Source organism: Nipponia nippon, unplaced genomic scaffold, assembly GCF_047370975.1.
Source record: "Nipponia nippon isolate SJK-2023a ecotype South Korea unplaced genomic scaffold, ASM4737097v1 scaffold_5, whole genome shotgun sequence".
Lineage (NCBI taxonomy): Eukaryota > Metazoa > Chordata > Aves > Pelecaniformes > Threskiornithidae > Nipponia > Nipponia nippon.
Genome location: NW_028262369.1, coordinates 26,492,213 through 26,713,992, shown reverse-complemented (window position 1 = coordinate 26,713,992; position 221,780 = coordinate 26,492,213). Strand labels below are relative to the sequence as shown.

General features: G+C 41.1%; 1 protein-coding gene across 7 annotated transcripts; it reads right to left on the bottom strand.

Moving 5' to 3' along the window:
- Positions 1 to 12,148: 12,148 nt before the first annotated feature.
- Positions 12,149 to 219,812, bottom strand: GLIS1 (GLIS family zinc finger 1). Of its 7 annotated transcripts, none has more exons than XM_087733114.1 (11): positions 219,692 to 219,812; positions 218,663 to 219,052; positions 123,938 to 124,136; positions 116,504 to 117,605; positions 54,790 to 54,951; positions 50,659 to 50,769; positions 46,703 to 46,835; positions 38,099 to 38,249; positions 22,960 to 23,144; positions 16,257 to 16,424; positions 12,149 to 12,587 (listed from the first exon to the last, which is right to left on the bottom strand). In XM_087733114.1, exons 2-11 carry the CDS (start codon positions 219,012 to 219,014, stop codon positions 12,439 to 12,441), a joined length of 2,712 nt encoding a protein of 903 aa, XP_087589240.1. In that variant the 5' UTR covers positions 219,015 to 219,052; positions 219,692 to 219,812; the 3' UTR covers positions 12,149 to 12,438. The 7 variants fall into 7 exon arrangements, 6 of the variants coding, with proteins under 6 accessions (XP_087589240.1, XP_087589244.1, XP_087589241.1 ...); XM_087733118.1 differs by lacking the exon at positions 219,692 to 219,812 and adding an exon at positions 133,736 to 133,822 and having other exon boundaries at positions 218,663 to 218,783; XM_087733115.1 differs by having other exon boundaries at positions 38,099 to 38,204; positions 218,663 to 219,784.
- Positions 219,813 to 221,780: the final 1,968 nt, after the last annotated feature.

Sequence of the window (221,780 nt, the reverse complement as noted above, 5' to 3'; positions counted from 1 at the left end):
GGTGGGCAGGAAGATTTACTGATTGCTCCTGGGGAGCAGTTGTTTCCACCAATATAATCCCTAAATAAAGATTGTTCAAGGTACTTTCAGCTATACTAGAAAATCGTGAATTTCACAGCATAACAAGTCTGAATTTGCCAGTTTTCCTTTGATTTTCATTGCATCATTAAGTAAACAAAGGTGTACTTTGCTTGGCCATGTTGCAGACCTATCTGGGCCTGCAGCTGCAAGGGCAGTTGCCGTGGGTCGGTATGTGCTGAGCGCAGACAGTGCTGGGGACGGCCAGCACAGATTAGCGATGTGAGTTGCAAATACAGGCCTGGGCATCGCTGCAAAGTGCTGGGATATGAACAAAAAGATCTCTTGGTTGGGGAACTTTTCTGGCTAAAATACACTGGAACTTCAGTTCAGAGCTGACTTTAATTCAGGTAGCTGCTTCATCATGTGCAATCAGCCAGCTTAACTTTTCCCTAAAATTTCAAATTGTGAGGAGAAAAAAGTGACTCAGTAAGAGCTGCAAAACTTTTTTTTTTCCAAAGTGAGCTCTACCCTTTTTTATATGCTTTGATTTTATATAACTAAAAGAACCACTTTGGCAACTAGTTCAACATTTGACAGTTTTTATTTAGATGTCTACATGTGGTTTTTATATTCTTAAGTTGAGAGAGATGGCGAATTCTGTCTTTCGGATTTTTTCAGATATTTAAGTTGTAACTATTGGAATCTGCTGGGTGTTTAAAATGGATCTGAGAAAGGAAGTAGGGTATTAGTTTTATTGGAAAAAACAGAAAAAATATTTTGAAAGTTCCTTTAAACCAATATTTTTCTGACATAATATAGAAGAACGTGTTTATATTGATCATAGTATTTGATACTGTGTAATATAAATGTCAATTGAGAAATATTGCTGCAGTGAAATACTCTGTATTTATTGTATTTTAAATGTTTCATAGAAATAGCATATGATATTTAGAAAAAATAAAATAGGATTAGAGGGAATCTATTGCGTGGCTAAAGGTTTTATGTGTTGCTAATAGTATTTCAAAAAACATTTTGTATTAAATACAGTATTTGCAATAGACTGTGAGCAAAATAGATATTTTTAAAGACAGACTTTTATCATTGTCTGGAAGAAGCCTTTAGCCAATGCCAAATTCGCATTCCCTCTCACAGTTAATCGTAGTCTTAATTAAACAAAGCTGAGCTGAATAGGAAGGTGGAGAGATAATTTTAGACCCTTAATCCATGGATATAAAATCATTTTGTGAGCATGATAACATGATGTAGGGAAACTGAGGCAGACTGAGACTGCAAAATTCCTTGGGGTTATGCAAAATAAGGCAAGGCAGAGAGATGCTCAGGACCCAAATAGCATCCTGCATGACTCCTGGGTGCCCTTGCTGGCTCTGGCAGAGCCATCTGAGACCAGGACTATTGTTTCCAGCCTGCAAACCTGCCTGGAGCCTCTGCGCTAGCAGGCAAGCAGCAGCCTTTGAACAACTTGTTTTAATTATGTGAGGAGCACGCTAGCTTTCCACAGTCGTCTTTTAATCTTTTGTATATTTTTGTTCACACTATGTCATAGATATGTACTGCGTTTAATTACTCCAACTTAGCTCAGTATGCAATAGATAAAACACAAGACTGGAAAGTGACTGTTGCAGTTGCCATGCTGACCCCACAGCAGAGCTGCCACACAGCCTTTATGCCTTCTTAACCTTAGGCTTAGACGAATATGAAATTATTTTGGTTGCTGGTCGCAGAAAATCCTTGCAGATTTACATTTTCAAGACAGATTTGGTTTTTTGAGTAAATGAGAAGGAATCGATCTGCCCCTGCAGCCCAGCCAATGTGCCGCTTTGCCTGGCAGTTCCTGTGGGATGCCCAGTTGTTGGGGCCTGATCCAGAGCACTCTGCAGGAGGGCACTGAGCCTCAGGCTGCACGACCGTTTCCCCCAGTCACTGCTGCCTGCTTCTATGGTTCGTGAGGGGCATTTGCCCCTGCCTGGGCCATGTATGAGGCCCATCCTGCGTCAGTTTCTCTAGAAAATAGGAGCCTCCAGCACATTTCTCTGCTCCCTGCCCCAGAGGAGCCCTGTGCACCTGGTATCAGCCTGGGTATACATCTCTGGGTTATTGGAGATACTATTGGTATCGCTGTGATAGCAGACCACTTCGTGTTTTTGTATATGTAAATAATCATGGGGTCAGCAGAGGGAGCTCAAGGACACGCAGTCTCAATTTTGGATTTCACACCAACAGAGTTTTCTGGGTGCTGAAGTGTTCCTGACATAAACTCTCTGCCTTTGGGTGTTGCAATAACTTATTTTTAAGCCCCCAAACTGTGCGGTGGCTGTGTGGGACCACCTGGGTTGTGCTGGAAGGAGGAGAGCTGAGTGGGAGAGGTGTTACTAATAGGAATCCCTTTGGGAAGGGACTTGTTTCTTAATATTGTTGATAATGAGATCAGCACAGAAATCCAAGGTGTGCTAACACGATCCTCTGGTGACACCAGTTCAGACTGAAAAATCATGTGAGAAAAACTGGCTGGTCTTGCAGTGTACGCTAAGAGAAATGGGGAGGAAAAACAACAGTATAAAGTGTAAAGCTGTGCCCATTGGATAATATATACACATACATAGGTTGGACGTAGCAGACCATCACCAAGCACCAACATAGCAAAGGTGTGGAACAACCTTCCATACACAGAAGTGTCAAAAATACTGCAGCTTACCAAATATCTCCCACCGAAACCCATGGTAGCTGCTCACAACTTTGCTTTGAAACTGGGTGCTGTTTTTTTTAAAGCTCCCTCCATGGCTGTCAGCCCAAGTGCAGGCAGAGTTGCAGCTGTCCTGTGGATGGGGATTACATCTGCAATTTAACCTTACCCAGGTACAGGTGCTTTTCCCTCTTCCCTCACTCAGCTGTGATGGAAAGCAGTGGCCATGGCCACTGGTGCCTGTGCTTGTGTGTTCTTTCCCCTGCGCCGAGCACGGGCGGCCACAGAGGTGTCTGTAAGCCTGAGTGAGAGGCAGGAGTAGACCTTAATAGAGGGGGGTTTAAGCAAACAGTCCGTGCAAAATATTACTTTAGCTGGGATTTGCTGGGAGGTCTTCACATCAGAAAAATACCAATAATGGACATTATTGGTATTCTTGTTGTCTAATTCCTTGGCCCTTTTATTACTTCTGACTGATCAGATTTCATTGCTCAGCCATAACGCCATTACATTTTTGAGGAAAAAAATTATTAAACAATCACTGCTCTTTCTGGCACTGTTCAAAAACATCAAATTTACTTGGAAAAATTCTGGAAAAGTTCATGACAATGGCAACTTTTTGATCATTGAAATTCATGTTGAGATTCAAGCTCTTGGTGATGGGTTTTTAACAGCAAAAGGAGCCCTGTAAGCCTGACCTTGGACAAGAGATGGGTGTTTTCAGAGGCAGCAGAGCAGCAGGGTCTGGGCAGGACATTTTCATACCATTATTCCAGAGCCGGAGCTCCCTCTTGTGAGAAAAGAGAAATATCAGAAAAGGCCAGGGCTATCAACTGGAAATGTACAGGGAAGGTGGTGTTCAATAGGCAAGTGATTTCCAGTACCTTTTCCTGTAAGTCTGCACACACCTCCATCCACTGGGACAAGAAAACGTGGCATTTGTGGCTACAGTCTTGCAAAATTTGAAACTGGCACTATAATTTGTATATAGCCATGATCTGTCACAGAGTTCTGATGCTTGATAAAAATACAGAAATAATTTTCCATAGAAATAATTTTCTTGGTTTTTCCCCTCCTCCTTTTAATGACTGTTGTCTCTGACAAAAAGAGCCTAACTTTATGTCAGCTAATAAAAAGCAGAAGATAAAGGAATCTGTCAGAAGTGATAAATACTGTTTGCATTTTTGTGCTTGCTGTGCTCAGTGTCAGCCGTGATGAATCAGTAACTCTTCTGCCATCCTCTCGTACGGAGCACCAGAGTTGGGCTCTCTCATGTCCGTGCCAAGACCATTGCCCTTTGAATGGGGGGTGTCCGGCTGTGCACTGGGTGATCAGGGTATAATGGGATACATGTATACGATAGCCATATGCATGAAGACCCTATAGATGGCTACAGGTGTATTTTTTAGCCTGGGAACACTTATGGAAAAATACTTGGTATTTTTATATTAGTGAGATCTGGTACACTTCTAAGAGGAAAAAATGTGTTTCAGAAGTCATTTTATGAGCCCTAGGATTAAGTTCTTTCTGGCAAGTGTGATTTAGCGGCAGCCAAAGGGGTGATGGTCACCAGCAACGACTGCCGTGACCCTCCCCGACTTCAGCAGTGAGTCCTGTGGCAGGGTCTGGGCAGTCCATCTGTTACAAAAGCCTGGGCACTTGGGGGTCCTCCACACTGCTGGGGTGAGACTTTGCCCCACGCCTGCTGCCAAGCACAAGTTGCCCTTTACAGAGAGAAAGTAAGTGTTTCGGGAGTCTTCTGCAATATTTGTTGGGTTTATTTTGCTGCTGATAAACAGAGCCCCCAGGTTTGCATCAGTGCAGCTGCCATGGCTGTAACACCACAGCCAACATGGCTGGGTTGGTCCCCGTCCCCCCCAGGACCTGTCACCTCTGGCACTTCCTCACCAGGAAAGGGAGGACTCTTGTGTCTTCTTGACCGTCCCCCAAAACCAGGGTGCACCCAGGTGGTGGCATCTCCAGGGACTGATGCACTGCTTTTCTGGGATGTAGTGTATTAAATAAACCTCTTTTCCCTCTGCACGGCAAGGGTTAATTGTGCTATGTAAGAATATTATTCCAAGGAATTATTAAAAAAAAAAATTATCATTTTTCTTACAGCAGGGAACATGTCCAATAATTGATGTGGGAATATTAATGCAATATGTGTGTGTTATCAATTTAGAAAAGCAGAAGACATATTTCCTTAAGCTTCTAATCATTTATACATATGACCTTCATTTATACAGCAGAAGGGCTCTTCCAGAGAGCTACAATTTGCTTCAGATGTTTAGCTTGGGTATTTTGCTTTACCTTCTAACTGCCAAGTTTGGGATTATTTAGCAGTAAAATTAGAAATGTGGATTTGAGTGTGTACCAAAGTCCTGACAGGTGTTAATGGAACTCAAGTTGAATATTTTAGTCTTTAAATAGTAAAATGTAAACCTGCATTTGTTTAGCTTTGCCTTCCTGCCAGCTGTATCAGGTATCTTGTGTGACTGGAATCACTGTTTTCTGTACATGGTCTTCATGGCAGTTTCCAATGCCTGTTCCCAGATCAGCCTATGTTTATAATCCTAACAGATTTCAGCTCCACAGAGAATTCCTTAGGCAAATGTGTGGTTCTCAACCCAAAGAGATAGGAAAGAAAACTCATTATGCAATATAGCCCAGATTTGCAGAATGTGCCTAAAGATGCAAATAGGCACCTAAGAGGATTTTCAGAAGGAAATAAAATCTTGAAGATGAAATTAAAGCAATTCAGGCAGTTCTGAAAAATCCCACTTAATGCCCTTTTTTCATTTTCAGGTGTTCAGACACCTTTAAAAAAATCTGTCCCTCAGCCCACTGCAATTCAGCGATGTTGCTTTGGGTTATATTCAGGGCAAACTCTGATTCAGCAGGATTTCTTTTGGTCCCCAGTTTTGCTCAGAGAGGTGGTGCAGATTGCTGCGTGGGGTCATGCTCTGTTTTGGAGAGGAGCACTGGCTGCTTAGGAAAGGATGTAGGACACTGGCACACCACAGGCTCAGCCTTCCCTGTTACGGGAGACGTGCTGGCAGGGATTTATGTTGTCTGAATGTTGATGTCCATCAGTGGAGCTTGTGGCTCCCCAAAACCTTCCTGGGACAGGCTGACTCCCCCTTTGGAGGCATCTTGCCCTTCTGAGCGCCTGAGAGGAAGCCAAGGTGCTGGTTTGACAGCTCGTGGATCTCTGGAGTAGGCTGAAATGAAGCCATCCCTTAGTTATTTAAGAGGAAAATCCTGAATCTGGTGTCTGAACCACATACTGAACTTGGGTGCTGGGAGCACAAGAGCTGCTCTGGGGCTCCCTTGGTTGTCATTGCCCTGAGGAGGCGTGGTGTTATGCTGTCTCTCTGAAATGAAAGAAGCCTGAAAGCATGGAACGGTGGGTCTGATCCTCCAATAAACCAGCTTAATGCGCTCCCTTCCTAGCCCAGTCCCTGGCCAGTGTTTCCACGTGTCCTCCCATGTCTCTGTACCACCCTTGTGTCCAGCAGCACACTCTGGTCCACTGCTTGCCACCCAGGCACACTGCGAGGGGACAGAGATACGGCCTCTCTCAGAAGGAAGGGAGAAAACTCTTTGAAATCAAGCAGGCCAAAACTTGCAAAAGTTTTAAAAATTAACATCATGCTTTTCTTGGTGTCCTTGATTAATTGAAGAGAACTTCTATATAACACAGGGCCAGAAATACACTTTTAAAGTTGAGTCACTTGGTTTTGAATGAGAGTTACTGGCTCCAGCCAGAAAATCTGTGTTAGCAGAGAAGAATTATTTGATTTTTTTTTTCTGGTTTCACCACCACTACAAAAATCTTTTTGCCAAAGGAATGGGCAAATTTCTTTTCATCTTGATAGGAATCAGGTAGAAAGCTCAGTCTTGTAAGGGCTTTAGCTAGATTGGGACTTTCTATGGTTTAGACGCTTTAAAGAAAAATGTCTGTTATGGTTTGACTGGTTTTGTAGCTACAAGTGGCTGACGGCCCATGGAGCCAGGATACGCAGCCTTGCAAGGCTTTGACAATCTAGACATCTACAGCTCTTTTTCTGCGGACCGTGGGGCATGGACTCCCAAATAATTAAGGGAGTTTGCAGTTTGCTTTGAAATGTAAGTAGAGAGGAGCTTTTAGTGTAACTCTGAAGATCTCAGAAGGGCTTATCTCAGGAGGGAATATTCCAATAGCTTTTTGCTGCCAGTGAATTAAATGATACAGGCTGGCTACTTTTTCATCTTCTGTTGCACTGATCTTCTAATACCAATACATTATTGGGGAACTGAACTAAACTCATTTAGGTTTTAATAAGATCATAACAAAAACCATTGAAATCTTTTACTCTTATGCAATTTAAATTCAATTTACAGTTACTGTTTATTTTCACATACTTGGTTGTTGTTTTAAGAACTAGGGTTTTTTTGCACTGCTTGCGTAACTGACGTCTATTGCAGTATCAAATTGGTGCTCTTAATGTGCTCTGGAATTTGTTTTTTTGGACTTTTACCATTTAGAAAATGTAGCCAGTTGAAAGGACAATCTCAGAAGTAGGGAAGCCTTTCCACAAGCAGCAGCTGTTCCTGCTGTTTGATGTGTACATAACTAGAAAATATGATCTGAAAATGTACTCATAGACTCTGTATTCTTTCCATGGGAGCATATCTGATACCTGCCACAGGCTATAGCTATTCCTACTGCAGACCTGAGGCTTTGGTCTTGCAAATTTCTGTGTCATGTTGCCACCTCAGAATTATGGCATTAAAATAATGTTATTTTGTCATGATATGCCACATGTGTACATCTCATTTGCTCACTTGCAAAGGCACCTCTATAGCACTGAAAGGACAATTGCTTCGATAGCTTGTGAAGTACTGCAGCTAGTAAACGGGAACAGAACAAGCATTTTGGTTTTCTATACAATGAAAAGCTTGAGCTTGATTATATTAAAAATTTAGAGGTCCTGCTGAATGTTTGGCTTGCATCCCAGCTGGTGGAAAGCGCAAAGAAGTGCTTTAGCTGCTTCAGCGTCAACTTGAAATTCATTTTCTCTCTCCCAGCTTGATCAGCCACTGAAGGTCATCTTATTTCAGTCGTTCCTAAAGCGTCCTGCATACACACAGAGTACATACACAGGGGTAAATGGGGTTTTCATTCACTGGGGAAATGATTTGTAGCTATTTATAAAGTAGTGTTGTAATTTATTATTTGAATTCTGTTGCCTAGATTGAAAAAGTATCTGACAGTCAACTGGAACCAGCAGTTCCATTTTAATTCCACAGGGTAATAATTTTCTGCTATTATAAAGCCTTACTCCAGTTATTATACATATTAGTTGGTGGGGTTTTTACAGCACCACAACGAGAAACTTGCCAAGCAATAAATTCCATTGAAAGGTTTCTTTGTGTCTTTAGGAAAAGCTTACATGAGATACTTCCCTACTTACATGTAATAAAAGGAAATAATGAAGTACACAAACACACAAGTAACCATTAACTTGTGCTATTGTGTATTTTAATGGTTTTATTATGGATAACTTTCCAAACTGTACAGACTCAAATGAGTGCCTTTGCATTTCTCTGAATCTACCCTTTTAATTTACAGAAAACCTGATTCACACAGATTCTGGAATTAAATCATCACTCCAGCTGCTATGCTTTAAGTTTCCCAGACCTTTGTGAATCATTGTGTGGTTTTGAACAGCCTGGTTGTTGTGACATAAATATTTTTGTAATTGATCAAATATGTTTAGGTTTGGTTGGTTTGTATTTTTAACTAAAAAATGTCATTTTTAGAAGGATTTCTTTAATTTTTAGGAAATGAAATTAATCATGTGTTTAAGGCATGATTTCCTTTTAATGTCTCCAGCTAATTGAAGCACAGGAATTATTTTGATTTTTGTCTCAGCCATTACAGCTTTGTTGGGCTTTGGATATGTTTTTGCTAAAAGTCCTCTTTCAAAAGCTCTGGAGTTTTTCCTGCTTGACAGTTGTTAAGCTACCTGCCTCCTTGTTTAATGTTCTAGGAAAGCGTTCTGGCCGCTTATGTCTAAGACCAAAAAAAACCCCAAAACTCTGACGCATCAGAGTAGATAAGCAACAGGACAGAAAGCCAAATGTGGCAGTGATCAGAAGCAAAGCCACGTGCGTAGTCTTAAAGCACAATTTGGACCCTTCATGCATTTTAATTCTAGGAGAGGAACGATGAGTCAGTGCTACCAGGGGCTGCTTGGACCAGGCAGGGCAGCCACAATTAATGGGTTTGCAGCTGGGACTGGGTATCCTTGAGAGCTGGAGATCTTGAGGAACCGTTTACAAAAGAGGGGGTCATAGAAGCCCATGCACTTTGTTCTGTAGTGACTAACTGTAAAACTTCCTGAACGTCTATGTCTCATTCAAATTTCTTAAGGACAAAAAGCTAAACTGGATACAGAGGCACCTTCATGTACACTAAGAAGGTGCAACCAGCTGCTGGAGAAACAAGTAAAATGCATCCATGTGGTCAGCCCAGATCAGCCTCAGAGCGGTGCTGAACAAGCTGCTGTGACAGCATGGCAGCCAGGGTTTTTCCCGTGTTTGCAGAGGCTGCCGTGGCTGAGGAGAGGCGCAGCGGCACTGGGGTGCTCGATGCTCACGCAGGAGCAGACCCCTGGGCTGCCCGGTCCTGGGACTGGGGCACCAGGTGCCGCGTTGGACCTGAGCTGCGTCCCGCGTTTCTGGGCAGGCTGATACAAGCCTTTCACTGTGACTGACTGCTGGTCATCCTCCTTCAGTGTCATTTTGTTGTTCCTTTTCTCTCTTTTCTCAGCTGCCACCCCAGCGCTTTCCTTTGCAGCAATTTCCCCTGCTGTCCTGTCTGGTTTCCCACCCGCTCCACCTCTGTGCAAAGTGCCTGACAGAGGCAGGGAGCCATCAGCCCCAAGCTGTAGACCGGCCTCTGGGGTCAACACCCTTGCAGAGGGCAGGGTCTCAGTCCCCCAGGAGAGCTGCCGTTCGAGGGCTGCCTGCAAGCATGGGACACCGTCGCCCTTCTGATTCCATACAAGATGTTTGCCAAAGCTAGAAACTGCCAAGAGTTACAGCCGGCATCCCCGGGTAGGGCTGCAAAGGACGCAGAAATACACTTGAGTGGCTGGGGCACTGGAGACCTCTGAGTTTATGCTGCTACTGTGTTTTCCCTGGTACTTTGACTGCTGGGTTCACACGTTGCCACCAAATTGTGCTTTAAAATATATATATTCATTGTGGTTGTATAACTTTGTGACCGTAAGGGGAACCGCAGTCCTGTGGACCCAGTAATGCCACTTCTGCAAATGCTGCCAAAGAATCGCCCCATTCAGCTTGAGGCCTGCTCTGTGGATTCGGATTATGCAGCTGCAAAATGTGGTATTTTCTTAACATGCCACTGAATTTAGCGTTTTTTTTCCTGCAGAACTTGCTATTTTGCTGAAGCCAGGTGCTTGACATTTCTCTGTCAGTCTTGGGGGGGGGGGGGGGGGGCAAGAAATCTTCTAGCAGCTGCTTCTTGTTTTAAGCTGTTCTCTGGGGAGCCACTAATTGGATTACAGGCCTGGAAACTGAAGAGATGGGGCTTGGCACTGGCATAAGGGAAGGTCCTCGGCAGCTCTGTGTGGGCACACCGCTGCTGAGCAGATCCTGGTAATGGGGAGAAGAGAGGAAAAAAAGAAAGCATCGTCCTCAGTCACTGACTGGTTTCAACTCAGTGTGCCCCGTGGTAGCCTGGGTCACTTTGAGCTGCAAATGAAGGGGTATTTGCCAGACATTGACGGATGCTCAGGCTGGGCATCCCTTCGTGAGTGGTGCTTGTGAAGATTTGCCTGGTGGTGAAAAACTTCTCAGGCATCAGCAGCATTTCAGGTGTGCACCCTGGCTCGGATGGGCACAGCAGAGCCTCCTCGGGCTGCCGCGTGCCTGGCGCAGCACCTCTGCTGTTGCAGACGTGGTGGCGCGGGAATGGCTTGTTGGCGCGGGCATGGCTTGTTGGCGCGGGCATGGTGTCCTTTTGCAGACTTCACCTGGGACCTGCTGTAAAAACGTCCTTCAGCCTTTTCACGAGAGCTCTGCCCTGTGGCCAAGCTGAAGCCCTCTGGCATCAGGCGCAGGAGGCACAGCCACATTTATAGTACAAGAGCAGAGTTGATGCTAAGTATCTTCCCAGGGCCCTGGCACATCTTCATTTAGCCCAAACTGCCAGCCTCTCTCCTTCGTGAGGCTGCACCCACACCTGCAGGACAGCAGGTTCCGCATGCAGCAGCATTTCCTGAGGTTGGGGGTTGTGTTTTGGGCAGAATAAAGCCTCTCAGGTAACCACACATTGCTCCTAGGGTGCCTTATTAAGCCCAACTAGCAATGGTTTGCAAATGAGAAGAAATTTTTTTTTTTTTTAGTTAGTTTTTCCTTATTGTTCTCCCAAGCCACCATGGGACGTTTTCAGGGGCTCACGTCTAACATGCCTGCATTGGCACACGCTGGAAGCGCCTGTCCCCTTGCAGGATGCCTGTCTCCCCCAGGAATCACGACTAGGCTGGGAAATGCAGCCCAGTGGGGCCAGGGCCACAGTTGCAGGGAACCAAGCCACTGCAGGTGACCTCTGTTCCTCTGGAGGCGACCGATGATGAGTGCTTTGGATGGGGGAAAGCCCTGCCAAGACGTCCTGCTCTCCTCTACAGCGCATGCCTGAAGCGGAGAGCTGAGAGCGGCTGCCGGGTCTTGCGAATGGAGAAATGAGGCGACCTGCCCCACACTCAGCGTTTGTGCAGTGTGAACGTGCCACGGATCTCACAAGGGATGAGGCCGTGCATTTACTCGTGGAGGCTAAAAGCCAACCGCAGCTGCATTTAATTTTCCCCTATGCTGCTGGGACGGCTGCACGTGCTGATGTACCCACCGTGGCCGGGGCAGCAGGAAGGCTGGGAGACGGTGCAGGGCCGGTGGGCACGCAGCGCCGGGAAGCCAGCCCACGGTGCCGCCCCGTGCTGGAAGGCTTCTGGTCCTTTCACTGAAAGTCTGTGGGCCCCTTGGTTTTCTTCACATACACTTGGGCTGCTTTAATTTCACAGTTACTGAAATGTCACTGCTTTGTTTAAATCACTTTCAGGCATTTTAAGAATGTCGTATTAGGATTTATCAGGCAGACCGATGATGTTAAGAAATGACAGTACACTTGTTTCCAGTTTTTAATGCTTTCTTGTAAAACTGAAAATATAAAACCAGCTGAGAAAATGAAGATCTTTATATACATGAGGTCTGTGATTAAAAAAATCCTTTTAGTTAAAAAAAAAAAAAAAAAGAAAAAAAAAAGAGAAGAATTGGCCAATGAGTTACATGAAAACTGATTAAAGGGAACAACATTCTCAAACTGAAACATACTTTTCAGGAAAAAAAAAAACAACCCCTTCTTTACAAGTTTATTATATAACTTACATTTACACTTTACTGAGAGAACTTACAAAACAAGCTGCTTGAAATGCTCCTCATTCCCTTAAAGCATGAATTTCAAAGTGCCACAGCAAAGGAACAGGTTCCAATATTATCTTATACAGACTATTCATGTATAAACTGGTTTGGTAAATGTGAGGTGTTTATTTAAATGAGCACATATAGGGATACAGACTAAATAAAAGTACTTGAACAACACCTTTGTTATTACATACACAGTTATAGGTATAATAAAGGAAACAAGGTCAGCACTGCTCTTGGGTATCTGTATAGATGGAAGGGATGTGATTCAAGCAGTGATCAAAGGCGCCGTTTTGGAAGAATCCATTTTCATCAGTTCCGTTCGAGACCATGTCTTCAGATACGCACTGTGCTTCGGAGATTGCATCATAGCCTGAAAGCGTGACAAGTTGTATGGACATGATTTAGTACCACAGTACATATAAGGAAGGAAGCGTAGTTTGAGGCCTGGGATTATACAGCACAGCCCAGTGTTAATGAAGAGACAATAGGGTTTACCATCAAAGCCTTACCCAGGAGATACACAAATTAATCTCCACGGGCATTTGTGTCATCATAGACGAGGCTCCCATTCATTTCTGTGGAAAGCTACGCATTTGCAAGCGAAGTGCAAGTATCAGAGCACGACTCCCTTGGGACTTTACAGTCATTATCTGAATAGGATGTCAAAACAATGAGTGGGCAAGGATCCTAGTAAGTGTGCACTAAAAGTGATGCAGTCCTCTTGTTTTGTGTGTTTTTCCTTTTAATGGCACTTAGGAAAAATGTTCCATGTGTCTCTCAGCTGCTCTTAAAATCCAGAAGAAATCTGGATCCTACATTTACTGGATCCCCACATACTGCAGAAGTGAGGTCTGCGGAAGCATGTCTGGGTGAGGTCAGGCTGACAGGCTGTGTGGAAGGAGCTGTGCACCACATTGTCCTCCCCAAGCCCACCATGCTGCTGGCTTCTCACCTGGCTGAGCTGGCTGGTGCTTGCCAGGCTACCAGAAAGCCGCTATGGCAGGGAAGAATATCTCTGTCCTTCTCCTTTTATAATGCAAAACTTCCACAGCTGTTACAAGCCTCCCTGAGCTGTGGAAAGCAACAGGTTTGCCTGCTACCAGGTGCTGTGGCAGCTGGAGTGCCAGGGAGCCCAAAACAAAAGATTTATTGCCTACCTAAAGGACACGGAAATTTCCTGTTATGCCCCACTATAACCTGCTTTTGCAACTGGCCAGTCAAGGCTCGCACGCACATACTCATTTTACTGCAGTCCAGATCTTTCCTTACTTCACCCCTGCTGTGTTCACCCCTTGCTTTCCCCTTCTCCTTTCTGCACCCGTCCCTGTGCCCGCACTCCCCCTCACACCAACCAGACCCTCCTATCTGCCCTGCTGTCTGCCTGCGGGCTGGGCAACCTCCTAAGCCTCCTCCTTCAACAGTTTGCTAGGCCAGCCCCCCCCTCCCCAAACTACTGCATGGAACATTGACCCCTTGGGTTCCTCCTTTAACATACATATTCTGGTTTACCCTGTGCCACCTGATTTGGGTTGTGTCTTTAGAAAAGTGTCTGTGTGAGCTTCGGCGCAAGGTTCTGACCCCTGCAGCCAGCCCACAGAGCCCACCTACCACCATTTTAATGGACAGCTACAGCATTAAGTCAGCTGAGGCAACACGCGGAACAAGATTCTTCTAGTTGAGAACATGCCTGTGAACGCTGTGCCTGACGTAGAAAAGAAATCTCTTACAACTAACACTCGTGTGAATTGCAAGTCAATGTGTGGCTGGCTGATCCTCGTGGTTAAAGCGCTAGGACCTGGCTGCAGTCCCTGCTTGACAGAGGAGCTCTGTGGAGCCATTGGGAAACAACCGTTTTTCTGTGCCTCAGTTCCCCATGTGGAAAATGGGGCTCTTTCTTCTCTTCAGCCTTTCTCTCATCTCTTCTGCCTCCCTAACTTTGCAGGCAAGCGTGTCTAGATATGGCCAAATCGAACACTGCACCAGGCTTAACTGAGCCTCCGGGCTGTGCGGCACCGCACCACCAGCAGTAATGACAGATCCCGCAGTCTTACACAGCCAGTCCTCATTTCAGAAAGAACCGTCGGCTCAGTCTTTAGAACTTAATTATAGGTATTTTACTATTAGGTATGTTTTTATTATTTGAGACCAAATTTTCTACTTGTTTACATTTCTGCATTTTCCTATGACGTATTAATTTACTGTCAGTTTACAGGTCAAGTCCTGCTGTCTGCAGAAATCTGGCATGCAGCGTATGTCCAAAGTCTCTGGAAGACGAACTTGGCCTGTTTATCTGCCCTGTGCTGTGTCGGTCCAAGTGGCGTGACCGGTATTTTGGTAAGTTTTGCGAGTGTTTATGTTATGCTAATTTCTATTTGATGAGCCTGTATACAGGGTGGATACACAACCACAGATGGACAAAACCCAAGATAAGCATGCACCCCAGAAATCATTATTAGATTCCAGATAGAGTAAACTATCCACAGTTCTGAGCAGAAAATAAAAATTTATTGACTGTTAATGTGATTCATGGAACAGCTGTTTGCCAGTCACATTTGGCATTCCTGTGAGATGAGATCTCATTTAATATTAATGGTGCTATAAAAGCCTGAAAAAAAATTAATGCATAGCCTTGATGAATCTTGCAAACCTGAATGGTTCTATTTTACACACAAAAAGATGAGATAAGATTTATATATTTCATATATATTTATGTTTCAGCCTTTTAAGTATTTGCATACCTCAATAACCACTCTAAAAACAAAAATATTACACAGAAACATTTCATAATAGTTTAGCCCCAGACAGACAAATCAACTGTTGTTGAAGTTGGTGTCCTGCCATAGTATTATTCTTTGCTCCTACAATTTCTTTTGGAAAGTTTATTTAGTCTGTTCTTTAAATATTGCAGGCTGTCAATCTAAACTTGAAATTTGATGTTAACATGAAAAAACTATGTTTTAGTAACATCAAACTTATGAATAACACAAAAGAATTCAAAGTTGAAGTTGAAACTTCATCTTAAACTTTTCCCTTGTGTTCGTTACTGATGCATACACTTTCTAGTATGGAACACCAGACAAATGCATGCACGGTCTCTCTGAACAGAGTCTCCTTTAATACAAAACAAACAGGAAAGTCAACTCTAATTTTGTGGTCTGACTCAGGCCCCATTTCAAAAAGCATTTAAACATATGTTTTCAGTATCGTCCTTAACCGAGATGCCCTCCTGAATTCAGACATGAAGAAAAATTTCTTGGAGAAATATAAGTAAAGATTGCAGTAAATGGTAGGGTTTCATGGCTCTGACGATACTCACATTTTGTTTGATTTCAGTAATTCTGTCAATTCTTAATTGTGGTTTTAGAAGTAGAAAAAACGCTTTATAAAAATGAATACTTAAATATTGAAGTATTATAGTAATCTAGCTATAATAACTTTTTGCAGATTTTACATTATGCAAATATGTAGCTAAGTGGGAAAATACAATTGCCATGACCGTGCAACAGCACAAACGCAAAGGAATTCCCAAACGAAAAGAAACTAACTAATATTTTTAGCTGAATTTATCAAAGCAGTACCTTTCCGTTTTGTAAACGTCAGTATTGCAAAACAAAGCCATCCTTTTATTCTTAGATGGACAGGACATCCCTGCTGCGGCTATTTTCTTCAGAATTGTGTTAACTATCTTCTTAACTTTGATCGGATTATAAAAGCCTGCCTGAGCATACCTGAAGAGATGTACAATGAATAGCCCACCCAAGGAATGTGGGAACAGTCTCGTTTGCCAGCTCTCCTGAAGGTGCGTGTCGCCTATGACACCCAGCAGAACGAAGGAGAATTTGTCCATCAGTCAAATACAGGAGAATTAAAGAAAACAAGTCTGCTTTCCTTCTGGGATTTTTATAGATGCAAATGACTTTCAGTGACTGAGTTTTTTATGCAAACATATTTTTGTAATAATATTGACTATAAAATGTGTTCTTCTCCCCTCCTGCCAAAAATATCATATGGATAATTCTTTATAGGCAGAATAAATTACCTGTTGAAGCTAAAGGTGCATTGAGTATGTGATAGCCATTCTGTCTCAGAGGATTAAAGCAAGGGGATTCCCCTGTTAGCACATCGCTGGTGACAGACTGGTCCATTGTTCTGTAGCAGTCTCCATAGTGGAAACAGTTCTGTATTGAGTGAAAGCTCCCTTGGTAACCTGAAAATAGATATCGCACACACATTTTAACACTACTGCAGTGGTATTAGCTCCATTTCTGTCACAGTATTTCATTACTATTGTGGGGGTTTTTAGTTCCTCAGTTTTAACTATGGAAAAATGATCATGCTATTCTATAAGGCGTAATAATATAAAAGCTACATCAGACTCGGTCCCACAAGGTGCTGTGGACTGTGATCCCCATCAAGCAAAAATCTCAAGGATGCGCTTCATTTCAAGCAATAGATCAGCTGAACACGGCCAACAGCCCACTTGTGTTCAAAGCTAAGTAGTAAGTACTCCACTGGATCAGGTCCAGGATGCTCAGCTCTTAAGGGAATGTGTCTATAATGAATTACTTTTAATTTAAATACAATAATGTAATATTTAAATGAATAGCACTGCTTTGTTTTCAGTTGAGTAAAGTCTTTTCCCATCCAGAGTGCGTTATGCACTGCTGGAGACAGCGCTCTTTATTCGAAACACCTTTAAGAGTACCTTAAACCTCTCCTCTCTCAGACTGCTCTTATTTCAAATGAAACCCCTTTCACTGAACACAGGGCACCACAGTCTGCAAGTAAAATTGAACTAGAGGTGCAGGACTGACTCCAGATGGACGTCAGGTGAAGACTCTGAGTTCAGCTAGAGGCTCTTCTTGCTTCTGCAAAGTGCCGCGATAAATCTGTATGGTCTCTGGCTGCCTCGGTCATTCTGATTTTGGGGCATGTTTGACTTTTGTCCCCCGCATACCTTACATTTCTTATGTCCTGCTTTTTTTTAAAGTATCATATTACCAGTGGACCAGCAGTTTGGTTTTTGCCAGCAGAATTTGTGAATGAGTTGTACGCAACAAACGAAGATATTTAACCGTAAATGAATTGCTGAGGAAGGGATTTTAAAACTTACAAGTTTGTGTCAACATCCTAAAAGAAAATGTTATTTGCTCCCATAAGGACCTCAAAGCATGCCACAAAATTTATACCAACCACGGCCTGATTTAATTCTCTTCCTTCCTTCCGCCTCAATAACCTCTTCCTGCTTTCAGGTGCATCGCACGCTAATTGCACATTCATATTAACTATCCCTTTTCCTATCTTCTCTGAAAGTCCCTTCTGAAACGATGCTCCTTCCCTTACATGTGACTGAGGTCAACAAAGTCAGGCTTAAAGTTTAGTAGAATGTAGCACCAGGATTCTCCTCTAATTGCCAGAAAAAATATGGAGCTGTTGTCTTTCTTCCCTCAGTCTTACTCGGACTGAAACGTTTCGTAAGGAACTACAGCAAAAGCTCCAGGTAGTTCAGTCAGACACAGACACAACCAGGTCTTCAGCTGATACAAGTCAGCACAGCTCCACTCACCAGTGGAAGACCTGACTTGCTGGGCCAGTTGTGCAGCTGTTCAGTCTGTCTGTTTAGAAATGAAATACCCGTGCCCATCACCAGAGCGCCTGGGTGCTGTACGGGGTGGAATTTATCGTGCAGTGTATAAGCTTTTTTCCTGTTAAGAAAGATCTGTCTTTTTCTACCTTTTCCCTTTACTACCAAAGTTTGACCAAGTAGATAGTATCAGGCAAAGCTTAGGGTCTGTCTGTTCATTCTGGTCATGGTTTCTAAGGTGGTAATAAATAAGGCTAAGTGAGGCAATTCTTTAGTAGAAATGGAATGAACTCATCGAGTGGTGAAAGATTTGCTCTGAAGTTTCACAGTTCAATACGTGTTTTGGCAGAATCTGCAAGGATTAGATGATTCATTTCTTGAGAACCTACGATCCTCCACCACAAAATACCTAAATTGTTGATATCCATGATTGGTGAAGTACTAATGGATGACTATATTAGATAAAGACACTATGCACACTGTACCAAAGCTGTTCATATTTGCTGCTATGTAGAAGGTGGCCCAGAAGTTTGGAAAGCTGAGCATTAAATGATGCATGTCCTTCCTTGGAAGAAATAGACAGCCACCTCTATTTACTGCCTGGAGAGTCTGGCTCAAAAAACCAAAGAGTTCTTATGAGAGGTAGCAAAGCCATCTTTTGATGTGGTTTTCGGTACAGTGCTTTACTGATTGGCTTTTGATAATTATCCTGACTCTTCTGTTTACAAAACATGAACTCCTTGCTGTAAGCCTTCTAAAAATAAATCCTTTTGAGATGAGCAGTGAAAAAAAGTGAGACACTTGGCTTCAGATGAGGTATAACTGGTTGCAGAGAGGACTTACATGCATTGCTAGAGAAAAAACTGAACCTTTTCCAGAATGTCTGCTATACACATCACTTGTAGGGAAGGCATGACGTGTATTTTCTCTGTCTCTGTAATTGCTGCCCTTTCGTCATGCTCCCCGGCTTGCCTTTGTTAAATCAATTAAATATCTTTATGATCTACAGGGCTAGCACAGTGGCTTAGGAAATCAGAGAACAGCCAAGCATGACAGAACTGGATTCAAACTAGTTGGATCCAGGGTTTTCTCAAGACCTATGGGTAAAGGTTTCTTCTGAAGTGTTTTAAGTTACACTGTCTAGCTGCTCAGGAACACATACCTGACGCACAGAACTACCTCAGACTCAGAAGTCTGGAAAAGAACTGCCAGAAGCAATCACTTCTCCTTTGGACTGAAGTATCTATCCCTCAGCATTACTGTGTGATAATCTGAAAAGGCAGCGCAAAAAGTGTTACTGGAACTATCCAGAAAATACTAATGTTATTGCACTATTGTATTCGCCAGGCCCAAATTTCTGCTAAGTGTGGCCCAAAGAAAATATACCATTCCTGTTCTCCTGTGCTTCCAGATGTGATAAATGCAGGTAGCAAACTAAAGAAAAAAGGTGGAGTGAGGAAGGGAAAGGTTGCAGCAAGAACACTGGTCGAGTGAAACAAACCATGACACTAAAAATGGGACTTTTAACCCTTCTGACCTGAGCAGTACAATGAAAGCAGACTTCCTTTTTCACTAGCTTCATAGAAACAATGAGACAGTGGGACCCTACAAGAAAGGGACAGAGGCTTTATGGAAGGCATTCTATGCCTGTGGAAAAAGGCACAGGGATGGGTATGGGAGGAGTGGACTGCAAGGCAGGTAGCTGCTTCCTTGAGGATGAAAGGTGGAGGAGAAAGACAGAGACTCCGAACAGCTTTTGCAATTGCAAAAGGTGAGAAAGAGGAGGAGACTCAAGACAGCTCTTCTGCATAGACAAGAGCACAGAGAAGACTACTGAGTTAGGCAGCACCTGCCTTATCCCCGGTGCTGGGATCTTACACCAGACAGTTCACTGCCTGGCTGGAGACCTGTCAGCAAGCACTTGTACTTCCCTTCTGTGTGTTTACATGACTCATCTTCAGAACAACCTCTCACATGACTGCATGGAGGTTTCACGGGGAGTGACGGTGGCAGCGGTTTATTCAGGAGGACTCTGGCCTTACATCTGAAACACTGAAGAACTGCAGTTGCAGCTGGTGAACCTGATTTGCAGTTCCACTACTAGGACGTGCAGGAAGAATTCGGTGATGTCAGTCTGTTCCAGAGGAACTCAGCCTCACGCATCTTTTAAACAGGAAAAACTGCCAGCTTGTTTAAATGCTAAGTGTTCCCGAAAACCAAAGTCATTAGACAAGAGATGGAAAGGCCACGTGAGTTAAAGCAACCACCAGGACTTCTGTAACAACGGGTGCTCTTGCCAGATAAGGTTTCATTCATTTTACACAACCACAGGAAATGAAACTTGTTGCTTGCAGGCAATACAACGTTCGATTTGCATATGCAACACAGGTCAGACCTTTACTGCATTTATACATTTTTAAAATGTGCAGTATGAAACAAAGGTGCTTTTGGTTCATGCCATTTAGTTGTGGTTCCTTTAGATTTTTTAAAATGCTTTATGCAGAAAGTATTAAGAATTCAGATATGATTAAAATCCCATAACCAATGGTTCAATTGACAACCACATACAGTTGATTGGAGTAAACTAAACATGGAGCATTTTTTACAAGTTCTTAAAAAAGACTCCCTTCAGTGGTTAAAATATGAAGTAAGCAAGAAAGCTTGTCTGGTGCAAACATCCCTGCTCCTTCTAGGAGAGCAAAAGTGTAGTACCAATTTGGCAACAAGTGTTTCACCAGTATTTTTTTTTCCACATGGATTTCATGTTTTCCTTCAGTTGTGATTTAAATCAAAATTTTTCTGAGGTTAATTTTCAAGTGAAGAATTTACTAAATGTCCTGTCAGTTTAAATAATCACTATTAAATGTTTTATGTACAGTAGATGTAGAAATATAACAGTTAATAAAGGAATAAACCGAGTTCCAAACATAACATTTAGTTAAAATTTTGCTTTGAAATAATTTGTGACAGAAAAGCTGCAGTTAGCCACTTCACACAGTGCACTGGCTGCCTCTGTTTCTCTAAGGCACGGCCTAGAAAACATCAGGCAGCTTTGAAATGAATGATGTAATGAGCAAATAATTGGAATATGCCTATTAAATGGCATCTTGTTATGGCATGTCATTTACATGTATGCGCAAATAAATCTCAGCTTTTCAAATTCCATAAAATTTCTGACAAGAAATCATGTCAGGTATAAATAACTACAGGATTCCATTGCCTGCCAAATTCTTTCAGCATGTAATAACTTCCATGTGATCTTAACTACAGCTAGGTTTAAACATATAAATAATGTCAGCTTATTCTTTCATTATCAATATTTCTGCTACCAGCTTGACGAAGCTTGCTGTCTTCTAAAAATTTCAGATCCACGATGTTTATATGCTTCTATACAGATGCCCAGTTCTACAGCTAGACTTACATAGTGCTCCTTTTTTCAGCAAAAATTCAAAACTCCCAAATTACTACAGATTCCGTTAGAAAAATGTGCTATTAATGAACTGAGATGCAAAAGAGATGTAGAGCAACTACGGCTAAGTACAGGTTACAGATCAATTGATTTCAAAGGCTGCTAATCAAAATTGATTTTTGAATGACCATTTCCATAATGAATTTATAATAATACTTCAACATTTGGCCAAAGTGGAAAATTATTGCTTTTTCAAAACCACACGACATAACACTTAGAAAGCAACAATTCATTCAAAAGGAAATGTGGTTTTCTTAAGGAATAAAGTCAATTTATTTAAGTGGTTCAAAACTTGTTCTGTCTATGCATTTGTTTCTGCCATAGTAATGAGCTGCTAAACTTTCCTCTTGTGGTTTGTAGTTATTTAGCTCATTATAGTAACATAATCATATATCATTACATGCTATCATAAATCTGCCACTTTTCCCTTACAGAGTTAATCTTTTTAAATTGAATAATCTGTTGAGCATCAGGTTGAGTTAGTTTTTCCTTCAGCACAAATCATTTAATGTAATACGCTTTAACTTTTCAGACTGAGTCAGTCCAACCAAAGAGCAAAAATACTCCTCAGAGAACGAAGGGCAGAGGGAACTGTTGGGATACCGAACCCCGTTACCGCTGTGAATTGCTCGCTGGGTTTGTGTTCAGCTCCTGTGTTTCAGACCTAGCCTTAGCATACGTGGAGAGAAAGCAAACCTCCTACTTTGCCCACTGGTAAACTGATCACATGTGATACTTTGCCAGCCAAAAATGACCTTATACAAACGACACTACAGCTGTGAAATGAGTTTCAAAAAGCTGGTTATCTGCCTGTATAAACTTATACGCTTGGTTATACTTGCAACCAGACAGATGTCCTGCACACTTCTTTATTGTGAATATTTACCGCACTTAAGCAGCATACCATCTGGATTATATAACAGATTTCTTAAATATGCAAGCTCCTGTTACTGGAAGAATTTGTGATAATAATATCTCTTGCTAATTGCAGAGATATTATTCAAATATATCTCAAAAATTGCAGAAACATTAATTAGTTCCCACAGCAGAACTCCGGAATAGGTAAATAAGCTCCCGATTAAAAAGGCTGCGTAATTCAGAACAAAAAAATGTTTTAAATTAAGCAGTGGGACAGCTGCTTAGCTGCTCCCATTCCTGTCCTCAAATCACACTGGCACTATAGTGTACAGAGTGCCTTTGCATATCATTATATAAAATAATACAGATGCCAAACTTCCAAATAATAAATAGCAAAATATTTTTTCTTTGTCTAAGCTCATGTCTAGCGCATCACTGTCAGTGGACTGAGCGGGACGTTGCCAAGGTGTGCTTCAGCCCATGTATCTGGGACTAGACGGCTCTAGGGTCACTCTCTCCAAGCTGACGGAAGGGCGGATGACCAGTCGATGAGGTACGTAGCTAGTAGCCATCTACTGAAAAACCTGAATAAATGCAATAAATCTGCTGTTGTGATAGCTTTCCCCGTTAGGATAACATATCACAGAATGAACTGGTCTGAAAATTCTGCTCTGTATGTATATCAAGCCATTGAAATGCTGTCAGTCCCTTAATAAGACAGTATTGTCTGAAAGTGCAAAAACTGAAATAAATTCTTTCTACCCAACTAGGAATCAGGAAAGTTCAAAAAAAAAAAAAAAAAAAAAAGGAAAGAAACAAGGGCAGAGTTACCTTGAGATCCCTGCTGCACAGACTGGTTTTGAAATTGAGCGTATGGTTTATTTGGTATTCCAGAAAATTGCTGCCCATTTGGTGACTGGCTGTGTGATGACGGAGAGCCGTGTTTCTGCAATAGGGAAGGTGCAACTAATGCTTTCAGGGGGCTGACAAGTGGAGAGACTATGTTGGGAGCAAGCCTAGAAAAAGAAAATACAGAAAAACTTCACATATCACAATATGGGAAAACGAAATACTTGAAAGGCCCTATTTCCACAACGGCCAAACTATAGAAAAGTTTATTTTGTAGGTAGAAATTATACTGTAAAAAAAAAAAAAGATAACAACGTAGTGCGGCTTTCAGGTAGTCATTAGGAGGAACGGGAGTCAGAAAAGGATTTCTATTCCTTTACACTGACTTCCTATACTAGCCATAATGGCAGGATCAAAATGACACCACTCCTCAGTAAGCAACTTGAACACAGCTCAGTTTTAATTTAAAATTTCGTGAGCTGAGATACACGTCCAGAAAACAGAAGTGGAAAATCTAGTTAGAGTGAGTAAATGCAAGTAAATTGTTTAAGGGCCTTCGTATCTGTAACGGGGTGAAGTTTTACACCCAAGTTGCAGCCAAGACAAAGAAGAGCATTAGTTTCAGTCATTGCTCATGTAGGATTTTTTAGACTTAGAAATACAGCTTTAACTGCAACAGATGGTACCGTCCTTTCAAAGAAAAAGCCCGAGTAAGTGTTTGCTTGTGGCGGCACTGCTCAGTGTAAGACTGAGAAGTGGTTGTACCTGAGAGATGGAAAATTCCCCCCCGACGTCTGGGACTTGGGCCAGCACAGGAGCGCTGGGGCCGTCCCGCTCGGGGAACAGACCCTGACCCAACACTCCCACAACGAGCTGGGGCGGCTGAGGAGGAACCTCACTAACCCACTTCCATGAAGTCCCCGGGCATCCTCTGCCACCGGTGGAGCAGAGAAGCTTCCGTGCTTCCTCCCTGCCACAACAGGACCATCCCACCAAGGGGCCGTGCAGCAGAAGGGACGAACCCTTTGCCAGAGAACTGTCTTTTGGCCATTTGCAGCCAGAAGGACGGCACGGTGCAGAAGACGGGACAAGCCTCTTTTAGAGCTGCCTTAAGCTAACTCAGAAAGGAGTCAACAGGTAGAAGCTGGTCTTTCACCCCCCTACGGTAGCTGTGACAAATGGCCTTTTGCTCCATAGCCCAGTGTTACACTGCCAGACGTGTGACCGTACGTTCACCATATACTCTCTGCTGCCTCTGGAGCTTTTGCTAAACATAAGAAGCAGCTTTTTGAGCAGCACTAGAACCTTCAGACGCTAGAAAAACTACCTGTCTGTTTGAGAGCCACCTTGCTGAAACTTCACAGCTACAAGTCCTGAGGCGTAGAAATAAAAATACCGCTGCAGGTTATAATATATGTCACCTGGCTGGAAAAAACAATTGAGCAGAAACCATTGCAGGCATACAAAGAATCAACTAAAAACCAAATTAAATCTATCGCTGGTGTCTTCCTCTACTGCTGCATGAGCCGTTCAAACACCATAAACCATGATTTGCAATAGCAGTTCCTCACCAGTTTATGTGACTGCTTCTTGAAGCAGTTAGGATTAAACTTGGGGAGCGAGGCTGTGCTTGACTTAGGGCTAAGCACTACATGGGAGCGTTCAAGAGGTAAATATAGATAACTGTGAATTAATGGTGACAACAGCTTAATCAAATTTCACATGAGAGGCAGAGGAACACTGCCAAAAGCTGTCACAGTGACACTCTATTAGAAGGGGCTTAAATAAATCAACCAGTCAAAGCCCATCCTATGCTGAAATAATTCCATCTCCCAAAGCAAGGAAATAAGGCATATAATACAAACCATGGGGACTCTGAATATCCCCCAACGAAATAAGAAGAAATAAACCAGTATTGTTAAATGGGTGAAGGCAAGGATCTTTTCCAGCCAAATATGTAAGAACCGGAAAATACATTTTTCGTGAGAAAGAGAACAGCCCCCCCAACAAGCGATGACCAGCAGTATGTAGAATAAAGAGGACTAAAGTCGAATTTTAAGAGCCAACATGCAAAGAAAAAAAAATCTTACCTGTGTTTTAAGTGCATATTAAAAAGAGCTCAGCAACAGACCTGGGATGGCCCTCGCCCCACCCGAGCGTAAGGGCCTGGGGCTGCAGCGGTGCTAAAAAGGGGCGCGGGGAATGCAGGGGCCACCTGTGCCCTCTTCAGGTCAGAGACAGAAAGTGCTCTCTGGAGCCTGAACTGCTGAAGAGCAGATGCTCGGGGGAAAATACCCAGTTTATTTGCCAAGAAGCAGCTAAACGCTAAGGTCGGCTCCCATGTGGCTGGCGTTTTTCCTCAAAGGTCTCAGTAGAGCAATAGCTGAACACAAACGAGCTGTCGTGCAGCCCAGCTACAAGTCGTATCTTCCGCGAATGCTCTCAAATGCGTGTCTGTGGTGGACTATTGCATGAAGACAGGGCTGACGTTATCTGCTGGGACCTGCAGAAAAGCCTTCGCTACAGTCTGTTCCGAGGGTGCAAGGGAGTGCTGGCAAAGCGCAACCACAAATTACAAAATGGTCACCAGCCCCTTCAAATGGCACACATGGAGGCATTGTCCTCGCCATGCCACAAGTGCTATTAGAAGCCTGGAAATGCTTCTATTTGGAAGGATATTAAAAAGATTGCAGTTGTTTTCATTGGAAAGATAATAGCTAAAAGAGATCATGATAGTGACATTTACATGGGTAACGACCACACACACATTTTAAAAAGAAACAAAAGACGTACTAAAAAATCCAAGGCCTGGATGAGCCAGAAACCACTCTGAATGAGGGAGGAAAATACTTCTGGTGAGCGAGTACTGTGCAACTGCCTGCGTTGGGTTTCCTCGGCCTTCTCTTGACATGTCTTGCCCTGGCTACTGCTGGGAAATGCAGCACCCCATAGGGGCCTGCTGGGCTGCCCTGCGCCGAGTGCTTTGTGAGGACGGTCGAGTCATCGCGTTTTTAAATTCTATGCAAATATGTGGCATGTCAAACAAAAATGGTACATTTAAGGTGTCCAGCTGTGGGAATACTGAAAATCCCAGCTTCCCTACCCAGCTTAACTACTCCCAGAGGCTATTTAAATTTTAACCATACGAGAAGAATTTAACAGTTTTTATTGTTATTTTTAAAGCAGCTCTTCTCCCCATTCACACTCTTCTGCATTCCTGTTTTTCCCGTGTGTGAGCTCAACGCTTGTCATAGCGTTTGTGCCTCGAAGCCTTTGAAAGGACTGGCTGAGAGGAGGTGAGAGCCCCACGTGAGGCAGGAGGGGTGCGGAGGGGTGCGGAGGTGCGCGGGGCCCTGCTCCGGCTGGCTGAGCTGGGCGGCCGCGCAGAGCTGCCAGCTCGCTGCTCCCATGGGGCACTGCTGCCACGGTGCTGGAGCCCAGCACGCATAGCTGTCCGCGGGCAGCCAGTATCCTGGTAACTTACTGCCGCACAGGAACTCGAGCTGAAACCCTGAAAGCTCCGTCTTAACATTTGACCATCACTGCCTCCTCTGCATGAAGAGAGTTTCATACAGTTGAACAGGTCACCGTAAAATCCATTATGTTCTGCTCAGTCTCTCCCAAACAGGGAATTTAACGTGTTTCCCGTAAGTTAAGGCACAGTTTTTAGCTAGGAAAGAGCTTTGCTTAGCAGAAAAATCTGGCTGTATTAGCACAAGTGGCCAACGTGGGGATTTGTCTCCTTAAAATATTCATCACGATGCCTACAGCTCGAGCTGGTCCCTCAAATATTATTTTGTGAGTGTGTATGCATGTGTGAATCTGCTCTGGCACGCTCAGGGAGAGGTTTTTTCATCAGCTAACTGTCCAGGTCCCAGTGCCATGTTCTTAATTCTTTCCTGAATATTTGTCTACTAATTAGGTTGCTGTGATACTCAAGTTGTTAAAAGAGAGGACAAATCATGCCTGATACAAATTAAATAGATAATCCATTAGCAACAGAAAAGAGCTTAAACGGAGATGCCTTCTGCCTGGAAGAAACACTAAACTACTTACACCAGCAACTCAGCTGGACGCATTAAAAATTCCCAGACAGTAGCTCAGGCATGTATGTTTCAATAACTAATAGCCCGGACATTTCCTGTTAATACAGTACTACAACCACAGTTTGCTTTGGTTTGGATATTAATAATAAATATATACCATATATTTTACTTTAATTGTAACCTGTATAACTCAGTGAATGTGCAGGTCCTTTTGGGGCCTTTTAATATATATCTGTGCCTATATATAGCTATATGGGGAGATATATAAATAAATACTCTCACACATATGTAAAAAAAATCCTTATCCTTCCTTAATTGATTAAATTTGAGGGCTCCTGGCTATACGGAACATTTCTGTTCAGAGGCATAAATCCTTTTGCTATCTCCCTAACCTTGTGACAAAGCCAAGAAGAATCAACAGTTCTTACAGACTGCTTGCGCTGCTGCTGTAGTCTGACTGCCGATAGGCTTACAAGGATGCTTGATGGTAAAACACTTAGTAAATCAAACAACAAATTAACCCACTGCAAGGCTTTTACTACTCCATTATCAGAAACCGTATGTGCCTTACGTGAAAAGTAGCCTGTTAACCATGCATTTACCTTATTCCTAGACATCATCTGCTACAGACGCTAATGAAGTTACTAGCGAGCCCTCTCTGAGTCCAGAATTCCAGTTGCCTACCAATGAAACTGCCATTGCTCAAATCCTTGCTATATGTAATATATGATGCAAGTAGGAAAGCTTTTTCGCTTGACGATTCATTTTCCTGACTTCAGACCTAATAACAGTAGGAGCTTCTCAATACCTCTCATACAGAGAGGTATGCACAAAAAGAGTCTATGTTCCCTGCGTGTGTTGACTGGTTTTGAACTTACAGTATTTTTTGGGAACAGCAGTGTTGTAGGAATAACATGCAACTTTCTCGAGCAGTGATAATAACAGAAAGGGAACTATACAGTTGGATGCAGTAAGAATCTACTTATTAATGACCATATATTACATAGTGGGAAAACCAGAAAAGCTGTATTCAGTTTTGATGCATTAAGTTATCACAGAGTTAAAAACAGCTGAAGATATACTACAATAGTAAGACAGGGTTTTCTTACAAAGTAAAACTGCCAAAACTAGAAGCATGCCACTGAAAGAAGAGAATTTAAAATGCAGTTTTTCAGATTACAAGGGTGCAATGGAGGAGCCAGCCTCCTCTCCACTCCGTCCGAGACACAGGAGCAACAGGGAGCGCACCACAGAGAGAAGCAGGTCGGCTTAAAACAAAAGGAACATTTTGCTCACACAGCGTGCCCTGGCCTGTGGCATTCATAGCCACAGGAAGTCACAGAATCCAACAAAATACCTAGTTTTTTAAAAAGGGACTGAATAATTTAATGGCCAAAACCAACATTTCCATGCTAAGTGAGGGGTAATCAAATCTCGTGCTTCAGGATGTAAACTGATCACCCAAGGAGTCAGGGAGGAATTCTCCTCTCTCTTCACTCATCATACAACTTCGTATGATTGACCAGGTATTGTGGGTTTTTTCAGATTCCCTTTGAAGCACCATGTGTAGGATGGCGCTGAAGACATAACACTAGTCTTGAGGGACCTATGATTTCAGGTGGAATTGCACAGCTAATGCATTCCTCTCCTAAGGATGCATCAGTAGACAATTAAGTAAAAGGACTAATCAGAAAAATCTTCTTTATGTAATACCTTCAACCACACAGCCGACAGAAAACTGTGGGAAGAACTGATCCTAACTGGATAACACACCTTGTCTATGGTACTGCACACATTTCGGTACCATGCTGAACACCGTCTTAAAATACTCAGCTTCCCAGCCCTTCCTAAGGGAAGCTCTTGAAGTCAGCTGGGATACTACCCATGAACAGTCATTACACCAAGTCTTAGATACCGACAATGAGCCAATTCCTCACCTCCACTGCAAAGCATTTGTCACTCACATCAATGGGAACACTCAGAAATCTGGATCTTAACAGAAAGTTTTTTTTTTAAAAGAAAATTAAAAGTCAAAACATACAAGATGATATTAATCTGTCTTCTCTCTCATTTTATAAAGTGCGTATCTTTATAGGTATAGGAATCTCAAACAGAAATCCCCAGCAGACTTTTACATAAATTTTGTTGTGATCATGTTTTAACAATATATTTTGGATGGTGAAAGTTCATATTAAATTGTAAGTAAGGCCTATATGGGGGAATTATCTAGGTATGCCATGAGCTAGTAGTGATCTGTAGAAAAGACATCTCATAGGCTACAAGTACCATTACCTTGTTTTAGAATTATTTATCCTGCCTCCACTTTCAGCCTTCCGAAGTAGGCAGCGGTATATAAGAATCTGTGTATTTTCACAATGCACACCAAATGTCTTGTTCCAATATTATTGCAACATAAAGGACAAAAAAATAAATACATATTGACATTGATTTTTCTGAGCTTTCTGTCAAGATGTCAAGATGTATGTTTTCTATATTCATCCACAGTACTTAGTCTGAGTAAAAAATAGTTTTACCCTTTGCTTTAGCCCGTTTTTGTTCAATAGCAGTTCCTGGCCAAGTTAACACAGAGTAAGAAATTGTAAAGCCAGATTTTGAGCTGTTTTAAGACGAGCTTTTTCATGATCTAGTTGCTCAGCTCTTGATTGTCAAAAACTACATACAGTATACTTAATTAGTAAATATTCAATGGAATTGAAAACTGAAAAATAATGAAAATAAATTCAAGCTAAGATTCTTGAATAATAAGTGGGAATGAAGTGTAACCGTAAAATAGAAATATCTAAGATAGGGATGTTTCCAATATGAAAACTGTCTGGGTTTTCTTTTTTTTTCTTATGATGTGATGGCTTGATTGGCAGATTCCTCAGCTAGACAAAGAACCTCAACCCATATCCCATTGAGTTCAGTGGAAACAGGACCAAATCCAGACTGAAGAACATCTGTCCTTTATCTCAAATAATTTTGTGTATATTTGGGGTTATAAGACCACTCTGTAATACAGTTATCATGCATAGCATATCACCATATCAAACAACCTTGGCTTTGAGAATTATGTTTAACTCATAGTAATATGAAGAAAAGTATATAATAAAGCACCAGAGTGAGCAGCATAAAGCAAAGAAGGTCCATGTTTTATCTTAAGTAACTTGTACAGTATTGCAGCTAGTTACAAAACCTGAGATATTCCATGAAACCAGGTTCTACCATAAAATCCAGCATGCCAACCATTTCATTCATAAAACCTCTCCCCCAAGCGTTATAGTTACTTATATTGTGAGAAAGTCCAATTCAGTTCCAGGACCAGGAGATTATTTTTTTTTTAATGGAAAAAAAAGTTAACACTGATTTTCATCTCTTCCTATAATATTAAAAATGATGTGTAAAGCTCTGCTAATCTGGTCTCTGGATAGCACCCAATCTCTTGCCACGTGTTTCTGTTCTGGGTCTTGCCCTACGGGAATTTCTGTCAGCACATGCTCAGGAAACAGTTATACCGTTCACTTTTTTTTTACTTTTTTTTTTTTTTAAGACGGACTCTATCTGAAGTTTGGTGAACCTTTGCACTAATCACTGCCAGGTGCCTCTGGCTACGTTTCTGGAATGCAAGGAATCTCTTCCTTCTCTCCGTCTTTCTTTCTTTCTCCTCTTCCCCTCCTCTCCCCGATATATAATTAATCCTTCATTGCAGATCACCTTGCTGGGCATCAGTGCATTTTATTACCCTTTTCCATAAACAATGAGCAAACAAGTTACTGGGCTGTGACACACTGCCCTTCTTACAAGGCCTCAGTCTCTGCTCCATGACTGCAAGATGCGACGCTGTGTTTCTGTTTTTCTCTTTTCTTGCGGTGCTTGCGGCCAGCTTGAGTAGCTGTCTGCTGTGAAGAGACTCGGGCTCTATTCCTGGCTCTGCTACTAATGCAGCGTGTGACATACCTCCCTGTGTAACCTCTATAAAGCAGGACTGAGGCAACGTCAGCGTTTTCCTTGCTTCTAGATAAATACAAGATGCTATTTTTCATTTAGAGTACTGCCTTGGCTTACTTTAATCCAGTTCTGCACCTTCACTCACCCACACTCTGAGCGGTGTCAACAAGTGCCAGTACAATGAGGGCAGGAGCTAGTTAGCTATGAGGAGTAAGAGGGGCTTCATAAACATTATGGAGAATGATATCCATGGGACCTTTAATGTGACTGAAGAGTCATTTAATTGCTTTAGAATATTTTTAATAATGCCAATCAACAGTGATGTGAAAACAGCTTCAGGTTCAAAATTACAAAGGAGTCCTTTCCTGGTACACTCGAAGGCTTTCTGTGTGGGCCTTCTCTTCAGGTACAGGGTGACTTACTGAAATACTCACAATCTTTTCTAACAAATAAACATGAAAGTCTCAGTTGGGTGTAAAACATAACTCGGTGTTTTGTAATGCATTTCATTACCTACACAAACTCACAAATACAGACGAACACTTTTTTTCTATGTTAAATGATTATCTCTACAATTGTTCTGACCTGATATGTGCCATTTCTGCAAAGCACTTACTCGATAGCCATCATTATGGGAACTGTGCAAATCTAAAAGACATCTTTATTTATAAAGGTTTGTTCAATAATCTCCTTTGAAATGAAGCTGATGAATCACTGCAATGGAAGCCGCTACATGTAAGGAAAATTTGAAAACTTATTCTTGCTAACAATCTACCAGGAAAATATATTTCAAAAGTAAAAAAAAAAAAATCCTTATTAATGCAGTCAAAGAAATATCAAAACATATTTAAACAAAGAGAACTGCCTTAGGTTCAAGTGATTGCCAGGAAGTCAATGACAAAGACATGCAATCAAACACAGATTTTGTCTACTCAGTATTATCCCGCATGGATGGCATGCTTGACTGATCTGTCTTGTTTTAGTCATTTAAGGTCATCGTTCTCTGGCAAGTATGCAGCAAGATGCTTCCAGGTGCAGGTAGATTCTGTACAGGTAGCTGATGCCCCCTTTCTTCAAGTTTACAGTCTAAAAGACTATACCAAATAGTGGGAGATGTAAAGATAACGTAAACATTTGTTATACTAAGATAAATTATTGTGTTTGGTGTATATGGTTTACATGTAACTGCAGAGTTTTCACTTAAAAAGCAAACCAAAATTTTTAAAAAAAGGAAAATATTGGCTTTACAGATGCTAAGCCTAAGTTTAACTATAGATAAAACCAGTAATGGCTGAAATCATTAATATAATGCGGAAGAGCTCCAGTTGACTCCATCTTAAATGGTTCCTGAGTTACTCTGACCAACTCCTTTAACCCCTCACCTTCTCCTGTAACTCTCTTATTTCTTACTCTAAGACAGTTTTGCTTACAGTGTCTCTTCTGGGCAGGCAACGTAGCACTTTTACTTTGAGATGCACTGACGAAGGCTCACTAATGAACATCAATCCAGCCCGTTTAGAAACACAAATGAAATACATGACCACCTATTTCTGCTGATGGCTGAACAATATTTTACCATGATCAAGCACAAAGTTATTCTTAACCATGTATTGTTGAACTAAGCCTATGCTAATGCTAGTTTTGCTTTAAGGGGGGGAGGAACTGTGTAAGCCTATCTGGACGTGATTATAAATGAATTGTGATCACATTTTCTCCAATGAGATAAATGACTTGGGATTTGAAACCAAGTGCTTTTAATTACTGCTTTTCTTTGTTACATGAACCTCAGCTCCGCACCTGTACATTGTTCTTTCTTTGGACAGATGTACCGATGCCCCTTTTGCGTGCTCAGATCCATAACACTGAGATAAATGATGATGGGTTCTTGGGTTCCTCCATTGAAAATGTTTTCAGCTGTCAGAGATATCTGTTTCTTGTTACAGGTTTTAGTGCTTTTGAAAGAAAGACTAAAACACTGACTTGTGTATTCTGTTATAAATGAAGAGTATTCTCCAGTGGAATCCACGGAGAATGATGTATCTCCTTGGTCCTAGGAACTGTTATAAAAACTGTGTAGGTATTCCGTTCTCCAGAGTACTTCTAGAGAGTAAAAGTTTGCTTCCTACAAAGATTCTAGCAACATGCCAGTTCCTTGCCGATTTATTTATGCGAGCTCACAAACTTAAAGATGAATAGAATTTAGACCTAAGTAGTTAGACACCTAATTGGCACTGAAAGTAATGAGAATTAGGTACACAAATGTGTTTTCCCATCTGGCCATGGATTCTGGCAGTTAAGGAGATAGCACAACCTATTGAAAAGAATCTCCCCCCATTTCTTTTACTGGTTTGGGGGCAATTTCTTAAAGCTTATCCCAGAAACAGTCATGCTCCAGAAAACTAGCTGCTTGCAAACAACAGTGAAACAATTTGAGTCTGGTCCCATCTGATGGGCAAGCACCCATCAAAACCTTTGTATGCCATCATCATCTACCAGTAAAGCTGAAGCCAAAACCAATCCCCCAGAGCAGAGGTGTGGGGTTGTTGGGGGGTACTTTCTCACTGCGAGCAGGTAGGGGTGCTGGGCCAGATTCTTCTTTGAGAGGGAGGCACCTGACAGGGTCCTGGCAATGTATGTAACAGGGCTGAAGCGTGGGTAGGAGCTGGCTTACAGTCTCTTATTGCCAAAGTATAACATGGTAGTAGTACAAATAAAAATCTAACACACAAGATTTTGTCCTGCATATTTGTTTTCAACCTTAAAAATATCAGGAATTTCAAAGATGGTGTTGCCTGGCTGAGCAAGAAGGAAGGGTCTGTGTATGTTGCGTTACTTTACATAAAGAGAAATGAAGGACTACATTTTTAACAGAGATCTCTTTACATTTAAGTATTTTTGTGGTATTTGAATTAACAGGTGCTAAGAAGCAAGCAAACAAAAATTCTGATGTTTAAGCAGCCTGATTAAAATGTCTCTTTTCACTTGACTGTTTTTAAGTCCTGTTTCTTGTGATTTTGTATGGGTAAGTGGCTCTGCAGTGGGGTCTGGAACATGGTTTGAACTGGTGGCAGTTAGCTGGTGAGAAGCCTGGGCAAAAGAGTTGTGTAAGCTCCTTCCTCTAACCTTAATTGCTTAATCCTTTATATTAAAGGCTCACAAGACTGGATTCAGAGTTCTCATTAATCATCACCGATGGACATCACAGATGTCTTAATCCCACTAGTTCTTCATTTACTGTTGTGTTTACAGGGCAGCAATGACCTAAATTACCACAGGAATATAAAAAAATAGTTTCACTTTCCTTTCCCTTGGAGACACATCACCTTCCCAGTAAAGTTATTATTTGTCAGTACCCCCAGCTTCTTTTGAGAACATAAGTGCTGTTTGTTATGGGCGACACAAGTGACAGAGGGCCTCACAGTCTCGTATAGAGGGACCGTGTTCAGATCCTACAAAGTGACCTTGTTAGGTCATTAAGCTAAATTGGTGCCAATCGCTAACTTGGTGCCACCACTCAAACTCACTTAACTTTAGTCACATCGGTTTCATTTAAGCTGATAATTTATCACACTAAATATTTTAAACTGGAATTTACAGAGATAGTTTACAAATGCAACTAAGTAGATTTTTAGACGACTTAGATAATAACAGCTAAAAAAATAGTAGAAAGAAAGCCAAGTGCAACATCCATCTAAGATTTAATACTAAAAGCTGTTTTTCCGTCTTCATTCTGCTACAAATCAAAATAGACTATTTTTGCAATGGGCAAAATGAAACCGAGTTAGACATTATACATGGCATATGCTACAAGAAATGCTAAAATAAACCTTTGCTACCTGAAATAAAAAAATAAATACATATTTAAACGTGGATCATGACAAGCCCACTTTCTGGATGCCAAAATATTTCTCAGTCGCACACTTTTAGTTTAATTAATATCAATATAAGTAAAATTTTTTGGTCTAGCATACACTTCATAGCAGAATTTGAGAAAATTCTCTCCATATTGTATAAAGCCAGTATAAATACATTTGGTAATGAAGTCAGATTTTGTTAGAACATTTTCAAGTGAATTAGATAATTTTGTCAAACTATTTAAATGTCTTAGCAAACCATTTGGGAAAATTGACTGCTGCACTTCGTGTTGACTTTGGCAAAGGACAGTATAACATAGAGCTTTAAAAAAAAAAAAAAAGAAAAAGCCTTTAAATCAAATTCTGAATCTTATGTCAAACTTGAGTAGCCTATTTGTACTCCGCCTCATGTAGTTTTTGGCATCTTGCACATTTGATGACTCAGTAATTAGATTTCTTGATAGTAATCATTTGGTTCATTCCACAGACTTAAACTATGCAATCCAGTCTTGTCATCGTACTGATTCACAGTATAGAAATTCTTCGCATTTACTTAAACATGAATGCTGAGACAGCTGACAAATGAGGCAAAACGTTACGCGTGTGCCAGAAAGCTGGAGCAGTTAATATGAAGAAAGGTAGTGTTAGGTGTTTCTTTCCTATTGTAAACCATATGTATTTTATATGAGTAATGGTATACTGCTATGAACTGGCAAAGGTGTAACAGTTCTATAATTCAGTGGCTCCAAGCATTAGATTATTAAGTGATCAGTTAAATGGATGAATGCTTTAAACAAAACTGTGCTAAATGAAATTCAAGGACTATTAGTTCACACTAGTTTCTGTGCTTGCAATTAAAATGTCATGTATGGGCTTTATTTCAGCAGTCATTAATAATGTAAGCATAAACAATTAAATACAGCAAAAAGATCTTGGACTGGGTATGACAATGCTGAATGAAGATTATTTTGAGTTTAGAAAATGGTATTTGAGATGCTGAAAAATTCCAGTAATTATGTCATGAAACTAGATACCCTGTTTTAAAATAACTATTCAAAAATACATTCCACTCTTCATTTCCTGATGTTTGGTTCATGGTTAGAAATCTGTTATCATCTCACCCTTACATTATGTCATAGGATATTAACTATGGTGTTTCTGCAAAGACTTTACATTACTTAGGTATATAAGCACTGAGATAATAAATCAGCACTGCTGTCTCCTCTGAGAAAGAATACCTGTTCCACTAGAACTGAAAACAGCAGAGACAATTCCGATGTGAACTTTGGCCTAAGCAAATGATCAAAATGTCTGTAGAAGGAGCTCAGTCAGAAAGTCAGATCACTCAGCGTGGTGTTTCTGCCGAAAGAAAAGTGCTATACTCCAGAATGGAGACACGAGGGGCAGCAAGGAGAATTCATCTGGGAGCTTCAGACCCCTTAAACTGGAAAACTGTCTTGCCCTCATTCTGGTCAAGTCTTTGCTTTCATTTCTTATTAACAGTGCCAGAACGTGAAGTGCCTTAGAAAGAATTCCACCTTACTGACAGCCTGTTAAATCCTTCCCATAGTATATCCTTACTTTATTTCATTCTTGGTTGGGATTTTTTGCCTTAACTCCCCTAGGAACCAACTCAAAGAGGAAACAGCTGAGCAGCATACTGGGGAGCAATGAGAGGAAGGGATCCTATTCCCCTAGGCTCAAGTAGTCCCATTCTGCAGGGCAAGAATGCTCGTGGATTACTTCCACTTTGGACTGTCTGTCTCCATTCCTCCTATTTGTGCTCACTGCCTTCTCTGCTACAGAAAACTTCATATTTATCTGGTATAACTTCCATCTAAATCAGCATGCCCAATGCCTTCTGTTGGCCATGACTCTGCCACGGGCATGAATCTGCCAACAGGAAATACAAGGCCGGGAATGCGGGTGGCAGGGCAGGGAAGGAGAAGGGTTGGGCACAGGCATCTTATGTGACAGGGACAGGATAAGTCTATTCCTACGATGGGCAGACATGCATCATACATTGGGAGGGTGCATGGGCACCTGCTACTGGCATAGGTCAGAAGAGATGGCTGAACGAGGAGCAGGGTATAGAAGCTCAGCGTGCTCCAGCATTCATTCCCCAGTTAAGAAAAAAACTGGGGTAATATGTTCCTAATTGAATTTCCTTAATCAGATTGTTCTTCAACTATTCCAGGTGTAATTTTCCTTACCGGGCCCCTTCCATGCCACATACACTCCACCTTCTGCCCTTTGGTTAAAGCATACAGTTAAAAACTTTCTGGGCTTTCCTTTCCCCATGTAAAAGAAGGGCTGTGTCAGTCACTGGACTAGGATGAGAAACCTCTACATTCAATTGCTCTATTTGCTAAAGAAACCCAACATCTTTTGAAGAAAAAAAATCTCTTAATCTTTCTGTATTCCAAGTTCCCATCAGTAAAGCAAAATCAGAGTCCCCTCCCTGTCCAGAGCGCTGGGAAGAAAAACAGTTAAGTTTGATGCCTAATTTGCATGAGGCTAAGCACAAAAAAAAAATCTAAGCAAAAAGATTAGGGCAGAATTTTGTGGCTTACAGAGATTCTTTACTGTTGAGAAGATGTTATAAGATCCTTCAGCAAATGGTGCTTTAGAAGTATCAGATGCTGTAGCAATGCAATGCAATCCATACTGTAGCAATGCAATCTATACAATCAATGTGATAATACACCCTTCCCTGATTAGGACCTTACTCGTTAATGCCCGCTGTTGAGAGATGTATTACAGAAAATCTTACCAGAGAGCAAGGAAGTGAGAAAGCCTGCCACTCTGACACAAAATAAGTCTTACTAAGGCAAACACTGCCTTATTCCCGAGTGAGTCATAGTTCGGGTTTTTACCCTTTGAGAGATTTGTCATTTTAGCTGAGAAAAGTTGTCTGCACTTATCCAAACCTACAAGAAGTCATCAAGGAAGAATTAAAAAAAAAAATTAAAATCTAAATGCAATTGCATTCTATGAAGAAAAAAAAATCTCAGTGTGTTTTGTTGAAGACAAGGACAAGACCCTGAGCAACCTGATAGTAATGTCAAAGTTTGCTCTGCTTTGCACAGGGGACGGACGGCATGACCTTCTGAGGTCCCTTCAAAAGTAAATTATTCCATGATTCTACAACAAACAAAATTGCTTAGTTTGAGCCAGTGCTTTTCATTCGAACAGCATCCATGCAAAGTAAAATAAACAATTAATCATTCATTATCATGCCAGACAGAGGCCAAGCATGTTTCATACACATACCCTTCCCTGGCACTCTCCAGTGGTGACTGATGGTGATGTGGACTGGAAAGGGTAGAGTCGAGTGGATGGTGTCTTGAAGGGATGTCATGAGGAGGTGGCAATATACCTGGTGAGGGACCGTTATGGTTAGCGCTGGAACCACTGTACATGCCTGTGAACACACACCATTTTGCAAAATAAAATAAGCAAGGAAAGAAGCATCCAAGTAAGTCTTTGAGAGTCCCCAGCTCCTTCCCTATCCCCCACCCGACCCGGAGATACAAACACACAGCAGCCCGCTTCTGCTGGGGGACTCATACTGCCAGGGGGAGTCACCTACTCAGAGACCCAGTACGTTCGTGAATACTGCTGTGCTCGGAACAGCACTCAAAGCTGTATCAAGGTATTTTGACACGTGTGTCTCCCCTCCAACCCTCTCAGGCGGTCCACATCTTCCTTGCTGTGACTGCAGACTTGTAAGCGCTCCTCCTAGCAGCTGGCAGGACTTGGCAGGACTCTCACCCTGCCTTCATCGTACTTCTGAGTGAGAACTCAGAGTGCTCGTTGTTTGCAGAATGATGGAGCTAATATTGACAGCAGAGGGGTACATGATACCTTACCAACATCACATTAGACACTGAATTCAGAGCACTGTGTTTGTGTAAGGGGGACTGGGATCTGGGTTTTTTTTCATTGTTCATTTAAAACTTGAAAATTTGGCTTTCAATTAGCATGCTGCTGGAAATCCTAGACCATTTAAAAATATCACGTATGCATACAAATGAAACCCCAATAAACTAAGTGTGAAGAGGAGTGAGGAGAAATTTTTAATGAGACCATGAAAACAAAAGGTTTACTAGTACACAGAGGAGTGTTGATGTTCCGTTTTTTTTAGGACTCTGGCTACTCTCCTCTACCATGGCAGTCAGGCACTAATAGTCAAGTGTCTATCATGCCCTCAAACACATAGTTTGTTCAGGAAGCTTTGTCTAGGACTCTTGGATTAAGATGGTGGGATTAAGTTTTTTTCTTATAGTCTCCCTTCTAAAGAGTAAGCAAGCCATGCACTAAGACAGTCTAGGCTATCTGGGGGTCACGGCCTTGACACTGACTTTTGGCGTGAAGGCTGCACTGAGAGCAGGCATCTGCAATGAGGGGAGATCACAGAAGTGCTTGCTGCCTGGCGTTACAAACACTGTTTGTGAATGCCACCCTATGGCAGGGGGAAAAAAGGACTGGCTCCTACTAAGTGCAATTCTTGGAAAAGTCTAGTCCTTCTTTTCTCAGTTTCTCTGCCCTTCTCCTCCTCTTCTTAAAGTTTGCCTACAACACATCAACCAGAGTTTTGGCCCGCCAGGGCATGCCTCCCAGGGAATCTGCACACTTAGGAGGACTAGAGCAGCCACTCACATTGTATTCTGAAGGCTGTGGGGAGCAAATGAAATTTGCCAGCTCCCACAGTGTCCAGCTATACAGCACAGAAGAGCTCACACCCTCTCTGAGGCCTAGTTTCTTTGCCTTCTCTCCTCCTGTAGGATTCACCTTTCCTCTCCCACTTGCTGTGTGCAGAGCTACACATTCAGGAAGACAGAGCTGCATGTCAGCTATGTTTGGACGTGTCCCATTGTCACTGACAGGGTTCTGGATGGCACCATTCCCAAACCCTCGCAGTGACATGGAACAAGCAGAAAGCATAATGAAAATCTGGAGTCGTGGGGGATGTGTGACAGCCCTCTGGGTGGATAAGACATGGCTGAATGTCAGCATCTGTTTGTGTGACTGAAGAGCAGAACCACTAAGGCAAGATTCCAGCCACCTTTGTCAGGGACTTTAGATGAGTCAAAAACTTCTCATGAACAATGAGTCCTCAGCTGTTGACAGATCTAAAGCAACAAAAATGAGCCACATCATCTCTGTCTCCCGCTAGACAGAACATTTGTCAACCAGCCAGTGAAACCAACTTGCTTTCTGCACTGAAAGCCAGACAGAAGGGGCTTTAAGAAGTCAGATGTTCCCAGGTGATGCTAGGATTTATTTGTCAAAGCCTCTTCTGATAACAGTAAGTGAATAGCTAGGGTGCTACATTGTGAAAATGTCATTTTTCTACTGGTGGCTTCAATCTATTTTATAATACAATAGTTTCCACTTCCCCCAAATCCTTACTGTTCATACATTCATTATCAGGCTTGGAAGATGAGCCAAATACCAATTTGACCTTGACTGTACAGTGTCATTTCAAACTTCAGCTGCATTTCCTACAACACGCCGTTCAGGTATATTGGCAGCACAGCCTGGAGGAAACTGCTGAAGCTAAAAAGAGATGTTCATGCTCTCTAAGGCTAGCAGACTATTATTGGCCTGTGTCAATAACTCACCCAAAAAGCTCAAAAGGTAGTTTTAGCAGTGTGGTGGCCAGTAAACACACTCAAATGTTTTATCTTACAATCCCACCCCTGAACAGTTCATGAATGTTTAAGAGGTCTCTCCTGGCCCCTTCCATACTGTCTCAGCTGCTGCGGATAGTTCAACTCTGCTTGAGGTGGACGAGAAAGAGTAGCAGAGTGCCTACAATCAGCTTGCCCCTCTAGAGAAGCAAGAAAATGTTAAAAAATCCACCCCACACATCCATACGTCCTGGAGCCAAGTCCTGCATGATCCCATGCACTCAGACCCACCCCATTAGTAAACCAAATGAAATCAGAATCCCTGTCACCCTGAGTTTCTGCCATGCCCAGCCACCATGCAGGGGAGTTTACCCAGCTGTGGAACTACTAGGGTGGACACCCATTGCCCAGTCTTGGGCTTGAAAAGATGTATTGCTGTGGACATCCTCTTCCATCCACCCTGAGTTTATCCATCTTTTGACTTACTGATCACACCTTCTCTGGAAAAGGCCACTCCTTGAAGCACGTGTGCTGAGGCTTGTAGGGTTTGTTCACCAGTGAGTTTTCCTTTTCCAACATCTTTATTTACCACAATGCCCTCACTCACACTCGGTTTGACACATGGCGTCTCTTGTCCCCCCAACCCCCCTTCCACACCGCAGCTTGTGCTGCCTCACCCCAGAAGCCGCTGGCTCCCCTCGCACTGACACCCCCTCTCCACAGCATTGCTAGATCGGCAGCCCACCGCAACATCGGCTGAAGCATGTCAGGGTAAACCCAGCTGTCCCCATACCCTCTGTGACACTTTGACAAATGTGGTGCTACACGTGTGCTGCCTGCTGCCAAGCAGCATGTGTCACAGCGGAGCCCTGCTTGCCTCTCCCACAGTGGGAACACTAATTTTGGGTGCCACTCTCTGGTATCCAGCTGCCAGTATTCATGAAACTTGTCAGAACACAATTATCTCTGAGGCATTTGTCAAATGTGGTTGAGCTTGGCTAATGGATTTAAAAAAATACTGTGGGGAAGGGGGCTGACACACATGTGGACAGAGAGGCAAGCAAGATCATTACACAAGCCTTGCTTCCTAAGGAAATGAGACTAAACCCAGAGCCCTGATGTGTATAGCGTGTATCCCTCAGACAAAGGGCTAATGGGAGGAACGGGGGGAGCTGCAAGGCTGCTCTGGCATCAGACACAGCAATGTGTGCTCCTGGGCCTGGTGGTGAGGCTCTGAGACTGCATAGCCTACCATTAGGATGTGGGCTGCATCTGCCCCCGAAGCTTCTGGATAGCGAGAAAGCCAAAACATGAGCCAACGTAGACAAAGAATCAACCCTATTGTTCACTTGCTTCGCTTGCACGGAGTGTCTGCCTGTAATTAAGAGTACTTCGAGGGCCATGTGGCGCACACAATGGAAGATGGGATTTACTACGAGATTCCATGTGAGTCTGCAATGAGACATTAGTCATTTCTGTTGAGTCACTGAGAACCAAATTGGTACTTATTTAAAGTTAAAAGTTATTTACCTTACACAGTGCTAGACAAAGGAACTCCAACAGAACATTAATTTTACTTCCTTCAGAGGGACAGACCTTTCTCTGGTCATGGGAACTGTGCAGAGTGTACTGTACTAGGCACTATGAATGCTATCAGCCATTTATGCTGCTACTGGAATTCATTTTGACTGCAAAAAGTTTTGATATGCGTATTTTTATTCCAGACTTAAGACCCTCAAAGTCTGGAGCTGCTGTCACTGATTCCATGACTACGTAATGGTATGTTCGTGGGTGTTAAGCCCAAAGACAGTTCTTTTAGAAGGAAATATTGGCAGTGGCAGTTTATTAGGAAAGGGAGAGAGTGAACTGCCTTGTTCAGGGAAGCAGGAGGTATCTGCTGATATGAGGGTGTATAAGGTCCTTCCCACTGCGAAGCCCTAGAGAAATGCTGTCTCTGCTGTGTGGATCCCTTTGCCAAGGAAACTAGGTGCTGCTACGATGGAAGAAGTCAAGAGAGGAAGAGCAGCTATTAATCAAGCTTCAGTATAGTTTTCAATACTTCTAAAATTTCACTTCCTTTACAGCTTTTCTTCCTTTTTTCAGCAGTGAGCTATAATATTCTGAGTACCTGAAGTCACACAGAAGCTTGTGGAGTGACTACTCCTGCAAGTAAAACCCACTTCAGGACTGTGCACCTTAGGCTTCTTCATGCATTGACCATCTTAGCTTGTAAATATATGTCATCGATCAATATTTTAAATGGCTTGGCCTTTAACCTTAACATCTGTTGCCAAAACAGTACTCTGAGCATCTGTGACTAGCAGCTTTTTTTTCCCCCAGCTTTATGCTAATCAAGACCAGAAAAACAATAATAAAACATGCCCAGAGAAAATGCCTGAGTGGAATTACCTAAATTGAGACACTTCCTTTGCAGAGAGAGTGAGACGAGCTCTTGGGCACAGCTAGAATGGAATGTGTGCAGCCATGAAGCATCTTCGTTATGAGGAGGGAAAAAGAAGGAAGATCTAAGCAAACAATGGGTTCCTCTGACTGCAAAACATTCTTTTGCTCACTGTCTTACCCAGTCCTAAGCACAAACCTGCTTTGAAGTCGGGCTCAAGGGATGGGAGCTTTTTAAATATTTCATTTTTTCTGTGATTGGCTTTCATCCCTGACATATTTAAAATGTGCTTTAACTTGGAGAAAGACAAAACTGAAACTCTCCAGGAATCCAAGTGATCCCTAAAGCCCAGAGCTCTGCACATTAATAATGTGGTTTCTTTTGGGGGAAAAAAAAAAGAGAAAAAACCCCGCACAAACTCAAAACAAAAACCCAAACCATGAACATTTTCATATTTTCAAGTGGAATCAAGAGGAAATCATATACTGTATTTATCCATACATATCCTATATAGAGTACTATAGCTGATTTCTCCAGAAATATTACCTCTGCTTATTTGAAAGAGCAAATGTGCAATCATTGCAGACTATAGGTGGCAGCAAGAATGTCCTTATGCTTTAATTCTGTAAGGATCAGCACTTTAGTTTATATGCCTAAATAATGACAGAGGAACAGTTTTGCCTATGGAATTGTACTACACATAGTATGAAGCAACTTCTGTTTCACTGTAAAAACAGTCTTTCAAATCTTGATTTATTTTCCCTGGCACTTTTTCATACTGTGCATGTGATGGGGTCTCATATGGGGTGACCCGATGGAAGTATCAGGGAAGATTTACTACAGTTTTTACAACATCCTGGTGATGGATTGATATAATCAGCAAAGAAATTATATCAGAGAAAGCCAGTATTATTGATAGATAAAATCCTTAATTTCACAAGAGGTTCTCAGAAATGACACTGAGAGGTTAGGGATGGTCTGTTTATCCATAAGCTAATAACTTTTTTCCTGTTTTATCATTGTCACTTGAAATCTGAGGCTATTTCTGAGGTTGTTAAGTGCAGAAACGTCACTGGTTTTTCCTGTCCTGCCTGGAAACGAGAGGCCAAGCCGTGCTTCAGCTACACCAGACTGTCAAGGGTGGAGAGCAGAGGCCATGTGCTGCCCTCACAGATCTTAAGAGTGCAAATGACAGAGGCAGAGAATGGAAATAATCCCCCCAAGTCCCTCCAGCTTTCTGCCACTTTTCGAGGATCCACATATAAACCGTGAGTGCAGACTCCCAGGGGAACAATGTTAGAATGATGGGTTACTTCCCTTCTACTCCATTCTGTTCACCGGTTACATTCCAACATTTTAGTGCAACTTGAACTAGAAAGAAGAATAGGAGATGTCAAGCAGGATGCATTTCTTGGTTTTATTTTTAAGATCCGGAGTGAGGAAAAAAGCAGGAGATTCTTGCCTAAGTATTTATTACTTTGCTCTTACAAAGCAAAATATATTAATAAAGTGCATCAGCTCTTCCCTTGGTGCAGGGGAACTAGCACCAGGCATTTTTGTTTTCTAATCCCAGTTTACCATTGGATTTCTCTAAGCCTCAACAGAAACAAGCTAGGGTTTGTCTGGGAAGCTCGTACTCAGTTACTAAATCAATTTAAAACATATTTAGTAATACCAAGTCAAGCCTCTCCTCCACAGTGGAACTGAGAGAAGATAAAGTGCATCTTAAATCAAGATAGATTAATTTAGCTCTAACCTAAACCATCTTATGAATAATTTTGGATTTTAATAGCACTGAACATTTTGTAATATTGACCAAGTTTGAAAGTAAAGTCTTAAAAGATGGCATCTCTGCCTTTTTGTGTCTCACCTTGGCTCTGCTCTGCAATCTGAAGACTTCCTCCTATGAGGAAAGGCTGAGAGAATTAGGGTTGTTCAGCCTGGAGAAGAGAAGGCTCCGGGGAGACCTTATTGTGGCTTTTCAATTCATAAGGAAGACAGGGACAGACTTTTTAATAGGGCCTGTTGTGATAGGACAAGGGGCAATGGTTTTAAACTAAAAGAGGGTAGAGTCAGACTAGATATAAGGAAGAAATTTTTTACAATGAGGGTGGTGAAACACTGCAATGGGTTGCCCAGAGAGGTGGTAGATGCCCCATCCCTGGACACATTCAAGGACAGGCTGGACGGGGCTCTGAGCAACCAGATCAGTTGAAGATGCCCCTGCCAATTGCAGGGGGGGTGGACTAGATGGCCTTTAAAGGTCCCTTCCAACCCAAACTATTCTATGATTCTATGGTTCACACTGTCCTCCACTCTTAGGCATAGCATGCAGTATACCAGACTCCACATTCCTGCCCCAGAATTAGGACTAGTCTGTCCAAAACTGGGTTTAGTATGCATTATTATTTAAACGATTATAGAATGAAAAAGTGATTCATATCTGTTACATCTTTTTTCTGGAGATTCTCTCCAGACCATACAAAGTGCTAGATATAAAATGTTCCCATATATCCATCCCATTTCTAATACGCAGCTGCCATTAAAAAATGAGTAAGATATTGGGATGTGTCTGGAACACGACAGAGAATGACACAAGAACACGCAACAATGACAGCTTATAAAACAAGTGAACGGTGTAATCTGGAATTTTGTGCGTAGTATTGGTTATCCCATCCTGAAATGGATATTACAGAGTTAGAGAAGTTTCAAAGGCAGTAACGTGAATGGTTCTCCAAAAGTAGGTTCCACCAAAGCAGGCCAAGTAAGAGTCTATGTATGTATTCTTCCCATTGAACATCATCTGAAAGTTGCACATGCAAAATTAATCAAGGAAGTATTTTTTCAAAAAGTGTGGGCTTTGCAACTCACTGATACATGATGTTGCTGGAGCCAAGAATAAAATGAACATGACAATTTAAAATGGGCTAAATAGTTACATAGACAGAAAGAGATGTGAAAGTGAAAACAGTGACAGGTGAAAGGTTCCCCACTCTAATCTCTAGAATCAGTGGAGGGACATGGGTGCCTTCACAGGGAGAGGCAGATTACAATTAAACTGATGGCCTTTGAGAGTTCCTCTTTCTCTCTGCTGGCTAAACAAAGAACATGAGATTGCTACATCCCTGATTCAGGATCCTCTGCTGAGGTTCAGAAGTTGTGAATCTAGGTCTTATTTCCAGCAGAAGGGAATGGAAGCATCTTTTTCTCTTCCTATAAAATTTATAGAACAGTCTAAAGTCCCTGAAAGGGGCCAGCTCTTGTTCAAACCACAAGAAAGAAAGAAAAGACAGACAAGAAGGAATGAAAGAAAGATTAAATACTAGAAAAGATAATTAAAACAACATGTTTGACATTTCAAATTCAAGCTTTTGCTCCATTCATACATCACCATATTATTTGTTATAATCACACAGTGCATCCTAATACACAGATAATACAACTTTTCTGCAGCTCCTGAAGAGATGGAAAACCTTATTGCTGCGTGCCTTTGTCTTTGCTAGAGCAAAGCATTTGGCTTCATCAAAGCTCATGCACCTGCATTCTGCTGAAGCCAAGGTAAATTTCTTAAAAGAGTACAAATGGATAGAGGTTGACTTTCAGCAGGGCTGCTACCCCCTTCACGTGAAATTAATAGGAGTTATTTGGCTGACTTAACTCTGGGGAAAAAAAAAAAAAATCAGGCCTTATCAAACAACTCACAAAATTATTTCATTTTATTTGGTTTGGTTTTTTTTTTTTTAATCTTCCATAGTGGCAAATCAGATCCATAAGCTTTTCTGTTTTAAATCCTGTATTATATGACATATTTAGCACCATACTGATTAGAAGTATTCTTACCTGTAATTAAATCATGATGACCTACAGATCTACCACACTTCCCATCCAAAATGTGTTGTGAAGATGTGTGGAGTTGTTGTATAGCTAAGCATTCACTTAGTACATCTTGTTCGATATCAGTACATGAATTTAGCTACAAGAGGAGGATAAAACAAACATTTTATTTCAAAGTAAACCAAATGACTTCTAATTAAATTCATATGTCTCTTTGCTTAAAGATTATGTACAGAAGAAAGGAACAAAATGTCATTCTTAGGAACTTGGTGTAATTAATGATGTATCTATTAGTTGGTATTTTTAATTAGAGATAATTTTGGTTTTTTTAAGCGCACAAGTTAAGTATGCTAATCTTAAATCAACAACAGTTTGCTTCAGAAAATAATGTAATGTACTCTGTGTTTCTTCAAACCTTCCTGACTAATTTAACTGCATATTTTCAGGCTTTCTGTAGTTTGTTGGGTTCTGTGGCAAAAGGATTGCATTGCTTTGTAGCTGTGACACTTGGAAAGACATTTGATAGGGAAAGAAAAGTGTTTGTGCTTATCAGATTAGAACTGGTGGAAAAAGACGCTGTCAGTAATGTACAAGAGGTATCACCAATACATCAGCTGTTCATGTAAATTAAAGTTCTGGCAAAAGTGTCTGAAGCAAACTCTTGAAAACCACAATGTCGATCATATTAAAAACAGCAGGAGAGGAGAATTAAGAAAGAAAAGCATTTCTAATTCTCTTTCAAACATGCTGATGTTGCCAAGCTTTTGTCATAATATAGTGCTCACATTACACAAACAGCCATCATATTCTATAGCCATTAATAAATAGTTATTGTCTTTACGTTTACAGTTTTGCATACCGATCTCCCCTGGGTTTGGTTATCCTAAATAAAAGGTCCAGGCAAACCTACTTAGAATTCTGCTATACAGCCATTTGTTGGTTCAAGATAAACATCTAACATTTGGATCAGAAAGTGCATCTGCAGCCAATTAAACTTAAACTACTACTGCATTAACAGCTAACGTTGTCCTATTTTGTTCCTGTACAGCCTTTCAGAAAAACCAAATATTACCACTGCAGTCATCTTCTAGGCTATGAACTAAATATTCAGAATTCCTTTGATGTAAGTCTAAGCTCAGGCATTTTATTTTATATCAGAGATGGCACATTTTGCTAGCATATCTCAACCAAGACATGTGGGCAGAGCAGCCTGTTAATTTTTCTTTCTTGGCCAAGTCATTTCCACTCAGAACTCCTGGGAAGCTGATACCAAGAGACAACTGACTTTGCCGAATTATAACCAAAAATGAGCAAGTGAGTATAACCAGTCTTTTCCCCTTTTTTCCAAAGTAGACTGTTACCGTTTCAATAACACTGAGGTTTACTTAGTTGTGAAAGTGTTTTTTTCCCTATAGTATATTTAAGTGAAATATTTGGGGGGTTTTATTGTTTCATTATGAGTCAGATTTGCTTTGGTCCCTTTTAAGAGAGCCTGATCAAAATATACTTTAAATCTGCTGCTTTTTCAGATGCCTTTTAAGTTCAAGGAAAAAAGACACAGGATCAAGTATTCATAAAGTTATCATGGCTAAATGAGACAGGAAATCTGAAGATGATTTCAAACCACTGGAGGAGTGCAGATTTAGATTGGTCTACCAAATAAGGTGTGGGAGGCAAGGAACTAACATTATTTTAAGATAGACTTGATAAGGCTATGGGAGGGTATGTATATGCATGCAGGAAAATTCCTCAAGCCAGGAGATTAAGAGATATGGAACCCTGGATATTTGACATCTTGGTATGTCCGAGCAGCTTGAGTTTGCAATTTGTGTGTACCGCATTTGTCCTGTATTGATTCGATGCTTAAGGCCTCCTGCTGCTTATGCAGGAAGTACTTTGTGCCCCTTAATGCAAAGTTTGGATTCAGGCTTTTTCCCACCTTCCTCCGTAGAATTGGAAACAGGCCTCAGCAGGTGACAGGGTATAACAGTGGGGACTGTTCCTTTGTCCAGATGTAAAGGATGATAACATGTTAATGCATTCAGCCCAGTACGCAGAGCTGAACAAATTATACTCATGTTTGGTATTAGGAAATAATTTCCTCCTTCCTTCCCCCAAAAAGTATGTCAGCAACCACAGGAAGGAAAGATGGGGGGTTCTCTCCTTTGGAATAGGGAGCATGGTTGCTTTCCACAATCAGCTGAGAACTTCATATAACAAAATATTCCTGTCGCAAAGATCTTGCTATTGCAAAAGACTGGTGCCACAGTCAACCTCTTTCTGTGGCCAATTACTGCTATGGCTTTCTGACTCTTACTCTCATTAAGACCTAAAGGTTGCTCTAGGGAAGGATTGGGAATTTTGCAGCCTGTGGTGTGGGAGGCATGTGCACAGCACACCCTCTGGAACCTTCTAGAGAGCTGTAGTAAAACCACATGGCCTGATAATACAAAATCAGGCTTGAAAACTAGGCGGTCCTTTCCAGTCCTGCCAGGCTAAATAAGAGTTCTGACTGGACCTGATATATGCAGAGACAACAACTTGATTCTGTGGGCATCTGGATGGGTGCTAGGTATGAATACTCTTCCTCCCAGGCACAAAGCTCCACATGTAATGAGTGTTTCTTGACAGACTATTTGAAATAGTGTGCACAACTCTGGACACGGACATTGTAGAAACTGTTACTCAGATGGCATGCACCTGACACAGAGAAGGGTTACAGGAAGAATTGGGGGACAAACAACTGTCCTAGGAAAGGGGACTGTAAGTTCAGACTGGTGAATCTAGCCATTTGAAAACTGCATGGGATATAATTCATGCTGAGAAGTAGCAGGAGGGAAGGGGTGTAAGACAGGGAGCATGGCTGACGCAAGGAGAAATGAGTATGAACTCATCACAGTTATATTCAAGCAGGAAAATCAGGCCTTTTTGACATCCACCTCACTCCATCATGGCTCGTCCCAAATTCTGCAACTAAAATGACCTGGGTTCTGCTATTGTCTCTTCTCTCTATATGTTCCTCTCTTTGGTCTCCAGTACTTCTAGTTCTTACCTTTGACATTTTTCCAAACTAGCTGCTCCCTAGCTCTATCTTGCCAGGCTGTCATTTCTGCTCTGTCCTCCATCCTTTAAACATGCCTTGCTGTCTCATGTATGATGCTCTTGGCAGTGGCGAGGCAGCTGGGGGAATACGTCATTGCTGCTTATTGAACTAATTGTAATTGCTTGCTAAGGCTTGCATCCCCTTCCACTCCTGGGCTTGAAGTATGCTCATGGTCTGTTCTGTCACAGACGAGCTCTGTGGAGTCCTAATCATCTTTTTGCAAACTGTGTGTACAGATGTGTAATAAACAAGTCTCTGTTCCTGGGCTGGTGTCTGTAAGCATCCCCATTTAATAATGAGTTCAGGATTTAGCCCACAGAAACAAAAATACTTATTTGAATCTAATAGTAGTGAAAACATAACTAGCAGTCTGGGTTTGGAATGATTTATAAATGCATTTAAAATACAGATGTGGTGGGAAAAGTGGGGGGTTTTCATTCTCATCTATTACAAGTGCTCCTTTCCTGACATTTCCATAGTATGCTGGCTTAGTTTCATTTGTGTTTTAGATGATCTGCCAACATGTATTTACTAGCTGATTGGAGAGACTCAATGCATGGAGATTTTATGCGAATGACAGCAGAATTTGGGCTTGTGTATGAAAGACGAACAGGAAAGAAATGCTTGGAGAGAAAGCGTGGGGCAAACTGAAATTACAGGGTGGTAGCCTTGAAAGTGCAAAACTATAAAGTGGACTAGTTAACAATAGTGATTAAAAACCAACAGGAAAATTTTCTCAACTTAAGTTTTCTTCTAGTGATATTGCAGAAGAACTCTAACTTGAAAATATATAAGCTAAAGGTAAATTAAAAATAACTATATCGAGGAGATCTGGAGATGTGTCACTTTTGGATCTTACCTTCTTATGCACCTGTTGTTCTTTGGCCGAATGAGCTTTCACATGTTTGCGCAGAGAGCTGGGGTCAGTGTAGCGTTTGGAGCAGCCAGGAATCTGACAGGCGTAGGGTTTCTGTAAATGGAGCAAAGCAAAAAGATTTCATATTCCTCTGCATCTCTACAATCAGCATACAGAGCGCTGAAGGATGGCTGTCTCTGTGAAACACAGTGTTAAGCCTGAGCTGTTTGCTCTGTTTGCAGTTTCCAGATTTGCTCTGTCTTCTCTATATACACAAGCCAGACATGATGCAAACAGAAGAACCGCATTGATCGCTCTGATTTTGCACTCCATGCAAGCACTGAGAGCACTCGACACATCTATACTCTGTCATGTTGGATACTGATAACTGGGCTGAATTAAATGCTAATGAGATGTAACTGGATGGGTTTTGAGAGCATTACTTTTTTTCTAGCCTTTATAGTAGACAAAGTGATCCTGAGATCACCCAGTATAATTATAAATATAGAAGCTCTGGTTTTGAGTTCTGATTTACATAGTTTTTACAACAACTCTTCCATATACAGCAGAGCAAAACTTGTGGCACAGCACACATTTTATTTCCTTCATATCTTGTTCCTGTTTTGAATAACCATAGCAATATCCTTCTTTTTGTAACTCCTAACCAAACAATCTGCATCAAACATTAACAGCTAAGCAAATCAATAAAGAAAGAAAAATCCACTGTTGATTTTGTCGGGAAGGCCTTTCCAGCTGATTCTGGCATGCAGCAGACCTTGCCACTTCTATGTGGCACAGTATGGGCAGTCTTTCCTGGGAAAACCATCTGGGTCTGGGCAGGCAGTTCCACTACACGCTTCTCATGGCAGGGGGAAAGATGCTCCAATTTAACCACTGATTCTGGAGTCCCAATGACTGAAAGCCTCACCAAGTTCTTCTCTTAGTTATGCCTACTCGCAACAAATGAAACACTATCTCTCTGTTACAGTACAACCTCGTCCAAATGAATGTACAGTTACCAAGTTGAACAAAGGGACTCTGGCACTTGTTATTAAGTAACCACTGACTTAAGTGATAGCAAAATAGCGCTGCATGTCAAAGCTCACAAAGTTTTAAAGTTGAGCGGAACATTCCTTTTTTCTCTGTTTTCTTGCCTTATCTGTGAACATTACCTTAGCCTTCTCACTTGGACTAGTAAGTCCTTTTGGTGCCTTCCCAAAGGTAGAAAACTGGTTTGTCATGACCTCAGTGTCATGTTCTTTTATCCCCTTGCTTTCAGAAAGAGGATGCACAAAAGGGAAAAAAACCCTCCGGTTTTGGCAGAAGTGACTGTGAGGTCCTTTAAACAAGCTGCCCTGCTCCTGGAGGAGTGATGACATGCCCTTTTTACCACAAGGACAGTGTCGTGGTTTAACCCCAGCCAGCAACTAAGCACCACACAGCCGCTCGCTCACTCCCCCGCGGTGGGATGGGGGAGAGAATCGGAAGAGTAAAAGTGAGTAAACTCATGGGTTGAGATAAAGACAGTTTAATGGGTAAAGCAAAAGCCGCGCGCGCAAGCAAAGCAAAGCAAGGAATTCATTCACTACTTCCCATCGGCAGGCAGGTGTTCAGCCATCCTCAGGAAAGCAGGGCTCCATCACGCGTAACAGTTACTTGGGAAGACAAACGCCATCACGTCGAACGTCCCCCCCTTCCTTCTTCTTCCCCCAGCTTATATACTGAGCATGACGTCATATGGTATGGAATAGCCCTTTGGCCAGTCTGGGTCAGCTGTCCTAGCTATGCTCCCTCCCAGCTTCTTGTGCACCTGGCAGAGCACAAGAAGCTGAAAAGTCCTTGACTAGTGTAAACTCTGCTCAGCAAGAACCAAAACATCAGTGCGTTATCAACATTATTCTCATCCTAAATCCAAAACACAGCGCTCTACCAGCTACTAAGAAGAAAACTAACTCTATCCCAGCTGAAACCAGGACAGACAGATACGTTCCCTTTGTTTTGCTTCTACCTAGGAGAAGGATCTACTTCCAGATGATTTAGTAGAGATTCGATCAAACTAGCATACACCAGTAAGTCTCTGAAATGATTTACAGATTCTCCTTTTGGAGAAGATAAATGATGGAGTGACCTATATTGAGAAGCCTTAAAACCAATTCCAAATGTACTCAATAAGGAATAAGCAGTCTCTATAAACCCCTTTTCTTTGTAAGCACCTCCAGAGGATAAGTATTGCTGCTCTGTCCAGCCAGCAGGAAATTTCTGAAGGAATAATAGAATCATTCACCAATTCGTGACCTTACAGGCTAACGCAGCACCTACCCAGAAAGTTACAGGGCAAAGCAGATTTATTGAGAGTGTCTGGAACACAGAGAACTGACACCTGAGGAAAAACTATGGAAAACTTTAACAAATCCCTTAGCAGAAAAACTAGCAGAGTATTTTTCAAATTGTTGATGTCATTCAAATTAGCGATAGAATCATTCAACTGAGTGATACGGAAACTAGATGAAAATCTGACTGCCCTTGAAAAGGTTTGTAGCTATTTGCTTTGACATTCCAGGCAGTTATTTTGTCCACTGAGCTAATGCAATGTGCAGTCTTTACAGTAGCACCATCCTGTAGCTCTGTTATTTTTCACATTCACATAAGCACACAATACACAAAGCTAAACCATCGGACTTCAATTAAACCAGGTAAGTGGAAGTTAGTTACTGTGTTGTAGGACTACAGAAACAGTTTTAAAGAACCTGCAACAGAATAGCATGGAGGATGTTTTTAGACATCTAAGAAAGTTAGTAGAAAAAGATTACTGTACCTTTTTCCTGATTTATGAGCATTTCAGATAATGAAGACAGAGATAAAGAGAGAAGAAAAGAAAATAGAAAGTTAAGAGATTTGTCTTCAATAATGCACAGATCAACAGACATAAGAATTTTTGCTTAATTTGGTAACCATTTGAATGCTCTTTTAAAACTAATAAGTGGCATTCCATTTGTGACTTTGGCTAATAAAAAAATATATCTATTAGATTCAAGCAGTTACGTTTCAAAACTGTGCACCCAATTTAGTATATCCACTTTCAAGAGAGACGCATTAGGACTAATTACAAATTCAAATATCTCAGGTTGACTTTCAAATAAATAAAACATTGTTATTGTAAGTGTGCTTTGGTTTGGAAAATGTGACTGACTTGCTTCTCTCACTTGTTTGTTTTTGCAAGGCATAATGTACATTAGACATTCCTTAATGCTGCACTGTCTGAAATGTGTAACTGCTTAAAAAGTAAATATCAATTAAACTCAAAAGTTCTGCCCCATAAACACTTGGCCAAACATTAAACGATATATTCACTTCTTTGGAAAAGACAAAGGAACAACTCTGCCTGTTATTCTTTACAAGCTTTATGCTGAGGACTTAACTGGTCTACAAACTTGTCTACTTACTTTCTTTCCCCATAATATGGTGATTTAATTTTATCGGAGCCTAAGACACTAGACAGGCTCCCATCTTCTCTGCAAGACAAGTAAGAAGACTTGTAGAGTTGAGCCAGAATCTACCAGCTGTACATAAGAAAAGAATTTGTTTCTTACAGTTAATTCTGATGGTGGGTACTTCACAAGTGTCATATAGTTATAAGACAGATATATTTTTAGCTTTACAAAACTATGTCCAAAACTGAGATGCATTTACCTTCCACTGAGATGTCAGAACTGCTTTTGCATTCATTCAGAACAGACTTTATTGAAGCAACACAGGATAGGAAGCAAGACAATGACACACATTTAGTATGGCCACAATGACTCAGCTTTCACCCATACTATACCTTATTATACTGCTCCTCTTACTGGAACAAGAACAATGGGAGAGTTTGCTGAGTAACTTATTTCTGAGTAACCTATTCTTGAGTAACTTACTCCTCAGCATGACTAAGACAGCTGAATTTGCCTTTCTGTGATCAAGACTTTTTCATTTCCCAAAGCATGTACAATTCAAAACAAAAGTACAGTTGCCGATAGCCAAGTTGTCTGAGATGCTCCTCGTGAAAAGGAAAAGTCACCCTCCAGTTGCAGAACAGATTGTGTACAAGGACCATTGGAAAACTCAGTGCAACTCCCAGTATGAAATCATGCTTACGGTATCCAGGTGTGTTCGCTGATGCTTTGCCCGGTCGCTGGAGTTGCTGAAAGCTTTCTGGCAGCCAGGATGCTGACACAGGTATGGCTTCTCCCCAGTATGACTCCGGAGGTGAATCTTAAGGTTCTCAAGCCTAGAAAATGCCTTGTTGCACCCTTCAAACTGAAAAAGTCATAAAAAATCATTGTAAAGTACTATTAAATAAACCATATGCAGCCACAATGAGAACAGTGTAAGATCCAAATTGGACATGCAATAAATCAACCAACATTCAAACATCTGTTGAAATTTATGGATGAAACACAACATTTTGTGCTGTTCATTTAATCTGCCACTGAAGACATACTCAATAATAATACAAGGGTTATAAATATCTCACACGTTCTGTCTGAAGTACTGAATGCTTAAAGACACGGTGTCTGAACAGAAAATGTAAAGAAAGAACAAGTGTTCTGATGAGTTCTCTTAGATGTTAATTGGCAGAGGAACAACTGTGGCCAATAACAATTAGCTGCTACAGACAGAGAGCAAGAGAAGCTATTTGTGGTGGGTAAGAACCTGGTTTCAGATGTCTGAAATACTATACACTGGAGCAGATGAGCACAGACTATTACAGGAAGACCTGATCCATTTGAAGATCAATCCAAAGGAACTCTGCTGTTATTCTGCACCCTTTTCTTTACTAGCTGTATCATTCAGATCTGTTCTCAGCATTTATACAACCAGTAACCTGAGCAATTCTGACTTCTTAAGCACCCGTTTCATTAGAGAACTCAGTAATAAAACACTGCATAGCATTCATAACGAAAGTCACTGTTTCAAATTAAATCTGGATAAATAAATAATTAAAATTTCCAGCTACTAGGCCAAGGGAAGGATGTTTTGCATTGCTCACTGATAAGTTTCAGTGTTACAGACAACAGGTGACTGCAGCAGAGGCACTGTCTCTAAGATGGGCTTTGGAAACTAGCTCAGGTGAGCACAAATACGTGCATATGCACATTCATGCACCAGCAAACCCATAAAATGCACTCAGATACTTACGCATGTGCACAAATACTTCTATGCACACATACTCACGTGTGGTGGTGTGCATATACTTTGCCCACTCTGCATTGCAGCTTCATGGCTCTGCAGATCTTCTAGTGTCTCTATACAGATAAAAAACCCTGGCTCCTCTATGATGCAAGAGTTCAAAGAATGTATTTGAAAAACACAACCCAGTTCACCTTCACATCAACACTAACAACAATTTGGAAAGAAGATTGGTGTGTCTTAAAACTACTTTTTCTGGAAGCCAGATTTTTTTTGTACGATTCTTGCTCATAAAGAGTGAAAACCTGACCCTCACAGAATTAGTGAGTGCTTTGTCACTTCCTTCTGCTGAGTCAGGATTTTGTTCACTACCTGTGGTTCCTCAGATGGCACGACAGAAACTACAGTCTTGCCAATCCCCTGTCACATTCTATTTGTTACGCACACACCTCATATACATTGGTGTGTGCAAACTTCTGACTCAGCATTGCAGGCAGAGGGATGGGAAGGGAGAGCAGATGCAGATGGAGCCTAGACTGGAGGCATGCCCTGCTCCGACCAGCGTGTTTTAAGTATCTCAACACAGTGAACAAAGTGATCTGGATTCTCAAGCTAGCACTTCATTTTGCAGGCTGTGTTCTGTCTTTGGATGCAGATAGGCTCTGCACACTACAAATTAAGCACAACAATGCACTCCAACACACAGGCACCCACACAGAGGGTTTCCTGGTAGACTGCAAATTTTGGCTTTCCCTGCCACTCATACATGAAAGGATCACTATGGCTTTTACTGCCTTAAATATTTCACTCCCTGGGCAGATATTTAATCTGTCTGAATGGCACATTTGAGTCTATGATGTGTGCAGACAACTGTCTGATATGTATGTATTTCCACCTTTCCCCATCACAACTATCACGATAGATCCACAGAATCACCTGGAGACATGCAGTCTATGGCTTCGGGAGTTTGTTTTTTGGCCATGACTCCCCTCTGAACAGTTGAGCTGGTGCAGGGAGGTGGGGGAGTTTTGGAAGTGACCAAGCCACCAAGGCTTAAAAAGAAACAAACTTTCTTCTTAATCACCACTAAAAATCTGTCAAGGACTCAGAATGAAGCAATCTGAAATGTGCAAATATGCTGAAGTCCATGAAAAATAAACCAGAGTTTGGCAAATCCATAGTTCTCATAAGACATTCTATAGTCAGTCTCTGACAAATGGAGTTAATGTTCTGAGGATCACTTGTTTCCACTTTGTTCCCCATCTTCCTCTCTCCTCTCCTCTCCTCTCCTCTCCTCTCCTCTCCTCTCCTCTCCTCTCCTCTCCTCTCCTCTCCTCTCCTCTCCTCTCCTCTCCTCTCCTCTCCTCTCCTCTCCTCTCCTCTCCTCTCCTCTCCTCTCCTCTCCTCTCCTCTCCTCTCCTCTCCTCTCCTCTCCTCTCCCCTCCCCTCCCCTCTCCTTTCTCTTTACCTTTCTTCAGTCTCCTTTGATTAGTGTTGTGTCTACAGTGTCATATCATCCCCTTCAAACTAATATCCCTTTCATTTTCAGTGCAATAGACCAGCTCTTCTCAGTTTTACTCACCAATATATAACCACAAGGTAGGGTGAGAATCAGGCCCAGAGTCTACAAAATTATTTTGCAGCTCAGCTCTGTGACCTCATTCACTCGAATCCCAGGTGAGCAGCAAGACCAAGCTTTTCCCTTCAGTTGTTCATGCTGTCCCCCCATGTGTGCCATTCCTTGCCCCCTACCTGAGCAGACTCTCCCCTGACTGTCACGAGTCCCTTCTACGTACTCCACTCCCCTCTCCAAAGGAGTTTCCAGTTCTTGCATACAGGCATCGAAAAACCTGGCCCAGAAGGGCATTATATAGCAACGTTCCTTGTTACTGGGTCCTTGGGACACTTTATACCCCGTTGGCTCCAGAATCACTACAGTGACACTCCACAACCTGCTCCTTCATGTCTCCATGTTGTCTCAGGCCTGGAAGACCTGTTAGGTCACAGAAGTAATTTCTCAGTTGTTCAGTCACAAATGGAGGCTCTTGAGCCTCAGAATGTTTTTCTAATCGATTACCAGTCTTCAGCTCCATATCTACAGCCTAATGCAAAGTAGGAAAGTATGCAGAATAATCCAAACTAATTAAAGGTCCAGCTCCATTCTCATTGATGTCAGTAGCAAAAATGCCAGTGGCAAATGTCCTAAAACATCTAAATACAAGCTTAATTTAAAACACATGAAAGCACATATGTTTAAGAGTTTGCTGGATGCTGGATCGGGACTTCAGGAAGAGAAGGAACAGGCCCTACCATAAATGCTCAGAGCTACAATGTAAGCAGCAGCACTCAAATAGGGGTTTATTATACTTTTACTGCCGACAACAGCTTTTTTTTTGGTACTAACACATAATCCAAAGGTCTAATGCCTTCAACATTAATGTTCCTCCGTCACCACATGTGGCTGGACTTTAAGGACTTTTCTTATTTATATTATAATTTCCTAATTTATATTTTTTATATTATCCAGGTCTATTAAGCTGGATAACAGATAGTGGGACAGTTGCAATGCTGTGATAAATTCATTCTAAACACATAAGGTGGGAGAATACACCAGCAAAGAGAATGATATGACTCCAGCACTTGTATTTTCAAGGAGAGGAGGTGCCAAGAGCTGACAAGCATGGGGCTGAGAAAATCCACTCAGAGCTGCAGAAAGGTCTCCACTTTGAAGAACTCCAGGAAAACCTGTTTCAGCTCTGTCATTTCTTGCTGGATCTGCTGACTGTGTCCCTTGCAGTTTTTCCCTACAAGTCCACCTGTGGAGACAGCACTGCTGAGACCCAGCTTCCCCAAAGCGGAAGTGTCTCTCCTGTACAGTTGTACAAGGACAAGATAACTTCAACTGGGTTGCTGAGGAAACTGTGTTAGGATGACTTTGTAAGGTAATTCTTGGGCTTCATTGCTACTCACCAACACTTTTAACCCTTCCACCTACCCTTGCTACTTGGAGTGTATTTATATTTAAATATACACAAAATAAAACTACTCCTGGATAAATGGGGTGCTCATTCTTCTCAAATAACCTCCAGGAAGATCCATCAATCCCAGAAGTGTCTCAGCTTCAACTACAAAGAACAAATGTTCAATTTCCAAAGGGCTTTAGGATGGTAAGAGCTATTTGATCAACTGAGAAGGCCACTTACAGTATCTCCTAGACATGTGGCCCCAATCTGTCACTGCTTAATCCTTCAATCTTAAACATTTTGTTGACGTTTGATGCCTGGGATAACTGTAACAAACGCTGCATGATCCTCAAAGTCTGTAAATGTCAACAGAGCTCTTAAACAAGTTCATCAATAAAAATAATAATTATCTTGCAATTACTACTTTTGTCTTTATTGTGAGATTGTTAATGTGTGCTTCAGACACTGCTAGGCTACACACATCTGAGCACAGACACAAAACAATGCCACATGATTACGGTAAATAGCATGATGCAATTATTGGATTTTATAACGACTGCTGCTTTTAGAATAGGGCTTCTACCAGGAAAAAATATGTTGTAGAAATTTACGGAACTAAATTAGTTCACTACCATATGGAAATACATATGTTATCTTTATTTTACACTAAAATCTCACTGGAGTGTAACTGCTGCAATATCATGCATTTAAAGGGCATATTTATGAAAACACTAAATTATCTCACAGATCTAAACACATCACAATTTTCCCAACAAAACAATTTAATCTAATAACTGTAATTGCTTAAAATGTTTTTTCTTTGCTTCCACGTTATATTTGAATGCACCTGAGAATGTTGCCATGCAGAAATGCCTGCCTGTTCCCAAGAGGGTTTATATTATCAAAAGTTTACCATTTTCATAAGCGTATTTAATCACAGTCATGTCTACAATATCTGTCAGTGGTACAGATCAGAAGAAATAAACTATAAACTAAACAGTTCAGACCATAAGGTGAAGCAATAACTGACATTTTCTTAGGAAATGAGTTATGACTGAAAAAGAGAAGCCTTGACGGTTGTAGTGCTAAATAGGTCCAGTGTGCCATTAGAGAAAGCTCATTAATATACACCTCTGCTCTCTGCTGCAAGATCAGTTAAACAAGCTGCCTTTTATTTATAGACCTGAAAGGGAAAGACCAGGTCATATTGGCTGCTGACATCTCAGACAGCCTACAGATGGAAAACCCAAAACATTTCATTCCAAAGCATTTAATACTATCAATAGGAAATCTTACGTCTGGTCAAAACATCTACAAGCCTTATGAACATTGTGAAATGTTCTTTCTTCCCAACTGACTACAAAATTGGGAAAATTTTATTGAAAAACATGTTATGAGAAAAAGGATCCTGTGAGGATATGTATCCCTTCTGGAGGGGAGTAAATAGTCACACCACTCTTTAAATAGCATCAATGTTTTATAGCACACTGAGTCTAATGTTGGGGACATGGCAGGAGGCATATGAGGCTCCAAACTGTTATGAATATCAGTAACCTAAGCACATGAGTTGGTTCACCCAACACAGGAATCAAAATATCTGATTTGGTGCTTTGTTTTTTCTAGCGAACTCTTGATTGGATTAATTTTTAATTCTCTTTTGTAGCTACAATGTAAAGCCCTGATCCTGCAAATACTTGCTCATGAGTAACATGACTCATGCAAGGAGTTTTATTAAACTCAACAGAACTATTTGTGTACATAAAAAGTAACCCATAGGACTGAGCTCTCAACTTCCTAAAGAATTCCAGTTCATATAGCCAGTTTACAGATTTAAATTGTTAGAAGCTGTTTTTTTCCCTTTGTGGTAACAAAATAATGGAAGATACCTGTAACAGAACAAGGATCTGCCAGTTTTTGAAGTCTGAACAATTTATGTTTGCAAAGTGACACTTCTACATGATATTTCATTTGAATCCTGGGAAAAATTACTTGTACTTGTTTTATTATTTGTATTACAAAAAAGCATTTAGGCTTTAGCCAGACTATTGTACAATTGCTGGTGTGTAGGAGAAGAAAAGGTAATAAGGTTCAGAACGGGAAAAAGAAAACATCTAGAAAAGTAAGCCACAGTATAAAGGCAATACATCCTTCATATTGTTGGGGTTTAGGGCAATTACAGCCAACCATTTGACATCAACACATTGCACATCAGCAGTTCATTTTTCTTTATATTGTTAGGCAGGTTGCATATTTCCCAATTAGCATGAAACTGAGAAATACTAATACACTAAAAATCCTGGAGGAGGTGTTTGATAAGCATACGTCACTGAATTAAGATTTTGGGCTGTCTCTTTTATTTCGATTTTATGAATTTTATAAGCCCCTAAGCCCGCATTCCTGAACCCCCCTCTGGCAGTACCAGGACTTACGGGTGCACGAGGAATGCAGACCTGGCCCACGCAAGGCGTAACAACAGACTCATTTAAGTCATGAGGCTTTCAACAGCAGCCAGGTCTGATTCTGCATGCGCAGTGCTTTCCTCACACAAACAGACTTCTATGACTGCAAAATCCAACCACCTGCCTGCCAACATCCCCTGCGATGGGATTCCTCCACTCTCACTGTACTGTCTAAAAAAATCAACTGCCTCGTTGTTTGAGCTCCCCAAGTCCCTGGGGAACGGCAGGTCTGCCCAGCATGAGGTCGGCAGCTAAGAGAGTTCAGTGGGACGCATCCTGCTCGGTAGGTGCCTGTCCCTCTCTCCGACTACAGAGGCAGCCTCAACTTGGCTTCTGGGTTTTGTTTTTTAAAGAAAGTTTTACCTGTGTATCTGGCATTAAATGTGAATTTTGCCAATCATCTCTCAAGGTCTGCTGTCATACCGAGTGCAGAAGACCAGCTCATCAGGACAGGCACTGAGTCTTAGCCTGTCTCTAGCACTGGCATGTTTTGTCTCTCAAAAGTCTTGCTAATGTAATTGTAAATTATCATCTGTCAAGGAAGGGGTGAATGTTGTTCAAAGCACTGAAATACTCAGAGATTTATTTCTTCTAGTACCCATAGGTCAGGCACTTCAGTGAGCATTTCAGTGAGCAAACAGAACTTCCCGTATGTTTTCCAAAATATCTGGGAAACTATCAGAGCGTCCTATCATTTTCGCAAGACCTTGTTGCTAGTCTTAAAATTCTTTTTAGTAATCCTTCTTTAATCAAGTAGAAGGATAAACATTTGTCAAAACAGGGGTACTTGCATTTATTTGCTGCAACATATGAGAATGAACCAGGAAAGTGGGGGATATCTTACTATCAGCAGCATGACAGCCACAAATTTTGCCATAAGGTTTTGCTAAATATGTCATTTGGAAACCAAACAATCTTCTGAAACCTCATCACAGTTGGACGGAATGCAGTATTATGGCTTGCAGGCAAACATAACATTGCATGGAGCAACATTTTAAAAAACAAAATGCAAAATTCATACGGTCATGTAATAAGCAAAGAACACACCCCTCCCGAAATCTACATGTCAGTCCCTTTATTTCCTCATATGTAATTGGGAAACTATTATTTATTTGGGATTTTTTTGAATAGCTTGCAAGCTATTCAAAATTAAAGGAGATCACACAATCCAAGATTTGCTGCTCCAATATCTGAAGCCAGATCTGCTTTTTTGGGGAACAAAATTAAGATTGAACAAAATCAATTAAAAACCCTCTCCAGCTGTGCCAGCAAAGAACCACAAATAAAATTAAAATGCTTCTCTCTAGTTCTTTTAGATTTTTTTAACAAAAAATATAGTTTACTACACATACTTCAAAACTTTGTTCCTCTGGATCAGTAATTGTCTTACTTCACTTTCCAAGGAAACATTTCAAATCCAGTTTGCATCTAACATATCACCTATTTACACCTACCTCAGCTGAAACGTTACTGAAATTCTGTCCTACGCTCTTGCTTACATCTTTGCATTTTGGCCCACATTTTAGTCACATCTTTAAATAACAGACTGTGATTTTGGTCTGGGAGGCCAGTTACACTGCAAACAGTTCTGTACAGAATGCATTTCACTGACATGCAAGATGGAATAGGCGCTCATAATTTACTTACAGGTATAAGAGTTTGCAAGTTTGGAGTAAAGAATTAATTTGCTTAAGATAATGAATGCAGCCCCAGGACAAGGACAGAATCCATTTACGTGGACTAACCAGTTAAAAAAAAAACAAAAAAAGAAAAAAAGAAAAAAAAGAGGACAACAGCAAGAAGGAAAAAAAAGAAAAAAAAAAGAAAAAAAAAATCCCCCAAACTTATGGCTGATTAGCATAGCGTAGCATCTTAAAAGGCCAAAATACCACATGTGTGGCATGTTACAAAAGAAGATTAAAATAAAGGAAAAAATATCCAGAGAACCATGAAGTCTCAAAACATCTGGAGTTTTATAGTAACAAGGAGGAAAAAATCAAAAACATAATTGAAAAAAGTCCACTGCGATACATTATTGTACAATGAAGCTTAATGGAATTGAAAGGAGAAGAGATGAAAAGGCAAAAGGGGGGGGGGGGAGAAATAAAAGAAACAAGAAAAGGCATTTATATTTTAAAGATGTCACTGAGGGTTTTATCCCAGTTATTAAAAATTACACACCCTGCTTCTGTAAGCTGTTCCTGTAACGTGTTGAGCGCTCTCTTTCAGCATAGGACATTCATGCATGCTGGGGAATTCATCAACCCTTTTGTACCCGGGTGTAGGGGCACTTTTCACTCCTGATTCTTTGAGAGACATCTGCAAAGAGAATGGCAGAGAAACTGCCTGTCCTGGTTTACATTCTGAATCCAATGGGAGATTTGAAGAGAGGCAGGACAAACATATAAATTAACAATGTTTGCTATAAACAGTGCGCACATTCAGGAATTAAGCAAACAATCTTAAGCTGTTATATTGGCATCAGACACTAGAATCAACTGTAATTGGAATACTCTGAATGTATTCACTAACAAACATTTATATGGAAAAGTGAAATGAAAAACTTCCCTCTTTTTCATATTTTTCTCTTTTTTTAATGAACCAGTAAAGGAAGAGTAAGATCTGCCCATAGTCCAGTCTGCCTTTGTAACATGCCAACAGGAAGGGTTCCAATGCACCGCAGGCATGAACATCCTGGATTAGGTCTGTGCTCTGTCTGTCCCCGGTCACAGGAAGATTTGAGACAAGCATGTGCCAAACCCCGTCTGTAATAAATGTGGTGTAATCTGGCAACAGTGAGTGTCCATCCTAACTTCCCACTCATCCCCCAGACTACTATGTCTTTTTATTCCTGGGAAACCCAGCTCATATCTTTGTCAAGACCAATAAATAAATATGTTTTACAGTCATAGCTTGTCACATGTCATCGCAGCTAACAAAGTAGCTCCTGTCCTTGGCAGATCAAACAGAGGAGGATCCTGTGGATGAAAACTGATCTACAGTTGCAAATTGCTGGCTACAGCTAACTAAACTAGTCAACCACAACCATATTCTCTCTTAGAAAAGATGAAAATTACCAGCAAGGTAACTCCCCACCCACCTATGTGTTTTTTGTTGCAAATACAACTTTTTGTAAGTTGTTCAACACAGATCATTGATCTTCCTCACAAAATCTGTTTCACAAAGTGCATAGCTTTATTGCTGGGTTTTTTCCTCTTTTAGATTGGGTGGTGGTTTTTTTCCTAAAAGGCACTGTCCTTCTCATACTTTACCTGTATTCATTTACACATGCACATAATGGAGCTTTTCTATCATTTGATTGATTGATTGATCTGATAGATTGTTGTTTCTAAAGATCAGTTAAGAAGAATAAAGTTTCCCTGCAAATTAACAACAAGCTGCATGAAATTTTCAATACTGAATGAATCTTTGCACAAAGTGATAAGAAGAAGACACAAATTTCTCCAAGGTTGTTCTTGGCATGGAGTAGACAAATTGGTGGGATTTTCCATGCTCAGATAGTCTCTTGCTCTTTTCTATGCCATGCTGGGCCAATCTGAATATCCATAAATGAAGACTGGGATTCCACCTGTAATCCAAAGAAGGCAAGGGATCTGCTAAGATGCACGTGATTATGCCCAACATTTCCTCACATGTGTAGAGCTGAGCTCTACTAAAGAGCCCTACAAGAGCTGCTGGTGAACCACCAGGAAAAAGAGATTGTGCAATGTGTTGGGAGCTTGTTATCATCTCAGGGTTGGTTACTTTGTTCTGCTTTCCCTTGTGCCCTCGTTGTGGAGCAGAACCTCAAGAGACATGGCTCCCTCCTTCGCCTGCTGACCTGTTCCAGACACACTACACCGGAATCCCACAGGGTGACTTTACACATTGGGAGAGCTAGAAGCTAACAACATGGTGAAGAATAATCTTCTCTTTCTGAGAGAACAGGCTCTCTTCCCTACAAATGAAGAACCTCTCCTCATTTTACCCAAAGTTGTTAATTTTAGTCTTGCAGTGTTTTCATTTCATCTTGTTTGGCCATGTTCATTACATGAAGGAATATCTGAGATGTATTCCCAGGAAAATGGCTTCAAGACCTCACCTGTTTTAAAGGAAATCAGTTTTCTGGCTTTGCCAAAATCAAATCAGTGTCTAGACTTGGTTAGGCACTGCATTGTTGGAAGACCCGTGTTTTAGAGTTTGGAAACACAATTCTGTTCTTCCACTTTGTAAATGACTACCATGCTTCAGCTGAGCTGCAGCAATGGTCCATACCTAAGCTCCTTCCCTGTGATAAATCCAATATAATGTGATGCCTTCTGTCAAGAGGCTGAGCTCACTCCTGTTACCTCACACTTCCATGGGCTACATGCATGTTCTTCAACAGTTACAGTGGCTGATGCACACCAACCTGTGAAGTGATTATATTGGATTCTGTGCCTAAGCCTTCAAAGGAGATGTCAAATCAAGATTTTGCTAACAAACACCCCAAAGTCCATTGCTACTTTTCAGTTACAGTGACTTACTACATCCTAGCACACTGAACTAGTGTGGGTAGTTACGATCTTCACCAGTTGCGGAGAGTGGTGGAGTTGCCTTCTGAAGTCTATTGTGAAGATGAGCTCTCTGCTAAAGAGCAGACGGCATGGCAGCAGTGCCAGGTCCCTTCGTTCCCTATAGCACTGTGGGATCCTTTGGATAAAAGGCAGTATAGCAATGTTCTTTTCTGAATAGCACTTAATGTTTTCCCACAGTCTTATTGTTTACAGGGAGTTTAGCAAGTCACTTCACTAATTTAAAATAGATTGTATCCCACATGGGTGGATAACAATAACTCATATTGGTGAATCATATGGCTTTCAAATGATATGTATGAAAAAGAAGTGCTACACATATTGTCTGAAATTTTATTGTGTGAAACCACAGCACTTAGCTCCCTACCAGCTGTGTCAACAATTCAGTGTAATAAACTAATACAATTGTAGAATAACAGCAAGGTTAGTTCTGAAAAATGAAAAGCCAAGATGAAAAAAAATGCAACAAGAAAATGTAAATGAATACAGATGAAGACCATTTCAGGTGGGAATAACCAGCCTTGTAAATGATGCGACCTCACAAAATTTAGATTCTGTGGTTAAAGGTTGCCTAAAAGCCTAAGAGGAAAAGGGATTATATGGATGAAATGATTTTTAAAAGGGAAGAAGAGCAGGTTTTGATATCTGAGGGAACTGGTGTGTTACGCTTTGACTGTACAACCACTGCAAAAGCATTCTGTCTTACTACAAACTACATATGCAGGGTCAGCTTTAAAATGAAAGAAGAGTAAGAATCTTTCCCGGACTTTGCTTCCAAGATTCAGATCAGCCTCATCCCCGTGCCGACTCGTTCACACAAGCTGCTTTACATACATGACGTAGCTCCCGAGGAGGATGCTGCCAAAGGACATTCCTGACATACTTGACCAATAGCAGCCCATGCACAGGAATGGCTGAATGAGTCAGGCTCAAATAACAAAGGTTTCACATTGAGCTGTCGCACATAATTTTTAATACGCTGCTAAATACATAAATAAATAAGTGAATAAGAGACTTTTTCTAAGATAATATTTTGAGGGAAAACTGGAAATGGAACTCAACGGAAATAAGTTTTAAATTGAAATATTGAACTGTAGCCCAGAAATGACAAGAAAATTAAATCTCTTTTTTTCCTGAACCCCAATAAAAAAGTCTTAAACACTCTCGGTAGACCACAGTTTTGAAAGAAATGAAATTATGTTATTGTCATGCATGATTATCCAACATTTAGAAGGTATCTGCAAGGTTTTCCTGAGAGTTCTACCTCCATCCCATAACCTAGCAGGAAACCACAATCACTTCTGTACCTTACGTGAAGGACTTTGAAATGAAAGTGCCTCAAAATCAAATATAAGCAGCTTTCAACATGTGCATTTAATCTTCCTAGGTTAAGAAACACCCTGTGGCCACCACACTAAAGAACTGAAAATGTAAATTGAAGAAATTATATCCATATGATTAAGTAAGATTCTTAAAGAGAAACATGTTGTTAAGTACTTCATTGAGAATAAAATGAAATGCAGTAAAATAGAAGCTATTTGGAATAAATCACTGACGCACATGCTTTCTATGTAAAATGGCAGTGTTCAGCTCTGAGTGGACATCTGGAGCAAATTAGCATTATGTTGAGAATAATATAAAATTAAAACATTTAGTTTCAGCTTCTAAAATTAAATATAAAATCAGAGACCAATGTTGTGTTGGACAGCTCGCCTTGTGACTCTGATAGCAAGAGTTTATTTTGCTTTTAAAGTTGTTTACGCCGCCTATCACTGTTCTTGGAGCTCTGACACTCCCAGATAGTATCTATGCAAACAGCACCAGGCAGAACAGTCGTATCTTGAAATGTGCTGCAAGTCCTGCATTGGAGGTTCAGAATGAGGAGTCCAAGGCCAAACGTGGACCAAAGCAGCTTGAGTAAAACAAGAGGAAATGACCCAAAACTATAGGCAGAACTCAGACCACACCCAAGCCAAACCTCCCAGGGCCTGAATATGTTTCATTTTTACATTTGCATGCTGACTCCGCACTTTCTGGCTCTGGAGAGCACCCAGGGTTGATGTGTTGAAGGTGCTGGATCACTTCAAGTCCTTGTGGGGCCCCTTTTCAAATATGCTGAGCTCCACCTGGCTGCTGCTTGCTGAAGCTACTCAATTCACATGAGTGAACTGAGTCCGATATGGCCAACTGGGAAGCTCTCCCAGCTCTGATTGAGATGAGGGAGAGAAGAGAAGACTCTGCTCCTGGTGGGACCTGCCCTATTTGTTTCAGGGACAGAGGCTGTGCAGGAGGCTATCGCAAACCTATTTCCAAACCCAAAGAAGCTTCTGTCCCTGCTCTTGTCTCTTCCATGTGCAAACTCCAGGCGCTTAAGACAATCAAGCATTTGTACGGCTCTTTCTCTCTCTTCCTAGAGAGATTAACCAGAATAAAGGAGGTGTATAGGGCTGTAACTCCCTATAATCACTCTCCTCCACAACTGGGTCCTCTGTGTCACTTGAGGGGAAAGGCAGCTGCCTTCAGCCTTGGGTTTGCTACAACTGGATACCTGGTCTGTCCACTTTGGTTCTGAAGCAGGAGAAAAGAGTGCTTCTGCTTCCTCAGGGTACCAGGCTCAGCACTTGACAAGACCACAAACTTCAGGGGACAACTAACTTTTCTCCTGGACATCTTTTTAGATGTCCTATTTCAGTGCTCTGCTCCACCCAGCTTTCCAGAAGTTACTGGCTTATAAAACTGTCCATCTCCACTAGAAAAAATGGCTACTAGCAATAACATTTCTGAAAAACTGTAGCCAGAAGCTGTTAGCATCCCTAGTACACTTTTGAACAACTCATGCCTGGTTCAAGGAGCCGTGCTTGCAACCGGTGCCATGCCAAGCACCCCTACTGCTCCTGTCTGCCTGTGAGATCTACCTAAGAGATCACTTCTGATCTGCCAGCAGCCCAACAGCGTGAACAGAGACAGCTGGCTGTCTAGGAAGTGCTGAACTGGAAAGGGCAGTGCAGTGCACAGTGCAGTGCAATGGATATGACACAGTGCTCGGCTGTGGGAGATGTGGTATTTTACTAATTTCTGTGGTTGGATGACCCTCAGCAAATCACTTCATCTCCTGTGCACAGTTTAGTCCGCCATGCTTTCTGACTGTACTGAAATGCCTACTGAGCAGGGACTGTGCAACACCAAGAGCCTCCTGAGATGCTTTCAGAGCATCCTGAACTCATCAGTCACTGGTGTAAAGCGACTGAGCCAGGAGCAGTGCTCTGGAGGATCAGGCCTTTTGGCAGAAGATCAATAACCATAACACTGGAGAGAATGCCAGACATAATCATCTTCAGGTAGTTTGCTAATGCACCTTTATGCTTTGAAATATTCTCCTAGATGTTTGAAAAAAAAAAAAAAAACGTCAAACAGGCAACCAGCATTTACTTTATATAGCACAAAAATAAGGTCTTTATAGTATGGTTTATCTCCTTTCTGATATATTTGGGAACATGCCAACCTTGCCACCTGTTCCTGAACTTCCTTTAAGGTAGCCCCATCTTTCAACCTGAAACCTAAATTGGATGTGCACAGACTTGCTCCTGCACTTTGCAATGTAAACACCTGCACATATGTTTTAAATAGTCTCACACCTCTATATGTAAAATTTCAGACACCTGTGAATTGGCTTTAAATAGTTCCACTGGGTTTTGTGGATGGAGAACAACTTCCAGGTGCAGATGAATAAGGTTATTTCAAGGGCATAGGCAACGTACAGCCTCCAGTCTGAGTACATACAACACTGCATTTCCAAATTTAAAACAGGACTTTAAACACTTGTCCTCTCTCTAACTCATTAATCATCTACAAAATGTGGATATAAATTCATTTGTGTCTCTCTGGATTGTATTGAGCCTTAATTCATTGGGTTTTAATTCTCTAAAACACCTTGAGATCTTTGCACTGAGTGTGCACTCCACAGGCAAGAATAGTCTCAGTCTTGCTCTTCATACAGCTGCACAGGAAAGGCTAATTTTCACTGGTCTTAGCCTACAGTACTTTGTGATTATTCTGGAGAGAGCTTTCTTTCCATGTCTCTATTTTAACACTGAAAAGATTCTGTTGTTTTTATTCCAATTGTACCAGCACTTTGATGATCACAGATGGTTTCTTACTCCAAAATTTTGGTGCAGTTTGGCCCATCATTTACTCACACAGAATTCTGATAAACACTTCCATTATGCTTTTGCAAACAATACTCTATGTAAATAAAGGCTGGGAACTCTGAATTAATCTACAGTATGTCTTTTTAAATCCCTGCCTTTCCTCTTCTATTTCTTCTCCAGTCACCTCATAATTGAGGGGAAAAAAAAAAAAAGATGGTCAGTTTATTTTTCTGTTTAAGAGATGAGTTCTGAAGTAAACTTGCTTTGATTTCATGGTGATCTATGTGACCACAATGCATTTTTTGAAAAGGAGAATAAACTTTGGCATTGAATGAATGATTAGAACTTTTCCGAAAGCTACCATCATTTTTTTTAAATGCCGTGTCCTTTTCTTCTTCCCCAGAAGAATGTCCAAAACAATCTCAACTTTCCATATGCAAACAAACACATATTTTAATAATAGTGAGGAAGGTTCTGCAGGGAGAAATAGTACCTTTTATTAGACCAACTAACACAGTTGAAAAAGATAGCCAGGCTCTCAGCACAAAAGCCTGTCTTTGGATGTAGAACTCTCCCCAGACTGACCACAAAGAATTGTAGCCAGAAACTAAAGAAAAGATACGTGCATCAAATTTCCATGCTGCTTTACAAAGAGAAGTCTAATGGGCAAGGGGGTCTTTGTGGTGTACCTACACTAGCCTGAACAACAAGTGGCATGAGCTCACTTCTGCCTTTCAGAACAGATCATTAATTTTGACTCAGGCCACCAGAGCTGCAGAGTAGGCCAGAGCAAGGGCAGTGCCAAGCTTCCTGAATGGGCACTACATAGTGCACAGGCATGACATAGATGCAAGATGACTGCTGACATAGCCGTCCTCTGGGGTGGAACGGATATGCTTTGCCTTGAACAGAGGAGGCCACGAAAAGACAGCCTCTGCCTAGCACTGCTCCACTTTCTTTTTTACTTTTTACTGTTGGGAGCAGGGAGAAGATTTTGTGGATCTCTCCTGCTCCAACTCCTCTCCCACTGGTTGCAATCCTGGAAATGCCAGGGCCCATGGGAACGGAGAGATGTAGCCCTTCTTTCTGTCCAAACAATCCTGGGTCAATGTTTTGTGTGGAGAAAAAAACCTCACGTTCCTCCTTGTGAGCTTTCTGTGTTCTTTTTTCACTGCCAAACGTGAGTGTATGAAATAGGAACTCTTTAAATTTCGTCTTGGAAGCTGGTGCCTTTTTAATTAGCGCCTAATTACAGAGAAGCTAAAGAGCAAACAGGCGAATATGCAGTTGGAAAACATATGCAAGAAAAATAAAAGCGGCATGAGTGGTGGGCCTACTAGTCTTTCCTGTTCTCATGATTTTTATATACACATGACCTCACCAATCGCATGATATGACATCAACAGGATCAGCTGAAGACCATTCTCTCTGTGCTGAATGCCTTCAAAACATTCCTAGCTTGAGAAATTTATCTCTGAAACCACTCACTAGTATCAGCCTTTCGCATATCCTGAAACAGGGACTTCACATACAGTCGTGCTTCCTCCAAATAATGACAAGCATAACAGGTTACAGAGCCCTTGTATGTGTGACCACACACACAACTACTAATGCATGCACGCATTAAACAACTCTCTTGAACTGCCGGGTTAACTATACTGCCCCCTTCCGTAGAAAATCTTTATAGAAGACTGCCTTAAGAGCTAAGCCTTGAGCTACTGACTGGCAGTCTGTAACAGTAACGCAGACGATTTGGGTTCAAGATAGCACAAATACAATCCCTTGCTGAGACAGGGGGCCTAGGGTGCTCAAAAATACTTCTTTAGCTATGTGATCCAAGCTTATCTGCCATAAAAGCATAGCCAGAGTGAATGACTCCTAAAGAGAAGTTCAGAATGGCTCTTCACCATTAGAATGCCTTTTCCTAATCCTCATGGAGCCAGTACCTGTACACAGCCAAATAATCCACTTCATCCACCTCCAGACATTTTCCAACCAAGTCGGGCAAGTAAAAGAGCTACCCAGAACTCACTAAGGGACAACTTAAGGGTTGCTATAAATTTGAGGTGCAGGGTTAACTTCTGTGAGGCTTCTTTAGCCAAATGCAGCAGGGTAGATGAAAATACTGACTTTGAAAAAGGTGGACTACTATTTTTAAAAAGGAGAGAAAAGGCGACTTCTTGAACAGCCTCTAAAATAAAGGTCTAAGAAAAAATATAATGGGATCTTTTCTTCTGTCTTGCACAGGAAGAACAAAAGGGCATGCAAATAAATTAAAAGATGGCAAATTTAAAACTGAGGAAATGGAATAGTTATTCACAGAACATGGGAGATTTCAGAGTCTGTTGCTGTGGGGAACTGGTGTGGAGAGAAAGTGAAATTTAGAAAACTTTTGGATCAATGCATGTGTAGCAACACTATCCAGAGCAGTCAAAGTTCAAGAAAACAGTATGGAAAGGATACTAAGCCTCCTGCTTCTGGGCTTACCACCACTCTCTAATGTTTAGATGAGTACTATGTGGTGGGAAGGTGTCACATCTGTCTACTCCAGTTTTCATACCTGTTCTGAAGCATTTGCTGCTGCCCACTGTCACCTATTGTAATACAAGGTACCTGTTATGCTTCTGGGTTTCTTACTCACTGTTGGTGGGTGACAGCTTTAACGTTTTAAAGGTCACAGACTCCTCAAAGTCATGGTAACCAGCCATTCTGGGAGGATGCCTCTTATCCACATTTTGACAAGAAATGGCTAGTTGTCTCGGTCACTGACACCCTCCTCATAAACACTGAGTCAAAGAGGCCTTCCAGAAGGTGGCTGAGCCCCCTCACTCTCAGACAGCTGTCCAAGACAGCTGGGATATGCTGCCACCATATTCCTCCTTATTGACCATTAAGAGATCCTCGAGAACAATAAAATTAGGAGAGCTCCTGAGGAGGTAAGGCTTAAAATGTAGCACTGAGCCTAACAGACAACCAGGCCAACAGGATGCCACTGTGAATTCTGTGGCATCTCCCAGTTAAACAGCTCGTGGCAGGACAAGATTTGAACGCAATCTGGTGGAGAAAATAAGGTTTGGAAAGACAAAGAAGAGAATGCAAGACCAAAGCCTGACTGGGTTGGAGGGCAGGGAAAGACAGGGTGTAGGGAGATAAAATCTAATGATTTCAAGGGAGGAGATTGAACAGTCAGGTCTCAAGAGAGTCAACTGCAATCACTATCTTGCTTTCACTGTTGGGTTACCGAGAAAAACAGAGCAGCACAGAAAAGCAAGACAGGGGAAGCAGAACAAATGCTGAGCAACCTGTGTGGCAGATTGTACCCACTGAACAGGAAAGATTTTAAAATTAGAGCCCAGGATGGGGATGAAAGAAATGACAAAAAGGGTACAGGATACTTCTGCCGCTGAATCCTGTTTACAATGAATAACATGTTACTGATTTGGACATGTGAACCTAGTTCTGCTTAGGATCAACCAAGTCCATGTACCTAAATACCCCATGTCAGGCAGCACAAAACATACCCCTTTTTTTTGTTATTTTGTTTGGTTCTCCGTTGACATTTTTTACCATGACTAACACATGATTTTCCCTCAAAACTTACCATGACAAAATCACAGCTCTTAAACATAAGAGTACAGCCCGCAGGCTCTCTGAGTTAAAGCAAGCCCTGGCACAACAACAGCATGGAGGACATACTCAGCCACAAAGGATTACGCCAGCAGATTACCACAGAAACATTTGTGCACTCACCCTTAAAAGCCACAGGCACCAAACTTTGGCAAACAATGTCAATGACAATAGGAAATGACCCTTCATCAGGGCACAGAAAAGATTTGGCCAACTGAGGAGAACCTCTGAGAGCACTGGGCAAAATCATCTTCTCCCCTAGGCTGGCATTCTCTGCAAATCAGCTGAATCATCACACTGCAAGGCAAATGAATCGGATCAGTCGGTTCAAGCCTTAATCAAGCCTGCAACCATTTCTTAGAGTCCTTTCTCCCTGCATTAAAATCAGTTTTCTCAGCATATAAAACATTCTTGGCATAGGGCAGAAGAAAGAAAGGGAGAAGTATATTCATGTAGTAATGGCTGAAAGGGTACCTTCCCGGAGCAGCATCTGTGAAGAATAGTTTGTATTATCTCTAGTTGCCTTGGAGACACTGTGCCAACCTGATGGGCCAGTCATGACAGTCAGAGCTGTGACCTCTTAAACTGAACCACAAAAACGCAATGCATTTGGGCATTACAGGCTATCCATCTAGCCTGCTATGGCATTACTCTGCCCTCTGCTCTCTTCTCAGGATTGCTGTATGAATTTGAACCACCTTTGCAATTTGGATCCTATCTTTCTCCCCTACAAGACATTCAATGGTTTGGTCCCACCGTATGTAAAAAACTGACCAGAGTGCAAAGAACAAGTCTTTGGTAGAGAGCTTCTCTTCTCCAGAGAATCAAAAACAACACTCCAGGGGCAAAGGAGAACAGAAAGCCATTCTCCCCAAGACCATTTCAGAGCTATTCTGCAAATCCACCAGCACAGATACCTCAGACAGGGCTGACATGCAGAATGCTGACCTCCTCCTGGAGAATCATCAGCAACAGGTCCTCTCTGAAGAACCACAGGCTGGAAATGGCAGCATCCTACTCCGAATATCTGCTCCTTGTGCACAATCACCATGTTCCTCTTTCCGCCACCTGAACTATTGGTTTCAGAATGGGCTGACAATCGGCTGCAAGGCAAGCCAGCTCACCCCATGGACCTCAAAGGCAGACAGTGCTCAACGGCAGCATCAGGCAGCTGTAGCTGCTGGTCTGATTTGACCAAGAGAACTTTCTTCACAGTGATGGAGAAGGAACAGCTCAGAGTGAGTGTGCTGCCAAATTTAATAGTAGGAAGAAATGATTTTGCTTTTACCAAAAGTATGTAATTATTGTATCCATTTGCAGGTTGTTTTTCTGAAAAGTCACTCTTTTTTTTTTTTTTTTTTTTTTAGCAAAACAAGTTTTGTGAATCCTTTCTTGTTCAAACAGTCAAGTTACTCAGCTCTCCCATCTCAGACAGACAAGAATGAATTGGGTGCCTACTCACAGGACTGCTCTCTTCTCTTCTGTGTGTAAACCCACTGACAATTAGCCCAGCACAGGAAAAGCACTGTAAAAAATGCAAGTCCACTGGTCCACACACAATGTCAACAAAGCCAGGCTCTTACTGCTTCACCTGGGATATTCTGACTTTCTTCTCTTAAGTTGTGGGGTTGGACTCTTAGTAAAAGAGCTGTCCCAGATGCAAACCCATTGGCACTTCATCTTATATCTTAAAGTGACAACAAACAAAACTAAAAAGTTTTTATGCCAAACACAACAGACTAGCTCCAAATGCATGCTAATATTCATGGGAGGATAGGAGATCTGGAGTGAGGGGCCACAGTAAGTTGAAACTTTATTTTTTGTTGCTTTTAATGCCAGCTGAGAAGTTGTGAAAAATTGGTAAATTCTAAACCCTAGGCACAACATAATGCTGGCCAGATTTCATGCCTTTCCAACACTGGGTAGGTGATCTAGGATGTACATGGCAATATAATAATGGTGATGATAAACAAGATAAAAGCATGTAATTCTGCATACTAAAGAAAAGTCATTATGATCCACTTTTTGCTGTTGGCCACTGTTCAATAACTGGCAATTTAGCCACGAAGGAGCTTATTGCTATGCATCTGCGATTTGTCAGAAACAGTTCTCAATTGAAACACACAGTTATTGCTATTCTTTGATCTACTGTTGTGTATGGGACTTTATACTCTGTTTGTGTGCACAGCACTCCTAACTGGAAAAGTGTGTGCTCTTATAACACAAGGGCCATACACTCTCTGTGGTGTACTACACTGGTTCATTTATAATGTTAACTGGTCTTTTATTTTACTTTAATCCTTCAGATTGACACTACCAGCATGCAACATACATGATACACATTTCATCTGGTATCAACCCTCGCCCCCAAAAAACCCCTAAATCCTAAGTAAGCTGAAGGTCTTTCTACTAAGGTTTTCAGGTGATAGAACCTGAACAAAATCCCTTCAGATTTTAGTCCAAAATTTGGATAATGATTTTATTAATTATTAAAAATAATCAGATTTTTTAAAATCTCATTATTAAAGTTTTTCATGTGTCCGCTTTTTCTCTACCACAACCAGTTGGTTTGAGAAAGAAACTGAACTGGTTGAAGAGAGTACAAGCAATTCTTCCATTCTTCCACCAATTCCTCTTCCACATTAACATAAAACCACACCACACTTCTGTTTTAGTAGCTTTAAGTGTGCTTAAGAAAATCTAAGATTTTCTTTTTAAAAAAAAATTATTTAATGTTTTCCAAATTATCTTAGTGGGCCTAAAAGCTCAAAACTTTGTTTTGTTTTGCTTTTAATGAAAATGTAAATTCTGGCAATCATGTCTGTGCCAAAGGATCTGGGAGTTGGCATAGGAATTTGGCCCCTTGTATAGATACCTCTTAAGTGCCTGTCTCTGGTTTACTTATCTCACTTCCCTCTGACTTAGTAATTCCTATTTCAACACAAGTATTTAATAGATTTATGTGTAAAAGAGAGAAAGAGAGATGTACATATTTTTGAATCCAGCCCAGTATGAAGCAATCATTTTCAATTAGCATGTCCTTAGATGAATACAATAAGCCAGTGTTTTTCATTTCCAATTTGTTTTCTTCCGTGCAAAAGGAATTAAAGAGATAAAGGACATACAAAGACTGGTCCCAGATGCAGCTGTAAAGCAAGATTTATCAATTAGTATATTAGAAGCATTAGGCTGGCCACCATTCCTAGGGCTTCAGATTCCAGTCTTTTAGTTGTATCAAGTTTTCTGCTTTTAATTAAATATTGAACATCAGGGTGGTTATTTGAAATAGCATCAAAATACGTAGCTGCACCCCAATGCTGTTCTATCATCGCTAGATTTAGTGGCGTACAATAATTCAACCATCACAATTAAAGGAACAAGAAAATGTACTAAATAAAGGCCTCTCTCTATTTCACTGCTAGAGGGAGAAACTTTAGAGCATTAGGTGCACAATATTGCATTTTATCAAATAATGCTGTTCTTACTTCAGTACACAGCAAAGCCATCCTGTCTTTGCCCTCTCTCTGTGATGTCCCGTAACTCTGGAAGTCACACTCAGCACTCGTGCTGAATGTGTAGTTTTCTGTTAGAACAAATATAACTTGGATGAGCTGCATTGAACAAAAGTCACCTATATTTGCCACGTATACAAAGTATCACCAAAATCCACTGTAGGTGTCCTCATCATGTGTCATCCTACTTGAACTCAGGGGCCAGTATCACACAGCAGACACTTTGTTACCAACACAGACTTAGGGAATTCTTGTCACTGTTTTCTACCCTTTTTTCCTCATTCCTACTTTGTTTTGCATGCCCTCAGTTCAGCCAAGACAAGTGTTTGCAGAGCCATACTGTGAACCAGACCAATGATTTTGACAAGAGTCAAAAACTGAGAACATTAATTTTAATCAGAGTCTGCTCAGTCCAAACTGCAGATGCCCTAAACACAAATAATGGAAAGAATGGACAGCAACATTCGAACCCTGGTGCATGAATGAAAAAAACAGGGGAGAACTTCTTAAACCATGTTTGCCACTGAAAGCCCATGCACTGTGAAACTACATTTGAAGTAGCAATGGACTAGCCCAGCCAAGGTTGCAGGGCACTAATCAAAAGCATAAAGAATCACTTCCCAATCTCGTAAGTAAATACCATTTATACAGTAAAACTGCAGGCCACTGTAATGTTCTTATCCTTGCTTAGCTCTGTATGATCTCTCTGTTCCTACCCTGAACTGCCTGAAGTCTCCATGCCCTGCAAACAGCATTCCACAGACAAGCAGCCTGACCTGTGCCTTGGTGAAGCAACCTCAGACTTGGTGAAATAAAAGACTCTATACAAATATAAATGATTGCTACTGTTACAATTTCCATTCATTTTCAAGAGCTTACATTTTCACAGGTACACAGACATTAGACATCACATCCTCTAGCAGGTGCAGATAAGAGATGTCTGCTAAATTTTAAAAAATACGTCCTGATAATGTTTATCATTCCATACAGTAACACAGAGGGAGAGAGAGTATCTGATTATCTCGACATAAATCTTTGCAGATAAACAGCATTCTGCATGCCCCTAGTATTTGCTGACAAAATCTTTTAGTGCTTTCTTCTCAGCATCACCTAAAGAGCAAAGCCAAATTTCCAAAAGCCAAGAGGAAAAAAAAAAAATGTAGAGGGTCATAATTCATACTCTGAAAACCAGAAAAAAGTGCTCAGCAAAGCCATCCTACCTCTGCCCTCTCTATGCAATGGCTCGTAACACTGGAAGTCGCACTCAGTACCTGTGCAGAATGTGTGCTTTTCTGTTAGCGCAAATGTAAGTTAGATGAGCTGCAATGACAAAAGTCACCTATACTTGTCACATATACAAAGGCAGAGGTTTGCCCGTGAAAATGAACCCTCTCACCTTACCAAAATTTCTCAAACACTTTGCCTATACCCACAGGACTGTTTTAAGCAGCTGGTTTATAAACGCAGGGTACCATCCACATGTTGCCCCCCTGCTGACCACACAGGATAAGAAGAGGCCAGGACACCACTGCTCACACAGCTCAGTACTGAAGTAAGGCAACCCCTGCGTACACCTGCAGGTGCTGCCTTCTTTCCACTGCTGCGCTGGGTGGGGGGAAGATGAGGGGCTGGCAAAGGTAACTTCAAACATCCTCCCTGGACTGTGGGAATGGACTCCCTGGACTTCTCAGCTTGTCAGCTAGTCTTAGGGTGGTGAAGGCAGCGAGAAGGCAGGCAGACAATGCCCAGTGGCTTTTGCCAGCTCCTGCGGGACAGCTGAGGCTGCACTGGAGTCTGTGTGAGCCACCTATTTTCTCATTCCGGCTTACATTAACTCTTTCTTCCATGGTCACCAGATGCTTGTGCTTACCTGAACTGGATATTCCATAAAAGAACAGACAAGTTGTCAGTTTAGCTCTGGGTTAACTGAGGTTCGGGCTGGTAAGTTTCTAGTTTTGTTCTGTTTGTTAATAAAATAATGGGGGGGGGGGGTGTTAAACAGCTGGGACTAGCATGTAAATCTGCAGTTAAGTCTCTCCTGTGGCTAGAGATCAGTACTATTAAGTACCTTCTACACATCCCTGTCCTCTCCTGTGTTATCTTAGAAGAGTGAAGCAGGGATAACTGGCGCCAGAATTCCTCATGTTTTAAATCTCAAAGGTGTAAGTTTAGCCACTGGGCAATCATCTCAACTGTGTGTTAGCAGAATTGTGTGCCATCTGATTTCTTTGATTTTAAAACAATAATTTATCATCCATCTCATTCACTCTCCCTCTACACTCCCTCAACCCCTTGGCAATGACAGCCCCAACCACACAATGCCCATTCTGTCTTACTTCTCTGCTCTTCTCTGCCTCTCCAGTGCTGCTTGACCCTCCCTCCTCGAGCAGCTTCCTCCCAAAGAGACTGGGGGAGCTGGGAGATGACACAGACATAGCACAGAGCACAGTGCGGTCAGTGAGAACGTTCCTGATTTTTCGTGCCACAGAAGCAGGAAAAGACACTCCTCAGTAAGACAGGCAAAACCAAGTGAACTGGGCTGATTTGCCTCTATGCCATGTCTCCCTCACCCCAGTAGTTGTGCTGCCCCAAAAAGCCCTTGTGCAGCATCAGTGACCCAGCAGCCATGCGAGCTCTCCAGGCTTCCTGCAGGGCATTTGCCCTTCCTAGCAGTTGTGCCCTCCAGGAAAATGGTTTCTTGGCCAGTGCCTGCTGCCAGTCCTAGGTGTGAAGGCAGCAAGGCTGTGAGACATGGGGGGGCCACTGGGGCAGGAAGGGTCCAGACAACAGCAGCCCACCGTTGCTTTCTGGTGCCAGCAGGGTTTCAGACTCCCTTCCCCGGAGAGGCAGGTCACACAGGAGGCTGGGGAAGGAGGAGCAGGGCCCTATCAGGACCTGCACCCGTCCTCTCTCCCTCCATGCTGCTCCTCCCTCCCATGGTGCTGAGTCATAACCAACTTTCATCTTCTCTCCAGAGCATCAGTGCTAAGGGTTCAGTCCATATAATCTCCCTGCAGTAGCTGTCCCTGAGTGGAAGAAATAGCAATGTGCTTATCATTCCCAAATACATCTATAGGGACTATAGCATCTGTGATTTATTACCTTTCAAGAAGAACGTCTCTAATGTTAGCTATGCAAATTAGCATGGCGAATCCCTACACACGCATACACAATCTGCAGAGTGAAGTCTGATCACAAACAGCAGAGGACAGTTGCAACGGGATGCCAGAAGACTGTCAGCGTTCTGCCAAGAGAAACAGATATGGCAGTAGAGTAATTTGTCCACTTGATTTGCTGAAGTACTGTGACCACACACAGTCTAAAAATTCCTTTGCTTGGTCTTTTTGGTATGTACCTATATAGCCAAACTTTTTCTTTAAAAAAGTATTCAAAGTTGTATCCCCAAGGGTGCAACAGGAATCTTGAATTAGCCAAGACAAATCTCGAAAGGGTGAGATCAGTCAGGGTAGAAGGTACAAGAAGTGCAGTTTTAAGCTTCATGAGAGTACAAATACCCTGACATAGTAATAGCACCTTTCGAGATTGTAAAATTCATTTTTCTGGGTGCAAGGAGAAAGAGTTAGATCTGACACGTTGCTACACCGCTTCAATTTTGTGACATTCCACACAAAGAATTCAAGTCTGAAATAGGACTTATCTAGCGAGCCTGAGCCCAGTATCTCCATTACAAAAGGTAAAGATACAACCAGCTTTTCTACAGGTCCAGTGAAAAGCCTAGGAGGTCCCAGCAGTTGAGTTCATAAAATGCCAATCTTCCCTCCTCCTTGACATTACCACAATATGGATGCAAGATATTACAAAAGCATTCCAAATATGTTTTCAGAAGTGTATTTTGTCAAGAAAGATACTGCTTCACATTGGCTTAGATACTGAAAAACAAACTAACCACCCCAAAACACTTTTTTGTGCTTAGATCCAAACGGCGTGCTCAGACACAGCAGGAAAGTATTCTTCTGGACGTGCAACGTGAACCTGCTCAGGCCCAAGTTCTCAAACATTAGCAAGGATCATCTGCAAACCTGTACACATATTTAGCATATTTTTACTTAATAGGATTAGGTAAAGCTGGTTAAAAAATGTGAACTGGCTTGCACAAAAGAAATACAAGTATTTTCTGTGATACTTTCACCATAAAACTAGAATCCAAAAGCTCAGTGCACATAATTCCAACCTGCAGGATTACAGACATAGGAGTGTGGGATACGGCTTGCACAGAGATATGTTTTTTTCAATTTCTGAGTGCTTTGCTTTGCAATTTCAACATTTCTTCCATGGTACTTGAAAGGCTGGGTTAAGAACTGTGCAAGGGATGCCAGCCTGTGAGCCAGAAGGGTGACAGGGAAGGGCAGGATGTTGGCAGGTGGGCAGGGGCTGGAGAGCAGCTTGGCTAACTGATCAGAATTAGCCTCCCAGTGTTCACAGATACTCAAACACCACGATCGTGATCTGCAAAGCCTGAATTCCTTGCCTGTAGCACTAGCTCTGAACAGTCAATAAACCGTGTATCCATGACTGAGCTTTCAAATCAGAAGCTTTAATACAGCAGTGGCTTAAACTGTAACTGCAAAATTGCTTTCGTTCCTACCTGTATTCTCCAGAAGAGAAAGGCCGTACCTGAAAATCTGACCCACATCATCTCTGGTGCCTTTTGCAAGGGCAAATGCATGAAATTGAATGACCTGGCCCAAACCACAATCAGTCCTGCTATATATGTCTACATTAACTGCTTCACTTTATCCCGCTTGATATATCTGTTTCAGCTGTGTTTCTGTATCTAGAAAGCTGGAGAGCTGCACTGGGATTATTCAGGCTGAAAGACGCTATACAGTCTAAGTATAATTACTCAATATGCACAGTAGCCACTATTTAAACATGAATTTCTTAACTAGTTTTAATTCTTTGTAATACTCAAAGGCACCAGTAGATGTTTAAAGCTGTTTTGGGGCTAGAGAGTATTAAAAAAGGAAAAAAAAGTTTCTGAAACAATTAGATTTCTATTTCATTCGTCACTCTCTTGCAATCTGAAAACAGGCCCGTCAATAAACCAAATGTAGTTTAAATAAGAAAAGCAGTATGCTCTTAGGCTGGAACCCTGTGTGCCAAATTATAGCTTGCAGTAAATTTTTATGAGCAAGTTATAAACCCCTGAAAAATGGAGCTTAGAACAGAAACACTGGAAGAGCCATCACTGCAGCAGCCCTAACACATGCTGCTTGTTCTTGCCTGGTTAAGTCTAGCTTTATCTCTTCGTCTTTTTCAACATTGATATGGCTTCCCGGAGTGACTGTGAAATCATCAGTCATCTCTGAAATGGCTGTATCTTCCATCTCCATTGCTGAACACTGCTCTTGGCACTAAACACAATGCATTATCTGTCGTTCCGTGCACCCTGCTCTACACTCCGATTTCTGTGGCTTATCCTTAGGGAACATCTCCTTCTCACATTTGTGGTCAAGCCTATGAAGCTAAAGCCTGCTGCTGGCCTCTCACTTTCTACCTCGGCAGAGGAAATGTACTTCTATTTAACGCATCAGTGACTGCCTATAGGGCTAATTTTGGACTAGCATTTTCAGAGCAAGGGTCTATGAAGAAAAGTGGAGATTCAGAAGAGAAAGAGAATTCCAGAAAGAAGAAAAGCGTAACAGAGAATAACCAAATAACAGATGAGTGTTCATTATGTAGTTAAATCGGTAGTTTCATGAACTTGTCAATATAAAAGCTATAATGGGAATACACTAAATTTGCCCAATAGGATTTTCACCTGAGTTGAATGGAGAACCTTGTCATCACAAATTTCCCCTGAAAACTGGGAAAGGGAAACTTGGGTTCCTAGCCACAGACTGAAAGTAATGCAATTGACTTCATCGGGATAATCTCTACTTATATAGCATGTCTGAAAACACAGCTCTAAACTGATCAAAATTTGAGACGGACACAAGGGCAACAATGCAGGTTGATGAGGAGAAAGTGTGCAGATTTAAAGGCAGCTGGAACTGTGGATCTGATTCAGAAGTACTATGCGGTTTATTAGTTGTTGTATTGACACAGAGATGGGTGGAAAATACATCAGACAAAGCTATGCACTATTAACCAAGACACCTTCAAAGTCTGGAAAAAACCTACCTAATGGAAAAAAAAAAAAGGAACACTGGTCACATAAATAATTCTCCCCAGTGATATCTTGCATTCGTTGTGAGAACTGAGATTTTTAGGACCTGGAGTGGTCTGCTTTTTCCTTTTCCATCTCGGATTTAAAATTACACTTTCCTGAATCTGAAAATGTTCATATATTTTACATTTTTCTAAATGTTTCTAAAAGGATTCGAACAAACTTTTAAGTATTCTGTACTATTTTCCCTTCCCATTTTCCTCTTCCGTATTTTTCTTCTTACTATCTGCTCCTTCCCCTTTTTCTTTTCTCATTACTGAAAAGGGACTGAGGGTAGACAAAATGAAAAAAGCTGTATTTTGCATTGGGCAATCAGGACATTTTTTCATCAGGAAATGCTGAAGTTTTTCATGAAGCATAACTTGACTCTTTTGCCAGCTCCATTCTGTGACCTCCTTTTTCACGGAACAGAGACTTTCTACAACATCGCCCTGTTCTCATCAGGTTCAACAGCAAGTTGGGAGCACCTTCCACAACTATTTTTTACTTTTCCTATCATGTCACCACAATGAGCTGGTTTTATTCCCTCATATAGCATGGAATATTTAGCTTAAGTGAAAAACAAACACAATTAATGGATTAATACTAACTGCCATGTCTGTACTTTGAAACCTGTTTGACAAAAGCATAGTCACTGTCATGAAAAACTGCCTCCTTCAAGACTTCTGTGGTCTCTCCGCTAACAAACACAATGACAGTTGTACGCAGTACAGCCTACAAGAGCACTCCCTATTTTCTCATTGTCTCAGTACATCCTCCATGATTTAATTACAGATTTTGGCTCTGCTTTGATTTCAGTTTATACTAATGATATTTGATTGACAGTAACTTAAGAAAAATCACAAACTTATGTTAAATTTCCAGATTATTTATGTATTTTCTGCTGTACTGGTAACAATGACTTCAGTGAAACATATGGAACAAATAATGGGATATTTAGAAATCAGGAGTTTATAAGAAACTGGAAACAACTTGATATAAACCATTTAAAAACTATATTGTGCTTCATTAAAAAAGATATATATTTACCTAGTCTGTCTGGTATTACAGGAAACAAATAAGAGAGAGGTACTTGCAACTGTAATTGAAGTGACAACATATTTCATGGTAGCTGGAGATTTCAACTGTCTCTAAAGACCAGATTCACTTTAAAACTACACAGCCTACTCGCATCACTGTCCAACTTCAAAACACACCTAATATTAAGAAGAGTTGGCAATATGTTCCTCAAGCCAGAAAAGTACTTTACAGTATTAAGGCACATTTGATTTTGATTATCATGTTGTTAAATGTCACCCTTTAGGCACAGCTGCACAGCCCCAGGCCATCATTCCTCCAGTAAGCGATGTAATACAGAGCTTCCACGGCATGGGTTAGGCTGATCTAGCTTAGTATTTGCAGTGCTGCTGAGTCAGTTCTGGTGAAGATGAGGATATAACATGTCTCTACTTCTTCTCACCCTGTTTGGTGATCTTCACAATTGCTGTACCGCCACAGAGCTTCCCACAAATGCTGAGACTGTCCACAAAACACATCACATCAACGTACTCAACAACATCCTGTCCCCCTGGGCCCCAAAACCAAAGAGATCCCCAAGCACATGCTAACAGCAAACATGGTAGAAAGCCAATGGTAATTAAAGGGAGCACTAAAGTGGTGTGGCAGAGGACTGATTAACACACGGCCAGACACCAATTAAGGTGAAGTAATAATATGTTGGGAAGTTACATAATTAATAAATAGCTTGGTATAAGTACAGAGTATTGAAAAGCAGTTTATGTGCTCTGTCATTTTTAATCACCAGATTTATGAACAATTATGAATAATGATGCCTCACAACACTATGAAATAACAATACTGCTGTGGTACAGGCAAAGCAAAAGAAGCCCATCATTACTCCTGGCTGCTAGAGATGTCAACAGCTTCTACAAACTATATTTGCCTTAAGTGGCATCTCCTACTTACATTGCAATCCAATTTCAAAACATACCAAATAGGTATCGAGGATATGTTTCCCACAACAGAACAGTTTAAGTGCCTTACCCGTGGCCACTTATAATCTCACTAGCAAGGCTGGTCTAGAACTAGTCACTCTACTTCTCTGGGCCCTTTGGTAGCCAGTAGATAAACCCCATCCACTTCCCAATGAGAAACTTTTATTCTAAACAAAGACTGACTTTTATTTGTAACAGTTCTTCTAGGAAGGCTGGGAGAAACAGTATTGGCAGAAAGGATTCTTACTATGTATTCCTGTGAGAAGGCAACTCTTGCTCCTGGGTAGCTGGCAGGGAATATTCGGTATTACTCCACGAATCGTTTGATAAGATGAAAAAATTAAATAGCAATTAAATGGCCTTGCAGAGGGGTCAACGGGTCGCACTGCATAGCTCAAGACCCAAACTGGCATTCACGCTTTAAACCCCCAATGTGGACTCCCACCACCACCTGTACCACAGTACTGTGTGCTGGCACTGGGCACTGCCATGGGAAGGCACTAAAGACTCCGCGTCCTACCCTGTCGAGTTTGAACAGAAGTAAACTCAGCGTTTATGACATGGGCCTAGTTCCTGGCTCTGTGAATACAAGGTACATTCCACTCTAATTATTCCTAATTGCCATGACTTAATGTGTAAATATTTGTAACACGTGAATATAAAAGTGCTTCCATACTGTTAGCTACAGACACGTTACCAGCTGCTAGCATGTTTTCTAAGCCTTTGCAGTTTCGCCAGATACAGGCCACGGAGCACGGCTCCACAGCTGACGTAAGCCCTTTGAAGTGAGGGGCTGTCTTGTTGAGGTTTTCAATAGATAGTTGAACAGGAACCAGGGCAGTTCTGATGCCCCAGTTTGCACACACCATCTTCCCATAAATCTTTCCTTTATGCATTTGTTATTGTTTTCCGCAGCTGTTGGACATCTATCATTGTGCAGCCTGAACCCCGCCTACCCTAAATTTGCCTTTGTCCTGTCCTAACTGCTCCCCTGGTACTTAATGTTCTGCCTCTCCTCCATCCTGCTTACACTGTTCCGATTCTAGCATACTGGAGAACTTCAGTTGGCAAGATGAGGCCAGCTGATGGTAGAGCAGACATGACCCAAGCATGTTCTTCTCAATTTAGTCCCTTTTCTTGGTAGAGCCAAATCTGCAGAGAGAGTCAGAGGTGAATTCCAGGGCGGTCAGGAAGGGGGCTGAGCAGTGGGTGGCATTGGGAACAACTGGGAGTTTGGCTGCCAATTCCAGAAAGTTCATAGGATGGTTCTGGAGGCAGCCATCCCAAGGGCCAAGGCAAGCCTTTGGAACAGGGCCAAGAAAATGGATGATTCTTAAGGTTACCCTGCAATGATGCAATCAAGTTTTCCGTGTCCATCAGACCTACACCTCAAGTGGGTGTGCCAGAGCAGTCTGGCAGCATGAATCCCTGTCTACAGAGGTCAGATTTATTGACTGAATGCACCAATTGCCATCAGCCATCAAGCTCTCCTGAAGCTGTCATGATTCTCAGCCTCCTTCCACTTGGACCAGTAAATCAGAGAAGCTGAGACACTGCATGCAGACACAGTGCCGTAACTCACTACCAAGTCCCCTGAGGCATCTTGGGCTGTAATTTATACAGCTCTGAGTACTTTTATATTATATAGAACTGAGAGCTTGAAGAAAAACCAAACCAAATGAAACAAAGCAAATGCAGACAATGAATAGCCTGAAAAACTAAAATAGCCTCAAAACTTGAAGAACCTAAACTATCCCCCTCAATGACTCATGCTGAAGAAGATGCCTCATTTATTAGGCTAGAAAAATTGTAAAAGTAAGGATAGACTTAAAGACAGAGCAAGCTCTCAAGGGATTCATAGGTTACTCAGTTTTTCTTTTAATTCTAATCTCTACACTGTAAAGCCATGTAGCTGCCCCAAGGCAGGGGGCTTTCACTATGGTGGTGACAGGGTAGCCTGTTCTTCCTCCTTTCTTTGGGGGTAGCGAAGGTACCATAAAGGGCTAGGCATTGTCACCACCTAACAATCTGTTTTTTCTTTTCCATTCCCCAGGGCTAAATGCCTCTTTCCCAAGATCTGACACAGAGCATGTCCCACACCAGGCCCTGCTAAGAGGCTGGGGAAGAGGAGGGTGAGACAGGACAGGTCACAGGATGACTGAGGATGACAACAGCCTGAGTCATACTCACTGAATCTTCTCCTTGTCCACTCTCACCTCAAAGAGCTCACAAGGTTTTGGCAAAGTTGAAATAATTTTTAATGAACAGTAATAGCAAACCCAAATTAGTCTAATAATACAAGCTAATACACATACAGGTCATACTTCTCGCAGATAATACAATGCACACACTCTCCTGTTAGTCTCTTTATCTGTGCCATTTTCCCCAGCGTTTTTCTGCAAGCTGAATGGGAGTTTCCTTCTGGGACTAACAGTCCTCAGCAAACTCTGAGTAATAAATAATAATAATAAATATGTTGCAAAAGCCCTGGAGCGATCTGCTTAGTCATCTTATTAAGTGTTACCAGCACTTTCACAGTGTTGAACAGGCCTTAGTCATTCACCCATTCCTGTAAAAGACACGGTTTTCTCATCAATAACCCTCTGCAAAAGTGCCAGGCTGGAAAAGAATTGCTATGAGCAGAGTAAGGGGCTCCCCTCTGACCTCTCCCACCGGCCCGACAGCAACTAAAGGTTGTTCTGCACTTCAGAAGCCTGTTCTCTTAGTGTTGATTTTAACTACATGACAACATTTAATCATTTCTGATTATCAGTCTGCTCCCACACCAGCGAAAATGGCTGGAGCTCTGTCTTTGGCTACAAGAAAAGCAAGAGGAAGATGCTGGATATGAGCTGGTGAGGCACTGCAATTCATTTTTATACAAATTTGCTTTTAAAAATGAGCAAAAGCTTTTCTCATTTTATACAAAATAAAGGGGATACCATAACGACAAGGTAGAAAGGAAATCAAATAGTAACCCTGAAGGGTTTAAATTTCCAGATGCTTTGAAGAGAAGTTTCTAAACTGTTTCTTGAATTTGAGAGTTTGAGTCACATGATCATGCTGTATCTGACCAGAAGTGTTAACCAGAGTGAAGAGTAACAGCCTATCACAATGGTAGTAAGTACATAAATATTATTTTACATACTTTTTCAATAATCTTATACGTGCTTTTTAACAAGCCTCCATAACACAAAGAACATATGAGCCCTGCTAGTATATACTATATGGCAAGGTAGTTAAGAATATATTGCATTTATAAACTATGCACAACTTTATGAGTCTCTAGCTATAATTTCATCATAGCACAGTAATTGGAAAGTCTGCACAATTTTGGAAGGATATGTGTTTTAGTTAAAAGAACACTATTATTGCTAATTGGATACCAAGCTTACATTGTAAATCAGAGCAAAGTATGGGCTCCTAATTACAAACTTTTTTTGAAACAAGCACTGTATGTCTTTACATTATTTTTGGCTAATAAGTGACTTAAATAATCTTAGTGTTACAAAGTCCATAAATCTTTTCTTTAGCTGTGGCTGATAAAATGTTACAGGATAAGAATGTGTGTTCCCAAGGTAAATATCTGGCTTGGCAGCCTCATCTCCTACAGTGAAACAAGGTAAAGGGGTATGTAAGTGACTGGCACTGGCACAGCCCCAAGCAGAGAAAGCAAAAAGTAGAAAGCTGGTATTAACTTACGTAGCACGTTGCAGCTTAACACATTTTAAACAGGCTGGGCTCACTCTTTGGCATCTGGAGCTAAAACCTTACAGCCGTGTTCTTATGTGGAACGAACTTGTGTATTAGAGTTTTACAACACCAGCAACAAGCTTTTATGAAGTTGTTAAGGTCCTGAATCCAGAGCTGTTACGCAAGGCTATTTTTAAAATTATTTTTTCCAAATGGCTTTTCCTCCGCATGCCTAGATCCTCTCTTACTGCACCTGTGGCAGTGGAGACGGCACTCACCACTGAGCCGGGTGACAAACAGCAACAGAAATCAATATGCTTGTTGGATATGATCCTTCATGAACTCTTCTGTGCTGACAGAAAATGCCAAAAGCCTCAACTTTCTATCAGAGTCCATGGGAGTGGAGAATATTCAAGAGAAGCCATGATCCTCATGGGATCTGCCTGCTGAGCACACAGGGGCCAGGCCGTATACCCCGATCCTGCAGCCAAGGCACGGGGAAGGTGGTTCATTATTCAGGTAAGGATGTTAATACACTGGTTGTTCACCATGGCCTTAAAGATACACTGCTTATCTCAATGATGGACAGAGTGAAAAGCCTTGTGCATTAAAAGACATGAAAAGGAGGCAACTTTAAAAACTGGGCCTCTTAGAACATGTAATGTGGCCCAGGAAGATCAACAATGCCAAGTCTGAAGTCTTTCATTCTCTTCCCATTGAAAGGAAATTCATGTCTATTTTTAAAGTCTGTTGTGAAAATAATAATGTACTACAAATCTCTGGAAATCCTTTTGATTTTTCTTTTTGATTTTCTATGTATTATATATATTTATTAAAAAATGTAATGTAGACTCGGCCATGTTGATGCTGTTCACATGTCAGCCTGCATAGCATCAAGACAGAGGCCATGTGTTCCAGATTTAAAAGCTGTATTCACTTTTTGGTATACCATTCAGCAAGGACTCACTGTCAGACAAGCCGCCTAATCTGTTCAGCATGTTTCCACCTCTTCTTCTTCAGGGAATGGTTGTGGTACCTATCACCAGGTTAGCTAGTAATTTTGGTGTCTTAACAGCCAGTTGGAGCAGAAGAGGTCTTTAATAGTCTTGGATAGCCCATGGATCCCATCTAGGCTGAAAAAGTCCCCAAGGTCTTGGAGTTCAGCAGCTCTGCAGGGTATATGTATTTTATGTTTCATCCTGGCCAGGTTATTAAAGTGAGTTCACTGAACTTGATTCCAGAAGAAAAAACAGAAGCAGGGTGCTTGCACTGTTGTACAGTTAAGTCCTGTTTTATGACCAACTTAATTCCTTTCCCATAAATTCACTAACCTCAAATCACAACTGTGAATGCCTCTGACAAACAAGACTTGTCTGCATGGGAGCAGAACACTGCAAGCTCCACTTGGCTTGTACCTATTTGTTAATGCAGGACCTGAAAACTATTTCTGTCACAATTTCAACCACAATCTTCTTCATCCACCACAGGGTTAACCCAGGTTCACTCTTGCAGTGTAGATGACTCAAAATTTATGACTAAAAACATAGTGCTCCAGGCACATCAGCCATGGAAGCCGGCTTGTAGCCTTTTTGCCACCGCCAAACAGTAGCACAGCTGTATCCAAAACCTATGTATCTAGGATGGTCAGAGATGAATGACAGACAAAAATCAAACTGCACTGCCAGGCAGAGAGACTAAAGATGAGTTTCTCTGTGTTGATTTGTCCACCTTGTTCAGGCTCAAGCCTTTACTATTCAAAATCAGCCTTTCAGGATCCTCCTGATAACCAAAGATACCATGACAATACCATTTCTCTCCCAGAATGGCTGGTGAAGTACTACAGTGTGGAAAAAGCTCTCATGGAGATTTTCCTCAGTTTCAGGTTGGCAGGTGTTTCCCATTGACGACAAGAACTGGGAACTGTTCTGGAACAGGAAACAAGTCCTTTGAGACCTGGACTAAAATGCCAACTGGAAACTTTTAACAGGGCAGGTGTGGCAGAAGCCTTAGACTAAATCATTAGTGCATGATCGTAAAAGAAGAGAAAAAGGGGACAAAGTCAGATGTGGACATGTAGGTTAGACAGGAGGACATGACTCATCCTCTTCTGGATAACTTAAGTTCTTAATCAGAGTCTCCACTAGAGAATTCACCAATTTTAAGCAAGAACACATTCCTAGGAAGCTGAGCACAGCATGTCCTCTTCATAACCCCCAGAAACCCAGGACAGACTGGGCACATAGAAATGGGAGGCAAGCATACATAGTTCAGACATCACTGGAAGGTAACCTGTAGCCACCTTACATCAGGTGGGTAGCCGGAAATGCTCTCTGAGAAGCTCTCATCTCAGCGGCTGAGGAAAGATTTACTATACCTGGCAAATAACCTTTCTATAGAGAGCAGAATTTGTTGCACTAAAAAACATGCTTAGACACCCACAGACTGCACCATCCAAACTTCACCTGCAATGCATTTTTTGAAACTTTCAGGTAACTATATTTTATGTTTTTATTTTTGTTCTGCTATTCTGAAAGTCCTGATGTTTCTGTTTAACATTGCTTGCAGTGAATCATAAATTTCAACTGCAACTGGGCCAAATTTTTCACCTAAATCCTTATTTAAACACCTTTAAAAGTAGTCTGTTTTTAAAGGTGCTGAGCGCTTCACACCTCTGAAAAAATCAAAGTGCTCTTCCTTAGACACCATTTCTCTCTTGACTCAAGCTGACTGTGTATTTCAGACAACTTGAAATACTTTGTTTTCAAGTAAAAATCTGTCCTCTCTCTCCTTAGTGCTCTCTGACACTTGATTCACTGGTTGTTTCTTAACAATTATTTGGGGGCACAGAAATTACAGTCCCTTCCCTGTCAGGATGAACGTTCCTTTTCTTACTGACCATCTGAGCACAGCAGTGAGGCTAGGTTCCAATTAAATTATCAGAAGAATTGCTTCAAGACCGGGTCAGGTGAAACCGGTGAGCAACCCTGCATGCAAAAGAGCAGAGAAATAGCAGGAAGTTAGAAGAGTCTCTTTCACGCAGGATATACTGAGAGCACTGACCGCTAACTCTGCTTTGGAAACAAAGTGAAACAGTCTGCTAAGAGTGCTTTAAAGCCAACTGTTAGATTTCCCATGTCCATGTTGTATGCGCATGTTTTAGACTATCCCCAAGTAACACATGACATTCCCATTAGCTTTTGTTAACTTCTACATCAGAGTAAGCCAGAATCTTAAGAAGATTAACCTCTGTTCCTTCTAACTGTTCCTTAATTTTTATTAGAACAGTTTTTAGGGTAGTTTTGCGGGCATTTTTCTCTTGTTTGGATGGATACAGAAATTTCTCTGATGAAAGCTTCAGACTTTTTTAATTAAAAACAAAACAAAACAAAAAAGCCAAAAAACCCCAACCCTGTAAAATTATTTTCCTTAAAGAAACTGCCAAAACTCTAGGAATCAAATTACAGAACAGAAGCAGACGTCACAATTCCAGCTTTGCTCTACCTACTCAGGGAACCTGAATGCCTCTCTGAGGTGATGAGTTGATGGGAAACAGCACAATTCCACACTGAGGAGGGAATTTCTATTTGTATTTAATGATCTTGGTGAAAGTGAAGCTTATGAGCTAATGGATTTCTGTGTTCTTAAAAGCTGGAAAATAATTCTTTTGCCTACTGCTGAATAACTCCTATGCACAAACCTACAGCCGTCTAAGAAAGAAAAAGACCGCAGGTTTTCATCTGTGGTCTGCAAAGTCTTACGGTTAGCTATCTGCAAGACTGCGTAAAACATAATTACAAAAAGCTGATTACTAGTGGACATACATTCGCTATCCAAGAGTCTGCAATTCTACTCAACCGTTTTTTAGAAATCTGCAAACTGAAAACTACTTCAGGGTCAGAGGGCCTGATTTTGGCCTTCTCCTTCACTCATGATACTGCTTCTACTTTTTACATAGACAGACATTCTTCATTCATAAGCCCCATTGTTTAAATGGTCATTGACTTCAGGAAAATAAGTCTCTGCCACAGTCAATAACTGCTAACCCCATTTATCCAACCAATAAATAATCCCTCACCCTCTCCTCCCACCTCCTCAACTCCTAGGTTATTACACTGCAACATCTTGGCTCTACGCCTATTTAATCTTGGTAATAATGATCAGAAACAGATCTCAGTGCCCTGATTAGGATCACCATCCAACTATACATAATGCACATACTTCATTAGAAAAAGAAGGTTCTGCCAGAAGTTGCCATATTTGATTGGAACTTTTACATTTCTCCGGATTTAATATTATCATCAGTAGTTCAGATCCCACTGGACTTTAAATGGTAAGTTTATTAGGTTTTTTCCATTGTTAGAGGCAAATGAGGAAGAGGTTTTTTTTTCCTTTTTGCATTATGTCAAGAATGATGATTCTAAAAAGTCATTAAAGAGCAGAAAATGGAGGGTGATTACAGTATAATACCTTACAACTGACAAGGCTCTGTTCCTGCTCCAACAAATAAGAAACGTTGGTGAGGCTTCATAGTCACATGTACTAAGAAATAGGATAGTCCAAATTTAATGTCTGGGTGATGTCTCTTGGGAGCTTTTTGTAGCATGCATTAAAGAGTCCACTCACAGATGACATGACTCAATTCCTATCTGTGACAGTGGCCAAACATCTACTGACCAAAATTGTACAGGCTAAAGGTTTAGTTTGTCAGTCTCATGCTCTAAATAACCAGTCTCCAGGTGTACAGTCTAGTTTACCTTGGCAAGGAGAAAATGGCATACTGACTTATACAATCCAGCTCCCATCAACGTCTTGCACTCTGATGTGCAACAACAGTGACCATTTAAACAATAATCCCTAATGTTTGGTCCCAAAACAGCGGATAAACAAAGGATTCACTGTAGTTATGTTGCTTACATTTTAAAGTAAATTCTACCTTCCAATATATGTGGGAAAGCCAGGAATTAATTTGGTTTCACTGCACACTTACTGGCTGATTCCTCTGCAGATGGTGATTTTGTCAGCCAGAAGGGCCCTTTCTTTCACTGATGTGCTGCTACATAAAAAAATTTACGGCCTGAGGGGTTAAATGCAATTGTTTAAACGGAAAAATGCAAATATATAGTTTTAAATAATGTTTTGCCATGGTCCTGCCTTAAGTAGATTAAAATCAGCTTAGAGCCTTACTCTTTTTTGCAGGGAGTCAGTCAGTGAGGCTCAGAGCGTGGACAGAAATACCAAAACTCCAGCCTTGGCTGTAGATGGCTTGAAATACCCAAGCTTGTGCTGACATGTCTCTGATTCATGGCCACCTTACAAAAAGAACCATTTTCCTTACCAATAGGTTACCCTAAGAAAGCAACCTGCCTTTGCACTTTAAGTTGTCCAGAAACACTTGGGTGTGCAAGAGAGAAAGACTTTTCTATAAAGAGAGAAAATTCCAGACAAACTTGACAGAGGATTGCTGGTTGCAAAGATATTAAGTTCCTACTAGTTTTTATGAGAATTGGCAGCTGAGTAGGGGAGAGACTGAAGAAAAGACCTCAATAGGAGACTACCTTTTCCTAGATATCAGAGAATCCTCAGAGGCACTCAGCTTTGAGACAATCAAACAAAAATGGGCTTAATTAGCTCTGCTGTCCATAAACTTGTTTTTAGGTTATATAATTTATCTCTTCTACTCTATACTAAAGAATCCCCTACTGTAAAAATGCCTATGGTATGGGATGATACTGTACAAAGTGTTTCTGTCTATCTATCTACTGTCTCTGCCCATAAAAGATATTAAGTCCCTTTGTCCAGCACGGACAATGCGGGGAGGGGGGCGGGGGAGGGTGGAGCTGGGCAGGAATTGAGGGAGGAGGGATTTGCCTGTGAACATGGGTTAAAAGATGTTTAATGAATCACAGAAAATAATAGCTTTACACAGTAAAAGCATTCCCTTTGCCTGCTTCTCTCCCCCTGCTTTTCCACATAAATTATGTGAACATATCATCAAAACATGATGATTTTTATTTTCATAAATGGGGCCATATGTGAGTTAAAACAGAAAATGTGTGCTGAACTGTGATGTGGGTTACATGATACACTTTAATTGGATGTCACTTTAATGTAAACAGCTTTACATAAAACTCAGCCTAAAAGAAAACTTTTAAAATTGTCAAATATTAGTTGCTAAAACAACTTGATGCTGCATGTGTGTTTTGCATTGTCTAGTCAATCAATAGATATCAGTCATGAAGGGGCCAGATTCTGATCTCACTTGCACCAAAGCAGTCACAGACACTTTGCTAGAGGTACTTAGAATAGGGAGCCAGGGACAAATATTTTTTTGCATAAACATTTTTGCCTAAATTATCCATGTAAGAAGATTTTTTTTTTTTTTATTGCAAATGTCATTTGTTCATCTAAACATTTTACAAGTGCAATTCACTTGTGGTCAAGTCTGTATGCCAACATCCCTTTTTGCAGTGGGAGAAATCTTAATCTGGAAAAAAAACCAAACCAAACCCAAGTACTATACACACACTCTTATACAGGCGAAACAACCAACTTTCCCTCATACAACACACAACTTCGGATACCCATACGGAAATAGCCTCCATAAACAACATACTACCATAATAATGAACAGCTGAAAATAATGGGATTAAAAAAAAAAATTAAAAAGCAGCTTTGGCAATGCTGATAAAACATCAACCACTTATACTGGGAAACATCAACAAGTCAGTATTTGCTAGCAGATACCACAGGGTTACCACAGTCATTTTCTATGTATAAACATAGGAAAAAGCAGTCACATCTCACCTGCTGCTCTGTGGTAGCTGCTGGGAAAGGCTTAGATGCCACTGTGCTCTACTATCACAGCAATACTCAGAATGGGACCTTTTGAATGATAGCATTGAGTTCAATTTCAAGTGACAACTGATTCTTACTGCCTTGCAATAACAAACTCATATTTTAACATGAGATATGCAGCTGGATAGCACTTGCTACCTTTTAAAAGTACTTACATATGTCAACCAAAACTGCTGGCATCAACACATATTCACACTGATGGGTTTATCAAGTATCTTTGGTTTCTTTTAGCAATTAATCAGACTTGCAGGCACATACTGCTATGTATGCACTTTCTAATCTTAAATTTCATCCCTAACACTTAAGGCAGAATCCCATAGCAGGGTTAGAAGCATCCCCTATAAGCTACCCCACCAGCATCCAAGGTCTGCTTTGTAGAAAAAATAACAGCTATCATTTCTTAATCTGCAACTTTCTACATTAAGCCCACTGCACCTCAGAGCCATGGCAGAAGCATACATGATGCCATCTTAGGCCTGGACTTCTCTTAAAACAAAAGAAGCTGTATGCTTCCCTCCGAGAACCATCTAACATGTTTTGGAATTATGTCTGGACCACCAACAAAGCTGTTGGAGAAAAAGGGGAGCAGCGTTGTATTACAAAGCTTTTCCTTACAGTTCCTGTTACTAGTTATTGGACATCATTATGGCTTTTATAACGACGGCAGTGTAAATCAGCAGGCGAAGGCTGAATAGAATGTTCTATCCTTGTCTCCCGATGAAAATTCCTGTCCAAAGAAGGGATAAAATAATAAATTTGTTTTAAAGAATCACTTTTTTCCTTGGGTTTATTTTGGTTTAATTTAGCAGAATGCATAAAAGAAGGATAAAAAAAAATCCATAAAGCCAAGAAAACCACAAAATCCCCTTAAAAATGAGATTTATGTTCAAGTTTGAAATGGCATAAACAGGCATTACAAACATCGTCTCTGTTCCAATCAGAGTAATAAAAATTGTCTTACAAATTATAAGACTATAAAAATTGAAGACGACTGTTTCTGCAGTCCAGTTGGCTTGCGCTAACTTCAGTATTTGGTGTTCAAATGTAAACAGCGCTGCTGATTCTTCACGTGTTGCCTGTCACTTAGGCTTGCCACAGACAGATCACAACGTGTGTAAGGGGGAAGCATGTCTGTGTGGCTGCTCCCTCAAACTGTAAAGGACTCAAGCTGACCCTACATGCAATGCCAGGGGACAGAAAAGATCAGAAAGATACTTCCAAAGTAATGTGCCTTTTGCACTGGCTGGTACTTAAGGGAAACTAACCTCCATCACAAGGAACATTTAGGGGAAGTTTATTGCTTTAAAGCATCATTTCGCACATCAGTGTCTGCTGAGATGGAAATAATTTTAACCACGTATTGCAGAATGAAAGAATGTTTCAGAATCTTATTTTTCTGGCTGTACTGAAGTGGGCATCCACTATCTCAGCTCATAATCTACAAAAAAAGGCAAAACTTTCATAATAAAGCTGCTGTAGCTGCAACAACACAAATAGAAAAATCCAAACCACAATGGCTTTTATGCCTTGTATCAGGAAGACTTTGAATCTACTGCACCTGAGCAGGGCAATGACAGCCCTGCACCCCCAGTGTACGCCACTTACTCCACATAAGCGCGTCTATGTATATTTATGCAGTACCGCCCAGCTGCCTGTGCAGCAGCACGCTACTCATTCTTACACCTCCCATCTTGCCCATTAGTCAAATGGATTATTTAAACAAAAGCCTATTTACACCAGCAGAATATAAATCCTGTGCATAAATGCTCACTGGGGGTGGGCACTGCCCTGAGCAAAGTCTCACCAGGGATGGCTGTTGGACACAGTATTTATCCCAGACACCCAGAGCCTGCAGCACTCATCCCCACATGGGATCTGTCCCAGCAGTCGTGCCATGGCTCCTAAGCAGGGAGGCATTTTGTCTTTCGCCCTCCGGCACAGCCCTGGCAAGCCATAGCCCTGCTATTCTTTTATATACCTTGTCAGTCAGGCAGTAGGATCCAGCGTCCCATTGTCAGCAACCGCTAGGGATGTAAATCCCTCTCAAAACGAGTGTTAGGGTCCAGTTCTGCAGCAGTTCACAGGAAAGATTAATTCAGACGCTGCAAAATCAGCTCCTTACAGTTATCTCAGAAGTACAGGAGAAAACAATACATATTGGACCTATGGCTACTCACTCCCTGCCTCCTACATTCATCTGCAGTATACAGAAGAGAATGCGCACATTAAGATGTTATATGTGTCTGGCAGCAGGTGAATGATTTAACTGTGACTTGGTAACGTTTTGCACAGGTGGTGGGATTTTGTACGTAAAGCATAACCCTGGTTCAAGGACTACATATACACCCTTCCTTTCTCCAAGAATCAGGCTGGGGCAAGGGGGCAGAGGGAGTATGCACACATACATACATATATGTATATACTTACATATACGTATATACACACATGCATGCACATATATATATATGTTTAAAATATGCCTAGAATAAAATACAGTTGCTTAATGAAATTACTAAATTTTGTCTCCATTATAGCAGTGCTGCCAATCTTACCACCAGGCATTCCATCTTTCATACAGAATTCAGTAAACATTTCAATCCAAATCTAAGACCCATAGCCAAGGTATCAATAACAGTGACATATTATGAAACTTTCATTCCCTTTCCCCCTCCCCTTCTACCCCAATAATAACTGTCAGGCGATCCTGGCAATTTCACAAGCATAGCAATGATTCAGCTGGCAGATTTCAGTGGATTATTGTGGCCAATTTGGAAAAACACTCTAATAAGCATTACTTTCCAGAAACCAATATAAATCTGGAAGAGGGGATTAATAAACCCAGGGAAACTATAACAAAAGACATTAATTGCATCTTTGGAAGGACCTTTAGAATTAAATTATTACCTGCTAGTTTATAAGGAAAATATATAGATAAAAACCACTATCATGACAAGAATTTATTTATATTGGCCATATATGCTGTAGGAAATTTATATATAAATATAATTTACACACAAACACTATGCTCATTTATGGCATTATATAAGCAACACATTTTGTTACATGTCTATATGTGTATCTTCAGACAACTAGGACTAAGTTATTTACTCTCACATACACACATATGCACACAAGTGATGTTAAGTAAAACAAAAGATCAAAGGTAGGAAGTGATCATAATGAATTATAAGCCATGTGTTTGTGTATTTGTAAGTATATTTTAAGGTTTCTAGATAGTCTTACAATAGAATACAGCAGTTTCTTAAACCCAGTCTACAGGACTTGGAAAGATTTTCCTAACTTGCTTCTCATTTGCTGCTTAGGCTCAATATTGAAAAAATCACCAGCCTGCTCCAAAGTCTGTTGAAGTATATGAGGAGCTTTCTCTTGACATCAGTAAATGCTGGATCAGGGCATTAATACGGAAAGATTAATCACTGCCTCTAACTTTTGTGTCTTTGGGGATTGTGTGAGAAGAACGATGGAACAACCACAAGCCATTCTGGAAGTTCAAACACTAAATGACTCAAGGATTCATCCCGCTGTTGAATAACAGTTTTGAAAACAAAATAATGTATTCTACAATTATATGATGTAACCTCTGATTTTCTTACTTTCCGTGTTGTGAGACTGTTAACTTGTATACATGTTCTTCACATTTTGTCTGCGTTCTCTTTCTATTTATCTTTCCAAACACATCATGAGTAGCTTTGGAAGTAAAGGAGAAACTCTTTCCCTTCACAGTAAACTTAATTCCTCCTTGGAGCCGGTGCTCTAGAAGGCTTAATAAGGCAGCAGGAAGGTAGTACGATGAGCAAATATTTAAATAGCACAGATCATATAGCCCACATATGACTAAAACTGGTCACAAAGACTGCATTTATTTTGATAACTCAAAAAAAGAGCTAGGATTTTACAGCCCATTATTATTAATGAATAGACTCGGAACAAACAAAGGAAGCCAAGCTCCAAAATAACTACTGCATAGGGGACTGCTGCTAAAACCCAAACTTCCAACCAAAGAGGTAATGAGATCAGAAATATCCAAACAAAACACATGCAGGGACTGCGGCTGAGCCACAGAACTCCCACACAGCTACCTTTTGCCTTCCTGAAGGGGAAACAGAGCTTGTGTCCTGAACCTGAACATGTTCAGCACCTCTCCCGTGCCAAACATCAGCCCTGTCTACCCCGTCTCTGGTATTTCGAAGTCTGCATCTTAGTACCACAGGCTCTGAGAAACCTTAAGCTTCTATAAATGCAAGTGATCTTCATAGGTTCTTTCCTGTTCTCAACCAGCGCCATGCAGAGAGTGACCATTACAAAAGACAGGTGAAAAAGGGGTATTTGAACCTTCTGCTGACCTTGACAGTTGACAAGGTCTCCCCAGACCAGCACAGGGGTCAGACTGCCCCTCATGGATGCTCACGTGCTCATGGTTCTGTGGCTACCTTGCAGGCATAACTTTGATACCATCAAGAGCATGCTGAAGGGGATAGAACTAACACATTGTCTTAAGCACCACTATCAGCCATCAATTTTATTAATTCCTGAATTAACTGTACACTGTGCTAATAAATAACAAATAGCCCTTTTTCCACCAATTCTTATCTTAATTTTTTGTTTCCTGAATATCCCAAGACCAAAAATTAAAACAATCACTGTGGTAAAGTTAAACTTCTGCATCCACCACGAAACAGAGAGGGTCAGATTTACAAAGGAGGAAAGAATAAAGGAGTTGTCTCCCCTTCTTCTCCTTTTAGCACTGCCCATTGATACATTCAAATAAGACATGCCCCCTCCCTGCCCTCCCCAACCCCCTAATCCTCAAAAGACAGCCAGGCATGAGTTGTCTGCTTAATTTGATGAACACTTGGCTTTCAGTGGGATATGACTGGCTGTAACAAAAGGCTCCAATGTCTTATACTGTTTTGCCCTAAACATTGCTGTAATGTGCAATTACTGTAAAATTCACTGAGAAAACAAAGTTCCTGGATGATTCATGTTGCATATTTTCCCTAAACCTGGGCTAAAAACTTCAAAGCCTCCCAAACTGAATCATCAAACTGAATCACCCTGTTTTCAAACACGTGGAGCAACTTACGGAGAGCAGCATTCAGAGGTACTGTACAATGGACCTGTGTGCAGTACAGCAAAGCCCAGTGAAAGTCATCCACCTCTGCAGCAGAAGCACTCAACATCTTGTGAACTGGGGCTTGATTATTAAGCTTGTATCATTCCGGCCTTGGCTGTGCTCCCGCTTGTTTGCGGTCAATGGGAATTTTGCCCCTGCTTTCAGCACAGCTGAAATTTGCCTTCAGGAATTGGCAGAGGCTTGAAGTTTGCAGCTGGGAAGGCTCCACACAGGTGCACAAAGGATGGAGACCCTACTTTGCCTGTAGAGACCACAGCTGGGGGACACCATGGGGAAGCAGAGGTGTTTCTCCCTCACAGCTTCGCATGGTCACTGGCTGCTTGAGAGCGGACAGGCCTAAGCAAAGTGCAGATGGGAGGGTGGGAGAGCAGCGGCAGCTACAATGCCACCTGGGAGATGCAATGGCCACTTTATGGCTGCTCCAGCACATCCAACAGCAGAGCTGCCTTCTCATCAGCAAATATTTCTACATATTTAGCAGAATAATCAGCCCCTTTGCTCTCAGCCCTTACCATCAACCTCTCTTCCCCTCACATAAGCGCAACAACTTGATAGCTAAATTATGTGTCTATAATTTCTATAATAACATTATGAAACGTATCAAAATTTATCAGAACCAGACTCAGGTCATGAATAAAGCCACTGTACACTCATAAATGTTGTAAAGAACTGGGAATCAGGATTTAAAGGCTCTTCACCTTTCATAATCTAACTGAAAATTGGCTGCAATCAGTCCTGGAAATTAGACAGTCCAGCTATGGTTGTTTACTAGTAACTGTATTTAAGCTATACTTGCCAGTATTCTAAATTTACCATTTTCTTAAGTATACACTGGTGTCTTTGACTGCATGGAGGGACAGAGAGTTGAAACAATGACAACATTTTCAGGGCAACATTGCAATCAAAAGCACTCAATTTAATATACAGTTTTGATAGTTTGTTTTGTCTAAGGTAGCTATTTTGCACAGGTTTTTTTTTTCTTGAAATGGTTCCTGGGCAAAGCACCATAGATTTAGAATGATATGCTGCCATGTTTTCAAGGGAAATATGGTTTTGTTTAGGCTACAATTAGATGCTTTCACAATTTGTATCTGGCAAACTGAGACTGAAAACTCCGGAGTCAATTTGTTTAGTGTGAACTGAAGTAACATCTATCTTAGTAAAGAAACTTTTATAACAAAAGAGCCCTTCATCATAGTAAGACCTAAGAGCTTTCCTTCTGAAGATGTAGGGCTGCCATGCAATTCTTAACGCACACCAATTCACAAGGCTACGAGCCATGTATTGTTTGGAAGCCATGGGGGTAAATCAAATTATCATGAATGACACTAATGATCCCATACTTGCCTGAACATAATGCACGTTATATAGTCTTGCCTTTAGGGATTTTTTTTTATATATATATAATTATGTAAATGGCTCACTCCCTTTCTTTTGTTGATTTTACAAAGAAATGCACTCAGGTACAGAGTCTGCCTTTCCCAGGTCAATTATGTGAGCCAAATTGGCCATGCCTATCACGTGAGAAGTCCCCAGGTAATGCCTTGGAAAGACCTGAGTGCAATAAATGAAGTAGCATATCATAAAATGCATATGACTACCCCCTCCTGGATGGAGGTAGAGCAGCTGAGCTGTGTCAGTGGATCCTCAAAGCCATGATTTAATAGAAGTCCTTTCACACTGACTGGGATGGGTTTGGGTTTTCACAGAAGTGGGTCTAAATGCAGTTGTCAAAGGGAATTCCTGGGCCATCAGGGTATGCTGTCCTTGGATAAAGCAAGCACTTCTGCTAAGTACAGGTCAATTATAAATACAACATACAAAAAAGCGAAGGCTATATAATGAGAGAAGACAACCATCACAGACTTTCAAAAATCCAAATGGTTTCTTTGCCTTGCAGTTTTCTTTCCCAGAGAAATCAGGCCAGATCCCAGCTGGTAAAAACTGGCAAATTTCCATTAGCCTGTGGGTCATTAACTCTGAAAAACGGGCAGTTTCAAAACCAGTTTTGTGTATAGTGTTAGTTTCTGTCAGCGTTGCTATAAACAATCGAAATTGAAAGTATCTGGGATGACAACAATACCCATTTCTTTCTCTTGCCGTTCAGAGATGTGTTCCAACACAGATTTTCTTAAAACACTTTACACGTATCAGAGCCTATATCTGACGAGCTGAAATATTCAAAACAAGCTTAATCTACCTTCTAAGTTTGCACCACTGCTGTTACACAGAGTCCTCTGTTGTCCACCTGTAACCATTAGACAAATTCTTAATGGGGGTGCTTTCACCCGCTAAAGGGAACAACTCGTTCAAAATGGCTGTTGCAAATACTAAGAGCAAATAGAGAGCTGGTGTGCTTTGTACTTCTTGATCAGCAAACACACACCTTTGCAAGGAATCTCAATCCATGCCAAATGTAAAACAGGAAGGCAGTGTTATCATGCTTTTCATTATCTTCCTCTTCTGCCATGTCCATCATGCTTAAAAGATGCCAAAAAACTGACAAACATAAACCCAGGCACAGACTTAGCAAAGGAGATGTCTAGAAAGGAGCTGACTTTTTTCCCTCTCCCCAGGTTTTGCTTAGCATCATCTGATTGTGATCCCATATCTGTGCAGCTCCCACATCCCCAGTGCAGCTGTGCCCTGCACCCTTCCCCAGCCAAACACAGACCAGTCCCTGGGGCTTTGGGACACTGATCAATGCACACCAAGCAAGCTTGATCCAAAACTTGAATTTCACTGCCTGAATTTTGAGAAAGTTGGACCAGGAATCTGCAGGTGAAGCTGCTGTGTTCAACAGTCTTTATCTGCCCGATTTCACAGCAGAACTAAAATATCCATATGTCATGGCAGAGTCATTTCTGTCACAATGGTCTATGCAGTACATTAGCATTCACTGGAATCAATAGCAAAGCTTTCATTCATGGTGAGGAGAAACTTTTTGTTCTATAAAGGTCAAATCTGGTAAGGGCAAAGCAAAACAAAAGGTATCTTTCTTGGCAAACTGACTGCTCTAGCCAGTCATCCCTGATTTCGTACTTGCCAGTGTGCAAAGCAAGCATCCGTTTGTGAAAGTCTGAGAGTCTTGCCTGGAAGGACAGTGGGGCCCATATCTCAGGGGATGCTGAGCATCATCTCTCTGCGTGGTGACTATCCCCAGCTACCTCATAGCAACATTAGGAGGACAAAATACACCAATAATATCTTGAGAGTGCAGACAACTGAAGGCTTAAACTGTACTCCTGTGCCTGCTAATGCAGTTCCTTCTCTTATGCATTGATGCAATCGATTTTCACAGAATGGCAGAAATGAGGAATAAGACAGTTTACATTCAAAATTATTCTCTACAATATATTTCCCAGTTTTTCAGTCTAGCTTATATTATTCATACAGTTGAGCATCTTCTATTTCCACTATGAAATTATCCCAGTCTAAAATACACCCCATTTTTAAGAAACTTTTACTGAAAGATTAGCTTTAAATTTTCCTTTGCTTGATTTTGCCTGATCACTCCTACTTATTCTCTGTTCTCTTCTAAACAATCCCTCCCTTTTCCTTGTTCTCCCCACCCCAACCCTTGTTTTATTCCTTTAATCTTTCCTTAAAAGACTGTCTCTCTGTCCCCTTAATCATTTTTTAATTTCCCATCCTTTAGGCAAGTGCCAAAGATGCTAACATGAGAAATGGATGCTTGCCATAAAGGAACAGAACTCCTGCAATTCCAAAACAGTTGAAATCATGAGAACTTGCAGGCCATCACCCCATTATGTGAATGGTATTTTTACAGCACTAGGAATGAAGTAATGCAGCTACAAATATTCATGTTTTAAACGTGCTGTCATTCTAGTGGCCCAGCTAACAGTTGCCTGAGAGGTACTGATGGAAGGTTAGGGATACCACAGTCCACAATTAAGAACACCCATGCTTCACAAAGGTTCCTTCCACTCCAATCCCTTCAACTTTGCTCAGTGTTAAAAAGTGTTTCCTTTAACAAGTCCTAAATTTGCCGCTTTTCAATATCTATCTGTGAGGAGAGATGATACAGAATCCCTCACCTGGCCTTTCGTGTCATGTTCACTGTGTACCTCCGATACCTCTCCTTCTAAACTCAGCAAAGTCTCTTCACACCTGGAAGTACTTCTGATTGCTTCCTTTCAAAATCTGAACAAAAATGGTCCGTGATCATCTAAGAGAACTTTGGCATATCATTTCAGCCCAGAAATAAGATACATATAAGAGGAGGTTTGAAGCATGCTATTTAGCATCTACCTGGCTAAAAGACTTACACTGACTAAGCTAGTGTGCTCTGTGCATCTAATGCAGACGTCTGGTTTCTGTGTGTTTGTTGTCATCTTTTCACTCCTTGGCCTTGAAGACAAAGCACACGCTAAAAATGTTTAGTTAGACCAAAGCACTGTAAACAGTGAACTCTGAGATCACCACGACCGTGCAATTAAAAATGTCATTATGTTTGAGGATATGCAGGAAGATAAAAGTCTGTGAGTAACTCTGATACTTTCAAATATTTTCACATAATCTGCTTTTTCTGCTCTCCCCACGTCTTGTCTGAGGAGACAGTTTATTGCATGGAGGCAAGCGGGCAACGTGAGAAGCATTAGATGTGGTTTTGCTGAGAGCACCCCACACTGAGTCAGGTCTGCTGCTGTTTTCCTGTGAGTGCAAGGAAGTACCACAAGGTAGATCTCTTGCCAGATCCCTTCTCCCTGCAGTACTAGAATGTGTTTTCAGGCATCATGACTTGTGCCATTCCAGGAGTAGCCCCCTGGGCCTTGTTTTATGTAGAGACAGTGTGCTTGAGATCTACAAGGAACCGGGTTAAGACTGTATCTCTTTATAAGGGAAAGCAAACCAATTCCTACAGCTGGCCAGTTCCTGCGCAAAGGCAGACAAATGTACTTGTACCCATTTTGAAATCAGGGGAAAAAAGGGCAGGATTTGTTTCACATGACTTTGAAAGATCCTGACTTACAAGTCATAGTGTTGACAATACACCTTTCTTGAAGGCACAGACATAAATGTGTTCTGTGCCTCTGAATGTACTGAAGGGATTATTGTAAGGTGACACGATACCTGGGATCACAGAGGCAGGGCTCAGTCACCCAGATGGCCCTACCAGTTTTGCCTTGTGTTTTCCTTTTTGTAATACTCCATCTTCCTCGCTCTCTCACTGAAACAGAGTGAAATCATATCAACATGGACACAGCAGATTAGTTTTACAAGGTTCCCACCAGTCTGACATTCATCAGCTTTCTAATCTAATAGTAACACAATACCCTTTACAAGTACATGTTGAAGCAGCATGCTCTCAGTCTGAGTCCAAGGGCTGCAGGTTAAACTGATACCCAGGTCCTGCACTCTACCAGTTGCTGATTGACTAATGTTATTTCTGACATTCCCAGGGCCTGGCAGCCCTCCATGCAAGGGTTAAAGGAAAGTTGTAAGCAACGGTCCTAAAACACTTGGAAGAATCTCCTTGAATCAAAACCATTTCATAAAAGGCTCTCTGCCAGGCAATAAAATATTTTTGATGGACTCTTATTTTATCATTACCCATGTAAGAAAAATGTATTGCAAGAATCCCAACACAATTCAGGGAAGTAATCATTTGCAGATTTAGTAGGCATTCTCAATTGGCAAAAATGAAAGATTTATTGTAGGGATGATGAAACAAAGAGCAGTTGTGCAAACTTTACTGAGCTGGATTATGAGAACATGCTTTTTCCATTTCCCACTTTTAAATGCCTTGAATGCAGTTTCAAAAGAAAGATCAAGATCAATTATTTAACACTGCAGCTACACTGTACCTGAGTGTTGGATCTCTTCACACATATGTTATCTGTACACAACAATAAAAGAAGACCGAGGGAAGGCACTGCTATAGACAACAAAAGCAGACTTTGAAATAAAACTCATATTGTTCCTTGATTCCACAATCAGCCCAGGGGTGTAAATAGAAAAGTCAGGCAATGACAAATGTCTGTGATGTAAACGCACAGCTATTTGAAATGAAGCCCTTTTGACTTACCCAAACACAGAAAATACAGGTGTCCTTGAGACAGAATACAGGGCACTGAATACTCTATAATAGCAACATTTTCTTTGAAAGCCACAGTAGAGCTGAATAAAATCGCTGTCTTGCATACCCTTACTCACGTGACTCTGAAGTAGGAGGGACTTTCTGGTCAAAGGTGCATAGTCTCACACCAACTTTAAGAAACAGGTGGAAGAGAAAACACTTTGGGAAGAAGGAGGTCTTTTTCTTTCCTTTTCTGCCAGGCACTCAGTGTGTTACTTTTGGCACTTTGTGGCTGAGCAATTCTGGGCTCACGTACCCTCGTGTAAATTTAGGGTTTCTTTAAAATTACACCAGTGTAAACAGGGACAGAAAGTAGCAGAGTAATTTGCCTTAATTCAACTGTATCTGGAATTTGGGCACAAGAGTTTTCACCACACAGGAAATGCCATAGGCAGGCAGAAGCTTGAAAGAACTTTGAGATTCTCAGCAGAAGGAACCATTAGAGATACAAAATCACACTATGGAGGTGTTACGTTATTGGCCTCACTACCTCACTGTGATCATTCAACCCCACTGTGCTCCAGAGAGATTCATTTCGTTGTACTTGTGAGGAAATGGACATCTAAGGTCAAAATTTCCAGAAGTGCTCCTGAAATTTCAGTAACTCAGTTATACACTGTCTGGTTTGAGAGAAAGACGACCTCAACTTCAGAGGTGCCCTATTAGAGCAGGGCACCTCCAAAATAAAGCTATCCAAAACCAGGGTCTGCTTTTGAAAGTGTTGCTCAATGTGAGTAGTCATATGCCAGAAGGTCAAGTTTTGATATATTTAGTTTAAATAGCACATTATTTTTTTACTAGGCCTACTGGACTACTTGCTAAACAAGTGAGTGAAGGTTTCAGAATCTGGCCCATTGTGAAGCCCAAGCTGATATAAACACCCTGCACTGTGGAACGATGGCTTTTTATTTCTCATCCGATTGTTAAAGGCTGTTGCTGGTTATCCACGAAGTAACAAACAAATACATCACATTTAGAACTGAGATCCAACTGCATAAATGACTGTATAAAGTTTTTAATGTGCAGTAAATTCCTCTTTCTCCCCTGAGACTATACTATACAGCCTCTGTGCTGCCTGCAAATGCAGATTAACATTTTTATTAAATGACATATGTTTCACTAATACAGAGTATTAAAAAGGTATTGGCCTAATAAGACACATTAATGAGTATATCGTTGGCACAGTTTTTAAACAATATTTAATTTTACTGCTTTTTAATTTGACCAAGCCTTCTGCCAGGTGATTCAAACTATTTTTCCTTCTTGAGGTTAATCACTGTTCAGAAAGGCTCAATCGCTGAGAGTTTAGAACAATTCCATGCCATTTTTAATAATCCCCGCAGAACACATACATAGAAATAAAATAAAGCCAAGCACTTAACCTCAGGAACACAATCACAAAGACTTTGTTTAAAATTTCAGAACTTTCAAGCTCTCCACCTTCTAAATGACAGGATTAATAATATTCAGATGCAATTTTTTTTTAAATGAAATTTCAGGGGCGAAAAAAAAAAATCTTCTGGCACTGCTCCTAGATGTGAGGTAACTGCAGACTGCCTTCAGATAACTGAATGCAACCTTCTTTCCCAGATCTTCTGGAGACAACTCATCCTGCCAAAATGTTGCTGGACCCTGCAGAATTATAGTTTTAGGACCTGACTGCTGGTCATATCTCTGAGGTACTCTTGAGGTGTATTAAGACATTCCTACAGGAAGCAGGTAGTTCACAATTACATTTACTGCTCTGTAAAACATGACTAGAATAGAGAATGCATCTGACTAGTTGAGGGTGTATCACTTGATCTTTACTACTGTGCAGGTTCATATAGTGAAACTGATGGACGATTCACTCCCAGACAGGATGCATAGTGAGAAAGAAATCTCGTCACACTTTTGCTACATGGGAAATGGTGAGCTACAGAAATCCTTAAGAGTTATTGCAAACCCAGTGCTTAGAGGCTGGAAAGCCTTTCCCTTTTTGCATCTTCAGATGTGATTATTTGATAGAATTCATTGATCTGCATGGCAAAGAAAATGATCTTGTGGTGCAGCTGGAATGAATTGGGAGTTAAGAGGCTGCTTGCAAGGTATCTTCAAAAGGTGATGCCCCATGAGAGGTTTATAGGTCTGTGCTGAGACTGGGCTTTGAATAAATCTACGTGTGGAGTATCATCCAGAGCCAGGCCACAGCAGAGCTGGAAATAATTCTGAGTGTCCTAAAATGAGAAAGAATCACTACTTACTGCGTTTTGTGGGACAAGAGGATAAAGATAAAAACATGGTATCAAGATGTCATTTTTGTGTGCAAATTGGGCAAAGGGAAGGGAAAGGAGCCTAGCAGAAATTTTCCAAAAAGACCTGGGAGACATGCCTATAAGTTTGTCTGGCAGCCAGACATCGTAGGTCACAACTAATAAATGTCACTTTTCTAAGCTGGGCATACTTTAGCCTATATTATTTGATGAAGAACATGAATGACTTTGCTCAGCATGGAGGAGTTCTGATACAACTACGTCTTCTACATGCCACAACGGTGCCAAGCAGCATAGCCTCTGTGGAGAACCATTTCGAATACAAAAATGTTTCCTTCCTTTAAGATGTTCTCTGGCAATCAGCCCATCGTCAGGTATTTTTCAAAAGCTCAGAGTGTTTAGGATTCTGACAAATATCTGCTACTTTGTAGGGAAGTGGATAATTTTCCTTCTACTCAAATCATGTCACAGTTGGGATTGTGGTAAAAAATATGTATTTCAGTAGTCAAATCAAAACATTGAAGAATTAAGAGAAGAGAGATCAGTCCAGGATGAGCTGAAATATAATTGTTTGGGGGACTGCGCTAACAAAATAAAACACTGAATAAATCAAATGGGGAGAGCTTTTAAACAAGCAAAAAAGGCATCTTTGTTTAACACTTTTTCATTCTGAAATGGAAAGTCAAAAAAGACGGGTTAAAATACAGAAACATTTCATTATTTCCAAAATAGTACACTGTTTATAAAATGTCAATAGTAACAAAATCCTCCAGTCCTGTTCCCTGTCCCCCTATCATATTGTTTTCCAAATTGAATGTGACCCAGATCCACTAATGGTTTTCTTCTCAAAGCTCTGTTTTACAATGATACTACTACTGGTTTGAAAAAACTGGCACGGAATACCCAGTAAAATTTCTAACATGGAACATGAAAATGAATATCCATCCGTGTGTCTGTTCCCTAAACCACTATCTGCTTAGTCCTACCACCTTACCTTCGGTAGATACTAAGTATTAGTGGAAATTATCCAATGCTGTGAGAACCATAATAGTGGTAATTAATTACATTCTATCCTATGGCAGTGGGTTTCATAGGGTGAGTACCCGCTATGTTGTGGTGATATTACTGTTACTATCCCACTTTGTTTCTTACTTAAAAGACCGAACAAACAGCAATATCTACACACAGTGACAGCTCTGTATAAATATGCCAGGAAAAATTCAGGATAATTCTGTTTTAACCAGGTCCCAAATTACTTCATAATTTATCAAGTCAAATGAAATAAAACCTTGTGGAATTAAATGCTCTTGTAGGATAAAAAGTAGGTATTTGAAAGCCCCCTCCATGGAAGTTCTATCCTATATCTCTAACTACCGTATTCCATTTATCACATCTCTTCAATGTCCTGTATAATATTTTTAAGGCACACAACTGAACTTGAAAACCACCCTGGGTGCTGGCAGCAACAGTCGGAATTTACTTCATTTGTATTTATTTAGATTTATGTGAACAAAAAAGACTGACAGCATGCCAGCCAGACCTAATCCCTATCAAACTGCTGGAAAACAACAAAAAAAGCAGCCAGCCCTGCTTGGTCAGTGCAGAAGTCCATCTGGCCCAGCATCCTACACCTTTTTCTGTCAACCTGATAGAGCAGATACACCTCACAGAATGTCCTGAAGGTCAGCAATCCCAGGACCGCATTGGGAAGATGATAATCCCTCAGGGAAAACCCTGGCAACTACTCCCTCTGCAGCTCAGCTCAAGAAGGCAGGTCTCAAGCCCCTAAAGGCACCATACCATTGTGCCACACCATTGCACTGTACTTCTGTCTGCACTAAGAACTGAAGATTTGCATTTCTGTCCTACTACACTGAAACATGGGACAATCCCACCCACAGCGGAATCTGGGCCCAATAATTTCTACAGCTTTTGCTCTGCAAGTTCTGCTAGTCTGGAGCTGTCATGTGGACAGACAAGAGTTCAAATTCACCAACTGCCATTGGGCATGAGCTGACACAGTGCCAAGCCTAAAGCCATTTGCCAGCCTGCCCTCCAGTGCCGATGCATGCTTAAACCCATTTGTACTGTCGTGTAATCTGTAGTGGTTTTTGTAAACAAACATTGTATTTTCACAAACCACTGAATTGCTGTCTGCTCCTCTAATCAGAGTGTTTTTAATGCTGCAGTTCCTTGACAGTATCGGGAAATGCCATCAGAGACCTAATAAAAACAGAGATCTCTGGTGAGGCAGCTTTGACAGAATGGATGTTTCCTACTCTTGACTTTAAAGGAAACAAAGTGAGGCTAATATTATTGTTTTTTTAAAGCACTCCTTTGGCACCAGTGCATGACACCCTCCACTCCAAAAGCTGAAAATACTTTCCCGACTTCCACAACATTCCCTCGAGTCAGGCATGGAAACTTATTGTTTAGGTGAAGTAACTCAAAAGCATATAAGCTGGTGCATGCAGACCTATTTTCCCTGCAGATGCAGGACTGTCCCGTAGACTTATCTGTAGATGTAGCCTGTAGAGATCTCATTACTCACCATGTATTGCTAGACACACGCTCCCCACTGACCACAGACAGCATAATACTTGCTATCTAGTGAGAACAGAGATTCCGCATTGGTTTCCTTAGCAGCAGAAGCAACAACACTAATCTGCTCAATAGGCCCCTTTCTCCTATAATCATAATAACCGGATTGCTGCCCATGAACTGTTACAAATGTAGCCGAGCCTTCCGATGAAAGTTTTCACAGGTTTATGACATGTCAAACCACCTGTGTCAGAGATGTACAGTAAAAATAACTGGAAGTTCAGCAGGACCACTATCTTTTATGTAATCTGTACAAAAATCTGTTTCATAGGTAAATTGCAAATGGTTAGTTTGAGCGATGTAGTGATTTGAACACAAGACCTGCACTGGAATGCTGGAATTGCCTAAAGATGCTTTTAGGCAAGTTACTTATCTTCTCTATGTCTCAATTTCCCCATGTTTAATGCAGTACCTATAGTGTCTCACCCTTAGGGATTCAAAAGAACTGACAAGCACAAGTGCTGAATTTCACTGTGTACAATACAGCACCCAAATCATTCTATCAAGACTATTCCCAAACTGAATATGTTGCATATATACAAGAAAAAAAGATCCTGCTTCAAAGTCTTAACTATCTAGGCAGGAACACAATGTCACAGACAGGTCTAGAACATACTCAGGAGGCATTTGTTTCTTTGAAGTACATGAACTAGAGGCATCAACAATGGCTATTATCACTGTCCAGCTCCTTTCATGGATATCACATATGTTATGATACCCAATTTCTATAAACACTAATTGCATACATAGAAATTACATAAATATATTTACCCTGATCATGTCTGTGGAGGCCTGCAACATAGGTTCCCTGAGCACATATGCACGCAGTGATGGGAACTTAATTTTCTACTCTTTATGAAGCCACAAGAGTGCAAGAGGGTAAACTGATAAACTAAGTATGGATTTGTCCAAATCAAACAATTCTAGACAACTAAATGAGCAGCTCTATATTTACATTTGCAAGCAGAGGCTTAAACTGAGGATGCAATATCTGGAGATCAGGAGGGTTCTACCACCAAAGTATTGGAAGAACTGAAAGACAGCAAAAGATGCAGCTATGAGAAACTTTTTTTGTTTTTTAAATAAACATTTAAGCTTGCTAATTTTTGCTGTCTCAGACAATCAAAATTCCAATTGTCTGGGACATCAAATCTAAAAAAGCACGAAATTAATCTTCAGAAGTTAAAGTCTTAAAGGCATTGCATCATTATTTTTGTTGGATATATTTTTGATTATAATGCAGATGAACCCCAAATTTAATAAAACTAAAATAACATGAGTTAAGTATGAAACATAACAGGATATTGCAAAGAGATTAGGTAGTTTCCTTTAGACTACTTGCAGAGCCCTAGGAAAAACCAAACTGATGGACACAATGACGAGAAGGCACCGCTTAATTAGAATATTTAACAGAATATGAAAACAGAATACTCATAGTACCGGTTTTGGCAATGAAACGCAGCAAGCAGAACATGGACCTGAAACATCAGTAGTTCTCTACACCAGATACTGTTTTGCCTGTCAACTGTCTGTAGTAAAGAAAGAAGCAGGCTAGCTAAATTTAAACCAGCTGTAACGATGAGAGTGTTACAGTTGGACTGAGGGAAGCTTACCTCATGAAAGTATTGTGGAAACTGCTGTTGGAAAGATAATAAAAGGATTAACTGCAGTTTTAGTGAACCATTTACTTTTCAATCAAAATGTCTCATGTATTTCCTGTTCTCAAGTAGCTTGAATTCCAAAATTCCTTTGTCTATTACAGTACATAGTAGCAAAGCCTGTCATAAGAAATTAATAATTTTACATGGAAAAGCACTTTTATGTATGAGGGTGGGGTGCTGCTCACTGTTAGCTTCTCCCGAGCAGTTCAATACCTAGTCAGCCAGTAATCTTACACAGAGGAACAAAATCAAGGGCTTAAAAAGAAAGTACAATGGGTAATTGTGAACAGCGAAAGAAAATCTCCACTACAAATACCAAGAGATGTAAAGTTACTTTAACAGGGCTACAGCAAAACCGAAACAAAATCTCAGACCTCTATAGACAGAGAATGAATTACCTTCTTAATTTGCAGGAAAAACAGCACAATTATTACCACATCAAAAGAAAAGCCATCATTTAAAATGACATGACATCACCGCACAATGAAACACTGCACAGCAACCCTTGTTTAAAGTGGAATGGAATTCGCTGGGCAAATAATCCCCACTTGATATTAATAAATTTAAGGAGCTGTGTTGCAGCTTTGGATCTTGTCCCTGCTAGGTCAAGGTCTTTCCATGGTAGAAAACTAAATTTGCAAAGACGACATATTTTTCATGTGCTCACTTGGATCCAGCTTTACTCCACACAGGATTACAGGTTGTAACATTTAATACATGGATACCTCTGCTGACAGTGGAAGGGTCTCAATCTGGGAATAGAAGAGTTAACTGCAAGTTGTGGAATGTAAAGCACCTAATTCTGATTGGGCCATTCCATGTATGGGAACAACTACAATATCTGCTCAAATAAAATAGATCTTTATGTACTTACGTGCCAAGGCTATATACATGTGCCATGAAGGCTGTCTGCAATATCAGATGCAAAGGTTTTTCCAACCTATTCACAATGTTAAACCTTGAGATGTTATCAAAAGCTGGTTCTTAATGCAGATGAACATAATTGAAAGGAGGAATTTTTTAGCATTTGCTAAGATATTACATGATTTAACGTCTCTGGTTTATCCAGTTTCCTGTAGGAATGGGAATGTAATATTAGAAATCTGCTATACAATACCTGTCAAATATGTATTTTGCAGAAAAAGACAAAAGTTCCCTCACCCATGGAGTCTACTGAATCTTTCAGCATCGCAGTAAAGCTAATCAGGGTTTCACGTTTTAAGTATTTCTTTTAAAAAGTATGAGAGAAAAGTGGAGAGAAGACTGATCTCATTCCAGATGATAAAAACACTAAAAAAAGAAAAAAAAGTAGGCTAAAATAAAAACTGTAAGTATGCTTTCACAGCTTGATTACACTTTTGTTTGGAAAGAGGCAACTAACTTGCATTATTCTTTGATGATTTATGACCAGAAAAAAGATATTAATAGGAAGTTAAATTCCTTTGTACTTTTACAAATTGTGATTGAGCTACTTCTGGAAACATGCAAGTCAGTTCTTTGTCTCAAAGGAAAAAGAAACAGGTAAGTCTTAGAGTGTTCCCATTTTATCTTGGACAACTTGATGGTGTTCTCTAAATATCTGTGCTGTTTCCAGTATTATTTTAGGGAATACCCACTGAACAGTGCAGACATTAAGATAATGTTTTTCATTTATCCAATGGATAAGTAAAAAGATAATCAGGATGATCACTTACAGAGAAAATTTTTCTCTGTAGAACATTTTGAATACTGTTGTTTTCTTCCTTCTCCCTTCTGTAACCATTGCAGGCCAGCAAGCTTTTGCTTGAACAAATGAAAAAAACCAAGCTTTTTATATAAACATTCTTTCCTCTTCCTCCATAGAAAGCTACAGCTTGCCATGGAAACATTTGTCTTGATCTAACTTCCTTACAAGTATTTGCCATTATATCATTCTCTGATCAAAACAATAAAATAGACATATAGTTGAAAATTCTACCTATAAAGAACCACAACCTGCTGCCATTAGCATTCCCTTTGTTTGTACTTATTTGTGCGTGTATGCCTGTGTGCATGTGGATGCATGCACACGCGTGCGCATGTGGGTGTTACAAATAAGACTTTCCAAATTTCATGGCCCAATTTGGAAGCTTATGTCAAACTTGTTTTGCTTCATCTGTTTCAGTCAGGGTCTTATATCATTGTTGTTTCAAACATGTGGAAAGCTTAATGGAAGTCATTAACTTTTATTTTAGTTTGGCCATATTGTCATCATGGTGGGCAGATGCAGAGATGGTGTTATTCCCAAGATCCTCTTTTTGGAACACTGATGTTGTTTACATCTTCTTGATCAGAAGAGAACAATGGTTTTTACTTATTTTTAAAGCTCTGTTTTGCAAATTAAAAAAGCCCCTTACAACCTTTGAAAATGTAATTAAAGATACTCCTTTTATTCTTTTAACTGTTTAAAATCCTTAACCAGTTTCTTTTTCTTTTCTAAACTACCATTTGAAACTTTTGCACTCAGAACTCTATGGGTTATTGTTCAGCTGAAGGAATGAAAAGAATTTCATTAGATGTGTTTTATGTTTCTTGATTAAAAATGTCACCCGAGGCTCAGTGACTTGTTTTACGTTAAGTGACTGCTGCGTGCTTTGATCATCACTTTATTAATGCTTTAATGAATATTAAAAAAATAAAGCACTGTATTAAGAGTTAAGCTCTCATATAAGGAAACTGAATCGCTTTTCCAAGAACTACAGTATTTCTCACTCAAACATTTCCTTCTAGATTAAGGTTTTCTCCAATTCCCCTTTAGCCTGCTGCAGACTAAGTTACAGGAAAGCACAACAATTACATTGGAGTAAGATTGAAGAGGGAGCAAGAAAGAGAGCAGAGTAGCATGTTTCTATTCAAACAAATACATTCCAGACTTACCATGCACTTGTTTGGTTTTTCTCCAGAATGAACCCTCATATGAATCAGCAGTTTGTAACGAGCATTGAAGGGTTTATATCGGCGGACACAGCCTGCCCAAAAGCAAGTGAAGTCCTCTCCTTTCCGCTGGTCAATGTGAGTCTTTTCTATGTGTCTGACCAGTTCATCTTGTTGGTCGTAAGTGGCACTGCAGTCAATCCACCGACAGACCTGTTTGCCATTGCTGAGGTCCTGTTCATCCCCGTCGCTGGGCTGGAGGGACTTCGGAGACATAGAGGCGTGTAAGTGAGGCAGTGTCCCTTGCGTTTGGCTTAGTTGCTGGTGTAGATGGTAAGGGGGAGGCAGCCCCTGATGATGTCGAAAAAGATCAGCAGTGGAGGAATAATCGTCAGCTGGTTCTTGTTTTAAGAAACTCACCTTCTGGGTGCTGTGCGAGGTGTTTTGATGAGGAATGCTAGTACCATTCATCATAAGGCTGAGGCTTCCATTCTCCTCGACTTGCTGCATTTGTATCTGCTCACAATCACTTCTGTCACATTCAGCAGAAATAGGTACAAGACATGCTGGAGGGGAGGGAATACTGCAAGGGTTTCCAGGCTGAGAGCAAGACTGGGACCGAGAGGATTTTTGAGCACTGTGATGACTGATCTCCACGGGATGAGAGGAAATGCCAGCTGAATTAGTTCGCAGTCCATTCACACAGGTGACCAGTGACGTCTGTGATGTGCGGATGATAGCTGTAATATCAATTCCTTCAGCTGAAGACGGCACAACAGAGATGCATCTCTTCTTCAGGTTGCTTGTTTGTAGCCTGGCTGAGTGCTGAGGGGTGCCAAGTGACAAAGGACCCAGGGAGGAGCTATGCTCATTATTAAACAAGTAGGATGAAAGTGAATTTGTAAAGTTATTATTCATTAGGTCTATTTCAGGATGCAGACTACTGGAGGCTCTCAGCTCCATCCCCTCTGTAATCCTCCTATGTGTGGAAGCCTCAGACAGAACCTTATAATCACTCGGGCATTCTTGTTTAATGTGCTGAGCCGGTTGACTTCCATTCAGGCATGGAGCAGCAGAATCTACTGAGTCTTGAAACCTGGGTGACCTGTAATACAGTTTTCATTAAGCATCACTAACTACCACAGGATTTATAATTTTTGTACAAGACACGACACTTGTTAAGCCCTGGAGAATGGAAGCACTTGCTCTCTGCTGAATGTTGCCTAACGCAGCAACTACACCAAAAAAATCTGCAGTGCTTCTTCTACAACCCTTGTAAAGGCAGCATCATTTTACAGAGGATTAATTTTACACACTGGGTTACACATGGAACAGACAATCTCCCCTCCACTGCTACAGGCAGTTCATCAATCACAATCTAGGTTTTCAATGCATAATAGATCGGCCAAAACAATAGCTGAGAATGAAGTTTGAGAGCTTTGGGCATTTCTGAATTATTCAAATATCAGCATTTTCCTCAGAGCACACTGGGAAAATGCCTTGGCATTCTTGTTCACACAAATCAAAAAAGGCTAGCTGAGCTTTGCTTACATGTCAGAGAGATGCTTTCCTTCACTAAATTAAAAAAGGAGCAAGATCAGTGGGGAAAAAAAGGAATACAAAGAAAGAAAGGCTCACTTTCAACCAGTGGTCCGGTCAATGAGAGATCAGCTGAGTATTTACTTCTAAGAGGTCTATAAAAGATAACTAAGAAAAGTTCACAACCAGTAGATTTAAACCGGCAGTCTGTATATTCCCATTTCCATTTTTCCTATTAAAGTCTACACGGGTCTGCAAATCAAAAGACAACTGTTCTGTAGAAGTGATTTTTAATCTTTTTTGATGTGTGCTGAATCCAGCCACTCAGTAAGCAGAACCTTGAGGAGCCCCACACACCCTGCATTTAGGTAATGTTTCCTCCTAACATTTTCTTCCAAGTAGTTAGCAATTGGTTTATGCCTTAAAATAAAACACTTTGTCTCAGCTATAAACATTTACTGTGGAGGACCCAACTGTGTTTTTTCTTAGGACGAGCAGGTGTTCCTTACATATCTGTAAAGCATGGTAGGGTTTAACCTATGGCTTCATCATGCAGCGATGTGCCAGACGGAGAAGAGGAAACAGTACATCTGTGCGCAGGAAAGATGTACCTGAACTAATAAACCCTCCAGAGAGGTGCTCCATGGCTCTTACACTGACATGTTCCATTTAAATGAATTTTATACTTTTTTGATGCTAGCACCACAAAAGCTGAAGAAAACCTGGCCATTTGGCAACTTGTGTGTGACACCACAGCTAAGACAAATCTGACACATTTTAAAGCACGAAACACACATGCATAAGGTATTTTGGACATATACATATATTAAACTGCGAAGCTGCTGAATAAACTGCATTTATTTTATGACTTAGATGATTTTATCACTATTATTTCCATTAATCCACCACTAACATTAAGACGGGAAACTGAAACGACTTCTAACACTTCCTTGGTAACAGCTCGCAAAGAACTACCAATTAGCAAAAACAAAACAACAACAAAAAGCTTCAAAAAGACTTCCTTCCCATGAAATTAAGGTTGTCAAAAAATGACACCTGTCTAAGGCACACAACTGTCAACACTGCATTCACTAGTGCCAGGTTTCTAAGCTCCAACTGTTTGCAGCCAGTAGGGCTTGATATAAAAAACCCCTTAAGGTCATGAGAGAAGTGAGATTCCCCACCATTCATTGCTACAGAACAATCAGATCTTGCATTTGCCACCAGAAGTTTAAAAAGACTACATTTAACAATTTTAGAGGTTTCCATAATCCATTAATTATAATTTCTCCCTTTAGGTTTCCACAGTTGGTCTCAGGGTAAACTTAAAGCACCTGGTTTTGCAGACGGTAAATTAAAACAAACAAACAAAAAAAAACAAACCAAAAAACAAAAAACCAAACCCAACAGTATTCATACATTATTTTTTAACATTTACAGAACCATATGTCTGTAAAATACGTGGCATAAGCATATGTAAAAACCTTTTATTGCACATATTTGGGAAACCCTACCCTGCTTGCTTGTAGCTTCATTGCTCAGTAGAAAGTGTGCTGTTTTACACTCATTCTGAGAAAGGTTTAACAGCATACCATGACAGGCACAATACTTCCTATTACTTAGTTTCTTCTGTACAAGAACTCTTCTAAATAATTCAGTTTGTATCATAGTTCAGTGGTCCCAAAGCCTCAGGCTAAAGTAAACACAACACATTTCTTACATCATATAAAGCTAACCCAAGCCTTACATTTCAGCCTGTGATAACTGGTGTCATATTATTAAGCTTTATGTAAAGGTCCCATCTTGCCAGAAATCCATGTGAGGAGTTCAAGCTGGAGTCAGCACAGAGTATCTACAGGATGGATACAAACATCCCTGTCCTGGGAAACATTAGGTTCCGAAAACTCCCAGCAACATTGATCTGCATTTCCAGCACAAGATCTTACTTAGAGTCAGGACTGTATTGCTGTGATGCTGCAGTGCAGAAGATGAGACACACAAAAGAGGGGAGTTTTGAACCAAAAGTCAAACTGAAATACCTTATCTCAAAAGCAAATTAGATGAAGGCACTGAATTCATGCCTCCCGTTGCCACAGCCATGTTTTATTCATGCTCTGCCTACATAATGATAAGCACAGGCTGCTTGGGCAGATCAGAACCACATATTTTCTGGGAGTTACAGTTTCCTCTGTAGCACTGTATATTTAAATACATTATATACTCTGTTAGTTAACTCTGCTGGGAGAATCTGGCATTCTTTCAGTTTCCCGATGACTGAGTGGTGGGGTACTTAATGGAAACTTTCTGTATTCCTGGCAGAATTTTGTCATCACTGTTCTAGGGAAAGCCCTGCTTGTTCCTCTCAGTCCTGGGGGGTGGGGGGAGAAGGGGCACAGAAACAAAACTGATATGAGAGAGAGAGAGAAGGTGTCTGGCATCCAATTTGCTGGGTGGCTCCTCTTATATGCATTGACTATTTGCTCCTCTAATGGCATCTTGCTGTTACAGCCAGGGATCAGATTCCAGCTCTGGTACACGCAGGCAGTGCTGGCTGTAAGGATTTCATAATCTCTGGACAGTAGCGAAATATAAACACATATAGAACAAACAGCCAAGAGGAGAGCGAGCCGGACAAAGGACAGCAGGACAGTGTAAAGAGCACTGTGTGGACACGCGATCAGCATGAGGAGTTCTGGGGGACTTCCAGATGAGCAATCCTGGAAGGGAGTGGGGTCAGCAGGAGAATATACCCCACAAACCTCTCTTCACAGGGAGCATCCATGGACCAGGGATGGTCAGTCTGAGGCAACAGAATTGCTGCTTAAGCACGTGAAAGCTGAGTGTAAGGCTATCAAAGAGTAACAGCAGCCTCTCAGAGGATACTAAGGCAGTGTTTCCAAAGAGACTCCCTTACGTGGTAATTGGAGCCAGAGCATGAGGCCAGTAGCACCATGCCAGAAGTATTGCAGTTCCCAACTGCCCTCAAAGGAAAAGACAACCGTATCTGAAATCTCCAGATTATTTACAAAACATACATGCCTTCAGTTGCCACTGTAAATGTGCAATCAGTGATAACTGACAGTTTTAAGAAGCTAGAGGGGATTGTTTTGCTGTACATCCAGGAATCCTTTGCAACACTATCTGACTGCTCTGATGTCTTCCCCGGGTTTTATATGCCGAGCACTGAGCACACTGTGGGCGGGTTCGCTGTGTCTGATAATGGATTATTTGACAAAAGGCCAACATTAGCTGTGTGTGTGCTGTCTCCAATTGTGGTAAAGAAGGTATTAGGACTTTTCTAGTCCCACACACATTGCATTCACAGATAACATGTAGCAGCAATGTGTTGCACAACTTAAAAGCTATTAACTGAGTGGGGAAAAGGAGCCAGGAAGAAAAGGGATTGTGATTCTTGGATTAAGGCAGTCATCCCTAGAATACAGTTTCCGAGAGAAAGTGATTCAGGGAAAAGCTGAAGGGGGTAACAAGTTTCAGTGCACTGAGGGAGAAAAGGACAAAGCCAGTCATAACCCCAAATCCTGAGGGAGATTTTGGATTTCTAGGGGAGGTGCTCTCTGGTTTGTTTGGGTTTTCCTTGGACATTGCATATCCTAGAAATGCAGAATGGTTCAAAGCTCAATCCAGAGAGATTGTTGGATTTGTATCTCCCTTTATTTCTGTGCTGGTCACTAGAGCTGGACAGAACAACCAAATAGAGTTTGCCCTGACTTCCATGTGCTCAGATATCTGTCCATTCCAGCCCTATTTCTCTCATCTATTTTGATTCTTTTCCTCTAATGAAGGCTGAAATCTGGGGAGGCACAGAGCACCCTTGGCTCCCACTGACTTCACTGAAACCTGATGGGCACTCACCCCCACCTCAGTTATGTTCTCCTGTTTTCAGATCTTCAGGGAAAGACCATGTTTTCTGTTACTTGCTTGTCAAGAATCTTTACCATCACAAACACTATGAACAGAAATCATCCCAACTGCTGTCCACCTTCTCTCACATGCCAAGGTTTTGGCTCCATACCATGTGTCTCATGAGTAGTATGGTGATAAAATTAGACACTGTGCCTATGAGGTCCATAGAACAGAGCTGGGCATTGGCTTTACCTTGCAAATCCCATGCAGACAAAAGTAGTATTAGCCAGGTGGACATACAAGCAAAGCATGACCAGCAGGACACACAAACAACCCGTAAAGGAATGGAAGGGTCCTTCCAAGATATTCTCCAAACATTTCCAAACTGTTGCTTAGAAGCAGCAGAGTCTCAAGGCCTTAGACCATGCTACAAAGCAAAGGGGAGAGAATCAGGCCTATCACCTCCTACTTTCTCATGTTATGCAGCAGACAATCCTTTATGTTGTTCTGGGAATCCTCTTCCAAATGGGGGCTGGAAAGGTTCATATTTCTGAGGGTGGGTACTGTGATCCCCGGTATGCAGGTATCTGTCATTTCCTCATTATAGATTTTACAAAAAGGTTCGAAAAGATCTAAGCAGAGTACTTTCTTCCTCCTTTTGTTTGCTCCCACCCTAATTATCTTTGTTTCATAATTGTCCTCACTGACAGAAAAAAAAAAAGGTTGATAACTGCCAGTCCCACATTGAGCCCTAAAGAAGCTAGGAGGGAGCAGACTTACATCCAGCTGCAACGGCATCTTCAAATCTTTGTAGCAATAGCAGAATATTTTGTTATGTGGCATGGATATTATTTGTCCTTTTCAAACCAACAAACACACACACATAAAGCTCTTTCCACTTGCTTGCCATATTGCTGCGCCTCCTCCTGAAAACGCAGATGTTCTTACCCCACCAGTAAACAGAAAAGGGGAAACAAGACATAAGTATGTATAACAAAATCAGAAACAGTCAGATTTCCAAGACCAAGCTACAGGCCATATTTCCTCTTGCTGTGACTATGGAAATTTGGGCTTGATAGTTGCATGCACAAAGTGCCAATTACTCCAAGTATCTAAGATAAAGGCTGCAACTTTATTGAGGTTTTTCTTTTCTACAGCTCTTCAAAAAGGTCAAGATTATTCTGTATTATATCCCCTGCCAAAACGCAGCGTAATTAAAATAGATGGACAGAGTTTAATTTGTAGCAGGCTTCTATTCACAATGGATGCCTGTTTAGGGTACTTGTTTAAAATCTGGTAATGTTAAATTTGTAACAACAGCAAAAAAATAATAGAGTTCTGTGTTTTCATATAATTAATTTATAGCAAATGTTTAAATAGAGATTCTGTTCATAGCATATCCAACTACAGTGTATATATCAAAACCAGAGACCAAATTTTCACATTATGGCCTTAAAAGCAAATACCAAGGATGTGGCTGTATGGGAACATTGAAAATACTTCATTAAAGGAAATGCTGTAGAAATAAAAGTGGCATTGGCTTCCTGTAGATTTGATGGTGGCATGCCAAATCGCCATATGGGAGACATCGGTTTGGGAGTAAGTATCATCCCTGCCTTCCAGGCTGCAGTTTGGAAACAATATGGCTTTGGGGTGGAGGGTGGAGGTACGGAGGAGGCAAGGCTGACCCTACTTAAGCACCTGGCAAAACTCTCATTGACTTTTGACCATGCTGAAAGAGCTCCCCCAGAGAACTTGTGTTTACACATCAATGCAGGGGGCTGCGTCTACATATACAGTGACTCCTCCTGGCACTGTCTTGGACACTTGTCTGTGCCCACATACATGTCCCTGCAGTGCCAACCTGCAAATGAGCAGTGTGGTTAAATGAGCATCCAAAGACTTCTAAAATGAAGTAAAAGCCAAAAATACTCTTCCAAATGTCGTACCCACGGATGCTACTGGGAAGTAGTTCCAACAAAGAACCACTCCAGAAGAGCAAAGTACTTCAACCGATAAAACTTGCAGTGATACCTTATATCCGAGTGTGTCAAGTTCAGCTGACCAACATGCAGCAGTCTCTCACAGGACAGTGGGTGGTCTCGCATAAGTGGGTTTCCTGTGTGGATAAATAGACCTTGTCTGCAGACAGGTACTGAGCTACTTGTCATCTCCATGTCCATCATGTTCTTCTTCTCAGAGATCAAATTACAATGATTGTAGCCACCGTTCACTGCCAAAAAAAAAGAACAAAAATCATAAGCCTTTGACTAAGAACCCTCTATGCTCATTACTTCGTATGCTCATTTGTGTATTTTGTATGCTTATTTTGGATCTCCTTGTAAAATTCTTGTAAATGACATGGCAGTAGAAAGGAAAGGTTTCACAAGGAAGCAAAAATTAATTCCAAAGGAATTTGGATCTGTGAATTATGGTTGTTTACTTCTCTTTTTAAATTTTGTGGCTATTTTACACTTCATAATCTCACTCAAAAAACCTTAGTCTGATAGCTTGCCTTCTTTCTGTGTATTTTTATGGTAGAGTCTTGCCTGTGTTAGATTTTGGAGAGGGATGTTTCAGAGTCCCTTTATTTTCATGGAGAGGAGCTCTCTGAAAACAGTGACGTAAGTCAAGTTTTTCTTTGCAGACAATTATCTCTGTGATTATGACTTTAGATGGGCATGTTTCTACTTTACTGTCAGGTCAACAGTGTGAAAAAATGAAACTAATTTTGTTTCAATGTATACATTTATCTGTATTTTCCAAGTAAGCTATTATTATAAATGCTAATGCTAATAATAATATATTCTGCTCTGGTGAATATTAAATTTTACCAGACTTGGAAAACAGACTAGAGCTATAGCAATATTCTTCAGAAATATATATATATATATATATAACCACAAATTATAATCTAGCTAAAAAGAGAGGACAAAGGAGAAACTGAGAATTTAGACTGCATTGGTCAAATAATAGCAATTCCATTTAACTTAAAGCATATTAGTTGGGTTTTTTTACCTCGAGTGAACTAATCAAATACTCACAGATAAGCATGTATAAAAGTATTTGTAAGAAATTTAGCCTTCAGAGGCTAGCTAAAGAAGTTACAATGGCCATTTACCATCATTTTCACTATTGTATATGAATCATGCTTTTAAAATACTAGATCTCCCTCTAATCTGTTTTTTTCATGGAGACAAAATGTAATGGTGTCAGATACTAATGGCAAGCGTATTTCTGTAGATTTCATACAGAGTCCAGAAAGTAACTCCTTTACCCTTGTACCCAGTGCTTGTGGCGATGGGTACTATCGAGCTAGACTGCATTGTAGTTAGTCCATTCTCTACAAAGGCGCTGAGTGTTGCACACTGAGGAAGAAAATGAATTCTGCCGTCAAAGTGACAGAAAAGATAAAGCCTGCGCTCAATTTCATGGGTATCATTGATTCTCACAAGCATCACGGATTGTCCTTTACTAAGGTGTTACAAGGCACAGTTCATCTCACCATAGTTTTGTTTATGAGTTTTATCCAGACAATGTCTATGTCGTTCAGCCATCTCAAAATGGGTGTCTAAGGTGGGTGCACACAACTTCAGGACATGCTTTCCTCTCCCCCTTGACTAGAGAAGGCACTTAAACAAGCAACTTAAACTGAGTACCTGACTTTTAGACAGCTGCAGTTGAGTGAAATGAATCCCTCTGAGTAGCCATAGGACTTACAAACATCCTCATCACAAATAACCTACTTTACATGGCTGCCAGGTCTGGTCTTTCTTCTACTGAAACCCACATTGGACCTGCCATTGACAGCACAACTTCTACCATTTTAACACTATAATTTGTGGTATTATCTAGAGCAGGTATATATTGATAAAGAATCACAGAATGGTTTGGAACTGGTCTTTCTCCATCTTTCTTATAAGCCCCCTTTACATATTGAAAGGCCGCAATAAGGTCTCCCCAGAGCCTTCTCTTCTCCAGCCTGAACAACCCCAGCACTCTCAGCCTTTCTTCACAGGAGAGGTGTTCTAGTCCTCTGACTATTTTCACGGCCCTCCTCTGGAATTGCTCTAACAGGTGCAAGTCCTTCTTCTACTGGGGGCCTCAGAGCTGGGTGCAGCACTCCAGGTGGGGTCTCACGAGTGTGGAACAGAGGGGCAGAATAACCTCCCTTGACCTGCTGGCCACACTTCTTTTTATGCAGTCCAGGACACGGTTGGCTTTTTCGGCTGCAAGTGCACATTGCCAGCCTATATCCGGTTTTTCATCCACCAGTTATCCCCAAGTCATTCTCTGCAGGGCTGCTCTCAATCAACTCATCACTCAGCCTGTACTGAGTTTTACACCTATATTATATAGGTATTACATCTATATTAAATAGGTATAGTATTACCGAATTAAGCAGATATCACAGTATCTAGTTAATGATATTTTCACGATATAAGGGTAAGTAAAATTGTACTCATGAAGTTTTGCAATCACTGCAGTTTCGTTACATCGTTTATGAAGTTCCAATCAGAGATTGTGCTCATTTTAGTCAATTACTGCTTCAGCACAACTCCTCAGAGCAAAGGTACCCTTAACATTCATGAACCCCTGTTTCCTCTTACAGACAGCTGCTATCCCTATAGCTAACGAAAGGCAAATGGGAGAGCCTGAGCTGCTGTGGTCCTCTATAATTACAGTCGAATGCTTTGAAAGTGATGAGAATCACATTCACGTTTTTGGTGAGTATAAATGAGAAGAAACAGGTGACTGGGGAAGGCGGAAAAAGTCTCTGGTAACTGGAGAAATTGTGAAAGGGATCACAGCACAAAAGTCCATTCTCCTCCACTGGCTGGGCTCCACAGCCTCCCCATCATGCTCCACGGCACCATTGTAATAGGGAAGACCATGGCCGATGAAGATGTAGTCCAGGCAAGCATCCAGACCCATAGAAAAGAGCGGGTACATGTGACACCCAAATTACAAGTCTCGTGAGGCATTATTGTGACATTTCCAGAATAGAATTCCCTATTTCCCATTAAAAGTTTTCAGTGTTTGGCTGATATGTTACATTTCTTGAGCATTTATTTATTTGATTTTTATTTTTTTAATAAGTCAGAATCTCTGAACTTGGAAAAATAATACAAGGTTTTTCCTACCCAGCTCCATCACAATACCAAGGCATGTGATAAGTCTTAGAAAGTGTAGGCCAGCATTATTTTATATAAACAAAAAGCCCACGTAAGATTTTTAGGACTGATACATGAGATTTTAAAGAGAAACCAATTTGTATTTAAACTATACAAAATGGGCCATTAGCCCTCTTCCTGATAATTAATATATATGTTCTAGTTATTTAAGATTTATATTCTGAGATCTGAATTCACTGATGCTCTGTGATTGTTCTGGATGACTCTGAAGAGACTAAGAAACTGTACAGAAATGTAGCATCTTTTGGCCTGCTCAGGGCAGTTGTATTTGGTGGTTTTGGACCAAGGCATTTAAGAAGCTCATTTTGGATGCCTTTCAGCTTACAGTGGGTGTTTGTGATGATTAGCTCTGCCCTGCTTGCAATCATGACATAATTTATCGTTATATCCTCTGGAGTCCATAGCTCCATTGGGCTTTATTCCACTCCTATTCTGGCTTCATCCCATCATAATTTAACTCACTTCAGGGGTAATATCTACCTTAGCAAGACTGTATAATCAGACTTGTGGTTGTTAATTTGGATACATGAATCACATTTAAAGGGTATCCAAATACACTGTTGAACACTGGTGAAATAAGTTCTATACGCTTTTAAAGGCCACACCACCCAGAGAAGTTGATAATCAGTCATACTTACAATACCCAATTCACATTTCCTCACTTTTTCCATCAGCAATGTTACCTGAAATATATCCAAGATGTATCTTCCCTCCAAAATACTGTGGATTCTTTTAAAATGTTTAAGATTTATACTGGACTTGTAATAAAAACACTTACTTTCTTTCATTCCTCAAATGATACAAGTCTGAAATTCATTAGGGCTTTCTAAATATGCATTTTATCAATTTTATCATATTATCAAAACACAGAAACTTGAAGCTTCCACCAAAGTTCAGCAATACTAACTGTAGCACACACTGATACCTATTTGTGTGAAGATGGAAATTTCCTAGAATAACATGAACATTATCCCTCTGCTGTCAAAAATTATTATCTTCTCTTGTAGCTGTCAAATCAGAAAATACATTTTCTCCCTGCAAAGAAACAGAACACTTATGCTACATCTGTGAAATTATGTGTTTCAGCCAATCCACTGTACATTTGCCTTCACAAAGTACCTTGCAGATTTATTAACAAGAGCTAAAAATTTCTTGCACAACAGTGCCTTGAGTGAAGTCGCACTTGCATCAAAGCCCTCCAAAATGTGCCCACTACATGGAAGCCGGAACAATGATGGACAAGGAACAACACCAGTGGCTCACTTTTTGTTTTCCCCCACAGCAACTAAGACAAGAACCAAAAGATTGTGTCTGAACACAGACAGCCAGAGTCTACGTTCAACTGTTCAAGCACATGTGAAAGCAAATTCACTGCCTCTGAAAAAAAGGAAAAAAAGTCTGGTTTACACCAGTGTAACAGAACAGAATCTGGCCCCAGAACAGAAACTGGCTGTTCTATACAATATTAATATCACTGACTGGCACACACAAGATTTAAGCATTTTCCATGTCTGGAACTAGATCTCTTCTTTCACTGGTATCAAGGGGCCTTTAACCTACATACTGTAACTTAACAATAACAGATGAAAAGAGCACATACTCCTTGCCTTGTACCAGAGAGTTCACCCTGCTTTCAGTAGAACCATAGCTATTTCATAAATCCATATAAAAAAACTAATCCTAATTTACAGAGAGTAAATCTAATAAAAGCAGAATGATTTCCAGAAGGATCACATGGAAGTGGAATCCATCAAGGTAACTTTTGTCTTTCTCTTTTTCTGTCCTGCAGTTTTGATTTATATCTTTACATTTAAATGCTCGTGAAGGGAACGGAAGAGGTTGATACAGTAGTGTGCAAAGGCTGCAATCAGGCAATTCCTTCCATATGAGTAATCAAGTTAGTTCAATTTTGGAGATCTTGCTTCTTTCGTTCTGGGGTAACTGACTTTGGGGGAGTTTTTTCTTGATTTATGCCAGATTAAATCATGTGAGAACTGTCCCCTTGATTGTGATGAAGCTACACACGTCAGGAAGGACGGCTCACGCTGGTCAGAATCTGCAGAGTCAGCCCTACATTTCTTGCTAGGGGTAAATTCTCCTAGAGGAAAACAGAACATCTCCTCACACAAAGGAAAACCTGCCTGTGTAACAATGAGATCAACGTTTAAAACAACCCTACTAAAGGGCAATAGCTCTTTCTTCCCTGGGGAACATGATGTTTACCATTTAGGAAGGCTTTACTCTTACTGATAAAATTAGCTATTAAGGCTAAGAAGATAAGAGCAAGAACTTGCCAAAAGGGTAATTATTCAACAATAAACACATGTTGCCGTGCTTTGGAGTCTACCTCATTAAGGTCAATGAACAAATAACGGAATAATTGAAATGACTCACATTCAAATAGAGATAGCTTTGAAATATTTGCCTAACATACTTAGATATCCCCAGAGGATTGTGGGTTTTGCAGCGAAGACCAAACTAGGTCATTTGCTTTTTTTTCTTACTGCTTCATTCTCTTTAATTGCTTCTTTAAAAAAAAAAAAATTCCCATTCTTGGTTTTATTTGGATGTGATGTCCAAAATTTACCACGACAACACTGAGAAATGGAACGCTGTTACTGGCAGCTGGATGAATCACGTGAGATGAGTGAAAGACCAAACAGTACCAGATTTTCTCAAACAAGTGAAAACCATCCACACTGGAAGAGGCCATCAAAGCCCTCCACTGAGAGAAAATTATTAACTCAAAAGCTGCCAACACAGCAAAGCCATGTATTGTACGGAAGGTACTGTACCCATACTCAGCAACCCATTCCACATAACTAGCGCTGAATAATCTCCATTACTGTATGGCTGGAGTGACTGCCACAACTCCTATACAGTCAGTAATTTAAAGAGCATCAAGAGAGATGCACAGCACTCTGCTGCCTGCTTGAAGACTCTAATGAATGAACTGAAAGCTTCAGAACACAGAATCTTCAAAATGAACATACAGCATTTTCAACAACAATAACAAAATCAACACTTCCCCAAGTTTTTTATGCCTGTTGTGCCATTCTCTATGGTGAATGGGAGAGCTTGTCTTAATCCTACAATACCAAGCCGGAGGGACAGAAAAGTAGCATAAAGGCCAGAAAACAGATACTATAGTTGTTCTTATACCTCCTACAAGGCAAGTCCAACTGTGTGATCGTGGAGACAGATTTTCTATACCTTGTGAAAAAACATGGTTTCTCCTTTAGTTTCAGTGAACCATTATTAGAAAGGACATGAGTTTGGGTCTAAATTTTTCTATTATGGACACAGCTTAAGAGAAGGAAAAACATTTCAGAAGTAGGCTGGTGTGAATAGCCATGTATGACATTACAGCCTTAAGCAGACTTTACCCAAACGCGATATTGTTATTTTCACTTAGATCTTCAAGCTCATAACAAGATACCCTAAACGCGGACTTCCAGATCTTGGCCTGGAGACCCAAAAGAGGGGATGTTCAGATCTTTTCTTGACCTCTTTGCAGTCATTTGCACCATCTGGTACACAACAAACCTCTAGACATTTGGGTTTTTCACCACTTGGAAGTTCTGCACTTTAAGAGACCTTTGCAATAATTTCTAATTCAGTACAAGACTTCCAATAACATTTGACTATGAAAGATTACCTTTTTTAAATCACACAAACATGATGTGGTCCCAGACTGCCCGACCATGACTCTTTATGTAGGTAGATGTACACTCTCACAAAGCTTTGAAAACTCTACCTTTCTATTACAAGCTAAGTTTTACCCTGTGTATTTTGGGAAGTTCTGTGTTTTGATTTTGTCTCTGTGTGATATCAATACTGTGCACCACTAGGTTTCTTTCCTGGGGTAGAAGGTGGCAAGAAATCCCTTAGAGCTGAATAGCCCCAGAGCAGTGATTGAGGTGCAGAATTCCTTCCTTGTTCCATTAATTATCTGAGTCTTCTGTGATGCACAGGTAGTGAGTGCAGGATCTAAATATCATGCTGAGGAAACAACTACACAGATAGTAATTATCAAAGTCAACATTACATGGAAAAGTTACTAAAAGTGTTCAAATATAATTGCACCGTTCTTTAAGCCCATTGGGCAGCCCATGGGGTCAAACATATTGACTTTCAATATCATAGAATCATAGAATGGTTTGTCACCCACAGCTCCTTTGGTTCATTTAGACTGGCAAAGGAAGGCAACAATTCTTTCTCCAAAGCATCAAGACAAGAGATCTCCAAGTCTCTTGTTGCTGTTTGACCTTACCTGAGGACTGAAGTGGTTAACAGTAACAGCACTAAATTTTCACTGCTGCATTCAAGAGTTCATATCTCAAAGATGAACAAAGCAGCTCACACCACATTCCAGGTTCATCCTAGATCTCCGCATCAGTTACAACCTGTTCACATTTTAAGGTCTGTTTCATACAGCTGGTAAAGACTTGGCTTCATTTTTTTATAACGCTTGTACACTATCTTAAAAAAAACACAGTAAATGAGAACCAAAAGATTCTTTATTACAGAGCAGACCATACCGTATACTGAGAGCCAAGCGAAGACCCAAATTGTCTTACATTCGTGTATCAAAAGAGAGGTGGCAGATCCTCTGCCAATCTAAAAATAGACACAGGTGATATGAATCTATAAAAAATTAGGGTTAAAACCAACAGCATTCAATAAGATTAGAATAAAAAAGAAGGATCTCTTTCCTCCAAGTTTTTTTGAACCATCCTATAAAATCCTATAACAGAAATACTTATTTCTTCACTTTCACATTGATGTATGAGTGAAGACAGAAGGGCTAAGAAAACTCTTGTAAATGAAAACAACCCAGCTAGTGAAATAAATTGTCGAGTATCAATCTTAAAAACTTGTGAAAGATAAATATAACCCACATGTATCTTTCTAGTAAATTCTGGACCCAAAGCATTGGCTATATCTATATTTTTTATTTCATGTTTGATTTATTTTTAAAACAAGTTATTTGGATTGCATTTTATTTCTGTTCTGTGTAATTTCTTTTTGCAGACTACACACAGTATTTTAAAAGAGTGAATGAGTAGTGTTGGCATTATCGAATAAAGAAGTGTGGCTAATTTTATGTCAGTCTAACTTAAAACAATTTAAAAACATTTCAGTAGTTTAGAGATCTGTAACCTTTTCACCTTTGAGCATGTGGATAGATATGGCTCCCATATTTGACTTTTTCATGATATTTTAAAAGTAATCTTGGAGTCCGACAGGCAGGCAAAGAACGCAGTAACAATACACTACATCTTTCACTGCTAAAATGGCTTGCAATGTTACGTAGCTTAGATTTCCAGCAGAGACCTTCACAACACTTTTTGAAATTAGTGAGTATGGCCGAGATTCAGGAAAACACATGCCATGTGCTCAGGTTCCAGTGACTTCACAGCCTTAGCTGATGTTCTGAGTTAGGCTCTAGATGTGTAAGAATATAACCATTTTAGGCAACAGTGAATAGATTGTTGGAGAAATAAAATAACTGTCTCCTATCACAAGGAGTCTTTCGCTACACTCAGGTTTGAAACTCAACATTCTTGGCTTCCTATTTGGATCTCAGACCTCTAAATTATGCCCTCAAACAGAGCTGAGAGCAGACTGAAAATGACCATTGCCCTCTTTTGTGGCAGTCAGGACAAAACCTTTTGCAGTCTGATGAAACACAGGTCTTGTCATTACATTCATTGTTACAGAGTCTCCTCGGCTTGGAATCACCTTTTGCCTGTTGCCAGGCAATCTGAAAAATATTGTTCTCGGCACATCTGGCCTTTTTGTGGTCAGTTATCCTTCCTCACTGCTTGGATTTTAGTAACAGGGGGAAAAGACATTAAAATAAATGTTTTAGGAAAATATTAAGCTCAACAAACACTATTTTAATTAAAAGGAAATCCTAAAACCCTCCTAATGGGCACTTGGAGAATATAAGCTCAATGTAATGAAATTTGATGTATTTCTTTTTCTTTTTTTAAGAAGACCATGTTGGAATAGGTTTAATTCTTAGTATTTCTGATAGGTAGGACATATCATTGTAATTCTCCTTGCCCTGCCAAACACAGGAGAATAGGGGTGCCTCTGTCACCTTATGAGTAAACATGTTCAAAGGAGATGCAAATACAGACATTGGCCCCATTCTCCTTTCCCACTTCTCCACTCATCTCCATTCCCCCTTCATTTCTAAGCTTGGTTTGAAACCCTCTCTTCCACTGCCATCTTTAACCCTCTCCAACCTGTGCCTCACCTTCCAGTTTACGTTCCAGGATGCCTTAGATGCAAGACTCCTCCCACACTGTACAAAGCCTGCTCTACCAAATCCATTGTACTATTGAGATGCAAAAGTTTTAACCTTAGCTCAAGCTGGTCACACTATCTGGGTACCAGACAGCTGTATTTTTCAATGTGAGCAACACACATAACACACAGAAGCTGCTGTCAATCTATCTGGTTTAAACTCCCTGCTCTCACACATGAGATAGATCAACAACTTGTGCTCCCAGAGACCAGCTGAACCAGGATAAATCAATCCACACTCCCCAAATAAATGCCATTGTGCACATTGGTGTAAGGTACAAGAAAACTCTACACCGTTTAGGGTTATGTACACACTCACCTGCCCTTGTCCCCTTTGGTTTGTCTTTTTTGTTGCTCTAAATGGACACCACCAGGGTTTTCACAGCAGCCTGTAGTTAGACGGGGCCTGTAGGTTAAAAGAACTCCAGAGTGACTCTTTCAAGACAGAAGTTCACACATTTTGTGATGAGGGTACTTGAGTTGTTCCTATTGTAAACATGCTTTCATCATCGCTATATGACTCCATTGAGAAGACAGGATCTTTCCATACGTGCACAGTTTGAGAAAATCTATTCCTTTTTTTTTTTCCTCTAAGTCATTTAATTCACTAATAGCCAGAGCATGCCCACTACGAACTGCATGTGGGTTATTGCTTTCCCATTTACTTATTAAATCTTGAACTTTTAAACTCACAGATCTCCACTCCCCTATATTTTACTTAGTCCATTTAGTCTCTCTTTTCCATGGACGTTCTTAGCCAGCAGACCATGTAAAGACTCCGCAGGGATATATGCTCTCCCAAACATTTGAAACACAAGGATGTGCAGGGAATGAAAGCTGGGGTTTTGCCATATGGCACCTTGCATATGTCTTGTGTAAACATGTATGTCTCTATGTCCCAAGAAGGAATTTTATGTCTGCCTGGCTCAGTAGTACACTATATACATTAAAAAAGAAAAAAAACCACCACCCAACAGACCACAACAAAAATTATTTCCATCAGGATGTTGGGCTCAAAGATTTAGAAGCCTGGAAGTGTCACCAAGTCAGTAAAAGCCACAGAAGCTAACTGCTACAAAGACAGAATCACTGTAGATCACACAGGGTTATGCAGAAACGGTAAACTTTAAACAAAGGGAGAAGCTGGTAACTAAAAAGCATTTTGTTCTTTTCAGTACAAGCTAGATGGAAGAAAAGGTCTGGTGGGATGTGGATGCACAACATCTAGTCTTAAGGACCTAATTCTGATGCATATATTTGGAAACCAGTCTACATATTATCAAAGGAGACAGAAAATTACTCGTAATAGGAATCAAAATGCACTGGGAGTCTAGAAAGAACTTTCCATGTTGCTATGTGATGGGAATGCTCCAACACGTAAAGGGAAGACAACGGAGGGGAGCTAGTAAACCTGCACTGCACATCAGCTTCCAGCTATGGGTTGTCTTCCATTTGACAGCCCTCCAAAAAGTGCAAATTAAGCTGCTTTCCTATGAGAGGCTTCATGAGTCTCTCCTCTCTACTGATATCTTTGCTCCAAGCTCACTTGTTATAAGAGGTTCTTCCAGACATTTTTTTCCTGGTTCTTTACATATCAGAGTGATGAAAAACTACAGTGAAAAGGCATTTGATTGCTGAAGACTACACATTCTCCTAATGCAACTTGCATTGGTTTCTCCATTCTCTAATTAAAAAGGAGACATCCTCACATACACAACCTCCATCTAAGACTCACTGCAGATCTCTCACACTTACCAAGTAACCTACATCCCCTATCAACCTCTTTGTGCTCTTGCATAAAATAATTTTTTACAATGAAAACTCAAATTGCTACCAGAAACAGGCAACCATTTCACCTACACAGTCTCCTTGATCATTTAACACTTGCTACCTAATACAGTAATGGCTTCTTTTCAGCTTAGAATTAACACTGCCAGAAACAAAATTCAAGACAAACAAACAGTTTCCCCAATATATGCTGAAAAGAGCAACAGCCTTCCCCTGCTACTTTTCATTTGCTGTTTTCATTGTTTGACATTTCTTTCTGCCAGGATTTTGGCATTATTTCAAGGTTTGATTTGAAATATATTTAACACCAAGTGATTTGCAATGTCGTTTTCTATTTTACCAGAACTATGCTTGGGACTAATTCTATTCAAGTAGAATTTACCCTTCTGCACTCACTGCCAATGAACGGGCCTCTTGCAGGCTCTCCACAACAGAGGCACTTCTCCCTAACTTTACACAAGTCTGAGAATAGCAGTTATCTATAACTGCAGTCTTAGGATTGTAGAGATATGCAATGCATGTTAAACAAACACCTTAATGTTATCACCAACATGAACAGTCTACTGAAGGATAGTGTCAAACACATGAGTTATTGGTGCAATAAACATCCATATGCCATGTAACACAGTAAGAAGAAAATCTCTCCTCTATGACTTAAATATAACTAGTTCAGGTTTCTATCAAAAATGGGGCAGCTTCAGACAACAACTGGGAGGACTGAACATCTTGACTGTATCAATCTCTTCAGAAAGTCAGGTTCTGGTGATAACCATGCCACCCTCACCATTACCTGTTCTGCTGTGGGGTTTTTTTAGCAGACTGTGGGACAGTGTAAGAATGAGGCTATTGTGGAATCTGCTGTGAAGAGGTAAAGGCACAGGGAAGAAGAAAAACAGAGATAGGATGATGCAGAAAGATTAAGGAGTACAAGGGTGGCTACAAAAAGGGAAAATGTTCTCACTGAATGGTGCTGGCTTACACGAACACTGAATAAACAACAATTAGAAGTTAGCTCCTGCTAAAAGTCCTCTGTGAATCTTCCAGTGATGACAGTGGGCAGTTGCTATGGATTAGGAGGTGCATGGAGTACTCTCTACTTTCATTTAGCATCGCTGCCTTCTACATCCTTCTGTAAACTGGGTCTGCACTTTCCACACAAGTCATGAGAATAAGGTAACTCAGTGATTACATAAAGCTGGATATTCCAGTAAAGAAACAGATACGTAAGTGTCATTGTAATCATGAGAAGCCCTTTACTCTGACACACAGATTATGCAATCACAGAAAACAGGACTGAAAGAGTCTTCAGAAGGTGATTTACTCTATCCTGTGTCCCTACAGCATAATCCAGTCTCACAGATTTAAGGGGTGCTTGGCCAATCTATCTTTTACAGCCTCCAGCAATTCCCCAGCATTCCCAGCAACACAGTCAGTTGTTTCACTTGGCTTAGAATTTTTTTCTTAATGTCTAACTTAAAGCCCCCTTAGCACAACCTAGTCTGTTACATATTGTTCTGTCCAAACTGCACACGGAGAAGAGTCCGTTCTCTTGCCCTCCATAGTAACCTTTTATGTCTTTGAAGGCTGTCTCCACTCAGTCTTCTCTTGCCAGTGTTACACAGCCCTCATTTCATTTTTTCTCATAAATCATGTTTTCCAGAGCTCTGTCTTCCCTCTGTCTCTCTTCTGAACTCTCTCCAGCAGACCTTTTTCTGTACTTTAAGCTACTTTTTTTCCCTCCACATTTTACACTATCAGATCCTGTTCTTTGCAGATGGTAGCAGGTACATGCTTCCTTCACTGTGAGCCAGCAAGGAAGCAGCACAATGGTAGTCAGACGCAGCAGTTAAATCTCATCTGGATTATTTAAACTTTTTTCTTGGATAAGATACAGAATAATGAGGTTAATGAACCTTTGGTATGGCCCAGTTTTCTTCTTGGTTCTTACTGTTGCATTAAACTGCCCTCTGAAAAATGCCTAGAAATCTCAGTATAGAACTTATCAAACGCATCCATACAGAGGTAAAGGTTGCCTCCACCAAGGTCCCATCACTCCAAAACTCAACTTAGCAGCATAAAACACTAAACAAAAACTCTCAGGAAACTGCACATACTTGCACACTGTCCAGATTCCAGTGTTATGGCATTCTCAAAACTCTAATTAGGGCTGACTCTTCATATTTACAGCATTTTTTCTGCTGACCATCCCCACCATCAAGAATACATGAAGGGCATGAAATCATTCTAACATGCTGATCTAATTGATCCAGTGAAACTGAGAGTAATTCATTAATCATATTGTCTTCGGGTCCAGTTTTGGTTTTGTCTGGTTGTCAATCAGGAGTCACTGCCATAGCCAGTGAAATAACAGTACTACAAAACTAGAAGGTGCAAGATCAGACCTATAAAGCCTTCTAGAACTGAGTATCTAAAGATGCACATTGAAGGGACGAATTCTAACATCTCCATTTTAATAAAAGCTTCCAGAGCTCAATTAGAGATACAAATACTGGAGCCAGCAACTCGGTAAATACTGTTGAATAACTAAACTGAGCAGAGAGTCACCGACAGAATGATGATCTTCTACTCAGACTAGATTTGAGGGCCTCAGACTGACAAAGTCTAGCTTGTTACAATTCTGGGCAAACATCCCATTCCTTTCCTCTTTTGTATCACCTTGGAACACTGCTAACCTTGATAGTGAGGGATGAGGATTTATATATGGAATGTGCATTTTTATGTGAATTTAGTGCTAGAAAAAAAGTGCCAGGTTAAGAGCTGTGGAGATGGAAATGATCCCATAGCAGGTAAAGTGTGGTCAAAAGGTATGCAAAGTTCCCTAACTGTCAGGACCAAAAAGCCAGAAGCATGCCCTATAAGAATTACTTCTAAGCGGGAAATGGAGACCCTATGGTGAAGTGACAGAGTTTGTGAATAGCAGGCATAGCACAGGAATAGAGAGCAACTTCCAAAGACCACACAGTTTACAGGCTGAACCCAGAAAGAATGCCAGTGTGCCTGGTGCATTGTATTTCCTGTGGGATATCTGCATCTAGTATAACCACACACTGTTGGATCTAGAGTGTATCTTTTAGAAAGACATCAAATCTCAAAGTAGAATCTTTAAATGATGGAGAATTGCTTCTGTGGCAGTTTGTTCCGTGGTTCTCAGCATGAATTTTATATAGCTTGAACTTGTTTGACTTCAGTTCCCAGGCACTGGGTCTCATTATGCCTTTGTGTGCTAGATTAAAACACAAGATATACCTGGTATTCTCCCTCTGTAGATAATTTTAGACTTTATTCCTACCTTTTCTTCAGTGACTAACTGGCCTCCTTCATTTTCTTATGGTATAGTATATTCTCCAGATCATGAATTGTTTGTGTGAATCTTCTCTTGAACACAGCCAGTTTTTCCAAGGAACCTTGTTAAAATTGTCAACACTAGAACAGTACAGTACTAGAATCATTAATAACATAAGACAGCAATGTTGTTTCGCTGCTTCTGCCTGGTATGTGCCTAAACACAGCTCTCAGAATTTTTTTATTATTATTATTCTGCTGTAGCATTGGAATAGCAACTCTTGTTCAACCAGCAAATTCTTAATGTTTTACCTGAGGCTGCCTGGCTGGGTCCTTTAATGCTCTCAGGGTTTGGGGCAAGGGTTAAGGATGGTTATTCTGTTTTTTTGTGTGCGTGACTTAATACAAGTCTCTTCTAAGAAACAGAATAAAGTCACTGAATTATACTACTGTGCCTCCAAACTTAATGACCCAGAATGAGTTCTGCTGTCGATGGGCCTAACTCAATAGGCACCACTGAAAACAATGGAGTCCCCTAGTGTGTGACCAAAAAAGAAATAACAACTTTTTAAGGAATGTAGCAACTGCAGAAGCTCAGTAACCACTTATGAAACTGAGGGGAGAAAATCAGCCATTTGAATTTTTTGTTTACAGGCAAAAATGGCTCCAGCAATAGTCAGTGAGTGTGAGATTTCTGTTGTTTTAATTAAGCCTTTCTTAGGTTTGCCTTGTTTGGTTTAGCACAAGTTCTGCAGAATACATCTAAACCCTATGGCTGGTTTGCAAAAGACAGCAGAGAGTGAGTAACGGAAGCCATTTAAAAAATAAAGGAGCTGGAAGCTGAACATGTGTGTCATCCAAGCCTCACGCTAAGCCATGGCCTTTTAGAGCTAAAATGATTGCTGACAGAACAGAGTACAGCTCACAAAAATCCATATTTACCTGGCAGAAATCCATGTGATCCTAAGCACGCTGACTAAGAAATTAGCTGAGATGAAGGGGAAGGAATGCAACCTCTGGAAGTTCCCAAAAAGAGAAAAACAAGGAATTTTTCCTTCTCATTGTCATAGCCTTTCATTTGCATGGATCCTGGCAGTCAACAAGAGGGAAAAGACGAGAGCAGCACAGCTCCAAAATCACTACTTGTAATATTATGGAAGCAAGTATCATGCATTACTTGCACTGTAAATCATTAGCAGTAGTTTTCCAAAAAGAAAAGCAAGGAAAGAAGGGACTAGCAACACCAAAGCTGAGCCACCTCAGAGCATGCTGCAGGGATCTCTAAGCTGGTGTGACTTGAGCTACCAAGCCCTCACACTGCAGGGTAACACCCTGGGGGGTTTCCCACCCCCCAGTAAGAAAGCCTATCTCCAGAGGCCGTATTAGCCCAGGTCCAGGGCTAGGCTGGCAAAACTGCTCAGAGCCTGGTACAACGCCAAGCCCAGATGTCAGGCACTGTGCTGTCAGTGGATATGCTTAGAAAGCACTAAGCTCTACAGAAACACCAGTATGTGTGCTGCAGCAACTATTCTCACACAAGCAAGAGTGGCTTCCCAAAGCTCAGGTCTACATCGCCTGTATGTCAGTGCATTTTCCTCTTCTCAGCCAGTGTGGAAAAGCGGAGTATCTTGTTTCTGTGTAACTGAATCCCAGACATGTATATAGAGCTAATGACTGGTTACACCACACATAATGAAGAGTCACGTTTTGCTAACTGCATAGAAAATAAACAAGCTAAAAAAGAAAATAATTACTGGCTTTGGTAGGAATCTCTCTTGACCTTCCTTCTGGACTCAGACCCTTGATGCTCAGACTGCTATGCATTATAGTCACTGTCAGCCACATGTACTGCCTGCTCTGGTTTTGCTTCCCCTTTAATGCCCATTGATATTTCTTAACTTTCTCTGCTGCAGAACATCCATCCAACAGAGGCCAAACCATCAGAACTACTGTGGTCTGCTCGGGATCATCCATGGCCTCTTTCCTCACACCCACCTGACTGAGGTGCAGCCATGGCAAATGAGCTATCCCCAGCTTTTACTTCTGAGACACAGGTAGTGGTTGTCTAAAACAGAGACATAGCAGTGCCGCGAGGGAATCTTGTGCTCTCCTTCCTCTCAGTGTTGGAGAAGGGACTGTTCTTTGCCCATACAGTGAGAACTGAGCAGTTCTTCAGCACGCCCTGTTATTTATTTATTAATATTGACAAAGCACAAAGCATTGTAATGCCATTGCAGTTTATTCTGCACAGGAATGACCAAAAATATGACTCCTGCCCTAGAAAGTTCACAGCCTAGGAGACTGATGGATACAAGCATCAGAGCACAAAGGAATGATGAGCCAGTGCCACTCAGCACATCAGCAGTGGCCTTGGCACAACTGTAGCTTAAGGTTTCTACATCTTTTTTCTGCATCATGGGCCAAGCACAGCATGTCAAATCTCTTGACATGAAGTAGAGACAACTGCAGTGCTGGGCTTAGGTTGTGGTAGTGAAGACCAGCAGTTAATGGCTGGCAGGAGAGAAAGTGGGGAGAGGCGAGACCATGAGAAGAGGCAGTGAGAGAGCCGACACACACACATACTATGTTCTGCCCCTGCAACCGGTGCTCAGAGCTAAGGCAACCCCTCACACTTTCACATCAGTGCTTTTAGTAAAGGAGGAAAAGAAGTTCCTCCTGCACATCCTGTCATCCGGTGACCTGTGTCTCCCTCTGCTCTCCCATAGTCTAAGGCAAGCCCTGTGTCACAGCAATGTCTTCAGAGGTGACATGGTGGCCTGCACACCTGTGTGTGTGTAGGCATTGCGGGTCCTCTCTTTCAAGGAAGCAGCAGCTAATCAGTTGTTTCAGTCACAGTTGGACAGGGACATTTTATATGGAGGAGTGGAGATAGAAGGAAAAAAAAAAGAAGCGGGGGGGAAGGGTGGTGAGGAAAAGAGGGACTTATGCTGACAAGTGGCTGGTGGAGATAATGACCCCAGTCAGAGTCCTTGTGTTCTTATAAAAAACTCTTGACAAACCCCAGCATCTGGTAGTTCAGCTGTGGGTTTCCGCTGTTTATTTTTCTATTCCAGTGCTCTCATCCCTATGCACTGCCTGTGCCTGGCTCTGTTAAGCATTCCAAGTGCTACAGAGCATAATTGAAAGAATAAAAACCCCAGGCTCAGCATCAGGCACGTACAGAAAAAAATGAAACTGCTTAAATCCTTCCTTACATTGATGAGAATGCAGGCAATAATCCCCCAATGCTACGCCAGGCAGGTCCAAGGCGAATGCAAGGAGTGTCAACCCCCAGCAGACTTCTCTGAATTGGTAAGCACACATATGAACACCAGGTTATTTTGTTCTAACTAGTGGGAACCATGACCAACCCCTGTGATGCACAGGGAGAAGCAGTTACTCCAGTGAGCTGTCCAGAGGATGGATCCTGTTCATGTCCTCTCAATTTCAAAGAGCTTAGCCCTTTCTCTATTTCTCTCCTCCCTCTTCACCTTCACACTGGTAATCTCAATTACAAAACCAAACATAACCATACTGACTCTGCTGATGATTGTCTGCCTACCACCACTTAAAAATTCAGTCTCTGACATCACTTCATGGATAATAAGTCATCAAAGGTAGCTCCATGTAGCTAAAAAACAGACCACTTCACCTTCAGTCTTCTTTCATTCACTCTTACTTTGAACAGTCCCTACTAGGAGGTCTTCATAGCATAGGCTTCATGTCTGACTTGGATCTCTCAGCCCTCACTTCACTTCCAGGCCTTTCTGCAGAATATTCCTAAGGCAATGCCTTTCTGATCTACCCGCACTGCCAGCACAGTCATCCAGCTCCCCATTACCCTATGTTTCTATTGCTAATACATCCTCTTATGTGATCTTTACTCATGTAATATTCCCCTACTGATAACCATCCAAACTAGTGCAGGAAAAAACTAATACACAGTGACAGCAGGGATGAAAAAATGCAAGATGGTGAAAGCCATTAAAAACAAGCCTAGGCAGCTATGATTAAAAAACACAGGGGCTACAGGGGAACCCTGAGTTGTATGTGTACTTGGAGAAGATTTCTCTCTTACAACTCTGGCAGAGCTACAACGCTGTTGTATGGCTCACTGCCTGGTACCTAGCTCCTTCTTGGTGTACCACCCCACCGCCTGCAATGCACTATTTTCCCACTATGCCAACTCCATGCTTCAGAGTCAGGAAAGAAGTGGTCAGTGCCTGAAAGGCAGAGTCTGAAGAGAAGCCCAAAGTTGAGGCTCTGCTCCTTTATGGTGAAGGGAGAGCAGGAAGAGTTTTATCAGCTCCAGAGATGCAGTTCTCCTTCTGGGGGAGGTAGCTTACACTGTGAGGTGTCCATCCAAAGTCTGAGGGGGCTGCTAATGCTGCACGGTCACGAATGCAGTCTCTGAAAGTAATTTTTAAAAAAATCTTTTGAGAAATGTCCTGTCTTTCAGTTTGGGGAAACCATGTCCTGCATCTAATCAGCAGGCCACCGGAGCTGTTAACTCTAATTGGTGATAATCACAGGAGAATTTTATTCAGTGACAATTCATTTTCTGTAATTATTACTCTGTTCTTATAAAAGTTACCTAAATTCTGTGCTCACAGCTACAAGAACATTCCCAATGCCAACTCTCAAATTGTTTTCACTTTAGAGATGCATAATATTGAAAGCAGATGTACCAAATTGAACCTTTTTTATGCAACATACTGTAAATGTTTTTAAAATGTGACTCTGGTACAACGCATGTCAAACAGTTGAATTCAAGGTAAAAAGTGCTGCCAAAAACAGAAGACAAATGAAGTTTAAAATCAGTTTTGACAGATTAAATGGAGACACTTTGAAGCCATAAATCAGATGGCCAGTCTCTAGGAAGTTAATAATGAATGTATCTTTTCTCCATGTTTATTATCCCAAAGATATACAGAAAAATAAGCCAACATCAAAAGCAAATTTGTACCTCAGTGTCTAAAATACTTCACCCAAGTAGCAGTGAAAGTATGAGCAAGTTCATCTCCCAATATTTGCTTGTTCTGAAGACAGATGAAAGACTAATATTTGTATGTAAGACACACAACTTCCCAGTGTTCAGAATCATTGTCTAAAGTAAACATTTGAGCCTAGTGCATTTTCAATAACGTGTGACTCTGCATTCACAAAACAGTGGATATCTGGATTGTTTTTTAACATTTGTTATTGCAAATCAGTGTCTGTTTCAAATTGGTTTTTTTTGGTAAAATTATGTTCCAGAAGAGAAAGGACACGAGGAAACAAATTCTTCTTGTAAAACCTTATTCTACCTTCTGCACAATCTGGTTGGTTATATTGGGTTAATTTCTTCACATGTAAAATGATGCATGCAAATAAAAATCAAACCAAAACAAAGAAGCCAGAGCAAAATGTTTTCCAAGCTTTGCAACAGAGTGCTTACAGTGTTTATACAAATACTAAAGTCTGGCTAAAACAAGCATCTGACAGCTCTGTGCTGCTTTCAGACACATGACTCCTATTTGCCATTTATTCCATGTAGGCAGAACTGGGTGCCCAGGCAGAGCCCCAGTGAAATCCCTGGGGCAATGCACGAATGCAAAGTTTTGCTTGCACACATGCCATTGCTAGATTAGATCTTGTGTGTTGTGCACTCTGTTCCATGCTCACTCAACACGCTCCCACTGAAGCTGGACAAATCTAGATATAAACTGTCCTGGAGGAATTAGTTACTACAGAATACATAATAAACAAAGGCCTAAGAAATTTGTGCACTAAAATACAATTTTCATCTCCTGTTTTTTTTTGTATTACAAATTATATTCCACAATCTGCTGGCATGCATTCTGCTCGGACATCAGTGAACTCCCTAAAGAGAGCAAGGTCTAGCTAAAATGCAGCACCTGACAGTAAACTCAGCAAGGATTAAATGAGGAAGTTTCCGCAGGTTGCAGGAGAAAACCGTCACAGCAGCCTCCTAAATTTAAAATCAAGAGGAAGAAGACTGGATTTGCACATACATCTGTAAACATGTAAGTGCCAATACAAACATTAGCATTTGGGAATACTGCATGGATTCAGGACACTGTGTAGAGATTAATACCATTACAATAATCTAGACATACGGGGAAATAAAATTCTCTTCTAAAAAGTTTGATACTGATTCATGAAAATGGTTCTGCTGTTTCTCTCAAATAATGAATTTTAGTTCATCTGTGAAACAAAATCAGGAGTAATCATCAAATCTCACCAGACTGTCTCTTTTGAAATCATAGTTTTGTGTTAAAACAGGCAACATTTTCTTTCAGCTGCTTAAGATTGCAGAACCCCTCTTCAGTGATCTCATAAATTAGTTACTCTTACTTGATTTTTATAAACATGATACTGATTTTATAAATGCATTTGTATGCAGCAGCCTGACTTCACCATCGCACAGCTGAAAGAATGGCCAGAACGCTACAGGATGGTCAGTTCTCACAGGGTGACACCTGCACTGGGCTCACCCACCCTCCACATACAGCAGTGAAGAGCCTTTCACCAACATCTGGGTCTAAGAAACAGCCATCCTATGCAAATGGACTTTGCATCCTATGCAAAGTCATCCATAGCCAATTTCTATTAAATGTAATTCCCTTTGATTTGACCCTGACGTAAGACAGTGTTGGTTCTACTCCCAGCATAGGGCACTCAACATCACTGATTACCTCAAATCAGTATGCACCATCACTGGCTCTGGTAATTACTGCCAAGTTCTCCTAATCCAGAGATATTAGCATTTAAATGACAGACACTTGAGTTTTAATCCTATCACACACATCTCTATATAAGTAAAGTTCCTTTGGAATTCAATAAAATGCCGTGAGGCTTGTGAAAGTCACTACATAAATCATCTGGAAGAAGAGGGAAAATACACAACGTAGAGACAAGCAGAACTTGTTTTCTTTGTAAAACAGCATTTTCCATAGTTTGTGGTACCACATTCTTCTGTTCTTTAGAATATTATACTTGAGGTAAAACTAGGATTTTAGTCAATGCAAGGTTTTCCTTTGCGAGTTCTTATCTTATGTGACAATTTATGTTATTTTATGGATCACTGAACTGCTGTTCACAAAAACAACCCTAAACAATATGCTTTGTAAAACAGAGAGAGCTCAAAGCAACCCACTCACTGCAAGATCCTGTACCTTGCTTATAAGCAGTGCAATTACACTGGAGCACAAGGCAGCAAAGCCCCATTTCATTAGTAACAGAATTAATCATTTTGCAACACTGAAACCTCCTCAATACTGTTGGTTTAGCTATTTTATAGATACAGCAGTCAAAGGAAAAACTGGGAACAAGAAGTGTTCCTTCTATAAACACTGTTGCTTAGAAACCCTCTATTTTTAATAACCTAGCACTCTAAATTCAGCATCGCCTGTCAGTATGGGATTTCAGCACAAGACACGAAGGTATTTTGAGGCCAGTTTCCCAATTTGCACCATATCATATACAGAGTTGTTCTTCATAGCAATACAGTGACACGATCAACTGGGATAAAGAGACAGGAAGCTGAGTACTTGTTCATTATTCATATTGCCATAGTGCCCGAAATCTCTAGTCCTAAAGTAAATTTCCTTTTGCTAGGGATGTGCAAATACAAAACAAGACAGACAAGCCTTGCCCCCAGACAACTTAAATGTAGAGAACAGGAGACCAAAAAAGGTACAAAGGGACAACGCATCTGAAAAATAACATATTCTACACACACAAAAGTTAAAAGATAAAATAAATAATAAAATAAAACAAAAATTAAGTGCAGTTATTTGTTTTTGCTAGAATAAACATGGTATGTTTGCTTTAAATACAGCCTTTCTTCTTAGAAAAAACAAACCACACAGATGTAGCTACTGTCTCTGCTAAGTGGTACCTGACAGCTTACAGGATGCTGCTGAAGCAGTCATATCTGTTCTTAGTATCTTTGTTGTGTTTCATTATCTCCATCCTGCTGTACTGCTCCCTTGCCTGTTAAAGTTTTAAAGTTAAAAAGTTTTCTCTTATTTAGAGGACCCTAGAAGAGTTGCTTCAGTTCAAGCAGTTAGGTTTGTACTAAGGGAAAAGTGATTTTTATAAAATCAAACATGATTTCTCAGACACTTCTGTATTTTTTTCAGAGATATGCAAACATCTGGGGATGAGATTTATATTGGTAATGAATTTTTATAAATGAGGAACACTAGACAAAGTTCCCTCTGAAAGACAAGAATGTGAGGCAGAATCAAGGACTAAATTCTGAGCTCTCCCAGACTTAATCATCCATGTTTTTATTAGAAACTAATTATGAAGAATAATTTAAAATACTTAGTGAACTAAATCCTGACCTTGCAGCCAAAATCTTCTTTGAAGTCCATGACCTTTCTACCTACAAACAACCAAATCAGAAAGAAGTATGGATATTGGGATTTCACTCATGAGTTTTACCTTGATTGTACCTATTTTAATTGCCACTATTTTCCCTCTGGCACTTCCACCCAGCACAGAACTTTGGTCACATCCCAGCAACATTACTTCACCTCCCTGTAATCTCTCTGTGCAGCTGGCCAACAGGTTGTCCTTGTGTAGAAATACACCATTCCTAGCCTTAAAGGATGCACTGTTCTTGCAAGGATAAGCTCAGCTCTACCTAGAAATGTCCCTTCTCCTCCTAGTCCAAAGGGATGGCAAGTCTTGCTGTCTTGCCAGGAAAACATTATGTCTAAAAGCTGACACTTACTATGACCCTGACGCTCTAAGGCATGTTACATCTTGTTCTCCAGTCATCAAGTTTTAACGCCTATTGTGTAATTCCGTAACAGTGATGCTTTCAGAAGATACTGAAGGCCACAGTTTTATTGCAATGTGACGTACGCTGAAATCAATGATGGGGCCTCAGTTTAAACAAAACAATATACTTTTACTTATAGTTTATAGGGTTTAGCAGAGAGGCTCTAACTTCCCATGAGTGAACAGTGCGCCATGGATATTTCTGAGCATTTCATCGCTGGAAGTTTCATAACGATTCTCCATTAAAGTGTTAGTGTTTATTCAAACAGAACTGTGAAAAAAAATCTGTAAGACAAAGCCTGTATTAATTATACAGCAATAACAGTCATTACCAACGTGCTTTTTTTAATTCTCTCTCCCTACTGGTTTAGCGCTTGAGGTTGCTCTATTGATTCTTTAAGAATGCTGGAAGAAAAGTTTACAGTCAGTCAAGGCAGCCCTTAAACATTATCAGGCTATTCTTCTGAGTAAATTTAATTGATTTACCTGAATCTAATCTTTTCATTAAAATTACAGATTGGTTCAGCGATCAGAGTAAGGTTTGTATGACAAATGCCTTTTATTGAAAGCAAGTAGCAACAATGGACTCATAGATAAATGTAACGAAACGCAAAACAAAGAGAGTGCACCCTGCCAGAAGTGACTTATTTTTCCTTAGGCTTTCACCTTGCCAACATTTTAGTAGTTTAGATAAGTCAGAAGATTTATTTCTTTTTTATTAACTCAGTTGAAGTTCAGCAGAAACCATGATTTTTTTAACATTGTCAATATTTTTTTGAAAAGATACCTTATGTGGAGAAAAATGACTGCTAATCCCCCAAATGTTTTTAAAATCTTCAAAAATAGTCACAATTTTTAGCCAAAGCCAATAAAGCCAGAATTTCCATGGATGCATCAGTACTGTTGCCATACTAACTCATGCTTTGAACTTGACAAGTCTCACAAGCATATCATCGAACACAGTCAGATTTTAGTAGGAAATGTCCACAAAAGCCTACAGAAAGTGCTCCTGACACCTAGCAAGCTGCGTGTTCCACTGATACCAGTGCCTTCTGGATGCTCCAGGATGGTATTAGTGTTAATAGCTGCTAGGATACCAATTCTTAATCTAAATAGCAAACAGAGGACCTGCTTATACAAAGTAAGTACACATGCACGCACAAAAGAAGCACTATTTTTGCAAATTAGCTTTTCAACAACAGCTGCTAACTGTACTCCTCTATAAGAAGAAAAAAAAAAAAAAACACCTTATGATCACTTTAATTCATGTCAGATTACAGGAGAGAGAAACAACCTCTGTATTGGTGGATGACATGCTACAGAACAGGCAAACCAAGAAGCAAAACAGATTTTTCAAACTGCAGATTCTGTAAATGTAACTGCCCAGTACAAACCCCAGCTTAGACAAATTCCAGCAACATGAAATAAACCTTACAAATTCCTCTAAGGTTTACTGAATCACCTTGATGCAGGAAACATTAGTGTGGCCAGCTAACAAAAATGACTGATAGAACTGATATGCTTTCAGGGTTTAATGGAACTAATCTTCCATCTATTCCATATATTTTACTATTCTTTCAAAAATGACCCTTTACTGTCTGAATCTTTCAGGCCTCCCTATCAAGCTCAACACTTCCATCACAGCTGATGTCTTTTATTGTTGTTTTCTTAGAGCACCTTAATTAGGGTAAGGTTAGGGCACTTTTAGGTTTTCCTCCAACAGTGTATGATTTATCTTCAAAGACTGTGTTGCTGATGTTCAATTGAAGGCCTGGAAGGAAGGACGGTCCTTGGATTAGAGCGAAGACTGACATGTTGGAGCTGATAATTCACATTTTGGATGGCCCTCAGGCAAGTCACTGAATTCAGCCTGCATTTTATGCCTTTCTGGTAAAATGGGAGTAACAGCACTCCTGTATCTCATAGGGATACTAATAAAATAAATATATATTAAAGGCTGAAAGACACCCAAGTACTACAGGACCATACAATCACCCTATATAGAGAAGTTACTGTCACAGTGTTGCTGTCTGGCCACCCCCATTTCAATGCTTTATGTATTTGCTGGCAAGACCTAATATAAAGCCTCCACAAAGAAGGATCTTAAAATATAGCCAGAGAGCACACAGGGGATTGCATGATCTTTGTCAGGAAGAAGTCTGGATAATTCAAACAGGCTCCAGAATTGCACATATATATATATACACACACACACGCACACACACATACACATATATATAGGGCTACCCACTGGAGCTAAGCCTGAACTCTGAACCTCCTAAGCCTCTGCTGTCACTGCCAGACAGGTGGAACCTTGACATTAAATTTTAAAGCAGAAGGAAGGATCTTCAGAAGCATCTCAGGGAATCATCAATGCAAATGTCCCCCATAGACATGCCTCCTATCACAAATAAACTGATACAAAGGCAGAAGAAAAGGGAGAAAGTAAGCTCTTTAGAGTAGGTTTATATACCTTTTACGATCTGTCTTCAGTTTTGGCAAATTAGCTCAGACTGCACTGCTTTGTGTGCTACAAGGACCATTCCTCAACAGGTTATCAATTAGTGAAAGGGCAGGTAGTCAGAGCCTTGCCAGAGCATATTTCAGTGAGGTCTTCTGGGACAAATAAGTTGGGATTTAGTGCTCAGAGGATAGAAAGAGTGAGAAATTATTTCTGGGAATGAGGGTTTTGATGGGAGCAAAATAATAGCTCAGGCCAAGGAGCAGCCAGAAATGGGGCACAGTGCAGTTAGCCCCAAGGCTCAGTCAAATCTGAGATCTGGCCCTATGTGAAAGCCAAGCTTAAGACAATAATTTAACACATTTTCTTGTAGTGTCAGATTTCTGTCATTTCCCATTCACCTTAAGTTGTGGCCTAGTCACATTTTCATGGTTGCATCCACAGGGAAAAACAATAGGAAGGGACAAAAGGAAGGGAAAGAAGAGGAGCCCTGGAGTCCCTGTCACCACTTTCTCCCTCCCTTTCCTCAGCTTGTTCCCTGTTGGGTCATCCCAGCCCTCCCATCCCATCCCTCTTATTTGCAAGGCCTCGAGGTCTGTCATCACCAAGGAGGCAAACTAGCACATCCCTCCCTCTGGCCTGGCTTGGGAATACGGTATGCTTGTAGTCTCCATGCCCATCAAAATGACTGCTGCTAGCAGACCCTCATAGGAAGGAGAAATGGCTGCAGGACACGTTCTGCTCCATGACTGTTCAGAGACTAAGAATATACCCAGGCCAGGGCCTCTAATCACAAACCTCCCGTCAATCATTTACTGTTCTAGATTCTAGCTAAGAAGAAAGCCAAGCAAGTAACAAGTGATAGGATGAGAGGAAATGGCCTCAGGTTGCACCAGGGGAGATTTAGGTTGGATAATAGAAGAAGTTTCTTCACCAAAAGAGTTGTCAAGCATTGGAACAGGCTGCCCAGGGAAGTGGTTGAGTCCCCATCCCTGGATGTATTTAAAAGATGTGTAGATGTGGTGTTTAGGGACATGGTTTAGTGATGGCCTTGGCAGTGCTAGGTTAACGGCCGGACTCAATGATCTTAAAGGTCTTTTCCAACCTAAATGATTCTATGATCTCAGCCTCGCTCAAACACAGTCTCTCACCAGGACTGAGCATAGAGATCTTCAAAACTGACATTAGGGTTGATGGGAAAAGAACTTTCTCCAGACATCTCCACTGGATTGATTTGGTAGTGCTCATGAAACAAAAACAGCTGAGAGATAATACTTGCTTTAAAAGGAGGACACCCCTCTTCCCATCTCAGTTCCTTTCCTTCCACTTCATCCAGTTTAGAGGACTTGTGTGATTCTGGGACCAACACTGAGTTTCAAGTCCTACATTCTTCTGGAGACAGACCATAAGGAAATTAGCCGATCGAGTCAATAAAGCCCAAACGTAAGGCAAACTTTCTAATTTTTTCTCCTTCTTTTTGAGCACTCAGGGAATGAAAAGAATGACAATTTTTCTGAGGGGAATGCTGTAGTTCAGGAGAGAGTGGAAATTAAATTTCCAAATTTTTATTCTAACAGAAATCCTCCAAGGAAGGATATTTCTTCAATGGAGCAGCAAGAGCATTTTTGAATTTCCAAGGAAAATAACAGGAAGATACCAACACATTCTGAAGTCAGAAACAGATGAAGAAGATTAAACTGTTTTCAATTTCTTAGTGAACTGGGAAAAAAATGTAAAAGTAAAAAAAGTAAAAAAGTAAAAGGAAACTGAGAAACTCAGAGATCTAGAATTCTGCCACACAGATACATTTCTGCAAGGTGGCAAGTTATTATTTATCAACCACTTCTTACTGTCTTGTACAGGCACTTTCCTTAAGTAAGTGTAACCTTATTCAAAGTAGCTTTCCTTTAGGAAAAGAGAGCTAAAGTACCTTTCATTGACAAGGAGGTGCTGCAGGGTAAGAGTGTGCATATGGTTACTCACAACTGAGCAGCTGACACACAGTGATTTGTTACTCTCTAGTAATTTATACTGATGCTAAAGCCCAGAGGCCCAGTGCCCCCATGAAAACCTCTGCTCCTATCCATGGGCTCTTCAAAAGAGCTGAAATAGCAACACAATAGTAATCTGTCTCCTAGTAAAATCAGAGACATTTATGCACCTCAGGAGCAATGACTGCACACATGGAAGGGATATTCTTGGAAAACCTGTAAAGTTCAGAAAAAAATCTTGGGAAGGAAATACTGTCTGTCCAGTCATTCTCATGCCATGCTGTGTGAATGACTGCCTGACCTGCCCAGGATGGTTCTGTGAATCCTGTCGGCTGATCAGAATACACATCCCCATGATTGCTGCTGGTGCCTAACTTGTCCTCCATTTACAGACACGCATGGACAGCACAGTCAAATTCTGCTCCAAGGAGATGATGGGGCAGGTTCTCAGCTCATGCAAATCATCAAAACTCCCTTTACTTCAGTTCAACTCTTTAGTGAATGAACTACAGTTATTTACACAAACGAAGGCCTAACGGTGTATGTTTAGGCAAACACTGTAGCTGAAGGGGACAGGATTTGATCTGTTACATCCTTGATAGGGACTAAAGAGTGCTTTCAACCTAAAAGCAGGCATCATCTTAGCTAAGCTAAATTGTCCATCCATGGGCTAAATGGATCCACCAAGTTTTTCCACTTTTCAGAAGACTGTTTCAATAATTTTTCAGCATCCAAGCATGGGGTGGGGAAGGAGACTGCATGCAGCATGTTTCCTGACATACCTTGCTCTACAGAAGCAGTGAGAGACTAATGGGAGAAGATTCCCTTTTGCTTCTTTAAATAACTGGATAAACAGAGGAGATATGATGTTTGGCAAAGATGCATCTCTTAGAATATTGCACTTAAAAGCTTTACAATTGTCAGATGAAAAAATCATGTAGCTGCTTCGCACAACTGAGGAAAGGGAAATAAACAGTTATGCTGACTTGCTCTGCCTCTGCATCACATGTTATGGCATCTAGGCATTCAAACAAAGCCTGGACAATGAATGGAAAGAAATACAGTGACTGTTCTGGGAAGGATTGGCCTATCTTGCTTTTAGTGAGGCATGAAATGCTCCTTAACCATGGAAACCTGAAACTACAAACAAGGAAATAATCTTTTCATAAGGAAAGCTTCTTCCTAGCTCCTTTGCTTAAAGGTTATATGCAGAACCATGAGGTTTCATATCCACCGCACAATTCATGTCAGCTGGGGACTCAGCTTCATTTCTAATACTGACAAATGTATGCCACATCCATTTGGTTAGAATAAGCTCTGTGTGATTCCTGCAGACTTTGTCTTGGACATGAAATGTGCAGTGGTCTTCCTTGTCCCACAGGACACTGAACTTGGTATCACAGATGTCCTATCAGCCCAGGGAGGAGTGGAAGGAAAGATGAAAGAATTCATTCATATGTGTTTTCAAATTCCTGGGAAAAACAGATTTGAAATTTGGAAAAAAAAGAGGGGGGTAGGGGGGAGGAAACAAAACTGGTTTTGGAATTCCTAATTCCTTTCCCACAAATTGACTCCAGTGCCTTTTGCAGAAACACTCAATTTTAGGACAAACAAGTAGTTCAGCTTATGCTTTCTATCTGCTTGTCACATAGTCTCAAGTGACTCCTGACTGCTCAAGTTCTGTGATTTCATTGAGTCTTCATTAGATACAGACTGAGGTGAAGGGTCATATACTATCAATCAGCGAAAAACGAAGCCCTGAATCAAATAAATTAACCATTTTTAAAGGTAAGAACAGGTTTGCTTACCCAAGTTCAGACAGAAATATAAGCTCTTCAAATTCCAGGACAGCCTCTCAGTATTTTCCATTTTCATTTACATACCTTATAAAAATAGCCAACGTTTCATGCTATATACTCATAGAAGTTAGTCCCTGAAGACAGATGCAATTTTTGTTTACACAGAAAAGCTGTCATAGGCATTAGGGGATATATAAGCATTACTGTTAGCTGTTTGAATTGTGTCCAAAAATTAACTTTGTAATTAAAAAAACAAATCCTGCCTGAGGCTAGGCAAGGAAACCAAACAACAGTGGAGTAGATGCTCTGTACTGGGGAAAGGAGCATACTGTTTAGTGTGGCATCTGACAGAGCCATGATAAACACAAAATGGAGCTGCCTACAGAAAACGGCAAAGAAAAAAAAAATCCAGGGAAAACAGTAAAACAAACAAAGAACAAAATGTGCCCTTAAACTCAGCACAGTTTAAGTGTACCAGGAGTCCCTTCAAACATTCGATCTTCACTGGAGAAGTCCCACAGAGACAAACTCACTCTGGAGCCCAACTCAGCCTTCACGTTTCTCCAGATAGTTCCATCACCAGCATAACAGGATGGTGCTTTTCATCCTGCACAGTACCAACAACTCAACAGCACTTACTAACAAAAAAAAGAAAGTTAGTACCAATTTCTGGCGGATGGCATCAGTTAAGAACCAATCAGTACCGCAGCTCCATTGGAGCAGGTGCTGTATAACATACTATGCAATGTAAGAGATACAAAACGAAGAACAGTCTGGAGATACAACACAAGCAAATGTCTTGCCCTGCACTTCTGGAATCATTTTAATATAAATAAAAACAAGTTTAAGGAGTCTTTATACCAGCAAAATGGTCCAAATGCGTGGTAGCTTCTGGATCAACCCGAAACTCGTGATGCAAAAAAATGCAAAAGATTTTTCCTTCCCGTTATGTAAGCTATTCAGTATCTAAAGAACAGTCTTGATACATAACTCACCATATTCTTGACTTCATTACAGGTTATAAAATATGTCTCCTTGCAAGACAGGACTGCACCAACCAAAATACTTTCTTAAGCAAAATGTGATAGTACAGGCTCTTGAAATATGAAAAGCTATTCCAGCAGTATCTGCTAATGTACAGAAATGTTAGCTTTCTGCACTGCTTTATATGGAACTCCTTGACAGATCCTCTGTAACTCAAAAACCAGACCAAAATAATTTATGTTCCTTGTGTATCTATTGGCAATAATACTTACACAATTTTAATGAATTTGCTGGTAAATCAATAGCTCTGTTTCTGTTCTGCATTACAAGTATTACTGCATGTCAAATAAATCATTGTAATGAAGTTTGATGAGCAAAGGGTTTGATGGTGGTGTTCCATAATTATAAACATCAGCAGTAAGACTTTTTCAAATCATGAAAGGAAAAGTGCTTTGATGATGGCAAGTGAATTCCCTGATTAAAATTACTTTAGACATTTCAGGCAATGGAAGCCTTCAAATCTGGCCCTGACCTTTGCTCTTCAAAATACATCCCTTCATTAGTAAATTGCAATACGTTTAATCATCAAATAATAAAAAGACACTGAACATCACAAAAGCCACAGTACATAGTTGATTTATTTATGCAAATTTTAGAGATGCAGTTGCTCAAACCATTTTGAAGGTATCCAACTTCTAAGAAAAGAAACAGCCATATCAACCTGATGGAAGTATTTGTTGCCTTCATATGGAAAGAATCAAAGGACTGAAGAAATAAAGTATCAGCTGGAACAGAGACCACATTATCAAGACTATAAAACATGATTTATTTTCAAGTTTCTCCTTGACACAAGCATTATAAATTTAAAACTCCAGCTAACGTTGGATCAGGTGCAAGACTCAACAGAAGTAGAAACCACATTCAGCACTTACACAGTATTTCATCAGATTCCTCCCATCTGCATATCAAATGAACCCCTGAACATCTGACATGCATGGAGAAACCAACTGACCCAACTAAACAGCTCTTGCTGTGAACTGTAAATAATTTAGGTGTTCCCATCAAAGAATAATAGCAAACAAACCTGGACAGTAACATCAGAACAGATGTGCAAATTGACTGCTTGGTAATAAACAGGGTTTAGGTCATTATCCAACAGGAAAAAAAAAATGGGCTTTTATAGGACAAATGATCTTATTTTTTGTCACTTTGTAACATCCTGAAATACTTCTATGTATTCTCAGTTGTTATGTTTATTGTTCTTGGTTACAACAATAAACTCCAACTACACACCAAAGACATTTTCCCAAACTCACAATAACATGAAACACCCCCACTGCTCCTCCCTCCCCATACTTGTCCACACCTCTAACCTTGCAGGGTGTAACTCTGAGGACACTTTGGAAATGGCACAGCAAAAGAGCTGTTATTTCCAGCCTTTCTCCAAGACTGATCATGAGATTTCAAGGATCTGACAAACTGCACATGCTGGGGAAGTAGTTGCCCTCTGCTGCATTAGCTCAACCAGCACCTATGCAGGCTCAAAGAATTAGGAGCAACAGAAACCTAATCCAGAGACTTGCATTCAGGAATGTCTTCTCCTTCACTCTTCTGATCCAGAAAGGGAATACAGGAACTCGGTTCTCCTCTGGCTTTGTACCTTTATTACAGGTCCCTCTGGGATTTGGGCAAGGACAAGAGCAAAGCTCTCCTGAAAGCAGCATTATATACACAGTGATGATAGAGGAAAACTACATGAAGCAAAGCTTGAAAGAGAATGCAGTATTCTTGCTGAACAGTGAGAAAGAGGGCTCCAGAGATCTTTTTTACTAACCATAAGCTGGAGGGGAAGAAACAACCTATGAGAGAATGCAGTTGCATATAAAGGCCAATACTTTATCCTCTATCATACATGCATACCCCTCTGATCTTCAGCTGTATTTCAAAGATGCAAAAAGGAATTAAATGTTTATTCTGAGAGTTGCTCCACAAGCTATATGTCCGGAAGGTTTCTTTCCAGAATAGCTGCAAGGCGAGCCCACCACCTCTTAAGGCTGGTGTTATAGCTGGAACAGTGGAGAGACACATCCTTCATCCCTAAGCCTGCTTCAGGTGCCATTCTACACAGCAGATGTAACCCAACCATAGCAAAACCAGAAGACATTTCCTAGCATACAAGTCAGAACTCATCAGCACAGAAGTCAGAGACATTCTCCTCACAGATGAAATGGCAGTGACAAACAACCTCACTTCAGAGGGCAGAATATACACTGAACTTGCAGCAGCTCTATCAAGATAATAAAGGACGTGATATATGATGGATTTGTGGCATGAATTCCCTATCGCTGACTGCAGATATGATTCAATAACCAAACAGAAAACAGCACTCATAAATGGGACCAGATAGATGCAGAAAGGCAAATATTCGGGGATCAGCTGAGATGCTGATCCTTGAATGCTCATCCCTGGGATGCTCAATTAAATGAGGGAGATGTTTTGCTGGAGACAAGACTGGCCCTGTGACTGGATGTAAAGGCATGGCAGACAGCTCATTCCAAACGGCGAGGGCAGCAGGCAGAAGGGATAAAGAGAAAGGAGTCTGGTGCTTTGGCTGCCAGAAAACATTGGAAATATATTTTTAAATACCTTTAAGTTAAACTTGGCTCTTTTTTTTCTCCCATCAGTAATACCAATACAATGAGAGACAAACTAAACCAGCTGCCTATACTGCCACGTCCAAGACATTCTGCAGAGATCACGTCAGAGAGTCAGCGGGCCAAATCCAGAGGTGAGTATAAGCAAGGCTACAGGAAACCTATGGTAGCGTGACTTACATCACCTCCAAGAGCCCTTGGCCTATATGTCATCTCCACTCAGAGACTGCCTCCAGCCTGCTGTATGCTTATCTGTGGCTAACTCACACATCCTCATACTCCTTATGCCCCACCTCTGAATTTGGCTCTCTACATATATACATATGTGAAGGATGTTTTGGGGAGCCCAAACTCTGGGACCTGACAAGAAAGTTGAATGTTAAGCACGTAGTGAATCCTAGAGAGGGGGAAGAGTGCAACTCTGGGAGCAACTAACTGGAATGTGAAAGAAAATGCAACTCAAAGAAGGAAAGAGACTACTTCAACTTACAGCATATGACTGTTGTGAGTATAAATTATAGCAACCTATTGTAAATCATCCTAAAAGCACCTACCTTAGAGGGAGGTACTTGTGACATGTCACCTCTGGGTTAGTCCCAACTTCTGCCAAATAACAGGGAAATCAAAGTTTTCCCAAGATGGCTCCCAAGTATCTAGTATCTATCCCAAGTTTAGTATCTAACACAGTGGTACCCAGCTGCTGCCTGGTGCAATTTCCCAGGGAGTAGGCGGGTGGCCAGTCTCCATGTGTACCAGACCCGAACTTTTCCATTCAAGTTCATGAAGTTGTGCAATTCTAACTGAAACTCATCACAGCCTCTTAGACTCTACTTCCAACATCCAGACTCATTTTAAGTAGCAACCAAAAGTTAGCCAAGTGAGCTAACATTTTCCTTTGAACCCATAAGCCTTTAGAAAGGTTGGTAAATTTTTATACAGTATAGAAGCATGGTGTGCTTGCTACTTAACAATCCAGTTCTGTGCTGGATCTGTCACCACTACAGTAAAAATTTTAAGTGTATAGTGTGCTTATAATAAATACTTTGCACAAAATTATTCATTCCACAGATGGGCAAAAGGGACTTTAATGCTTACTTTGTTTGCAGAACGCTATATAAACCCTGCTAGTTACAGGCAAGAATATGGAAGTCGTTTTGTTCTATTAAATAAAGGAAACAAGGTTCTCATTTTAAAATTAATTCAATGAAAACTATTAAGTAGCTGGCTGTGAATGCTTTGGGAATTTATATATACACGCACACATATACATTTTTACCTGATACTAATTTCCCTCCCCCCTTACCTCTTAAACAAACACACTGTTAACCACATCGTTTCCAAGGAGCTCTGTATAGGAAGAGCTTGCAAGTCAAGACAGCACGGTAACATTCACTACCCAAATACTGCAGCCCTACACCGTATCTTCCAGCAGGCGCAAAGGGAGTATAAGCCAAAGGGTTTTCTCCCAACAGATGCAATTTGATCTCTCCCATAGTCATGCCGGTTTAATACTAATAGCTGAGGAGGAACAGCCACAGCCCTCTTGTCTCTTGGCAATATCAGCATCACTTGGGGAATTAGCCCAGAGCAGACTTTTGGCAAAAGCATGAGATCTGAGAGCTTGTCTGTGCTGGGTGTTTGCCTTGACTTCAGCTCCCCTTTGCTGGTTTCAGGGCAACTGAGCTTTTGTCCTGAGCTGAGAAAGACACAATGGCCCCATGCTTTCTGCAGCCTGTTGCAAGCTTACAATACAAACCTAACTAAGCATTTTAACTGCTTTTTCTAGAAGGTTCTCAGCTTTCCAAGAGCAAAGGTGCTGGCTATAAAGTTATAATTCTCTTCTGTGAATACAGGCTTTCTCTTTTTATCCTCAAGTGCTTCTTCAGTTTTTCTACTTAACACCAAGGAGGATGAGTCATAACATTATTCCTGAACATCCCCGTAGTGACTGTGTGAGGCCACAAATGACGGGTTGTGTATCCAACTCACAAGGAGGTTGAGGGTTTGGGGAGAAGAGAGCTTCAGTTTAAATAAAAACAATTGTTTATCAAGAACCACAGAACAAAGCAACAGCCAAAAAAATTAGAAGAAATTAATGCATATAATTAGGAAATGTCAGTCATGTTTTTAAACACTTCCACAGAACTTGTATGTATCTATGCCTCTTTGAGCTTCCAACAGCATATTTCTAATCTGTCATAGCACAAGCCACACATCATAAAAGGCAATAACAACATGGCCGAAGTCAGAGATCCCTGCACCACTCACAGATACCCTACTGTGGAACTTTTCGCTTTCTTGAATGGTGCTTCCCATGTCTCCTCTCTGAGGGCTGCATACTAACTTCCAAGACAAGTTCTGGCTTAAATTAAGATGGTTGTATCAGGATGAAATGTGCGTGTCTTTGAAAACTATAAGGATAATATATCAAATTTTTTAGCTGGCATATTTTTTTTCTCCAGCCTCACTGCTGATTTACACTATCTAATGATCTGTTTATTCTCTGGATTGTGTATAGTCCATAATGGTTTAAATGACTCATCTGCTTGCACTTAAGCATTTGGCCTCTATAAAAGACATGATAGGTAAGTGCAATGCAAATGTACTTTCCAATAATCAGTGCCACCAGGGTCAAAATTTCAGCTGGGTAAATGCAGTTCAAGCACACAGATTTATGCCACCTTTAATAGAACCCTTTGGTGAGGATCTGTGGAAATCTCTAATAGGAATGTTAGTTTTTACTCTTGGTTTTATCTACAGGAGGTTTTAGCATGGCAATCTCCAATGACATATTTTGAAGCTCAGTTTACTAAGCCACATGAATATTTTTAACGATGAAGCAGTAACCGCTCTACATAGTAACATTAAAAGAAGCGCGATATACATCAGATTGGCTTGAACAAATGCAACATTTGGATAACTGTAAAACTGTATTCAGCTCATCTGAATTCATCAGATAGCTCATGAGTATTTCGTGGGGACATCGACATCTGCAATTATAACAGTGGGAGATTAAGGCAAAGCTTCAGGTTATTTTGCTGTGTGTTGCTGGGGCACCTTGCCCTTGACACCAGAAACTTCTGCCTGAAGAACCCCCAAGAGTCATATACATATATATATATATATATGTACACTCAGACACAATACCTCAGCAGAGATTGTCTATATTCTTACCGAGATATAGCTCAGGACCCAAACAAAATTGAACTAGCACATCGAGGGAAGCTTCCCAGCAACTACAGTATCTTACCACAATTACAACAAAACCCAAGCATCTGGAAGCCGGACTGGATCATTAAGACCATTAGGAATCTTTCACAATCCACAGGGTAAGCATACTGTTCTTATCAAAGCTAAAATCATACAGAATTTTAACATGATGCTCTTTTTTTCTGCAATAACCACATGTATTGTGGGTCAGAGTGAAACTTATGCAGAATGACCTAGAATCTCACTATAACATATTTCTTACTGTGGCAAGCCTGACAGGTGCCCTTCAGCACACAAGATACATCAGTAGTTTAACTTCATGAAACAAAATGGCAGAGAGAAGCGAATAAAGGAGAAAGAACAAGAGAACTATTGTTAAGATCATTTAGCTATTCAGAGAAAGAAAAAGAAAATGCAAGCATGTTTTCTTAGGAAATAACAATAACAATTGTCTTTGTCAGCTAATTCCCTATTGCCTTTATTGGTCTCCAGTAGAGACTTAGATGAAGAGCATCGTGCAGATGAACTCAGTGAGGGCCTGGCATGTGTTTGGGAAATCCAGCAGACGGAAGGAAGGTAGCTGTTTGAGATACAGGAAAATAACCTAATGTGTGAAAGCACGATAGAGGGAACAAGGGGATTATAGGATTAGTGATAAAGACAAATGATCAGAGACAAAGCAAATTATCAGCTTTCCTAAAGACAAAGCAAGAAGTATTATATCCAAAGTAGAGGAACACTGGAGGCACACAGCAAGATTCATTCAGGACATGATGTGATTTAATCACTGGGAGGAAATGCTGAAGATTTATCTCATCCATCATTTATCCACCCAAAAAAAAAAAATCCCTGAAAACCAAGGGGTTCCAGCTCTTCCTGGCTACAACAGAACCCAGATCTGCCTCAGTATAATCAGGGACAACATCTGGACAGAGTGGACTGCATAAGTGAATAGGAGACAGGCTTGTCAAATGTGAAAACACTTTATTAGTAGAAGGTCAAACAAGAAAATGAAGGTAGCTGTCATCACAGCTATCATGCACTAGAATTGTGCAAGACTGACATAAGAAAATAAAAGTATTGCTTTAGTACGTATGCTTTGGAAATATTAAGGGACAAAAAAAACATGGAAATCTTCAATGCCGTTTTTAGAGCTGCTTTTCAGGGAGGAGCTGCCCTTTAAGTTTGAGTGACTAATGGCAACGAATGTAATCTGTTTTTTATTTGCAGTGCCAGGCTCATTTGGCTTGTGTAAAATGCAACCCTTTGTTTGGTAAACAAGCAAATTAAACTGGTGATCCAGAGAATCTTGGAAACTTTACTTAAATAAAGGAGCCTCTCTCTCTCAGAGTCATGGCTTAAAACCCGTTGGAAGGTGTGTTTCCAGACGTTTATCATGGGCTTTGCTGTCAAGATCAAATAGGTAATCTTTGCTAATATAGTCATGCCATATTAAAAATAGAAGTAGTGAATAACTATCTGTTTATTCATAAAGCAACAGTGGCCTCAGCTTCTTCGTCAAGCCAGAACAGTGCTGCCCAATGTATTATAAATGAGTTAAAATACAGTTACATCATTGGAAATAGCCTCAAAAAAAGCAAAATATCTATACCAATGTTATGACAGAAAGACTAATATAAAAAAATAAGGAAACAGGGCAAGAGGAAAGAAAAATATTCACAGCAAGAACTGCATAAGCCCTCCAAAATCTCAGTAAGTTTTTTGAAATCTTAGGAAAGATGAGCTAAGACATATGCTGAATCTCGGGGGGAATATTCCATACGAGAGCTTCCTCCCAGGCAATGAATAGGTCCATGCCAGCCAGGGCTACACACTCGCAACCCAAAAGGCACAAGGCAGAACCACACAACATCAACCTGCTTCAGTTGAATTATGCCCATTTACTCACACTGTCAGCCTGCCCATTGCAGATATTCCCCAGGATTTATTTGAAGCAGTAAGCTTCCCGTGTAACTGGGGCGTACACCATTCCTTGTTGATAAAGCTGTCTGTCCTAAAAGCACCCAGAGATGTAAATGCAAGTGCAGCTGCAAACTGCTTTGTTACCACCAGATCTCAGCATCCCTCGTCAGAGCAGAGGTTGCAGTAACAAAGCCTGCTAGTTTTAAGTGCGTCCGCAGCTACTGCAAGGAGACTCCTCATAGGCACTGACTATTTCCAGACCATGGAAAATGCAATAGTAAAAACAACACATTGATTCTCATGCTGCAGTTCTAAAAGATAAATTATGCAAAAATGTCACCTTCTAGCTCCCTGGGCATAGCTGTTGTTAAACATCTTAGACTGGACTGCTTTCAGGTACTGACAGAACTTGGAAAATGTTTGCTACAGAAACCAAAAGCTAAACAATACTGAGATACTCTAAGGACATCATTGGCCAAAACGCTTGTTTCTCCCCTTTCTGCAGAACTAAGCGAGTAGAAGCAGGATTCCCTCTGCTGCATTATCAACACACCACTGTGTTGAACTCCAGACAGTTGCACATATTTAAACTCACAATGCATATTTAAAGGAACTGGGGAAGATCTAATTTTGGCCCAGTGACATACAAGATGAAATAACCCATTCTTAAAGACCAAGGTTAGTTTGAGAAACTGGCAGTCAGAAAACACATCTTTCCATCTACAACCGGAATAAACTGTTAAGCAGAGACATGATAAATCTAGAAGCCCTTGTCATTATTTTCACAGGCCAACTTTTCACAGCAACGCTGGAACTGACCCTGATTTATGCCCAAACAACACAAAGTCTGACAAACTGAAATATGCAAAATGAGATAAATTAAAGCAGGTTCCTTCTGAGTTGGGACACCTCTTCCATCTCTAGCGAGTAACACAGTGGAGTACACATGTAAATCCATTTTATCTATTATTTCTCATTGTGAGGTTAAGATCAAGATAGTAATAAACTCCATTCTGAATTGTTTTGGTTTCGTTGGTTTAAACTTGATCTTCAACATTTGGATTTTTTTTATTTGATTATACACACTCTTCTCAGAAAGGAATGCAGAGGGCTCTCGCCAGCTTTCAACGAGGATGATGAGATTACCTTGAATTTCATAACACTGCAGCAATGCCGTAAAGTGAGGATGGAGTAGTCCCTTTGCCCCAAAATCACCGGAGGTACATGTGATTTCTAAGAAGCTACATATACTAATACTTGCTGTTTGGATATTAACGTGCAATGCAAAATCAGCAGCCAAAACACAAATTAGAGCTGGTGGTAAATCGACTCCTGATCTGTTTGGGACTGTGCAATGAGATCCTCCAGGAATTCGCTGTAATATTTTGGCTGCTCAGTCTGTTGCCTGCATACGTGGTCACAAGCAGACAGTAAGACCAACACCCTACTAATGAGCAAAATATGAAATACCATGATAGCTCAAGATAAACTCTACCACAAACTCATGCACTCGTCGTTCTTTTTACTTCCCAGACAAATCATCAGCTGTTAGGGGGAGGGGGGAATTTATACCTTTTTCATCTTCTGGATCTTCCCTAACCCAGCACATTGCCAACACCATGTTAACGGTTTTTGAATATGCCCCTGAAGAACAAAGATACTCCTTTTGCCAGATCCCAGTATTTACAAGCAAGCCCAAATCTGTGAGAAAATTCAATTGAACGCAGATGGCAGGAAATTCCTCTAAAATGACAGTGGCCAAATGCAAACCACAAGACATGAAAATAACCCAACGTACTAGACATGAAGAACATATCTTATAGATTTTTCCTCATGCAATTCACAATCTGTGATTGATTACTGGGAAGACAGACTGCAGATTTATTGGACTTCTGTAGAACAAGTATGCCATTTGCAACAATTAAATCTTATGTGGTTGAAAAATAGGTTGGAGGAACCAGTGGATGGCTCTGACACCGAGGAATGCATTTCTAGATTGTCCATAAGACTGTAGTACGTTTAATGTTGCACTAGACCCCACTGTGCACTGATTTGTTTAGTGTAATTAACAGGGCTGACTCAAAATTTTTGTCATTGTATCAGAAAACTAGACCTAAGAAATATTATTTGTACTGCTATAATTTCTTTTTATTTTTTCAACAACAGATGTCAGTCTTTTTGTGATTTGACAGCTAACTTAACTTTTATGTGTCCTTCAAAAAAAAAAAAAAAGGTGCTACATACACGGCAACATGCAGATGGAGCCTGGACAAACTACTCTGATGTCTCAAACTCAGACGAGGACAAGGCTGAAGCAGTCTTCCATGCCGAAGGGACCGACTACATGTTGGTGGCTGGACTAAGCTAAATCCTGATTCACTGAAACACGAGGAATTTACACTTTGCTGTGTGTCTGCTGTAAAACTCAAGTGGCAACAGAAAGGCACAGTCTGGTATCAGACAAATCCCAACAACCTGCATCACAGGAAATGAAATAGCCATCTTCTTTCCTTTCACTCTGCCTCATATTCAGGTGACCAGGGCATTCTGGAAAGCAGCATTCACAAAACATCACATTTCTGCTACCACTTCTGTTTTTGTTTTGTTCTAGCAAATTTTCAGGATTAATATGCTTTGTGTCAATACTCATGTGAACTACTTGCCCTCCAGTTATGGGTATTCTGGTTAGCCAACCAAGACACAGAAATGTTATCAAGCAGCTTACCAACACTAGGAAATATGGGAAGACCTTGCTGAAGAGAGGGTGTGCAGAGTAGATCCTGTATACTAAATATGATTGCATGGGATGTATGTGACCTTCTGGATAAAATCTAGTCCCAGGTAGTTCAGACACACACAAAGGGCTAAACTGACATCGAAATGATCCATCTGGACCTGTTGTGCTTCCTTGAGCCCATGGAGTCCAAAACAACTTTTCTGGTATTCTCTTATACTGACAGCTTCTCTCTCTTCCTTCTCTAGTTTCATGCCTAACCCCCCTTCCTTTCTGTCAGTCTGCTGGCACCTCTCAGTTCAGAGTATCAAGGCAGACAAACTCCAAGCTTGGTCTGAATGTGGCGGCTTCTGGGGGAACAGGAATATAATGAGAAACAAATAATAAATTACTCCCTCTCATACAGAGCTGTAGCACACCATCTGGGCACTACACAGCATCCTTTCTCCACAGAGCACTCCTGCATCTCAGAACACCCTGCCTGGGACCTCACAGTCACGAGCACAGGCCCGCAGCTCCTTTTCCCACACAGCAGCAGCCTCTGAGGCTCAGGTGTATTGTCCCCATTAGGTACCGCTCCTTTCACTGTCCCTAGTACAGCTTTTCTCTCACCACCTAGAGGAATACAGCTTCTTCCCCTCAATGCCTAATACATCCCCCCTGCTAAGACAAGATAGGGCAGCAGAGACTTCATGCTGGCTTTCATGGCACGCTATGTCTGCTTTCTGGCTGCAGCGCGCATTGTGCACACAGCACCAGACAGAAACTTGGCAGTTCCTTCGCTCACTGCACTGACCCACAAAGCCCTCCCCGGCCTCTTCCACTGCATATCCATTTGCTTTTGTGGGAATTTTGCACGTGCATCAAACAGAAAACAGAGATCCTGGCTAAGGCATGCAAAGAATACTCACCTAATAGCATGCAAAACAAACACACACAACCTATTTTCAAATTAAATACCATCTCTTCTCACAGTCACTGGGAAGCAGGTAGCAAAAGCAGACGTTTGGACCATGATCAGGAATTGGCAGATTCTTCTCCAGGCAGAAAAAGATACACGGTGCGGATAATACATTACACAATAACCTGGTGCAATGCTCAAACAAGAGCTGCCCATATATGTTGTTAGGCACCATCATCTATGCCGTTTTTATGAGCAACAGTAACTTCCTTGCTGGGGCTAGGAATCTCTCTTTTTTTTATTTGTCTCCACGTACTTTTTAATATAGCTGTGAGAGCCTGGAAACAAATCTGCCTTGCAGACAGGCTTTCTCTCTCTCTGCCTTTATCCTCCCCCTTCTCCCTGCACCTCCTTTTTCAAAATAATTCTTCAAACTCAAAAGTCCAAGGAGGTCTCCACGGAAAGAACAGTGAAGACACGAAAGCAATTACAACTGAATCATGCAAATATAAACAAGTCTGATTCTGATCTTTCAGTTAATTTATACGGGTAGAAATACATCAAATTTATTGCAGTTGTTACCAAATGACACTGGAAAATGCAATATCCGAAATTCTGATTTCTGTGTTAGCTCTTGGAAAGATAATTAGTCTATAACTATATTCCAATGCTTCAAAACTGCACTTAAAAGGGCTGCCTGTAGAAGAATGTTAGTGAATCCCTTGCACTTGACATCTGAAGTGAACACTACCAAATCAGAGTGCTGATCTGCGAGTAAAAGTAATGCTATTTTGACTCACTCATTTTCACCGAAGCCAATGAAAACCCTCCCACCGAGCTAAATCAGACCCTTTTAAGGATGACAAAGAAAATCTGGTGAAGGTTAGCAGGAATGTGGTATGATTAACATCTGCCTTTACCATCCACGAGAAAACTGGCTCTGTGCCTGACCCTATGCTTTAAGTGATACAATTTTTCAAGACTTTTTTTTTTTCTTAAAAAAAAAAAAAAAAGACTGCTGGACTCATTGAATCCTATTGCCTCACCCCAAATTTCTCTCAGTTACCTCTGATCCCGTAAACTCATGTTCTAGCTGAACACAACTGCCACAAAAGCATCCAGTCTTGATTTCAGAAGGCCAAGAGCCTTCACTTGTTCCAGGGATTCTTTACATCTTTTATTAAGAATTTATGACTTTTAAAATTTTATTTGTCTGATCTCAGTTTCCAGCCCCCAGTTTTTGCTATGCTTTTCTCTGCTGCATTAAGAATCCTTTAATGTACAGTGTTTTCTTGTCATCGAGTCACTTAACCTTTTTGATAAGCTAGAGGCTAAAGCCCTCAAGTCCAGGAAGGTTTCTTCCTCTTTAATGCACTTTCTCCTACTTGTCCTCACTTCTACTGGGAGCAGCATAACACTATGCAAGACCTCACTGCATTTATTCCCACTGCTCCCCACAAAGGCAAAATCACCTAGAGAGTTCAGGCTTTCTAGGACAAGATGCCCCTCCTTCTGCAGATACTACCTGCCTGCCTTCCTTGCTTCCCCAGCAGCTGCAGGATCTAATACCACGGTGTGATAAAAATAATTCCTCAGTGGTTTCCAACTTATCAAGTGATTGACAAGCTACCTGTTGCACTACTCTGCTTTTGTCATCATCTGGCATTGGACCAACCTTCACATCATGCAGAAATTTCTATCATCAGCAATGGTTTTAAAGGTCTAGCCTCAAGTATTAAAAAAATCTAACCACTCCGTATGCAAACCCACTGAATCCACCTACCTTCTACTTGCTACTGTCAGCTACTCTGAGCCAGTACTTAATCCGTTTAGTAGATGTTTCAGCAATATCACATAATGCATGTTGGAGTTTTTTTGGTTTCTGATTGTTGAGGTTTTTTTTAAGAAAACCTCAATCCATTAACCTTATAACCTCATGGAAATCTGATGTCAGATTTCTTGGACAAGATACACGTTCCTTACAACTACACTAAACTAACTGTATGCCTATTCTTCAATACTTCATCAAACCATGATATTGCCAAATATGAAGTCCCACTAACTGGCCCACCCCCACCCTATTTGTTCATTTTTGATACTGGCCCAACACCCATTTCATGCTACCCTTTCACAGCGATGCTGTCAGTAGAAGGAAAACAGCCATGCTCCTGTGCTGTCTGCTGACTCCACCGTGGAGCCATTCAGCAAATACCCGACTCTAGTGATGTGACATATTAGCAGCAGTGTCCAACAGCAATCACTGAAGTGAAGGCTCCTTTGTACCAGAAACGGGACAGATACCCACTGCTGGTGTACCCACTGATCAAACAGAAAGGTGAAATGGGGTGAAGGGGAGGAAAGGAAACGAGTGGAGTGTGTGCCTTGCCCACAGTCAGTCGCTAGCTGCTCTATATCCAGGGAACATACTGCAGCAGCAGCTGGGGCTGTCAGAACCTATCATAGCTATTAAACACCTCGGGAAAGCTATCCTTTGGTTGCTGTTAGTATAATTATTTTAACAAGATAAGGAGAACTCAGAGATCCCCATTACCCTTTAATTTCTTCCTCTGAAGCACCGCTTCACATTGAGCCTTAGAACACTTTCTCCCATGCTCTGTTCTCCTCTGCTCTGAGCACAGGTTCTGTAGCAATCTTAACTCCTGCCAGCACTGCAACTGGAGACAGGATTCAGACATCTCACAGTTGTGTGCATCAACAGGATGAACTCACTACAGACCTCTGGGGTCAGCCTGGGCTTCCTTCAGACTTGTGCAGGAGTCAGCAATGCCAGTTGAGTCATATGCAATCTGCTTCCCACAGAGCCATCAGCTTTTGAGGATGAAGCAGTTGCCACTGCTGCAACACCGTTTTGTGTCACACTTCTGATCCCATGTGACTCACCCCCATGTTCCCCCATGAACCCAGCTATCTTATCCCTGCAATTTCTTTGTCCCAGTCTTTCTGTCTCCTGGCCATGCTGAGGACAGCACAAGACAGCTATGTGGCAATAGTTATCCAGTCACTCACCTCCCACTGCTGAAGCAGAGAAAGTGCCAGTTCAGAGCAGACACCAGGAGAAGGAAGAGATCATTCCAGCTAGCCAGAGAAATAATAGGAAAGGGAAGGAAAAGCCTGGAATGTAAAAAAACCTGATATTTGGTTTGGAAAAACAGAGTTTCATTAATCTGGGGAGAAGGAATGGGAGATGTATCCTAGGAAGGTGGTTGGAGGGAGGAAGGCAAGTGGACGACAATGATCCTAAAGAACACACTGCTTTTCGTTGTTTAAAAAGGGAAGCATAGGTAAATGCATGGGATGAAATTAAGGACTGAAAGCAGGAAAATACAGCCTGATGAGGGAGATCTATTCAGGTACACAGAAGTTTCTCCAGAAAATGCACTCCTTGGCCATACAGATAAATCACTAGTAAATCTGCAGTACAGAGAAACCCCACACTCACAGAAGGAAGAGCATTTGGCCAAACGACTCTTCAGTCTTTGTTTCTTTCTTTGACAGAAGTTAGGATAGGGCACATCATACAACAACTTTGTATATAAGGCTCACCGAGAAGGGCCAAGAGGTCTATGGACTGATTCTTAGTGCCTCTGTTTCCCCACTTGCTAACAGTGATAACTTCATGCCACAAGGGTAATGTAAACTTTAAAAAGAACAGGAGAGCCTGTAATAGAAAATGCTGTAAAAAGTACAGAATGCTGTTGTTAAAATGGGAGAAAATCTAGAGGAGCAAAGACAAGGAGTACCACCCAGGAGCAGAAAGAAAATTAAAGGATGAGGACTTAAAAATCATACGACAAGCCCTACAAGAACATTGCTGTGTTTGCAGAATTGCCTGAGTAAGTTCTTTAAGGGAAACACACTTACAGTAAGTGATGTCTAACTCATGTGTGAATCACCTCTCTCCCCATTCCCTACTCTTTGTAGGGGGAAAAAAAAAAAAGGCACATACTTCTGTACTGCTCTTCACACAAATAACTCAGAGCTGTGCTGGCTGGACATTCAAAACACAAATACTTTCCATTAATGTTGCTCGTGATGACAACTTCTCCTGCAGCATCTAGCTGGAAGCCCTGTTGGGCAGCTATTCTACCAGGAAAGGTAAAGGTAAAATCATCCTCTACAGCCTACTACTTGGCATCCTCTACAGTCAGTATTTTTAATTTTGTCTGTTTTTTTCCTTCTCTTGCTTGAGCTCCTTCCTGCCCAGGTACTGTCAGCATACCCATGGATCTTGGTAACCCGGGTAAACACTCAGCTATTACTGGAACAACAAGGGTACAAATATGTAATTTGATTGACCACATAGGCAATACTCAATCACCTTCCATACCCAGGTGAACAGAGATGAAACAGTGCCTGTGCCCACAGTGGGTAGGATCTCCAGGATCTCTAGCCTGGAGCCAAAAGACGCTTCCACTGCATGAATTACAAGTTGCTCTTTAGGTAAAGCAAAACAAAACAAAGCAAAAGAACAAAAAAGAACCGCACCTCAAACCAGAGAGGCTGGAAAGCTTTAACAAGTACTGATGATGTGTATCTATCAGAGGTAAAAAAAAATCCAGGGGCAATTACCGATCCCTGGAGGGGAGCAGATAAAAGTGAAACAGGAAATAACCAGAGGAATTCCAAAATCCTGCAACTGCAAGCAAGATTTCTACAATGTGCTGTAAGAGGGCCAGTGTGCATCAGCACAAGCAGCGTCGTTGCATGTAAACCCTCACACATTACTGACCATCTCAGACAATTTAGGGCACATGCTGAAGCACGGAACTAGTCAAGTGAGCTTGATCCATCAGCAAAAGAAGACAGCAGTAGGTGATGTTATGGAGCAGGGTTTGCTTTTACTGAACAGTGAGTCACTTTCCCTGTGGTGACTGGGCAGTGTGGTATGTACAGCCGTGTGTTTAGATGACAATGCCTCTCTCTGTGCCTCACAGATCAACTGTTTGATGGGGAATTTGCTCAGCAGCTCCTGGAACTGTCTCAAGATCATGAAAATTCTGTCTGGTCACACTGCAACGCTGTTTCAGTCATAATTCAAAAGCTAGATTTTCTCTCGAAGTACTCCTGACGCCATTCTCCTTTTCATGAGTAAACAACAAAGAAGTCATTTCAGTTTCTGTAAACATGTTTTTCTTCATGAGCTAGCCTGTTTGGTGTGCATTACATGCCGTGCTGGCACAAGCTGGGATGTCTTACAAAAATGCTTTCCACTAATACTGGAATCTTGCTATGCTGAGGGAATGCTGGGTTGCACAAGAGAGGCATCAAGAATCAATTCTGCCTTTCCCCCCAACATTTCAGATAAGAAGAATTGGTTTTATGTTAATTGCACATTCCATTTTTACAAAGACCTTGGGTGTGAGTCAAAATTTCAAATGAACTCCTTTCTTCTCCATTTTTTCAGAGGGGGAGAATAAAATTATAATGTTTAAGTAAAATGAGTACTTACTAGGCTGAAGTAGAGAACACTAATTTGTTACACAACGAAGTGGCCACATTCTGTTCTCACTAACTGAAATGAGAGTAGATAGAGTGCATACCTTGAGAGCAAATGAAAGGAGATTTTACACCTAAAATTTTATATAGGTAATAGATCAGCAGATGACTGGTGTGGGAACTTGAAAATAAGCGAAGCAGGAAAATCTTTTGTTTAGCAAATGGGATGGGTTTTGCATCCATAAACTGGAATTATGATTGATTCCACTGAAGTGTATTTTCTTTCCCCTCTGGTCGTCTTTGGGCCTGATTCTTATGACTTCTCCAATGGAACTGGCAGAGGATAGCATCCCTGACATGGTTTTGATGAAAACTTCTTGTTAAAATAATTGTTTCATTTGTGCTCATTTATCTGTTAATGAATACTCCAAAGTTTCTGTTGGGGACCTCTTGTCAGACTATTCTGAAAAGAATCCCTATCCTTCCTAATATTGCATGCAGTACTTACTTCAGACTTGTATGTCTGTTACGATCTGAAAACTAAAATATAGTCAGCACCGCAGCTAGTCTGTGAATCTTCCAAATGATGCCACTTCCCAAGATAAAAGTAGCATCTAACTCCCTGTCTGTCATCCCTCCTCCTGTGCTGTAATTCACCTGCTTTGTACAGTTTCTTATTAAGTCAGCAAGGCTCACCAAGATGCTGTGTGCCGTAGCATACTGATCAAGAGGACATTTCAGAAAACACAAGTATAGAAATTGTTGCGTACTATGGGCAATGGGTCACAGAAGGAAGGTGAATATAAGGTCCATTGAAAGTCAGTGGGATTCTTGTACTATTCCATTAAAAAAAAAAAAGGTACTTTTGATTAATATGGACTTCATCTCATCCTTTATTGAGATTCTTCATGTCCATAACAACTCTGTATTTGGCCTTTCATGCCAAAAAGTTCCAGGCTGGCTCCACCTTTTTTTGAAAGCTAATCAAAATCTGTGGCTCAATTCAGCACAGCCTACCCAAAACTTTACACTTAAACTCAGTCCTGAATTCATTCTGTGTAATTCAGGAGCATCAGAGCCTTGCACAAGAGTCAGCAGACACACATACGCAACTCCAGATCTTAGGTGGCTGAATCAACCTTTGGGAAGTATCTCTGCCTATTCATTAACTCCAGAACAAGCCTACAGATTTGGCCTCTTAGCAGAAATGGTTTTAATTTGAAAGTCTAAATTTAGCTGGGATGCCACTAGTAAGATGTCTTAGTCCAGAGGGACTTTATGGTGCATTTGATTCTCAAGCTGGAATAAATCCCCTATTTTTATCTCCAGAATCACTGGGGGTTTTTTGGGTTTTTTTGTTGGGTTTGGTTTTTTTTAATTTATAAATACAGGCTACAGTTTTCAAATACACATTTTGCAACCAGACACCTACAAGCATCTAAATGTAAAAAATTTTGCTTTCCAAGACACTGGCTTGTCATATAAGTGCATGAATGAAGACAAAGAATGTAACTTCACTGCATTTCGGTTTGAAACTGCTAGCCCCGTTCTCATTTGTCACTGCTAAAAGTTACTTTAGACAAGTGGGAGAGTAGGCGACATGCTGTATGCAACAGAAGAAGCCTCCTGTGTCTCAGCTGCAGCTACCAGCAGCCTGTGCACAAATGTTGAACAGTGGGACTGAGCTCAGCAAGTGAAAAATCCCTCTAGTGGGGTGACATCGCAATAGTAAACTGAGCACAAGACTGGACTTGCTCAAGCTGCATTGCTGCAGAGGGTACAGTGCAGCTGCTTCCCAGCAACACACACTCACACTCTGTGGCATCCTAATCAAAGGTGTTGCTCTTAGCTTGTGTATCACAACTGCAGGATTCAGCTCGTTTCCACAGTACAAATTCTTGCCTCTTCTTATCTCAAGACTTCACACTGCCTGATGGGAAAGTTTCTCTTGGACATAATGTCAGCTCTTAAATAAAATGGATTTGACTTCTGTTTTGAAAACGTTCTGAATTCGGAATCCAGGAAACAAAGACCCATCAAAGCTAACTACAGAGATGGTACAGAAAGGCAAGTTTTCTAACAAAGTTCTACCATAGGCAACGGCCCTTCTTTTCCTACTCACGTTGTCCTTATTATCCAAACTCTCATTGTACTTAGCCAAACTCCTATCGGCTTCAACAAGAGCAGGATCAAATCATTAGGTTACTACTGTACATGTATCTTATAATTGGATGCAAGTGCTTTACAGCCCAAAGCATTTAGTTGCTCTGAGATGTCACAGGTATTGTAACTCAGCTCAGCTCCTGGTATCACCTTTCCAGCAGCCACTATCTTATCTATTATCTTTGCTCTTTAGTCTTAAATGAAGTTAACTCCAGTCAGACTTCAGCATTTACTCCAAAAGCACCTTATTTCTTGCTGAGCACATTCTTTGGGCCACCAGAGTGCCTCTATGCCAGATGTACAGTTCTGTACACAGTAACGGGCTTCATGAATTATAAACCATTATGAAGGAGCAAAACAGTCTCTCAACTGCCCCTTGAAACAGTGAATGAAAATGCAGAAAAAGAAACATCCGCCCACTGGGATCATGTCCATGCTGTGCTAGAACATCTCAGTAAGATCAGCTTTGCACTGCATACGAGAAACAGCTGTAAAATGCTGAAGGAGAAATCCTAGTTTAGAGTGCAATTAGAATGTGCTTTTCTTGCTTAAACAGATTGTGACGTGAAAATAAATATACACAGGAAAGCTCAGATTTACTGCTCTGTTGACTAGACAGGTCTCCTATGGCTTGGATCATTCAGTGACAGCCCCTGCCCTCCCCCTAAACTCCTCTCTGTTCTCAGCATCAGTCTGTAGATGTGTATCACCCTGTTTCAAAACACCATTTTCTCTCTTTTTTCCTTTAGCACGATGCTGCTCCCTCCTTACAGTCCAGTTCCTTTGCTTCCCAATCTGCACGCTACTTGTATCTCCTCTCAAGAAGGCCACTGAATTCCCCTGAGGCAGATTAAGTTATCCAGGAGACAAAGTCTTATGCATGGGACATGAATAACCCACAACAAAGGCCCCATGGCATTTATGTACCCCTATAGAAGAATTATTGGCTCCTCTTTCATTTGTTCAGAAAAAGGACACATCTGATTCTCCCCACGTTATGCCTGCATGCTAGAGAGTACACATACATAAACTCTCACACAGCGAGTCTGATATGTCGAGAGTGTGACAAACTGACCATATGCTCTGTAGGACTTCTCTGAGCATGTCTGATGGCCAGGAGCATTCTGGAAACAGCATTCTCGAAACATAACCCACAGCATTCTGGAAAGCCTCAGACAAGCCTCCCCTCTTTCTACCTGGGCAAAATGTCCTGGAAAGGAATAGGGAAAAAGTGAGGATAAAAGCCTGATATGGAGAAGCCTATAGTATAGTACCTGTACTGCTGCAGGAATGGGACTGCACCACCACCAACACTGTCAAAGGCTCTGCTTCTGAAGCAGAAAGGAAAGAGCTGCCCACTTTCCTCCTCACCATCCATAATAGGAAACACTTTGATGACTGGCCATTGATATATGTTAGATCATTATATCTCAACCCATTTAATGTGTATAGCAAGCTACGGCCTCATCACAGCGCAAGCACAAGTACAGTGAAATAAGCATGCTTGGATCTTCATTCGTATCTCCAAGCTCAGTACTGAGAGAGGCCTTACAGGTCCACAACTACCGTTTGAGACAGAACAGCCCATCAGTCTTACAGATAACCAAACAAAAATAACATTTAAAAAAATCCCAGTTCTTGAACCCAGAGATGCCAATACTGCCACTCCTTAGCTTTTAATCTGAGGCCTCCCTCCATGTTGCCGAGAGGTGACGTTCCCTCCCTCACAGCAGGATTACAGCAGAGCCAAGAGCCCACATCTCCCCATGCTGCAGCTTGCTCAGCCACGTCTCAGCACCACCAGCCCAAACTGGTCTGCCTTACTAGTAACTGCATCCTTACTAAACCAGAGAAGAAATCCACAGTCTGACTGCACCCTGCACAGCATGCTCTACATAGCGAGTTTTGGTCAGGACTACTTTCATACTAAAGAGTGCTAATGGAAAAAAGGCAAGTAAGAAGGTGGTGGTAAGATCAGACTCTCAGATAACTATTCTGTCTGTTCAAATTAATCAGAAGAGGTTTTTGGAGTGGTGATCATCTCATAAGCAAATCAAGCTTACAGCTCATTAATAACTGGAAGACCACCTCTTTTCTTTAGGCTAATCTTGTCAGAAACTTACATCTTTCCTGAAGAAAAGTCCAGTCATATCTGAACAAAGAGCAGCCAAAGAGCGGCTTGATAAAGAAAGGCTGAGGTACTCTATGTGAGGATGGATTTATTCTTCAGCCTTGCCATGAAGAGCTAACAAATGAGAAAAGAGTAAAATACACACCAAGCCTCTGGAAACCTCTGTATCAGCTTGAGGAAAACTGCTAGGTAGCACAGAGCAGAGTTGAACTCCTCTGCTGAGAAATCAGTGGTCATCAGTCTTTAGAGATGATTGCTAAGCCACTTTGAATTCCTTTTTGCCAAGCTCAAAACCATTTAAATTCCAAGATATACAGATAATGACAGTATTCTCAGAGCTCATCTTGCTGCTGATGTCCACAAATTTCTGCTGCCACCTACCTCCACAGCTGCTCAGCACCTTGTGAAGAGATCAAGCTCCTCTTCCAGATTTTTGTGTGATTTTAGAAGTCTCAGTTTATTCTACTTTCTTTCAGCACTTGACACATATTCAGTAATTCATAGCTTAGCTGTAGCTACCTTGTTTCTTATTATTTAAAATATTTCCTCTCTCTTCCCATGCAGTTTCAACCTGAAACAATCTGGTTCCTCACTCAGACTAAAAGAAAATACAAGGATCAAGGATGGATGAGGTATGAATGGAATAGGGACACAAAAGCATGCTTAACTGAGTAAAGTACCTATACAGAAGAGTACTTGCTCATCCCCGGCACAATTTTCCCATGTACTCCACCAGTGCCAAAAGCCACATCCGTGATTTTCTAACAAACATCTGTGGCTGGTTAACAGGCTCCATTTCCAGTCAGGAGAACACTGTGACCCCCAAAACCATTCCTTTGTCAAGTACCTAAAATCAGTCCTATTGGTAAATACAAGAAATCTCAGCTGGCAAATCACCATGCTACAAACTCAATGGAAGAGCACTTGAGGGTAGTGAATAAATCAAAATAGCAAAAGCTCTGTATTTAATGTATCAATGTCTACCTTTTATCAAGAATATAGTTAACACTCAAGCCAAAAGGGACACTGTAGAAACAGAGGGAATGTTGGACACAGGTGGTAAAGATGAGCAACAGCAGAGAATGCACCTCACATTAAGAGATCCCACAGAGGTCTGGAACTTTATCTCAAAAACAGAGATAACTAGGTGACCAAGCTACATTATGAATGATATAAAGCTAACCATGGAACAGTTAATTCTCACCTCCTCATAGCGTAAGAAGAGGATGTTCAACAAAACTTCAGTAGAAAGAAACTATCCCAGAACTACCCTGCTGCAGTATCTTCTCTGAAGCATCCAGGACTCACTGCTGTCTAAGACTGGACTCTGAACGAGATGGACCAATGGTCCAAATCACTTTGGCAAGCCCTTTGTTTCTGCTATTTTAAGTTATCACTCCTCCAAGGAAAGGACTCTTCTTTTAAATTTTCTAAGTTGTTTTATAATTGTTTTAAGAAAGCAATTGCAAAGCTAACAGGGATAGAGAGCATAGGGCTTCTGTCACCTAAGGAACAGACGATATTCTCCCAGGAGCTGGTGTATAATCATAGCTGTATTAACTGGCATCAGTTAACAGTTACCTTAAGCAATAAAACAGTCTCAAAGCTGGAAGAGTCCATTAGAGAGCAATTACTCACAATAACAGGGAAGGTAATAATTTTCCATATCATACCTTCAAGCTTTCAGACACAAGGCACTGAAATCCAGTACAGCTCAGCTGTAAATCAACTGTGCATCACAGGACTATTAAATACTTTCAAACCATTCAAAAAGTGTTTTCCCACCGCTTGGTACAAATTGAATCAAGATGTATTCACAGCTGTATGAATATCAGAAGGAATAATACTTCATTTTTTCTCCACTTCAAAATCAATTCCTATTGGTGTATCTAATTTAATAGACGTTTTGGTCCAATTTCACAGAATATGGCTGAAATGCAGGAAAGAAAAATGGTTGTTGATGCCTCAAGCAGGCATCTTCAGTCATGAATGGAAGCTTATTGTGCAATTAAAATAAAACTCCAAAAAGATCTTTAAAATAACTTATAATGCTTTTTAGAAACCTCATAGTGATGAATTTGCTGCTTGTTTACTAAGAAAATCCAGCTTAGATTTAAGATGAAAGTAGTAGAGAAACCAGATGTTATGACAAATATCTGAACCTAATGCAGCACAAAAACAATTTAGTGCTCATGTTTTAATGATTCCCCCCATTTCCCACTCCATTTTGGCTCCCATGAAGCAAGATGGCCTTTTAAAATTATCTCATTCTACCCTAAAGGTCATGCTATAAACCTCAAGTGTGCTGCACCCAGCAAACTGGGTTCAATCTTGTGACAAGTTTCCTTCCCTAACATGTCTTTAAATATTGTGCAATCCAACCAGTAAAATAATACTAAGCAGCACATGGATTATGGACCCTGCCACTCACTCTCCTATGAGGTGCAAAGCAGAGGAGGTGCCAAATAAAAACATCATGTGGCAGTTTCTATATCATCAGAATGGGTTAGCTTTTAGTGGGGAGGTTAACTAACATACATTTATGAAACTTACCATCAGAGGATATTGTGAATGCATGTGTTCAAAAAGTTATTAGAAAAAATTGTCATAGTAAAACTGGTCAAGGTCTATAAAACAGAACAACATGAGTACTAATTAAACAAGTCCCTAGGCTGCACACTATTAGTGGCTGGGAGAAGATAAGAATTTTGACTACATGCTTGCCCCCTTCTTCTGCTCTTCCTTCAGCATTTGCTCCCAGCTCCAATAAGACACAGAATATTGGACTTTAATCCAATACAGGTGTTTATATGTCAGAGAGGACCGAGCAAAATGATTAGTCTTATGGAAGAGAGATTAGAAGGTTCCCTGAGATGTTATCTATACAACTCTGCCTCAAATCAGAATAAATTGTATCCAGTTCTTCCCCAACAGATGTGTTTCTAAGGTGTTTCTAAATATGGTAAAAGGTGATGACTTCACAAGCTCTCTGTCCTTAAACAGGTCTAGGTCTCACTTTGATCTACAAGGGCTGATCTGGCTGCATGTGTGGGACAGACACAACTGTGTCATACCATGGTGTGAAGAGCTAGACTTCCTACTGTCTCCCCATGTACATCCATGCCTATCATCTCATACTAAGTAGCTAGGCATTGCCTCCTATATCTAACAAGTAAAGCTGCAGTCAAATCTTGTGCCTTGTTACATAAAAAATAGGAAAAATCCCTCTCACCAATTTATTTTAAAATTATTAAAAGTAATTGTGGGTGGCAGTCATGTTTACTGACAGGAACATCCTTGAATTCACCTTTCAAATCTAAGGGAAATACTGTAGCACAATGGCACTAAATGGCTGTGTTGGTTGTAAATCAAGGCTGTGGGTTTCTGAAACCCCACCTCACTTTGCACTGTAACATACACAGAGCAGGCACACAGTCATGACTGACTCTCACGCCAAGGAAGCGGTAAGTTCTAAACCACACTTACATGATCTCAAGCCCTCATCTTGAAGTAAAGCATTACTAATCACTCAGTGTTGTGGAAGACTAACAAGAGGATTTGGTTTGCATCAACCTCAAATCAATCTGGGATCTAAACCTCAACTCTCCAGAAGCCTGAAAGCATCTGAACAATTTTAGGTAAGGCTTATCTTTGCCTTTAGTACAGCAAGAAAAACAAAATTCTGAACCCAGACTCTGGATTTTTTCTTCAAAATGTATTCCTGAGACATACCTCTAGAAGAGAAAAAGAACAGGACTTCCATACAAACATCTTTACAGTCTCCTTTTAAACAAAGGCCTAAACCCCTATGTTACCTAGATATACCATAAATACAGATTTGAGGCCTCTTTACCATGGAATGATGTAATGCAAAAAGGAAACGCCAAGTTGAAATTTTCTGCTGGAAAATAATCCTGTCAAGTACGTAGTCATTATGTGAGTCACGTATAAGTCATTGTACATGACACACGTAGTCAAGTACAAGGTCATTATGCGACCCCTTTATATGTTCTGCTATTCAGTTATGACAATGTAGATCAGAACATGTAATGTTAACTTTTCATGGGTGTTGATGCAGATGTGGCCACACGGAGGGCTCTTCCAGCTCCTCGGCTGGATCCTAAGCTGGATCCCAGCTGGCATCCCAAGGGTGAGTAGTCAGTGTTTATTTGTTTGCAATCAACAGGGTCTATTTTCAACTTCAACAATGTCATCATATGATCAATCATTATAGGATCACGGGTATTAATTACGTAAGTCATGGCAGACATACTAGCTAAAACTGAGCTTTCATCACCTGCACCACAAACATAATCATCCCATGGCTGATGATATTACATTACAGTTAGTAAGGACATGCGCAATTCTCTTTTGATAACGGGTCATTTGACACAAGCCCCTCAAAGACTCCCAGACCTCTACTGCCCAAACTATGTCTTTAAAAGGGGCCAGGGTTATTTATGTCAAAGACAGTGGCAGACCTGTGCCCCTATAGGGGATTGAATGTGTACAGACCAAAATCTCTCATGCTGTATGTCTCGACTTCAGCGAGTTACATCGGCAGAGAACATACCCTTTGCTCAAAGGATGTGCTCTTTTCCTTTGGCTCTCAGACGTTTTGCGTTTTTCCATGATAACTCTGAGGCTTACTACCAGGTGGCATTGTTGAATGCGTTGCATGTTTCCAAAACGATGCTTACGGCTGGATCTGTTATTCCATCCTCAGGAACACCAGTGGCCATTGACATTAGTGGTGAGAAGGATTTTTCCCTCTTTGTAAACTGTTCCCTTTTTTCTGCTTGCGATCTCCCTCAACAAGGCTGGCACACCAGACACTACAAACTACCTTCTCATCCTCTCATATCGTGCATACACAAAGGGATATCACACTGATAACACTCCTCTCATTACCCTTGCATGTATTCATAATAGGGGAGATAACAGAACAAAATTATGCCTACATAGTACCAAGCATGTCATTATTGTCTAACTGAAAATCTACACAGCAACTCATGTCCTCCATTTCCTTCTTACATATTGCTTGAAATTACCTTCTATCTATGTTATTTTCCCCTCTGTGACCAGGTACTTCATTTTCTCACATAGGTGTACAGACACAGTCATCTCAAGATAACAGTTTTAGCCAATACACAGTTAATAGGATCTAATCTATTCTATTTTTTACATGAAATACATAAACCAAATCCATCTCTCATTATTCTTTTTTATTATTCATAATTTTATACTTTTACTTGTTTTTAATCATACTTTTGAAATGACATGTCAATATTTTTTAAACTTTTTTTTTCTGAATCTGCATTTTCAAAAGGTACTTAACATGCAGATTAGATTGTGCCTTTTGATGCTAAGTTTTCTAGCTGTCACGTTGCTTTGATTATTTCTAACATCTGGGATCAGCATGTGCCATTTCAAGGCACGAAAAAGTTCCTACAATAGAATAGTCAGTTCTGAGTAAGAGTTCTGCAGCTTACACTATTGATACTATGTACCTCAAGAAAGTCAAAGTGCACTGAAAGCACTCCAAAAGCACTTTTCTTCCTGGCTTTTCTCTAATTCCAAGCTCTGAACACTTGAGCGGTCAGCCAACAAAGCCTTCTAGTATCAGCTCCTAAATTCTACCAAAAAGGCATGTTAGGTGCCTAAGTATTTTTCTTACAGCTGGCCCTCAGAATCTGTCTACTTTGAATGAGCAGTACTGTTAAGAGGTCCTGACATGTTTCTTTTAAGGCATACAGTTTGCCATGGGTGTAGACACTTGTTTCTATGTGAAATAGCAGGGTAGGGGAACAGGGAGATACAGCTGGAGTAGGAAAGATGATAAATCATTTTTTCTATTAATTACAGTTAGCAAGATCAGTCTCCTGAATATGCAGTTCGCTGTTTTCTTTAGTTCAGATGCATAGGTCTTCAATGGTCTTAGCTGCTTCTTTTCCCACGGAGTCAAGGGGCTCTTGGAAAAACATTGTGAATGGATGGGCCTTTTCTGCAACAATGTCTAGATTCTTCTTTTTTCTGGCTGGAAGAATAACCCAACATGGCTTTCCCATCTGCGCCTGGCTGAAGTTTACCTGTCTCTATTTCTCCCATTTCTTCTACGCTACTTTCGTGCTTCTCTCAAAAATGGCTTGTCTTTCACTGTTCACAAGGATACCCACTGTCTAAGGAGGCATGGTACAGGTCCAGCCAACTTCCCCTGCTCTGAGCATTTATTCTCTTCTGTCTCCAAGTTTCAAAAATTATCTCTGCATGAGGAGCAGCCAGCTAGCCAACAGTGAGACCACGATTTTTTTAGTGGACTTTCTGCAGCTTGAAATCCCACACCCATGAAGTTAAAGGGTTTCTTGCTCCCCTCTTAAATGCAGTTTTTCTATGGCAGAGGAAAATCCAAAGAGTTACTAGCTCATCAGTTATGTTTTGGTTTTCTGTTGTAACTGACACATCATAGGGATTGTTCTTCTCCTTCTACAAACACTGCAGTAGCTATATAAAACTTCCATTTTTCCAGACAGAACTACCTAAGCGATAAATAACCTACTATTGTCCCATGTCACTGTGTCAGTAATGACTGAACAAAGTACAAAATTACACAGCATAACTTCAAGGTGCCAAAATGAAAATCACTTAAAGCTTTCTAATTGCTGGGAAAAAAAAGAAAAAAAGTGAGAAAAAAAAAAAAACACACCAAACTTTCAGCAATATGCAATTCAGTTTTGCTGGCTAAAGCTGTATCTGATGTTGTCTACAGCAGAATCCAACTACAGCTCATCAAGAAAAATGTAATTCCTTTATTTGTGTGCTCAGCTCCCTAATTTAAGCATTTTTAATAGTTCTCTGATTCTCAAGGTGGTCATAGCACACGTGGTTTCTACTGTTGTAGCTTGCACCCAGAAACTGAACTTTCGACTAACTGCACAGATGAAGCTGTTATGCCATCCATGTTTTTCAGTTGGGAGGAAAAACAATCTTAAAATCCATCTGAGATCACTGCAAAGCAGCTGATACCGTTCAAAAGACCACAAAAACGTGGGTGAAATGCTAAATTTTCAATGCTCTCTAAAGAAAAAAGAAAACAGGAAGATCCTTATGAAAATACTAAGTAGGAGATATTATCTTGCCTGACAAAGGCTTGCACAGCAAGACCACTAAACTAAAGACACTGAAAATATACCCTTTAGCAAAGAATAAAGTTGAAATCAATCTTAGCTGTCTTGTTTGCAAACGGAATCTGATCCTCATATTTCAAAGTAGCTGAAAATGACTCAAGACAAATTCACAAATCCAGTTACTCAACATGAGATAATGGAAATTATGGCTTTAAAACTCATGAGGGATGCTTCTGAGAAAATTTCTGGAAAGTGCTGTACAATTATGAATGATGAAACAATGGACTTCTCCAGAAGACAGCTAGCGGTTTTATGTCTGCAGTATGTGGATGACAACATGAACATTCATACAGAGTTCACCAGATTCTGCAATCCATTCTATACTTGTGGTGAAATTACATCAATAATTAGAATGTTGTGTACAGATCTAAGGGACATCCAATGGTATGGATAATGCTACAACACTGCTGTTAAAACGGCAAGTTTTGCATCAGCCTGACTACAAAAGGAAGAACTACGAGCCATTAATACTCACTACTTAGGATTTTCCTTTATCTATACAGACATTTCTAAAAATGTTTTAATTTTTTTGGAAATACCCAAAAGGGATGAAGGATATTAACAAGGATATGTTGTATACATCACCTAGCATCTGTGTCTTCTATCTAGCAAGAGGAATAGCTTCACCTTCTAAGAACTGCTTTGCACATGTGAAACTTGCAAGGATGTAAAGGGTACAGTGAAAGATCCTGAATTAATAGCACAGCAGCTCAGGTGGGAAAGACTAATATCCTCTTTGGTACTGAATTAAGTAAGAGAATCCTAGACATGGTAAACAACCAATCTTTTCACAGCCCAGCAAGGGCTGGGTATGTTAATAGAGAAGGCCACTTTCTTACACAAAGATATTAATTTCCTTCAATCATCCAACTGGGATAAAAGTTACAGCTAGTTTGTATCCAATGGCTTTTCACCAAAGATTACTAGAGTGCCTGAATGCAGTTACAAAAAATTAGAAGGCAGTTGTGTAAGTGTATCTGTGCTGAAGTAATTGTTTTTACAGCATCCAGTATTCAATCAATTTGAATGCACAGGCTTAGAAAATGATTCAAGATCTTTAAACTCACATAACAACTCCAAACATAACAGAAACGCAAAAACAAAACGGGCTTCAAGTGGCTGATTCTGATTTCAGCTGTAATTGCCTGATTACTCAGCCTCTGCTGTTGCCAGCCAACTGTAAGCTCACAGAAAGGTCCTTGTAGTCAGTTCAGAAGCATCTTAGTTGGCTCAGCCAAGGCTGGCTTCCAGAACAGCACAGTTGATAAAGATAATTTTGATGTTACCAGCCATCAGTGCTATAAGCAGGTGCAGTTTCAACACCGTCTATCATATCAAAAATAGAGCTTCAGTCCAGGATGAGACAGTTATTTCTCCAGTGTTGTGTGGTTTTAAAAATGAGAACAGAACTGATGACTTACAGCTTACAGATGTTTTGGTAGAACTCGTATTAAGAAATGGCAGGCGAATATGGGTGACTAAAACTTTTGGGGGCCTGCATATCATTTCTTTTATTCACATTTTAAAAACAGCCTCTTGTCCTCTTCTCAAAAAGCAATGCTGATGTGCCTCCTCATAGGCTCAGGTAGCCCTATGAGCAGTTGCTTCATCTTTTCCTCCAGCTTTCAGAAATAACCTATTCCAAGCATGTATCTGTAAGACAAGGCTCCTCTTCTTCCAGAAGCCTCATACACTCAAAACAATCACCTGGCCCAAACAGCTACTTGTTTTAGAGAAAAAGTCGCCTTTCCTCTGAACACCTATCAGGGGCATGACAGAAGCCTTGCCTCATGCCAGGACCTTACAGGCAGAGGGCCTCGGTTTCTCATGCTTTCCCTTCTTCCAACAATGGCTTCAAGTATTTTCTTCACCTTCCCCTATTTATTTCCTGGATAAGTGGGACAGGAAGAGTGTCCTCACTAAATTAACAGGCTTTCAAACTACTATCTTGAGCTACAAAGGGCTAGTCCCCCCCTTACTGAGACAGAGAGTTTTCCCTTCCAAACTCAGCATTTCCTTAGGTTATAATTATAATCTTTTTTTCTGAAAGGATTAAAGGTCCCAGAACCTCAAGTTATTTGCACCTATGCTGGTTCTAGAGCTAAAGCATTTAAAGTTCACACATACTGTGAAAGGATCATTTCCTCAATTCTTATAAAAGCTGCAGTTATTAACAGCCTGAATTTTGCATTGAGATGCTAAACTTACTCTATAGGCCATGTATTACTATTTTTAGAACCACAGTGAATACTCAAAAGCTGAGATCAGAACGTCTTTCAAGGTATTTTTTATTTAAATACTGGTCTTGAGTCCCTCATTCCCTGCTCAGCCTGACACCAGACAAAACCTTGAGAAAAGGCCAGACTTTTAGAAATAAGAGCATCCATTACCTACCCAGTATTTCTCTCCCTGTAGGACATCCTGCTAGACGGATGCCTTGACTCTGTTTGCCAAATAGTAAATACTTAAGATATATAATGCTTGATCCCTCTGCGTCCCCTAGGAACTACTTCAACATTAACAACTTAAGGAACTGATTTGTGTTCCCTGCTCCATTTCAGTACAGAAAACAACAAATAAGAAAAATCCTCATGAAGTAGTTTGTCAGAAACCTTTGGCTTTATCACCAGCACATATATTCCTATGATTTGCAAGTCCTCCTTCCTTATAAGAAGTCTGACTTCATAGTTCAGCACAGTTTGATCCAGAGATAGTTGGCATCTTTACAGTCAGTAGATAAGTAATGTTTTCATGCAATGTGACAGTAGTTACTGTGCATATAGCAGAATAAAGTAATTGACTCTCCTGATTTATTACAAATGCTATCAACACAAAATTCACAGTAAGACTTTCATTATATTATGTTTTCTGTATAAACATCTCCATGGGTTTTGCCGATCCATTTTACATCCAAAAAAACGTAACAGCAGGGATGCATAAAATATAAATATGTCTGAGTCTGTATTTTGACTATTTCTAAGAAATATGCTTTAAGCAATTAAAATGATAAATAGAATAGAAAAGGAAGCTACTTCATTGTTTAAATCCAACATTTCATGCTCAAATGATTTCACAGGATCTCTCTCTTCTTCAAATTGTCCTTCCATCTACCTGGACTTCTCCGTTCCCCCAAGGAAACGAACTACAGACAGTTTGGGGGGAGATAAGATTTATGCGTCTTAAACACTATAAAGACTTATTATATATTGCAGACAAAAGTTAGACAGTTCCTGCCAAAAACCCAGTCTATACATCCCTAGCTACAGACTGAGTTGGTGCCATAACCTGCAGGTTGGAATGTGTTTAAATTAGGCATTACCCAAGGTACAGATCAGGTGCTTTCAACCACCCAAAAACGTCTGTACTGAGTGTAACCATGCTGATACTGCTGGCTTTACAGAACTACAGCACAATGGAAAAATTTCATATCATCTGGTTTGTGACACCTGACTCACCTGTAATATCCAACACTCCAGGGATTTTCGGAGAGGTGGATCACTCCTCTGCTAAAAGGCATCTTCAATTCAAAAAGCTTCAGTTTAAGTCTCTCTCATACAAGGTCAGATTTAAAGCCAGGCTTTCAAAGGACAAAACTGGGGACCATGCACAAAACGTGTCACTATATTCACACATCTGTCCCTGTGTTAGATGTAGATGAAAACTGAATACTTGGGGATGCAGAAGTCTAGTTAGGTTATTTACATGAGCAAACGGGCTACAGTCCTGCCCTCATATTTGGCCTTAAAGATGTGGAGACGCAGTCCTCAATGCGATAATGCTTTTGCCTTAATTGTGAAAAACTTTATGCAGCATTTGGGTTATATTTTCAAATATCACTCCTTTGGACGATTAGACATGAGACATTCATTAACTGAAGCGTCAAACAAGAGCAGATGAAAGTTCTATCACTAAGTATTTTTTCCAATTCCACAATTCTTTCAGCAGCTATAAGGGAACGGTAGCACTCTTGTCCATCAGGAAGAGTCTGTGGGCCAGACAGATCCTATTGGCTGGAAATCAAGATAATTCCCATAGAGATTTAAAAAAAAAAGTAAATTGACTCTATTCTACAATCTGACAGACATTTGTTGGCAAAAAAAGTATACATACATAAAAAGCAGATTCTGAGTTTGCATCTGAAAAAAGATCTTGCAAACATTTACTTTGCAAAATATCTATTTCTTCTATTCCCACCCTTAAATCTCCTGTATACCAGCAGTAATTTAAAGTATTTATTTGCAAGTTATTATTTTTAAATACAGGTAGCAGGTCGCATGCATTACTGTGGCTGCTGATACAATATCCTTCTAGAAAAGTAGAGCTTCCATAATCCCCACGGACTCTACCTTTAAGACGGAATGAGACTTTAAGGTGTCCTAGGACTTCTTTCTAATTGGGCTTGTGTATCTACTGTCTTACGCATCTGAATAAAACACAAAGATGATAGTTAGCTAGGAATTCCTGTAATTATCAAGAACTAGAAGTCCAACAAAATATCACTTTCCGTATCTTTCCTTCTTTGCGATATTACTGTGCCTTCTGTGGGCCAAAACTTCATTTAACTCTACCATGAGAGGTAGGAGGGAGAACAAACATTCAGTGGGTCTAACCTGGAGATTTTTTTATGCTTCGGAGACAAGGACTGAGCTGATCATCTACAGTAAAAGTCCATCAGTAGATCAGAAAAGTCCTCCTTCTGGTAGGTCAATAAAGCTCACTCCAGCACTGTATAATTTGTTTACACACCAGGTCTGGTTTAAGATTGTCAGATTATTTTTCTAAATACTTTCATACAATCTTCATGAATGGTCACTGTTGTGCCACTTACTGAGATCTCCAGAAACGGGAGTCAGAACAAGTGATCTTATTACCCATTGTTGAAAACAAAACAAAAGTCTCTCTTCTGTAGTGGAAGTAACCATAGGCAGTCTAATCTCCTTAGCTCCACAGGTGTCTGCTGGTGTGATCTTAAGTGGCTGTCTTCCAAGCACATGTAATTTGGTCTAGACCCCAGCAGTCAAATCTTTCTGTGAAAACTAGATCTATAGCAACTGCCAAACTCTTCAGCAATTGCGTGGCGTGCAGTATGCATATGTCCAGCAATGCATGTCTAACCTACTTGTAGATAATCAGCTCTCTTATTACTGCCTTGTTCAGGCCTAGGTTCAATGACAAAACATTCTACTAATGAAAACAAAACAGACACTCAGTCCTGCCTTCCCACTGGACAAGAGTGAAATACTGCGTTGCAAAGAAGTAGTTATTGCCACCATTTTAATGATGACAAAATGATACTTTGATTCCAAAAGCTAACCCTTGGCTTGAATGAAGTTAGCTAATCTGTCTGTTGTGTCACTTGTGTTCAGAGAGGAGATTTGTCTTTATTAGGCTGTAACATTGAATCAGATACTCATAGGAAACGGCTTCCTTATCTATTCCAACAGCCAAAACTAGCATTGACACAGAAGTGGTGCTCTCATACTGGGAAACGTTATAGGGCTTATCCTCAGAAACAGCTATTACAGGATTACAGAACATTTTCTACTTTTAAATGCACGTAAAATGGCAGGAAGGGCAGTGACTTGCATTCATCCTCTTTCTGTCAGGCCAATACAGCTCTACTCCCTACTCCCACTAAACCAAAACCTTTCACAAAGCAGAGCAGACAGGGCCTCTGGGAGCTCTCTCCCAGGCTTCAGGCTTTGCTGAAGAACCCTAGCCCTGGCCTACTTTCCTTAGGCTAGTGTAACTCGGCTGAAGTAACTCCTGCAAATGCACTTCAGTACTGACCCAACCAGAGGCCTTTATTATTTAAGCCCCCAACTTCCACTAAACACAAGAGCTAATATTGTCAGACGTCAAGGTAAGTACCACCTTCAATGTTCTCTAGAGACATCAATGAATCTGCACAGAGTTCAGGGTAGTATCAGGGTAGCTATGACTTCCTGCCTTTTACATATAATGGACTGGAAGCAAGGAGACTTAATAAATCAGTCCAGGACAGGTTGCAGGACTGTGTTCAGAATAATGCTCTCCCTCAAGCTCACAGTCCTTTCTAGCTGCCTCTCCTTGTGTTATGCCTCAGAATGCTTTATGAACTATCCAGGAGGGTTTCTGAAGAGAAAGGATAAGATAATTTTGTTCTTAAGGAAGTACATCTTCATCCAAACTTGTGCAAAAGTGGAACAGTACTGCTAGGGACCAGGGCAGGGATAGGAGCAGCTCCTCTGAATATTCATATAATCAAGATGTCCAAATGAAAACATGTGGTTATAATGGTTGCCATTTCTGCTTGCTAATTTTTCCCTTGTTACTGCATACATAACTCAGCCTACCTGACATGCATATGTACATGACATTTTTGTATTTGCCAGAACACTTACAAATATTTCTATGGTCAAAGTATCTCCAGACCTACTGAGATGCAGTACCCTTTGTTTAGATAACATACACAAGGCTTAAAGACAGTTCCTCCCAAAGGAATTTTAAAAAGAAGTGGATGAGGGAGGGAAAGAGGAGAACTGAGGCACAGAGTTCAAGTAACATGTTCACAGTTGTACAGCAAGCCTGGAGAGAGTTAGGAATTAAAGGCAGACCTCCCAAGGCCCAGCTCAGTGCATTAACCACTAGACCCTCTTTCCTGAAAAGCCTACTCCCACTTTCAATTGCATAGCAAATTGGAGCATTGAACTAAATACTTGGCACCAAACATCAGTACTGATGGATCGCTTAATTTCCCGATACCTCAAATCATCACTACACACATCGTGGTCTCTTGCTCCACAATATATACAATATATAGTCTATTTTCACAAAGCCACAAGTAATTGTTGCTTCATCCGTTAAGAGTATTTTGGCAGAATAGAGGGGCTTTGTTTTGTTTTTGTTTGGAAATCCTGCCAAGAAACCCTCTTTGGTGGATAGCAACACATTTAGGGACTTGCTATGTTACAAGTTAAAAGGAAAACTTGATTAAAAATTATATTCAACAGAATGAAGTTTGCTGAAGAATCGGAGCATCAAAGAATGGGAATCTTTCCCAGTAAGGCCAAAGTTACTGCCCAGAGTCTGTGGCAAACAATAGAAGTATTCATCAGAAGTAGTGCACCTTCCCCGCTGAATGTTTGCACGAATATAGAAAAGCAGAGCTGGCCCTGGTATCAACAGGCTAACTCTACCTTAGAAAAAAAAAATACAGTCTAGAGTCACAATGTCCACAATATATTTCAAATTTCAGCTGTGCTTCACAAGATCAGACAGATCATGTTTCCTAAACAACTTAAAGAGTTAGCTCACAGGGCTTCCAAAAAAGCCCTTTAAGGAGAAGTGAACCCCTGAGACTTTTACATATATCCATGTATATACACACAGAAATACCTAGCATAAATTTTCAAGGCTTTCAGGAGACCTGCATACATATGATGGGCTGCCAACATGAGCCAAAGCCCACAAAACCCAACTCTAAGAGAGAGTAAATACTACAGCCCTGTTTCACTGCTGGAACAGTAGATAGCAGCTTATCACAATTGACCTACTGACCTGGGGATCTACAGGTCACTGAAACCTCTTGAGATGGTCTTCTGTCTTGTTGCTGTCTTTCACTGTAATAACAACGGAATGATTTGTATTCCAGTACATCCAAGATACTCTTGGATTGGAAGACTCCCTTGGTTTAAAATGGAATCCAAGCCAGTTGCAGGTAATATCAGCACTTGCCAGCACTGAGCTGCAACAGCTCCATCATCTGAGTAATCTAGCCAAAACCTTTCACACTGCAGTTTAACCACAGGTGCTAAAAATACTTTCTCAATGGGGGGTGAATTTAACAGTGAAAGGGAAGACAGCCAGCCACCATCTTCTGAATTTACAAGTGGATACTCCTGCAGGTGTGTTACCTATGGGTTGGAAAGTCATTTGCTTCCCAGTCATCAGAAGAACTAAGCCTACCTCAAAGACAAAGCTGACCTTGAAGAGGAATCAGTTGGTGAAATACTATGGTCTCTTCCTAGCTGGTGACCTCTGTGAGAGGACCCAGTTCCCTGCATCATACAAAATCAATGTTGCTGTTGGGAGCCGAAGCAAAGGATCAAGGATTGAAAGATTCATATGAAGAAATCTGCTTTCCTGCTTTTATGAGGGAAAGCAAATGCTCCAAGTCTACGGAAAAATGCAATGGATTACTGTATTGATCTGTCAGACCTTCCATGTGGATACATGGAAGACTGAACTGCTATACTGCCATTACCACACTTCTTTGTGCATTACAGACATATCTCAGCTTTGCTTATCTGTCCATGTGGTCAAATCACCACAGCTTAACAGCTGAGCCATTCTGTCTGTTCATGGAGTAAGCATTTTTAGCCTGAAGCAGGTGTGAGATCATTCCTCTCAAATATTTTTTTCCATGGTGAGCCAAACTAAGTTACATTGTCTCCCCTTTCCCACAGGCCAAGAGCACAGTAGGGGACAGTCATCAATTACAGTGTAGCTGGCACATGAGAATTTTTATTTTGCAAAAATGATCAACAGTTATAAAAGCAGAAGATTTTCTGTCCCCTGTCCCTGCAAAAAAACCAAACGTGTCTAAAAAACACACTTGTACATTAAACAGGGATGTCTCTGGCCAAATAAAGTCACAATTTTAACATGCGGTTAAAAAAAATGAACAATTTAAGTGACAAAAAAAAATTACATTATACAGAAATTCCAAGCCAACACAAAGAAGAGAAAACAAAAAACCAAGAGCACGAGCTGCTCCCAACGCCTTAACTCAATGAACTGTGGGTGTAGTATGTAAACACTTCTTCAGTGAAGGATCAGGACTAGTTCTTCACAGCTCTGCTCTAAATGGAAGAAAATGCAGCAGACATGTAACACCTGAACAGCCACTGGTCCAGTCCCAGCTCTCCATCTTTTCTTTTCTTTTTTTTTTTTTGCCCCACAAAGCTGAGTTTATAGCAATTGAACTATTTTCTTAGCCCTGATTGCATGCTGCAAACACTGGTGCTACAGCATGGACATTATGACTTTAATAAAACTAGAAGCAGCTAATGGTTAACAATAAAAAATAATATTTTTCCTTCAAGCAATTAAATTGTAATATAGGGCTCTCTAATTCCTTCCTGTCTGGTCCCATGGGCCTAAGAATAAGGCAACATGAGAAATAAATAATGTGTTGCTGTAATGTGTTGCTGTTACACTGTTTCAACCAAATCTTAAAGTCCCTACAGGAGAAATATTGTCGCCCTCATTAATTCTGAAATCTCTTTTATGGTTTCATATATCATGTTACCTTTATGCTAACCTTTTATTTATACGCTAGTTTACTGCATTATGTTTCCAATTCAGCTTTGTTTTAATGAGTAATTTGGCTTTGATAAGTCTATGACACATCACAGACGAATTCATGTTACGTTTAGCCCAGCAAACACTCCAAAATAAGCAGACACCCAACATAGAAAGGGCCTGCAATATTTTGCAACTGCACCTTAAGGTTAGTTTGTTTTTATTTATTCCCTTCCAAATGCAAATAACTTCCCAGCTCACTTCAACAAGGAAGTACTAGCAGCAGACAAGAAAGGGATTATGTTAGAAGGAAGGGAGGGTTCAGTAAGCATTCAGACATGAGTATTAAAATATCAGAGTCTGATTTCTAAATCAGACCCTGAATAATCTATGTGGAATGAAAGAAACAACCCCAAAACTGCAACTTTAACATAATCTGGGACTCTACTTAATCTGCTAGTAAGGAAGCCGTAAAGGGTCTAGTCAAGATCAGGCTTCCAGTGCTAGGCGCTGTATGAACAGATGCAGCCCTCTTCTAAAAGTTTTTATGCAATCTGGATGGTAGTTACATACAGGTATTAGAAGGGTCTATGAGCAAAACAGCAGCTTCTCAAGTCTACAAAGTAATTTATAAGCATTTGCAAGATTGCACTTATGTGAAAGAACTAGATAATGTACAGAGAACAAAAGAGAAACCTCAAAATATGCAGTAGAAATGCAACCATCACATCAAGAAGTCTTGCACAGGGATCTCAGGCAAGAGAAGGAATCTGTACCTTGAGGTGAAATCGAAGTGGGACTAAAAGGGTAAGATGGAGGAAAGCTTCAAAGTGTCTGCTGGACTAAAAGGAGATGAGAAACCCTCAAATTCAATCAAGATTTTTTTTTTTTTAAAGAGCTGTGAGACTTAGCTCAGAAACTAACCTCAGGTTGAACCCAAAGAAACTGCAGGCTGGGGGTTCTCCTTTCACCACACAGCTTCTTCAGGGCTCTTCTACCAGCCGCTATGGCCTGTCCATCCTGAGCCTTGGACTTGCAGCTATTCGTCCCAGGCAGGAGGAATACTTGATCTCAAGGAGGCATACTTGATCACTTCAGGGAGGTGACAGTGCCCCTGTACTCGGCACTGGTAAGGCTGCACCTCGAGTACTGTATTCAGTTTTGGGCCCCTCACTACAAGAAGGACATTGAGGTGCTGGACCGTGTCCAAAGAAGGGCAACGAAGTTGGTGAAGGATCTAGAGCAGAAGTCTTATGAGGAGCAGCTGAGGGAGCTGGGGTTGTTTAGCCTGGAGAAGAGGAGGCTGAGGGGAGACCTTATTGCACTCTACAACTACCTGAAAGGAGGCTGTAGCGAGGTGGGGGTCGGTCTCTTCTCCCAAGTAACAAGCGATAGGACGAGAGGAAACGGCCTCAAGCTTTGCCAGGGGAAGTTTAGGTTGGATATCAGGAAAAGCTTCTTCACCAAAAGGGTAGTCAGGCACTGGAACAGGCTGCCCAGGGAAGTAGTTGAGTCCCCATCCCTGGAGGTATTTAAAAGACGGGTAGACGTGGTACTTGAGGACATGGTTTAGTGGTGGACTTGGCAGTGATAGGTTAACGGTTGGACTCGATGATCTTAAGGATCTTTTCCAACCTTAACGATTCTATGATTCTATGACTCATTTACTGTCCCCACCAGAGACAGACATTTCAATGAGAAACAGCCCTCTCATGCCACCTGGGTTGCAGATCTCCTGCATAATGTAACCCTGACATTGTTACAGAACCTGCATCATGAAGATTCACAGAGGCTGCTCAAAGCAACACCCCTGTTCCAAAAAAAACAGCAAATCAACTATAAGAAAGCAAGTGTTAATTCCCCAACACTGTAAAAAGATCATTACCCCAATTCAAAATGGGATGGGAATAAAAGGGGCTTGGTTCTTTTTTTAACCTGATATACTACCCTTGCTGGAGCATGTGAAAATCACAGTTACGAAAGCATAAACAGCACTGAGAAGAAAGAGTCTATCTTCCCATTTCAGAGGAACTGCATTAGGATACAGATCCTAAGGCACCAACTTAATGAAAAAATGAAGCTTTTCCATGTTGGCAGACATTTAAAGTACATGCCTGAAATAAGTGTGTGTTAACCAGCTTAGCATTGCTTCAGAAAACTCTTCGTCTGGTAAGACTCCCTAGTATTTTACAATGACACACGTGCCCCCACACCCACACGTGCCACTAACATCTTCAGTGATGATGCCTGTCCTGGAAATACTAGTTATTGTAGCTCCAAGCCCTGCATTTTATGAGCTGTGAGTAATTCTTAGCATTCAAAAACCTCATTCCAAAGGAGACGAATAACAAAGTTTAAAAAAAAGAAAAAAGGAAGGACGGGTAGTGGTTGGCATGAACAGAAATGGGCACCAGAAGTTTCTTTCTCCCTACACATAGTTCTGGTTGCACTTACAGGCTGCTGCATTCAATAGCTTCATCATTTCCACATTAAGATAAATTCTACTTTTGACTATTCTTCTCAAAAGTGGAGCTCTAAGGATTTCTGGGTTACAATATTTACTTACATGCAGTGCTCTTGGACCCTCCCTTCAGTCACTAAGCACTTTACAAAAGCAGGTAAGTATCACTAGCCTCATTCTGCAAGCAGTGAGCCCAAGGCACAGAGAAGCTGCCTGACTTATTTGAGACTGTAATGATAAGCCAAGCAGAGTCAGGCCCCAAACTCAGATCTGACACGCAGCCACATCGCTAGACTTCAGCACTGTAACCAGAGACAGATGTCATTCAGTTGGGTTATACACCGCACGTTCATAATAAATTTTATTGGACTTAGAAAGCAAAGTATATCACCTTTGTTGGCAAAATGAAAATGCTAAATGAAGGATTCAATCTTGTAAACACTGCCTGTGAGGCATTCCCAGAGATGTCCCTGATCTGCAGCTGAGAGAGGCAGCAATGCTGTCAACTGGCTGCAGCTCTTACACACTCAGTCAAGCCACAACATCTGTGCAAATGATTTAGCCCTTATCCAACCCAAGAATCCTAATCAGATGCATCTAAAGCACTTCACAGCCAGGTCTGTGAGTCCAAGCTCCCTAGTAACACACTTGTGCAAGTAGACCTTTGAAGTCATCAAGACTACTCGAGTACACAAGGACAATGTACTGGTGTACGAGATTGATCTTTCCAAAATTGAAATAACTGATTTCCACAATATTCTCTAAGAATAAGAGTAGCACTGGAAATTATTAAGTGTAAGGACATTTCATATCCACTGAATTATGTCTCCATTTACACAGCATCAGGTTCATCAACTTCTTTTCAGTTAAAACTTAAAAAAAGAACAATATTCACTTTTTGTCTTCCTTCTCCCTCTGCTTCTCAGTTACAACAGTTTGTTTATGAATGCAGAGAAGAGACGAAGAATATAATGAAGCTACTTTTTAAGAGAGAATTATTTGCTGCTGCTTTTCAAAATTGTTTCTGTTGCAGTAACATGTAGGACACTTCACTATCTTTGATTCACAAAAAAGGTTATTTATATGATACATAATACATATTTAGTACATATTAATGTATAAGTATATAAACATATGTACTACAGTACACACTGAACTCTTCAGATAAAATATTTGTCAGAAAGGACAATGTCTTAAACCGCACAGAGCTAAACACAGTTGTTTCTGTTTAATTGTTTTTGTTTCATGGAGTGTTTATGCCACTCCATGAAACTATTGTTTCTGTTGTTCTTCTCAACTGGGGCTCATACTGGTATCGCTCTCACCACCAAAATTGTATCTACAAAATGCTCTATAAAAGCCTGAGTTATAATATAATGGTTTAATCATGACTAACCTGACTAGCTTAGTGAAGAACAATTGTATAAGTAGGAAAATGATTTATCTTGGGACTGTGAGGCAGATAATTTTAGTTAAATTTTTCCAGATGGCTTCAAAATCTGAAAATTAGCCAAACCCTTTACCTGCCTACTGAAACTGCCTGGATGCCTTCCCTGGCTGATTCATAAAAAGAACATGTTGTATATACTCTATATGGCATGATACTCTCCATTCCTGGCCACCAGCACAGGGATATAATTAATCAGTATTAGCTGATATGTGTTTTTCTTTCTGTTTGTATTAGAAATGCAGATTAAACACAAACTTCTTACAACCTTTGGATTTGATATTCTTCCCTTCTTCGCTTTGATCCAGTAAGGTCTAATGGCAGGAAATGGGGCACTGCTGCCTCCCAGCAGCACAGAGAGCTGGGATAATACTAGTGCTATAGGTGTATGTACTTATGTATATATTTATGTGTGTATATCTATCTCTAGCATAGTGCTTTGAACACGCTTGATAATAAGGACTCAACTATGGCTGTTTCTCACCGTCTAGAATGCACCACAAAACACAGTGGTGCATGTTAGACATGGACTTTACCTAAGTGATACCTAGTGCTCAGTTATCCTGCGGTGACAGCACTCCCTGTGACTGTCTCTGTCTACGTACCAGCTGGGTTTCCTTGGAGTTGTCCTCTCTTTACAAGGACGCAACATCACGACCAACAGGTCATCCTCGCTTCCCAAGCACCATCCAGGGAGATCCTGATGTATGATTTGGCCGTTACAGGCATCTTCTAACGGCCTCTTGCCCAGCCTGTTTAACTTCCTTCAGCAATGTCCCAGCACCATCAGTCTGCATCCTCCACAGCAACAAGATGCAGAAACACTAACCAGCAGTAAGCAAAAAAAAAAAAAACGCGCAAAGAAAAAGCAACAGGTCGAAGAGGAACAACCACTCTGGCAAAGCATGGCAGGACAGAGCAAAGGAAATAGAGAAGCAGGGGGAACCAGCAAGAATCTTTTCAGTAGGAAGCCATGTTGAGAGGAAAGTTATAATTGCAGGGCTTTCTCCCTGGCAGCCTGGTACCAACACTTTGACTCCAAGGACAATTCTTTTACGAGACAGGAAATCATTAATAGCGCAACTAGTTTTCCTAGTGAAGCAATATCTGTTGGAGCTGAAGGAACTCAGGCTTCCTTCAACTTACACAGACTTAGAAAAATCTAAGTCAAGAGGAGGATTTCTGGATCCAGTTCCTGTCCTATTGCTAGCACCACTACATAAAACTCCAATTGAATTCTGCTGACAGAAGTCATCAAGCTTATCATCATCACCAGCCATTTTCACAGGTGAATAAAAGTGCTATTTTTCCAGGAGAACCCAACAACCCAGCTATGAGGGCAGAGACTCGTGATGCCCTCACAAAGCTTAGGGGTACCATTACTAGTATAAGCAAAAACACGATAAATACTCTTCCACCTGCCCTCTGTATTCAGCATCCAGTTTCCCATTTGAAGATACCATCTTTCTAAAAGCAATAAATTTTTCCATTTTATGTAGGACTGAGGGACTAAGCTGCATTTTCTTCAATACCCTTCTATTTTCTCCCCCTCCCTTTTTCTTTTTTTTTTTGCACAAACACTGTGCATCTGTGATCTGTATCAATTCCCAAAAAAATCATTCCCATTCCTTTCAGTCTCAATCCACTTTTTTTTTTTTAAGTCTCTGATTTATTATTCAGTCCATCTTTGAAGCCTTTTCAATTCCGCAAAAAGGAGGCAAAATATTAATATAATAACATTATACGACTTCCAGTGCTATTTTCTATTCTCTTCTTTTTATTCTCTAACTTCTGTTGTTTTGGCTTATGCCATACAGTTGGGGAAGGAGGGTAGAAATCTCTATAGGGAAACATCTGCATTATGAAGATTTTCACTTTCTAAAGGGAGAGAAGGCTTACTGTAAAATCTCAGGTAGGGAAGGATGTTTTAGTGAGTAAGCCAGGGCGGGGAAGAGAAGAATTTCCAATGGATTTATTGGAAAGCAGGGGTGTACTTTAGCTAACAGATTTTCAAACACAACAGCTCTGACGATACTAGGTGCAAGGTCTTGCTTTAACTCAATTAAATTAAATCACACAACACTTTATAAACATATCTCTATTCACAGAAAACTGTATTTCTTACATAGCTTTCTCATTTTGCAAATATTTTTAGTTATCTATCCTGAGAAGTCCAAATGAAAGCAAATCATAAATGTGCCTATAATTTGCATTCCTTTCCTGTAGGAGATATTGAAGCATTTTATTCATTTAAATACTTGAAACCTATAATTTTAACACATTTTTACCGTATCTCATCCAGGAAAGATATTGCTTTTAGACGAAAAGTAAACAGCTATTAATTTGGCACAAGTCTTTCAGTTATGATGAAGAGGTTACAAGAAGGAGGCGAGTATTGCACAACAATGTGTAATTTTACTTCATTGTCATAAAAAACTATATTTAAAATTTTCTTATATTTGTAGTGAATGGTGCTTCTACAAGCCTAAGCTGACATGAGGTTAAAATGCTATATAAACCAACTTATGAGCTCAAGGCTATCTTCTCATGCAGCAATTTGTCTGTTCTAGAGAAGATGCAGCTTTGAGGAGGATCCAGGTTAGCACAAATTCAGCCACGGAAAGCTAAAACGCAGGAGTGAAAATGCTGCACCAGGCCAGAATGTGACCTTAGATACATCCATGTAGCTGAAATCAGTGGAAATATTCCAGGTTTGCACTTGTGCATCTGAAAGCAGAATGCAGGTATCTGCTTTCCCTTTAGACTTAATATTCAGTTAAGACAAGAAAACAAATTCAAGCTGTTCCCACTTCTTTGTTTACCAAAATCCTCTTAATTGCTCTCCACAGGAAATACTTAGAGGATACTCTTACGCTGACATGCAAAATATTACACAGCATGATTCCTTACTAACCTATTACTAAGAACTCTGTGCAAAGCACAGATCATATCTCTTATCAAGGTAGGGACAAGCAGCTCCATCTGACTCTTGCTGATTTACCCAATTTGCACCCGTATAAGCAGAATTTAGAGCACGTTTACAGAGCAGTTTTTAGCAGTGTCAAAGGCTGCTCGCATAGATCTGCTGACTGGGAATCCTGAAGCATCTAGAATGCATGTAGGGCCAACAGTAAAAGCAGTAAGCCATAAGGGGTCACAAGTTCTTAAGCAGAACTGAATAAATTCACTTGAAAGACCAGAAATACAAGGTGGCCGGTGGCTCACAAAGGGAAAAAAACAAAACTCAAACTTTTGAAAGAGCAGAAGCTTATTAATCTTTTTCTGTTCAGCTTCTGAAGTTTTATAACCACATATCTCACCTATAAATACTCAGTCTAAGACCAACGTGTCTTGTTCCGTGTAAACTCCCCAATCAATGCTGCCTCCTTTTCTATTAATCCACCCTTTAAAATACGTTCTTTTATCAGGTTTTAATGTCTAACATGATTTAATCAAGAACACATGCCTCATAAATATCAACTGTCATGTTCCATTAGTTTCATGTGGAAAAGTACAAGTCAATAAACAAAGGTTGTGCCATAAATCTGCCTTGAACACATTATACCTCAAATAAGAAAACAAAAACATGTGTGTCCTTTGACCTGGATATTCTTAAAATGGAACTTCAGGTATTGTCTTATGCCTTTAAAAATGTCTAAAGCATTCACAATTAATTGCATACCTAAGCAATTTCAATTTACATAATGTTGATATGGAGACGGTGATTAAATAAGCACTATGCCTTTAAGGCACCTGTTAAATAACATCACTGCCTCTGGGTTAAAACTGATATCCCGGACTGCACAATGAAAACCAGGTCTCTCCACCATGCAACTCTGCTGTAAAAATCCCTCATAACTCAGAGGAGCCATTGGGTTCAGTTATTAAAAGAGAGAGGGGAAGAAAGGAAAAAGAAGGGGGGGGAAGAAAGCACCTTCTCTCGTGTGCTGCATAGAAATGTGGCTGTTGTAAACACCAGTGAGGCCAAACAGCACGCACAGGATCCCTGTGAGCTCTCCTCAGCTCCTCCACTCCAGCACTGGTGGGCACCAGTTTGTCACCAGTTCTCCGATTGTCCAAGTACACAAATAACATGAGGTACTTAGTTTTGGTACCTACACCAATGATCAAATTTGATGCTTGGGTCATCTGGGAATTTTTATTTAAGGAAATTCCCGGCCTTTCCAGAGTTGCAGTCCATGGTCAGTGCTTTCAACCTCTCCTGCTCTTTACAGCACACAGCAGTTTGTGGCTTTTGGTATTTTCCACTAATGATCTCAGTTTGTTATAGGCTGTTGGGGAGTGCTTTGTGGCTTGTGGGTGGTGTGGGACAGATGCTCCCTGGACTGAGCGCCAATTGCCTGCAATAGCAACAAACTGGATTCGATCGGCCATGTGATCCTTCCCAGTCCTTTGCTCCTACCAACCCAGTGAGCTTTGGATCAGACACCCTCCCTGCCCAGCCTTCTGCTTTACAGCAGCACAGATGAGAAGGGTCCCTGTTCATCCCCCAACACCTTTCTGTGCAGCATGCTGCCCGTTGTATCCTAGAGCTGGCCAGCTTGCTAGGTGGCTCACTCAATTTAGCTCTGCCAGAAGCAATATTCTTTTCCTGAGGTCCCACTGACTTCTGTAGGATCGGGGAAGTGGTGAACCGTTCTGATTCCTGTCTAAAAACAGGGAAATTGGACTGACAACACCTCTAGAGTCTTTGAGAAAGGAAGTCAAATGTTTTTTCTCTCATGCATTGTGAAATCTGAGGAGCAAGAAGCTCACAACTCAATAGTTCAATTTTGAAGCTTTAAAAAGAAAATAAAGAATATCTGGGTTTTTTTTTCCTTAATGACTACTTTGATATCACATACACACACACTTAATTCCTGCAGGTCCAGTTTGACTTTTTTGTGCAGATGGGCCTATACTCATGTCCAAAGCAGTTGATCCCCATTGGTTTCTAATTTTTCCTGTTCCTGCCTTTTCCCAGTGTTCCCTCTCTTCCACGTCCAATACCACCTTCAACTTCTCCCAGTCCTTCAGCCACCAACTGATTGGCCTAGGATGTGCACAGACACAGATGGTCTGGCTGCCCTGACCTGCTCATCATTCACCTCTCAGAAGGAAACGGGTCAACACAGTGCCTCTCCCTGCCCAACTCTGCAGTTGGAGCATTTGCTGCTATGGGGAACAGCTGAAGTTAACATTGAACAGTTTTATGCAAGTCCCCACAGAGAGTTTTCTAGATTTCACTCCTTTCTCAAATGTTCACCTTTGAAAAATGGGAGCTGCATGTCTACAACCTGAGTAACTCACTGGTTCCTCAGCCTCTGGATTTGGAATTACAGGATAATACTATTAGTCAGGAACTGCTAAGGTACAGCACTCCTTGCACACTTACCAGGCTCTGACATTCACTTACCCAAATCTCTACCAATTCTGTCTTGTTAAATCATCTGCCTGAGTTCATCACCTTGTTGTAGGAATGTCCACTGCCCTCAGACTTGCTCCAACACTAAAACTGCCCGAAGAATGTCAATGTGCCTTATGACACCTCACTGTGCTTACCTGTGCAGGGCAGCAAGCAGACCTCAAGTTCTGCTGCCCTCACAGCACCGCTGGTCCGAGGTTGTGCCCGGGATATACACCTTCTTACAGAGTTCCTCTGGGTTCCCAGTCACACCTTCCTGGTACCAGGCAGGTCAGTCCCAGTGCAGGTCAGCCAAAGCTGTGACTCGGTGTTGTGGGGATGGGACGAGGCCACGTGATGAAAACACAGGAGGAGGAAGATGACAGCAGATACAGGCAAGGGAGGAGTCAAGTAAGCAAGTCTCATATTCAGCCAATGGGGCTGATGTGGCTAGCACCTCATGCAAAGCCATAAAAGCACTCCAGCACCACAAAATTCCTGCAGTGTTGCTGAGCATCACTACTGAATTTACCTGAAAATAATCAAGATAGATTTACAGCACCACTGTTGTGAGTCTTTGCAAGGAAGAGGCTGACAAGGGGAATTCCTGTCACCACAGAACTTCCTCACCCTCGTATCACTCAGTTGGCAGTACTACCAGACCTGTGGGCCCATATTAAAACTGTGAATTGCACAGTACCACAAGACTAAGACAGCACCCAGTAGGGTGATCATCATCACAGCACCCAGCAGAATAACCCTCACAGCACTCTGAAGCAGCCCTTCACAAGTCAGAGTCTAGAGAACTAGCCCAAATGGCTGGGCAGTGTCTCAGACCTCTGGAGCATCTCACAGGACACACCAGGAGCACACAAAGTATTTTATTTTGTATGTTAAGTGAGAGGATGCTTCATGTTCTCAGTACCAGACACAGAATCAATGTATGGTTCTGCAGTTCCCAAGTGCTTACTCCCAAGCTACATCTAACCTGACTGAATAGCAAGGCCCTTTGCTGGCAGAGGAACAAGTCTCTTCCAAAAACCTGCACTAATTACAGCTGCTCTCAGGACCGTTATAAACATGAGGCTCCACTTCCCAGCTCTCGTGTTTCCTTTTCTTTCAATAACAAAATTTTAAAAAGAATGCTAGTTTTCTGGGTCAGAAGACTCTACACATCAGAACAGTTTGATACGAAAGTCATAATACTTGTAATTCCCTGAGATCTTTTATCTTGCACATCTCAGACGGACTCCAATGGTATCACCTGGCAAGGAGCCAAAGGAGCTCTGCTGCTAAAGCAGCATGATAAGATCAGCACTGAGTGGAGGAAATGCCAACAAAAATCTCCCACTTTTCCCTGGATTTTCATCCAAACAAATGAGTATGTCACTTTAGTTCCCCCCTCAACAAAGTCTCAGTGCCTTCCTGAAGGTCAGCCTCATCCTCCCTCAGCAACACTAAATTAATAAAAGAGCAGTGTATTTTCTCCGAGTCGCTCTCCCACCCCACTGCTTGTCTATGAGGCCTCAACTCCTTGGTGGAACAGTAGATTATCATATGGCATAGCTTTCTAGGCAACTGTCTGCATCACGTGCTGGAACTCACGATGGCAACTGTCTGCATCATGTGCTGGAATTCACGACAGGAAGAATTCAAAATTAATACTATTGCACCACTCACAGAAGATGCCATAAAAGGAGACCTACAGAAAGCATAAACTATGTAACATTCAACGCCAGAAGACTAAGCACCAGATGCAGAGAGGTATTTAGGCACTGAATTTCCACTGACGTCAATGGGAGTTAGGCACCTAAATACCTCTCTGGATCAGACCTTTAGTAGAGGAAATTTTAAGACTTTATTTTCCAGTGGTTCTACAGTTCCTACAAACTCTTCAGCACCTCCTTTGAGGAGCAAGTCCTTCAAAGGAATGCCTAGGAGACTCATCACACGTTTGTCCTGCCTGAAAACAACCATCCAGTTCTCAAAGGAAACAGACTGGACCTGATAAATACACGAAAAAAACCCACCTTTTATGACATTGTTCAGGTGTCACTGCTTGGCTTCCTAGGAGCCATTTAATTCCATGAATCTCTAAGGCAGGATCCTGTCTCTACTACCAGGCTTATGGAGCGGCAATATGATAGGAGGCATCTGACAGCTACTGCATTGTGGAAGAATACCTGACAGACATTAGCTGCTTGTCAAAACTTACCGACTGTTTTCAATTAACATAGGCATCACTGAATTTCACTGGCTCTTAAAACAAAACAACAACAACAACAAAAAAAGAAAACAAGAAACCTGTCCACAATAACATAAACCAAGAAACTGCTAGGATTCTGTAACTCATCATCTATAAAGAAGTTGAACTGCACATACTCTTAGAGGGCACCAAAGGGCAATCACTTGTCCTGTTCAGAAATATAAATCAAAGATACCACCCAAAGGAAAGGGGAAGGAAAAAAAGGTCCTTGTGATGACAGTTCAGATTGAAATTAATTTGCCCACTTGCAGAAATTCTGAAAGTGTTTGCTCTTGATTTTTCATCCCCACCACATGGCAGCTGCTTTCTTCCAAAGCACACACTTGCACTGTTGTGGGCTGTAGGAGCAAGACAGCCAACCCTGGAAATAGACATGTCCCGTGGTGGCATGGCAAGTAACGGGCACAGCAGCCACACCACAGGGTGCACAGAGCCGTAAGTACACATACAGACACAGACTTGTGTCTGGCCCAGGGACTGACAGAGGGGGAAGGTGTCACAAATATAAATCTCAGGCCAGGGAGCCAAAGAACTCAACCAAATTTTAGTCACATGGGTATCTCTCAGTTTCCCTTGGCTGCCTTGATCAACTGCGGCCCAAAGTTGTAAAACCTGCCCACAGCTGCTCTGCTCACCCCCAACCTGATGTTTCACACTGTGACTTTATGCAGGCTTGTTTGGGTCTAACAAGGTCCTTATTTTTCTACAATGCAGGAAATAAGGAAACCAGCCATCAATTATTAGAAGCGCAGCAGATCTGAGCCGTGTGGCTGTAAAACAGATTTTTCTTTAATGAAACTGAGCTGGCATTTGCCAGAAATAACAAGTGCCCAAGACCAAAATGTAAATCAAAACTAAAGGAGAGTTTTCAAAACTTTGAATCATTGGTAGCAACAGACAAACTCAGAAGGAGGTTGGTATGATTTTGGAATGTCTTAAAAATGTGTGACTAATATGACTTCTAAAGACATTATTTGTGAGTTAGTATTTCAGTCTCCCCACAGAAAGAAAACATCATGACCAAAGAGGGCCACAATGTTTGCTGTAATAACTGTGTTAGTATGTCGCTATTGCCATGCTAGGAAGGAGGCTAAGAGCTTTTGTTTTCATTTCAGAAAGGAAAGAAAGGGAAGATATTAATGTTGAAAATCATCAGTGCTTGGTAAGAGAAGGAAGATCACAGCTGTTACCCCTTCCCCACATGTCCAGGTTTTAAACCCAGCACTTGGTTTTAGTTGGTCTCAGCCCAGGTCCTAGGAGACAGTAGGTTCCATCACAAGATCTCTGAACAGAGACTAGTCTAGTCAAGGAGGAGTGGTGCTGTTTGCTGAAGAGAGAGACATAACAAGAGGAAAGAAAGGGAGGGTTTGGAGCAACATTAGTTGCTAGCAATTGCCTTACCATAATTACTGTCAAAACTGTGTGACTGGTGCAGTAATGCTCCTCCTTCCCAGCCTGCTCCCTACTCTTTGTTGTGAAACCCAGAATGAGGCCCTAAATTTGGCTTCAATATGGATGCTAGGCCCAAGGATTGCAATGCAGCGGGCACACGAAGGAAGAGCAGCAGCAGGTCTGGCAGCAGGACATGGCTTGGAATCCGATCTTTTACGGATTGCAAGTGGAAGCTGTTGGGAAGGTCCAGCTTGTTCATCTAGTGATTCTACCTTGAATGCAATTGTCCATGGTTGAAATGATCATTTCTTCCATAGGAACATCCAAACCTGGCTCAGCAACTCCAAGCACCAGAGGATTCATCACATCCTTAGCTAAGCTGTGCCAGGGTTAATTATTCTTGCAGTCAAAAGCCCAGGTCTTCCTTCTTGTTTGATATTTCTCAGTTTCCAGCCATGAGATGCCATTCTGCATTTATCTGCACCCAAAAGAACCCTCAAGTATCACATATTTTCTCCTCTGGTGCATCTCCGGAACAGACCAGATTGCCTCTAGTCTTCCATTAGTCCATCAGTACCACATATGGGTTAGGAACTTCCAGTTCTTCTCCAAATACTTTGATTTTTCAAAGCCATTTAAGAAAATTTGAGCATTAATCTATCTTCCTGCAAGTAGAGTGATGCTTAACAGAAAGATAACATCACTTCCCTATGCTTTTTAATAATGTATCATATCACCTTGTACCCCATTAGAAAATTATTTTCTCATACCAGTTGAATATGATATCCCAATCCTTTTCAGCGTCACTGCTTTCCAAGACATACAGCTTCCCACCTATAAAAACAGTTTATATCCTCCATACCAAGGTAGAGTCTCATGTGTTTGACTGTATAAAAATATTGATTGCCAGTTCCTGATCATTGCTTAAGAAATCCATGTTACATGCCAGTCACTTCCTAATTTTTATTTATTATTCCCTTAATCTGAAGCAACAGACAAACTTTACTGGCAGTGGTTTTCTATTTTCTGTCAGGATTTCAGTAGAAACTATTAGATAACACTGAGAACAAAACTCAGACTTTCAGAGTTGTATACAAAATACTGCCACTGTACAAATTGTCATTTGGTGTGCATCTCAATTTCTATAGATAAATCAGTTTTTACTCCATTCAAAAGGCAACATTATTGTTTTCTATACCACTATTTTTCTGCCATCAACCTTGCAAGTAACAATTCAAAACGTATCCCAGAAGCTTAAGTCTAATCTACCAAAACATTCACCTCTGCCAGCCCCACTCCTCAGGCTTGTTATAAAACAAGAATAAGCTTGATGAACTCTTAAGAAGCGTAACAGCTTCCTTCAGCTGCTCTGTTAATGCAGATTTCTGCCACAATACATCCCCAGTTCCAAACAGTCTAAACTCTTCCTGGACCATAAGGATGTAGATATGACCAACAACTAAAGGCCAATAGTGCTGGAGGACTTCAGCATGGTCAGTTAATTTTCATATTTGGAAAACAGGATGCATTGCGAATGAATAATAATAATAATTCAATGTGAGCTTAATTCAGTATCAATAAGGCTATTTCCTTCTTCAGAACAATGGTTGGCATTTTCTATCCCCAACAGGCAATCGTTTGTTAGCAATGACATGTCTCCAGAATGCCACAGAACATTTCACAACTGCTTTGCACATAAAAATCAATCATTTTTCATGCCCAGTTGTCCCACCACCGGCTCTCCCAACTCCTGCTCTTAGAGCCCTTCACTCAGTCTGGTTTTTATTGTATGCCTTCTTGGTGTTTTCTTGACAAACAAATGAGTGGCCAGAAACACCAACATTGGACAAGGAGGGGTTTGAACTTTGTTCAGTAAGTCAGAGAGGATAGAAGCCGAGAGTACTACAGTTTGAGGGACCTCTTTTAACTCTTTATAGTGCCTAAGAGTTGAGTGTGGGAATTAAAAATGTCACAGGAAAGACAGTTGAGCCCAAAGAGTTACATCCCACAGCAGGATTTCCATCCAGCCTGTCTTTAAAAACTCCGGTGACAAACAACTCACAGCCTGCTTGGTCACCATACGTCAAAAGCTAAGTATACTCCATTACCTTCCCTAGTGTCGAGCCCACATAATCCCTGTGGAAGAATAAACCAAAGTAGAAGAGACAGAAGGTGCTGAATATCAGGTGCATTTCACAAAGTACTTAGCACCAACAGGGAAAACCTACAGCCACTCTCAGCTTCAGAAAGGATGCAACAGGAGATTTTCTTCCATACCAGCAGAACAAGACTGGTCCCTGGATGTGTGGGCACCATGCACACGAATTATAACTCTGATCTATAAATCAGTGGATTTTATGTTTAGAAGGTGCTTCTCGTATCTAGCTTATATTCTAAATCTGGGTTGCTCATCAAACTAACAAATGCTGTAGTCAGGAGCCTTCACACTGGAAGCTGTATCCAATCTTCCAGATTGTTTTCTCTAGTGGTAGTTAGTATCATAATTTATTTTTACCTAAATGCTAGTTGGTTATGAGGCTATTTTTCACCAAGTTTCCTCTCAAGTCTCATATTATCTAGGCTCTGAAACTGCCTCCCTGTCACTTCAGAGTGACTGCTTGCTGCCGAAACATCTACCCCATGCATAAAACATCTTTATCACCTCTAATGTTTACTGTTCTTAATTTTCAAGTCTCCCAGCAACTTCTCCAGCAGCCAATAAAAACTCTATTGTTGGCATTAACACTAACCCTTCGCAAGGAAAGTTCCCCAGGCAGGTTAGTCCCATTTTGAGAAACTTAACCTGGGTACCACTGAGGCAGCAAGCCTCTGCAAAACACCAGTTTTCACTCAAACTTGCCAAATAAACTGTACTTGTAGCCAATGCCATCATACATTCGGGCTCAAAACAGTATTGATGATTAGCCATTCCAATGGTTTTCTCTCACTTTCTAGATTTTGGTCCCCTTTGTATTGGCTTTCTATGACTAATCTTGCAAAATATATGCACTTGTAAAAGTATTTGTGGAAGTGGCAAACTTATAAGCAATAGGCATAAAAGCAAATTTTGACAAAGCAGTCTGAGTATTCATGCCAGTAATCTCTGCCTAACAGCTTCTGACAGGATGCAGTAAGAGAAAGGAGATCTCATGTGAATGTTTCCAATAAAAACTAGCCAAATCACCCTGACAGATTTTGAGTATTTACATATTCAACAGACCAAAAGCTATTTACATCAGTTGCCATACTTCCACATATTTAGCCTACAATTCAAATAAGTTACAACCCTTTACATATATTTAAAAATAAGCCAACAGCAAAGTTGCACAAAGTAAAAGACGGAGGCCAGGAGGCTAAGAGAATAGAAAGAGTAAGTTATTGAGACTCAAGGGCAGGGAAAGAGCAAGTGGGCTCTAGGGGTAAACATCCCCTTAAATTTCCTCCATACCCATTCAAATCAGAGAGATGCTGAAATGCACGGGGATCTCTGTTTTGAAAAGAGAACCGTTCACACATGTAGTCTGTAGCTTATCCCCACAAAAATATGACAAGTCAGCAAACCTTATCGAATAGCTCAAGAACTCAAAGAAAAAGAATATAAGCCAATTTGTGGTGACTTGGCAAGAGGAAAAATAAGAAGCAAAACCATTCAGATTAAAAATGTGAGACATGTTTTTCTTTTGCCAAGTGAACTGAGTCCATACTTACAGGACAAACTTCTACGCATTAGCCCTCCAGGGCTCAAGTCTGCCTCTTTTATATCCACTCTTGGTTTTAAAATGGCGTCACTTCAGATTTGCACCAGAGCTAGGGATAATGGAATCAGGCCAGCTCAGTTTCAGTTGAACATAAACCAGCTCTGATGACTTCAAGGAAACTGAACATTACAACAATCAGATATCCAGAAAGGAGGAATTCAGTGTTGCTTTTTCTTCTTCAGGTTCTGGGAGACAGTCTCAGCTGCGTGCAAAATCTCAGGAACCTTGTAGTAGCTACCCGCACCTCAAGCCCAGGGGGTATACAATCCATCAGGCGATTTCTGCCTCAAGAACAACAGCCGTAAGAGACTTTTCCATCTGCTGGAAGGCAAGGGCAACCCTGAAGTTGCTTCGTCCAGCAAACCAGGGGGGAAGATTTTTTTCCCAACAGGTATTTATTATTGGCTATTTCCAACACAGCTCCCTTAATGTAGCCTCCTTTCCCTCATCTCAGTGTGTCAAGCACTAAAGTAAATGGGAGAATTTGTTCCTCAGCAACAATTCTGCAACTGGCAGCATAAACCAGATGCCAAGTAGTGAGAAGCCCAACTAAAATGTTCCATTAAAAACCTCACTCTCCCAAAGATAACAAATGTGTATTTTGCACTTTTCACCACTGACACTCAAGGAGACTTACCCACAAGTGCAAGCACCACATACTTCTTGTAGCAAAGAGAGAAATCTGATCCACACGCACACTGTCTAGAAGGGGTGCAGCCACGCTCCAGCAAGTGCCACCCCAGGCTGATACAGCCACACGTTGCAGTGCAGCATCCTGCAACACTACCAGATCGGATCTCAAACAGAGCACAGCCACATCACCTGAACTAACAAACTCTGTCCCTCAGCATAGAAAATTAAGCTGGCCCTGATAGTGCGCCAAAACAACTGCACTGCTTCTGGCTGCAAAACTGGCTTGTCTTTCTCTACACCATACTCCATTACACTCTTGCAGCAGAAATATCATGAACAGTACACAGACTTGCCCCCAAATGATACAAGTGGTACAGCCTAGAATACAGTTCAAGCACCCTAACTCTTTTCATCTGAAACATTTATCTGCTTGGCCATGGCAGCTGCTGGCACAATCCTTCACCATTTTTGCCTGTTTCATGTACAATGGCAGATCACACTGGCTTTAGACTCATGCAGGGTCTTGAACAGGAAGAAAAATTAAAGGTGAACGTGCTGTGCTGACTGACCTTGGCATCCAAGCTACCAGGCTGCTTCTGCTTGCACACTTTTCTCTCTAGGAGAGAGTTTAACACTTGAATCTTCTCTTCTGTGCTTCAAAAGAAGATGGATGGGATTTTCAAAAACATTCAGTACTGGTCTCCTCCTGAAGTTAATGCCACAACTCCCTGCATTTCAGCAGGAGCAGCAGGGCAAAGCAAGAATTATGAAACCTCATGTTAAATCCGTTCTGGGATTTTCCCAGAAAATACTGGGAAATAAAACAGAAATTTCCTCTTTTATCTGTTCTCATTTTAACTCTCTCTTCTCCGTCCAGCACAGATGGGGGCTGGGAGGCAGGCAGGACTTACTTACATAAAGAACAATAAGCAAGGGCTGTTTTAGAGTGAAATGAGTCCTTCTGAATGCAAACTGCTGCTTTCCTCAAGCACCCTTCCTGTCCTATTTGGTCTTCTCTCTTAAGTGTCTGCCACGACGGAGATGTTCCATCAAAGAGCACAACTCACAGTCACCATAAGCGACTGATCATTTGCCCTCAGTGAAGGATTCAGGTTAAATCAAAGCCAGCTGCTACAGAGGGGGGCAGGCGGCTAAGTTGTTAAACAAAATAATAATAAAAAATGCAATCTAGAACCTACATACATAGGAAATCTACTTTTGTATTTCAAATAAATAACTCTAAGGTATTTAAGCCTCATGCACAGAAAACAATTTTGTAACTTTTTTTTTTAAGTCGTCCTCTTGCATTGTTGTTCTGCCCTAATAACTCTGAAATGTGCTACTCATCTCTCCCAGTTAAATATCCTGTTTCACAAGCCCACTCCTAGATATCTGAAACTGCACAGCATTTCTATCTAGCTTTAGGCATCTAGCATTCCAAAGAATTAATATTTAAACTTATTATAAAGGAATGGGGATTGCGTTAAGCATGTAGTATTTAGCCAAACATTCATATTAATAAACTGCTGTGTTGCTTCTTTGAAGCACATTTATCATTCTTTAAACTCAAAAAAAGATTATGCTCCAAAACTGACACATGTATCTATTTTCCTTTCAATACAACCAAGACTTAGATAGGATTATAGAGTGGAAGCTATCAAATTTCAATTTTTACAATACACTTAGAATTATATTATCTTTCTTTGCCTAGGGGATTGTTGACTTCAGTATTTAAGTGACTTAACCACAGCAAATTGTGAAAAAGCAGTGAATCACAGCACTTATTTTAAATAATCCTAGACCGTCTACCTCTTCTTGGGAAGCGTCTCATGTTAACATTTTTATACATATTATTGCTCTTACATCTCTTGATTATAGACAAATGAATAAAAACCTGAATCGGTTACAAGATATCACTAATTATATTAGCCTTTGATTTACACCTTAGATACGCTCTCCCAAGCCAGCACGTTTAATTTATTTACAGCGTTGGAAGGCAGGCAAAATACATCATCTACTGTTATACAACCTTCTACTAGGTATTAAAATACCAGGCCCCTAGAGACACACTTCATATAGTTCAGCAAGTTCCAAAATAAACCAAACCACCAACCCCTTAAGCACTTAAAACAACAATGGAGATCTGTATTAAAAAGTTAGTTTTACAGTAGTTGATGATGTCGCCTTAGTGTCATTTTTCCCTCTGGCTAAATATGCAAAAAAACACCTAAGAATGTATTTGCTTTCCCCTCATTCTAAAACAACTGACAATTCTATAGCTCTCACAAAGCCCTCTTCTTATCACACGCATAAATGCCAGAATCAAATGCAGTTTAAGATGTTTTGCATTCATTTAACCCTTAGAAAATTTGATCAGGTTAGATTCAATTACAGAGCTCCTTACCAATCCACTACACAAAATAATCACATATACATTCAGACATAATGACAGAAAAGTCAGACATACATAATTATTAGATTTAAACCAATAAAATTGCAGAGAGGGAGAGAGAGCACGCTCAAGCACTTTGTGATGATTTGACTGAGTTCAAACTTGTAATTCCTAAATGCTCAACACCTTAAAATAACCTAAAACACAGAATTTTGATCTATTTCCTATTGCAGCTCTGGCAATGTCTCATCTGTTTTTCAAGTAGTCTCCTTTCAACAAAATAATCTTAATCATTAACAATCATTTAATATATCCAAACTAATGACTGTAATAAAAAAAAAAAAAGAAAAGAAAAGAAATCCTTGTTCCAGGTTACTAGCGAAGCACAAATTCTGAGAACAGAAAGTTCCAGGTTCCAACTGAGATTTCACATACTGGGTGCCAGAAATGTAATAGGAGGGGAAGGAAAAAGGGGAATTCTTGGCCTCTATTCTTCAAAGCTTGTGCAGAAAGGTAGTACAGCAGTAGTCTGAACTGATACTTATCTGAATGAAGGAACAGGACCTTGCTTTTTTTACATGCCCCATTTAAACGCAATAAAACGGCATGAGTGGTTTTAACTGGGCGTTCTGTCTATGTCATTGTAACGCTCCCTGCTCTCAGGAGAAGATAACAGCTGTGCCATATTCAGAAACACATACTTTTGCTATTGTTTGCACATTTGTACGGCAAGATTACACTGTACCACAGTTAGTGAGCACTGCCCTTGCTTTGGAACCCTGTATTCTTTGAGTTACATCAATGTGCTGGGAAACAACATTTGGTGGCTGAGAAAAAAAAGCAAACAAAACCAACAGTCTATTAAAAGCAGTTTCATACACTGTGAAATGATTACTAGATTGCACGCCTTGTTCAAGCTTGTTGACATATAATGATAGAAACCTGGAGTACAAAATGGAGCAGTTTACATCCACATTCCCTCTCCAATTACCCTGCCATCGACATCTTCAACAGTTCTAAAATCACTAAACAGCAGAGGTTCACATTTCTAGAATAATGGTCATCACGGTACTGAACATGGAAATCATATTCACAGTACCACAAATTTCTCTTCATAATCCGTAGGTTATTCCACTTCCTAGCTTATAGACGGATTTAATACAAGCTTGTTATTTGTTCTGCAAGCTTTTCCCTGTACACAGGATAAAGAACTTCTGTAATATTAGGATTGAAATACTGACCTGGCTAAAGTTAGTGGCAAGACTCCTACTAATACTAATCGTTTAGAGTAAAATTTTGTCCCTCCTATTCAACATACTGAGCATCTTTAGTCACTGAAAATAAAAAAAAAAAAAAAAACAACCAAAAAACCCCAACTTTGATGCAATAAAGAAGTACTATCTCCCAGAAGACACTCAAATTACATTTAGTAGCTTTACTAAATAGAATCTTGAAGCGCTTCCAAAATATAATCTCAAATCTACTAAAAATCCTCAGCATACACTTTTAACAGCTTATGTGTATACAGGGTTGAACTCTTAACACACAAATAATCGTTTAGATATAGTTGAATACATAATTTAGAATATTCTAAGTCCAAAGTATTTGTAATTGATGAGACTACTGACAGGAACACAGTAATGCACATACTTAAGTACTTGCAAGATCTAGATTTTAAACTTTTTCTTACTATAACAGAAGAAAGGAAAAGATATTTTTCTCATCACATTTAGCAGAGTATATAATAATCTCCGATTTCATTCCCTTTGTTAATGTAACATTTTAAAGCCAGAGAAAGTAATTTCTTATTTTTTACTTCTGTTCCTTCAAGTAAAACTCAAGAAGTTACAAAATCTCTTCCACAGATCAGACTTATTTCCTGTAATCAGGCATTATTTGTTATTGCATATAATACTACACAATATTAAGATAGAGACAATATTTATGCTCTTCCTTTTTTCCAATAGCTGTATTTTTTTCCTGAAGCGTAATGGGGTTTTTTGCTTTTACTTTACAAGTATTGAATGCCTTTACATGACAGGATGATCATTAGATCTTCTGGTTTGTATTTACTAAATATTCTCTACTACCAATCCCTAAATAACAAAGAATTTAATTATTAGATACAATTAAACCTCTTTTAAATTAAATCCATGAAAGGGTCATCCTCAATTCGGTGACTCTGATTTTGCAACACAAATCCTTGGAAGAACTTCCTTCAGCAGCAAGTAACTGTTATTTTCCTATTTCCTAAAAGTTATTTTCCTATTCAAGACAAGTAAGCATTTTAGCCAGTTTGAGGGAAGAGGGGACAGTCACGATTTATCCCAAATGACTTTATGCACATTCTCCAATCTGCAGTTTTGTCTCCTTTCACCCCTTAAAAAAAAAAAAAAGGAAAAAAAAAAAAAAAAGAAAAAAAGACCATGAAATAAAAAGGAGTTCTGTAACTGCAAGTTCTGTTCAAATAAACCTTTAAATTCCTTTTTGTAGTGGAGAGTTCAAATGCAGCAAGCAAGAGAACTACAGTGAAAAGAAGAAAAATTTATTACTATAGCTCTAGATAAAATTGAGAGAGTTTAGAGATCACCATACCAGTGAGCCCACTCCCTGTCTTCTTATCAGTCCATATAATATTTATCAGCTCTAGGCAGTCCCATTTGCTCCAGTGGGATAATTCAGGTGAACACAACAAGGTGTATGAAAGAAAACGGCAGAATCAGGCCCAAGACCAGTTGATACACCTAATAAGTCATATAACCAAAACATATGCTTTTGCTTAAGATCTCAACAGCATAAGCTGTTACGTATGCAAGGACTGTCCTGCTAACCAAGGGAATAGTCACAGGGGGTTGCAATGGCGAGATTTAACCCTCCTTCTCAACAGCAGAAGAAAATTAATACATTTCAATACATCGGTTGCATGTTTGCTGAAAGCAGCTACAGAAAAGAAAAAAAAAAAAACCCAACAAAAACACAACAACCCACTTTCTCCTTGTCTGAATAAAAAATACTCTCAACAAGGAAACGTCCAACTACTGCAACCCGAACAGCTTATTGTTTTGCCCGCTGTAAGTTAATATCTGAAGTGGTTACTGCAAAGGTCTGAGCCATTTGGATGATTTCCCAGTGGCACAACTAACAGGATAAATCTCGTCATTTCTACTGAGTCATGAATTAGGTACACTGAACGAAACTGGAAAAGAATGAAAAGGAGAAGTGTTTCCTGGTAACCACCATAATCAATGTCATTAAAAAACTGAGATATTTGACATCTTTATAGATTACTCTTTTGTCACCACTAAAGCTTTCTTTTCCAAAAGTTTCTTTCCTGTTGACAATAATTATTTTGCCCTGGGTTACTTTCAAAATGGTAATACCGTAGCATGAAATTCAACGAAACAGAACCAAAACCACAGAATCCCAGAAAAACATTGTAAAATGGACTTCATACCTTATTGTACAGTTACTCTATGCCGAGCAGACCACAAATGCCTCTAAGAAGCACTGCCTGGGTGCAAATACTCTGCCTTGTGACACACAGGGAAATCAATGATCAAGAAAAGCGTGGTGTGTATCACAGTCAATTGTACCAGAAGGGGAAGGCTGGGTGAAAACTGGGTGTTTATTTCAAACAGCTCCCAGACAGAACAAAACATGAAGCGCAAATCCAAAATACTGTTATTTTTTGTAAACAACCAACAGCTCCATCCTTCAAAGTTTAGACCCAAATGATCTGACTCCCAGAAGTAATCCTCACCACCACCCCTCAAGTTTTTGTTTGACTGTTCATGTAAAAAGACTTGCTCATGCACAGAAGCATTTTGCAGGATCGTAACTTCAACACTGTGAAGCAGTAGAGTAATACCACAGAGACATTACAAGAGCAGGATGCTTCTTCCCTGTTGTGATTACTTCAAAGCTACCCTTTTTATTAGTAGGGTAGTGTATCATTTTGATGAATTCTTTTTTGAAAAAAATAAAAAAAAAAAATAAAGGCATGTTTAGAAAAAAAAATATTTTTTACAGGCAACTATAAAAATTTATTTTGCTCTTGTTAAAGAGGGTCTTTTACCCTCCCTACTTGCAGCTTTCAACTGTGGATAAACCAAAACCAGGAGGCACATTCTGTAATCTAACCCAGATTGCAGAGGGAATTACTGGGTACACAGTACTCTGGGGCTGGAGAGCAGGAGACGTACAACACGATGATCTGAAATCAAGCTGTCATCAGGTTCCTTCCCAAAACTTTTTACTGCGTAAATCAGAATATTTCCCTCATTCCCACTTCTTAGCTATATCTTGTTATATCACATCCACATACAGCTGTCCCTGGTCCTTTTCTTTATCTTCCTGAGAGAACCAGGGTTGTTGGGAGATGGTTTACACCACTCCATGAAAGATCAGCGGCTCTCCAGTCTGCAGCATAGCTCACTTTAGATACACAGAGCTCTGATTTTACAATTAGATCACAGTGAGCAATTGAGTGACTTCTGTTATTTCTGTGAAACTGACTCAGAAGTGTAGGGTGCTGAGGAGGGGCTGGCAGCTCACAATATTCAACCGGAGAACTCCAAAAATGCCTCCTGAGTGGACATTAAGGCACTTCCTGACACCGTACAGGTCAGAAGGACCAACACAGCCCACTCATTTTAAATCAGACTCTAACCAGAATTTTACTTTCCCTAACTTCTCCTGAAAATATCTTGGGGGGAGGGGGGGCGGGAAGCAAAAGCAAAACAAAACAAAAACACCCAAAAAAACCTAGTGCTGCCATCTTTGGAAAAATCCAACGTTATCCATCAAATCACCACGCTCAGTAAATGAACCCTATTCTGCCCATGGATACCTCCTACTTATTCCCATGACTCAAGTCACCCATATGCTGAAGAAACCACAAGGTAACACCCTGAACAGAAAATGCATTAAACAAAAAACAGCAACAAAACTTAAAACACAATTTTTTTCCCAGTGGTGAAAAGGGGAAATTGATCAGTCAGGAAAGATGAATTAGCATCCTTCTCCCGGTGCCCACCTACACCTACTATAAGAAGTAGTGAATGGAAATTATACTTTCCTTCTTACTCTCTCTACACCCCTGCCCTCTGCAGCACCCACAAGAGAAATAAGCACAAAAAGAGGAATCAGTAGCTCAAAGTGAAAAAGAAAAAAAAAAAAAAAAAAAAAAGGAAAGTGCTTCAACAGTCTGCTTGGGTAGGGCAACGCATGGGTAGGGTTTTAAGCTGGTACAAACCCTAGTCGAGTGGCACCAACCTCACTCATGAGACCACAAGGGACTCAAACATCTCATGAGTCCCTTCTACAGGCAGCAGTCGCAGCAACACAGCGGTACTAGAGCTCATAGCTGTCCCTTTGTACTTCACGAATCCTCCTTCTTCTCCCCCCTCCAAACTTGGTTCTGTGTAACAGACCTTCATTTCATTCTTGCCAAACATTAACAAACTTTTTTTTTTTTTTTCCCCAAGTCAGGAGAGCAGAATTGCAGCATTAACAAACAGAAAAATAAAAAAGGTAATTTATAACCTGCTGCTCCACTCTGTCTGTACCCACTGGTGATGAACAAACACACCCTACGATTTGCAGGACAGACCTCGCACAGATTGAGGTGTTCATTAACATAACTTCATGGCAATGAAAGGTGCCATCACCCTAGGTAACAAGCTCACAAAAGAAAATGTTACTAGTCCAAGGGCACACAGTCTACTTTTATTTTTCAGAAGAATGGACAGAAAGGGATGCACTGAAAGAATCCTAGTGGGAAGTGTCTTACATGCTGTTATCTTGGTGTAGGTCTCTAAAATACAGAATGGGAAAGGACTGAGAAGAGAAAAAGAGAACTGCCTTTTTAACATTACAGAAAACATTGCTTTAATACTAATAACCTTAGGTGCATATATGTCTCTGCAAGTGGCTTTGCGGCATAAAGGAATGCTTGAATTCCCTCTGATCCCATCCAGTGATACCTTAGAGGGATTATTTTAAAACTAAATTTTATTAACAAATTCCAGCTCAATTAACAACTTCTAACTCAAAAGGGTAACTAACAGACTTTAGTGGGCAATTCCTGACCTAACTTCAGTGCCACTTCTTTAACAATAGATAGATGAAAACTGGGCATTTGTTAACTAGCAGAATTTGCCCTTACGCCATGCCTTTCAGGCACCAGGAATCCCGAATCTGAGGATTCACTGCCTGAATCCAGCATTTGTAACACCTCCTTGAAATACAAACTATAAATCCAAGCAACCGTGGTGAAACTGCTGAATAAGAACTAGGCATTTATTGTCAGTCAGGCCTACTCGCAAACAAACACCCCACACGCACACTCAGGTGCAGGACAGACTAACCCAGTGTTCAGCACCATCCTCAAAACAACCACCTCTGAGAAGCGACACCAAGCAGCAGTCACTCAGGAGAACCAACGAAGATGCTGGTCTTAGGATTTCTTACAGAATATTGAGAATTGCCTTGCTGCCCATCGGCAAAAAACAGTCTGGTTTATCCTGTGCCTCCAAGGTGCATAGGAAAAAATAAAAAAGTTTTAAAGCTTGCAGTTTAATAAATAAGTTAGAAAATATACTGAAGACCAAAAAGAAGGGGGGGGGAGGGGAACCACCAAAAAAAAAAAGGCACATTTTTGTTTGGGTGGTGGATACATATATTTTTTTTTGTGGTGGTAGTGTTTAGTTCATGCATTTTTAAACTCACCCTTCACGCTTTGATGTTTCTGCTGCTGGAAATAATCTTTGGAGCCTCTAGCGCATCGCAGCTCCTGTGCCCTCGGCAGAACTGGGATCCTCTCGAATATGCTGGGTCTTTTGGGGATGAAATCTAGCAGAGGCGCTGACATTTCAGGGGGGCTCTGCTGAGGCTCCGTGTGGTCACTGCCGCTGCTGACAGTTACTTCAAAGGACATCTGAGGATTCAAGAGAGCTTTACCGCTGCTGGGACGGGTCACCCGCGGCAGTTCCTTCAGAGGCGCTCCCTGGCATTTATCAGTCACCTCGAAGCGAGCCGGACCGGCGCTGGCTTTCTGACCCCCTGCGAGCTCACAGTGCATGTCCGCGTCCGGCTGCTGCCAGGGCCCTCGCCGCTCTCCTGCACCGAGCGGCCCACGGCGGGGGTCAGCGCCGGCGGCCGCCTCAGCCCCGCCGCCTCAGCCCCGCCGCGCGCGCCGCCAACGGCCGTTAACCGCCGCCCGTGCGGCGCGAGGCAGCCCGCAGCCGGCCGCGGGGAGCGTGACGCGCCCGCAGCCCCGCTCGCGCTCTCACGCACACCGGCCGGAGGGGGAAGAACCGGGGGGCTCAGACCCCGGCGGCGGCTCGCCTGTGAGGGACGGGGAGGCTGGCGCCGCGCGTCGGCTGTCCTCCCTCTCTAGGCAACACCGCCGGGCTTTTCGTAACCGCTCCGGGGAAGGCGAGACCGGCCGGGAGGGGAGGGGGGCCCGGCAGAGCACACGGCCGGGGTTGTGTCGAGGCCGGTGCCTTTCAGCTGAGGCATCCAAACAGCGGCCACCCAGGCAACAGCGGACGCGGCGGCAGCGCACGCAACGCCGCAGGGCGTGTTTGCCAACGCCGGGCGTTCACGCCGGGCTCACCGCGGCCCCTGGGTCACCGGCCCCGGCGACGCGCCGAGACGTGCGGGAGGGAGGAAAGGAGGGAGGGAAGGAGGGAGAGCCCGCCCGGGCGCGGGCAGCGCCTCGGCGCGGCGGTGACAGCCGCGCCCCCGCGCTCCTACCTGGGAGGGGCCGCCCGGGGGGACGCGCTGCCCGCCGGCTCCCACCGCCCCCGCGCCCCGTCCTGCCGCCGCCGCGCCGGGCTCATGGGCTCAGCCCCGCTCCCCCGACGCAGGGCCGGCTGCCTGAGTGAAGGCGGCCCGGGCCATTACCCTGGCGCGGCGGCGGGGCCAGCCCTTCGCTCGGGCCAGTCGGGGCGGGCAGGGGGAGGGCTGTGCCGCCGGGGCCGCCCCTCGGGGCTTTGACAGCGGCGCGGCGGGGAGCGGGGTCCGCCCGCGGGCCCGGGCACCCCTGACGGCCTCGCCTCGCCGGAGAAGGGGAAGGAGCCGGGGACCCCGCGCTTGCCGCGGGCGTCGGGAGAGGCTCAGCACCTCCCTGCGCCCCGAGCCTCGTCAAAGGGCCCGCACCTTGCCGGTGCCACCCCGGCAGTGAGGGGTCCCGGTGCTTGCCCGTGGTCCATGTGCTTCCCTCACACCCGCCGCCGAGGGCCTGGTCTCTTCCCCGTTGCCCACGGGCCTCGAGGGTCCCCCACGCCTGTCCCCAGGCAACCCGCTCGCACGTCTGGCTGCCTCTGCGCCGGACGCACGACAGGCAGGAACCATGGGACACCCGCAAACCACCCAGCCACTGAACAGCCAGCAGCGCCCTATAAACAACTTCTGTGCGAAAGCCACAGCAACTGCAGTGTGTCACAGACGAGCAGCGGGAGAGAGCAAAAACCTTGCCAACGGCCTGGGCCTGGGAAGGAGGAGATGTGTCAGAAGTGCGTACAACCTGGCCAGGACATCTCCTCCATGATGCAGTTTCAGGTGTATTCAGTGCTTCTCTTTATATGGCAGCCCTGCATCATTCCATTCCTGTCCTACAGGTGCCTGGAGCTAGCCCAATCCATTAGACACAATTAAGCTAGCTCAGAGCACGCAGCACAGAGCAGTGACATTTGCGCTGGCTCCTCCTGGGCCAGCTTGGGTCTGGAAGCAATCTAGCTGGGTTTATTAGCTTGGGCCTGGTTCCAAGCAAACGCAGGCTGAGCTACGATGCTCAGCTTTGCACCAGCAAGATTTACCAGCCCACGCTTTGCTGGCTCAGGGACATCTGCACCCTGCTGCCCAGCATGCTGCTGTCAGCACAGGTGCAGCACAGCAGGTCTGCGACACACCAGGACAGCTCAAAGGTAGGAGTGACTCAGACTCACCCCTGATTTACACGGGTGTAAATCAGACAGACATCTGGTTGGAAATCATGCCTGTTCACATCAAACCTAAAGGAGAAGCTGGGGAGATTTAGCACAAGGCGGAGGGACAGCTACTGAACTGGCGTCTTGCTACACCCCTCCTGAGGAGCATCCCGCAGCTAGACGACCAAGATCTTCATCTTTTCGCAGCACAGATGCTGCACAGAGTGCCTCACTCACAGTTTTATACATCCCCTTAATAACATATGCCACCCTGCAGAGTAAAGGAATGGTCCATACGGCAGGGCATGACTTTTTCTTGGCAAATGCTAGGAATGTTGTGGATTTGGTGGGAAGAAAGCGACTCTCCACAAAAGACACAAGATCTTGAGATGGAACAAGCAGTTCTGGGAGCCGTGTGCCTCTCCCCCTTCCTGCCCAGCGTGGATGCCCTGAGGTCTGCAAAAGAAGGAGCTTGCCAGCCCTTACCCTCAACGAGGGCAGTAATAGGGTCTTTTTCTTCTGTAAGGCCACGTCTTAAATTGTCAGAAGTTAATAGCTCTCTGTCAGACGTGCTTGAAAACCAGTAAATGTCCTCAGAATATGTTAGTGTGAGCAAGATGTTACAAAAAGGGAGAAATCCCCACCTTACCTCTATAGGAAACAAAACTATCAACTAGCTGGCGCAAGCGCTGAATTTTAATGGTGACATCCTGGGGATTTATAAAAACAAAGTAAAAATTCTCAGCGTATGTTATCCCTCTGCGTAGCTGTTCTCTACAGCTGCACACCACCTCTCAGCGCTCTGCTAACCTACATCCATTCCCCAGTCCCATCGGTCTGCGGGGTCCTCAGGACCAAGCCGCTCTTTCTATTCAATTTGGAAATGCTAAAGGCACCTGGCAGTGCTACCAGAA

Coding starts and splice junctions, on each gene's coding strand:
- GLIS1 (XM_087733114.1), bottom strand. CDS start 219,014: ATGCACTGTGAGCTCGCAGGGGGTCAGAAAGCCAGCGCCGGTCCGGCT. Junction 124,137..218,662: donor GAAACATCAAAGCGTGAAGG/GTGAGTTTAAAA, acceptor TTTTTTTGGCAG/TGAACGGTGGCTACAATCAT. Junction 23,145..38,098: donor CTGGAGAGTGCCAGGGAAGG/GTATGTGTATGA, acceptor TTCTTTTTCTAG/GCTTGCTCCCAACATAGTCT.